The sequence below is a fragment of the Cheilinus undulatus genome, linkage group 14 (assembly GCF_018320785.1).
Source record: "Cheilinus undulatus linkage group 14, ASM1832078v1, whole genome shotgun sequence".
NCBI classification, from domain to species: domain Eukaryota; kingdom Metazoa; phylum Chordata; class Actinopteri; order Labriformes; family Labridae; genus Cheilinus; species Cheilinus undulatus.
The window spans coordinates 46085835-46374192 of record NC_054878.1 but is presented as its reverse complement, the minus strand read 5'-3'; the positions used below and the strand labels follow the sequence as shown (position 1 = coordinate 46374192).

Below are 288358 nucleotides of genomic sequence, written 5' to 3'. Positions count from 1 at the left end.
TTACAAGACATTAGACCATCATCTTTATGCAAAAATAAGTGACAATACACACAAAAATGTAGATTATTTTGTCACTATAGAGACAGCTTTTTTATAGATTTATTTTTGTGAAACTACGTTACATTTTGTGTCAGTTTTCAGTGAAATTCTACCGTTGATGAACTCTCAGCCGTTGTCAAGGAAATTTACGAGCCTGCTGCTAAACGTTTTAATTGTGAGACGGCGATGATGTCATCGCCCACGGCCGGAGTAGTGTCTGAAATCATTTTTGTGTTTTTCAGTTGACTCCTCTAGATAGTCCACTATATGCTGCTCACTATAGAGGGGATAGGGAGGAGGGAATGAGTGAGTGGTTTCAGACACAGCCCAGGTGTCTGAGAGTTCATCACCAGGTGAGGAGAGCTGGGACTCCTAACGATCTGCAGACCCTCCATGAGCGATGACGGCTGAATTTAAACTTGAGTGGGCGTGGCTAAAATTTTACTTCAGCAGAATTTCACCTCTATTTGTACTCCAAGTCTGGGTGTGGTTGGTAATAAATACACTAAAAAAGAGTACATTTGACCATTCAGGAAATTATTTTTAACCCTGGAAAAATGACTCCCAAGATGTTCCTGTGCACAGTAATTATTAGTCTTAAGAAACTCTTCAAATATGTCTTTCCTGTTGGGGTTTCATTTGTATTTTGTAAAAGGGCAAGGGTTGGAAAACAAAGAGGAAGAAAAAAAAAAAAAAAAAAAAAAGAAAATAAAAAACAATGATAAAATAAAATATAAAAAATAAATAATATAATGAAATAATAAATAAAATAAAATACTAAAATAATGATTAAAATTATACAATAAAATTTTAAAATAAAATTATAAAATTATAAATTAAAAAAATAAATAAATCAAATAATATTTTAATAATAAATAAAGTAATAAAATAATAAAACAATATAATAAAATAATAAATAAAATAATAAAATAAATTAATAAAATAATAAATAAAATAAAGTAATAAAATAAAATAATAAAGTAATAAAATAATAAAATAATAAATTAAACTATACAAAAATAAAATAATAAATAAAATAATAAAATAAAGTAATAAAATAATAAATAAAATAATAAAATAAAGTAATAAAATAATAAATAAAATAATAAAATAATGTAATAAAATAATACATAAAATAATAAAAAAGTAATAAAATAATAACTAAAATAAAGTAATAAAATAAAATAATAGTGTACTAAAATAATAAAATAATGAATTAAACTATACAAAAATAAAATAATAAATAAAATAATAAAATAAAATAACAAAATAATAAAGAAACTAATAAAATAAAATAATAAATAAAATAATAAAGTCATAAAATAATAAAATAATAAATAACATAGTGTACAAAGAAAAGAGAATTGTGGAGTCTATCACACTGAGATCATAAAAAGATAGACGCCCACAGACATTAGCGTCTGTCCAGGACAGAGCAGCATAAGATGAGACTGAACTGACTGAATTCTTGAGAGCTGTGGAGGGTTAACTGTTATGATTAAGAAGAGGCTTCAGGTAAAAAGGACGTGATGCCTGTTTAAGGGAGGGAAAGAGCTTTTCTGTTCCCATCGTAAATCCTGACAGACTCTACAAAGAATCTACTCATTTACATTCAATCTTTGATTTTTAGGTTGAAAAGGAAATGTTTGAACTGAACGAGTGTTTAACAGACGAACTCATTCGATCAGGGTGTTTAGAATTAGTGAAATTATATTTTCTTTTTTATCCATGGACTCTGCTTTCAACATAAAGATGCAGCAGTTTAAAACAAAGCTGGCCGATCAGAGCTTCTTTTACAGTTCAGATAATCAGACAGAGAGAGGAAGAGAGACAGAGGTCAGTTTCTCACTGCTCGGTCTTTTAAAGTCACCAAAGCAGAAAAGTCTTTATTTGTCTGTTTGGAGAAGGAAATGTTTCAAATCAAAACCTCGTCTGTTCTGTCATCAATCATAAATAATAATAGACTCTATAAAAGAAGGATTCAGTCTTTTATTTTTGGATTGAAAATGAAACTTTTCAACTCACTGGGTTTTTAACAGAATAAAAGTTTAAATTATTTTAAGAATAATTGAAAAATGATATTTTTGTTGTGTTTTTTTATAAATAAAATTGTGACTGTTTTGTCATGGACCCTTCTTTCTAGAATATTCTCACTGGTTTAAAGAGAGGAAAACATGGCTATTCTTATTCTTCAGTTATTTTAGAAGTGAATGGAAACTATCTATTTTTGTTTAATTTTAAAGACAAAATGGTTCTTTTTGTTTGAAGGCTCAGACAGACTTTGAACATTTTATACAAATACTTTAGAAGACGTTGGTTGTTTTTCCATGATGTCCTTAAATCTACCTTTCCTTTTTTCAGTTTTATTTAAATCATAAAAAAGTAAAAAATCTTTAGTGTGTAAAAATAATTCTCCAGTTATTTAAGCTTTAAGTATTAAATTAAATAGAAATGTGCATGTTTTCAGTGTCCCTCACTGCAGGGAAAATGTTACTGCAGCTTTGATTGGTGTTATTATATATATTTTTATTCTAATCTTTATTAAGGTCACTAAAAAACTGAAGGAATCTCATAAACATGGTAGGAGGAGTGGGTAATCTTTACTATACCCTAACACCACTGAATTATTTCACTCTTTAAATAAAATTCAGATTTTAAAAAAAGATCTAAATTTTTATTTTTAAACATAAGTCTGATTTTCATTTTTTAATATAAAATTCTGATTTTTATTTTTTAATATAAAATTTGGATTTTCATTTTTAAAAATAATATTCTGTTTTTATTTTTAAATATAAAAAACTAATTTTTATTTATAAATATTAAATTCAGATTTTTATTTTTATTGTAGATATTGTAATGCAGAATTCTGATTTTTATTTATAAATATAAAATGTTGTTTTTAAATTTTAAATAAAAAAAATTCAGATTTTTATTGTTGAATGTAAAATTCTGATTTTTATTTTTAAATATAAAATTCTGATTTTTTTAAAATATAAAATTCTGATTTTTTTAAAATATAAAACTCTGATTTTTCTAAAACATAAAATCTGTTTTTATTTTTAAAATATAAAATTCTAATTTTTTTTAAATATAAAATTCAGATTTTTATGAAAATTTAAAATCCTTTATTATATATTAAATTCTGATCTGTATTTATATATATATAAAATTCTGATTTTTATTTTTAATTTATTATTATTTTTTTTAAAACATAAAATTCTGATTGTTATTTTAAAATATATTTTTTTATTTTCTAAAAATACAAAATTCCGGTTTTTATCTGTAAATATAAAATTCTGATTTTTATTTTTAAATAAAAAATACTGTTTTTTGTTTTTTTTTCTTAATATTAAATCCTGACAGGTGTCCCTGAGGGACGGATAAATGTCAGTGGTAGGCCGGGCCTGGCCCACGGGCCACTGTTTGAGGATCACTGCCCTCTGGTTTATAAGGCAGGAAAAGTTGATTTAAAATGACTGATCAGAAATAACAATCATCCTGTAACAGATCAATAATCAATAAACTACAGGCATCCCCTGTTTTAAAGTCTAATTTCCCTGAATGCCGTATTTAATATAAAAACAGTTTAAAGGGTTTCAGCGTGGTTTAGGGTTTAAAATGTTGTAAAGTACTCTTGTTGTGCTTCTTTTCCCGCCGTTTCTCTCCGTAAAAGTAGAAAGTGGTTTGTTTGTGCTGATGGAAAAAGAGAGAAAGAAAAACCAGAGCCTCTCCCCTCCTTCCTTGCTCTCTTCGTCCACCTCCTCCTCCTCTTCCTCCTCCGTCCTCCTGCGGCCGGTCGATTGGTCGGTGTCGATGTTGGATACGGCAGGACGGAGGCTCGGGGTTCCTCACTCTGACCCCGGCTGCTGCCTCCCGGCGAGCGTGGGGCGCCACGACCCCGCCAGAGGCGGCCCAGTCTGAGAGAGAGCGCGTCTGGGAGGTCTAAGGTCACCTCGCAGCAGCTTCACCTCCTCGCTGGCTGAGCCTCGTTAACACTCCTCCTCAGCACGCACACATTTCTCCTCAGCAGACTCGGAGCTCTGGCGTCGGTCCACTGCTGCCCCGCTGGAGGGGAGGAAGACCGAGAGAAACGAAAGAAACTTAACAAACCAGACATGAGAAACATCCTGCTCACACTTCACTAAGAGGTTTTGTCAATTTTTAGACCAACAGCGTCTGAAATAAACTCCAATCTTCTGCCGGGGTTGATCAACTCTCTGACTCCACAAACCGTCTGACATGAGCGGGGGATGTTCGCTAAAGTGCTCGCAGTTCTGATGAGAAAGAAAACTTCACGCAGACGTTGGGCTGTTTGACAGGAAGAACACAAAACCATCCTGTTAGCTTCACGTGGCTGAAGTTTCAGTCTGAGGTGCTTTCGCACACACACACACACAAAAAACAACTAAAAATCTACCTTCATATTTCCAGATGGGAGACGTGTGTGAATGTTGTTCTTCACCCAGACTTTCCTCATCACTGTTTAAAAGAAATCACCTTAAATGACACATATTTATAAACTTAAAAAGTAAGGCGATTTGTGTTTGGTAGATTATTTCTTTGTTGTAACAATGCTTCTTGGTAATAAGTCTTATACTGTTGGACAGCCTGTTTATTACCCTTTTAAATGATGCCACATTTGTAAGGATCATGCATTTGTGGGATGAGCAGCAGAGCTGAGTATGTGGGCTGCACCCATGAAAAATGTGCCTTTTGGCCAATTTCAGCTCACTTTTGCTTTTGTTTGACCATTTTTTCACCAAATTTTGCCCTTTTTATCACTTTTAACCCATTTTTACCACATTCGTACAACATTTTACCCTTTTAGACCAATTGTAACCCATTTCTGCCACTATTTTGACACTTTCAACAAGTTTTTGCTAATTTCAACCCATTGTTTGGCCACTTTTTTTTTTTTTTTAACCAATTTTCGCTCATTTCTGTCTTTGTTTTACCACTTTTTGCCCATTTTTGCCATCTCCATGCTCCCCCGGCTGGCTGGGCTACAGAAGGCTCTCCCCTTATTGGCCACCTTGACTGTAGCATTATCCAAAAAGTCTATTTTGTGTCGATTTAAATATGGTGTGCCTTGAGATTCTGGCTTAACCTTGGGTGTGCCTTGGGTGAAAAAAGTTTAAAAACCACTGATTTTGATTACTCTCACACAAAATGAAATATTGCAAGACTTTTCATGTTTTAATCCTGATGATGGCTCACAGCTCACAAAAATCTAAAATCCACCTTCTTAAAATGTAGAAAAAAGGCCAAATTCTTGTCAGTTATTGATTATCTTAGTCTGGTTCACTCTCACAATCATCAATCAATCAGCTTTTATTTTAGAGCCCTTTATACACATAAAGTGACCAACATGCTTTCCAATAGAATCAAAGCATATGAATAGGAATAATAAAACAATGTAAAACCAATAAAAACTACAATAAAACAAATATAAGTTATGTGTCACGACTGAATGTTAGAAGCCAGCCTGAAAAAAAAGGTTTGAAGCCTGGATTTAAAAAGGCCAAAGTTGGTGATGGTTCTCATGTCCAGGGACTTGTTCCAAAGTCTGGGCCCCGCCACAGAGAAGGCCCGGCCTCCCCAGTGTCCATACTGGGCTCTGGGCCCTTCCAGCAGCAGCTGGGCGGCTGACCTTAAGGCCCTGTTTGGGTTGGAGACAGACAACAGTTCACACAAATATGCAGGAGCAAGGCCATGAAGAGCTTTAAAAACAAGTAAAATTTTAAAATCAATTCTAAAAGAAAATCATGGGGAAGACTGCTGACTCGACTAATGTCCAGAGCAGGGGTTTTCAAAGTGTGTGTGAGTGAGCCCCCCCCCCCCCCCCAAGAGAAAATTATTCATTCAGTGGACCCCCACCCACATAAACAATCAGATTAAAAAAAAAAGTAACCATATTTTCAAACATTTTTGTCTAATTTTAAATATTTTTAACATTTTTATATCTTTGATATTTTGGTCTGCAAATGTTCTTGAACATCCGTCTTTACCAGGTCATCAGTTATTTGGTTTTACTGCCAATACTACCTGATTATTCTGCTCTGATAATCCTTAAAGCAGCGTTACTCAACCAAAGAGCCAAACTGTTGAAAAACACCTCTGCAAGAGCCACAATCTAAGAGGTGAAGCAAAAACAGCTGAAAGTACTGTGTTACTGGGTTTGATTGGCCAGCCAGCTGATCTGACCTGAACCCCATGGAGGGTCTGAGGAAGATGAGAGACTCAACAACCAGCCGAAGTCTTCATAACCTCCCAGCAGGATGTCTGTTTATGATTTTTTAGAATTTTGGTCTTTTCAATAACATTAAGAATACACTTGACTTTGTGTATCTACTCCTTAGTAGCCACAGTAATCATTTAATGGACCCATTTCACACAGTGAGGACAAAAGCTGTTTTAAAAGTGCTGTGCCTTCTAGCTTTGGGATGCAAGGCATTGTGGGAGTGATGCAGAAAAAGGACCTCAGCTGTTTGCAGTCTGGATTTTTATAGTCTGGTCCTGATGATGCTCCATGAGGAGCTGGATAATAATGACATGAGGGTGTGGTGACTCTGGCTTCATGTTTTAGGCTCAAGTTTGGCCACCGTGCCACTGGAGTTCTTAGACAGGAAGCTAGGGGGTCGCAGGAAAGGTCACTGAGACATCTAGCTAATAACAAAGGTCAGCTGTGCACCAGGCTGACATTGGAGGATAATCTGCAGTTATTCCTTTTACTTCGATCACTCAGACACAGACTCGTGGTTTTCACTGGACTAGAGGTGAGCAGAATAACAAGGCAGTGTAAGCAATTATTTTACTGCCCAAAGCAAAACAACTAACTGCCTTGGAGGGATGGATTTTAAAAAAGAATTTAGAAGAAATCGTCAGAAACATATATAATTGTTAAAAAATGAGCAATTAAACAGAGCATTGTTTGAAACATTTTAAAACCTACTTTCATGGTGTAAGGACTCATTATGGATTTACAATAAACTGCATTTCACTGTTGGAATTAAATCACAGAAAATAAAGAACATTTCCAGGATGTTCTACATCCTACAAGGAGGAGGCTGGGATGGAGGAGGTGAAGCCTTAGTCTATAAAGGAGGAGGCTGGGGTGGAGGAGGTGAAGCCTTAGTCTATAAAGGAGGAGGATGGGGTGGGGGAGGTGAAGCCTTAGTCTATAAAGGAGGAGGATGGGGTGGAGGAGGTGAAGCCTTAGTCTATAAAGGAGGAGGCTGGGGTGGAGGAGGTGGAGCTTTATGCTATTAAGGAGGAGGCTGGGGTGGAGGAGGTGGAGCTTTGGTCTATAAAGGAGGAGGTGGTGGAGGAGGTGAAGCTTTAGTATTTGAAGGAGGAGGCTGGGGAGGACGAGATGGAGCTTTAGTCTATAAAGGAGGTGGCTGGGGTGGAGGAGGTGGAGCTTTAGTCTATAAAGGAGGTGACTGGGGTGGAGGAGTTGAGGCTTTAGTCTATAAAGGAGGAGGCTGGGGTGGAGGAGATGGAGCTTTATGCTATAAAGGAGGAGGCTGGGGTGGAGGAGGTGGAGCTTTATGCTATAAAGGAGGAGGCTGGGGTGGAGGAGGTGGAGCTTTATGCTATAAAGGAGGAGGCTGGGGTGGAGGAGGTGGAGCTTTATGCTATAAAGGAGGAGGCTGGGGTGGAGGAGGTGGAGCTTTATGCTATAAAGGAGGAGGCTGGGGTGGAGGAGGTGGAGCTTTATGCTATAAAGGAGGAGGCTGGGGTGGAGGAGGTGGAGCTTTAGTCTATAAAGGAGGAGGCTGGGGTGGAGGAGGTGGAGCTTTAGTCTATAAAGGAGGAGGCTGGGGTGGAGGAGGTGGAGCTTTATGCTATAAAGGAGGAGGCTGGGGTGGAGGAGGTGGAGCTTTAGTCTATAAAGGAGGAGGCTGGGGTGGAGGAGGTGGAGCTTTATGCTATAAAGGAGGAGGCTGGGGTGGAGGAGGTGGAGCTTTCTGCTATAAAGGAGGAGGCTGGGGTGGAGGAGGTGGAGCTTTAGTCTATAAAGGAGGAGGCTGGGGTGGAGGAGGTGGAGCTTTATGCTATAAAGGAGGAGGCTGGGGTGGAGGAGGTGGAGCTTTAGTCTATAAAGGAGGAGGCTGGGGTGGAGGAGGTGGAGCTTTATGCTATAAAGGAGGAGGTGAAGCTTTGCCATCAGCAGCAGCAGTGTGAAGCATCAGCATTAATTCAAACAGGTATTAAGGCCCATTTATGCTCAACGTTAAATATGAATCTGGATATGGACAGAGCTTTCTGTCCGTGCTCCGCGTTCATGTCGTCTGTATTTCTGCACGTTTCCATAAAGCTTACGGATACGGGCCAAATGGAGCAGTACCACTGGAAAACATGGTGGCAGTGTTGCTGTCACTACCCGATAGGTAGCTCTAGTGAGACATGAAGAAGAAATAACAATGGCGGAACTTTCTGAGGAAAAGTTATGCAAGTTGGTTAGAAACGCTGCCTCTGTTTTGGTCTTTTATGCAGGAGGTACATTATCAATACCTCCTCCACAGTCGTCATGTTTGTTGTTGAGTTTGTTGTTGTCATAAACTTTTGACTCTGGTGGATGTATTGGTTAACATCCATGCCAACATAAAGGACGCATCGGAGTATGTGAGCAGTGACGGTAACATCGTTTGAAAATGACGTATACATTTTCGTACGTAAAGGGAGTATAATGGGCCTTTGGAAGGGTTGGTTCTTTCACATAGGACCAGGCAGGTTTGTACGGAGCCTGGGAGGTGACATGAACGTGGTATTTTTTTAAACGCACGTGCAATTTATTGTCTCGCACGTGCTTTTTAGTATCTTGCACGTGTGTTTTAGTATCTTGCACGTGTGTTTTATTCGTATCTCGTACGCGTGATTTCTCAGTATCTCGTGCGTGCGTTTTATTCACATGCAAGATACTGAGAAATCACACATCCGAGATACGAATAAAACGCACGTGCGAGATTATAAAACAACATACGAGATAATAAATCACATGTACGAGATACTTAATCGCATGTGCGTATTAAAAAAAACCGTTTATGTCACCTCCCGGGATCCGTAGGTTTTGATGGATTTACCCTCAATAAATGAAACCATCATTTAAAAACGGACTCTAGTATTTACTCAGGTTATCTCTGTCTGATATCAGAATTAGAGTGTTAGTCTGAAAAGTACATTAAACATTAAAGAGAGCACTTTTGAGTGTGTTCTGGAAAAGTAGCGCCCACCTTCAGCGCCCATGAGCTCAGGAATCTTTCCATTATTACCCGAACGTTGAGCATTACTCAGCCTTTGAAGAGAGTTTTTGAGGCAGGGCCAAGCTTTCTCCTTCTTGCCTGAATTGCTCATGTTTTATCCAAATGTGGAGGTCATGCCAAGGTTTCTGAGGCCAAGTGTGAGTCAGTCTTATTCAGATTTTGTACGGTATAAATCGGAGCATTTGAAGAATGCTCGTCCATTGTGCTGGATCAGAACATCTGCTGAGTCTGGGAAGTAAAACCTTGAGTGGATGTCTTTCTTTGAAGCACATCTGGCATTGAAGGGCGGCTCTGATGGTTCCGTTCCCGCTCTCCTCTTCGGCATCGGCATCTTCTCTGATCCGGTCTCGTCTCAGCGCTGTGGCGATGGAGGTTGGCGGAGAGAGTCGCACTGTGGTGAACAAAGTCGTGTCTGTTTCCATGACAGCTGTCTGCATCTGGCTCAGAAACCAGCTCCCCCATCTGCCTAAAACACCTCTGATATGACAAAGAGGAGTGGGGGGTTCTTGAGGGTTTTCATTGATTTTAAAAGCCGTTACGTAAGAATCCTCAATCCCATTAGGAGCTGATCTCTTACTCCGACTTGTTTGTGAGCCAAACCCATCAGCAAGTGCATGTTTTTCATCTGCAGCTGAAGATGTATTAATAAGAGAGGTCAGAGAGATTAAACAGCCCTCCGACTTAGAGCTCATTTAGAAACCACCACAGTTACTTTAAAATAAATCACAGCCTTTTATTTTTCTTTCTTTCATCAATTTTGCAGAGAATCTCGCCTCATTGCTGGAAACAAACCCAAAACTTTTATTTTTGTTTACCTAATTTAGCGGAATGACCCTTTAAACCTTCAGCATTGAGGCTTTTACAATAGCGTGTCCCTAATGCAGTGATTCTCGCCAACACAGCACCTACAAACCTCCGTTTCCTCGTGCACGGATGAAGCCGTCGGTCAGTCAGGTCAGCCATCTCACCACAGGCCTCGCCCAGACATCCCCCTGATCGAGCATGATCAATTCTCCTTGTGTACTAACCGATCGGCGAATCAGCTATTAGCGGCTTGGCAGGTTCCTGTCATCTGGGGCTTCATTATCTCGTCTCCCTGCTGATTTGCATCGTGGACAGAAACGTATGAATCAATTTGTGCCCTCCTTGAAAGTTTGGCGCGCTTTGCATCCCTGCAGCCATCTAAAGTTTTACTCCAGAACGAGATTGTGAAATTATGACGCCTACTCTGATTAAGAAAAAAATCAAACATTGGAAATGAAAGTAAAACTCATTATGGAAATACATTGAACTTATTGACTATTCATGGGATCCGCCTGCAAACGAGGACGCTCTCCAGGACCACGGCTGTGTTTCTACAAGATAGAAAGTTGAAGTTTTTTCCTCCTAATGACTTTAAATCATTCAGTAATTATTGTTTCACATCTGTTTAATTATAGTGCACAGATTTACATGACTCCTGATTGACGGATCTGTCCAGGGCTGTCTTCTGTGTTACTGTTAAAATATCCTGTTAAAAATCAGAGAAACTGAACATTTACAGGAGAATTTTAACTGAGTTTGGCAAAGACCTCAACTTAAGCCTGATATTTGTACTAATGGGCATTAATCCGCTGCTGAAAGTAGTTCCCACTGTCCTCATCATGATGTGTTATTGACAGAACGCCCTACAGCAGTGCTTTTTAAAGTGTGAGGCTGGCCTCCCCTAGGGGGCGCCACAGAACTTCAGGGGAGGCGCGGAACCATAAACCAGAAAAAAAGTGATTTTCTTTGCTAACTTCTGCTGCATGGAGCAAAATGAAAAGACTGACAGTAACTTTAAGGCAGTGATACTCAACCTGTGATTATTAGTGGCTCTTTGATGTCTTCATTTTAAATATTATTCCCCCAGAAAAACTTAAAAAGGGAAACTTTTTTGCCCCTTTATACCATTTGTTGACACTTTTCATCCATTTAAGCATCCTTTTGTCATTAAATACCACTTTTTTCCTACATTTTGCACATTTTTGCCACTCTTGACACCTTTTTTTTAACTAATTTTTTTGCTTTGTTTTTGTTTTTTGTTTAGACCATTTTTTTGCCACCTGTCACTCATTTTATTGTCACTTTTCACCCATCTTTTATTTCACTTTTTATCCCCATTTTCGCCCATTTTTTGCTGCTTTTTGACCATTTTTTCCATCTTTAACTTATGTTTTTTGCTACTTTCAGCTGTTTTTGCTTCACCTCTTAGATTGTGGCTCTTGCAGAGGTATTTCTTAACAGTTTGGCTCTTTGGTTGAGTAACGCTGCTTTAAGAATTATCAGAGCAGAATAATCAGGCAGTATTGGCAATAAAACCAAATAACTGATAACCTGGTAAAGACGGATGTTCAAGAACATTTGCAGACCAAAATATCAAAGATACAAAAATGTTAAAAATATTTAAAATTAGACATTAATGGTTGAAAATATGGTTAACTGTTTTGTTAAAAAAAATTTGAATCTTTATGTTGGTGGGGGTCATTTCTACCCTTTTTCTACCCTTTTTAGTCTCAGTCTAGTTTTAGTCATCACAGATCTATTTTTGTTAGTCTCCACCCTTAACCCCTCCTGGGTAAACACGTATCTCCACTCTTATCCCCTCCTGGGTAAACACGTATCTCCACTCTTATCCCCTCCTGGGTAAACACGTATCTCCACTCTTATCCCCTCCTGGGTAAACACGTATCTCCACTCTTATCCCCTCCTGGGTAAACACGTATCTCCACTCTTATCCCCTCCTGGGTAAACACGTATCTCCACTCTTATCCCCTCCTGGGTAAACACGTATCTCCACTCTTATCCCCTCCTGGGTAAACACGTATCTCCACTCTTATCCCCTCCTTGGTAAACATGTATCTCCACCCTTTTCCCCTCCTGGGTAAACACGTATCTCCACTCTTATCCCCTCCTGTGTAAACACGTATCTCCACCTTTTTCCCCTCCTTGGTAAACACGTATCTCCACTCTTATCCCCTCCTGGGTAAACACGTATCTCCACTCTTAACCCCTCCTGGGTAAACACGTATCTCCACTCTTATCCCCTCCTGTGTAAACACGTATCTCCATCTTTTTCCCCTCCTTGGTAAACACGTATCTCCACTCTTATCCCCTCCTGGGTAAACACGTATCTCCACCTTTTTCCCCTCCTGGGTAAACACGTATCTCCACTCTTAACCCCTCCTGAGTAAACACGTATCTCCACCTTTCTCCCCTCCTGTGTAAACACGTATCTCCACTCTTAACCCCTCCTGGGTAAACACGTATCTCCACTCTTATCCCCTCCTGGGTAAACACGTATCTCCACCCTTAACCCCTCCTGGGCAAACACGTATCTCCACCTTTTTCCCTCCTGGGTAAACACGTATCTCCACCCTTTTCCCCTCCTGGGTAAACACGTATCTCCACTCTTATCCCCTCCTGAGTAAACACGTATCTCCACCCTTAACCCATCCTGGGTAAACACGTATCGCCACTCTTATCCCCTCCTGTGTAAACACGTATCTCCACCCTTAACCCCTCCTGTGTAAACACGTATCTCCACTCTTAACCCCTCCTGTGTAAACACGTATCTCCACTCTTAACCCCTCCTGTGTAAACACGTATCTCCACTCTTAACCCCTCCTGTGTAAACACGTATCTCCACTCTTAACCCCTCCTGTGTAAACACGTATCTCCACTCTTAACCCCTCCTGGGTAAACACGTATCTCCACCCTTTTCCCCTCCTGGGTAAACACGTATCTCCACCCTTTTCCCCTCCTGGGTAAACACGTTTCTCCACTCTTAACCCCTCCTGTGTAAACACGTATCTCCACTCTTAACCCCTCCTGGGTAAACACGTATCTCCACTCTTAACCCCTCCTGTGTAAACACGTATCTCCACTCTTATCCCCTCCTGGGTAAACACGTATCTCCACTCTTAACCCCTCCTGTGTAAACACGTATCTCCACTCTTATCCCCTCCTGGGTAAACACGTATCTCCACCCTTTTCCCCTCCTGGGTAAACACGTATCTCCACCCTTTTCCCCTCCTTGGTAAACACGTATCTCCACTCTTATCCCCTCCTGGGTAAACACGTATCTCCACTCTTATCCCCTCCTGGGTAAACACGTATCTCCATCTTTTTTCCCTCCTGGGTAAACACGTATCTCCACTCTTAACCCCTCCTGGGTAAACACGTATCTCCACTCTTAACCCCTCCTGTGTAAACACGTATCTCCACTCTTAACCCCTCCTGTGTAAACACGTATCTCCACTCTTAACCCCTCCTGTGTAAACACGTATCTCCACTCTTAACCCCTCCCTCCTAACTTGGTGTTCTCAGGGATATCTCACATTAATGATGCTGCTCTCAGGAGTTAGTCCCTGTCATTGCCACAGGTGATTGATTGTCTCTGGCAGGTGTTATCAGAGCATCATTACTCCTGTATTTAAATCTGATTTTAATCTTGTAAAATGTCTAAATCTTTGTTTACAGTAGAAACAGGCTCCAGGGCAAACAGGCAGGGTTAACCCCGTGTTTTCTCTCTGTTTTTCAGTCCGTGTCCCGTCTTTGTTTACGTCCTCGGACCCGCTCCGTCCTCAGCCCAGACCGAGGTGAGGCCAAGGTCGGCAGGGTGGAGGTGCTGCAGAGCCATCCATCAGCTGCCAGAGCTCTAATTATGCAGCAGAGTCCTAACCAAGCGTGAGATGTCATTACACAGATGGAGCTCCAGAGGAGAGAGAGAGCGTGCATCTGTTTGTCTGTCAGCCTGCATCTCTGTTCGTCTCTGTACATTCATTATCTGAGGCTGCACAGCTCCCAGTTAGACTCCATATATGAACAGACGCAGATGCTTCCAGCTATGGGATCAGCTTTAATCTCTGCTTTACTGCAGCTCTGATGTCACCAGGAATATTTAACATGACGGATGGATGTGACTGCTGCATGTTCACAGTCTAAGGTCTGACAGGAAGCTGCTGGAGTCACAGGTTTAACAGAAACATGTACAAAAACCAGAACAGTTCATGTTCAGTTATTATTATTCCTATTCACCATTTTACCTCTCAATTTTCACCCATTTAAGCTACATTTTGTCGTTAAATACCACTTTTTTCCTAGTTTTTGCCCATTTTGACACTATTTTGCAACTTGTTACCCATGTATTGCCACTTTTATCCCATTTTTTGCCCCCTCTCACCATTTTTTCTCTCAATTTTCACCTATTTAAGCTACATTTTGTCAATAAACACCACTTGCTTCCCCCTTTTTTTTGTCAATTTTAGCAACTTCTTTTAGACACTTTTATCCCATTTTGCCCCTTTTCACCCTTTTCAGCTACCTTTTGCTACTAAATACCACTTGTGTCCTTTTTTTCCATTTTTGCCACTCTTGACTGCTTTTTGCCCATTTTAGTCACTTTTCACTCATTTTTTTTGCTATTTTTGGACCATTTTTGCTATCTGTAACTCATTTTTTGTCACTTCTTACCCACTTTTTGCAACTTTATGATCCCCTTTCCACTTTTCCTTCCCATTCTCAACCCTTTTCACCCATTTTGTAGCTTTTTGGCCATTTTTGCCACCTCTAACTTATTGTTATTGCTACTTCATGCTGTTTTGGCTTCACCCCTTAGATTGTGGCCCTTGCAAAGGTATTTTTCAACAGTTTGGCTCTTTGGTTGAGCAGGTTTGAGTAACACTGGTCCAGGGGCTCGCAGTCGTGTATAAACCTACTATTCAGCCCCCCCTAACCAATGCTCACAAGCAGAAATGGTTGCAGTGGGCCCAGAAATACATGAAGACTCATTTTCAAACAGTCTTGTTGACTGATGAGTGCTGTGCAACCCTGGATGGTCCAGATGGAGGAGTAGTGGATGGTTGGTGGATGGCCACCATGTCCCAACAAGGCTGTGACGTCAGCAAGGAGGGGGCGGAGTCATATTTTGGGCCGGAATCATGGGGAGAGAGCTGGTAGACCCCTTTAGGATCCCCGAAGGTGTGAAAATGACCTCGGCAAAGTATCTAGAGTTTCTGACTGACCACTTTCTTCTATGGTACAAAAAGAAGAACAGTGCCTTCTGTAGCAAAATCATCTTCATACATGACAATGAACCATCTCATGCTGCAAAGAATCCCTCTGTGTCATAAAAGGAGAGAAACTCATGGTGTGGCCCCCATCCTCCCCTGACCTTTAACCCTGTTGAGAACCTTTGGAGCATCCTCAAGCTAAAGATCTATGAGGGTGGGAGCAAACCTTACAAAGCAGATGGATACGCCCTTTTCCATGTTTCTTACCGGTGAATCCATCTTGCAAAGCTCTCATCTGAACCGTTTGGGCCCAGTTAGAAAGTGACAGGACCAATCAGCGACAGAGTCATGACGTAAACAAGCAGCAACAAGAGATCGGTGCAATTATGGGGGAAGAGATTAGTGTAGATGCTGCTAAAGGGCCAGTTTTATCAGAACTTGATGACATTTGTTCAGAGAAGAACAAAGAACAGCAGTGAGCTGTTTTCTTTTCAAAAACCAAAAAGTCGTGTGCTGACATGTCTACAGTCGCCATGGTTACCGTTATGCAGTTCTCTATGGAGTTTACTCCTCGGTCGCGGCTACGTCACGTGTTTTGTTGCTCTGATTGGCTCGAAAAGATGTGACAGACAGAACGTTCATCCAATCACACTCCAAGTTTTCTTTCAAAGGCTCTGCTCTTCCGAAATGGTGTCAGGTTGGTAAATACTGAGATGATTCATGATTAGCCATTGATAATGCTAACTACATCCATCTAAATCAATGATACTCAATGTATGGCTCTTCTATGTCTTAATTTAAAATATTATTCCCCTAAAAACCTTAAAGAGATTTTTTTTTGCCCTTTTTTCACCATTTTTTGCCACTTTTGGACCATTTTTGCCTCATGTAACTCATTTTTTGTCACTTCTCACCCATTTTCACTTCTTTCTGACCCTATTCTCCCCATTTTTGCCCCTTTTCACACAATTTTTTCTGCGTTTTGACCATTTTTTCCACCTTTAATTTACTCTTAATGCTTCTTAAGCCTTTTTTTTTTTGCCTCTTTTCACATCCTTGATTGTGACTCTAGCAAAGGTATTCTCCAATAATTTGGCTCTTTGATTGAGCAGGGTTGAGTAATGCTGATCTAAATGGCAGTCTGTGTGATTTTCGCTCCTTCCATCTCAGATGCACTGATTGCACAGTAGACCTTCATACTCCACAGATTGTTTACACATTCGTGCTTTGAAAAAAGGAGCCGTAAATGGTTTGGTGCATGCAAAAGGAGGACCACCTTATTACAGATGTCTGTGCATTAGATAAGTGCTGATGCGTCTGTTTTTTTGTCACGTTTTGATGGCAGTTGTGAGGTTGAGCTTTGGAGATTTGATCAGACGCTGCAGCAGAAGCAGGATGAGGATAAAAGCATCTTTGTCAGAATTATCATAAAGCATTACATCAGAAGAAAACACTCAGCTGACTGCAGCATCAAACGCCACAACCCTGCTTTCACCCCGACACCCAAACCGACTCCTGAACCTCTTTTAATTGCTGTTTTCAGTGTTTGAACTCTGCAACGCCAGCGCCCGCCGTCCTCATTATCAGGAGAGGTGAATTGTGGGTAGAATCTACGGGTGGTTCGACAGCCCGCTGCGAGGGCTGATGTTTCAGAAGGCAGGAAACGAGAGAAATGAGACGAAAGGGAGGACGGACGTGATGGAAGAGGTGGGGAATGAAAAGAGAAGAGTGGGAAAACGAGCTGGCGAGGGAGGGAGGAAGGATGAGAAGGAGGCGAGAAAAAAGAGGAGACGAAGACGACGGCGAGGGAATTGGAGGACATTTGAGGAAACAGAAGAAGCAAAAGACAAAGATAGACAGGAACAGAGAGAGGAGAGGGGAAACTTCAGGAAGACAGAGCTGGGAAGAGAAGGGGAATCAAAAACAAGGAGATGAACGGGAGGGAAAGATAGGTGGTCGAGGGAATGGAGGTGAGATGCCTGGTGGAGACAGATGGAGAAGAAAGGGGAACAGACTCAGTAGGAAGTTAAATAAGGAGGAAGAACACCTGGAAAGAAGACGAGCTAGAAAGTGAGGAAAATTCTCAGGGAGTGACGCAGTCTGAGTTTGGATGGTGCCATCTGAGGATGCACGATAAAAGAGCAATCTCTTATTATTGGTTATTGATTAAAAACTTTAACCTATGTCTCCTCTCTCACAAACTCTATTGATTATAGTTTAAAGCAGTGTGACTCAACCCTGCTCAATCAAAGAGCCAAATTGTTGAAAAATGTCATCGCAAGGCCCACAATCCACACAGTGAAAAGTGACGAAAATGGGCAAAAATGCTGTAAAAAGGTGGGAAAATGGGGAAAAGTGGCATTTAATAGCAAAAGGAAGCTTGTGCGAGCCGGATAAAAGTGGCTTAAACTGATGAAAAAGAGCAAAAAGGGTCAAAAAAGTGGATAAAAGAAGCGGTAAAAGAGAGCTAATAGCAGGAATGGATTAAAAGTGGCTGAAAAGGGGGCAATATAGGCATGGATAGGAGAAAACCAGGTAAAAAGTGGAAAAAAATGGGTGCAAAGTCACAAAAAATTTAGATTCAGGTGGTCAAAAAGCAACAGAAAATGAGTGAGAAGTGACTAGAATGGGCAAAAAAGGTGGGAAAATGGGGAAAAGTGGCATTTAGTGGCAAAAAAGGGGCTTGAATGGCTGAAACATTGCAAAGAAGCAGGATAAAAGTGGCTAAATCTGATGAAAAGGGGCAAAATAAGATAAACGTGGCAAAAATGGTCAAAAAAGTGGCAAAAAGAAATGGTAAAACTGAATTAAAAGCAGCAGAATTCTATTAAAAGTGGCAAAAAATGGGGGAAAGGGGGCAAAATAGGCATAGAAAGGAGAAAACTGGGTGAAAAGTGGAAATAATAGGTGCAAAGTCACAAAAAAAAAGACACGTTAAAAAAGCAACAGAAAATGAGTGAAAAGCAACTACAATGGGCAAAAAAGGTGGGAAAATGTTGGAAAATGGGGAAAAGAGGCATCTAATGGCAAAAAACATAGCGTTGGCGGTGCAGCTGGTTTAACAGTCTCCCCAGATCTAGAAACAGCTTGCACCAACAACTAAAGGAAACAAACCTATTACTAAGACTACAGGAATTATGGCAATGAGTGAATTTGCCAAAAAGTTGAAGTATCCCTTTAAGGCACGCCACGGGTTTCAACAGCCAATCAGTGGCTTGGCCCAGAGAGGAAGCCAGCTGGTCATACCAGAAAGAGTTGCGAACGTTCAGATGGTCTCATGGTGGAGTTCTGGACGAGAAAGCATCTTTCAAAACTGATGGATGGTCCAGTTTCATGTCTGTCATCAGGTGGATCATCTCTCAAAGCTTCAGTTTGAAACACTTGTTCCCAGGGAGAGAGAAAGCCACTCAGATTCAATCTGGACTAGAGTTCACCAGAAGGACTGTGGGAGACTCCATGGTCAAGAGGAAGAAAGTTTTTTGGTCTGATGAGACCAGAATGGAGCTTTGAGACCATCAGACAAGACGCCAAACACTGACATCACCACAAACACACCATGCCCACTGTGGAGCACGCTGGTGGCAGCATCATGCTGTGGGGATGCTTCTCAGTAGCCGGCCCCGAAGGGCTTGTAAAGTTAGATGGTAAAATGAATCCTGGAAGACAATCTTCTTCAGTCTGACAGAGAACTACGGCTTAGAGAAGATTTATTTTCCTACCAGACAATGAGCCGAAGCATCCAGAGAAAGCTACACAGAAATGGTTTAGAGACAACAAGGAGAATGTTCTGGAGTGGCCAAGTCAAATCACAGACCTCAATCCAATAGAGGATTAGTGTCTGGACTTGAAAAGGACTGTTCATATCTGATCCCTGTACATCCTGACAGAGCTTGAGCAGTTTATGAGAAACACAAATACCCTACCACCAGACTGTCTGACAGCTATGGTGTGCAGAAATGCCAGAGTGGTAGAGTGGCTCTACTGAACCTAAATCACTGCATTTAACTGAGGAGTCAAACCAACACAGTTCAGCAAAAACAATATATGAGTTTTTTTATTTGGAAGTCAAGAAGCAGTGCAATACCGGCTTCGGTCTCAATTTATGCAAAATCCTGAATGCAGAAAAGCAACATCAGCATGCTAACATGCTAAAGTGACTGTATTGATCCCATAACTGTTACGATGTTGGAGCAGACAGGTCAGAAACCTGCTCCAGACCGAGCTCTGCTGCTGCTGCAGGCTAATTGTTCTCTATACTGAATCCTAATCTTCCAAAAAATCCAGCTACCCTACCAACATAGATCAGAAAGTATAAGTGAGTGAAGGATATGTAGATGCATGCAGAGCTGGTGTAAATGTTTGACTCTGCTCTCAGCTCTAGAGTACAGGCTATACGGCAGAGATGTGTGGAGCAGTGAGCTGCCTGCTGGATGTTAACATGCCGTTCAGGTCTGCAGCAGGCTGAGATCCAGAGAGGCAGCCGGCAGCACAGGCAGACAGTCTGAATCCCAAACACACACTCACTCACACACAGTCAGAACAGAATAGATCATCAGACACAGAGGAGAGCCTTTAGAGGAATCACAGGGTGTTTCAGGGCTGATGAATTATCTCGTTTACATCAGGAGGAGACAGAAATACAGTCTAAATATCAGAGAACGCTCCACATTAACCGACTCTAAAACTGGCATAGTTACCAGCCTACACACGTGTTAATGACAGCTAATTAGTATATGAAGAAACGCATTACAAAACTGTTAGAGTAATCAGATTTACTTTGTGTTGTAATAGAGATGTTACACATTTGCAATTCAAGTAATCTGTTATTTCTAATTCATACAGTTGCTGGAAAAAGCAGCCCTATTTTCCTTTGACTTTTGGTGCCTAAAACAGGAAAATGCACAACGGTTCTGCACTGTTTCTGTTTCTCTCCTGAAGCTGCATGCCAGTAGAAGACAGCTGTGTCAGTACGCGTGCATCTGTAGCTCTTCTAGTGAGACCGCCAGAGGAAACATTTTAGACTAAAGCACGGTTGTCAAACTTAAGGCCCGGGGGCAAAATCCGGCCCCAGTGCAGTTTTACCCGGCCCGCAGGATCATATCATATTTTGATTAGAACTGGCCCGCAGGTCTAAGGTCTGCAGATTTCCTCCAGTACAGAAATGAGAATTTAACCTTGAAGATTTAAAATTTCCTTTGTGAAGTCATAACAAATTTTAAAAACCTAAAGAGTAAAAATAATGAGATAGAAAGTAAGGAATAGGAGAGATAAATTAATTTGTGCTTTCATTTAACATTTTCAATTTGCATCTCAGATTTCTAAATTAAACTTAGCATTTTAAATTTTTCTCTTGTGAACTTTTAGATTCCAATTTTAAAATTCAAGTCATATTTTGAAATTTAAAGGTCATGATTTCAAATGAAATCTCATGTTTTGCCCTTTTTAACTCCTAACTTTGAATTTAATCCCATATTTTGACTTTTCAAACTCACAATTCAGAATTTCATCTCATATCTTGACCTTTTAAACTCAACATTTTGACTTCTTATCTCATATTGTGACCTTTTTCAACTCCTAACTTTGATTTGTTATCCCATATTTCGACATTTTGAACTCATGATTTTGTATTTTATCTCATATCTTGACCTTTAAACTCGTGATTTTAACTTTCTATCTCATATATTTGCCTTTTGAAAACATATTTTTACTTTTGATTTTGTGTCCTGACCTTTTTAAACAATATTTTGACTTTTTATCTCAGATTTTGAATGTTTAAACTCTTCATTTTGAACTTTTTAAGTCTCAAAATCATTTATCATCACTTTTCTCCCCCTTAAATGTATTACCTGTGAAAATAAGGTTCACAGTTTATGGTTAAATCTTGACCCTGTTAGGGCCTCAGGTTAGACCTGAATTCAGATTTCGGCCCCTGCTGTGGTTGAGTTCGACACGCCCGAATTAAAGGGACATTATCACTGTGAAATGTGAGTTGAAAAACAAGTTGTATTGTTCATTTTATTGGAGGTATGCACTATTACACACAGCCTGTGTGTAATACTGCAAACCTGGTTCACGTTCATTGTTGGATTGTTAGCATGTTAAAGTTATTCTGTAATCAGAGTTACAGCTGATTCATTATTCACTCTCTAGTCAGCTAGTATTTAACAACATTTATTCCCTAATTTACTAGAAATACATTTCGACTTCTTTCCCTGATATTTGCTCATTCTTTCCCTGGTTACATACCAGATAGTTACCTGTTCTTTACCTCTTAACCCTCTGAGCCCTCAGCTATTAACCCCCACACTAACCCCTTGGTGCACAGTCGATCTCTTAACGTCCTTTTCTTCAGGACAACCCGGGCTATAAAAATATGAATGCTGCACTAATGTCACTGGAATTTTAACAAAAGTTATGGGACTGTAAATACAAATGAAAAACGAATTGGAAATAAACAGTCTCACCCATGGTCTCACAGGACGACTGGAAGTCATGTCAGAGGGTGAATATTCCTCTATTCCTCCCAGCATTGTGAGTATTCTTGCTACAATTGGCTGTCTTCCTCTCTGTTACGCTCCAACTTGACTCTTCGACCGGGCGTGTGTCTTTCAACTCCATAGACTCCAAAACTTTGAATAGAAACGCACCCAAAAATGCTCATGGGATTGAAGTTACTCATGTCTGCCATCTTCTGGTATAAAGTGGTAACAGCACAGACCTCTGCCATTAGCCCTATCTCCCAATAGTACAGAATCCTTTAAAAAATTCCTGGATCCAGACGGTGATCCAGATCACTCCCAAAATCTAATCAGTTCTTCCTTATGCCATTTCTGACATTTCCTGAAAATTTCATCGAAATCCGTCTGTGACTTCTTGAGTTATGTTGCTAAAAAACAAACAAACAAACTAACAAACCCACCTGATCACATAACCTCCTCGGCGGAGGTAAAAATGCATTTTGTAAAGCCTGGAAATATGACTTAAAAACACCCCCCAGGATGTCCATATAAGGAGTTGTGTATTATTCCCACAGCAGTTTACCAAAGGTGCATCTGCAGCACAGATCTGTGCTGCGTGAGCTCTAAGGGCTGAGAATAGTTTACTCTGTTCAGATAAAAAACCTGCTGTTCTTTCCAGGAAAATAAAAAACTTCTGGTAAACTGAACGGTGACCACGCCAGTTTTAGAGGGTTAATTAGCAGTTCAGGGCTGAACGATTTGCAAAACTAATGTAATCACAATTTTTTTGCAGTTATTTTTTAGGTTCATCTTATGTGCTAATTTAACACAAGCAATAATTCATTATATATTAAAACCTGCACTATACTGAATTTAATAATGGGGATAAACAATCTTGAAAAGAAAAAAGCTTAATGTGATTTTTGCTCTAATTGCAAATTTGATATCAACTGCCATTTTGAAAGGGGATTTCTACATTATCCTGTTTTTGATTAAGAAAGAAATAAACATAAACAAGAAAAGGACTTCTGTCAAAAATACAAAAAATGACTCTTAAATGTTTGCATGATGTGCATAACATAAAATCTGCTGCTGCTGCAAAACAAAATTGCATTAAACTGGTATTTCATTGTAATTTTTTATTTATTTATTTATTTATTTATTTTTACAAATTTTAGGTTCAGAAATATCGCACTATCTGTGATTTGAAAATCGCAGCAGGCCATGTTGTGATTTTATCTAATTTGCTTAATCTAATAGCACAAAATTCTCCTTTTTTTCCCTGGTTAATGAGCAGTTAGTGACACATTTCCCTGTTTAACTGGCGATTCATTACTCATTCATTCATTTGTATGCTAGCATTCAGATACATGATTTCCCTGGTTAATTAACAGTTATTCACTCATTTGTTACCCAGTTAACTGCTTATAAATTCCTCATTCTTTCCCTGGATAGCTCATTTTCTCCATAGATTCTTAATTCTTTATTTGGTCCCTGTTAACTGGCTGTTGGTTAGTATCCTTGTTAGTTACGACCTAAACAACTGTGTGCAGATCATTCTGAAAGGTTACCAAATAAGTCAGAGGAAGCATCGGCTCTAAGGAAGTGTTTTTATCAGTTATGCAGAAAGGGCTGATGGGAAATGTGGTTTTAACTCCACCTGATCTGCAGCACAAACAGTGACAGTCCAGCAGCCATATCAGTTGATTACAAAAGCCAAAGTGAAACCCTCCGAGGGCCGCCACGGGCCAGCGAGCAGCCGCATATTTCTACATAAATTAGCCTTTGAGTTCTGGCTGCTTCCCTCACTATCACCACATTCACATCGGTAGCTTCAGGGGAACCCGAGCCTCCTCTGTGATTCACTTCTAGGAGCAATAATTAGCATGTAGGCGTGCTGTAATTGACTACGTCTCTGGAGCTGCTTGGTTTTTTATTTCTCAGAACTGTCTGGACATTTGAGTCTTTAAACCAAAACTCCTAGCTCATCCAGATCCTGCAGCGTCATGCTGCTATCAAAAGACAGAAATGATCCAAAGACTGAGAACGATCTTAAAATCGCTTTCATAACCAGATTGTCAACGATGTTTCAAAGGCTGTTGTTTTAGTTTTGATTCGTTTCAGTCTCAAAGCCCCACAGGATTTAAAAAAAAAAACAAAAAACAAAATTCGACCAGGAGGAGTTTCAAAGTAGGTTTGGTTTCAGAAGTCTGCAACCGAAACTATCAAAAAATGTAGTTTTCATTCAACAAGGGAGGGTGTGCTCCAAGTAGGGCAGCCTGCAAGGCAAAACCCAGGGAAAAATATTAACAATAACTCAGTGATGCTCAGAGGCTTACAGCTCCAAGCACAACACTAACAACCACAGGCAACAGAGAACACTGAGCCAAACTTTGAGGAAGTTTCTGTGGATACTGATCTACTTAAGATCGCTGCATCCATCCATCCATCCATCCATCTATCCATCCATCCATCCATCCATGCATCCATCAATCCATCCATCCATCCATCCATCCACCATCCATCCATCCATCCATGCATCCATCCATCCATCCATCCATCCATCCACCATCCATCCATCCATCCATGCCTCCATCCATCCATCCATCCATCCATCCATCCATCCATCCATCCACCATCCATCCATCCATCCATGCATCCATCCATCCATCCATCCATCCATCCATCCATCCATCCACCATCCATCCATCCATCCATGCATCCATCCATCCATCCATCCATCCATCCATCCACCATCCATCCATCCATCCATGCATCCATCCATCCATCCATCCATCCATCCATCCATCCATCCATGCATGCATGCCTCCATCCATCCATGCATCCATCCATCCATCCATCAATCCATGCATCCATCCATCCATCCAGCCATGCAGCCATCCATCCATCCATCCATCCATCCATCCATGCATCCATCCATCCATCCATCCATCCATCCATCCACCATCCATCCATCCATCCATGCATCCATCCATCCATCCATCCATCCATCCATCCATGCATCCATCCATCCATCCATCCATCCATCCATCCATGCATCCATCCATCCATCCATCCATGTGTCCGTCTGTCTGTCCATCCGTCTATCCATTCATCCATCCATCCATCCATCCATGCTTCTAAATCTATTTAAACTTAGTTCCAAGAGGAAATGAGAAACAGAAGCAGCGTTCCAAAGCTGCAGAGCACATCGTGTTGTTGTTCATGATCAACATTCATTCATTTACCTCCATACTAGTCAGAAATCACAATAAAACCCTTGAATGCTCTTTTGTTTCTGTTAATTAATTGCAGCTTCTACAGACTCCTTCAGTGGCACAGACAGGCCCGTCTCTCTCCGTCTGTCTGTCTCTCTCGTCTATTAAATCTTAATCAGCCTCCTGCAGACTCAGCGGCTCTCTTCAGCTTCGTGTTTCTTAATTCAGCTCCAAATCTTCTCCTCATTCTGTATGCAGAAATCAGCCCACCAAAAAACTTTTCAAAGCCAAAACCTTGCAGAGACGGAGACAAGCCACACTCTTTTTGGACGGGGTAGAAATACAGACGAGGTTTAATGCTAACCCTGTGGTAGGATGGTCACTGTGCCGCGGTATCTGCATACTGCTAACTGAAGACAGCGTGGACTGTGGACACTGATAAGCAGCTGAATCAAGTTTGCTGACACTTTTCTAGAACACGGAGGAACATGTCAGCCATAATCGGTCAGTGAGACTGTGTTAGGCTACAGGTTTTTGGTTTCTGTAAAGTTTAAGATCAGTAATTGAACATCATCAACAGGATGAAGGAGACAGCTGAGACATAGCTGTTTACCCCATGATGATTTCTGCCACTCAGCAGCAGACTTGTGCTCAGCCTCTATAGCATTGGTTCCCAACCTGGTGCCCTGGACCCACCAGTGGGTGTGCCAAAGATTGCAAGGGGGCCGCAAGACTTTGTCTGATCTGAGGCTGCCAAAATTGGATTTGCAAATAGTGACTGAAACTGTGATAAAGCAGTTATTAAGTAGTTTATACACAGGTCTTTTGATAAGAAAAGCACACATCGGCCGAGGAGAGCTCTGTGAATAAATCAGCGTAAACACAGAAAGACTGCAGTGAAGTCTGTGCGTAATGATGAATGGAGGATGTTTCAACAGGAGTGCATGCAGCAGAAACGTGTTGTCTAACCACCTGTTTTTCACGAGCACCTCTATTTTAGTGTCAAAGTTAATTTTCTTTGACTTCTTGTAGTCCATTGTGAAGCCATGGATCATCGATGGGCGTTTTCATTCATAGGAGCTTTGCATCATTCATGGCTGACTGTAGTTTAAGGGCAGAACAGGAGGCAGACCTACATGCACACATTCCCAGGTGGGTCAGGATTTATAAGGAGAGCACTGAATGAGGATTTGTGCATACAACAGAATTGGAAGTCAACTTTTTTGCCTCCCTGTTGCTGTGGCAGGTGGATTAAAAATCTCCCAGCCGTTCTTTTTTTAAGCAGCCACCTTATTCTATTGAGGATAATGAGATGAGGCATTAAATACTAATCAAGGCAGGTTAAAGGCTGCTGAATACAGTGAAGTGTTTCAGTTACATTTTTCTGCTTTATTCTCTGCAGGTATGAAATGGTTTGTGCATGATTCCTGTCTCATCCCAGAGAATTCCAGGACATTCTGGCTGCAGACTGTTCACCTGAGGCACCATGCATCTCAGAATGGAAAAGATTCCAAAGAATAAATCGGAAACTTCCAGAGTAACTCTACCACTGTCAGAGCTGAAATGAGCACAGACCTTTCAAAATAAAACCAGACTACTCTTCCAGATTAAGGCTTTTAGCCGTTTATGTTTGACTAGTCGGACACTCAGAGTGTTTGTCAGAACCGTTAAAGGTGCAAAAAGTTTATTTATAGAAGGAATCGTCTCCTTGTTTGGTAATTTAAAAATAATTTTGGATTGCATTTTTCTGGCATTTTCATTGTACAGTACATTGTACTTTTTACGAGAAACTTTAAGAATTTGTTTTATTTTCCACAAAAATTGAGGTAGTTTCTTTGAAATGTTAGGAGATTTGTGTTGCTATAGGACACTGATCATCAAATAGTGGCCCGGGGGCCACATCAGGCCCCCCATATCTTCACATCCGGCCCCCAGAACATAATCAAATTCAAAATATGTGCACAGGAAAAAATCTAGAGGAAAAAAGTTGTGGTATTTTGGGACTGTTTTTTAAATTTATATTTTATTTTCTTAATAAACTCCCTACAGCTTTTTAAACAGCTCCAAAACAACTGAGACTGAATCTGAAAGTTAAAAGTTAAACTGAAAGTTTAACTGGCTTGACTTCATGTTTCATTTTCAGAAATCCACCTGTTAGTCGTTGTTGCCAATAATGTATGTTAAATATACTAGTATATCTATCAGTCCATTATTGATGAAAATGGGAATGAAAAATAAAAATATAAACAATGAAAAAAGTATAATATTGGGAATAAAGAAATGTAATAAGAATGAAAACATTAAAACATCAACGAAGAATAAAAATATAAAAATCTGAGTAAAAAATGAAACTTTGAAATTGGAATAAGGCACAAAAATATAGAATTATAAAGACATAAAAAGGGAATAAAAATATGAAAATGAAATCAAAGTATAAAAACATTAAAATGGGAGTAAAAAAATTAAAATATAAAAGTGAAAAAAGATTAGAAATATAAAAAATGGGAATAAAGATTAAAATATTAAATGGGAATAAATAAAAAAAAACATTTAAATGGGAGTAAAAAATTAAAAATGAAAAAAGATTAAAAATATAAAAAAATGGGAATAAAAATATTAAAATGGGAATAAATAAAAATATTGAAATGGGAATAAAGAATACAAATATAATTGTGGGAATAAAAATTAAAAATCTGTATATTTCAGTTGATTCTTGATTTTAATAACTGTTTTTTTCTAAGAAAACTTTCAGGTTAAGGTGTTTTTGGAGTGCAGTTTTCCTGCTTGGGTTTTTTAACTCATCCAGCGGCGTATTAGCATCAAACCCTGAGATGGACTCCCTGACAGCCACAGAAATATTCAGATTAAATTTATCAGTCGCCCTCTGGCTGCGATGTAGGAACAAAAATACCTAAAGAGGACTATTATGAAAATTTCCTTAGTCTATTTGAAAGTTCGGCCCCCAAAGTGCCTGTTTAGGAAAAAAGTGGCCCTTGTATAGATGTAGTTGATGGCCCCTGCTACAGGACGTTTTTTTTTTTTTTTTTGGCTAAAATGAATTCCTGTTCAAAGACAAGGCTGAGCATTTAAACCTATCAGATCCTACTCGTCCCAGATAAGTGGGAGAAACCAGAAACGTATTCCAAACAGCTCAGGTCTTTAGAGGTTAATAAAGAAATGTTATCAAGTTCTGATTAAATTGGCGCTTTAGCAGCATCCACGCTAACCTCTTCCATCATATTTGCTTAGTATCTCAGCTCCGCCGCGTCCAGAAGTACTGCCCCTTACTCCTGATTGGTCCTGTCACTCTCTTACAGGACCCAATCTGTTCAGATGGGAGCTTCACCAGTGAGAAACGCTGAAACGGGAGAATCCATCTGCTTTACGGGGTTAAAAATGAGTAGAAACCAGCAGAAAACCTCGTCGTATGCCAAATATCATCACAGATCATCCTGATGTGCTGCTTTTATTCACCCGTCCCAGAGGCTGCTAGGTTGACTAAATTTAACTGACAGTGCTCAAAAACACCTACATCTGGCTGATGGCAGTGCTAATTTCCCACCCTGGTGTGCAGCCTGTGATAAATCAGTATATTTTAGGGTGCTCGCCTATTTTCATGTGCATTTTTAGTTTGGGTTTTACTCCTAGTATTATAAATGAGACCCCTGGAAACCTGGTCCTGATGCTGCTGCTCCAGGAACAGTAAATAAATAAATAAAGGTCTTCTAGAGTGAGGCGTTGGTAGTGACTGTTATCAGGATTTCCCTCACCGTTGAATATTTAAACAGAGATATTCACAGACCCTGAGAGAGAACGTGGGAGTGTTTGTGTGACAAACACAGACAGAGCTCTCTCTCTCTCTCTCTGCAGCTCTGATCAGGGTCCCCGTCACCGTGGGGAACCACAGTTTGATTGATAGCAGCCGTATTCACGCCATCAGCTCCCCTGTGAGAATCTAAAATGGCTGCCTGTTTCCACGGAGACAAGACACCCCCCCCACTCCATCCAGGATATGAATGAAAAAATTCTCTGTTTTATTAGACAGAAACAAGAGAGTTAGATTTAGTGAACCTGGAAAGAGAAATGATCAGAGAGGATTTGAAACAGCTCCCCCTGGTGGTTGCCTCCATGCAGCTCAGGGAAGAATTATCATCTCTACCTGCGTGCATATTTGAGGTTCCATATTTTTGTGTGATAGCATCATGTCTGTGGATGTTTGTCATAATTCACCGAGTATTTTTGCTCAGGCTGAAACAGCTCACAGAGGTCACAGAGGTCACAGAGGTCACGGTTCGAGACACAGTGGGGCTCATAGCTCCTCTGTGTCTTTTCTTCTAGTTCCTACTGCTCTAAGTTTTCTTCTTTGTGTGTTTTGTTGTGTCTGCTTCTTCTTCGTTTGTTATAAACTAGCAGACAGTTGTGGACCAGGCTGTGGATGCTGGAATGTTGCGTTCACACCAAGGTCACATTAAAGGTCACTTTTATGCAAAAATCACTTTTTCAGGCTTTTCTAACAGAAATCTGTTTATTGTTTATTGTTTATTGTTTATTGGGATCCCCATTAGCATTGGCACATGGCCGCAGCTATTCTTCCTGGGGTCCAGAACATAAAATAGTTTATATACAAATAGTACATACAATATTAAATGAAGTAAAACATACATACACTTTCCTCCCCCCATCACCATTCCTACTCAAGACACAGCAAACAACACGCCCCTGTCCTCTATCTCTCTTTCTCCACCTTTTAGAAAAATTGGTGCTGGAACAAGCTGTTCTCAGATTTTCTGCTCATGATGTCATGTGGGGAGTTAGCCCCGCCCCTAGGTTCGGTCGGCCCTCCCCACTTAGGAGAAAATTCCGCCCTCCTCTCCTGATTTCAGCTGGCAGCTGAGAGGGCGATCAGGAGGGCAACATCCATTAACCCACATCCATTTCCTGAGAGAGGCGGAGTCAAGGGCGGAGTCAGACAGTTCACAGACACAGAAACAGCTGGTTCTGAGCAGGGCTGAAACAGAGGGGGTTTTTAGACATGCAGAAATCAATACTGGAGTGTTTTTACAGCAACAAACTTCACAGACATGTTCTGAGGACCTCTGAGACTGATATAAACCTGTCTTAAAGGGGTCAAATATGTGACCTTTAAACCTACTCTGGTTCCTTTCCCTGGAAAGTCCGGTTTGTTTGGAGAGGTGTGAGAGCTCATTCTGCCTGGCTCTGGTCCAGAGAAGAGCCAAAGTCTGTTTCCTGTCTCCAATCTCTGTTCTGATGCTTTCAATGATCCATAGACCACTGCGGCTGATAGGTTTGGTAAATTTACCTCACAGTGGAGGAAAAAACAGCATTTAACTGACTGTTAACTTTCAATAAAGGCACAGACATCAGCTAACAACAGACTGGACTGAGATGAACTGCTCTGTGGTTTTAGATTGGAGTGTTAGAGGGGCGGGGTCATTCCCCACTGTGGGCTGGTGACATCATCAGCCCACATATTAGCCCCGCCCACATGAAACCCAGCCAGGAAAGAGGTGAAAACCTTTCACACACACAGCATCACAATCCCTGTCAGCTGCAGGTCCACTGGTAGGAACATTTCCTTTATCATAGCGGGGGTGGGGGAGGGCATCAGAAAGTCCTCCAAGCTGTTTCCATGGTAATTTCATGGTGAAAAAAAAACCCAAAGACGTTAATTCTGCTCGTTTTTGCTCTGACAGTGAAGTGTCTGGAGCAGTGATACTCCATTCCTGGCTCTGGAGACACATGTGGCTCATTTATGTCTTAATCTGAAATATTATTCCTCCAGAAAAACCTTAAAAAGGGAAATTTGACCTCAAAAATTATCCAGTGCAAGTCATGTTAATCAGTTTGTTTCCCACTCTTATACAGTTGGCTTTAATAGTCAAACTTAATTGTCAAGCTCTTTCTTTAGTCTGCATATTGCCATTGCCCTTATTTGCAATTTTTTGCTACTTTAATTCCATTTTTACTGCTTTAAGCCAATTTTTGACTTTTTTTTAATCCAGCTTTTTGCAATTTTTTGCTGCTTTTCTCGCCTTTTTTCACAATTTAATTTAAATTTAATTTAATTGCCTTTTGCAGTTAAATGCCACTAATTTCCCATTTTGCCACCAATTGATGCTTTTTGCCAATTTTTTTTACACCTTTTATCAGATTTTTCCCATTGTAGTCACTTTTCTCCACATTTTTGCCACTTTTTGGACCATTTTGCCGCCTGTAACTATTTTTCTCTGCTTTTCTCCCAGTGTTTGCCGCTTTTAGCCCATTTTTGACACATTTATCCTGCTTTTGGCAATTTTTTGCCCCTTGTTGCCCATTTCAGCTGCCTTTTGCAATTAAATGACACTTTTTGCCCATTTCCCCACATTTTTTTTTCTAATTTTTACCTATTTTAGTTGTTTTTCACTCATTTTTTTGCAACATTTTTGCCACTAACTCACTATTTGGTCATTTGCTACATTCTGCCCTTTTTCGCCACTTTTCTCCCAGTGTTCTCTGCTTTTTGACCATTTTTGACACTCTTCACCTCTTAGATTGTGGCTCTTGCAAATGTATTTTTCAACAATGTGGCTCTTTGGTTGAGTAACTCTGGTCTGGAGTCATACGACTGAAATAACAAACATGTCAGAAATCCATTGGACCAGTCAGGATCAGCTGGTCAGGCTGTGATCAGGTCGTTTTTGGCCGTCGTACCCCCATACACAACCCGACAGACGGCGCCTGATCAGACTGAAGGTCAGCACGACTTCAAAGTGAGTCATGTGACTCAAAATTTGTGTCTGAATCTGAAATTCTTAGAGTGCACGGCCCCTGAAAGATAATTTAATTCAGAAAAGGAGGAAAAGAAGATGTTGTGGTTTTAGGAGATTCCTTTGGCTTTGAATGTCTGCAGCTTTTAAATCAATCCTCAAAACAATAAATAATTTAAATAGTTTTATGACTTAACATTTGGTCTGTTTCACAGAAATTTACTGTCAAAATTCGTAGATATTTAAAAAAAGAGTTAAGGTTGGCAGAAGTGCTGCAAAAATGGCTTAATAAAGTGGTAAAAGTGAGAGAGTAGCAAAAATGGGTGGTAAGTGTCAAAATGGGTTGTGGAGAGGCACAAAGGGACAAATATTGACAGAAAAAGTGGTGAAAAGAGGTTAAAATGTGGCAAAAATTGGTAAAAGGGGAAAAAAGGGGCAAAAAATATCAAAAATTGGTAAAAAAAAAAAAAAAAGACAAAAATTAGTGCGAAAAAAGTCATGAAAAGAGGTCAAAAAGTGGCTAAAATAGAGGAAAAGTGGAAAAAATGGATAAAAGAGTGGCACACAGGGGATAAAAAATGCAGGAAAAGTGTTTTAAAAGGGGTTGAAATCTTGTGAAAATTGGGTGAAAGAGGCAAAAAGGGCAAAAAGTATCACAAAAGAGTTAAAAGTGTCAAAAATGTGTAAATACTGGTGTTAAATCACAGCTGTGGAGGGCCCATTCTCTGGGATTTTCAGGGGTCCAGGTCTGTCTCCTCGTGTCCTGCTGCGTTCTAGATAACAGGGATAGATCTCACTGCTAATGAATAAAAATGTCCTGCAGTTTGAAAGAAAACATAAAAACTACTAGAATAATAATAATCAAATCAGACCAAAATATTTGTGTAAATTTTGTGTACTTGAAAATCTGGCCACAGAGTTTCTGTTGAGACTAACTCTGGCCCTGGTGCAGATGGACTTGATGGTCTATGCTGTTGTCAGTGCTGCGTGTTGTGGGTTGGTGATCCCTCTGGGATATTAATGCTGGTTCCTGTAGCTACATTTCCTGCTCGTTTGTGTAGACCAGTGGTTCTCAACCTTGGGGTCGGGACCCCTTGGGGGTCGCAAGACACTGAGAGGGGGTCACCAGATGCCTTAAAAAAAACACTTGACACCAATTTTACCAAATTTTAACCCCTTTTCAAGTCTTTTTAACACTAATTTTGCCAATTTTAGCAAATTTTTGCCACTTAAAACCCTTTTTTGTCCATTTTAAACCCTTTCCATGACTTTTTTCTGCCTGTTGTTGCCTCTGTTGACCCATTATTGCCTCTATTAACTGCCTTTTACACCCCTTTTAGCCCATTTTACTCCAGTTAACCCATGTTTGCCAGTTTATATCATTTTTTCACCCTATTCCAACTAATTTCCACCAATTTTTGCACTTTAAAGCCATTCCAGCCACATTTTAATTCCTTTTACCACTTTTTGTGCCCGTTTTTTCCACCTTAACTTGTTGTTTTTTTGCCACTTTTATCTAATTTTTGCCATTTTTAACCCATTTATGTTCTTTAAAAATCCAATTTCAGCACCTTTTCCACCATTATTATCCGATTTGAGCAATTTTTATGCCATTTTAATTCTTTTTTTAACAAAAGTTATTTTCATTTAAAGAAGGTTAAATGAATAAATAAAGATATTTGTTTCTTTGACAATAGTGGTTATTACTCAGGTCAAAGATAAAATATGGATTTTACAGCTTAACTTCATGATGGACCATGGTTTTGCTGACCTCCATGGACCCCCAGTTTGGCTGGGTCCCAGAAAGCGCCCCCTTTTCCCCTCCTTATGGACTGCCTTGTCTGTACATGACTATTCTTGAATGTTCCTGGCTGTTTAACCACCTCCAGGTCCAGTGGGGGTCCCTGGTCTCTGGAACCTTTATTTTGGGGGTCCCGGGCTGAAAAGGTTGAGAGCCCCTGGTGTAGACCATGACTGCGTGTGTTTATGTTGGAGTCTGAGCTTCAGTGTGTGATTTTACTGCAGGAAGAAGGCTAAGGCAGAGGATGAGGACATTTCTGCTATTCGACGGTCGATTCGACCATTGTCTGCATCATCCATCTCTCTCTCTGGAGCACACGCAGCATCTCTGCTGACATTACTCAGAAACCAGCAGTCACCGGTGCTATCCAGCGGACCAATCACAGGGCTGGAGGTCAACCCTGACACTGATTGAGGAAAATGAAGACAATGATGGCTGAAGATTTCATCTCATGAAGGACATGAGGGCTTCAGATTCCTCCGACTGCCATTAAAACGGCTGCTACCTGGGCGGAAATGACGTCCAGGTAAAAACAAGCCTGATTGAGCATTGTTGTTGATTTAGAGACTAGTTTGGATGGTAAAGTGAATAATATTAGTGATATTTAATCCATGGTGGTAGTTTTAACTCCAGTAGAAGTTACCGTCTCATAGTTCATGCCTGTCCCTGAGGAAACCCGTGAAGAAGAGTTCTCCTCCGCCCTCACCTCTTCTTCCTGTCACTGTTGATTGCGCTCATCTCTGATTGGCGATTCATCAGCCGGTCGCCTCACTTCAATCCCTCTCTCTCCTCCGGCACAGAGGCCGTGCGAGATAGGAAGTGACCTACATAGCGTGGCGGCTCCCTCGCCTCGGCTGTCGTTTGCATTTCAAGGGGTGATGAATAATTTAGGCGCACACGACTCCCAAATCTCCCCATCCTGAACATCGAACGTACAGCCCACCGCAACATGACAGGCCTCAATAACGTCAGAATTCAAATATGGATCCCCGCGTCGGCGAGAGGAGGTGAAAGGCTTTGAGGAGGTGTTGGGAGGAGATCTGTGTACCCAAGGCGCCAACTTTGAGAAACCACAGGTGAAACTTTTGTCTAAAGGAGGAGGAGAAGAAGAAGAAAGGAGGTAAAGAAGAAGAGAGAGCATGGCAGGAGTTAAAACGCAGAGAGGAGAAGAGGAGGAAACGAGAGAGAGGGAGAGGAGAGAAGAGAAGAGAGAAGGAAAGATGAGAGAGGGACAGGGAGGAGAGGAAGCATGAGCAGAATCAGAGGGTTAGGAGAGGAAGACAGGAGGATAAGAGGAAGGAAGAAAGGAAGGAAAGAAGGAGGGAAGGAAGGAAGAAAAGAAGGATGGAAGGAAGAAAGAAAGGAAGGAAGGAAAAAAGAAAGGAAGGAAGACAGGAAGAAAGAAAGCAAGGAGGGAAGGAGGAAAGGAAGGAAGGAAGGAAGGAGAAAAGGAGGAAATGAGAGAGAGGGAGTGGAGGAGAGAGGAAGAATGAAGGAAAGATGAGAGAAGGACAAGGTGGAGAGGAAGCATGAGCAGAATCAGGAGATTAGGAGAGGAAGACAGGAGGATAAGAGGAAGAAAGAAAGGAAGGAAGGAAGAAAGGAAGGAAAGAAAGAAAGGAAGGAAGGAAGAAAGGTGGATTAATGTCAGCTGTTCATGCACCAGAGGACTAGACCTGCTGTCTCTTAGAGTAAAATGGTTATAAATATAAATAAAGTCTGATTATTGGTAGATTTATTGAATCTGTCAGCATGTTTACTTCTGCTCTTAATGCAGGACTTGGTGAGGATTTCTGGACTTCCAGAACCAGCCTCCAGTGGACACTCACGGAACTGCACAGTTTTGCATTTCTGCATTGGCTCCATTTTTCAGACACTGGAGGTTTTTACAAGAAAAGAAACAAAACAAAGGAGAAGAAGGTCTACAAGTTAAGTAACTGATGTTTTTATACCAGCCAGATGTTTCTTTTACCCATGATGCACTGCTGCATGAACGCTGCACAGTGTTTGCAGAGCGTGTGGATGTTCGTCCTTGTGTAGGTCGTTCCGCTGGCTCGCTCAGACTCTCCTGCTGTTCGCTGTGTGCTGATCTGATCAGGTTTTAGCTGATGACCAAACCTCTGTGAGCTGAGGTAAGGTGGTGATCGTCTCAAGACCTCATCTGACCCAGAATGGCTTCTTCTCCCTGTGCAAACACATTAGAACAGAGAGGGGCGTCTCAGCAGGAGCTCAGAGGGTCAAAAGAGACCGCCAGTGAGGAGACGGGAGAAACAGAGATAGAAACATACAGTCCATCTGGAGAAGGATGGTTTACAGCATACAGCACCAAAAACAGGAGTAACAGGAGAGGATTTACAACGGGACGGCTGAATGTTCCAGACCTTTCTGTTCACCTAACATCAGAAAGTTCTGGATCATTCCAGCATCTACTCCAGTGAGAAACCAGTGTTTATTTATCTTGACACGTTTAAACGTTAACTTCATGTGATGCTGCTGTGATGTCTTCTTGGGTGATCTTGAATGGGTTTGGTTATCCTGTTCATGACAGGACTTTGACTCTGACTTTAGTGAACCAGTCTGCTGGGAACGCCACACTGTCGCCCCAAGTCTGCAGTCAATCTCAGCCTCAGTCAGGGGACGGATCAGGGGTGTCAAACTCAGTGACAGCAGGGGCTGGATTCTGGCTTTGGGTCTAACCTGGGTCAACATTTAACCCTAAAATATCAACCTCGTTTTCACCAGGAATTAGTAACTAGTAGTAATTAGTAGTAATTAGCACTGGTTATCAAAGTCAACATGATAAGTCTAAAGGCTCAAAATCTGAGATAAAAAGTCAAACTATTTGGTTCAAAAGGTAAAATCATGACATTTAAAGTCAAAATCATGTATTTAAAAGGCAAATATATGAAATAAAAAGTTGATATCATGATTTTTGATGGTGAAAATATCAGATAAAAGTCAAAACCATGAGTCTAAGAGGGCAAATATGGGATAAAATTCAAAATTGTGTTTGAAAGGTCAAAAAAATAAGATAAAATTGCAAATCAAGAGTTTTCAAGATCAAAACAATGAGATAAAATTCTAAATTATGAGTTTTAAAGGTCAAAATAAGATAAAAAAGTCAAAGTTAGGAGTTGAACATGTCAAAATGCAAGAAAAAAGTAAAAATCCTGAATTTAAAAGGTCAAAATATGGAGATAAAATTCAAAATCATGAGTTTTGAAAGTCAAAATATTGCTCAAAATTTAAAATTGTTGATCTGAAAGGTCAAAATATCAGAGAAAAGGTCAAAATTATGAGATTAAAAGGTCCAAATATGAGACAAATTCAAAGTTATGAGTTATAATGGTCAAGATATGGAGATAAAATTAAAAAAAAAATAGTTTAACCCCTTAAAGCCTGAAAACACAAACTATAGACAGAAAATTCTAATTTTTTGGAACTGACATTTTTTTTCTTCTTTTTTTGCTTTCTACTGAAATCCAAAAACATTTCCAAATTTCCATAAAATTTAACATTTATATTTTTGTGTCTCATTTGGTACATTAGGTGTCAGATTTTTTAAAATTAATTTATGATCATATTGATTAGATAGAGGTATCATAAAAGTATGTATCAAATACGATACAACAGGCTTCAAGGGGTTAAAAGATCAAACTTTTACATAAAATTTACAATTGTGATTCTGAAAGGTCGAAGTATAAGACAAAAGTTAAAACCATAACTTTGAGTCATAAATGTGAGTTTCAACACTGAAAATATGAAATGAAAACTCATTTCTTTTCCACGTTCCTGACTTTGAATCAGATTATTTCTACTCTTTACTATTTATCATTTTTTTCACTCATCGGGGATGTTTTAAATCTTTAAGGTTAAGTTCACATTTTTGTATTGGAGGAAATCTGCAGACCTCAGACTGGGTGGGCTGGTTATGATAAAAATATGATAGGATCTAGTGGGCCGGGTATAACTGTACATGGGCCAGGTTTGGGCCTTGAGTTTGACACCCCTGGGATAGATGCTGTCAGGGTAGAGGGACTGCTCTAACGTCCACGCTCTCACCATCCACACACACACATTCACAGCAGCATCCCCAAATACACTCCCCTCCAAAAGACCTGGGACGGTGGGACCACTTCCTTTATTTCTGCTCTAGACTGAAAACATTTGAGACAAGAGATCAAAGTTTCAACTTTTATTTCCAGGTATTTTCATCTGGATCTGATATCAACTTTTGTTTGATCCCTCCCGTTTTCTCTGTCTGATCTGGGGGAACGTTAGCAGCCTGACTGTAAAGTCTGGTGGAGGAGGGATAATGGTATGGGGATGTTTTTCAGGATTTTGGCTTCAGCAAACCAAAGCTCTGGGTGGACAAATACTTTTGTCTATATATTGTAGTTATCAGGAATGATCATCTGTACTGATGAGAGGACGTCATAATTCTCTGAAACTGTTTAGAACTGCTGAGTTTTGGTGAGCAGCATCAGTGAGACTCTGACAGAGCAGCAGAGCGATAAAGACAGGATGGAGTAACGGCTCTCCAGTGACACATGGAACATCTCTGTGGCTTTACACGGAGAGAGGGATCATGGGTAACTAACTGTAGGATTCAGAGGCTGACAGACGAGCAGAGAATGACCGCCGTACGAGCAGAACAGAATCAGAGTTTCACAGTTTCAAACTGAAGGCATTTATAAGTGAAAAACTTCAGCCTTAAGGTCTTGTTAGAACTGAAATAATATGAGTTATTTCATTCAAGAGTGATTCCATATAGTCAGTGTAATGTGACTGTGGCTCCTTTGTCTGGTCTCTTTCCCCCACTGTTGCCTTTCTGTGGAGTCTGCCGGGGTGTCGACCCTCTCAGGGACACGTATGGACATACACAGACATGGGGAAACGACAGGGCTAGGAAGGTGTCGACTTTACTGCATAAATACAAAGCAACAAAGGGTGACTGGGCCAATTCCTGACTACGTATGAAACCTGGGGCCCAACACTGAATCAAAAGGTCCTTTTGTATTTTAAATTGTGATGTCCAGACCGCCTGAAAACAAAGCCCAGTCTAGGTGAAGGTCCCCACAACAGACAGAGGGGGCAGGAAGCATATCTTAGGGGTGTTTCCTTCTGTTTAAAATGCTTAAGCCTCCCCATGTTTGGGCTCTTCTCTCTCTCTCTCTAGTCATGATTATGATGTAGAATAAATGGGCTGATAAAAGCAGATGAATCCATGATGAAAACGTCTTTATCTGCAGTAAAAAGCTAAAATAAGCGGTAAATGATCTCCACCTCCACAGAGGAAAAGTGCTGCTCAAACATTAATGCAGGACTGTGACAGCTGCACGTTCAGAGCGCCGTTCCAGCCCCGGGAAGGAGTGAGGGATGAAAGGGACAAAGGAAGGAAGGAAGGTAGCGAGGAAAGATGAAAGGATGAAAGGAAGGGAGGACAGAAGAAGACAGAGGGATGGCTCCTTTTGTAGCTCTCTTTCTTTCTTCTCTCCATCCATCCTGAGAGCGTCAGCGTGTGTGAAAGTGAGAGTGAGCAGCAGAATATAAAGCAGGGGAGCAGAGACGCTCGGGATACACAGTCTGTCCCAGCACATACATCCAAGCAGGAGGAGGAGAGGATTCAACAGCTCTGCTCTGCAATCTGCTGATCAGATCCTCCTGTCTGTTCTCAGAGTTTGGTAAACCAGGACTTCACCACAGCTTTGAACCAGAACTTTATCTAAACATCAGAGAACGACACTGACAGACAGTTTAAGGGTTAATCTTTAATACTGACATTATTTTTTGAATATTACTAATTAATACATTACTAACATGCTATGATGGATATCAGCCTCTCTCGCCTCTTAAATAAACTCTCTGTCCTCGGCTGAACTTTGACCCTCCATGCTGACACCTAAGAGCAGTGCCTCTAAACGTGGGGGTCAGGAGACACTGAGAGAGGGTCTCCTGATGCCGAAAAAAAACCCGAAGAATATTTTTGAATGACAAATTTGCAAATTTACACAAAATTAAGTCTAATTTTAACCCTTTTGATGTTGTTTTTTAATCACTTTTCCCCAATTTTCTGGCCAATTTTAACACATTTTTTGCCACTTTGAAGCCATTTTTGTCCATTTTGAACCATTTCCACTACTTTTTTCTGCATGTTTTTGGCCACTTCTGGACCTGTGTTTAACACTTCCTATTTTTGCCTCTGTTGACCCATATTTACCGCTATTAACCACTTTTTACCCCTTTTTATGCCCATTTTTGCCACTTACAGTCATGGACAAAAGTATTGGCACCCCTGGAATTTTTCCAGAAAATCCACCATTTCTCCCAGAAATTGTTGCAGTCACAAATGTTTTTGGTATACATGTGTTTATTTCCTTTATGTTCATTGGAGCAACACAAAAAATCTGAAGAAAAAAGACAAAATTGACATAATTTTACCCAAAACTCAAAAAATGGGCCAGACAAAAATTATTGTCCCTCTTTTAAAACTGTGGCTAAATCATTTTATTTCCAGCATGTGATGCTCATTTAAACTCACCTGTGGCAGTAACAGGTGCTGGCAATCTAGAAATCACACCTGAAGCCAGTTAGAATGTCTAAAAGTTGACTCAACCTTTGTGTTGTGTGTCTGTGTGTATCACATCAAGCATGGAGGAGAGAAAGAAGAGCCCAGAATCATCTGAGGACTTAAGAAGCAAAATTGTGGAAAAATATGAACAATCTCAAGGTTAAAGACCATCTCCAGAGAGCCTGAAATTCCTCTGTCCACTGTGTGTAATACAATCAAGAAGTTTATAACCCATGGAACTGTGGCTAATCTCCCTGGACGTGGACGAAAGAGAAAAACTGACAAAAGAATGCAACGCAGGATAGTTGGAATGGTGGATAAACATCCTCAGTCAACTTCCACACAGATTCAGGCTGTCCTGCAGACTCAGGGTGCAAAAGTGTCAGCTGGGACCATACGTGGTCATCTGAATGAGATGAAGCGCTATGGCAGGAGACCGAGGAGCACTCCACTACTGACAAAGAGACATAAAAAAGCCAGACTGGAGTTTACAAAAATGTACCTGAGTAAGCCTCAATCCTTCTGGGAGAACATTTTGTGGACAGATGAGACTAAGGTAGAGCTTTTTGGAAAAGCACGTCATTCTACTGTTTACAGAAAACAGAATGAGGCCTACAAAGAAAAGAACACAGTACCTACAGTCAAACATGGTGGAGCTTCAAGGATGTTTTGGGGTTATTTTGCTGCCTCTGGCACTGGGTGCCTTGACTGTGCAAGGAATCATGAAATCTGGAGACTACCAAAAGATTTTGGGCCGCAATGTAGGACCTAGTGTCAGAAAGCTGGGTCTGGGTCAGAGGTCATGGGTGTTCCAGCAGGACAATGATCCCAAACATACCTCAAAAAACACCAAGAAATGGTTGGAGACAAAGCTGGAGAGTTCTGAAGTGGCCAGCAATGAGTCCGGATCTAAATCCCACTGAACACCTATGGAGAGATCTCAGAACTGCTGTTGAAGAAGCACCCTTCAAATCTGAGAGACCTGGAGCAGTTTGGAAAAGAAGAGTGGTCCAAAATTCCAGCTGAGAGGTGTAAGAAGCTTGTTGATGGTTAGAGGAAGTGATTGGTTTCAGTTATTTTTTTCCAAGAGTGTGAAACCAAATATTAAGTTGAGGGTGCCAATAATTTTGTCTGGCCCATTTTTTGAGTTTTGGGTAAAATTATGTCAATTTTGTCTTTTTTCTTCAGGTTTTTTGGTGTTGTTCCAATGAACACAAAGACAATAATCACATGTATACCAAAAACATTTGTAATTACAACAATTTCTGGGAGAAATGGTGGATTTTCTGGAAAAATTCCAGCGGTGCCAATATATTCGTCCATGACTGTAAAAAACATTGTTGTCCATTTGAAACCCTTTCCACCACTTTTTTCTGCATGTTTTTGCCACTTCTGATGCAATTCTTACCACTTTCGATCCACTTGTTACCACTTTTTATGCCTATTTTTGCCAGTTAAACACTTTTCTGCCTATTTTCTGCCTCAGTTAAAGTTTAAACCAATATCTCTGTAACGACCTTTTTGTAATCTAGGGGTAACCAAAAGGAGTAACATAATAAGTTTATAAAACCAAACAAGACTAACTAACAAAAAACTCCCAACTAGAAACAAAAGTTTCAAATATTTATTTACAGGGAAAAATAGGTAATAACAAAATTAACCCTTAATTGACCAAGGGGTGAACAAAGGAAAAAGTTTGCTAACAAAGAATTGACTAATGAAAACCAAAAATGGAAGTATTGACTATTGCTCTATCTCGGGTGTCTTTTGTAAGCTCTCAGATGAGCCAGATCAGTCTCAGCTGCTGCAGACTCCTGAGGTGTGGCAGAATGGGGCGGGGGAGGTGTGGCAGACCTGCAACACAATCAGGGTGAGAGAGGGTCCAAACAAAAACAGGATTCACCTAAACAACTCTGACTTTGCCTTATCAGAGGCCGTAACAATCTCATTCCACTTCACCAAATTTTCCAACCATTTTTCCCGCTTTAAATCAGTTTTGGCCTCTTTCTTGGTGTTACAGTCAGTTGTTTACCGCCATTATGACCAGCTGACCATCTGCAACTTTATGAGAGCTCAGAACCAAAACCTGACCCGTTACCCATAATTCTCTGCCATTTAAAGCCCGGATCCTGATCCCACCTGTGGTTAAAAACATGTAACAGCCATTCACTTCTGATTAAAGTGTTTATGTTTGTAGCTGCTGCATGAATGAGTGTCTTAACAACAACTGCACATCCTGATATTCACACATTGCATGCAGATTAGCTGTAAATAAATGTACCCTGGCACCTCTCCCTCCCTCACACATGTAAACACTCATAAATGCATGCATACACCAACGAATGCATGCTTCTGTTAAAACCACTGCCTATGGGACTGCAATGGAAATCAAACTTAGAACAATGGGTGACACATTTAGCAAAGAACAAGACCGTGTCTGATAAAGAAGGAACAGGGGAAATGTGCCTAAAATGACCTCAAAGCTTCTAGGAAGTAATTCTGCTTATGCTTGATGATGTTTACTATTTTAGCCTCTGATTTTCTCTTTTTAACTGTTTTAAAAATTATTTTTACCCATGCCCCCCCCCCCCCATGTACCTCAGAAAAGCAGAGACCCCCTACATGTACCTCAGAAAAGCAGAGCCCCCTACATATACCTCAGAAAAGCAGAACCCCCCTACATGTACCTCAGAAAAGCAGAGCCTCCCTACATGTACCTCAGAAAAGCAGAAACCCCCTACATGTACCTCAGAAAAGCAGAACCCCCCCTACATGTACCTCAGAAAAGCAGACACCCCCTACATGTACCTCAGAAAAGCAGAGCCCCCCTACATGTACCTCAGAAAAGCAGAACCCCCCTACATGTACCTCAGAAAAGCAGAACTCCCCTACATGTACCTCAGAAAAGCAGAACCCCCCTACATGTACCTCAGAAAAGCAGAGCCTCCCTACATGCACCTCAGAAAAGCAGAACCCCCCTACATGTACCTCAGAAAAGCAGAACCCCCCTACATATACCTCAGAAAAGCAGAGCCCCCCTACACGTACCTCAGAAAAGCAGAGCCCCCCTACATGTACCTCAGAAAAGCAGGGCCCCCCTACATGTACCTCAGAAAAGCAGAGCCCCCCCTACATGTACCTCAGAAAAGCAGAGCCCCCTACATGTACCTCAGAAAAGCAGAGCCCCCCAGGACCCAAGAGAGAATAAAAAGTGACCGACTTCCATCAAAAATCCACATAGATTTTAGTTGTTTCACTGATTAAACTGTATAGAACGGCCTCTGCATGCTTTTCTTTTTTAAAGACCTTTGTATAAACTACTTAATAACTGATATATAATGGTTATAGTCAATATTTGCAAATCTTATTTTGGCAGCCTCAGATCAGTCAAAGCCTTGTGCCCCCCTGATGATCTTTGGCGCCCACCCCTCCCCTGGGGGTACTGGACCCCAGGTTGGGAACCAAGGTTCTATGCCATCATGGCATACCTGCGCATCTCTACTCCCTGAAAATGGTCATTCCGCCTGAGCTCGTTATTTTATGCCAATTCTGCAAACATATAATAATAGGCTCACACTTGTTTTGTCATTTCATCCAAGCCCTTTTTAACCTGCACAGTGTGACGGAAAAACCCAGAATTGGGCGGAAAACCGACAAATCTGGCAACCCTGACTGGGCTTCTGGGTGAAAAGCAGCCAAACATTCTTCTGTCTACATCTGTTAATCTTCAGTTATCTGCTGAGCTGTCTTCCATGTCAAAATGATAATGCATGTGGATTTTAAACCCTATGTAGAGCAGTCTGGGGTCAAAATGCATCTGCAGTGTTGCAAACATAGAAATCACTGACATTTTTCTAACATTTATGTTCACTGTCAGCGCTGGTTTGATGCTCCACATAGGACTGAACTGTTAAATCAAACATCCTGCTCTATCAGCATCATTTAAGACTTAAATCTCCTTACAGTCCAGGATGTTGTCTTCTATCGTAGTATTCTTTCACAGGGAGCTGTTATTAAAGAAGTATGTTAAAACTACCACCACTGATGGATTCATCTAGACCTGGAGTCTCTTCTATATAAATAGATGTAGAGATGCTGGTTGTCATGGTTTAATCGGCCCTGTGTTCTGTACGTCTTGTTCTAGTATAAAAATGTGATGTGGTGCTATAGTAACGTCATGCTTCCTGTCGTTATCTTCCCGGCCAGATGAAGCTGCACGCCAGAGAAAGATAAACGCGGTTCATATGTAAGGAAGAGGCTGGAAACGTTCTATCTCTACATTTTACAGAAATCTGAGGTGAAGAGCAGAACCAACAGGAGTGTTTTTAGGACTCCTGGTTGTGTGCTGAGCGTGTAAACAGAGACTTCCTGTTGCAGAAATCTGGATGTGATAGCTTTGATAGAAACAAGCGTCATGTGTGACATGAGAACAGCGTCTGAATATTCTCACATGGAGGCTGAGGAGTCTGCACACAGACGATAAGACACCTCCAGACTCAATGATCATGAACACAGGGCTGAAAAAGAACTCACTGGAAAGATCATAAGAATACGGTGGCCCTGAAGGTAAAAACATGACAATAACAAAAACCCCAAACAAATAAGACAACACAGCATCAGCTATGAATGAAACAGGCGGGTTTCTGCAGGCAGCATGGATCCTAACTGAGTAGAAGAACACTGCCAGTCTGGTTAACTCCTAAACGCCAGACAGAGAAAGTCAGAGAGCCAATCAGAGTGGGAGGATTTTACCTAAACTCTGAGTGTAAATGTGATTTCCTCTTCACCATTGTGTCAGATTGATAAAATTTGCTGTTGTGTTTTGTGATTTGTTTTGTGTTTTGCACTTCAGGGCCTCCATACCAGAATAGTTAGGACAGGGTATACTGTTTCACCTTGCAGCCAGGAGCTTTCTTCTGCATACGCATACATGATGCATGCTACTGGAAAAACCACAAACTGCTCCTCCAGGCTCTAGACCAGTGTTACTCAACCCTGCTCAACCAAAGAGCCAAACTGATTAAAAATACCTTTGCAAGAGCCACAATCTAAGTGGTGAAAAGTGGCAAAAATGGTCAAAAACAGCAAAAATGTCTGAAAAGGGGCGAGAATGGGTGAGAAGTGACATAAAAATGAGTTACAGGTGGCAAAAACGGTCCAAAAAGGGGCAAAAATGTGGCAAAGAATGGGTGGAAAGTGACTAAAATGGGCAGAAAAAAAATAGGAAACAAGTAGTATTTATTGGCAAAAGGTAGCTTAAATGGGCAAAAAATGGTGAAAAAGGGCAAAAATGGGAAAAAGTGGAAAAAATAAGTGGCGTAATGGGCAAAAAACCCAGGAAACATGGTATTTAATGGCAAAAAATGGGTGAAAAGTGGTGAAAAAGGCAAAAATTGGAAAAAGTGGCAAAAAGTGGAAAAATAAGTGGCAAAAAAAAAACAGGAAATGTGGTATTTGATGGCAAAAGGTAGCCCTTATGGGTGAAAAAGGGCAAAAAAGGTTTCCCTTTAATGTCTTCTGGGGGGAAAAATTTAAAATTAAGACATAAAAGAGCCACAGGTTGAGTATCACTGCTTTAGACAGAGGATTTTTCAAAGGTCACATATTTGACCCCTTTAAGACAGGTTTATATCTCAGAGGTCCTCAAACATGCCTGTGAAGTTTGCTGCTGTAAAAACACTCCAGTGTTTATTTCTGCATGCCTGTTAACCTCCTCTGTTTCAGCCCTGCTCAGAACCAGCTGTTTCTGTGTCTATGGCTTTAAATGTTAATGAGCTGTCTGACTCCTCCCCTGACTCCACCCCTCTCAGCTGAGGTGGATCAGGAGAGGAGGGTGGAACTTTCTTCCAAGATGGAAGGGCCAACTGAACTTGGGGGCGGGTCTAACTCCCCACATGACATCATGAGGGGAACAGCTTGTGATGTCTCTCTGACTCTTGGGGGGTTGTTGACAGGCCAGGGGCCCATGTTTTTTCTAGACAAGTCTAATAAAGTGATTTTTGCGTAACGTGTGACTTTAAATCCTGCCTGCTGTCGTTTCTCGAGTTTTTTGCCTGAATATTTTACAACTTTCAGGACACAAAAGTAGCTTTTGACTGCATTCATTTTCATGATAATCACGGCGTTTTGGTAGAGTTGATCTATGCAGACATCATTTCTTTGCCTCCTGTCTGAAGTTCTCTGCTTTGTTGTGATATCATCTGTAAATAACTTTTTTACATGATTACATTTATTCTACTGGTTTAAACCTGAATTTTAAAAACAGGATCTCTCTGTCTCAGCTGATCGGACAGCCATGTTTGTCTCTGTTGTTGTGGAGGATTGATGCCACATGCATTTCATTCCATAACAACTCTGCATAAAATTACATGCACATTTCCACATTAGGAGACAGAAGAGACTGAATTTCATGGATTAACCCATAAGAAATGCCACACAATAAAATGCAAGGAGCAGAAATGTAATTTGATGAAGCAGTTTTTTGGTTTATTAATTGGATTTTAGAGTTTTCAGACAACAGTGGAGCTCAGTGTGAGGAGAGGAGGAACATTTTTCAGGTTTTCTTACACATGCACAATATTTCTTTGCACATTCTGTCATTTTTAGTGATTTTAATACATTTTATCATGGTTAAGATAAAGAAAAGAGATAAGATTAAGTATGAGCAGAGCTGTTGTCCTGTTTAATGTGATGTAGATAGAAAGTAGAGAATAAAATGCCATGTAAAGAGGTTCTTTAGGGACCGTATGTGGGGACCCATGCAGCTATAATGAGCTCCAGAAATAGCCCAGGGTTATACGAGTACACTGGGATATATGGAGGGGTAACTTCAGGTAAGGAGCTACACTATATTGTAGTGCAGGAGTGTATGGGTGTATTGGGAGGTGAGCGTGGCTATATGAGATATAATGCTGTAATCAGCTCTCTGCAGGAGGAAAACCAGCCCAGCTTATTAGCTTCTGCAGAGAGAGAGAATCAGGCTGACAGTCGCTCGCTCTGTTTGAAACGCAAGACTGCTAATCCTGTACAGCCACAAGCTTTAGGCTTTAAAACACACACACGCACACCCAGACACACACACTATTGTGTTTCTGTCCTTGTGAGGAGCCTCAGCTGACGTAACACTTTTATTTGTCCCTAACTGTGGAATAAAAACCGATTCTGACATCAGAACTAACCTTCTGAAAACCTTTGAGAGGCTGAGGACCACTCTGCATGTTCCTGTGCAGCAGCTATCACTGATTTAGTCAGACTAATTTAAAACAACGTGTTGAAGGTAGAGGATACCTCTGCTCTGCAGCTCTGCAGAGTTAAAGGTCAGCGGTTAGTTCTGTGGTGACTAACAGCTGGGATTAAAGAGTTCATGAGGGTTTGGTTCATCTGGACCAGTGTTACTCAACCAAAGAGCCAAACTGTTGAAAAATACTTTTGCAAGAGCCACATCTAAGTGGTGAAAAGTGGCAAAAACGACTTAAAGTAGCAATAAAAACAAGTTAAAGGTGGCAAAAATGCACCAAAAGTGGCAAAAAATGAGAGAAAAGTGACTAAAATGGGTAAAAAACAATAAGAGTGGCAAAAAAGGGCAAAACAAAAATAGGAAACAAGTGGTATTTAATGGCAAAAGGTAGATTAGATTGGCAAAAAATGGTGAAAATGGCAAAAATGGGATAAAACTGGCAAAAAGAATTTGCAAAAATGGGCAAAAAAAGTGATATTTTAATAGCAAGAGATAGCTTAAGTGGGCATAAAGTGGGAAAAAGTGCAAAAATGGGTCAAAGGTGGCAAACAGAAGTGGCAGAAATGGACAAAAAATGGGAAAAAATTGTATTTAATTGCAAAAGTAGCTTTATTGAGTGAAAAGTGGCAAAAAGGGAGTAAATGTGGAACAATGGATCAAATACGACAATTAAGTCTGACAATGAAAGCCTTCTGTATAAGTCTGGGAAATAAACTGATCAATGTGATTAATTTCTGATGCCAAAGTTTCCCTTTTCAAATTATAATTTGGGGGGGAGGAATATTTTTTAAAATTAAGACATAACAGAGCCACAGGTTGAGTATCACTGATCTGGAGTAATGTAACATAAAGTCCTGGATTGATAATTGATCCAGTGTTATTTAGAACTACCTGTGATAATCACGGCCTGGTGTACAGAGCCTATAGAAAGTTTTGACCCCCATGGATGTTTGAACCTTTTACTGATTTTATAAATCAGTCATGATCAACAGAATATGACTTTCTGACAAAACAACAACAACAAAAAAACCATCTTTAATGTAACAGTGAAATCAGATTTTTACAAAGTAGAGTCACTTTTGGCTGCAATCACAGCACTGAGTCTATGTGGATCAGCCTCAAACATCTGGACTCTGCAATTTTTTTTTTTTGCAATTCTGCGATCGTCTGACTGGAAAATAAATCTTCTCCCAATCTGTAGTTCTCTGTCAGACTAAGAAAATTGTCCTCCAGGATTCATTTTCCCTTCGACCTTTACAAGCCTTCCAGGGCCAGCTGCTGAGAAGCGTCCCCACAGAACGATGCTGCCCAGAAGTATCCCCACAGCATGATGCTGCCCAGAAGCATCCCCACAGCATGATGCTGCCGAGAAGCATCCCCACAGCACGATGCTGCCGAGAAGCATCCCCACAGCACGATACTGCTGATAAGCATCCCCACAGAGTGATGCTGCTGAGAAGCATCCCCACAGCATGATGCTGCTGAGAAGCATCCCCACAGCATGATGCTGCTGAGAAGCATCCCCACACAGCATGATGCTGCTGAGAAGCATCCCCACAGCATGATGCTGCTGAGAAGCATCCCCACAGCATGATGCTGCTGAGAAGCATCCCCACAGAGTGATGCTGCTGAGAAGCATCCCCACAGAGCGATGCTGCTGAGAAGCATCCCCACAGAGCGATGCTGCTGATAAGCATCCCCACAGAGTGATGCTGCTGAGAAGCATCCCCACAGCATGATGCTGCCACCACCGTGCTCCACAGTGGGGATGGTGTGTTTGTGGTGATATCAGTGTTTGGCATCTTGTCTGATGGTCTCAAAGCTCCATTCTGGTCTCATCAGACCAAAGAACTTTCTTCCTCTTGACCATGGAGTCTCCCACAGTCCTTCTGGTGAGCTCTAGTCCAGATTGAATCTGAGTTTTCTTCAACATTGTCTTTCTCTTTGCCATTCTCCCATAAAGCTCTGACTGGTGAAGAACCCGGCCAACAGTTGTGGTCTGCAGAGTCTCTCCATCTCAGCTGCTGAAGCTTGGAACTCCTTCAGAGTAGTCATAGGTGTCTTGGTGTCCTCTCTCACTAGTCTCCTTCTTGCACGCCCACTCGGTTTGTGAGGACGGTCTGATCTAGGCAGATTTACACATGTGACATATTCCTTCATTTCTTCATGATGGAGTGTCTTTAGTCTAAAACTGTCAGTACTCATGTCTGGAATGTTGCTTCATGTGTAAAAAAGTCAGCTGTACAGCAGTAAAAGCATGTTTTCCCCCTCTTAAGGATCTGTGAATCTCTTATTGGCTGACGCTCCTGTTCTTGTGTTTTTAGGTGTTGATGTGATCTCTAATAGTTCATCAGTCAGATAAAGTAGAGGAACATCACTCAACCTTTAGTCAGGTTTAAAGGTGAATCATTTGGATGCTCTCCCAAACCTGCTCCAGGCCAGTAGTCCTGCCACTGCTTCGCTCAGACGTTATCACTATTTAAAACTAATCTGAGCAAAGTGGGCAGGAAGAGGAATAACCCAGGAAAACTCCGTCTCTATCACATGTAGAGCTGGTTGGAAAGTTGAGCGTTGAGGCTGCAGAAACAGAGATAAACCACAGTCTAGGTCAGAGAGAAACAATCAGCACTACTCTAACTGTCAGTGTTGATCTTCCATCAGAGTTTACGTGATTGTAATCTGACCTGATGGTTTACTCTTCAACACCCCCCTCTCTCCTGCCCTCTGATATTTCTTTATATTCTGCTTTTAGTTTAGTTTCTGTTCAGCTAAAAGTGAATTCAGAACATCGACACCAGTAACTAAACCCTGAGGATGACACACATGCATCTCTAATAATGAGCTGAAACCGTTCCCTCTATGATCAGGGCTACAGGTTTAACCCTTTACCTGCCATAGACCAAGTCTGCCAGAGCATAGCTGTACATGTTTACATGCTGTAGTGACTTTTTTTTGAGTATTTGAATACATCCATACAACCCTTAGAACCCAAAATTTAACCCTTCTGCCCTCCTCAAATTTACTACCCTCTGGACACCTTGGAGGCAAAAATGTACATGTACTAAAAACTGCCATTAAATCAGCATACATCAATATTTTTTCTACTGTTTTTCATAAATCTTTTTAACAACTTCAGACCTGCTCAAATCTACCAAACATTCAATCATTTTCAAGATTTTAACCCTTTAAATGCCAGTTTTGATTACTTGATTACTTGAAATATTTTATTTTTTACTAAAAAACAAAAAAGTGAATTATTTTCCTTATAATAAATAGTAGAAAGATGGGGCTTTGGTGCTGATTAGAGTCTTGGATGGGTCAAGAGCCACACGTTGACTATCACTGGTATAGATTCATGAGAATAAACATGAATTTAATGGACTGTAGCATCAGGCTGACATTTGAAGTCCTCAACACATTATTGAGACAAAACATTTACAAGACAGATGAGTGGAAGGACAACCGTCTCTCCTCCTGGGTGTCACCAATGCAGAGGCACTAAAAATATACATATCCAAACATATGTACATTAAAGTCCATCAGTTTTAAACGTTCCATCTTTGGGCCCACAGCTCCTCCACCAGAGGAAGGACCTATGTTTAAATGTCAGATAAAGATGATTAAATTAAAACAATTAAAGTTCTGATAAAGTAAAGACATCTGAAACTGCAGCGACGGTCTGAGTGGAAATCAAGAGTGATAAAAACCATCAATAATAAACTTGTATGGAAGGATAGATGATGTTAGACGCAGTCACATTTCCGCCGTCCTCCTCCCGCTGCAGCGTCTGGAGAGCTGCAGGAGGGCAAAGTGCAGCGCTCGCCGCCCATGCATGCAGCCGAGGGAGCGTTTGGCGGCGGCCATCTTTACGTTCTTATCTCCCTCCCATATGCCCCCCCGCAGGCCAGGCTCAGCCCTGCTGTAATTGACTTTCTCCCACTGAGCCCGGCGGAGGCTTCGGGCTGCAGAGCTGCACTGAAAAACCTATTACACAGTGCTGCACACCTACACACTGCAGACCTATGGGGTGTTTCTGAATCCATCCAGAGAAGTCGACAGCTTGTGTCTGTTGATTCAGATCCAAACAGGTAGGAGCGGCAGAAATCTGATTAAACAGCTCGCATTGGCGCGAAGATGACAGACCTGCGACTCTGTGCGTGTGCGGCGTGAAGGTGTGAATGCGACGAGACAAAACAGAGCTGCAGAGGATGGAAGTTTCCAGAATCTATGGCGGCAAACATCACGTCTGCTCTCATTGTCAGTGTTGTGAGAGGAGAAAGTGCCCTGCAGCCGCCAGAGAGGCGGTGATGAGGAGGAAGACGAGGTCAACGTCTGCTGGAACACCACATAACCTCTCATATAAGAAGCACTGTTCAATAAGCAGACGTACACAGGGTGATGGAGCATTGATTTCAACATGTAAATTCACTGTAATGGGAATTTATGAAGAAAAAAGTCTATCTGCCAATCTACAGTCAGCCTAAACTTTCCTGCTCTGAGCTTCAGTTTATCCTCTACTTTGACTTTAAATTCTCATTATATTTAAATTTACTCCAATAAAGTCCGACATGGACCGTCTCCTTATCCTCCAAGGCTACAGAAGCTTCAGGTTAGGGCTGTCATGATTAACTGCATTAATCGCAATTAATGCATATCCATAATTAGCGCACTCTTTTTCTGATCCCTATTAATCTCCTGGTTTAGTTCAGCATGTTGCCGCCTCCAAAATTGAAGAATGATAAATGAGATTAAAGGATGCAATTAATTGCAATTAACTACAGACATTCTGAGATTAAAAAGGAAAATGTCTGACAGCCCTAGAGCAGACATGATTGATTTAACACAGGATGGCTGCTCTTCCTCTGGGAGTATTCTCTAATACAGCTCCTCAATACAGTTCCTCAACCCTGCTCAGCCAAAGAGCCACACTGTTGAAAAATACCCTTGCAAGAGCAAAGGGCTTAAAGTAGCATTGAAAGTAAATTAAAGGTGGAAAAAATAGTTAAAAAGCAGCAAAAGTATGTGAAAATGGGGAGAAAAAGTGGAAGAAGGGTCAGAAAGTAGCAAAAATGGATGAAAAGTGACAAAGAAATGAATTACAGGTGGTCCAAAAATGGCAAAAACATTGCAAAAAATGGTTGGAAAGTGATTAAATGGCCAAAAAGTAGTCAAGAGCAGCAAAAATAATGGAAAAAATAGGAAACAAGTGGTATTTAATGGCAACAGGTACCTTTAATGGACAAAAAGTGGCAAAAATTGGCAAAAAAGTGTCAAATAGAAGTGGCAAAATGGGCAAAAAATAGGGAACAAGTGGTATTTAATGGCAAAAGATACGTTAAGTGGACAAAAAGTGGTAAAAAAATGGAAAAAATGGGATAAAAGCGGCAAAAAGAAGTAGCAAAAATGGCAAAAAATTAGGAAAAAGTGGTATTTAATGGCAAAAGGAACCTTAAATGAGTGAAAAGTTGCAAAAAAATTGTGAAAAAGGGCAAAAAAGTTTCCCCTTAAGGTTTTCTGGGGTAATAATATTGAAAATGAAGACATTAAAGAGCCACATGTTGAGTATCAGTGCTCTCGTACCTCATGTAATGCAGGAGCATAAGAGGTGTCTGTTAAACAACGCTCCTGCTCCTCTAGGATAAACCCCGGGGTTCTCTGTCACTGACTGTTCGGGTTTAACCTCCTGAGATCCTGCATGCACGTTTCAGGTCACAGGTCGACAGACTTTGCTTTACATTTTCAGGAATTTTCTAGGGGGCACACTTAGAATTCGGGGGATTTATTTTTGAAGTTTCAGGAATTAGATTGAAAATTTGGGAAGGAAATTCCTTTGAAATTTTCCTGGAATTTTTAGGGACTTTGTTTAGATGTTTGGGAGATTTTTCCATGGAACTTAAATGGAATTTATTTGTAAATTTCTGGGAATTTGCTATGAAATTTTGGGGAATTTTTGGGGGAAAAATGAAAAGATGCCTCACTGTATGTTTCATTTATGATTGCTACTGGTTTTCAGTGGTATATAGTCCTGCTGCTCCATTATTTCTCCGTCCCCCATTGAGGCCGACATCCCCTGAGTCTTGGCTTCTCCACTACCGGCGTTTGAGTCTAGCGCCCCGTTTCTGCTGGTGAGAACGGCTCCTGACAACAGGTCACCACGCAGTTACGCCAAGATGAAGAGCATGCGCAGAAAGAACGTGTCAGATCAATCGGGTGAAGGTGTTTTCATGGAAGCATTTTCCCTCTGATCGGGTCGTGAAAAGGTGTAGATCACCCCTCTGCAACCAACTAGATTTTTAATCGGATGGGGCTTGATCAGGTTGATTTAGGTGTTCACATGCGGCATTTCTTATCAGGTTGAGGGTTTCACCCGATTAGAAGTGTCCATGTAAACGCAGCTAGTGAGGTTAGGGATGTGGATGATGATCGTGGAGTTTTCAGGGACTTCGTTTGGATGGTTTGGATATTTTTGGGGGGCGAAATTTTTTGATTTTAGAATATAAAGTGAAATGTCTTTGAAATTTTGAAAAAAACATAAAAAACAACAGGACACATCAACAACAGATGGACGTGTTAATGACAAACTCAAACCTGAGTTCTCAGCTCTCAGCTAAAGCGTTCGTAAATTCAACATCAGGTTAACGTTACTGAGGCCACTAAGTTTAACTTACACTGGTTTTTACACAGGAAAATCTCGGGAGTCAGTTTTCCAGAGTAAAAGTATTTTACTAAAAGTAGTAAAATGTACTCTATTGAGAATATTTATTACCAGCCATCAGCAGAGTTGGAGTAAAAACAGAGTAAATTCTTCTGGAGTAAAACTTTGAACCACACCCACTTAAGTTCCAGCTCAGCTCCATCACTCATGGACCGTCTCTGCTGCAGATAATCCTTGATAACCAGGACCTCCTCACCTGGTGATGAACCTTCAGACACCTGTGGACTACAGCTTCTAGCCAGGGAACTCCTCTTCAACCTTTGATGTCTAACTCTATTTGTCCTCTTTCTTCTGCAGTGTCTCCGTCTGTCGGTGATATTTCCAACCACCAGCCAGTACTCTCACCATCATTTACACTGTTGTTGTAAATAAATAAATAAACTTCTTTAACTTTACCACCCTGTCTCAGCTCTGCTCCTGAGTTCTTGTCATGTTCATCACAGTTTCTGTAATATCAGAACTCGAAAGTGTAAAAACACCTCTTTTTTAATCAATCAGTCTTTATTTGTAAAGCACTTTTCATACAACACAACGTAGCACAAAATGCTTTACACAGAAGAGAATACGAAAGAAAGATCCCGACTCTACCCCAGCCCATCCCTGTCCCCTCATCCCCACCCTGCAGTCCAAACACAATAGCAGCAGGTTATAAAGTTCAGACGACTAGAAGAGAGCTATGCAAGCTCAAACCCACTTACCAAGTCCATTTTATACGATGAGCAGTGGATTCAGTAAAAGCAGGAACATGCACACTGGGGAAACGCCTTCTTAAAATTCAAAATGAGGAAACTGGAGGTATGGTTAAAATCTTAAAACAAAGTAACATAAAATGAAATTTAAGAAATAATAAATTAAACTATGAAAACATAACAAAAAGATACTAAAATAGGAGCACCAAAATAACTCAATAAAACTGTACAATAAGTCTAATACACATAAAAAGAATATGAGGATAAGATAGTGAAAGGCAATCCTGACAGTTAAATCTAGAGACAGAGGAATGCTGAAACTCTCAAACAAAGTTCAGTTCATGATATAAAGTTTAGTTAAAGGCCAGACTAGAAAGGCAGGTCTTGAGTTAGCTTTTAAAAACAAGAACACCTGGTGCAGCCCTCAGGTCTTCAGGTAGGCTGTTCCACAGACGGGGCCGTAGAAACGAAAAGATGCCTCACCGTATGTTTTAGTTTAACTTTGAGAACTGTTAACAGAGAACTTCCCCAAGACCTGAGGGCTCTACTGGGCTCATAGGGTAAAAACATACCAGATAAATAAGATGGGCCAAGGCCATTAAGAGCTTTAAAAACCAGTAAAAGAACCTTCAAATCTATTCTAAAGGAGACGGGTAGCCAATGCTACTTGGCTACCTGTTACATCATCTATAGGTGGAAAGGCAGAATGATCTATCAAGAGGAAAATGTAGCTCTATATAAAGAGGAAGATCAGTCTATTTAGAGTAATTTACAGCTCTATAACCATCACCCAGTTCTATACGGAGCAGAAAATGTTCTGTAGAGTAGAAACATTTCTGTAGGAATGAAAAACAGCTCTGTAACGACTAAACTAAGGTCTGAATTACTCCGTAGTCAGTACAATTAGTTAAAGTTGTTTTTATTTTGTTCATTGTGAAGCACAAAATCATCATTTAGAGTTAAATAAAAATGCTTTTCAGAGCAGTGTTACTCAACCAAAGAGCCAAATTAATGAAGAGCCACAGTCTAAGAGGAGAAAGCAGCAATTCAAATAAGTTTAAAGTGGCAAAAATGGTCAAAAGCAGCAAACACTGGGAGGAAAGTGGCAGAAATGGGTGGGAAGTGACCAAACAACATGTTAAAAGTGGTGAAAAATCAAAGTGACTAAAATGGGCAAAAACAGAAAAAAGATGGGAGAAATGGGGAAAAAGTGGCATCTAATTGCAAAAAGCAGCTTAAATGAAGAAGTGGATAAAAAGGGCAAAAAATGGCAAAAAGCTTGATAAATGTGTCAAAAAGGGAGAAAGGTGACAAAAGAAATGGCAGAAATGGTCTAAAAGTGGTAAAAACATGGAGAAAAATGAGTGAAAACTGACTAAAATGGGCAAAAATCAGAAAAAAGGTGGGATAAATGGCATAATAGTGGCATTTAATTGCAAAAGGCAGCTTAAATGGGCAAAAAGTGGCAAAAGGGGTGAAAAATAGGCAAAAAAAATTTTAAAAAGTTGGATAAAAGTGTCAAAAATGGGCTAAAAGCAGTAAAAATGGAATTAAAGTGGCAGAAAATTGCAAATAAGGGCAACGGAAATATGCAGACAAAAAATAGAGGCTGACACTTAAGTCTGACAATTAAAGCCGACTGTGTAAGTGTGGGAAACAAACTGACTAATGTGACTTGCAATGGATAAATTCTGAGGTCAAATTCTCCTTTTTAAGGTTTTCTGGGGAATGATGTTTCAGATTAAGACGTAAAAGATTCACAAATCACCACAGAAGAGCCAGACGTTGAGTATCACTGCTTTAGAGTAAAAACAGCTCTAGAAACATTACTGTGAAGGCAGAGTGAATTTTACTCCAGACAGACTGGGACCAAATGTGAGATTTTTTAGAGTAAAATGTACTCAGGTAAATTTACGGTGTATAAAGCAACTGTTTGCATGATTTTGTTAAAGCAAGGTGTATTAATAGGGTTTTACAGTGTTCATAAACAACTGACTATTTTTCCTTTCTGAGCTTCATTTGCTCTTCGTTTCTGTTCTCATACAGGAGTTTCCATCTTTCCTACGTCAAAATTTCTGTTAACTCTGACTATGTCAAAGTTTTGAAGTAATGGAAATCAGGGAAATCTGGAAATAATCTAATTGTGATTTTTTTCCCCCAATATTGCAGTTTGATATACGATTATTCCTTAACTTTCTTTTATTCCCAAACAAGAGCCAATCAACCTTTGAAGAGAGTCTAACTGATGATTCTGACTCGTATTGGAAATTAGATGTTAATTGTTGCATTGAAGGGTTTCTGTCGTTCTGATATTTAGAAACTATGGCACCTGAGTGACTGCATACATCAGGGATAACATCTCTGCTGCAAAAAAGTTTAAAACTGGTATTTTCACACAAATGTCAGGTTAAAGAAACATTGCACCTAACCCTGTGACTTCTAATCTAATTGTAATGAACTGTCCAGCCCCAGTGGAGATGTGTTTGTGAGAAATCATTACTGTCACATTTATGTCAGGTTTATAAGTTTGATTTAAAATGACATGTATGAGGACTTCTCATAAACCTTCACTGACTGCAGTTTTTCCTTAAACCTTTCTCTTTAATCTGGAACATTAACACACACACACACACACACACACACAGCATTTCAGCTGTTCTTTATTATCGTTGCTCTACACAGGCCAGACTTCTCTAACTGAGTCAGTAACTTCACTCATGGTGCGACGGCCTTACAGGGGGATGTTAGGAGCGTCAGAGGTTTATGTTTTATGGACAGGATGTGAGGTGTCAAACATAATTCTGTGGTTTTCCTGCTCAAAGGTGAACTTCCCTTCATCCATGGTGTCACCTCTGTGACCCTCTGACCCCCTGATGACCTCAATCTTCTTCCACAGGATGAGTGAAAAAGGTATTTACAGTCAGGAGTCTGTGATTGTGTTGTAATTTAAAGTTGACCCGGTGATTTGCACGCTCTTCTTTCTGATTGGTGGATCTGCTCTAGGCGGATTGAAGTGTTTTGGCAGCAGCTGTGGTCTAATAAAGTCTGGGTGTGTGTCTTAAACAGACTTGTTCTTCTGGGGCGAGCCTGAGACCAACCAGATGCCTGCATCTACCGCTGCTGCCATGTGATTGGCTGATTGGTGAATTGGTTAATTGGTATTAAAGCTACAGTTTTTGTTTATCTGGGCTCAAACATTCCCTCTCCAGGATGTCTTCCTTTATTCCTGCTCATGTTCAGCTGACAGCTTTAATGACTAGTTTTTGATCTTGGTTTATATTTTAGAAATACATCCGATGACTTCTTCTTCCTCTTCTGATGATGACTGAAAGACCGGTCTCAACATTTTCTTTGCATAGATTAAAAACAAAATAAAAAGAGCTTGTAAATCAGGAAACAGCAGGATCCTGCAAAGATTTACATCCAAATATCAAAATTCATCCTCAATTTTACATCCAGCACATCTCTGTCTCATATCTCTTTGACTTTAAGCTTCAACCTTCGGTCAAAGCAGGTGAACTGAACATTGATTTGTGTGTTTCTGGTCTCAGACCTTTAGGACTGAACCCTCTGAAGAACATGGAGCGATGGAGAGACACAGGGAGAGAGAGAGAGACCTGTATGTTCCTCCTTTCGTCTCTATGTTTTATTGAAGCCTAAGTCTAACTAGGTCACCCTGTTCAATCCAAGCCCGCTCTGCCGCTCTCTCTCTCTGTCTCCGTGTCCTCAGCTCACTCCGGTCTGCTGTCAGAGCGGAGAGACGGAGGGAGGAAGAGGAGGAGAAGAAGAAGGAGGGAGCGGAGACGGATGAATGGAAGGATGTAATCAGTCAGGAGGAAGTGGAGATGAAAAGTGACAGGGATGGAGGGAGAGAGGCATGATCGGAGGAAGGTGAGGAAGAAAAATAAGAAATGGAGGGAAATAAAGAGAAAATTAAGAAAGACAACGTAAGGAGAGGATGGTTTCAAGAATGATGGATAAATGTGAGCAACATGGGCTGAAAATAAGCAAATAAAATCATGTCCATGAATCCTGACAGATCAGTGATAAACCATGCGAGCTAAAACTGATGTCATCAACACGTTCTCTGACTTTAGAGTTCACGGGAACATTTCTAGAGTCCTGATAGACATGGAAGAATCCCAGCCCTGCACCTGCCAGATTTAGTCCTACCAGCTGCATCAGGAGGCAGACTTTCACATGGACTAAACTGAAATACAGATTTTGGTCTGGTTAACATATGAGACGTGCGTATCTGGCCAATCACAGCGTACGACTGAGCGCGTGCTATAAACAATCATCATGTAAAAACCACGCCCACAGTTCAGTCGGCCTCGCCCCCTGAGTCTACGACATGGAGATACGGCAAAAATACCTTTTACCTAGAAACAGGATTTCATCCGTTGTTGTTTTTCAGCTTGAAAAGTCACAATAAAAAGATGAGAAACCCGCATGTGGACTGTTACAGCTGCAGAGGAGCAGTGTTAACATCGTCGACTAAAACTAGATCTGTGATGACTAAAACAAGACTAAAACTAACAAAAATAGATCTGTGACGACTAAAACTAGACTAAAACTAACAAAAATAGATCTGTGACGACTAAAACTAGACTAAAACTAACAAAAATTGATCTGTGATGACTAAAACTAGACTAAAACTAACAAAAATAGATCTGTGACGACTAAAACTAGACTAAAACTAACAAAAATAGATCTGTGACGACTAAAACTAGACTAAAACTAACAAAAATAGACCTGTGACGACTAAAACTAGACTAAAACTAACAAAAATAGATCTGTGATGACTAAAACTAGACTAACACTAACAAAAATAGATCTGTGACGACTAAAACTAGACTAAAACTAACAAAAATTGATCTGTGACGACTAAAATTAGACTGAGACTAACAAAAATAGATCTGTGACGACTAAAACTAGACTAAAACTAACAAAAATAGATCTGTGATGACTAAAAATAGACTGAGACTAACAAAAATAGATCTGTGACGACTAAAACTAGACTAACACTAACAAAAATAGATCTGTGACGACTAAAACTAGACTAAAACTAACAAAAATTGATCTGTGACGACTAAAACTAGACTGAGACTAACACTAGATCTGTGATGACTAAAACTAGACTAAAACTAACAAAAATAGATCTGTGATGACTAAAACTAGACTAAAACTAACAAAAATAGATCTGTGATGACTAAAACTAGACTAAAACTAACAAAAATAGATCTGTGATGACTAAAACTAGACTAAAACTAACAAAAATAGATCTGTGACGACTAAAACTAGACTAAAACTAACAAAAATAGATCTGTGACGACTAAAACTAGACTGAGACTAACACTAGATCTGTGATGACTAAAACTAGACTAAAACTAACAAAAATAGATCTGTGATGACTAAAACTAGACTAAAACTAACAAAAATAGATCTGTGATGACTAAAACTAGACTAACACTAACAAAAATAGATCTGTGATGACTAAAACTAGACTGAGACTTACAAAAATAGATCTGTGATGACTAAAACTAGAATAAAACTAACAAAAATAGTTCTGTGACGACTAAAACTAGACTAAAACTAACAAAACTAGATCTGTGATGACTAAAACTAGACTAACACTAACAAAAATAGATCTGTGATGACTAAAACGAGAATAAAACTAACAAAAATAGATCTGTGACGACTAAAACTAGACTAACACTAACAAAAATAGATCTGTGATGACTAAAACTAGAATAAAACTAACAAAACTAGATCTGTGATGACTAAAACTAGACTAAAACTAACAAAAATAGATCTGTGACGACTAAAACTAGACTAAAACTAACAAAACTAGATCTGTGATGACTAAAACTAGAATAAAACTAACAAAAATAGATCTGTGATGACTAAAACTAGACTAACACTAACAAAAATAGATCTGTGATGACTAAAACTAGACTAACACTAACAAAAATAGATCTGTGACGACTAAAACTAGACTAAAACTAACAAAAATAGATCTGTGATGACTAAAACTAGACTAACACTAACAAAAATAGATCTGTGATGACTAAAACTAGACTGAGACTGACAAAAATAGATCTGTGATGACTAAAACTAGACTAACACTAACAAAAATAGATCTGTGACGACTAAAACTAGACTAACACTAACAAAAATAGATCTGTGATGACTAAAACTAGACTGAGACTGACAAAAATAGATCTGTGATGACTAAAATGAGAATAAAACTAACAAAAATAGATCTGTGACGACTAAAACTAGACTAACACTAACAAAAATAGATCTGTGATGACTAAAACTAGACTAACACTAACAAAAATAGATCTGTGATGACTAAAACTAGAATAAAACTAACAAAACTAGATCTGTGATGACTAAAACTAGACTGAGACTAACAGAAATAGATTTGTGATGACTAAAACTAGACTAACAAAACGTCTTAAAATTGGATTTTTAAACAACATAAATAGGTTGAAAGTGGCTAAAATTACATAAAATTGGCAACAAAATAACCAAAAATGGATTAAATTGGCAAGAATTGACACAAAAAGCGGTTAAAGGGGATTTTAAAAAAAAAAGGCTGAAAATGCTTTAAAGAACAAAAAAAAATTAGGTAAATTAGGTGGAGTGGGATGAAAAATTGATAAAGCCTGGCAAAAATGGGATAACTGTGGTTAAAATGGGTAAAGGGGGCGAATAGTGGCAAAATGAGGCAACAATAGACAGAGAGTGGCACTAATTGGTTTAGAAGTGACAAAAACAGGCAGAAAAAAGTGGTGGAGGGGGTATAAAATTGAAACAAATGGGTTTTAAGTGGCAAAAATTTGCTAAAATTGGCATATTTGGTGTAAAATGATGAAAAAGGATTAAAATTTGGTAAAATGGTATAAAGTTGCAACAGTGTAATTTAAAAAAAAATCTTATTTTTTTAACCACTGACATAAGCCACTAAAGATGGAAAATATCTGCTTTTTCTTACTGTGTCAGGAAAGTGAAGCAGATGTCATGAAAACTACAGAGACATTCTCACGGTCACAAAGGGAGAAGTGGTGGCATTGCTGCAACATTTTCATGCAAATCTAATTTTTCTCCTCAATCACTGATGCATGCTTAGAAAACCAAACAAAAATAATCAAATGCATCTCAAACCCTGGTTTATAACCATTTAAAACTCCAAACATGAGTTGAAATAAAACAGATATAAATGAAAAATTACAATCTGATTGAGTTTAAGCTTGGCTGAGGTGGAGAAAGTTGCTGTATCAATAAAAAATGTGACAAAAAGTGCAAAGTGAAAGTGCAAAGAAGGCAGATGAATAAACGATGAGCTCACATGGAGCATGTGTGACAGGGGTTTTGGCCTTAGAACTCTCCCATGATGCCATTTTTGCCCAGTCTCTCTCTGATTGTTGAATCATGACCTCTGACCTTAACTGAGTCAGTGAGGCCTGCAGGTCTTTAGATATGGTTCTGGTTCTTCCGGGACCTCCTGGATGAGTCGTCCGTGTTCTCTTGGAGTCATGTTGGTAGGCCGGCCTCTCCTGGGAAGGTTGACCTCTGTTCACAGTTTTCTCCATTTGTGGGTAATGGCTCTCAACGTGGTTGGCTGGAGTCTTAAAGCCTTAGAAATTTCTTTTAACCCTTTCAGACTGAAATATATCAGAGACTTTGTTTCCCATCAGTTCTTGAATGATTTAGATGGTTCCATGATGTGTTGGAGATCTTTTAGCCTACTTCCCTTTGATCCATGATAAAACTGACCATACTGAACAAAAGTCATGAATGACAACACATCAAGCTGCACCTTCTGTTGTAATCTTTTTCAGTCACATTTGTAGCTACTTTTGCACAGAGCAGCTTACGCATGTTCCCCAAAGCTGTTTCTCCTTGTAAAAACCACTGGTACTGGGTGAGCCTGAGTGTATGCAGGCTGTGATCCATGCTGCTCTGTTGAACACCAAATTCATGAGAGCAGGACATTTAAATTCTCCTTCAGCTGGTGTTCTTCTGTCTGTGAGCTACATGACCACATTACAGCTGCTAATCACTGACTGCTTTCAACCATTTCACCACATGTTAAATTTAAAATAAAGCAGAGAAGTTACATCAGTAGACGTGCAAGAAGTGGCATGAAATTTACCATGACAATATAGCCGGGGCTATCTACTCCCTGCTACAACAGCCAGATATTTACCCATGCCTGGTAGACGTGAGGCAAATCTGTCCCCAAATACCTGCACACAGAAATGTCCGGGCTCCTGCCCAGCCCAGGAAAAGAGCCAACTCCAAATGTGATTCATGAACATCAGCGATGGATTAGGTTTGAATCATGTCTGTCATTAGGCAGATCATCTAGCAAGCCACCAATCATAAACATCTGATGTAACAACTAAGACACTGACGTAACGGCTAGAGCTTGTAGGCTAAAAGTAGAGTTAATGTTCTTATTAATACCAGGCTATTATAGATGTTAATAGTAAAGCTAAAAACTGCTAATAGTAAAGCTAATAGGTGCTTATAGTAAAGCTAATAGGTGCTTATAGTAAAGCTAATAGGTGCTTATAGTAAAGCTAATAGGTGCTAATAGTAAAGCTAATAGCTGCTAATAGTAAAGCTAATAGCTGCTAACAGTAAAGCTAATAGCTGCTTATAGTAAAGCTAGTAGCTGCTAATAGTAAAGCTAATAGCTGCTAATAGTAAAGCTAATAGCTGCTTATAGTAAAGCTAGTAGCTGCTAATAGTAAAGCTAATAGCTGCTAATAGTAAAGCTAGTAGCTGCTAATAGTGAAGCTAATAGCTGCTAATTGTAAAGCTAATAGCTGCTAATAGTGAAGCTAATAGCTGCTAATAGTAAAGCTAATAGCTGCTAATAGTAAAGCTAATAGCTGCTTATAGTAAAGCTAGTAGCTGCTAATAGTAAAGCTAATAGCTGCTAATAGTGAAGCTAATAGCTGCTAATAGTAAAGCTAATAGCTGCTAATAGTAAACTTAATAGCTGCTAATAGTAAAGCTAATAGCTGCTTATAGTAAAGCTAATAGCTGCTAATAGTGAAGCTAATAGCTGCTAACAGTAAAGCTAATACCTGCTAATAGTAAAGCTAATAGCTGCTTATAGTAAAGCTAGTAGCTGCTAATAGTAAAGCTAATAGCTGCTAATAGTAAAGCTAATAGCTGCTAACAGTAAAGCTAATAGCTACTAATAGTAAAGCTAATAGCTGCTTATAGTAAAGCTAGTAGCTGCTAATAGTAAAGCTAATAGCTGCTAATAGTAAAGCTAATAGCTGCTTATAGTAAAGCTAGTAGCTGCTAATAGTAAAGCTAATAGCTGCTAATAGTAAAGCTAGTAGCTGCTAATAGTAAAGCTAATAGCTGCTAATAGTAAAGCTAATAGCTGCTAATAGTAAAGCTAATAGCTGCTAATAGTAAAGCTAGTAGCTGCTAATAGTAAAGCTAATAGCTGCTAATAGTAAAGCTAATAGCTGCTAATAGTAAAGCTAATAGGCGCTAACATCAAAGTTAATGTTTTAACCCCTTATGAGCCAGCACGTACCCTGAGATCCTCAGAGGTCTTCTAGTTGTCCCAGGAGCCCGGCTGAAGTCTAGGGGGACAGGGCGTTTTGGGCCAGGGCCCCGGGGCTCTGGAACTCCCTGCCTGAGAAAATCTGATTGGCTGAGTCAGTGACTTCTCTTAAATCTCTTCTTAAGACATACTTTAATCGAAGAGCCTTTCTGGATTTTTCTTGAATTTTAACTCCTCTTATTTACCTGGTTTCATTTGAGTTTGACATATCTTGATCTTTTTACCTGTACCCACTTTGCTGCCTGATTACTGGTATTTTATTTGCATAGTATTTCTTTTTCTTGTGAAGCACTTTGTAACTTTGTTTTGAAAAGTGCTCTATAAATAAAGATTATTATTATCATTATAAATACCAGGATATTATAGCTGCTGATAGTAAAGCTAATAGCTGCTAATAGTGAAGCTAATGTTTTATTATTAAATAAAATTATTAAAGATAAAGTCTGAAGTTTAACTACTTAGTTCCAGAGCTGAACAAAGACCAGTTCTCTCAGATCCAGCACCTATACAGACTGAGAGTGTGTGTTCAGCCTACAGTCAGTCCCTGGGTGTCTTTAAGAAACACACTCACGCGCACGCGCACACGCACCGTCTGCACACCTCGGTTTTAGCAGGAAAAGAGATACATGGTTGAGAGAGGCAGGCTTTGCATTGCCATATCCTTGGAGAGCCTTTAAGCGCGCTCCCGATCGTCCGCCTGCGCTGGCTCTCCATCGCGCGCGTCTCCGTTCGTTTGCGTGCTCGCGCCCGGGGATAAAGAAAGAGAGGAAAAAAAAGAAAGAAGAGGAGAGAAAAGGTAAAGCTGCCGTTTTCTTTTCCCCTCTCTTCTTCTTCTCCTGCTGCAGTGTCTAATTCTCCCTCCACCATCTTCATCACCACCACCATCCTCCTCCTCCTCCTCCTCTCCCTCCTGTCTGTCTGTCTGGGTCCTCCCTCCTCCTCCTCCTCCTCCTCCTCCATCCAGTGAAGGCACGGCCAGATTATCACGGCGACAAAAGAGAGAGAGAGCGGGAGAGAGACCTTGAGAAAGACCCGGAGAGAAAGCGAGAGTGAAAGAGAGAGAGAGAGAGAGAGAGAGAGAGTGAAGGAGGCTGCAGACTTTCGGCGCACAGAGGAAGAGGAGAGGAGGAAGAAGAGGCAGAGAGAGAGGAGTCTTCATCTTCGCCATTTCAGTATGTTTCTCTTTCTTCTGTTAAATTTCTAAAAATGACGCTAGTGACGCTCTTTGTGCGCCTTTTCCCTGCGCCTTCCCTCTGCTCACCTTTAGCAGCTCCATGTAGAGCTCCTCCGGTGTGTCAGTCATGCTTCTGTTGTTCCAGCGCGTACTTTTGTTGACAGCTTTCTGTGTGATGTCCCTCAGCTCTGACAGTGTGTCTTTATGCGCCTTTATGGGGACAAAGCCTGCTATAATGTTCCTGGAGTGTGTGCCAGTCACGCTTTGTTGTTTCAGTGCAGGAAATTCCTCCATTAGTCTGAATTATTTTTGCATTTTTCCCGCTGTTTTTCCTTGATGCATTTGTTGCAGTATGACATTTAGGCTTCCTGAAAGGGAGCTAGGGCTGCTGCTTAATTCTGGCTAAAATCACAATCACGATTATTTAAATTGATACTGAGATCACGATGGTTAAACACGACTGCTCACTGATTTCCACCACCTGCTTCTCGTGCATTTATTGAACTTTAACTCTCTTTACTCCGACAAACAATCAATGCTTACAAACTAACTGGTGAACATTTAAATGAGTCAGTTTTCTTGTTCCCATGAAGCCTAGAAGGTGATAGAAATGTAATCTGGATTAATCATGGGGCACTAGTGTGCACCAGGCTGTCCTGTCTGCACTGACGTGACCTTACAGCACCTTTTGGATCATCATCTTTATTCTCATGCCTCATTATCATACTCAAATATAACATGTTATTACTCTGAGGCTCCCGCTGCTCCATCACATCCTATAATATCCTTCTAATATCCTCCTAATGTTCCTACAGGGTGCTATGAAGCCAGTATTGTTCTGTATGGCAGCTATAGGATGGAGGCTAATAGGAGGCGATAATCCAGGCTGGGACCATTGTGTGGAATATTTTGTATTCCTGCAGGGTGTCACAGAGCGTCAGTGTTCCTATAACACCGCCGTAATGCCTCCACAGTGAGGGAGTGCTGCCGATGAGTGTCTGCAGTGACCTTATGGCACCTTTTGATTAACTTTATCCCCGTTATCTCTGGATAAGATCATTTATTTAAGGAGCTCTTTGATTAGCATCTTTTTACAAGAATATTACTGAAGCAGAGGCACGCTTTCTCTGATTTGAGTCCACTTAAGTAGAAGTGCGGTGATTGATCTGTGCATGTACTCAGGTTAAAGTCGAAGTTTACTCACTGAGGCGAGGCGACTTAGCAGCAGTCATAGTCATCAATTCAAGGTGCTTTAAAGAGTTAAAAACAACATTTATAACATTTAAAGCATTGACAGACTGGAAAGAGACATTTAAAATTAAATTTATCAATCAGATTTATTTATAAAGCACATTTAAAACAGCAACAGCTGACCAAAGTGCTGCACAAGACAGGGAGTCAGAAAAGTCACACACGTGAAACTAAAATCAGTGAGGATATTTATTACAATGACGAAAAAACAACAAAAACAAAACAAAAAAAATTATATTAAGAAAAAAAAAACAAAATATAACATAAAATTCAGCACTTTAAAATGAAATATTTCAAACTTGTCTCAGATTTATATCATGTCTGGGTATTTAATACTGCAGAGACTCAGGAGACACCAACACCTCTAAAGAATATGAAAAATATCCAGAAACATTCACAACCTTATAATGAAAATGAGTTTTGAGCTTATGTGAGAACAAATGCAAGGCTGCAGAAAGAGAATGGGAAAAAGAGATGTGTTTAAAAAGAGCTTTCTCGGACGCACAGATAGTCGAGTTGTTTAAGGCGCTACCCGTGTACGCGGGCGGCCCGGTTTCGAATCTGGCCTGTGGCCCTTTACTGCGTGTCTCTCCCCACTCTCTTCCCTGTTTCCGAGTCTATGCACTGTCCGTCCTCTATCCAATAAAGACATGAAAAGGCCCAAAAATAAATCTTAAAAAAAAAAAAGATCTTTCTCTCTGTGAAGCCATGGAGAGGGCGTGCATGCAGACATTCATATTAATGAGGAATTAAAACATCAACAACCTTTCTTATCCCAAGTTAACAAAATAGAAAAACGTTTAAAATGTGCATGCTATCATTACAGAAATAAAATGATAAATGTCAATTGATTTGGATTTGTTTGGTGCACGTCAAATACGTCTGAACCATAAAAAAGGACACGAGTGTGACAGTCATGTTCGTGTTTGCTAACTGCTATTAAAACACCAACGAAGAAGAGGAAGAAAGAAAACACACGAGGAAGAGGAGTTAGCTCCCGTGGATGGAGCGTCAGAGCAGAGGAACCTGCCGGATGTTCCTCCCTCTCCTCGTCTTTGCGCTGTTTTTAAAAAGCCTCTGGATGTGAAAGCAGAGAGGGTTGAGGATGTCACCGAGGCTGAAACGTCTAAAAGATTATTCATGGACAGGTAGGAGTAGGAGTGTATTGCATTTACCTGAAAATAAAAAAATCCTCCTGTTTTTATGACACAACTATCTCATAAAAACAGGAATTTATTTATTTTTGATTTTGCTGTTTTTACGAGATACTACCTCCTCTGTTACCATCAAGCATGAAGAGAACAGGTCAAGCGAACAGTTAGCTGACACTGTTTGGCGTGAAACATGTAACTGTTACCTTAAACACATTAAAAAGCCTACCTTACCTGTATTGACCCCACACCTCTAATTACTAGCTGATAAATGCAGCAACCAGTCATGCAGGAGTGCGTAAAGGGGAGTCCTGTTTTTACAAGACAGTATCTCATAAAAACAGGAAAATCAAAAATAAGGAAATTCCTGTTTTATGATTTTTTTTTATTTTGAAGTGAATGTAATACGCCACCGTAGAGATCAGACTTCTTTATAACATCAGCCTGTGTTGATCCAGTCCGAGGTCCTCCTCTGGTGAACGTGAGTCAGGATTATAAATGAAAAACTACTGCAACAACGGCACGCTCCATCAATAATAAAGATGGTAGATTCCTCTCAAATGCACATTTTAAAATTTGCATTCTACAGTGTATTTACTATTTTACTTCATATCAGGAGATAGAACACTATTCACTTCTGTGTTGCTTTTATTTTGCATATTTTTTTGATCACTGATCGTCCTAAATAACACTAGATGGAACAAACTACACGCTGCACTAATGTGAGGTTAGAATAATAATCTTAAATAAAGGAAATCTAGAATTATAAATCTAGGACTTTATGTTCCTTTTTTATCCATGAACCAACCATGACCTCTGTGACCCGTTAGTTCAAAGAAAACTGTTCTGGGAGTGATCTTCAACTTTAAAAAGTTAAAAAAGCAAGAACAGCAAAGATGCAAAAAGACTTCAAAAGAACTATATGAAGATATGAGTTTGTAGGATAAAGTAGGGCCGAACGATTCGGGGAAATAATTTAACTGTGATTTTTTTCCCCAAGTATTGTGATTGCAATTTGGTATGTGAGTATTTGTGAAGTTCCTCATCTTAGGTATTTCCAAATAAATACAAGCATTAAATCATTTTACATTAAAGCCAACACAATACTACATTAAAAAAGGGCTGAACAATTCAGAAAAACAAGTTGTGATGATTTTGACTTGTTTTGCAAATCTGATATGAATTTTTGTATTGAAGGGAGTGATCGATTTTCTGTCATTTTCATATTCAATTTAAAAAAATGTACAAAAATTAAGAAAATTAGATTTCTTTTGCAAACTATTCTAAAAAATTTGAACTAAAATGATTGCATATGTCCTGCGTAACATCTCTGCTGCTGCAAAAGTTGTGATCTGGTATTTTGACACAAATTTCAGGTTAAAGAAATATTGCACCTTTGTAATTTTAAAATTGCAGCACGCCGTATTGCGATTTAATCTAATTTGCGATTAATTAGGATAAAGAGCACATTTAAATGTTTGAATGATGGCTTCAACCATCCCAATGAGAATTAGCAGCTCGAATCTTCAAGTTTCAAACACTCCTATTTGTTTATTTCTTATTCATTTAACGAAAACGCTGCAGGTTGGACTTAAACAGAAGAAATCCTGATTGAAGGTAAAGACAAAACGAACCTGTTTCAAAAGCACCCAAACTCTATGGGAGCCTTGGAAGGACACACATGCAGACATTTGACTTCACTATGTTTAACTGTTATTATCTGTACTTTTAGGATGTTTTTCAGAGAGCTTGAGTAAATCAACACATTCTTTTTTTGCAAAACAGACTTTTTTATTTCAAAAGAACAAGACAAATAAGGAGAAAGCTGAAGAAAAAAGCTAATTTCACATGAAAGGCAAACCAGAATAAATAAAATATATTTATGTCCACCTCAGGCTTCCATACCCAAAGACTCTTAACAGATAGATAGAAGACAAGTCTGTAACCCACATTTGGGTCCTGACCCACCAGCTGAGAACCCTAACCCTACCCTGCTTTAAAAATAAAATAAAGGCGAGAGCATTCACATCTGCATAAATACATTAAAAATAAACTATATCAGCATGTAAGGAAAAAAATAAAGCAAGATTAAAAATGACATCATTTCCTCCAGCTCCATCAGAATTAGCTCCCACATAAAACTGTTTAACCTCTCTTATTTATTTAATGAAAAATGCTGCAGTTTGGACTCAAGCAGAACAAAATGTCTAATAAAAGGAAGAGAAAAGGCAAAATGAACCTGAGACAAAAACACCTCTACTCTACGGAAGCCCTGGGGGATGACATGCATGCTGACAGTTTAATTACTCCCTTTAACTGTGATCATTAGTACATTTTGGTTGTTTCTCAGAGATCTGGAGAAATCAACACAATTTCACTGGAAAAAAAATGCATTTTTATTTCTAGACAAAAAAAAAATAAGGAGAAATCTTAAGAAAGCAGCCAATTTCACCTGATTTAATGGCAAAACAGAGTAGATAAAATATGATATAAATATTAAATATGTGACAATATTCTGAGGTCATTTTTTTGCATTGACTTCCAACTTTCTGCTGTTATTTACTAAAAATGGACGATTAATAAAGAATGACAGTCAAACTAGGGATGAACGATTCTGGAAAATAATCTGATTGTGTTTTTTGCTATTTGATATGCGATTATTCCTTAACCTTCTTTAATTCCTAAACAAGGGCTGAATAATCCTTTAAAAATATCTAATTCTGATGATTTCGACTCCTTTTGCAAATTATATATGAATTGATATGAATGCATTGCAGGGTTTTTGTCATTCTCATATTTAATAAGAAAAAAGTACAAAAATGAGGAATGAGGATTTTTTGCAGACTATTCTAAAAAAGGCACCTGAATGATTGCATGGTATGTCATGCATAACATCTCTGCTGCAAAAAAAGTTAAAAACTGCTATTTTGAAACAAATTTCGGGTCAAAGACATATTGCAGCAGGCCGTATTGCGATTTAATCTAATTTGCAATTAATTGCCCAGCCCTAAGTCAAACTCGTCTTCATCTGTGTTTAGCAACAGCGTTTAGTCTCTAAGAATCTGCCTATCAGGTGTTAATATCAGCCGTACGAACCAATAAGAGTAGTCTAGTCTGGACCAGCAGATCGACAGCAGCTAGGTCTTCTTTATTCATCAGGGCGGTTCAGTTAGTTTAGAACGAGGGCCAGCTCCTTAAAAATGATCCCATATAAAGAGCCTGAGAAAACTGCATGTCCTACAGTATGTTTACTCATATTTACAGCCTCGATCAGTCAAACTGGTTTGATTCTCTCATCTACTTCAGCAAATGCCACGCATTCACACCTTCACCATCTCTGCAGTTTGAAATGACTTTTACATTTCACATCAAATCCACTCCACTAGCAGTGATGCTGAGTCAGCTCTCTTGGTTGATTCAAGCAAACTAAGGGTGCCGTGTGGCAAAATCGAAGCTAAGACGCCTCAAAGCTAGCATTAGAGTTTTCTTAAATGCCTTCTCAAGTTTTATTTCTTGCACAACAAAATACCAAAAGGCCTGGCACAGATAGGCACACGTACTTCCTCCCTGTTCAACGGTCTTTTCTCTGCATTTGCTTGTTTTTAAACAGCAGATATGTTTAATGTAGTTTACTACTAACTCATCTACAGGGGCAGAAATGTGACCAAAGTTGGAATAGAGAGCAGAACAATCTTAGGTAGAAACGAGAAGATATAAAAAAGACAAAATAAATGCAACACTGCCAGGGAAATACATGTGTTGTACTAATATGAAAATATATTTACATTATAAACTTGTGTGAGTCATTTTTCTACATAAATAATCTACTTGAAGGTCCACTAAAAAGGACCTCAGGGGCCTGACTCTGGCCCCGGGGCCTCCTATTGAATGGCCTAGCCTTCAGGCCTGAACAACTCCAGCTTACTGTGAGTGGAGTGGGATGTCCGCAGTCATCTGAGCCCTCCATCGTTGAGCGCACTGCCACGTAGTAGTTTCCTGTGAAATTTCCGTGAAATCCTACATTTCCCACAATCCTTATGCGTTGTTTACATTTTTCTGTCATGGTGTCCTACACCGATGACGAGGAAGAGCTGCTCTGCCTGCTGGCTTTGCAAAGCAGTAACATTAAGAGACGGTAGTATGTACGGCCGTTAAATGCCACACGAGACGAGGAAGGGGAGTATGCCATGTTGGTGAAGGACATACGAAGTACTGATGTGGAAAAACAAGTGTGCCTCCCTGCCTCTGTCTCCTCCATACTATTTTGGTGTTACTGCTCGTCCATGTCATGTGACTTTGGAGACCAATCACAAATGAGTAACAAATTTCTGCAACTCCACTCACTCGCATGGGAAGTCATTTTATAGTCTGTGATGTGAACCTGGCTGTCTTTCTTACTTAATGTGGTCCCCAGGTAAATTTCAAAATTGTAAGAAAACATTTAAAAAAAATACTAAAACCACGTACCAATACCATAAAATGTATGAAGACCAAGTTGTAGAAACAAAAAGATAAATATTACTATGCAAATCTTTGATGACTTGTATTTCTTACATTATTACTACTTTACATTATTACTTCTATCTGAATTTAAAAAAAGAAAAGAAATTTGGCATTTTTATATTGTAGATATTTTAATTCTACAAGTTTGAGCTAAGATTAATTTTTAGTTATTTTAGTTCTTACCTGCTTGTACAAACATCTTAATTTAATTGAAGTTTCTCCCTAAATGAATTTATGCAGACGCCTTTTTATTTTCCCGACATGTGTACCTTTTGAAAATACAATATTTTATTATTTCTTCAAAAGTATCAACATCATTATCCATAAAAATACATCAAAAAATATCGGTATCATATTGAATTAAAAAATATTGGCATCGCCTATCTCTAGTGATATGTTCGTGTTACTCCTCTGGTTTTCTATGCAAAAAGAATTATTGCTCTCTTATTTGGTTACAATTCTACCCAGGGTTTAAAACAGATATGCGAATGGGAGCACGGGCAATGTCGTAGGTTTTAAAGGGTTAAAAGAGTGCTGCAAGCCTCAAACCTCCTTCACCTGCAAAATGAGCTAAAAGGGCAAAACTCTGCTACATAAATGAGAATCCGTTTTTTTATTTTAAAGGATTTTCACTCAGAATTAAAAACATTATTTCGGTGTTTTATTCCCAAAGTATTGTTTGATACCCAGGGTCTCTTTGGAACCTTGAAAAGTCTGAAAAGTCATAAAAATTAACATTGGAGGTCTTTAAATATCTGATTGGAGTGGAGGAACTGAAATGACTTGAATGCCTAATTTATTTTCTTTCTTTTATTTGTTCAGTTTGAAAGACTATTTCACTGGTTTTTAGTCAAGTTTGTACAATTTTGTTATGTTTTCCAGTATTTTATTTTATTTTTTAAACATTTTTTAAATGTTTGCTTTAACCCTATAGAGTAGTGCTGGCGCTACAATTAGCATATTCATTTTTGATTGGCGGTAGATTTGAAACCGGATAAGATAGATGGATCATGGGAGCGCAGATGGTCGAGTGGTTTAAGGCGCCACCCATGTATGTGGGCGGCCCGGGTTCAAATCCGGCCTGTGGCCCTCCACCGCATGTCTCTCCCCACTCTCTTCCCCATTTCCGAGTCTATCCACTGTCCTTCCTCTATCAAATAAAGGCATGAAAAGGCCCAAAAATAAATCTTAAAAAAAAAAGATAGATGGATCATTCTTCTTGCATATAAATTCTGGGTAGTCACACTAACATTTCACACATTCTCCATGTTTCAGAGCGCTTTTTCGTTGCAGTGATTGGTTTGTAAAAATACACAATAAAGCGCACATAACAAAAATCTATAAATGAGACCATTTGCAGCACTTGCGATGTTGAAATAAACATCATCACATTGTGGGCATGACCTGTCACACGATTCTTATGTGTCCCTACCTGATAGCCCCCCCCCCAACAACAAGAGGTGGCATATTTTCCTGGGAGCTGTAGTTTCTTCCACGGAATACACTGAAGAATTACGCCTGCACACATACCCGCCCTTTGTCTCGTTTTACCCCTACTATTTTACATCAACACTCATCACACACACCTTTGACACACTTCCACACATATGTAATTATAGAGTCGCAAAACCTGGTCACGCCAAACGGTTTTACAGCTGGCGTGAAGCTTTCAGACTAATTACAGCGCTGGATGAAGAGTCCAACTACTCATCTGACTTGGTTTTTTTTACAGGTGAGAAAATTGACTATATCTCAAAAATCAAGTTATGTACAGACTCCAAACAAATTTCCTGTGGTTCCTGTGGAATATAAAGGATATTGTGCAACTTTTTTACATTTACAAATTTGAGGGAAACAGCTGTGCAATTTCTGTATTTTTAAATATATGTGAATAAAACAAAAACAATATTCAGTTTTTAGGTTTATTGCACTTTTAAGCAATTGATTTTAGTGGTTAAGACAAAAGTCAATACATATGATCAAAACTTGGGATATAAGGGTTATATTGATGTAAAGCAAATGAAAATACTCAAAAATTGCACTACAGTATGTAAAACTGTACGAGTATGTCCTGGCGGACTTGCACAATGGTAGATTTTAAAGGGTTAAAACCGTACACTTATGCTTCTTATTTTAATCCTCTTTCTAGTTGTATATTTTGCTTTATTTCCTGCCTCTATCAGAAAGTGTAATGCTGATACATCCTCCCTTTTTGTCTGGAAACCTTAAAACGTGCATGAAGAAATGCATGGATAAAAACTGTCCGTACATAAATCTATCAGCTTCTATCAGTAATAATCACAGTGACATTAACGCCAAAGCCTCATGCCATAATCACGCCTAAACACTCAGTAAAGGAACAAAGAGGAACGGCGTATGAGACAGGGTTTAAGAGTGAGAGTTATTTTACCAAGTCCATGCTAGGCTTCTGTGTTTTTTTAATGCTGCTTAAAAGCCTCAAACTCTTATTTTTTAAGATTTCTCGCTGTGGTGTTAAACTCAAAAACACGAGGCGTGAACTCAGATGAGATTTTCACGCTCATATCAAAGACTGCAGAGAGAAAAGTTGGACTGGCAGGGTTTGAATCCCCCAAACCTCGGCTGAAGGATGTTGTCTGCTTGTTTTATAGACTGTTGATGACTTTTTGAATGAAAGATTACAACTTTATTTTCAGCTCTCTCCATCCAGAGAGAGCCTTCCTCTCAGGCTGGCTGCTGCAGAGAACACGCTGCTTCCTCCTCAGTAAGCTTTAAACTGCTGCGAGGTTATCGGATCCTTCTGTGGCGATTTTTCAGTGACTCAACGCCACTTTGAAGAATGTCATTGTGTGTTAACGATGAATCATTTTAGGGATGTTTTTGTCCAAAGCGACGTGATTGAAGATGCCGTAGAAGTGGCAGAAAAATGCTGGACATGCGTTTAAAATTCTCTCTCTTAGCTGAAGATCGTCGGCTACTTTGATGAAAGAGAAAAACTATTCAAGTCCAGAAAGCGTCCGTCTTTCTCAGCTCTACGGGGAGGATTAGCATGTTTCTGCTTCACTGTCTGCATGCATTCACACACCGTCAGTGCCGCCCTGGATACAAAAACAGCTGTTCACCAGCTGATCTGAACCATGAGACATGACAGATGAGCCACCGTGTTTACATGTGCTTGACTTCTTACATCTGATTCACAGCAGTAGGACTGGGGGCTTCCATAGCTGCTAAATAAAGAATCTGATGATGTGGTGTGTATGCATGCATCATTGAATCAGAACAAACGCTTTTAAACATGCAGATTGGTCGGAATCTGTCAGGAGGAGCAGAAGAGATCTGTTCATTCCTATTAAAATGATCAAATGTGCTCTAACTCCTCAGAAATGGTTCTCTTCAGTATTAAATGATCAACGTAGTGGACAGTAGCAGTAGCCGATGATATGCTCCTGTGATAGTCTTTAGCTGTCTGCCCCAGAATTATGATAATGTTAGACTAATTATTAACATTTCTTTTTAAAAGTCTGGACCCGTAGTCCTGCCAAACTCTCTGTCTAACCTGCAGACCACTAGTCTCCTCTGTAGTATAGCTGAATGATTTGCAAAAATAGTCTAATTGCATTTTTTCCCCCAATATTGCAATTTAATAGGCAATTATTCTTCAGTCAATCTTGTGTATTTTTTGACAAATTAAAGCAATAAATAATTCCACAAATAAGATCATGTGTATTGAAAACAATGAAGTTATTTCAGAAGCAATTAATCCACAGTAGCATGACTCTGAATATGAGGGTGCAACAAGCTTTAGTCTATAAAGGAGGAGGCTGGGGTGGAGGAGGTGAATCTTTAGTCCATAAAGAAGGAGGCTGGGGTGGAGGAGGTGAAGCTTTAGTCTATAAAGGAGGAGGCTGGGGTGGAGGAGGTGAAGCTTTAGTCTATAAAGGAGGAGGCTGGGGTGGAGGAGGTGAAGCTTTAGTCTATAAAGGAGGAGGCTGGGGTGGAGGAGTTGCGACCAGTCCAGGGTGTATCCCGCCTCTGACAGCTGGGATAGGCTCCAGCCTATGGATGGATGGAGTTCAGAGAGAAGCAGGAGGATGCAGTTAAGTGGCAGACGGCAGTTAGGTAATGTTAGCTTGAGCTAGAAGTTTTAATTTTGCTTTTAAAGAGTGTTGGAAACATATGCCTGTGAGTATGGTTATTCTAGACTACTTATCAGGCTGTGTGTTGAAAATGTGTGATTTAAGTTTCTGTTTTTATAGTTAGAAAATAACTGCAATCATGATGCTAATTTTCATTAGCCTGTAAATGGGATTTTCCGTTATGTGTTAGCATTAAGCTAACAGACCTTTTTTGACTTTTTGTGAGAACATTACAGATGGTATGCTAGCTTTACAGAGCATCATGCTAAGATGTTTAATACAGTTTGGTTACAGTGAAAATGTTATTTTAAGTCTGTATAGTGACAAACTATATTCTCTGTTATTTTACAGTTTTACTAAAGAAAGTGCCTTTGTGTGTGAGGTCTTAATAAACGGCCAAACCAAGAAGAAGAGGTCTCTCATTTAACAAAGATATGTTTATCTGCCAAACTAAACTGGAACGTTCAAGGAGGGCAGAATACTTCCTACTTGACATAATCTCGCACACTCACTAGCCTTTTACAAATGAGTGCTAAGGAGTTACCAGGGAGGTCTCGGGCCCCGCCTCCAAGGGTCCTGACTCAGGAGGATCCTTCCTACAGAGGAAGGATCCTGGACTTTGAGAAACAGCTGGAGTCTCCCATGGTTCACGTAAAAGAGCCAGCTCTAAAAACCAACTCGTCTGCGATGGCACATCATCACTGCCAGCTTGATGGATGCAGATATTTCCTGCTAGTTCTTTTATTACCTCTGCAAAGGAGGTTATTTGATCGGTTGGGTTTGTTTGTTCATTTGTTTGTTTGTTAGCAACATAGTTCAAAAAGTTGTGGATGGATTTTGATGAAATTTTCAGGAAATGTCAGAAATGGCATAAGGAAGAGCTGATTCAATTTTGGGAGTTATCACCGTCTGGATCCAGGATTTTTTTTAAAGGATTCTGTACTACTGGGAGATAGGGCTAATGGCAGAGGTCTGTGCTCTCCGAGTGCTTTTCTAGTTACAGATATGCCCTTTAGTGTTCTTGTCCAGTGTGTAATAACTCTTGACGTAACACCAAGCTAAACCATGTCAATGAAGATGGAGTCATAGTATGGTTTTTGCTGTTTACTCAACTTTGTCCCCATTAATATTTGGTGAAAACTGCAAAAAAAAAAAAAAAGAAGATATAAAAACATTCAATCTCTACTATAATACTAAAGAACTGCATCTCACATGCATATGAAACAAAACTACAAATTAGACAAACATACTTTAACAATATCCTATAAAATATAATGTCTAACATCTCAACAATAATACAAATACTCACAGCATTGCCTGTCCTGTGCTTAAAGTGGATGGCAGTGGATTGTCCCCAGCTATCTGGCTGAACTGCCCTGTTACTAACTACCCACAAAACAAGCCCTCTCACAAAAGTTTGGAAAGCCAACCCACGAAAACCAAGACAGTCAACCCCTGAAGTGGCCAACACCACTAAGCAACACATGCCCTGTTTAAATGCTAACCACGTACACTGCTGTTGCAATGTCGTCATTAAAAGCACATTAGCAATTCTTTCTGTCAAAGTGTTTGTTTAGATAATAAACTCAACAGCACCACCTAGTGTTGAGACTGAAAAATGTACTGCAGTACAGCTGGAGCTTCAGATTCTGACATGGAGCTTGAACAGCCCTGCTCTAGTGCGTGCATTTCTAGGATTATGATGTTAAAACCTGGTTTTTCCAGTCCTTCTGTCCTTGTTGAGACAGAGACAGGATAAACCTGGTCCAGTTGGACCTGCCTCTCCTTTCTCCATGTCTCCTGCAGACGGCTGTTTTTCAGAGTAAACACTGAGACCGCCTGAACCCGTCTGAAAAGGTAATGAAAGAGAAAATAAACCCTCCTTTATTTCCTGTCTGCTCTCGGCAGACTCGGAGACGGAGAGAGAGCTGGAGATCATTCATAACTGCTGAACAAAATAAACTTTCCTCCTCTCTGCAGACAGGCAGCGCCAGTGTGTGACGGAGCAGATTAAACACATACATGAGCAGGTACGCCTGCCTGCCTGCCGCCGGTCACAGATAATCCAGACTCACCTGGAGGTCTGCTCACATCACGGCTCGGTCACACGGCAGATCAGAGCGCCGCCATCGTGAGCTGAGATTCAAGTTTCTCTGCAGCCTGTACGCTGATGACACCGTTTTGGTTTTAGACTTTTAAAATATTTATTCTCCAAAGAAATCACAGATAATCACAGCATCAACAGCCCTAATGGCGAGTAAAATCAATAGAAAAACTTTCAAGACTAATCTGAGAGATTACAACATCCAGCAGACAGTTAGCATTAAAATCAACAGTAGCTGGAACAGCAGAGTTTTTAAAACAACACACTGATTTTCACACAGGTGAACAGGTTTCTCTCAGCTCTGGTATCAAACACCTCACCCTGCAGAGGTTGATGGGGAGTTTGACCGATGACGCGCTGCTGTCAGTTTGTGCAAGGGGCGACGATTTAGGCGCTGTGTCATATATCCATATGAAGGGAGACCAGAGTCTAGAGGAGGCTAGCTGGGCCCCTTTAACATCTAAAAATCCTCATTTATATGCTTTAATGTAAACGCTGATGTACTATCAGCAGAATAAACCTCGTGGTCTGAGAGAGCGAGGAATGGTGAGCTGTTCATGAACGAGTCTGTTCTTCTAAATGACTCTTTAATGCGAACTACTGTAGCTAGCTCCTGTTTAAATGCCAGTTTCCTTTCCGTCATCCCCTGTCCTTATTTAATCCACATTTAAAGAGACAAACTGGAACCAGATGAAGAACCAGCTCTACTGAGCTGAGCCACATGATCTGGATCTATAAAAAGAGATGGATTTCCTGTTGCAACCAGAGAGACTGGACGAGGGCTGATTGGTTTTGGAAAATAATAAAATTGCAATTTTTTCCCCAGTATTGGGATTTGCTATGCGATTATTCCTTAACTTTCTTTTATTCCTAAACAAGGGCTGAAAAATCATTTAAAAATATTTCATTCTGATGATTTTGACTCTAATTGCAAATTAGATATGAAATGTTGCATTGAAGGGGTTTTGTTGTTCTCATATTTAATAAGAAATAAGTTAAAAAAATAATTTTTGTAGACTATGGCACTTAAGATGATTGCATGATGTGTCATTAAAACTACTATTTTTAGGTCAAAGAAGTATTGCACCTTTTGCGATTTGAAAATTGCAGCAGGCCATATTGTAATTTAATCTAAATTGATTAATTGCCCAGCCCTAGACTGGACAGACATCAGCTGTGGAAATATGTATCAGAGTTCATGAGCTAAACCAGGACAGACCTGGACTGAACTGAACCAGACTGCTTTGTGGAAATGGATCATGCAGGAGCGTTGGTGACTTGGCTCATCCAGGATTTAGGTCCCGTTTACACGACAATGTTTTCGAGTGAAAACGCAAAAGTTTTGTAGCGTTTAGGCTGTCTGTTTACATGGCAACCAGAGTGGCTCCAGGGTGGAAGTTTTTCAAAACGCCCCGTGTAAACAGGGAAACTGGCACTTTCTGAAAACAGACATGCGCACTGCGGCTGCAGTAAATATCCATATGCGAGTAGGCTTATAATACATGTGTGGATAGGAAGCCCAAAACAAAACAAAGATGGCCGACACCAGTGTACTGTTTTGATGCTCCTCACTCTTTTGAATTTAACTGTACTTCTCCAACAGTGTTGATTTACTCCACCGTCACTTGGATCAGCAGAGACGTATTTCATGCCTGCACCAGATTCTGACTCCAACCATACGCCGTCGAAGGGCAGCCTGAAGGGGATATTGGACATTGCAAAATCACAGCGCCATCTACTGCCGTGGCATGTATACTACATTGTTTTTGATGTTCCTGCAGTCTCGTGTGAACGGAGATCATTTTGAAAACATGGCCGTCTGAATGTGCAACTTTTTGGAAATGAAAACGAAAACAAAGCAAAACGTTGTTGTGTAAACAAGTCCTTATAGGATTTTTAATTCCTGCCGGCTGATATTTCTCTAGGAGTTTTCAAACTTTTTTATTTTGTTTTTGCCTGAATATTTCATTACTTTCAGGACATTAAAGCAGCTTAAAATTATGAAGGTTTTTATTCTTGCACTTTGAACACTTGGCGTAGTCATGAACAGCTCTGAACATGGTCCTTTTGTAGGGTTTTCTCTGTAGAGATCACTGCTGGCCTCCTAAGAACCTACAGCCATGGTTTAGTTGGCTGTAAGCCTGTAAACAGTGGCGGCTGAAGAGATCAGCGTGGATGCAGCTCCAGCAGCAGTTAGAACAGAACTGGACATTTCTGATGATCAGTGTGTGTGGAGGTAACGACTGTCCACACGATGGCTGCTCCCAGCTGTGTTGGAGCCTCCCTAATAAAGCTGCAACAATTATTTTAAAGCTTTATGAAAACTACATTTGTATAAATTATGTCACAGCTAATTTACTTTAACATGCCACTGAATAAACACAAAATAATTACCTCCGCCAAGGAGGTTATGTGATTGGGTGGGTTTGTTCGTTTGTTTGTTAGCAACATAACTCAAAAAGTCATGGACGGATTTTGATGAAATTTTCAGGAAATGCCAGAAATGGCATAAGGAAGAGCTGATTCAATTTTGGGAGTAATCCGGATCACCATCTGGATTCAGGAATTTTTTAAAGGATTCTTTATTATTGGGAGATAGGGCTAATGGTGGAGGTCTGCGCGGTTACCACTTTACACCAGGAGATAGCGGACATGAGTAACTTCAATCCCAGCAGCATGTTTTGGATGTCTATTCAACATTTTGGAGTTTATAGAGTTTGAAAGATGCATGCCCGGTCGAGGAGACGAGTCAGAGCGTAACAGAGAGAAAGACAGCGAACTGTAGTGAGAATACTCACAATGCTGGGAGGAATAGAGGAATATTCACTCTCTGACGGGACTTCCAGTCGTCCGGTGAGACCATGGGTGCTTCCGCCATGACAGTCCACCCATAGAGAGGCCAATGCTTTGCCTCACAGTGTCTCCACCAGACACCACCATGTGAGCGGAGTGGAGCGGGAGTGAGCGGGGAGCACAAGCGGAAGGATTTTGGACAGAGCGCGGAGCAGTTTTTTCAAAAAAGCTGGACCGGCACCTTATCTCGCGCTCCATCCGGCTCCAATTTCGCTCTGGTACCGCTCACACCATGCGTCTGAAGCATGTCTCACCCAGAATGCATCTGCAAGAATTTGTATCCGTGAAGCATCCCGCGTTGGTTTCACTGCTCCTTTTTTTTTTTTTTAACCTTTATTTAACCAGATAAAAAACCCATTGAGACCGAAATCTCTTTCACAAGGGTGACCTGGCCAAGAGGTCAGCAGCACACGTCATAATAATGGATGTCGCTGCAGAGAGACAGCGACATCCAGCACGTCAGACTGGGCTTTCCGCCGGAATAATCCGAGAGACTTGAGATGCCTGCACAGTGTTGATATACTAATATTAACACCATCATCATTATTTAAAAACATCAGTATCTCCTAGTGTCTGAAACCGAGAAGATGGTAATGGTAATGCGCTTCTGTGTTTTCGTTGATTGAGCGGTGAGTGATTGGAGTGGAGCGGGTAGAAATTTGAGTGGAAGATGGAGCGATAATGAGCGGAGCGGCGTGAATCCCCTCTGAGCGGACGAGCGGGCGCAAGGAAGGATGAGGGAAATCTCATCGCTCCACGCCGCTCAGATGCTCTGGTCTCCACCCCTCCAGAGAGGGAATAATTGGCGAATTAGATTTTGGGAGTGCTCCGGATCCCTGTCTGGCTCCAGGAAAGTGTTTTAAAGGATTCTTCACTATTGGGAGATAGGGCTGATGGCGAAGGTCTGCGCTCTCTGAGTGCTTTGCTAGTTTTCAGATGTTATGTTGCTCAAAAATGTGAGATGACTTACCACGTATGTTCACATGGGCATGAAAATAATTATTAAAAAATTGTCAGCAGGTTATTTGTGTATTTCTATTTCTTACTGAGTTGACATCAAAACATTTAAATCATATCGAATCAAATCGCAACCTATAGAATCGAAATCAAATGGAATTGTGAGGTTCTTAACAATACCCAGCCCTACTTTTACTACTGTGCTAACATCTTTTAGTTATGGCTTGGACTTTTGTAGGACCCTGAAGCAGACAGAGTAAACTGTTTTAAGTGGGTTTATTGCAGAGACAAAGGAGGGTAGGAAGGTAGTGGTTCCCGACCTTTTTCCCACTGAGCCCCCCCTTCACATATCTAAGAGCGCTGTGGCAAAAAGTCATGAAGAAAGTGATTTACTGCTGACAAAAAAAAAAAGGAAAAAATCTATTTGAATTGTTTTCATCATTAAAGCGAAACAAAACAGGCTAAAACACAAGTGTTATTCCAATAGATGTTAGTATGAACCATCCATGTGTTTATCATGATTTAGTCTGAATGATTCTAATTTTAACAACCTCAGAGCAGACAGTTCCTTGCGCCCCCCAAAGGGGTCCCGGACCCCAGGTTGGGAAACAAAGGGGTTCAGGTAGAGCTGAGGAGAAACCTGAACTTCAATCAAAGCAGACTGAAGCAGGCTTCTGCTGAGGCAGAGGAGTTGATGGGTGCAGGTGTGTGATGCAGGTGGTCCAGCCAGGTGTGTGCTGATTGGTGGAGGGCGTGGCACACAGACAGACGGGGGGAGGGAATACAAGAGAAACGGAGAAAAAACAGCAGGAGGCAGCCAGAACAGTGACCCTGATCCTAGAGAAATCACAGCTTTGTCTACACGCTACTGAAGGTAAGACTCCACCTTTAAAGGCTGAGATTATAACCTACAGACGTTAGCTTAGTAATGCTCGCTGTCACGTCAGACCTCCTTCACTAGCTGGGTTTCCATTACAGTTTCATGTGAAATAAAAGCAATTGTTCTTTATTTTCTACTTTGAGTGTGTTTCAATTGAAGGGAGTTTTGGTCATGAGCCTCAGAATTTTCCTAAAATCTCATCTGGCGTGACTCCGCTGTAGGAAGCTCAATCCTGTTGCGTGTTGGTACGGTTATGACCACATCTACAGCGACTGTCTTAACAATTTTGAACAAAAACCAAAGGTAAAGATGATAGTTAAGAGGAAAGTCTGTCTGTATGGCAAACGCCACGTATAAGAGTCTAAGTATGACGTTAATAAAAGTCTCGTCTCCTCTTCTGTCCACACGTACCGCGCCATGCTGTCTCAGATTGACCAGGTCATGTGACTCTGTATGCCACATCCAGTGACAAGAGACGTTTTTCCAAATTCAGGTGTTTCCATTACCAGTTTTTATTGTGGTGGTTCTCAACCTTGGGATCCAGACCCCCTTGGGGGTCGCAAGACACATAGATGGGTCCCCAGATTCCCTAAAAAGCTAAGAATATTTTTTTAATTACACTGTCGACACTTTACACAAATTTAAACCCAATTTTCCTACCAATTTTAATACATTTTGCCATTTAACGACTATTTTTTGTCAGTTTTAACCCCTCAAAGCTTGTTTTATCATGTTTGATACATAATTTTATGACACATCTGTCTAATCAATATGATCATAAATGACAAAGAAAAAAACCCTTCTGAATACAATCTGATAAATGACAAAAATGCCCTCAAGTGGATTATCAGTTTCCAAAAACACCTAATGTATCAAATGAGATATAAAACATATATAAAATTTCATAAAAATTTAGATTTTTTGGGATTTCATTAGAAAGTGAAATAAACATTTCAGTTCCAAAATTTATAATTTTCTGGCTATAATTTGTGTTTTCAGGCCTTAATGGGATAAACCTTTTCCACCACTTTTTTTCTGCCTGTTTTTGCCACTTCTAAACCAATTCTTGCCTCTTAATCCTAAAGTTGCCTCCGTTCAACCATCACCCCATTTATACAGCTTTTTTCACCCCAATTTTTATTTTATTTTCATGGTAACATTTGCACATTACCATTCATAGTCTGTCAGCTGAGTATCATGACATTTCCCAACATTGTGTTGTTAGAAATAGTGGAAATAAAAAAGTGAACATAAGTCAGACATTGAAGACAAATGAAAAATGACCACCAAGCCTGTAAAGAAAATGACGTTTTCATTGTTATATGGAGCATGCTTTACTGTTTGTCTGAGTCCTTTTTTTCTATAGATGTTAACCATTTTCCCCAGTCTCTTGGAAAATGATATCTTTTTTTTTAACCACTTTTTACACCCAATTCAAACCACATTTCACTATCCGATATGCCCATTTTTGCTAGTTTAACCCATTTCTGCCAATATCTGCCTATTTTCTCTTTCTCAGTTATCACTTTTTTTGACAGCTTATATTTTAATTTTTTATCCCATTTCACCAAATTTCCACCCATTTTTGTCGGTTTAAATCCATTTCAGTCACGCTTTAACTCCCTTTTATTACTTTTTATGCTCATTTTTGCCACTTTAACCCATTTCTGCTACTTTTAAAATCCAACTCCACCAGCTTGCCCATTTTTTTGCCATTAATAACCCATTTTAGCAATTTTTAACCCATTTTTTTATATATATACATATATATATATATATATGTATATATATATATTTTTTTTCTCTCAACAAAAGGGATTTACATTTTTAAGAAGGCTTGTTACTACACAAATTATCAAAAAAAAATTGTTTCTTTTAAAAGAGTGGTTATTTTATCAGGTTAAATATAAAGTATAGATATCACACCTTAACTTTACAGTGAACCATGGTTTTGCTGACCTCCATGGACCCCAGTTTGGCTGGGCCCCAGAAAGCTCTCCCACTTTTTCACCCTTATGGATGGCCTTGTCTCCACATGACTATTCTTGAATGTTCATGGCCGTGTTCAACCACCTCCAGGTCCAGTGCGGGTCCCCAGTCTCTGGCTCCTTTATTTTGGGGGTCGCGGGCTGAAAAGGTTGAGAACCACTGCTTTATTGCACTCTTTAGATTTTGCATATTTGGAAACACAGCTACAGACAAACATACTCTTAAACACAAAAACAGCTAAAAGTTCTAAATTCTGGGATTATGACCGCTTTAGTCCATTTAACCCTAGCTAACATGTTTCTGCAGAACAGATCTTGTTTCTGCGTTCATGTGTAAAATCCTAAACCTAAGACAGACAACATTTATGTTTGACAGTGATAAATCAGGTGTTTTAATCCAGTTTGTAGGTGAAATAACACCTGATATGGCAGGAGGTCCAAATGTAGCCTGGGGTGCTAGAATCCAGACACGTGGTCCTCAGAGCCAGGAAAGAAGCTCATACAAGACACGGGTCTGTCAGAGGGTTAGGGTCACATGACTGCAGCGAGGTGTGTGATGTTTAACAGAGATGATCCTGGAGGAATAATCCGGTAACTGTGGAGGCGGATAACGGAGACTTCCTCCTGTCCGTCTGCGCTTTAATAAAACTGAACTGCTGCCAAGACAACCATCAATCTGATTAACTCATACTGATCAATGGAGGTCGGCAGCAGAAAGCATCATCCACGTTCTATTCTGGAGCTCTGCATGACTCATGGAGTAAAAGCACACACACATTTTTAATGATTCATGGTGGGTAGATCCTGTTCTGCATGAAGTGTGTGTTGGAGTGTGTGGCATCATTGGTGTGAACGGCAGACCGACAGCTGCTGTGGTGATTAATGCAGCACTTTTACAATCCGTGACCTCTGACCTCCCTCGCCGTCATCGCTGAAGCTTTTATGCCTCCGCTGCGACCGAGAGTCAGAGATCTACCTGTCTGAGATCTAGTCCTGAAGAGAGACTAATTATTGTTCACACACTAATCCAGGCAGGAGTAACGATCCAGGAGCGCTGCTGCCCACCTCGTCGGCTTGTTACACATCATTAAGGCGTCGCTCATTGACCACATCCTCTCTCTGAGCTGTCAATCACAGATTCCCGCCCCCTCGCTCTGGGCTGGAAACAGAGGGCTGAACAGGGAGGAAAGGGGCCCTGCAAAAACTGGTACAAAGGGGTCCGGATTCCCTCTTGAAATAATCTAACATCAGAATTCATGGTGTTTCAGGAATAGCAGTGTGCGGTGACTTCTGAACTACAGCTGATGTTTCAGGGACTTGAAGATTTCCCCACTATCCCTGTGTCTCTGTTTTGAGGGGCACTGGCCATTTAAAACACAGAGGACTAAAGGTAGGGGTGGGGTAAATCCAAATCTCTTAAAACAATGTTTCAGTCGGTTAAAACGGCCCCTTCAACCTTATTCACCAAAAAACAAAACTCCTAAAACTTTCACACATTTTTAGGGTGAGTTTCATGTGAAGGCTTGACACCAAAACATGTTAAAGTCTTCATTACTATTTGCATGGATTCAGTATTAACTGAGGAGCTCTGAAAACATGAAATCAGCCTTACCAAACACATGATGTAACTGTTTGCTAAGCAAGGTCTGTAAAGCACTGACATTTACAGAAATGTCTGAAGAAAAGCACAAAGATTCTGCATGACAGCAGTGAGAAGAAACGTACAGGAAATTTTTATTTTACCCTTTAAGACAAGTTTATATCGGTCTCAGAGGTCCCCTAAGCATGACTGTGAAGTTTTTTGCAGTAAAAACTAGGGCTGCAAATGATTATTTTTTATGTCGACTAATCTGGTGATTATTTTTACGATTGGTTGACTAATCATGGCTGTTTGGCATACTATTTTGGATCCCTGTTTTACCTTGCCTCCTTATGCATGCACACCTGTGAAAACTTAATGGTTTAGCAAATTGACATGACATGTCAAGTTGCTATATCTTCAAGGTTTGTTTTTCCTCTAATATAAAATTATTGAACTGATAACTACAGTAAATTGCACACTAAATAGCGTTACTGAAAAAACCGTTAACCTAACAAATATTAAAGATGGTTTTTCGACTGATTAACGTACGGCACCAACGTTATAAGTAGGCTACTGGAATTAATCCTCATGCCTGAAGCACAAAGGGCTCAGTAACTAAATGCAAAAGATCTCAAAGATATTCATGCAACTTGCAAACTTGCCCACTCGCGGTATTTGAAGACGCGGCAGCTACAGTGTGTTTACGTTTTCAGGTGTTCATGCATTGCGGTAGTGCTGCCATGGTACGAGAGTTTGACTTGACACAGTTTGCAGTTGACTTGTTTCGCTAATTTGTTTTCTGTAAAATGTTCCCAAACTTTAGAAGCTTTGTGTTGGCTTTTAGTGTGTTCTCCGTGCTTTCCGCCATGCTTAACGTCTTCTTCTTAGTTTCTGTGAATAATGTAAACAGTGGGAGCGATACTGCCCCCACCACTTCCTGTAGTGAACTGCAAGTACAGATGAGTCCTTACCGGCTGGTACTAGATTTTACCAATATAAAACACAATAATACGATGTGTCGACACTTGAATTTCTGCGTCAACGAATTTTTATAGTCGACACAAACGATTATGTTGATGAATCGTTGCAGCCCTAGTAAAAACACTCCAGTGTTGATTTCTGCATATCTAAAACCCCCTCTGTTTCAGCCCTGCTCAGAACCAGCTGTTTCTGTGTCTGTGGCTTTAAATGTTACTGAGCTGTCTGACTCCGCCCTTAACTCCGCTCCTCTAAGCAAATGGATGTTGCTTAATGGATTTGGCTCTCCTGATCCTCATCTCAGCTGGTAGTAGAGAGGAGGATCAGGAGAGGAGGGCGATCTGACTCCGCCCATGACTCCACCCCTCTGCGGAAATGGATGTGGCTTAAAGATCAGCAGAGGAGGGAGGGACTTTCTTGCTGCCCCTCAAAGCAGTGCGCAACAGGGGGCGGAGCCCACAGTGGGTGATGCCTAATGTGCCAAATGGCTCTGCCCTTCCTATCAAACGTTTGTGACCCGCTACGTTTTTACGACATTTTTCATTAATTTGATAATAAAAATCAGATTAATCTGTGAGTGTGTAACATTTTATATAGTATAAACTATGGTGAAATAGATTTAAGGAAGATAAATGATGGAAACTTAAATAAATGGTTGTGTTTGATTTGTAGCAACCGTTTCACGCCGCTAGCTGGCTAGTTGGCTAGCTGGCTAGTTGGTTATCCAAATGTTTTCTTTGACAGGGTAATTTCACATCATTTTCTCAGTGTACTATTTACTTCCTGGTTTTCGAAAGTGGACGTGATGCAATGACATTGGTCAGTGGGTGACGATGATGCAAGTACGTAAAGCAAACGGCTGATTGGACCCCATTGAGTGGGCAGTGTCCAACACTCAAAAGTGGGCGATGCCCAACATGCACATTGCATTCAGTGTTACTAGTCCCAGCAGAGAGGGCCATCCGAACCTGGGGGCGGGGCTATCTACCCACATGACATCATGAGGGGAAAATCTGAGAACGGCTTGTTTCAGCACACATTATCTTAAAGGTGTGTGTGGGGAGGGGGGGTTGTAATGTCCTGCACATGGCGTTCTGTCATTGCCTTCTTATATCCTATGCCAGTGTTTTCAACCTTTTTTGAGCACGGCACATTTTTAGATTAAGAAAACTCCCGAGGCACACCACAAGCCAACAATGGTACAAAATGACACTCTACAAGTTCAGCTACTAAGTAGCTAGCTCTGATAGCTCTCTCATCACAAGGACATTTCTGTCACCTGTGCGTACCTGCAGCTGACCGGCGAGGGAGAGAAGACACTTGCTGTAACATCCCTCCTCTCTCCTGGTTTTTCTACAGTCAATGCCATCAGTGTAATCCTTCACTTTGGATGGTCAACACCAACAACAGCCCTCCTCAGTTGCTGCATGTTGAGTGACACGTTTACTGAAATAAGTTGCTTTATGTGTTGCTAGAAAATCCTGATTTAAGATCAGGGTCAGGTAGAGAGAAGCTGTTGGAGGCAGAGCAGCAGGGTAGTGGTGTGCAGAGAGCAGCGGTGCAGGTCTGTGCATTTAGACTGAAGTTTGATAAATAAATCAAGCAAAATCAAATCTATGTGAACAGAAGCTGAAAGGAACTGAAAGAAAAGCAATAAAACCTTCTGGTGTCAGAACTTTGTTGGTAATGTCCTGTGCAGCCTTTATTATTTTTTATCAAAAAAGCAGAAAAAATGGACCGTAAAAAACACTTATTACCATCTTACCACCTGTTTGCATGTGGTCGGTAATTATGTTCTTCTGCTTCCACTTATTCTTCCGTACGTTTTTTTGGCACTTGTCACACTTCACTTGTCTCCACAGTTTGCCCAATTTTCACAGTTCAACTTTTATCATGTTCAGCATGTTCAGGAGAAGTGTGCTTGTATTTTTCACATTTCTAACCCTTTTACTTTTTTTACAATATTAAACATTTTCCACATTCTTTTGGCCCCATTAAAATGAATGGAAGATTTCTGCAGTTCTGCCTAAAACTGCTTCAACTTTGAGATTCTACAGATTCTGCATACTTCCACTTACAGACTTCATGTTTGCTTTAAAACGTAGACAAACTCTTCAGCTATTTAACGTGTATTCAGCTTTTAGTTATATTCTACAGTTTTTGAGATTTCACAGTTTAAGCAACACAAAGTTTTGGGGTTTTACACAAAAAAGTCAGACTTCAGAGTGCATGACATTATCAGTCAGAGTGCAGCAGCCTGCTATTCAGACAGAAGAAATCTCCCGAACAAACTTCCATAAAATCCACAAACTTCATTCCACAGACATAAAAAAGGCATCAAAACAGAGGAAATGTTGTCCGCTATTGTCAAACCAAGAACCAAAGCCATATCATACACAGTTTTGGCGTGAGAGCACCAGCTGTCCCAAGAACAGCGAAATCTCCTCCATCTGCTGCAGTGTTATGGATTCTGAGACTCTGGTCTTCAGACTCAGAAAGACACACTTTTTTTAGATCACTCTTGTAGCATGATTTTTCGCTTCCCAGAAATAAAATACATATCACCTCGTTCGTTAGCTCCCGCTGATTCTCACGATACCTTTGATTTTCTGCTAGGTTTTACAAGTACATTGTAAATTTACGTTGTTTGAGTGCATGTTCTGACCTCTCAACCCTGTTTTCTGAGCCCACTTTAACTGAAACTAACAGGTGTGACTAATTTGCTGTTATCTCAGCTGTGATGTCATACAGGCATTCATTACCATAGCAACCTAGGAGTCCTACACACACATACAAACACAAAGTCATGCTTTAACATTCTCCATAACTATAACATACATGTGGCTTTAATAGAGTGGTGCAGTGGTGACGTAATTTTGTAGGCAAACCCGGAAGTTCGTGTAGCATGAGTTCCCTCAGCATTGAGCCTATGGGATTTTTCAATGGGTTTTTGGATTATTGCTGAAAATAAGCTCTGTGTCCAATAAAAGTTTATGAAACTTGCACGTTTCGTTCATAAAGATAATCTTCATAAACTGATAATATAAGAATCGTATCTGGTTGGTTAATCTAACTGTCGAAAGTAAAAAGCTAATGTCATGCTATACTGAATTACAACATGATTGACTGAATTTAAGCGCTAAAATGCTAAATCACTTCCGGGTTTTAGGACTCATTCCTGCACCACTAAATTAAGCAATTTTAAAGCTATAATCTTCACATTATAAAATAACAATGAGCTTATCTGTAATTCTTTACATTTTCCACAAATCAGCTACTGTGCTCTTCAGCTTTTGATGCTATTTATAGCTATTTTTATGCTATTTTAAGCTATTTTCATGCTTTTTCAGCAATTGAATGCCATTTAAAGCTACTTGATGCTCCATCACCATGGCTCTTCACAAGTTTAACTGTTTCAACTATTAATTATATCTTCTTATTTTCAGCAGTGTTTCACTGCTTTTAGCAATTTTATTTCACATTTTCTTGTTTTCCACCTTCAGCCTCAGCATTTCAACGCATTTGCTGCCAGGAAATGCAACTTCTCTAGTTTGCCGTTGAATTTTAACTCAACTGGTGGTTTACGTGCAGGTGTTTGTCTGGGAGCTATCGGCTTTATTTGGTAACAGTGGCCTCATCAGCAGTATCGTAGTCTGAACACAAAATGACCAAAGGGGAAAGCTCAATGACTCATTTTATCATCTGAATCAGAACAAAGAAAATGAGCTGTAGGTGTAAAAGCACCGTAAAGCCACATCTACAATAGCTGCCAAATGTAATAACTTATCATTTTTTTAAATTTCTGTAACGATGCGAACAGTCTGACCTGTGAACATCCTCAGACCTTCCATCAGCTGGCATTGAGGTGCAGTAAAGTGACATCTGGGAGCAGAAGCAGCTGCTTCTGGTCATCAGGAAGAGACAAATTCAGTCCCAAACAAAGTCAGCCTTCAGTCGTTTCATAGGCTGCCTGTGTGCAGACTCTCAGGCTGCTGCTGTGAGGTTAAAGCCACTCTGACAGAACATGGTCTGAGGCCTGAAGAGGACTTTATCTTTTCTGAAGTGCTGACACGACACCAGCAGACCTGGTCATGGTGATGAGGAGGGGGCAGGCTGCTGGTGGTGAGGTGTCTGAGTATGAAAATCTGCAGCGTGGCCTCTTCACATGCACACTTTTAGCAGGTTTAGAGGCTGAACATGAAGTGTTGCAGGGTTCATTAGAGCTAGGGAATCCTGCAGGAGAGTTCATGTGTGGAGTGGGATCATAAAAAGTGGAAAATCTCAGATGGAAAGGACTATTTTTCTAATTCTGGTTTGATGAAATTTAGTGCAGCTTTCTCCAGATTAAACAGACAATAAATAAAGAAAACAAATATTGACTCCATGGAATCAAAACAGAGGAATAAAGAGATGTGCAGGAATGTCATTGACTATGCTAATGCAGACTTCCCACATGCATTCATTATGATTTAGCATGCAGCGTTCAGATGTTGGATTCAGCTGTGATCAGATCTGCAGATCACAGTCAGCTGCTGCCGTTCGGGCGCTCTCTGTGATTGGTCAGAGGTTAATTGACGCGGCTAATCACCCGATCAGTCCAGTCTCCATGGAAACCAGGAGTGGGGCTGATGTACAGGAGGGAGTCACACCAGGCTTAGTGGCTACAGATTTTTTTTTTTTCTTTTAATTTATATCTGTGTGTTTACACCACCAACGGTTCAAGAACTACAGCGGAGCAGTTTGTTCATCGGTCTGTCAGAGCCGACTTCATTAAACATCCACGCGTTCATTTTTAATTAGCAGCTGCTAAAACTAACACACTGCCTGCTACACTGGTTTTTAGATCAATTAATCAGCCTGTCCTCTAAAAATAGAGAGAATCGTCCAATTAGCAAACATAGATGTGCAAAATGTTCATGGCAATAACTCATGCTTACAGTTCTCAGTCGAAGGCTACACATCTGTTTTTATTCCTTTCAGATTTAAAAAAACTTCACTCTACAATTATCGCAATATCAACATTTTATTTTCAGTACATTTTAGTGAAAATCAGATTAAACTGGATTCCATAACATGGCCTAAAAAAAACAAGTCCTTGCGTTTAAATATTCAGGCTCTTTGTGACTAAAAATTTCAGACTAGCATGAGCAAACAGTTTGATTTGCACCAGGGCTGAACAATTTGGGAAAATAATCTAAATGCAATTATTTTTTCCCAAATGTTGTGATTTAATATGCGATTACTTTAGGCTCCTCATCTTTTGTATTATTCAACAAGCATAAGCAATAAATCAGTCTATATTTTAAGGAACACAGTTTTAGATACATTTAACTGGGATGAAAGATTAGAAGTAAAGAAGTAAAAAGTCCATTTTTTTTTCTCAAAAATTGTCCCCAATGGGAAATAACCATCTGGTGGTGGAACGGTGTAAGTCCGTCACCCAGTTTTTTCTAGGGGGTGCCAAAAGTGAGATGGGGCTGTGAGTAATACCTACGTGCACGAAAATTGGTACACATACATATCATGATGAGACAAGAAAAAGATTACATTATTACCATCCTCTACAACGTACAGGAACCAAACTACAGACGCCGAAAGGTCAAAATTTGGCGTTTTTTTGGCCTTTTTCACTGACGGACACTTGGTGCATTTGAACGAACTCGTCTTTCATCTGATTGACCCAAGAATTTTGTTACTCAAACTAGACAACCTTGAGACCCAAAGTTGTGCTCTTGGTGAGTTTTCACCACAGGCTGGCAACATTATTGGAGCACAAACTTAAACTTTGTTTTTGTCAATTTCCAGCTGTAAAATTACACCAATATTGCCTTATAACTTTTTAGTGTTTATTTCAATCATCACCAAACTCCACAATGATAATCACACATTATTCCTGAATACATTAATTTATCAATACTATTATTTTGTCCCCTTCTGCAAGGCGAACATTTGCTCCACTGATTTTTGATGTGTTTTTCATGTGTTGCGATAAAAAAAATCAGCCCTGGCACACTGTTAGACCCAGGCTGATGAATTTCAGTATGGATACAGGGCACCATGCGACCAACAAAAACGCCTCTAGGACCTATGTCTAAATTGCCACCGGAAGTCGACCAGCTTCATCGCAATTTCGCAATAATACTTCATTTGTGTCTTGCCCTAAATTTCTCAACAGTCATAACTCTGGGATACATCATTGTATCTTTGACAAATTTCATGTGCCTGATAACAGTACAGGCTAGAAAACATTTAAGTTTTTAAAATTTGGAAAATTGTTCAGCACCACCCTCTGGCAAAAGAATGTAATTTCTTCTGAATGTCATATTCTAGTACCTACATGATTGACCAAATCATGCTGAAATTGACTCAGGTTGTTCCCTGGACATGACAGTAATTTTTTTTTTTTACTCAAACTAGACAGCCTTGAGACCCAAAGTTGTGCTCCTGGTGAGTTTTCACCTTAGGGCAGTGATGTTATCGGAGCACAAACTTAAACTTTGTTTTTGTCAGTTTTCAGCTGTGAAATTACACCAATATTGCCTTATAACTTTTTAGTGTTTATTTCAATCATCACCAACTTCACAGTGATAATCACACATTAGTCCTGAATACATTCATGCATCAATATCACCACTTTGTCACGGCGCCCCCTTCTGTCAGTTGAACATTTGCTCCACTGATTTTTCAAATTTTTTTAAGTGTCGTAAACAAAAAATCAGCCCCAGCACAATGTTCCGCTCAGGGGTCCAAGAGGCCCAGGGACCCTCTTGGACCCATGTCAAAATCCCAACAGGAAGTCCACCAGCTTCATCGCAATTTCACAGTAAGATTTTTGGTGGTCCCAAATGACTTTTACCTCTAGATACTTTTTTAAAACCTTCATCTTAGTTCTTCAAAATTCTCTAGCAAGACAACAGTGATTCATTAAACCTGCCTACATACAAATCTATAATCATAGTGCCCCCTACTGACAACAGGAAGTCAAAAAAATAGGTCATAGCTCCACTGATTGTGTCTTTGTTGCCACCCAAAAAAATCTGCCCCAGCACACCGTTCAACCCAGGCTTCTGGATTTTTGTGTGCATATAGGTCATCATCGGACCTACAAAAAAGCCTCTTGGACCCATGCCCAAATCCCAACAGGAAGTCCACCAGCGTCATTGCAATTTCACAATAAGAAGTTTTTGATGGTGTCAAATAAATGTAACTTTTTTAAAACTTCATTTTATGTTCTTCAAAATTCTCTAGCAAGACAACAGTGTCACACTGAACCCACCTACATACTAAAAAAAATCATCATAGCGCCCCCTACTGACAATAGGAAGTAACACCAATGAATCATATCTTCAGTCCTTTTGCTGTACTTTACCTTTTAAGCTCTGATTTAGAAAGACAACCTCAATATTTTTTCACAGCAGTGGTATTTTTTGAAGGATGTCTCACTGGAGACAGCAAGCACTTCAATATTTTGTCAGCTTGCCAGGAATTTTGTGTAACTCTCATACTGAACATGTGATTACCTTCAAATTTCCCATATATAATCAGGGTCATAGTTTTTTCTTCCTATCACTGATTTCAACCAACCAAGCTCAGATTTATTTGTTCCAACACTGACATGTCATGTATTTAGTTATTTATTTCTTTTATTTATTGAATTAATCATTCTCTTTTTTGGTCACAAAATAAAGTCTTTTTTGCGGCGCAGACAGCTGATATATTCTGTTTCTTCACGACCTGAGGTCGTCCTATCACACCCTATAACCCTAACATAGAATCATCAGACTGTCCTTTTGAAGAAGAACTGTGATGGTACAAGGTAAAACAATAACCCTCATCTATATAAACCAGTATGTAGACATCATTACAGCTCAGTTCTGATGTTCGTGGTTTAAACAGCGTCCCTGTGCTGTAAAAGCGTCCCAAGTTTTTAGCAGCTGTCAGGTTTTGCTGCCAGACTCCATGAATAGACCCTGAGATGTTTTACTGCATCTAGACCACCAGAGTCTGCAGGAGCTGAAGCTTCCCTAACACCGGTAACCAATCAGCGCTGTGGTTCCTGCAGTGTCTCTAAATGTAGAAGCTTTGTGTCCAGAATAACAGAGCCAGTGCTGATGAAGGACGGACTGAAGCGCTGCTCCCTCTCTCTGTTCTCTGCTGATGTTTGGTTTGTGCACTGCAGCGTCACATCACACACCAGGTGTTTTCTGTTTGTTGGGTTTGATAAAAGTGCTCTGCTGTAATAAAACACTGAGCTGCTGTCTGGCTGCGCTGCAAACACACATCTCACCTGTCTGCTCGCTGCGTGTGCGCTCTGTTTGGACTCACAAACATTTGCCTGGGTCTGTTTGTGTTTCTGAGTGTGTTGCAGCCTCTTGAAACATTTTTGGGGAGTTGTGACATACAAATAACAAGCATCTGTTCCACTTCTCAGGTGGCTCGCTCGTTTATTTAATCTCTAATTGGCTGGGATGATGTTAAAGACGTCTTACTTTTAGCAGGGAAATATCCTCTAGAGATCTGCTAGTACTTGTTATTGCCATACAAAACTTTTCCACAGTAATTCACACGCTTTTTAATAGATGCTCAGACATTTTTGCTCCTGCAAATCACCAGCAGCCGCTTAACGAGCAGCTCCAATCATTAACATCCCCAAATCTCTGCACCATGAAGTCATTTGCATTTTAATTCATCCAGGAAATCTCCACAGTGCTCCGTCCAAAACCACACGCTCTGCATAGACAACATCATGTATTCAGCTTTTACTAGAGCATTTAACTCTCTCTGCTGTATGTATTTACAGTTTTCATCAGATCATGTCCACATATCTGGATAGTCTTGCTAGTCCTTCTCTGGTCTCTGGGCCACAGTCATGCTGGAATAGAAAAGGGCCAAATTGTTGCCACACAGTTGGAAGCATAGCATTGTCCAGAATGTCTCGGTCTGCTGAAGCATTAACCCTTGTGCCCTCCTCAGGCATTTTTGGCCATTTTTCTCACCTTTTTTTTTTTTAAATTGTGATCATTTTGTCAGTTTTACAGCTTGTGCCATGAATTTTTACAGGAACTTTTCTTTCTAGTTAAATTTTTGAAATCCAACATGTTTTACTCTTAAATGTCATTCAGACGCTCTCAATGAATTTACTCTGGACACCTTCCAGGCAAAAATGTACACGTGCAAAAAACTGCTATTAAATCAGCAGACATCAATATTTTTTTCTACTTTTTTTTCATAAATCTCTTTAACAACTTCAGACCTGCTCAAAAAACTACCAAACATTCAATCATTTGAGGATTTTAACCCTTTAAATTCCAGTTTGATTATTTGAAATATTTTATTTTTTATTACAAAAAACACAAAACATGAATTATTTTCCATAAAATTATTAGTAGAAAGATGGGGCTTTGGTGCTGATGAGAGTCTTGGATTGGTCAAAGATTAGCAACAAAATTGATTTGATTGCCCTTGTATTTTTTTTAATAATATTTCATAATATAACGGGCAAAAATACAAGAATTTGGTGCATGGTCCTACAATGAGTAAATGGTTGAATCTGGTGGAATACGGAAAAAATGTCAAATTTCACTAGACTTCTTCACATTGAAATGCTGACATTAAAGTATGCGTGATTTAATACTGCAATGACAGTGAGATTAAAAAACCTGGTTTTAACGGAAGTCAATGGGGGCATTTTTGCCTTGAAGGTGTCAGGAGGGTATTTCTGACATTACGTAAAAAATATTAATGCACTCAAATCAATTTTGTTGCTAATCTTTGACCCATCCAAGACTCTCATCAGCACCAAAGCCCCATCTTTCTACTATTTATTATATGGAAATTAATTCACTTTTTGAAGTAAAAAATGAAACATTTCAAATAATCAAACTGGCATTAAAAAGGTTAAAATTATGAGAATTATTGATTTTTTTTTTTTGTAGTTTTGAGCAGGTCTGAAGTTGTTAAAGAGATTTATGAAAAAAAGTAGAAAAAAATATTGATGTGTGCTGATTTAATGGTAGTTTCCTGTATGTGTACATTTTTGCCTGGAAGGTGTCCAGAGGGTGTCCTAATGTTAAAGTTAAAAAAAATACTAATGCAATAAAATCAGTTTTGTTGCCAATCTTTGACCCATCCAAGACTCTCATCAGCACCAAAGCCCCGTATTTCTATTATTTATTATATGGAATTAATTCACTTTTTGCATTTTTTGTAGTGAAAAACAAGATATGTCAAATAATCAAACTGGTATTTAAAGGGTTAAAATCTTGAAAATGATTGAATGTTTGGTAGATTTGAGCAGGTCTGAAGTTGTTAAAGAGATTTATGAAAAAAAAGTAGAAAAAAATATTGATGTTTGCTGATTTGATGACAGTTTTTTTAACATGTACATTTTTGCCTCGACAGTGTCCAGAGGGTGGTAAATTTGAGAAGGGCACAGGGGTTAAGATTGGCCTTCTCTGGAGGTAAGGGGTCTAGACCAGACCCTGAAAACCAGCCCCATACCATTTTCCCTCCTCCACCAAACTTTACAGTCAGACAGGTAACTTTCTCCCAGCATCCTCCACACCCAGACTCACCACCTGACTGTAAACAGAGATGATTGGTCACTCAGCAGTCCAGTGTCGGTGTTCTTTTCTCCTCTCCATCTGATGTATGGCATTGCACTTGGTGATGTGAGGCTTGCATGCAGCCGTTGCCATGGAAACCCATCCATGAAGCTCCTGCTGCAGGTTTAGTGTTTACATTAATGCCAGAGGAAGTTCAGAACTCTTCAGCGATGGAATCAGCAGACTTGGAGACCTATTTGACCCCACTCTGTGATTTTACCTGGTCTTCCTCTTCATGGCTGAGCTGCTGTTGTTCCTAAACTCTTCCACTCTCTAATAACATCACTGACAGCTGACTGTGGAATATCCAGGGCGGACCATCTTATGTCAGAGGTGGCATCATCACAGAACCACACTGGAGTCTCTGAGCTCTTCAGAACGACCCGTTTAGCATCACAGATGTCTGAGACTGCATGGACGGGTGAGGATTTTAGACACCTGTGGGTCTGACTGGAACACCTGAGTTCAATCATTAACAGATGTGGACAAACACTTTTGTCCATATGGTGTAGTTTGTGGCCCAGAGCAACAATTAATGGTGAGTTTTTTTCTCATCATTCCCTTAAAGCACTAATTCTTTTGTTGACCTCCACGGGCCCCTCCGTAGGGCTGGACCCTTTCCCTCTATCGCCCCCTTCTGGATGATCCTGACCAGACAAAGTAGGACCAGATGGACGACCTGAAAGCATACTACCTTTGACCTTGTTGACCTTTGGTGTAGGTTTTTGCAGCTCTCCATGGCGTGCACTTGCATAACTACACTTGCTATCCACTAGTGCAGTGGTTCTTAACCTGGGGGTCTGGACCCCCATGGGGGTCGTGAGACACATAGATAGGGTCTCCAGGTGCCCTAAAAAACTAAGAATATTTTGAAAATTACACTGTTGCCACTTCACACTAACTTTGTCTTTTTTTTCCCTTTACATCATCTTCCCCACCAATTTCACCACATTTTTACCATTTAACACCTATTTTTGTCAGTTTTAAGCTCTTTCCACCACTTTTTTCTGCCTGTTTTTGCCACTTCTGAACCAGTTCTTGCCCCTTAAGCTTAATGTTGCCTCTGCTGACCCATCATTGCCACTATTAACCCATTTTTACACCCAATTTTTCCCATTTTAACCACATTTCACCATTTGATATGCCTATTTTTGCTAGTTTAACGAATTTCTGCCAATGTCTGCCTATTTTTCCTTTCTCAGTTCACCCATTTTTTTTTGCCAGTTTATATTAATTTTTCATTTCATTTTTTCATTTTTTCATTTCTCAAATTTCCACCCATTTTTGTCAATTTAAAGCAATATAGCTACATTTGAACTCCCTATTACCACTATTTATGCCAATTTTTGCCACTTTAACCCATTTCTGCTACTTTTAAGATCCAACTTCACCACCCTGTCCACTATTTTTTGCCATTATTAACTCATTTTAGCCATTTTTAAATCATTTTGGTGTAGTTTTGTTTTTTGTTTTTTTTTAACAAAAAGGATTTACATTTTTAAGAAGGCTTTTTACTACACACATGAATGAATGAAGAGATTTGTTTCTTTGATTATTATTCAGGTTGAATATTAAATATGGGTATCACACCATGATTTTGCTGGCCCCCAGTTTGGCTGGGTCCCAGAAAGCTCTCCCATGTATCCCCCTTATGGACGGCCTTGTCTGAACATGACTATTCTTGAATGTTCATGGCTGTTCAACCACCTTCAGGTCCAGTGGGGGTCCCCGGTCTCTGGCACCCATTTTGGGGGGTACGGGCTGAAAAGGTTGAGAACCACTGATCTAATGAGTCAACCTGCAGCAGAGACAAAGTTAAAGATGAACATTGGTGTGTAATTGCAGGTAAAAAACAGGTTTCAGAGACCCGTAGATGCTCAGTATGTTCACAAAGGCTCCAAGCATCATTTCTAACCCATGCTGAAGTTAAACTGGTTACCATAGCAGCAGCACTTATGCTGTTAGCATTTAATTGTCAGGTTAGCTCATTACTGCAGCTATCCTATCTTTAGTGCACTCTTTAGTGAACATTTCTGATGTTTTCATCTACTTTGCATGTATTTTATGACTTAAAGATAAAGGTCAGTGTCAGAGGAGAGGTGGTATTGGCTGTGACACACAGGGGGCGCTGCAGCCTACTGCTCCATATAAAAGCGATAAAAACCCCGTAAGAACAGAGTGTACGTTTCTATACTTCCACGGCAGAGAGGGTGAACCCTCTGTGCTATTTCGTCTCCGTGCCTGTGAGTGTCTGAGTATGGAGCTCTGCATCATAGTGTAGCAGACAGGCAGAGTGTCGGCCTGAATACTAAACAGCAGGAAGCTCCTCTCCACACAGCGCCAATCCAGCCATATAGGACGCTGTGACACTCACACTCTGGATGCTTTTATTTTTTCACCATGAGGATTCAGGTTAGGCTGTCTCAGTCCTAAAGAAATGACAGTTTTTAACCATAATAAGTGATTTTGGATGTCATAATGACCACACGTGTTTGAGCGTTAACGGGCGTGTTGTGTTGATCAGTGGCGCCGCCAGGATTAAATTTCATCACATGCACAAGAACTCTCTAGTGCATGTAGGACACCTTAATCTTAAAGCTGCCACATACAAGAGCACAGAGACTGGGCGAGCGAGAGAGAGAGAGAGAGGGCGAGACAGCATAGGGCTGAATGATTATGGTGAAAAATAAAATCATGATTAATTGAGCTTTTTTCCTTGATTACAGTTAATGAAGGGTCAACCCCCTGACCTGGTGTGTGCTGTAAATATTTATGTCAAAACAAATAAAAACATTTCTGTATATTTTAAAGTCTAAAGCTGCAGTCTCGTGCAGTTGGAGCACGGGCTAGCACGGGGGAAAAAAGGGTTCTGATTACCCGGACCCTCAGTAGGGAAGGGCCCTTGAGAATGAACAAGTGTGTTTTTATTTGGGTTTTCTTAGTTATTAGTAGAGCTGAACGATTTGCAAAAATAATCCAATTGCGATTTTTCCCCCTGTATTGCGATTTAATATGTAATTATTATTAGATTACACAACTTGTGCATTTTTTTAAACAAATTCAAGCAATAAATCAACATCATAACCTACATTCAGTCAGGAACACTCATACATTTTAACATTTCATTGCAGAATGGATATAAGCTAGAGTTGAATTCTGCAGAGAAGGCTCTGCTCTAAAGAAGCTACCTGGGTTAGTCAGCAGCTGTTTGACTTTCCAGGGAACACATGGCTAGAAACCATCATGGATGGACGCATACATGGCAGTGTGTACAGGAAAAATCTAAGTTTAGTTTTCATCAAGATGATTAAAACTAGACTAAAATGAAATGTAGTTTTCGTTGGACGTTAAAAATCTGTGATATTTCTCCACCGTGGGTGTCAAAAATAATCCATCTGTATTTATTCTGCCTCTCAGCTTTAGAAAGCAGGGACCCCAGGTTTGGCAGAGAACACACTACCATGATTTAGTACCAGATTTAGACAAGAGAAAAAATGCTTGGATTAAAAGTAAAGACCAAAATGTGAGGACTTTTTTGGACTAAAACTTGACTAAAACTAAAAAGGATATAAAATGACGAAAATGTGACTAAAACTAAAATGCATTTCATTTTAAGACTAAAACTAAGACTAAAATTAAAAATAGCTGCCAAAATTAACACTGGATTGAGTAAAATAAAATACCAGGGACTTCTGCTCCACCCTTTAAAAATGGCGATATGGTGACATCCAGGCTGCCTGTTACATGACTACGCTGCCAGTCGTGTGTTTTTAAGGGGCTGGTTCATGAATAGACTAAATTTGTCCAATATTTAAGCACCTGGAGCAACAAAATCCACTAAGAAGAACGTGTCAGAGGGAAAACACCGACTCCAGGTGTGCACGGAAGTGCTCTGCTCAGGCTTCTTTACAACATCACCTTTCTATTTATATGAGCTGCTGCACCAATTCTTTACTTCCAATGATGTGACATGGTCTCTAGATATACCCTAAATATGATGCATTTCTCTTGAATGCACATATTTTATTTAGCATTTTTAACATTTCATTCGAGCTTTTCTGCTTTGCCTTTTATTGTGCACTTTTTTGTTCTCTTTTTATCCCTGTTTTCACCACAGGCTGCACCAACTATCACAGGAAGTTCTAGATAACTCTAGAAGGAACAAACTGTAAGCCGTACATGCCAGTCATAAGTAATACATGAGAAAAACCTCCAATGATAAATTCAGGACTTTATGTTCTTTTATTATGATGAACCAAACCTGACTCCATGAACCCCTGCTCCTCTAATGTCCATTCAACCATCTGTCCTCACACAAAGACCCCCTTCACTGAGAAAAACCCTGATTTTGTCCTGATAGTCCTGGACTGTGTAGTCCTCACAGAGAGAAGAGCACAGAGGCAGAACAAGGACAGAGCCTATGGAAACATTCATGAATGCACAGACACGCTGAGGTCAGAACTGTCCACACACAAACACACACACGTGTGTGCACACACTGCAGCACACAACCACACACACATCCATTAAGTGTGCAGCCCACTCAGTCGTATAGTTTCCAGGGAGGCGGAGGGTTTTTTTTCCTCGGCTGAGCTCTTCAGGGTGGAGGGAGGGAGGGAGGAGGACTGTGCTAGATGTAGGGTGCGTTGGAGCACGCTCAGTGGAGTGGCGGCCTCAGATGCACCCGGCCTCGGTACGCTGTGGCACCATAATGGGAGTAGGCTGAGAGTTCAGGCGAGGCTGTCCAGAATTTACATTTATATTAACGTTGCAAACCCCCCCCCAGAGCTGCAGTGCAGCCGGAGAGAGCGCAGCGTCGGAGGGCCGCCGTGTCCGCGTCTTCATCATCTGACTGTTGTTTCACTCTTGTCTCTCCCTCTTTTATGTTGCTGTTTGCATTGAAACAACCCCTACAGCATTTTCTGCTGCTGTAATTACTGCAGCTGAAAGCCAGATTGTGCATTTTTCAGAATTCTGAGAAAAAAAGCAGACGGTTTTGGCTTTAGTGTTGCATTGACAACAAAAAATGACGATGGCAAACCAGAGTCCTGCATGGGTGCCAACAGTTGTCATCATGGTTGTGCTCTTCCATCGCTCCTGTTTTCAGTCTTTTCACATGACTTTGCGTCATTATTGATGCCGTACTTACTGAAATATAAAAATTAAAGAATGCCAAAGGGTCTCATGACGCATTTTAACCCTCAGGCATCTCTAGGGACATTTTTGTCCATTTGGGCAAAATTTGTCCTCTTTCTCTGCTCGCCATGTTGGCTGTGTTAGTCCATATGGTCTCATTTATGCAACAAAGTTTCTTTCTAGGCAAATTTTCAAATTTAAATTTCAGTTTCTCTTATAGGTCAAGGGAACACTGTGAAACAAATTTACTACCCTTTAAAGCCATTAAGGACAAAAACGTCCACTTCCAAAAACAGCAATAAAAATTGTATACATTCATATTTTTTCTGCTTTTTTTGGTCAAATCTTTTAAACAACTTCAGTTCTGATCAAAACAATCAACAATCAAATGTTGAATAGTTTTCTGGATTTTAACCCTTTAAATGCCAACAAACCCCACAGAACAGTCGTTATTTTCCTATGGCTAATCAGCTCAATAACACAAGCACAAACACTAATGAATTTACAGGGTTTTCATGCATAGGTCTATAATGGGGAAAAGGCTGATTTTAGTGGTGAAAATTAAAAATGACAAATTTGACTATTTTTCTCAAAAATGAAACCACAACATTACAGAATGAATGATTCTATCATGCAATGGCTGAGTTAAAAAAATGTGGTTTGAATGGGAGTCAATGGGACGTTGTTGTCCTTAATGACTCGAAAGGGTTGTAAATTTTAAATCGGACGCTTCACAAAAACTAATAATGCATCAGAGTCAGTATTTTGGCTAATGTTTGACACACCCAGGACTGATTTAAAAAAACACCCCTCACCCCCCCCAACATTAGTTATGTGGAAAATAATTACTGTTTTGTGAGTTTTTAGAAAAAATATGAGCATCCTGTAATCAAACTGGCATTTAAAGGGTTAAAATCCTGAAAATTATTCAATAATAAATTCTTTTGATTAGAACTGAGGTTGATCAAAGAATCTGACCAAAAAAACAGAAAACCACAGATCTGAATCAGATCTGGATTTATGAGGTCTGAATGTCATTGACTTCTGTTTTTATTTACATTTTTTTCCACGTCCCAACTTTTTTGGAATTGTTGCTGTAGTTCTGATGTGATCTATCTCAGTCCTTTAACATGAAAGAGGTGGAGATAATGATCCGTACAGTAGCGAGTTAGCATGGAAAGCTAAGTGCAGCGTCCATCAGTCTTAAGCCGTCTTCAGAAACTACATTACCCATGAGCCTCAGCGAACAGAAGCACACCCACAGCTGTAGTTTCCTGCTCGCTGCTGTGATCAAACACCTTGTCAGAGTCGTCACATTCACCCAGGAACGACCCAGAATCGGAGACTTTGCTGATTCGGTCTGTTGAATGTTTTATCAGGTTTCCACAAAGAGCATTTTAAACCTTTACCAGATTAGAGGAGTTTTTGTTTCAGCCATGGCGTTCCCCTGAAAACATAAGATTAAAAACATTAGAGCAGGAATATAACATTAAACATTTAGATGCTAATTAAAAAGTCTGAAAACAAAAGTAGAAATAATTAAAACATGAAATAAATATAAGAGCAGCATTAAGGTGCAGGATAATGAGTTTATGATGGAGCTCTGCAGAGAAGCAGAGTTTAGAGCAGATGTTCTCAACCTGTGGCTCTGGACCTGCATGTGGCCCTTTTATATCTGAATCTGAAATATTATTCCCCAGAAAACCTTAAAAAAGGAACTTTGACCTCAGAAATGATCCGTTACCAGTCACATTAATCAGTTAGTTTCCCACGCTTGTACAGAGGCTTTATTTGGCCACCTTTAATCCATTTTTGGGGCTTTTAGCCTGTTTTTGCCACTTTTGTCCTGCTTTTTGCTACTTGATTTTTTTACCTTCTATTTCCATTTTCTGTCCCTTTTCACCCACATAAGCTTTTGCCATTAAATGCCATATTTTCCCCATTTTTGCCACCTTTTTAGAGCTTTTGTTACCCTTATGTTGCTTTTTTGCCTGTTTTAGTAATTTTTCACTGATGTTTTGCTGTTTTTGCCGCTTTTGACCAATTTTATCCCCTGTAACTCATTTTTTTCTCCTCTCACCCATTTTTGACTGTTTTTGCCCATTTTTCCTATTTTTCTCCCCAATTTTGCAAATTTTCACCCATTTTTGCTACTTTTTTTTGCTGCTTTTAGCAGTTTTATCACTTTTATCCTGCTTTTTGCTATTTGCTTTACCCCCTTTTTTCCTATTTTCATCCCTTTTTGCTCATATAAGCTGCCTTTTGCCATTAAATGCCCCATTTTTTCCTATTTTTGCCACCTATTTACAGCTTTTTGCCAATTTACTCACTTTTTACTGATTTTTCACTGTGTTTTTGCCGCTTTTGACCATTTTTTTTCATTTTTTAAAATCTCCTCTCACCAATTTTTGCCTGCTTCTGCCCATTTTTCTACTTTTTCTCCCCAGTTTTGTAATTTTTCACCAGTTTTTGCTACTTTTCCTCTCCATTTTTGGCCAATTTTTGATGCTTTATGGCCCTTTTTTGCCACTTTTACCCTATTTTTACTGCCACTTTCATCTTTTTTTTTATCACTTTTCACTCATTTTTGCCCATTTCTGCCCATTTTAACCAATTTTAACTTATTTTTACTGCCAGTTTCACCTTTTCACCACTTTTAACTTATTTTTACTGCCACTTTCACCTTGTTTGCCACTTTTAACCTTTTTTCTACTGCCACTTCCACCTTTGTCACCACTTTTAATGTATTTTTACTGCCACTTTTACCTTTTTTGCCACTTTTAACGTATTTTAACTGCCACTTTTACCTTTTTGCCACTTTTAACCTTTTTTCTACTGCCACTTTCACCTTTTCCGCCACTTTTAATGTATTTTTACTGCCACTTTCACCTTTTTTGCCACTGTTAACATATTTTTACTGCCACTTTCACCTTTTCCACCACTTTTAACGCATTTTTACTGCCACTTTCACCTTTACCGCCACTTTTAACGTATTTTTACTGCCACTTTCACCTTTTTTGCCACTTTTAATGTATTTTTACTGTGACTTTTGTCCTGCTTTTTTTTTGCCACTTTTCCCTACCTAGATCGTGGCTCTTGCAGAGGTATTTTCGTCTCTTTGGCTCTGGTTGAGCAGGGTTGGGTAACGCTGGTTTAGCTGTAAATCTTTGCTTCAGGTTGGTGTTTACTGGTCTTTAACTCTTGGTTTTTTACTCACCATGACACAGATGAATGAATGAACGGCCCTGTACCTTCTACGGTGACACCTGCTGTAGTAAGAAGATGAATCACCTCTAAAGGAATTTTCCATCCAGCTCTATTAAAGGCTGTTTTATACTTCTGACCTTGTTTTGGGTCATTCACTAAAATATTTCAGAATTAATGTTTGAATATTTCAATAGAGCTCTGTCTGTCTGAATAATAACATGGATGTGAAAAGTAGATGGCGTTCTGAACGAGTCCTTCTGCTGCTGAAATGTCCTTTCAATCATTTTAAGCAGCAGATGTTCAAAAGAAGAGAGAAAGTCAGGGTTAAAAGTGCAATACACAGAATATTCACGCAAAAGTGACTTTCCAGCCAGGACAGCCATGACAGACAGGACATGTTTACGTTGTCATGGAGACGCTTCATACTTGTTCAGAGTTGTGCCAGGAGGCTGCTGTTCTGTTGCTGTATCATGGACCATGATTATTATTATTATTATTCTCCCTCTCCCTCTAAAGCAGTGGTTCTCAACCCTGGGGTCAGGACCCCCTTGGGGGTTGTGAGACACTGCAAGGGGGTCTCCAGATGCCTTTAAAAAAAAGAATATTTTTAAAGTTACATTTTGGCCACTTTACCCAAATTTTTCCAAAATTTAACCAATTGAGTCACTTTTTTTCCCGACTTTTGTGCCAATTTTAACACAATTTTGTGACTCAAAATCAACTTTGTGTATGTTAAAGCATTGCCACCATTTTTCTGCCTGTTTTTGACACACCTAATGTTGACTGATTATAGCCACCATTAACCACTTTTAATTCCCATTTTTCCCATTTTATCCACATTTCACTGTTTGAAATGCCCATTTTTGCCAGTTTAACCCACATTTGTCAATTTCTGCCTATTTATATGTGTCCCTTAACCATTTTTTGCAGGTTTATTTCATGTTTTTCATCCCATTTCACCAAATGTCCTCCCATTTTTGCCAATTTAAAGCCATTCCAACCACTTTAAATCCCCTTTTACCACTATTTGTGCACATTTTTGCCACATTTATCTAATTTTATCTAATTTTTTCTTAGCCATTTCTGCTACTGTCAAAATCCAATTTCACCACCTTTCCCACCATTTTTTGCCATTATTAACCCATTTTAGCAATCTTAACCCATTTTAATTCTGTTTTTAACAAAAAAGAATTTACATTTTTAAGAAGGCTATTCACTACACAAATGAATGAAAAAGAGATTTGTATCTTTGATAAGAGTGGGGTTTTTTTTAGGTCATATAAAATATGGATACCACAGCTTAACTTTATACTGGACCATGGTTTTGCTGACCTCCATGGGCCTCCAGTTTGGCTGGGCCCCAGAAAGCTCTCCCATTTGTCCCCCCAATGGACGGCCTTGTCTGAACATGACTGTTCTTGTTCATGACTGTTCAACCACCTTCAAGTGGGGTCCCCGGTCTCTGGAACCTTTATTTTGGGGGTCACTGCTCTAAAGCATCACCACATCCCCCTGTCACCCCGCCCTGTAACAGCATGGCCCCACTAGACATTCACAGCTGAACAGAGGTGCTCCATGTTTGGACTGACTGTTCCCTGACCACACTCCATAAGAACCATGACTCATTAGTAAACCCTTGTTTTTGTTTCATAGATGAATTTAGCATAAAGTGGGAGAAAAGCTGTTAAAAGTGGACCTCCTGGTTCATGCTGTGACCAGAGCGTGCTGGTTTTTATTGAGACATTTGCACACCAGATGAGTTTTATTAGTTAGAATAATTCACATTAAACCTTCCCATCAGCGACGTATTTTCACCGTGAGAAATCCCTGCTGCTGTTTTTTGAACCATGTTAGATTTTTCCACAGTTTTGCTCCAGCTGAGCACAGATCTGACCAATCAGGACACCTGTGGATGCCAAAGGTAGAAGAGTTGTGAGGCAGACAGGTGCAAAAACATAATCTTTTCACATGAATTAATGGCTCTAACCATGGCCTCTGAGGTTATGTAGTCTGGTAATGTGTGAATGTTACTGTGCTCTGCTTTCAGCTGGAGCGGTGTCCAACCAAATAGACTTCAGTCCAGTAACACATTTAACACCAAAGTTTCCTCTGACCTCATCGCTAAATCCACTTACAGTGAGCACGCTGCGATCAGCTGGCGAATCGTACTGCGGAGCTAATCGTTCCCTCTCTAGTCTTTTAGAGCGGTTCCACTGCCCGCGCTCCAGTCCGGCACCGGCGTGTCCCTGGAGCACCACTCTGCTATGCTTCGCCGGAGGTACGCGTGCACGCCTACGCAGGTCTAATTTCAGCGCTGGCTGCTGCAAAGCTGCGTCAATCCCGATCAGAGAGCTCCAAACAGGAAGTAGAGCAGGGATCACCAACTGAATTTGAACAAGGGCCAGGTTTTTCTTGGTAGACTTTGTGGGGTCTCGACTGTTAAATGAGCAAATAAGAAAATGTAAATGTTTATTATTTCCTTACCTTGTTGTAGCCACTAGCAGTGAACTCAGCCCCTCTTGCCTATACTGCAGCCAGCCACAAGGGGGGCGATTAAGATATTTCAACCACATAGTTTAGAGCTGTCATCTTTGGTTTGAGTCAAGAATGTCAAATCCTGATTGGCCAAACGGCACACATGAGACAGGCAAGGAAAAATATTCTCAAAGCACCTGCAGTGGTAGGTCTATACTGGTAACCAGCAGCTTTAATCAAGAACAGACTGATGAATTTGTCATGCATCTTTTTACTTATAATGGCTGATGAGGGACTTTCATAAAAATGTTCAAGCATCAAACCAATCTAGAAAAAAATATTTTAATCTAGCTTAATTTTGGGGTTCCTTCAAAAGCTGTAAGGATATTTGAAAATGAAACAACACTGTAAATACTTTTACACATTTTCTGAGTTTAATAATCTTCTGGGGGCCAGGTGGGAAGCTGTGGCAGCCCTGATTTGGTCCCCTGGCCTCCAGTTGATGATCAGTGGTGTAGAGTATCTTGTTCTTTCAAAATAAAACACAATGCATGGACTCCTGATCATAAATCATCACTATATCAACATTACGTCTCATCCTGCAGCAAGAGCAACGGGTCACCGAGAGGTCAGAGGGTCACAGAGCTACAACGGATGAGGAAAAGTTAACTTATGAGGACATTTAGCCAAAGGATTTAACATCAAACCACAGATCCTTTCAGCAAACATTAACCTTTTAACTTCCTAAAGTACTCACCCAGTGGAGGAAGCAATAACATCATGGACTCATTCCTGATTGGATGATAAATTAGCCTCCAAAAGGTAGTATTGTCCACTGTTGGCATACTATTCCTGTGTGAACTTGCAGATCTCCGTGATCTCTGTCTGCTGAGCGGCGCAGCGTTCTGAACTCGCTTCCAGTGGGCGAGGCTGCTCTGCCGAGCATGGTGCAGACATTGTATGTGGAAATTGTGGGTCAGACATACAGCTAATCAGCCAGTCACTGCTCTGGGTTACATCTCACTGAATTTACTCCTCTGGCCGGTCTGTAACACAAACAGGTGAGCCACACCCCCCCCAGCAGTGAACCTTGACCTTGTCCTGATATTATTAGTAACATGATTGAGTTTATAGGATGAATGAAAAGCTGGTCCATCCTCTCAGCCAACTCAGCAGAAAAGAGGGAGCAGTGCAGCAAAATAAAACAGCCCTGACCTCCGACCTGTGCATTCAGGTGCCTTTACACAGTCACCGGAGTAGAGAGGGGCAGAAACTGCATCATTCCTGATGTTCACAGAACGGCTCATCAAATTGGCCTCAGACTTGTGGAATTCCGAGTTGTGTGTTTGCGTCATCCTCGTCGTCATACTAATGGAAAGTTAAGCTGTTAACTTCTGGGTCTGATTATTTCTGAGACTTTTACAACACTAACTTTTATTGTGTCTGTTTGTGCAGATCATGACTCTTGAAGACGGCCTCTGAAATTCTGTTTGGTGCAAAGACTCTTCAGCTCCATGACCAGCGCTACGCCCACCTCTCAGCAGGTAAACGCCACTGTTTCTGCCAGAATAAGTCATTCTACCATGTTTCAGTGATGCAGCTGTGTCATGAATACGTTTCTACCATGCCCCAAGCTTTTTGGTTACTGATTATTTTTCCACTGAATGTTTGAAGGGATTTTCTTTGTGGTTTTATTTTTGAACAGGAAGCATGGTTAGAAAGTTTGAAAAAATAAAAGCATGCATAAATGGGTTTGAATATTGCAATATCTACCAATTTAACTTAAGGATGCAACAAAAGGGTGAGATTAATCACAATTAACCACAAAAAAATCTAATTATTTTAGGACCAGTGTTGTGTTTATTTCACCCTCGCACCATGCTTATTGACAATCTCTCCGTCATCTCAGCCTTTCTAAAGAATTTTAAATAAACAGGTAAAAACACCTTAAATAAAAAAAAAATACCTGCTTTTATTCGGTGTATCAGCGCTGGCCTTGGTGGATCAGGTGCTGAATTAGAGGCTGATTTGCATGAGCAGAGCTCTGAATTTTGAGTACTCCTGCTCCTCATTTACATACATGTAAATGGGACGGGGGGCTGTTTACTCGGCTGAGCAGTTTGCATGCATTTTGTATGCAGTTAGTATGGATTTCCTTTGCACGTGCTCTGTGGATCTGAGGAAGTCCTTTTTTCCATTTTCACAGCTCAAAAACAGGCAAAAAGCCGTGCTGTTATTTAGTGCAGCCCAAACTTCAGAGTTCTGCAGCACGATGTGAAACCTGAGGTCACCAAACATCCTAAACACAATATTCAAATATATACCTTTCATTTATTTTGTTTCATAAACAGGGAATTTAAATGCAAATGCTTGGCTTACATTAGCATTACTTGCAACGTGTGGATGGGCTCAGGAAGTACAATTCATGAGCCGCTGTTATATATTTTAATCAGGCATTTGCAGGGTCAATGCTTCTTTTTTCTTCTGTATTCACCTCTATAAACCAGGGGTGTCAAACTCAATCATGGCAGGGGCCGGATTCTGGATTCAGGGCTAACCTGAGGGCCTAAGAGGGTCCACGTTTAACCAGAAACTGTCAACCTCTTCTCACCAGTAATAAAATATATATAAAAAACTCTGCACCAATGATAAATGATTTTGAGGTTAAAAAAGTGAAAAAGATAAGTTTAAAGGCTCACAATCTGAGAAATGTAAATTTATTAGTTCAAAAAGATCAAAACATGAAACTGAAATTGAAAAATAATGTTTTTAAAGGCAAATATATTAGAAAGAAAGTCAAAATTATGAGTTTAAAAGGTCAAAACATGAAATACAATTTGTGATCTTGAAATTAAAATTTAAAATATGATTCAAAATTTTAAATTGTGAGTCTAACAGGTCAAACTACAGGATTATGAAGTCAGAGTAGGGAGTTGAAAATATGAGATAAATTACAAAATAATTAGTTAAGAAGGTCAAAATATCACTTAAAATTTTAAATTATGAATCTAAAATCTCAAAATATTACATAAGAAGTCAAAATTATGAGTTTAAATGCTCAAAGTATGAAATAAAAAAGTCAGAATCCTAAGTTTGAGTCCTAGTTGTGAGATGCAAAGTTGAAAATATAAAATCAAAACACATTTTTTCCCCCCATATTCCTGACTTCTTATCTAAATATTTTTACTCCTTTCGTTTTCAGATTTTATGACTTGACAAAGAAATCTTAAATCATCAGGATAAGGTCACATTTTTATACCTGAGGAAATCTGCAGACCTCAGACTGATGGGACAGTTAGAACAGAAATATCAGATCATCTTGTGGGCCGTATTTAACTGTTCCACTGGCCGGATTCGGCCCCCGGGCCTTGAGTTTGACACCCCTGCTACAAACATTCTTAGTATCCCAGCAAACTCTTCCAAGTGTCTTTAAAATCTCAGCAGACACTGATGATGTTTTCTAACTGGGGAAGCCGGTGGTTTAATAGAACGTTTAACCATGTGTCACCAGTCAATCCATTACCAGTTAAACCATGACACCAGTTGTATACATAAGAAAAAATAGATGATGTAAAGGTGACAGAGAGTCACAAAGGGAGTCTAAGGATAAAATAATTTAGTTTACGATCATTTCAAATGCTGTTTACTTTTATACATTTCTTTAATTTGTAGTTTTCGGTAAAGACCATTCACGGCCCCCCCAGACTAACTCTTGGGTCCACCAGTGGGCCTTGGCTCACACTTTGGGAAGCACTGCTTTAGTGGATCTGCACCAGTGTTTTCTCTCAGACTACTGACTTGTGTTTCCTCTACAGATGGAGGTGAATGTGGTTAAAAAACGCCATCGCACAAGATCCAAAGGAGTCAGAGGTATGAGCCTGTCTCTGTATTCCCACACTTTTAAATCAGTCAATATTCAGAGAAAGTAACGCGGATACCCTGGGATTTGACTGACAGTCAACCAAAGATCCTCCTTTTTTCCTCAAAGATGCAGATTTTAAATCCATACTTATTGCTAGGATATTGCAGCTCGCTAATTTTATATCTTGCAGTTTTGTTTAGTCTTTGACCAGCCAGCGCTGGGTCTGAGCATTTAGCCAGCGACTGTGAAGGCTTTAATAATATTCTAATATTAATCTGAAGCCCACATTGAGGTTATATGTGCTAATGTTGTCTTCCTTAATGTATGAGGTTATAACATGAATGCTGTTGTTCTCTCTCTGTCTGAAGCCGCTGTGGACGCAGTAACACAGGAGCTCTTCAGGTACGTTTTTGTCCACATTTCACGTCCTGTACTTTTACTGATGCATTGAAATCATGGCTACATCTTACATTTTTGAGAGAAGATGATTGTTTATCTTTTGTTGTAATTTAGTGAAAAGAGCTGAAATATTCATCAGGGTAATAACGGAGAAACCTTAAAGGAAGGCTGACTGAGAGAACCAGAACCCCTGATCTGCACCTGAGCCAGGCGTTTGTTGGCAAGCGTCGGCATATTTACTCCTGCATGGGGAGTCAAACTCTGCTTAACCATCCCGTGCATGTGTTGTTTGATGGAGTCACTCAGGAATAAGTGTAAGAACTTCTCAAGAACATGAAACAGTGTCCTTGACATCATGTTAAATGATGGCGTTACACCAGGGGCTGCAGCACAGCGGGGTTTTAATAGCAGGTAGAGGACATGTGCACGCTCTGAATGCAGCACTGCTGCAACAGAAAACACTGCAAGTGTGGCGTTTAAAGTCTGACTGAACCCCAGAGCTTTGGCTCAGGAGCATGCACTCTGGATTCTAGAGGAATTACTTTTGGAAAGTCATCTCATAAACATGGAGAGGAGAACCTCGTATGAGGGAAAAACATGGCTTATTCACAGGAAAAGAACTACACTACCCACAATCCTAGAGTTTGTCATTATGTTGTTATGTTACAGTATGTTATGTCAAGGGACATCACATCACATCACTTTACATTACGTCACTTTACATTATATCATGTTCTGTTAGGTAAAAGATCAGATCATAACTTCACATCACGTCATGTTATGATTTGGTACTTTTGATGTGTTATATAACATTATTTTGATATTTTGATTATTTTGATGTTACATATCACACAGAGTATCAAAAACCAAAAAAGAAACACATACTAATGAACACAAACATGCATTAAACATACATGTTGATTGTAAAATTAACGTATTTCATATTTCATGAGATTAAAGTGGCTGTGCAGAACAGACCCCTCATACATGGACTACAGGGGGAAGTTCTCTGTCTTCTTTACAGCCTTCATGGCGGTCTACAACAGACCAGTGTAGGTCTGCCAGCTAAGCTAGTTACTAAGTTAACAGTGTGGGTCTGCCAGCTAAGCTAGTTACTAAGTTAACAGTGTGGGTCTGCCAGCTAAGCTAGTTACTAAGTTAACAGTGTGGGTCTGCCAGCTAAGCTAGTTACTAAGTTAACAGTGTGGGTCTGCCAGCTAAGCTAGTTACTAAGTTAACAGTGTGGGTCTGCCAGCTAAGCTGGTTACTAAGTTAACAGTGTGGGTCTGCCAGCTAAGCCGGTTACTAAGTTAACAGTGTGGGTCTGCCAGCTAAGCTAGTTACTAAGTTAACAGTGTGGGTCTGCCAGCTAAGCTGGTTACTAAGTTAACAGTGTGGGTCTGCCAGCTAAGCCGGTTACTAAGTTAACAGTGTGGGTCTGCCAGCTAAGCTAGTTACTAAGTTAACAGTGTGGTTCTGCCAGCTAAGCTAGTTACTAAGTTAACAGTGTGGTTCTGCCAGCTAAGCCTGTTACTAAGTTAACAGTGTGGGTCTGCCAGCTAAGCCTGTTACTAAGTTAACAGTGTGGGTCTGCCAGCTAAGCCGGTTACTAAGTTAACAGTGTGGGTCTGCCAGCTAAGCTGGTTACTAAGTTAACAGTGTGGGTCTGCCAGCTAAGCCTGTTACTAAGTTAACAGTGTGGGTCTGCCAGCTAAGCCGGTTACTAAGTTAACAGTGTGGGTCTGCCAGCTAAGCTAGTTACTAAGTTAACAGTGTGGGTCTGCCAGCTAAGCTGGTTACTAAGTTAACAGTGTGGGTCTGCCAGCTAAGCTGGTTACTAAGTTAACAGTGTGGGTCTGCCAGCCTGTTACTAAGTTAACAGTGTGGGTCTGCCAGCTAAGCTAGTTACTAAGTTAACAGTGTGGGTCTGCCAGCTAAGCTGGTTACTAAGTTAACAGTGTGGGTCTGCCAGCTAAGCTGGTTACTAAGTTAACAGTGTGGGTCTGCCAGCTAAGCCGGTTACTAAGTTAACAGTGTGGGTCTGCCAGCTAAGCTAGTTACTAAGTTAACAGTGTGGGTCTGCCAGCTAAGCCTGTTACTAAGTTAACAGTGTGGGTCTGCCAGCTAAGCCTGTTACTAAGTTAACAGTGTGGGTCTGCCAGCTAAGCCGGTTACTAAGTTAACAGTGTGGGTCTGCCAGCTAAGCCTGTTACTAAGTTAACAGTGTGGGTCTGCCAGCTAAGCCTGTTACTAAGTTAACAGTGTAGGTCTGCCAGCTAAGCCTGTTACTAAGTTAACAGTGTGGGTCTGCCAGCTAAGCTGGTTACTAAGTTAACAGTGTGGGTCTGCCAGCTAAGCCGGTTACTAAGTTAACAGTGTGGGTCTGCCAGCTAAGCCTGTTACTAAGTTAACAGTGTGGGTCTGCCAGCTAAGCCTGTTACTAAGTTAACAGTGTGGGTCTGCCAGCTAAGCCGGTTACTAAGTTAACAGTGTGGTTCTGCCAGCTAAGCCTGTTACTAAGTTAACAGTGTGGTTCTGCCAGCTAAGCCTGTTACTAAGTTAACAGTGTGGGTCTGCCAGCTAAGCCTGTTACTAAGTTAACAGTGTGGGTCTGCCAGCTAAGCCGGTTACTAAGTTAACAGTGTGGGTCTGCCAGCTAAGCCTGTTACTAAGTTAACAGAATCCTGCAGGAGCTAACCTGTTAACTTTAAATCATTTCTGTGTCTATTGTGCAAAATCGTTGGAGTAACAATCTTCATGTGTGTCTCTTCAAATCAAATGAGTCCAGAGAAAATCCTAATGTGATGAAATCCACTGATGGATGTGTGGCTTGTTAATGTTCCCCAGCTGTTTTATTTCATGATATTTTTAATCTAACTCCACCAATCATTGATTTCATTGAGCAGAGAGGGGGAGCAGCTGCTGGCAGGAGATGCTGAATATGACTTTACCTGTGCTGGTGTGCAGAGGGGGTTCGTTTCTGCTTCACTTAATCCCATTTAGTAAAACTGACAAATATTGGTGTGTGCAGCAGATTATGGTTGAACCCGGTTTGATTCAGGTCATTGCCTTACTGTAAACAACATGTCCTGTCTGCGCTGTGTGAGCCCTGAGCAGAGGAGCTGAGGAGTCAGAATTTCAATCTGGTCAGGTTCAGACGTGGCAGAGATGACTCACGCTGCAAAAACTGTGAAATACGGTTAGAAATGGTTGAATATTTTTCATTAATTTAATTTCCTCCATCACAGTCCCGGCTAATCTGACTAATCTGCAGGGATAAACATATACAAATTAATTTGTCATTGTGCTGTGGCAGATTTGGGGGGAAAGACATGTGGCTGTGATATTAAAAGCCTTCCATGACTTAATGCTAATTACTAAATAAATACATCACATCTGTCGGCTCAGCGGGAATCCGAGCTGCAGTTTGGCTGCGTCACAGCGCTGACTTTCTAACTTTCTACAGATTAACTGGTTCCTCAGAGCTTTTTCCACACTTACACGCCTCAACATTTCTAGAAAGTTTCAGGACAGACTGCCCCTGAAAACTTCCCAGTGTGCCTGTCCACACAGGACCTCAGAGTTAGGATGAGGGGGGTCAGGGCAGAATGGTCCTTCTGGATAATGGCAGAGTTTTTCCTGTTTATCAGTTATGTCTGTTATGATTTTAAAAAATGCATTTCAACAAATTTTGAATTCCAGAAAGACAAAAAATGAGCAGATTCTTCCTAGTGCATTGATTTTTGAAGGAACAACTACAGAAACAACTAGACAAATAAAAAATCCACCATCTCTAAATGTTAGAATATCACGATTAAAAAAAGGATCTATGATGCAGAAATGTTGATCTTACGTTAAATCTGTTCAGTTATCTCTCTGTGCTTGGTCGGGGCTCCTGTTTCATTTAGTAATGACATTTGTAGTCCATGTCCTGGACCCATCCTTGTGGTGGTTCTCGATCCACTGACTCCAGTCTCAGTCCAGTCCTTAGTCTTGAATTTGCTTTGTTAGACAAGCCTCCAAAACAGTGGTTCTCAACTAGTGGGTCAGGACCCAAAAGTGGGTCGCGGATGCAAACATGCAAACATGCACAAACAGGATCCCCATACACACACTACAGCCGTGTTTCCATCAGGGTGTCCTTTTGATTCAGTTCGGTTTGGTATGGTTCGGTACACTAAACCCCAAAATAGTTTGCGTTTCCACAGACACCCGTGCCCTCGCTTGGTGGGCGGGGTGTAAAGGCGATGAATGTGAAGTCACAGTCAGTCTGCTGGTCCAGCTGCAGAGTTATAGAAAGGATGAGTGACAGAAATCAGTATGAAATAAGCAGTAAACAGCTTTATTTCAGCTGAAAGTGCTTTTAAAAAAATAACTACATCTTAATGATGTTAACCGCTGTCAGTACAGATCCTCAGCTGATGGAATACGTGTACAGAGCCAGTTTGACTCGTAACGCTACATTAATATGTGAATATATCTAGTCTAGAACAATTTATACCACAAAATATGAAAGTTTAGAGCTGTACTGTGAGAATTTGCCACATTAAAAATAAAGTAAAAGTTCAGCTGGTGTTAAAATCAAACTAGATTAAGTCAGAAATCCGGGGTGCGCTGATCTCGTTGTAAAACAGTCTGCAGCCTGAAGTTTTACAAACATGTCCAACAACCACAGAGCATTGTTTTCACAGGTTACCTAACGTAAGACGTAGATTAATAACTAGTTACAGATGAGAATGAACGGTTCTAAGGCTTCGTATTCACAAAACGTAAACATTAATGTAGTTTCTCATCCATTGCGGATGGATCAGGCTGATGTGAGCCTTTGGGCTCTGCTTTGTGTTCTTAACCCCTTAAAGCCTGTTGTTCCAAATTTGGTACATACTTTTATGATACCTCTATCTAATCAATATGATCAATAAATTACTAAAAAAAACTTCTGAATACAATCGAAAAATGATAAAAATGCCATCAAGTGGATTATCAGTTACCAAAAACACCTAATGTATCAAATGAGATACAAAAAATATATATGATAAATGTTATGGTAATCTGGATTTTTTTGGATTTCAGTTGAAAGTGATATAAACATTTCATTTCCAAAAATTAGAATTTTCTGGCTATCATTTGTGTTTTCATGCCTTAAGGGGTTAAAATCATCCAGATAAACATCAGGAAACTTGATTTGTGGCCAGATACCAATATCCACAGACTAGGAAACAGTTTGGATCTCTGTCGAGTCCAAATATTTCCCATTTAGGCAGATATTAGTCCGTTTTTCTCCCATTTTCGCCTGCTCCTCACAGTGCAGACTTCTGTGTTTGCAGCCCAGAGGCGAGCCGCTGAGTCACGCGCTGACGTGAGGTCAGTGCAGCCCCTATTGTTGTGTGTAGCTCCACCTTTTTGGTACAGATAGGTAAGATTGGCACCCCTATGGAAGGGTGCCGAAAAGTGGGACGGTACTGGTCGGGTTTTGGGACCCTTTCCAACTTTTGTTCTATGGAAAGGCAAAAAAATGCGTGCCGTACCGCACTGAACTGAGCCGGACCACTTGGTGGAAACGACCAATAATGGAGAGATATCAGAGGGATGGCCTTGCTGCTCTCGCTGAAGTGCTGCCGTGAGCTGTTGGGGATTCAGTACCTTGCTCAAGGGCACTTTCGGCACCTCTCCGGCTACCAGGCCAAAGTCCAGAAATGGTCCGATCAGGACTTGAACTGGGGACCAGGGCCATTTCGAGCTTTGTGGAGGCCCTATACAAGATGCTGTTTGGGGCCCCCCATTATCAAACTATGATGGAGAGGTTCCTAATCCATTAGATGATCCACAAACAGTTTATCACACTTCATGATAACCACAGCTATAAAACAGCCCCAAAACCAGCTGAGACTGGAACAGTTTTCTGAGGTATGAATCAGTGTTTGATATGTGAACATACAGAGCTTAACAAATGTATTAGACCAGCTGTCATATCGGTCTCAGAGACCATCCAGCATCATGAAGTGCTTTAATGCGGCTCTTCCATTTTGAGTGAGCTCTCCACGTTTTATCATTTTGAACAGGAATGAGGAATTTCAAACTGAATTCACCCAAATTTGAGCCGGCTCACTGGGCTTCTCTGAGAAGTCAGAAATGAATCAAGCATAACATTCAACCACTAAAACTCATTTTTCTCTTCAGGAATGGCAGTAAATTTCTATAATTTGACATATTAACCCTCAGGCATCAGTTTCATTTACTCCCCTTTAAAGCCATTAAGGACAAAAACGTCCACTTCCAAAAAAACTGCTATAAAAACTTCACAGACTGATCTTTTTGTCTGCTTTTTTTGCATAAATCTCTCAAACAACTTCAGCTGTGCTCAATCTACCAAACATTCAATCATTTTGAGGATTTAACCCTTTAAATGCCAATTTGATTACTTAAAGTCGATGTTCTTTTTCTTTAAAAAAAGTGAAAAAATATGAAATCTTCCTTTAACCAAATGTTGGAAGGCTGGGGTGTTATTTTTAAATCCAGCTTGGACATGTTAAAAATTAGCCAAAATCCTGACTTTGATGCATTTTTAGTTTTTGTGTAGCATCTGATTTAAAATTTACTACCCTTTCAAGTCATTGAGAATATCAAGTGACTCCAAAGGGTTGTACATCTTAAATCTGATGCTACCCAAAAGCTAAAAATGCATCAATGTTTGACATACCCAGGACTGATTTAAAAAAACACCCCCACCCCCCCAACATTAGTTATCTGGAAAATAGTTCATGTTTTGTGTGTTTTTTAAGAAAAAATATGACCATCCTGTAATCAAACTGACATTTAAAGGGTTAAAATCCTGAAAATTATTAAATAATTGAGTGTTTTCATTAGAACTGAAGTTGATCAAAAGATTTGACCAAAAAAAGCAGAAAAAAATATGAATGTATACTATTTTTATTGCCTTTTTAGGAAGTGGACATTTTTGTCCTTAATGACTCTAAAAGTTAGTGAATTTTAAATCAGATGCTACACAAAAACTAAAAATGCATGAAAGTCAATATTTGGGCTAATGATAGACATGTCCAAGCTGGATTTAGAAATAACGCCCCAGCCATCCAACATTTGCTTAAAGGAAGATTTCACTTTTTTTCATGTAAAACAACATTGACTTTAAATAATCAAACTGGCATTTAAAGGGTTAAAATCCTCAAAAATGATTGAATGTTTGGCAGTTTTGAGCACAGCTGAAGTTGTTTAAGCGATTTCTGCAAAAAAATCAGAAAAAATATGAATCTGTCCAGTTTTTAAAGCAGTTTTTTGGAAGTGGACATTTTTGTCCTTAATGGCTTTAAAGGGTAGTAAATTTGTTTCACAGTGTTCCCTTGACCTGTTAGAGCAATTGAAATTTTAATTCAAACATTTGCCTTGAAAGAATTTTTAATGCAAATAATTAGACCATGTGCACTAACACAGCCGAAATGGTGAGCAGACAAAGAGGAAAATTTAGCCCAAACAGACAGAAATGTCCCTACAGATGCCTGAGGGTTAATCAAGAAATATTGATGTGCTTTACTATTTTTTCAGTTTTTTTGTAAATCAGTAAATTTGAAAATTCATGGATAACAATTATAATTATATTTTAGCATTAAAAATATCCTTTGGGTTAAAGAGCTTCTACATATTGGTGTATTAACCATTGCAGAAATATAAAACGTGATTTTGGTAATTACCACTACTGTTAGTAGGGCAGCTGTGGCATAAACCTTACTTTGGTTAGGGTTAGGGTGGTCTAATACATTTGTTAAGCACTGTATATAATGGGTAAAAAATTGGCAAAAATGGGTGAAATTTTGTGAAATAGGGTGAAAAATTGATATAAATTGGATAAAAATGGTTAACTGAGAAAGGAAAAACAGGCAGATATTGGCAGAAGCTGGTTCGGCTAGCAAAATGGGCATATGAAATGGTGAAATGTGGTTAAAATGGGAAAATTGGGCTGAAAAGTGTTTAAAATGGGTTAATAGAGGCAATAATGGGTCAGTAGAGGCAACATTAAGCTTAAGTAGCAAGAACTGGTAAAGAAGTGGCAAAAATGGGCAGAAAAAAGTGGAAAGAGTTTAAAATGGATAAAAATAGATGTTAAATGGTAAAAATGTGGTAAAATTGGTGGAAAAAAATGATGAAAAGGAAAAAAGACAGTTAGTCAACATTGTAATTTTTAAAATATTCTTAGTATTTTTAGGTTATCTGGAGACCCCATCTACATGTCTCGCGACCCCCATGGGGGTACCGACCCCAAGGTTGAGAACCACTGATCTAAATAACCTCCTGGAGCGTCTCCATGTTTGTAGTTTACATCCTACACATCTACAGCCTGAGCCCCCTCATGTGCCCTCTACAGGCGTGTTCCTAAAACCTAAAGTTAGTGATGAACCTCAGAGTTCAGTCATGCAGCCTCTGAGCCAAGGTGTGCATTTATAAAACGTCCGCAGACATAAATGTGGCAGCAAACATCCTGTTTTTGGACTCAAATGAAAGACAGGGTTTGATTCTGAGGTATAAAAACAGTTTCAGCTTTGACCTTTTTACCAGCTGCTGAATATGAGGAGTAACAGAGAGATTCACTGGTAAAAACACAAAGATATGGATCGATACCAACCTGATCTGTCTGCACTGAGAGGTGGAGTTTGAGGGCAGGTTCACTGTTTTAAACTTTGAGAATCTTTAAAACAAGTTTAATTCATGAATTTTTGTTTAAAATCAATCAATATGGTTCCTATGTTTAGACGACCCATCCTTCCTTTTCTTTTCACATCCCCTGATTCTTCCTCACTTTGCTTTCATTACGACAAAGCCAATCAGAGTCTGGACTAGACCTGGTCAGTGAACCTCACTAACAGCTGATAAATGAAACTGAACAGGATGCTAACACCTGTGTTTGCTGAAAAGTCAAAGACCTTTTACCATGGTTGCATTTCTATACTTCATCAGGATGATGAGTTGTGAATCTCTGGGCTGAGATCGAGGAAATAAATCTGGAGGTCGTGAAACTTCCTGATCCAAATATTTGGTTGCTTTGGAAACAACTAAAAGTTCCTCTCTATGGAGAAAGAAAGTGTTTTCTAGTCTGCAGAAAAGACTGATTTTAAGACTCGCTGCAAACAGCTTGTTAAGGTTAAGGTTGTGCTGAGGCATTGTGGGTATTTTGTCATGATTGGAAAGTGTGTTTGACATTGTATTGGTGAATTGAGGAGTACATCCACAGAGCTGTGCTGGGATCAATAAGTCGACACTATCAGTCTTTGCTCCCACACAGATTGATGAGCTGCTTCACCTTGAACGAACCGTCTCCTCTTCTTCTTTCTCCTTCATTTTCTGTTTTTCTCCTATTTTTCTTCCTCCTGTTCTTCCTGTTTCTCTCGTAGTATTCCTCTACCCCCTCATTTTCCTTGTGTCTTCCTTCTAGTCAAATTTTCAACTATTTTGTTGCTGAATGGGTCTACAGTTTTAGTTGGTAGAGGAGACTCTGCTCTAAAGGTGCTCCCTGGGTTAGTCAGCGGATTTTCCAGGAAGTGCATGGTTAGAAACCTTAATATAGATATATTCATGACAATGCACATTAATATAATAAAATAAGATCAAAACCCATAGTAGCATGAATCTGAATATGAGGGTGCAACAAGCTTTCTGCTATAAAGGAGGAGGCTGGGGTGAAGGAGGTGGAGCTTTAGTCTATAAAGGAGGAGGCTGGGGTGGAGGAGGTGAAGCTTTAGTCTATAAAGGAGGAGGCTGGGGTGGAGGAGGTGGAGCTTTAGTCTATTAAGGAGGAGGCTGGGGTGGAGGAGGTGGAGCTTTAGTCTATAAAGGAGGAGGCTGGGGTGGAGGAGGTGGAGCTTTAGTCTATAAAGGAGGAGGCTGGGGTGGAGGAGGTGGAGCTTTAGTCTATAAAGGAGGAGGCTGGGGTGGAGGAGGTGGAGCTTTAGTCTATAATGAGGAGGCTGGAGTGGAGGATGTGGAGCTTTAGTCAATAAGTATGAGGCTGGGTGGAGGAGGTGGAGCTTTAGTCTATAAAGGGGGAGGCTGGGGTGGAGGAGGTGAAGCTTTAGTCTATAAAGGAGGAGGCTGGGGTGGAGGAGGTGAAGCTTTAGTCTATAAAGGAGGAGGCTGGGGTGGAGGAGGTGGAGCTTTAGTCTATAAAGGAGGAGGCTGGGGTGGAGGAGGTGAAGCTTTAGTCTATAAAGGAGGAGGCTGGGCTGGAGGAGGTGGAGCTTTAGTCTATTAAGGAGGAGGCTGGGGTGGAGGAGGTGGAGCTTTAGTCTATAAAGGAGGAGGCTGGGGTGGAGGAGGTGAATCTTTAGTCTATAAAGGAGGAGGCTGGGGTGGAGGAGGTGGAGCTTTAGTCTATTAAGGAGGAGGCTGGGGTGGAGGAGGTGGAGCTTTAGTCTATAAAGGAGGAGGCTGGGGTGGAGGAGGTGGAGCTTTAGTCTATAAAGGAGGAGGCTGGGGTGGAGGAGGTGGAGCTTTAGTCTATGAAGGAGGAGGCTGGGGTGGAGGAGGTGGAGCTTTAGTCTATAAAGGAGGAGGCTGGGGTGGAGGAGGTGGAGCTTTAGTCTATAAAGGAGGAGGCTGGGGTGGAGGAGGTGGAGCTTTAGTCTATTAAGGAGGAGGCTGGGGTGGAGGAGGTGGAGCTTTAGTCTATAAAGGAGGAGGCTGGGGTGGAGGAGGTGAATCTTTAGTCTATAAAGGAGGAGGCTGGGGTGGAGGAGGTGGAGCTTTTCCAGCAGCAGCAGTGTTTTGCTTCAGGATTAATGAAGCAGGGATTCGTAGTCCAGTCCTCTTTCTCATTGGTAAAGTGTCAGAGAAAGAGGGACTCCGTGTGCAGGGTTTCCCTCATGGGGTTCAAATCAGCAGTTTAATCAGCAGCTGCTGATGAACGCTGGCTCCACCGAAGATGTGAAATAGTTAACAGACACCGTAGTTTCACCACAAAACATGACACTGTAGACTCCACTCCATCTGATGCTTAGCGTTAGACTGGTGATGTTAGGCTTGCATGCAGCTGCTGGGTCATAGAAACCCATTCATGAAGCTCCTGCTGCAGTTTTTGTGTTTACATTAATGTTAGAGGACGTTCAGAACTCTTCAGCCATGGAATCAGCAGAGACTGGGAGACTTTTACCTCCCTCCCCCTCTCCCTTCTCCTCCTCCCTCTCTTTCCCTCCCTCCTAAACTATCTCCCTCCCCCTCTCTCTCCTCCTCTGCCTCCCTGTGCCCGTGATGCTAAATCCTCACCTTCATCTTCGTGCCTGCTCTGGTTTTAGCCTGCAGTTACAGAGAGTATAGATCAGGTGATGCTGGGTGGAGGGTGGGTGGAGCTCTGCAGCGCCAGGGTCAGAGGGCGCGGGTGTGGAGTCCCTGAAGCCTGGCGGCGTGCGTTGGCTGGCGGTCTGCGTGTCTTCGGGGCAGAGAAAGCCTGTGAGCTGCAGAGGAGTGACTCAGAGCTCCTGAGAAATGTGCTGCCGACTGAAACCACGATACAAGAAGAAGAAAAAAAGATGAAAACAAGCAGACAGAAACACTTAAACCTCTGCTGAGGGAGAGACACGCTCAATGAGATGTGTTGGCGGGCTGAAAAATTAAAGCCACAGAAAATAACGTTCAACTTTTTGATTTTCATTAGCATGTGCACATTTTGGTTAACCTCCCACAGCTCTTCTTCTTCTGATAGTCTGAACTCTGGCAACACAAAACCTTCAATAACTTAACCTAGAGTCAACCTGAATTACTCTTCTAAAGCTAATATTAACAGCAGCCTTGGATTTTTAGGCTATATGAAGGCGCAGCGCTGCGTTGGCTGTGGTGTTGATACACGTGCATGCGGGACATACCAACATACTCTCCAGGAATGCCCGTTTGAATTATGGATCAATAATTTAAGAAGCTTTCCAAGAGCTGAAACTGCACAACACGGTCCCTTCAATCTGCCTACACATAACACGACTTTACACTTTCATACTGCGTGAAATGCAAACGCCAAAGTCAAGCTTTACGTGCAAGTGGGACGCCAATACGTTCCTTTTTTAGGACGCAGGATCCCTAAATATAAGAAGCATTACCTGCAAAGTTAACATGATCCACAGGATGGTTTACGTCACGACACGCTCAGATTTAGTTCAGCTACAGCTCCAGTCCTGATTGGTCAATGGGCTTTCAGTGAGTCCTGGTTTAGTCCAAATCTAAGGACTGCATCCTTCACAGAACAGATCTAAAGGTTGATTTTGCACAACGGCACATTTAAGGCTGTCGGATTATGAAGACTCCATCAAAAGCAGCTAGCAAACACATCCTTCCTCCCCTAATCCATCTGCTGCATCCTGTCCTCCTCAGCATCCACAGATTCAGGTTTGTTAAGCATTAAAACCTGATGTTACAGGTGTGACTGTCAGTTGGCACAGGGGTTAAAGTTCACAGAGGTCAGGCCTCGGTTTGAGAGGATCAGGAAGTCCTGGATTCTTCTTTCTAGGTTTCTCTTATATAGTCATGGACGAAAGTATTGGCGCCCCTGGAATTTTTCCAGAAAATTCACCATTTCTCCCAGAAATTGTTGCAGTTACAAATGTTTTGGTATACATGTGTTTATTTCCTTTATGTTCATTGGAACAACACAAAACATCTGAAAAAAAAAGACAAAATTGACATAATTTTACCCAAAACTCAAAAAATGGGCCGGACAAAATTATTGGCACCCTCAACTTAATATTTGGTTGCACACCCTTGGAAAAAATAACTGAAACCAATCACTTCCTCTAATCATCAACAAGCTTCTTACACCTCTCAGCTGGAATTTTGGACCACTCTTCTTTTGCAAACTGCTCCAGGTCTCTCAGATTTGAAGGGTGCTTCTTCAACAGCAGTTCTGAGATCTCTCCATAGGTGTTCAGTGGGATTTAGATCCGGACTCATTGCTGGCCACTTCAGAACTCTCCAGCTTTGTCTCCAACCATTTCTTGGTGTTTTTTGAGGTATGTTTGGGGTCATTGTCCTGCTGGAACACCCATGACCTCTGACCCAGACCCAGCTTTCTGACACTAGGCCCTACATTGCGGCCCAAAATCTTTTGATAGTCTCCAGATTTCATGATTCCTTGCACAGTCAAGGCACCCAGTGCCAGAGGCAGCAAAATAACCCCAAAACACCCTTGAACCTCCACCATGTTTGACTGTAGGTACTGTGTTCTTTTCTTTGTAGGCCTCATTCTGTTTTCTGTAAACAGTAGAATGACGTGCTTTTCCAAAAGCTCTACCTTAGTCTCATCTGTCCACTAAATGTTCTCCCAGAAGGATTGAGGCTTACTCAGGTACATTATTACAAACTCCAGTCTGGCTTTTTTATGTCTCTTTGTCAGCAGTGGGGTTCTCCTCAGTCTCCTGCCATAGCGCTTCATCTCATTCAGATGACCACGTATGGTCCCAGCTGACACTTTTGCACCCTGAGTCTGCAGGACAGCCTGAATCTGTGTGGAAGTTGACTGAGGATGTTTATCCACCATTCCAACTATCCTGTGTTGCGTTCTTTTGTCAGTTGTTCTCTTCCGTCCACGTCCAGGGAGATTAGCCACAGCTCCATGGTTATAAACTTCTTGATTATTTTACGCACTGTGGACAAAGGAAGCTCTAGATCTCTGGAGATGGTCTTTAACCTTGAGATTGTTCATATTTTTCCACAACTTTGCTTCTTAAGTCCTCAGACGATTCTGGGCTCTTCTTTCTCTCCTCCATGCTTGGTGTGACACACACAGACACACAACACAAAGGCTGAGTCAACTTTTAGATATTCTAACTGTCTTCAGGTGTGATTTCTAGATTACCAGCACCTGTTACTGCCACAGGTGAGTTTAAATGAGCATCACATGCTGGAAATAAAATGGTTTACCCACAGTTTTAAAAGGGGGACAATCATTTTGTCTGGACCATTTTTGAGTTTTGGGTAAAATTATGTCAATTTTGTCTTTTTTCTTCAGATGTTTTGTGTTGTTCCAATGAACATAAAGGAAATAAACACATGTATACCAAAAACATTTGTGACTGCAACAATTTCTGGGAGAAATGGTGAATTTTCTGGAAAAATTCCAGGGGTGCCAGTACTTTCGTCCATGACTGTAGATGAACTGGTAGAAGTTCAAACTTTTGTTTACAGGAGCTTTCACAGCTAACTTGTTTAGTTCTATTGAAATGAACCCCAGTTTGTTCTCTGGTCAGTTCAGATCGATTGTTCTGGTCTGAAAGCTGACCCCTGAACTCTGGTATGGACCAGACAACTAGACCCAGGCAGCTTGGTCTCAGTCGGCTTTTATTCAAACTCTGGTGCCATTTGTTTGTGGTGAGAATAATCAGCAGTTCCTATTAGATTGTCTCTGTCCTGACATCTCTGTCTCCTCCTCAGCTGTCCCACTCCGGGCTGTGACGGCAGCGGTCATGTCAGCGGGAAGTACGCCAGACATCGCAGGTAGGAAAAACTCCACCTTTTCACAGCGCTGATGATGAGAGTCCAAGAATGTCAAAGTGGTCCAAGAATGTCAAAGTCTCAAAGAAAGACCAGAAGAGTCTCATAGCTGTGGGTCACATCTGTGGGGAATTCAGTTCTGATTTTTGGTCTTTCTGGCTGCTTTACATCCACTTCTGTGCGTGGAAGAAGACGTTTATTTAGCAGTGAGAAGCTCTAGGGTTTAACAGTATTACACAGTAGAGTTCCTTTATTTAAGACGACCTCTAAAGGTACTTTCACACTAGGGACATGGTCCTGGATCCGAGTGCACTTGAGCCCAAAGTCCGGTTAGTTTTGATTGTGTGAATGCAAACAAACCGGCCCGGGCCCACTTGGGGATGTGGTCTCAGGGGCTTTCACATGAGGCCCAGTTATTTCGAACCGCACCGTTTGAAAAAACTGGGCCTCATGTGAAAGCGCCCCTAAGCTCACGTTGCTTTTTTTTTTTTATCTCCACGTGTTCATTTAAGAATGTGGTCTGAAATGTTAGATAATAACAGAGTCTGAGGTTTCCATCCATTCACAGCTCCATGTTTTATAACAGATCAGGATTTAGAAATCGGCCTCTCTGATTGGCTGTTATCATGGCTCTGTGTGAGAAGAAAAGTTTACTGAAATATTTGATGTAGAGCAGAACGTCTGCTGCACAAAAATGTGTTTTAAACACGTTTGAGGGAAACTGAGATTACAGAAGGAACTTCTGGATTAGTTTGGATTCGTTGCCCGGCCCTAGCTCCGACTTTCACAAAGACAGAAATTTCTCTGTGTTCAGTTCCTCATGGAGCTGAAGAGTTTGCTGACTATTATCGGGTTCTGGTGTTGAAATGTCCTATTTCTTATTGCCCCATCTTTTTACCACATTTTCACCCATTTCTAACACTTTTAAACATTTTTGCCCAGATTTACCTGATTGCCACTTTTGCCCATTTTTGCAACATCTTTTTGCAACTTTTTTCCTACCAAAGCCTGCCATTTGCCAATGTTTGTCCACATCTCATCATTTTTTTCAAGTTGAAAAAAAAAAAAAACTTTTATCCACTTTGCCTTTTTTCACTTATTTCTCTTACTTTTTTTAACCACCTTTTGCCCCTTTTTGCTAATTTCTGCAAAATCTTTTGTACCTTTGTGCCTACTTTAGCTGCTTTTTGCCCCTTTTTGCCTCTTCCTCCTGCATGTAACCCATTTTTACTGTTTTACCCCCACTTTTGCTACTTTCTGGCCTTTTTCCACCACTTGTCACCCTTTTTGCCAATTTTTGGGCTCGTTTTGCTCATTTATGCCACTATTCATTCATTTTGCATTGGGTTATTTGCACCTTTTCTTTCTATAGCCATCCTTTTGCAAATGTTTTGCCACTCTTTGCCCATTTTTTTCCAGTTTTTAAAAACTATTGACCACTTTTGTTCCATTTGCACTTGTTCACCTGTTCCTCTCATTTTCTTTAACCACCTTTTTTCCCATTTTTTTGCCCATTTAGGCAACATCTTTGTGGAACTTTGTGCCTACTTTAGCTACTTTTTGTCCCTTTTGCCACTTTTCACCCATTTTGCATTGTTTTTTTTTTTTTTTTTTTTTTTTTTTGACACTTTTTGAACATTATTCCCACTTTATTCTGCACATTAACCCATTTTCCCATTTTTTGGCCACTTTTAACCTGTTGATGCTTTTTTTTTTTTTTTTACTATTTTAACTAATTCTTACCAATTTTCACCCATTTTTGTCTCTTATTATTCTAATTATTCTTTTTTTCACTATGTTTCCAGAAAAAGTTGTCTCAGTTTCTTCTATTTTATTTTCTGGCATTTGTGCACACGGTAGCTATGAAGTCTATTATTAATAGTCTAAATAATAGTCTACATTATTTTCCTAACAGTTTGGTGCATCCAGGTTAAAGATAAAATATGGTTTTGTTGACCTCCATGGCCCTAGAAAGCGCTCACTTTACCCCCCCCTTAATGGGCTTCCAGCTTTGGCTCAGCCTCTACACTAGGGTTCAAACCCCAGATGGGCTTAGAGTCAAAAGTGAGCACACTTGCTGTATGTTGCTGTTATTACAGCCGTCAGACTCAGCGAAGACGCTGGTTTAACCTGAGAACTGTGATTATTCGCAGCACTCTCACACATTTAAAGGCCGAATCTGCCTTTTTTGGGACAGTTTTACCCGGCATCGTCCCGTCTTTACTGAAATAAAACTGAGTAAATGTGACAGAGAGAAGGGTGTTGAGATGGAAGTTTAATCTGCTTTACGGAAAACTGAACTCATTTAAGAGCCAGACAAACCAGATCCCTGTTCAGTCTTTTAGGGTGGTCTGAAAACAAATGAAACATATAAATGAAGGGGGCGAGATGGCTTCAGCCCTCCCTGGCAGGCTTCAAACGCTCCTCTAGCTGCTGGAAAAGCGAAACGTCCCGACAGTCATTCATGTCACGGTTTAAAACGTCCCGGATCGGCGCCGTTTGCAGGTCGCTGCCTCCGGCTCAGTGGATCCAGCGCTCAGTCACAGGGCTGCAGATAGAAAAAGCAATCAAGCCGAGCGTGGAGCTGTGAAGCGCTCGGGTCACACACACCGACGGCTGTCCGTCCTGCAGCCTGGGGGGTCAAAGAGCCGCGTGGTTTCTGCTTCACATCTCTGATGCTTCTGGAAACGGTGAATTACCTCCAAACACAGAGGGCTGCTGCAGAGACGCTCTCTTTGACTTAGCATGTGTTCAGTGTTAAAATCAGCGAAATGAACTCAAAGCTGAACATCTGAGCCACTGGATTTGGTCTTTTCTTTTATTTTAATACTCTAATACAGCTGCACAAACCCTAATCATCCTTCAATAGAACAGGTGAGGTAGAAATCCCAGCTGCACTGCAGTAGAAGTTGATCAGAGGAATTTTCACTCAGAGATCGTCTCATTTGCCTGAAACTGAGGCTGCGGAGGAGGACATTTAAGTATTTTTTTTATTTTTCTGGGCATTTTCATTTCAAACAAAGCATCCATTATGAAATCAAAGCGCTCCGATGTGTTTTCAGGTCATGTTTCTGGTATCCGTGCTGTTGTTTTCCAGCGTAGAGGCTTGTGTGGGAGGCTGGCATAAAGAGGTTGTACGGCTCAGGACAGCGGTGGTTTGGCGCCCGAGGTAACGCAGAGATAATGAGAAGGGCAGGATGGCGAATCGCTGGCAGAGCAGACTGATGATGCTTTGAAGGGCACAGAGAAACCCAGGAAAACCCAGCACCACACACGCAGAGGCAAACAATAGAATAACGACATTTACGGCGTGCCAGCCTCAGACAGAGCTGCAGACCGTGTCCACGCTTTTCAGTCATTTTAATCACAGACATGCTATTAATGCACCGCTACAAAAACAAGCTAACAGGCTCTGCTGAGTGAGAAAAGGGGCAGAAAATAAAAAGGGAGGGGTTCAAGCCTGACCTGGTTAGATAGGGCACATTAAAGCTAGCCTTCTGGTGTTAGCATGTGCCTGCCTGTCAATCAAAAGAGACGCACCAACCAGTGAGCAGAGAGGTTTTTCCTAAATATAATCAAAACCATTGTGGTGCAAAAGTTCACCCCCATACAGTGAGAGCACATGAAGACACAAGCTGATGAGACACGTTTGGTGTTTTGAACCAGGCTGTAAACCAGTTTATTTCTAGTATAAAACCAGGCTGTAAACCAGTTTATTTCTAGTATAAAACCAGGCTGTAAACCAGTTTATTTCTAGTATAAAACCAGGCTGTAAACCAGTTTATTTCTAGTATAAAACCAGGCTGTAAACCAGTTTATTTCTAGTATAAAACCAGGCTGTAAACCAGTTTATTTCTATTGTAAAACCAGGCTGTAAACCAGTTTATTTCTAGTGTAAAACCAGGCTGTAAACCAGTTTATTTGTAGTGTAAAACCAGGCTGTAAACCAGTTTATTTCTAGTATAAAACCAGGCTGTAAACCAGTTTATTTCTAGTATAAAACCAGGCTGTAAACCAGTTTATTTCTAGTGTAAAACCAGGCTGTAAACCAGTTTATTTCTAGTGTAAAACCAGGCTGTAAACCAGTTTATTTGTAGTGTAAAACCAGGCTGTAAACCAGTTTATTTGTAGTGTAAAACCAGGCTGTAAACCAGTTTATTTCTAGTATAAAACCAGGCTGTTAACCAGTTTATTTGTAGTGTAAAACCAGGCTGTAAACCAGTTTATTTGTAGTGTAAAACCAGGCTGTTAACCAGTTTATTTCTAGTGTAAAACCAGGCTGTAAACCAGTTTATTTGTAGTGTAAAACCAGGCTGTTAACCAGTTTATTTCTAGTATAAAACCAGGCTGTAAACCAGTTTATTTCTAGTATAAAACCAGGCTGTAAACCAGTTTATTTCTAGTATAAAACCAGGCTGTAAACCAGTTTATTTCTAGTATAAAACCAGGCTGTAAACCAGTTTATTTCTAGTATAAAACCAGGCTGTAAACCAGTTTATTTCTAGTATAAAACCAGGCTGTAAACCAGTTTATTTCTAGTATAAAACCAGGCTGTAAACCAGTTTATTTCTAGTATAAAACCAGGCTGTTAACCAGTTTATTTCTAGTGTAAAACCAGGCTGTAAACCAGTTTATTTGTAGTGTAAAACCAGGCTGTAAAACCAGTTTATTTCTAGTATAAAACCAGGCTGTAAACCAGTTTATTTCTAGTGTAAAACCAGGCTGTAAACCAGTTTATTTGTAGTGTAAAACCAGGCTGTAAACCAGTTTATTTCTAGTATAAAACCAGGCTGTTAACCAGTTTATTTCTAGTGTAAAACCAGGCTGTAAACCAGTTTATTTGTAGTGTAAAACCAGGCTGTAAACCAGTTTATTTCTAGTATAAAACCAGGCTGTTAACCAGTTTATTTGTAGTGTAAAACCAGGCTGTAAACCAGTTTATTTGTAGTGTAAAACCAGGCTGTTAACCAGTTTATTTCTAGTATAAAACCAGGCTGTTAACCAGTTTATTTCTAGTGTAAAACCAGGCTGTAAACCAGTTTATTTGTAGTGTAAAACCAGGCTGTAAACCAGTTTATTTCTAGTATAAAGCCAGGCTGTAAACCAGTTTATTTCTAGTATAAAACCAGGCTGTAAACCAGTTTATTTCTAGTTTAAAACCAGGCTGTAAACCAGTTTATTTCTAGTGTAAAACCAGGCTGTAAACCAGTTTATTTCTAGTGTAAAACCAGGCTGTAAACCAGTTTATTTCTAGTATAAAACCAGGCTGTAAACCAGTTTATTTCTAGTATAAAACCAGGCTGTTAACCAGTTTATTTCTAGTATAAAACCAGGCTGTAAACCAGTTTATTTCTAGTGTAAAACCAGGCTGTAAACCAGTTTATTTCTAGTGTAAAACCAGGCTGTTAACCAGTTTATTTCTAGTATAAAACCAGGCTGTAAACCAGTTTATTTCTAGTTTAAAACCAGGCTGTAAACCAGTTTATTTCTAGTTTAAAACCAGGCTGTAAACCAGTTTATTTCTAGTATAAAACCAGGCTGTAAACCAGTTTATTTCTAGTGTAAAACCAGGCTGTAAACCAGTTTATTTCTAGTATAAAACCAGGCTGTAAACCAGTTTATTTCTAGTATAAAACCAGGCTGTTAACCAGTTTATTTCTAGTATAAAACCAGGCTGTAAACCAGTTTATGTGTAGTGTAAAACCAGGCTGTAAACCAGTTTATGTGTAGTGTAAAACCAGGCTGTAAACCAGTTTATTTCTAGTATAAAACCAGGCTGTAAACCAGTTTATTTCTAGTATAAAACCAGGCTGTTAAATAGTTTATTCCTAGTATAAAACCAGGCTGTAAACCAGTTTATTTCTAGTATAAAACCAGGCTGTAAACCAGTTTATTTCTAGTATAAAATCAGGCTGTAAACCAGTTTATTTCTAGTATAAAACCAGGCTGTTAACCAGTTTATTTCTAGTATAAAACCAGGCTGTAAACCAGTTTATTTCTAGTATAAAACCAGGCTATTAACCAGTTTATTTCTAGTATAAAACCAGGCTGTAAACCAGTTTATTTCTAGTATAAAACCAGGCTGTAAACCAGTTTATTTCTAGTATAAAACCAGGCTGTAAACCAGTTTATTTCTAGTATAAAACCAGGCTGTTAAATAGTTTATTCCTAGTATAAAACCAGGCTGTAAACCAGTTTATTTCTAGTATAAAACCAGGCTGTTAAATAGTTTATTTCTAGTATAAAACCAGGCTGTAAACCAGTTTATTTCTAGTATAAAATCAGGCTGTAAACCAGTTTATTTCTAGTATAAAACCAGGCTGTTAACCAGTTTATTTCTAGTATAAAACCAGGCTGTAAACCAGTTTATTTCTAGTATAAAACCAGGCTATTAACCAGTTTATTTCTAGTATAAAACCAGGCTGTAAACCAGTTTATTTCTAGTATAAAACCAGGCTGTAAACCAGTTTATTTCTAGTATAAAACCAGGCTGTTAACCAGTTTCTTTCTAGTATAAAACCAGGCTGTTAACCAGTTTATTTCTAGTATAAAACCAGGCTGTTAACCAGTTTCTTTCTAGTATAAAACCAGGCTGTTAACCAGTTTATTTCTAGTATAAAACCAGGCTGTTAACCAGTTTCTTTCTAGTATAAAACCAGGCTGTTAACCAGTTTCTTTCTAGTGTAAAACCAGGCTGTAAACCAGTTTATTTCTAGTATAAAACCAGGCTGTTAACCAGTTTATTTCTAGTATAAAACCAGGCTGTAAACCAGTTTATTTCTAGTATAAAACCAGGCTGTAAACCAGTTTATTTCTAGTATAAAACCAGGCTGTTAACCAGTTTATTTCTAGTATAAAACCAGGCTGTTAACCAGTTTATTTCTAGTGTAAAACCAGGCAGTAAACCAGTTTATTTCTAGTATAAAACCAGGCTGTAAACCAGTTTATTTCTAGTATAAAACCAGGCTGTAAACCAGTTTATTTCTACTACAATTATACTACAGTCACTCAGTTGTGCTCTAACTACAACCACCGCTTCCTCGTCTCCTCGACCGGGGGCGGGTCTTTCAAAACTCACTCTCTCCAAAACTTTGAATAGAAACACGCCCACAAATGCTGCTGGGATTGAAGTTACTCATGTGCGCCATCTCCTGGTCCAAAGTAGTAACAACATTAGGCATTATATTTGCAGCTACAGCCTGTTTTATTCAGCAATGTCGCAATTTTGCGACTTTGGCGCTTATAGAGTTAACCCTTTTTGTCCACTTATAACCCCTTTCTGCCACGTTTCTGACACTTTCAACATGTTTTTGCTACTTTTAACCCATTTCTGCTACTTTTGTCAGTTTTTGCCTACTTTTGCTATCATTTGGAGATTTTTTGCCATTTTTTCATCACTTTTAACCCCTTTTTACCGTCTTTTAGCAAATTTAACCCTTATTGGCCACTTTTCTGCCACTTGTCACCTATTTTGCTACCTTTTTGACACTTTCAACCCATTTTTGCCACTTTCTCGCCAGTTTTTGCTCCCTTTGCCTTTGTTTGGCCACTTTTTGCCCATGTTTTCCCATTTTTAAAATCTCTTTTAACCCATTTTTACCACCTTTATACAACGTTTAAGCCTTTTTGACCACTTAAACTCATTTCTGCCATCTTTTTGACACTTTCAACATGTTTTTGCCACTTATAACCCATTTTTTTGGCCCCAATGCAAATTTGTTATCCATTTTTGACTCTGTCTTGCCACTTTTTTGCTCAATTTTGCCATGATTTCCATCACTTTTAACCATTTTTTGCCACCCTCTGTTGGCTGGGCCCCAGAAACCCCTCCCCTTTATCCCCCTTATGGGCCGTCTTGACTGTTACATTAGTATGTTTTGTATTGATTTGAATATGGTGTGCTTTGAGATTTTGGTTTAAGCTTTGGTGAAAAAAGATTGAAAAGCACTGCTCTAGACTCAAACGTTCATGCTGTCAGGTCTTAAATCTGAAGGAAGAGTCAACGTCAGATTAAGTGTGTAGTTTATGAGCGGTTTGGTTTAATTGAACCCTCTCTTTTGGAGGTTAAACTTCTCCACAGCAGAGCCACAGCGAGCCAAGAGACCATCACTTGATAAATAAACCATGAGAAGTTATTAACCAATTAACAATCAATCAATCTGGCTGAGGAGCTTCCACCAGAGAGCGTTTGTCCCTCTTTAATGACAGGATGAAATTATGATCATGAGGACCGATCGTTTACTGAGAGAACGCAGCAGCACACAATCAAAGCTGTAGCAGCGACGCTAGCTCAGGGACGACCTCCATGGCCCTGTGAGAGACGTGGAGGCCACACTAGTGTGCCTTGCCACAACGTTTGAGAATCGCTGGTCTAGAGCATGAATCCAAAAGAAAAGAAAATGTCCATTTTTAAACTGTTCTACCCTAAGAAGTTACCAGTCTACAGGATTTATATTTGTATTTATTGATAATTTTACTGACATTTTAGAATCTAATAGTTTGAAATAACATGTTTACAGAGACGCTGCTTTAGACCGCTGCTGCTCAAAGATGTTCCATCTTTCATAAACTGTCCTCCTCTGCAGATTGAGGTCTTATAAAATGACACATAAAGTTTAGTGTTTTCTGAGGACGTTAAGGACTTTTCTTCCATGTCTTCCTTAAAAGCTCCTCAAACCCGATCTGTCTGCAGGACTGTTGGTCTGTCATCATCTCTGATCAACAGTCCTGCAGACGGACGGCAGTGACAGAGAAGGACAGACAGACACAACCAGACTCAGACAGTTAGAAAATAGAGAAGTAGGTCGTCTGATGAACTCTCTCTGGGGAGAAAGGCGGTTCATTCTTTAATTGGTTAATCATGGGCTGATCACATGACTGTACAGTACACACAGATGTCATTGTACAAAGACAAAGCAGTGAGGCAAACACAGCATCCACCCAATGTCCAGGGTTCTTCGTGGTGACATATCCTACTCCTTTTCCTCCTGTAACTCCGCCCCCTGTGGTCTCAGATCATTTCAGAGAGTGGGGTGGTATCTGCAGGTAACCAGGTAATAACGTCAAAATGTTCATGATGCAGTTTTAAACTTGTGGTTCCCCATCTCTAACGTCTGCTTGACTCTGGGTTATGCATTTATTATGACAACCAACATGTAGTTAAGGAGCTGCACGCTGGTCAGAGCCTTCCTGAGCAGACTTGGCATATTCTACCCATGCATGCTTTGCTGAGATGTTTCTACACTTTAACTGGAGTCCACCTGAGCTGAATTAACCTGGTTGGACATGATAATAAAGCCACGCCCCTCTCCATAGAAGGCCTCACAGCTGACAATGATCACAGCATGGCACAGGGAGGAAAGGGTACTGGTTACCCGGGCCCACAAAGGGAGGGGCCCTGCAATGAAAAATGTATTTTTATTTATTTTTTTCTCAGTAATTAGTGACATTATTAACTCACTGAGTGCCATCACTGTAAAAAGCAACATCCATTTTACTCATAAACATTGAGTTGAAATTACTCAGTTCTTCTTAACCTGTTCTAAATACTTATTATAAACAAGTTAATTGTACTTCTTGGCAATAACAGCAAAAGGGCTTGATTTACTTAAGTTTACTTAGTTTAAAAAAAATTAAGTAAAAAGGGGGTATGATTAAGTTGTGTTAACTTAAAAATCCAAAACAGCGATTTGTACTCTATTTTTATGAGCTGATAGAACTTATTTCAGTTTTAAGTGAACAGTACTCAAACAATTTAAGTATTATTTTGTTATAACTCATATTATTTGAGTTTTGGCAAATCTGCAATTTTCCCAGAATGCCTTTGGGAACTAAACCTTTATGCACTCTGTTTGCTGCAGCTGTCTTTGCCAGGACACTTTTGAAAAAGAGATTTTTAATCTCAATGAGGTTTTCTCCTGGTTAAAAAAAAAAAGTGAAATAAGATAAATAAATAAAATGCACCACGAGTGAAGTTGCTGTCTCAATTAAAGATGTCCCGCCCATAGGGGGCACTACTAATGTTATCAGCATCAGTGGAAGTAGTATGGCACACTGCCATTGATGAAGTGGGTCACCAACAGCCATTGTTGCAAATGGTGGCACAAGATAGTCCACCTTAGGTGAAATGATGACTTACAAAACTTTTATACTAGCTGATGTTCTAAGGTAATCAGTTATCTAAGATATTTTGAGTGCTTATAACTTATCAGTGTTTACAATGCTCTAAAAATATTAAGTATTACACACTCAAAGTAGATGATTTAGGCTAAGTCCTGCAAACTTAAATTAACATTTGAATCTCAGTTGTGAAAACTTAAAATAATTGATTTTAAACTAGTAGATAATACTTAAATAGTTCAAGTAGAACAAGTACTGCACACTACTAACAAACAAGTTTTTTTAACTCACAAAAGTCAAGTGTAGTTTACTTGTTATTTTTGAGGCAACAACTTTCCGTAATTTTTTTAAGTAAGCTCAACTAATTTTGTCTTACAGTGATAGACGTATATATACGTTAAAGTGTTTTTTCAGTGGCTGACACAAGGGGGCGCTCTCATGCTCCCTGTGAGTAATTTTGGGGCTTCTGGGATACGTAGTCAGAACGCTACAGTCAGAAGTGACGGTAGATCAAACGTCAGAGGTGGAGACCCTGGGGTCAAAGAGCAGAGCGGTTGTTATGGAGGTAATCTAAGCTAAAAGTTCTAACTTAGACGCTGGAAGAAACTTTAAACTTTTGCCTGAGAAATCGCTTACTCACTGAAACCGACACTGAACTTAACGACAGCGAATCCAGGGATCAGCGCTTTAATTCATCTGTCTATGTGGTCAAGAGGCTAAAGACTGCCGCCAGGTTCCCCCCCGTGTGTCAGAGAAATAAGGCAGCCTCTCGCCAGCTGGATGCATACAGCGACAAGCAGGAGAGGACGTGGGCGTATCAGGGGTCCCGTGGAGGTCGTCCAGTTCCAGAGTGTGAATGACAGTGACTGGAAGCATTGTGATTTATTTTACAATGAAATCACATTTGTAAAACAATTTTCAGATGTCTTTTATGTCATCGAAGGCTAAATTATAAAATTCAAATCATTGTTCTGCTTGACAGACTCTTTCACAAAAATGTATTTTTCTCAGCTTTCTAGAAAAAAAGTGTTTTTTTTGGTGAAACTAGCCTCTATTCAACTTCAGATAAATCAAGAACAGAACAAGCTGCAAACAAACGTTTTTTTCCATGATGAAACAGAGAGTTTCTTCTTTCATTTGAGCTTTTTGGTGTTTTCAGAGTCATAGTACAAAATATTTTGTGGGTCTTGAAAAATGACTCAAAATGGCCAAAAACGCTGGCACAAGCCACTTTCCGTTTTATAAAAGGGCTGGCACTCAAGGAGTTAAATCAAAAGTGACTAAAGCAGTGATCCTCAGTGCCCATTTAAGCTGCCCTGTGCAGTTAAATCCCACTTATTTCACATTTTGCCACTCTTTCATGCTTTTTTCCCCGTTAAGTCACTTTTTACTCATGTTTTTGCCACGTTTTTGCCACTTTAGGACCATTTTTGCCAGCGTTAACTCATTTTTTGGTCACTTCCCACCCGTTTTTGCCATTTCTTTTTGTCACTTCTCACCTATTTTTGACACTTTAATCCAGTTTTTTGCAACTTTTTGCCCCTTTGTGGCTTTTTTGCCACTTCTTGCCTATTTAACATGCCTTTTGCAATAAATGCCACTTTTTGCCCATTTTCCCCACCTATTTTCTGATTTTTGCCCAGTTTAGTCACTTTTCACCCCTTTTTTTGACACATTTTTGTCACTTTGGGACCATTTTTGCCACTTTTTCCCCAGTGTTTGCTGCTATTTGACCATTGTTTCTACCTTTAACCTTTCTTAATTTCCACTTTTCGCCACTTAGATTGTGGCTCTTGCAATTTTTTTTTTTTCAAAATTTTTTTTTAACCAATTTGGCTCTTTGGTTGAGTAACACTGGACTAAATGAATTGGTCAACAGACTAAAATCTGCATGAAATAGAGTAAAATACAACATTGCTCCTCTCTGGGCCGTTAAGGGTGTAAAAACAGGATAGAGGTTTGATGAGGAGCAGAGCAGTGACTCTGGCACACATAGAGCGGCAGTCTGTACCTCCTGTATCAGACGTGGACTCTGTTGGGTCTGTCCTGTATCAGATGTGGACTCTGTTGGGCCTGTCCTGTATCAGACGTGGACTCTGTTGGGCCTGTCCTGTATCAGACGTGGACTCTGTTGGGCCAGTCCTGTATCAGACATAGATTCTGTTGGGCCTGTCCTGTATCAGACATAGACTCTGTTGGGCCAGTCCTGTATCAGACGTGGACTCTGTTGGGCCTGTACTGTATCAGACATGGACTCTGTTGGGCCAGTCCTGTATCAGACGTGGACTCTGTTGGGCCTGTCCTGTATCAGACTTGGACTCTGTTGGGTCAGTCCTGTATCAGATGTAGACTCCGTTGGGCCCGTCCTGTATCAGATGTGGACTCTGTTGGGTCTGTCCTGTATCAGACATGGACTCTGTTGGGTCAGTCCTGTATCAGATGTGGACTCTGTTGGGCCTGTCCTGTATCAGATGTGGACTCTGTTGGGTCTGTCCTGTATCAGACATGGACTCTGTTGGGCCTGTCCTGTATCAGATCTGGACTCTGTTGGGTCTGTCCTGTATCAGACGTGGACTCTGTTGGGTCTGTCCTGTATCAGACGTGGACTCTGCTGGGTCTGTCCTGTATCAGACGTGGACTCTGTTGGGTCTGTCCTGTATCAGACGTGGACTCTGTTGGGCCTGTCCTGTATCAGACGTGGACTCTGTTGGGTCTGTCCTGTATCAGACGTGGACTCTGTTGGGTCTGTCCTGTATCAGACGTGGACTCTGCTGGGTCTGTCCTGTATCAGACGTGGACTCTGTTGGGTCTGTCCTGTATCAGACGTGGACTCTGCTGGGTCTGTCCTGTATCAGACGTGGACTCTGTTGGGTCTGTCCTGTATCAGACGTGGACTCTGTTGGGTCTGTCCTGTATCAGACGTGGACTCTGCTGGGTCTGTCCTGTATCAGACGTGGACTCTGTTGGGTCTGTCCTGTATCAGACGTGGACTCTGTTGGGCTTGTCCCGCTGGTATAAAGGATAAAACTAAAGATGTACACCTCTGTGAACCTCCTTCAGCTTCATCTCTGCTTCAGTCACATTTCACCACACCATCATCATCATCCCTCCTGCTGGGATCCACAACTTCCTGAAGCCGAGATGTACTTCCTGCTGTTCATTGTTCTGAATGAGACCGGGAAGGGGAGGGAGGTTCACAACAGTCAGGTTCAAAGTCACCCCCCCCCCCCGTTTCTTTCTTCCACCCCTACCTTTCTTTGTCTCTCTCTCCATCGTTTCACCTCTCTCTCTCTCTCACTCTCTGGAGGATGTCACCATGGCGACAGCACTGTGCGGGTGCTGCAGTATGAGGACCAGGAGGGATGCAGCCTGTCTCCCATGGCAACCCCAGTATAGGATGTGAACATTGTGTAGCCCCCCCCCTCCCCTGTACCCCCTAGTCCTCATCTAACAGCCTCCACCCAGGCTCCTATACACCCCCCCTCCCCATCTGCTGATGCCAAAGCGTTGCCGTAGCGATGTGTTGGCATGTGGCGATGCTGGTGGCGGTGGTTCTTCCTCAGCTCACAGACCCAGGTGTCATGAATCACACCGACTCTCTCTCCTCACTGACACCGGTTTGTTTTTTTAAATGTGATACTATCAATATTTCCTTTTTCAAACTTTAATCAGCAGTTAAAGCAGAGATGAAGATTTTATTTGTGAGTCTAGGAATCTACATAAACACTCCTCTCAGGAGTAACTATTTCATTTTAGCAGGTAGATTTGGGTCTAATCTCTTTTTCAGATTCTTCTCTGTGCAGCATTAACACATGATCAGCTCCAACAGCAGCTTGTTTAAGGGCAGGCTGATCTTCATATCAATGAGGATTATGGTGCAGTGATTAACCTGTGACCAAAAATCGATCAAAGTTTCAATAAAGGCAGAACTCCTCATACACCAGTGATACTCAGTGTGTGGCTCTGGAGCCACACCTGTGTAATCATCATCATCATCATTTGTGATGATTTCTGGCTCTTTTATGTCTTAATTTGAAACATTATTCCCACAGAAAACCTTAAAAAGGAAAATTTTACCTCAGAAATTATCCACTGCAAGTCATATTAATCAGTTTGTTTCCCACTGTTACACAGTAGGCCGCTGATCATCAACTGGCGGCCCAGGGGCCGCTTCCTGTCCCGCCCCCGAAATATCATAAAATTCAGAAAAGGAGGAAAAGAAGATTTTAAGAGTATCCTTTTGCTTTAAATGTCTGCAGCTGTTAAATCCATCCCAATTACCATTAAAATAGTTTTACAATGAATAAGGATTTGATCTGTTTTTACAGAAATTTACTGTCATAATTAATGAAAAAGGGGCAAAAGGTATCAAAAATTGGTTACAAAAGACAAAAAAATAGTGCAAGAAAGTAAAGAAAAGGGGTTATAAAGTGGCAAAAATGGAAGAAAAGTGGCAAAAATTGATAATAGAGTGGCATAAAAGGCATAAAACATGCAGAAAAAGTGGGTTAAAGGGGGTTAAAAACTTTAAAAATTGGGTCAGTGAGGCAAAAAGGGGCAAAAAATATCAACAATGGTTTAAAAGTGGGAAAAATGGTTTTAAAGTTGCAAAGATTGTTGAAAAAAAATGTAATGAAAGGGGTTAAAAAGTGGCAAAAATGGAAGAAAAGTGGCAAAAATGGATAAAAGAGTGGCACAAAGGGGATAAAACATGCAGGAAATGTGGTTTAAAAGGGGTTAAAATTGTGCAAACATTGGGTTAAAGAGGCAAAAAGTATCAAAAAGGGGTTAAAAGTGTCAAAATGTGTTAATATTGGGTTTAAATGACAGTTACGGAGGGCCCATTCTCTGTGTTTTTCATGGGTCCGGCCAGTCCTGTTGTCAGGCCTGCTGCATTCTAGATAATAGGGATAGATCTCACTGGTAATGACTAAAATGTCCTGTAGTTTAAAGGGAAATATAAATACTACTGCAGTAGTATTTCAATCAGTCCAAAATGTTTATTTAATTTTTGTGTATTTCAAAGTCTGGTCCTTGGAGTTTCTGCTGAGACTAAATCTGGCCCTGGTGCAGATGGACTTGATGACCCCTGCAGAAGGCTTTCATTGTCAAACTTAATTGTTGACCTCTATTTTTTGTCTGCATATCTCCATTGCCCTAATTTGCAAGTCAATTCAATTTTTACTCCTTTTATCCCATTTTTGACACTTTTATCCATTTTTTTTTTGCTCTTTTTTTTGGCTCTTTGGTTGAGCAGGGTTGGACACCAGCCTGGCTCCTCCCCCTCATGCATGCACCAGCCTGGCTCCTCCCCCTCATGCATGCACCAGCCTGGCTCCTCCCCCTCAAGGGACGACTGCTGGCAGGCCATTCCATCCTCTTCACTCCCAGATTCTGGAGGTAGTCTCTGATAAACCCCGCTCTTTGGGGGCGAGCTATGCCAGCCTGGAGGATCAGTCAGTCCCAGACTGTGGAGATATGGGATTGCTGAGACACGCTTGTGAATTAGATTTTTAATTTCACTGAGGTTTTCCTGGTTAGATAAACTAAAATGCAATAAATAAATAAAGATAATAAATCTTCTCATTGAGATTGCCTCCAGTGGTGACCAGATGGTCAGCAGCTGGAGGAACCAGAAGCTCCAGAAAGAGTCAGTAGTGACAGAAGAACCTTTTTCATGCTCACATCCTCAGCTCTGCTGCTCATCCTACAAAGGCATGATCCTTACAAATGAGGCATTTCGGCAGATGTGGCTCCATTTGACAGGGGAATAAAAAGGCTTTCTAAGGGAATAAGAAGCAGAAATAATCTACAAAACACTCACTCACATAGCTTTTGTGCCAAGTCTAAGCGCCGTGGTTAGGGAGGGTAAATTAGGTGACTATCTTTATTCAGACAAGCTAAAAGGAAGGCTTTTGATTGGCTGACTGAGTAAATGTGCAGACTTGTAGTCTTTATGCCATCGTATTGATGATCCTGTATAAGACCACTGCCGTTGTGTGTTTTATGAGCGTGCCGTATGTTCTGCGTTATCCGTCAGTATGCTCCATCTTTGGTGTAAAAGTTACACCCAGGTGTAACGTACAGTAAAGAGAGTTTAGAAGCACAATCCTGGACCACAGGTCCATTATTGTAGAGATAATGCACAGAGAGAACTCTTCTCAGGGACAACAGTGGAGCCTGTTCTCCATGGAGCTGGTCACTACTAAAGGCAGGTGGACTGCAGGCTCCCACATTAACCGCAAGTTTTATAAAGACACTTACTGACTGCAGAGTGTTTTTCACTCACATCTGTCGGTCAAGGTCACCAGCCAATCAGTAATCAATAGATTGACCAAAGTGCATGTGTATGATCAGAGCAGCAGACTGCAGCAGATCAGATTAGTAAGAGGAGAAAATGTGCTGTGAACCCCCCCCCCCCGCCCCTCTCTCTCCCTGCACATAATTACCATGCGTAGTCTCTCGCCCTTGTCTGCAGCATTCCCTGGTTTCTGATCTGCTTTAATTACCACCGGAATTTTAATTGGCGGGAGACAGCAAGGTGGCCGAGGTCACATACGCTCACACACGCTCACAGACGAGCCGTCAGCCTGACAGCCCGTAATGTAAAAGATGGAGGGATCATCTGAGGAGAGGAGTGTGTGCTAGGGTGGGGGAATGTGTGTGTCGCAGCGTCGTACGGTGAATGAAGCTGATTAAATCACAGTTTCTCCTCCCGTCGCAAATCAGTTTAAAGTTTTAAAGGCATTTTAGACGCATTAACAGCTGCAAAACCATTAGCGTGTTCATGCTATTCATGCAAGGCAAACGCTATAAAATACACACTAGTAGGGCTGGGCAAGAATCCAGAATTAAACTGCAGTATGGCCTGATGAAATGTTCAAATTGCAGAAAGTGCAATATTTCTTTAACCTGAGATTTGTGTCAAAATACCAGTTTAAAAACTTTTTTTGCAGCAGAGACGTTTTTATGCAATCATTTCCATTTTTAGAATAGTCTATAGAAAATCCTACTTTCTGCTTATTTGTATGTTAAATATGAGGATGACATAAAAATGATCTCCTGGGGGAGAACTGCTCCTTTAGAAGCAGCTACTTGTTTAGTTTCAGCAACAAAAATGTCTCAGAAGGTTTAGAAAAAGATCAGGAATCAGGCTTAAAGAAGTACTAACATGCTGGTAATGGTCAAAGTGTATGATTGGCATATGTCTAAACAGATTTCTATGAAGTACATCACTGGTTCATGAGTATCCCTGGCTACCATTACACCATGAAGACAAAAGAACACTCAGAGAAAAGGTGATTGAAAATTATGTGTCAGAGGATGGAGACAGAAACATCTCCAAGTCTCTGAACATCCCCCAGAGTTCAGTTAAATCCATCATGAAGAAATGAAGGAATATGTCACATGTGTAAATCTGCCTAGATCAGACCGTCCTCACAAACTGAGTGGGCGTGCAAGAAGGAGACTTGTGAGAGAGGACACCAAGACACCTATGACTACTCTGAAGGAGTTCCAAGCTTCTGCAGCTGAGATGGAGAGACTCTGCAGACAACAACTGTTGGCCGGGTTCTTCACCAGTCAGAGCTTTATGGGAGAGTGGCAAAGAGAAAGACACTGTTGAAGAAAACTCAGATTCAATCTGGACTAGAGTTCACCAGAAGGACTGTGGGAGACTCCATGGTCAAGAGGAAGAAAGTTCTTTGGTCTGATGAGACCAGAATGGAGCTTTTAGAGCAGTGATACTCAACATGTGGCTCTTTTGTGATGATTTGTGGCTCTTTTATGTCTTCATTTTAAATATTATTACCCCAGAAAACCATAAAAAGAGAAGCGCTTTTGCACCTTTTTCACATTTTTTTGCCACTTTTATCCTATTTAAGCTGTGGGGATGCTTCTCAGCAGCATCATGCTGTGGGGATGCTTCTCAGCAGCATCATGATGTGGAGATGCTTCTCAGCAGCATCGTGCTGTTGGGATGCTTCTCAGCAGCATCATGATGTGGAGATGCTTCTCAGCAGCATCGTGCTGTTGGGATGCTTCTCAGCAGCATCATGATGTGGAGATGCTTCTCAGCAGCATCATGCTGTGGGGATGCTTCTCAGCAGCATCATGATGTGGGGATGCTTCTCAGCAGCATCATGATGTGGGGATGCTTCTCAGCAGCATCATGCTGTGGGGATGCTTCTCAGCAGCATCATGCTGTGGGGATGCTTCTCAGCAGCCGGCCCTGGACAGCTTGTGAAGGTAGAAGGGAAATTGAATGTGGCTAAATATAGGAAAATCTTGTTCAGTCTGACAAAGAACTATGGCTTAGAGAAGATTTATTTTCCAGTCAGACGTGGCCTGAAGCATCCAGAGAAAGCTACTCAGAAATGGTTTAAAGATGAAAAAGCCCAGACCTCTAACCTTTATTTTTTGTGAAAAATCAAAATTACTTTAACCATGATTGATCTATGAAATTACTGATGGATTTTTTCTCTATTTTATAGTTTAAATATTGAAAGGTGTTAATTTTAATACTAAACTGGTGTTATGGAGATGTGCTGTATATTCTGCAGCCTTTCCCACTCTGTATCTTTGTGTCTGCTGGCGTTTCGCTGCCATCAAATCCATCTGTTTGTGAAGTTTTCTCCAAACACCGCTGACAGTGGCTCTCAGCATTGACTGAAACGTCGTCCTTTTGTTGCTTAAAGAAAGAGAAATAAGAGAGCTTTTGTAAAATGGTTGAAACTCTATTTTTCTGCAGGTTTGTCAGGCGAACACACACCGGTTTCAGTCGGTAAAACAGCATCTCCTCCTCCAACTCGCCCTCCAAACACAAAATAAGCTCTTTCATATGGAAATGCACTAATTGATTTCCTAAAATCCACATTAAAGCCCCTGTATAATTGTGCTTGCTGTTTTGGAGCAATTAAAGCAGAATTTTCCCAACAGTTAATGACTATAATGGGATTTGCGTAATTGAGGCCCCGGTTGAATAAGCTTTGGTGTTTTTTTCAGGCTGATTCTCCTCCTCGCTGAGGCTGAGGAGAAATCCTCCTCGGTGTCTGAGCTGATGGAGAACAGCAGAGGGAGCGACGGACGTCTGACCTCAGACCTGAACCCTGAAACCGTCCTCTGGTGGCCCTCCTGACAACATATGACTGTAGTCTTTTTATTTCTGAAGGAGGGCATTTGACTCTGAATAAGAACACAGTCTAAAGACTGAATGAGTCTCAGGTTTTTAAAGACCTGTTTGAACTCTGAACAATCAATAAGAGCTATAGCCCTGCAAAGCCTCCATGTGTATTTGCTTTTAAATATAAAAAAAAAAATGTTGAAAAATCATCAGGAAAAAATCTGTAAACGCTGGAGAGTGCTCTTCACCGCAGTCTGGGTTTCTGAATGTTTATGAATATTTTTCAGATGTAAAATCTTGACTATAAACCCTTTTTATAGCGGGTCTATGCAGCAGAGACACACACTCTCACTATCATTAACATTTAAACACACGTGTGTGTGTGAACCTAAGTATGCTGATGGGAAGAAACATGATGGAAAGACAGCTCAGCTGTTTCATACTTGTGGTAGAGAACAAGTCCTTTTCTTATTAGGGAGGATTTTTACTCTTTTATTCTGTTCTGCTTGTTAGAAATGTCACTAAATTAAAGATCATTATCATTAATCATTAAAAAGCTCAGATTTTTTAAAGTCACGGTTATTGCTGTAGTTTAGAACATTTTAAACACATGGTTAAATTTAAATTATTTATCATTTTAAAAAACAAATATTCAAGTCTATAGATGAATCACATACAGACCAAAGTATCAAAAAGCACCGCAGTAAAAAAACTGAGATTTAAAATGACACACTACTCATCCTCTGCTCTTCACTGGTCAGACTATATTTACTACTGTGGAGGTCTGGGCCAATGATATAAAGAGTATTCATCATTTATTAATTATAATGCAAAATATATGGAAAAAAGGGGAAAATGAAACAATAAATAAATAAATATGAATAATCCATTAAGAACAAATAAAAAAATTAATAAATGTAAATAATAAAATGAATTAATAAATAAATAACTATAAATAATAATTTAAAAAATAAATCAATCAATATAAATAATGAAAATAAATAAATAAATATCAATAACAAATGAAATAAAAAGAAATATAAATGGTAAATAGAAAATAAAATAAATATTAAAAAATAAATAAATAAATAAATATAAATAGTGAACAAAAAATAAATATAAATAAAAAAATTTAAAAAATGAATAAATACAAATAAAAATAAATATATCAATATTAATAATAAATAACAAAAAATATATATAAATAATAAATGAAAAATAAAATTAATGACACATTTTAAAAATGATTAAATAAATATAAATAATAAATAAAAATAAAAAATGAAAATAAATAATGATAAAAAATAATTTAAAAAAATGAATATAGATATAAAAATAAATAAATTACATATAGCTGGTTATCAAAATGACACCAATTCCCTATCCTAACTAGGGCCGAATGATTTGGAAAAATAATCTAATTGTGTTTTTTCACTCAATATTGCCACTGTGATTTAATATGTGGTTATTTCTTAAGTATGTATTTTACAACAAATACAATCAACTAATAATTCTATATTAACACAAACATTATTAGATGAAACTGCTGAACAATTTTAAAAATATATTACTGTGATTATTTTGACTCAAATTGGATACGATTTGTTGTATTAAAGGGAGTGATCATTTTTTTGTCATTCTCATATTTAATAAGAAAAATGTAAAAAAAAATGAAGAAAGTGTTTTTTTAGACTTGAATAACTGCATGATATGCAATACATAACATTTCAAAGTTTTAAACCAGTTTTTGACACAAATTTCAGGTTAAAGAAATATTGCACCGTCTTCGTTTTGAAGGTTGCAGTAGACCTTATTGTGATTTAATCTGCTCTTCCATTAATTTCTCAGCCCTAGTCCTTACACTCAAAAATGACTCAGATCTGGGGCTCAGATGGCCTAGAGCAGTGTTCCTCAACCAAAGAGCCACGCTGTTGAAAAACACCTTCACAAGAGCCACAATCTAAGCAGAGAAAAGTGGCAAAAAAAAAACAACAAGTTAAAGATGGCAAAAATGCTCAAAAAGCAGCAGAAATAAATGAAAAGGCATAAAAATGTGGGGGGAGAAAGTCTGAAAGTAGCAAAAATAGGTGAAAAGTTACAACGAATGAGTCACAGGTGGCAAAAATGGTCCAAAAGTGGCAAAAACTAGGCAAAAAAAGAATGAAAAGTGACTAAAATGGTAAAAAAAAACAGTCAAGTGGGGCAAAAATGGGCAAAAAATAAGTCACAAGTGGTATTTAATGGCGTAAGGAAGTTTAATGGGCAAAAAATGGTGAAAAGAGCAAAAATGCGCAAACAAATAGGACAAAAGGGGTATTTAATGGAAAAAGGGATCTTTAAGGGGAATAATATTTAAGATGAAGACATAAAAGAGCCACATGTGGCTCCAGAGCCACACGCTGAGCATCACTGATCCAGACTGTCAGGTAAATGTGGCCTAAAGTAAGCGTTCAGGGGGATTTCTGACCAGAAATAAGATGGACTGGTGTCTGCAGGTGTTTGTTGTTTTAGCGAGTGCTGCGCCTTATCATCTCATTAATGAAGTCACAGAATAGCAGACCAGTGCCGGTCCTGATCGGTCTAAATGGAAAATCCCGAGTCCAGCCAGTCCGAGATCGAGACAAGACCAAGACATTTAAAATGTGGTCTTGAGACCGGTCTCAAGACCAAGAGCAGTCTCGAGTACTACAGCAGTAGTAAACAGGTCCTTAGCTTTTGGTCTCCAGGCAGGTTGATGCTGTAAGCAGCAGTTCTGATCAAGAATGGGCTGCTGGCTGTTGATCGCTGGATTTCTGTAAACTGTTCAAGCATCAAGCAAGTCCAGGAAATAAGATTTGATCTCTGTTATTTTGGGGTTGCAGGGATTTCTGAAAATGCAAAGACACTGAAAATGCCATAGCACATTTTCCTCACATTATAATCTTCTGGGGGCCGGATGGGAAGCTGTGGGGGGCCTGATGTGGTCCCCGGGCCTCCAGTTGATGATCAGTGCTGTCAGGCCTTACTCTCCTCCATGCAGCTGTGAAAGGCTGAAACACAGGCTGGTTTTCTTGGCTGTACTCCTGCTCTGCAGGATCAAACTGGAGCCTTCTCAGACCAACATGTTCATTCTGCTCTGGCTCTGTTTTTAGAGATATTTGACCCCAGCGTGAGCAGCAGTCAGAGTCAGGAGGAGAAGCTTTCGCCAGGGAAGCAGAGGTAGAAAGATCAAACAGTAAAGAGGAGATCAAATATGGCTGCTGATGCTTTCTGTGCCCTCTGTGTCTCTCCAGCATCTACGGCTGCCCGCTGGCCAAGAAGAGGAAGGCTCTGGAAAAACAGCCGCTGGAGCCGGCTGCCAAAAGGAGGCCCTTCCTCACCTCCTGCCCGGGAGAGGAGGAGGAAGAGGAGGACGACGCCAGAGCTTACGCCGGCTACCAGAACGACGCCATGGAGGTGGGGCTGGAGGGGAAGGAGCAGGGAGAAGTAGTGGAGGAGGACGAGGAGGAAGAGGACGGAGAGAGAGAAGAGGAGGAGGATGGGGATGGGGAGGACGAGTTCTCAGAGGACAACGAGGAGCAGGGAGAGGACGAGGAGGAGGAGGAGGAAGAGGAGGAGGAGATAGAGGTGGGGCGAGCGGATACGACGATCGGAGGAGAGCAGGCGGAGGAGGAAGAGGAGGAGGAGGAGGAAGACGTGGAGGACGGTGATGACGAGGAGGAGCAGGAGGACGACGGAGAAGATGAGGAGCAAGAAGAGGAGGAGGAAGAGGAGGAGGAGGAGCCGAATCGACAGCATGGTGAGCTTACAGATTTATATTTCTCTGTGCATTGGTTTCCCCTTTCACAGCTGAGACTACCTGGACTCTACGTCTGAGACGGGACAGGTGCACAGGTGTGCTGTGGGGGGTCAGGGTGTAAGGGCCCACGGCTGACAGGGGCCCTAAAATATGACGATTTTATTCTCACTATGAGAGACCACTCCCTTCATCAGCAAAGATCTCGTCTGCTTTGGTTTCATTCAGTCAAAGTCTCTGGTAGAAGCAGCGAAAGCCTCTAGACCAGCGTTACTCAACCCTGGTCAACCAAAGAGCCACACTGTTGAAAAACACAAGAGTCACAATCTACGCAGTGAAAAGTGGCAAAAAAAAAAAACAAGTTAAAGATGGCAAAAATGCTCAAAAAGCAGCAAAAATAGATGAAAAGCGGCGAAAATGTAGGGGAGAAAAGTCCAAAAGTAGCAACAATAGGTGAGAAGTTACAACGAATGAGTCACAGGTGGAAAAAATGGTGCAAAAGTGGCAAAAACTAGGCAAAAGAGAGCGAAAAGTGATTAAAATAGGCCAAAAGCAGTCAAGAGTGGCAAAAAAGGGTAAAAAAAAAGGAAACAACTGGTATTTAATGGCATAAGGACGTTTAAATGTGCAAAAAATGGTGAAAGGGGCAAAAATAGGATAGAAATGGCTAAAAAAAAAGTGGCAAAATGGGCAAAAACATAAGAAAACTTGTGATTTTAATGGGAAAACGTAGCTTCAATGGGCGAAAAAGTGCAAACAAATTGTGAAAAAGTGGCAAAAATGGGCAAAAAATAAGTCACAAGGGTTATTTATTGGCATAAGGAAGTTTGAATGGGCAAAAAATGGTGGAAAAAGCAAAAATAGGCTAAAAGTGATAAAAGTGGCTAAAAGAAGCAGCAAAAATGGGCAAAAACATAAGAAAACTAGTGGTTCTAATGGGAAAAGGTAGCTTAAATGGGCGAAAAGTGGCAAAAAAAATTGTGAAAAAGGGCAAAAATGGCATAAAAGTTGCGAAAAAGAAGTGGCAAAAATGGGCAAGGCAAATGGGAAAAGGGTATTTAATGGCAAAAGGAAGCTTAAATGGGTGAAAAGTGGCAAAAAAAAAAGTGAAAAGGGGCAAAAATTGGAAAAAAGCGGCTAAAAGAAGTTTAACAAATGGGCAAGAGACATTGGAAAAAAAGTGGTATTCAATAACAAAAGGTAGCTTAAATGGGTGAAAAGTGGCAAAAAATGGTAAAAAGGGGCAAAAGCGCTTCCCTTTTTCTGGTTTTCTGGGGTAATAATATTTAAAATGAAGACATAAAAGAGCCACACGTTGAGTATCACTGGTCTAAATGTCGAAGGTTAATGATGAGAGATGTTTGTCATAATACCAGAATGATAAACTTTAACACTTTTACAGTCAAACTAAACTGCATTCTCAGCAGCAGACCGTTTAAACTAGGCTTAAGCACAGGTAAGGACTACCTGCAGAGTGGTGTGGTTGGTCAGGTGTGCTGTTAGCATTAGCAGCGCTAGCTCACTGTGTCTGATGTGCTTCGTCTACTGTTTATGGAGATCAGGTCAGACTGACATGTTCACCTGGAGCAGAAATAAGTAGAACAGCCCACAACTGCTGACATGGACAATAGAAATAACAGGATCTGTTGTCTGCTTCATGCAAACACCGGTGTAACGGTTTAACTAGTGACCGTGCTATCTGGTGAGTGGTCCTCAAAAATCAAAAACTTAAAGAGCCCCTTTGTTAAGTTTTTAAAATTAATTTTCAAAGTGTTTATTAGACATAAGTAGCTGGCACTTTGAGCTGAAAGTCACCAGTTAACACGGTCACCAGTTAAACCACAACACCTGCTCTCATTCATCAGTGAAGGCTTTAGAGCAGGGGTGTCAAACTCAATCACAGCAGGGGCCGGATTCTGGATTCACGACTGACCTGAGGGCCTGACAGGGCCTGACAGGGTCACCTTCTTTTTGTTTCAACATTTTATTGATGCTTATGTAGCAAGAGCAAGGTATGAGACTGTTGACAGCACCAAACATTTCTTTTTAAACTGCCCATATCTATCCTAACACCCCCCCCCAAAAAAAAGACTAAATGAAGGGAAAATAAATAAATAAATAAATATATGTGTATATATATATATATATATATATATATATATATATATATATATATATTAAAGGAGAATGATAATGATACTAAAATAAAATAGAAAAATATTTGGTTTATGTCACCTTAACATCAGAAATGAAGGTTACAGATATACAAGGACCGAGGTAGAAAGGAAAACTGACAAACCAAAAGTCAAAATCATGAGTTTAGAAGCTTCAGATAGGAAAAAAAAATTGTAATCATGAAATTAAAAGTCAAAAAATATGATTTAAATTTTTAGATTGTGGGATTTTGGGAAACTATGGGATTATGAAGTCAAAATTTGGAGTTAGAAATATTGTATTTATTATTTATTTTCTTATTTGATTGGGACAGTGCACATCAATCAACATTTTCGCAATATGAGGTAAAATACAAAATAACTGGTTAAAAAGGTCATAATATCACTTGAAAATTAGAATTATGAATTTAAAGCTCAAAATATTATATAAGAAGTCAAAATTATGAGTTGAAATGCTCAAAGTATGAAATTAAAAGTCAAAATTCAAGTTGGAGTCCTGACTGTGAGATGCTAAATTGAAAATCTGAAATTAAAACACAGATTAATTTCTTTTCCCACATTCCTGACTTCTTATCTAAATATTTTTTCTCCTTTTTCAGATTTTCTGACATAACAAGGAAATCTTAAATCATCAGGATAAGTTGACATTTCTATACCTGAGGAAATCTGCAGACCTCATACTGATGGGACAGTTAGAACAGAAATATCAGATCATCTTGGGGGCCAGATTTAACTGTTCCGCGGCCGGATTCGGCCCCCGGGCCTTGAGTTTGACTCCCCTGGTTTAGAATGAGGATCATTTTCCCTCTGAAAAGTTTCTGATAAATACTTTTCTTTCTTAAGCACTCACATTTTATTCATGTAAAATTTATCCATCATCTTCCTCTTATCTGGGGGCGGGGTCACGGTGGTAGCAGGTTCAGCAGGTCAACCTAGACATCTCTGACCCCAGCGACTACGGAGCGACTAGGGATGGACGATTTTGACAATAATCTAATTGTGATTTTTTTCCCCAGTATTGTGATTTGATATTTCTTTTATTCCTAAACAGCAGCTGAACCATTCTTTAAAAGTGTCTAATTCTGATGATTTTGACTCCTATTGCAAATTTCATATGAATTCTTGCATTGAAGGGTTTTTGTCATTCTTATAGAGAAGGTAGGATTTTGTTTTTATTTGAAAAAAGGCACCTGAATGATTGCATGATGTGCCACGCATAACATCTGTGCTGCAAAAAAAAGTTTGAAAATGCTTTTCTGACACAAATTTCAGGTCAAAGAAAGATCGCACCCTTTGAAAATTGCAGCAGCTCCTATTGCAGTGTAATCTGATTTTGGATTAATTGTCCAGCCCTACCAGTGACACTTTCCAACTCCTCCTGGGGAATCCCAAACCAGACAGGATGTATAATCCTATCAGCGCATCCTGGGTCCTCTCCGAGGTCTCCTCCTGCTAGGCGTGCCTGAAAGACCTCCAAATGGAGGCGACCAGGAGGCATCCTGATCAGATGCCTGAACCAACTTTCAGTGCAACGGAGCGACCCTACTCCCGGTTTCCCCCAAATGTCTGAACTCCTCACTTTATCTCCAAGGTTCTCATTCTTTCAGTCATTAGAGTTCTTGACCACAGGTGAGGGTTGGCGGGTAGATCAACCGGTAAATGGCGAGCTTTGCACTCCAGCTCTGCTCCCTCTCCCTCCGACTGCTGAGGCTGCACCAATCCGCCTGTCAATCTGGCACTCCTTACCCTCACTCATAAACAAGACCCTAAGATACCTGAACTCCCTCACCTGAGGCAGAGGCTCGCAATCCACCATTGTCCAGCAGAGGACCACGGTCTCTGACTCGGAGGTGCTGACCCTCATCTCGACTGCTTCAGCTGAGGGAGCGAGCAGAACCACATCATCTGCAAACAGCAGAGGCGGAGCTCAATGGTCCCTGAACTGGAAAACCGTTAAATTATTTAGCTATTTAAGCACAAAGTAATGAAGGTCGTTGCAAACTAAGTCAGTTTTTCTGTCTGAAATGTTCACATGTAAAACATTAACTGGATATCATGTCATTCCAAACTTTAATTTTATCTTATTTTAGTCACGTTTTTACGTTTTATCTCATCAGTCCAAGTCATTTAGATGGCGACTGATGATTCAGATCAGTGTCTGCTGCTTCCTTCTCTTTCACTTGTTCTCTCTCCGTCCTCTATAGCAGCGGTTTTCAAAGTGTGAGGCGGGCCTCCCCTGGGGGGCACCACAGAACTTCAGGGGAGGCGCGGAACCATAAACTAAGAAAAAAAATAGTGATTTTCTTTGCTAACTGCTGCTGCATGGAGCTAAATGAATAGACTGATAGTAACTTTAAGGCAGTGATACTCATCGTGTGATTATTAGTGGCTCTTTGATGTCTTCATTTTAAATATTATTCCCCCAGAAAACCTTAAAAAAGGGAAACTTTTTGATCCTTTATACCTTTTATTGACACTTTTCGCCCATTTAAGCATCCTTTTGTCATTACATACCACTTTGTTTCCTACTTTTTGCACATTTTTGCCACTTCTATTTGACACTTTTTTTCCCAATTTTTGCCATTTTTCAGTTTTTTTTGGCCATTTTTCACCCATTTATCATTCTTTTGTTGTTAAATACCACTTTTTTCCTACTTTCTGCCCATTTTTCCACTCTTGACTGCTTTTTTTTAAATCAATTTTTACTCAATTTTTCTGCCTTTTTTGCCACCTGTTACTCATTTTTTTGTCATTTCTCATCCATCTTTTTTCACTTTTTACCCCAATTTTTGCCCATTTTCACCCATTTTTTGCTGCTTTTTGACCATTTTTGCCATCTTTAACTTATTTTTATCACTACTTTCAGCTGTTTTTGCTTCACCTCTTAGATTGTGGCTCTTGCAGAGGTGTTTTTCAACAGTTTGGCTCTTTGGTTGAGTCAGAGCAGAATAATCAGGTAGTATTGGCAATAAATTCATGACTGAAACCAAATAACTGATGACCTGGTAAAGACGGATGTTTAAGAACATTTGCAGACCAAAATATCAAAGATATAAAAATGTTAAAAATATTTAAAATTAGACATAAATGTTTGAAAATATGGTTGCTTTTTTTTAAAAATCTGAATCTTTATGTGGGTGTGGGTCCACCCAATGAATAATTTTCTCTTAGGGGAGGCTCACTCTCACACACTTTGACCACCCCTGCTCTATTGCATTGAAACCTCACATTTAACACGTACATGATGTGGATATCAACCATGGAACATGGAAGATAGTGTGACAAAGTCTCAAAGGCAGAGACTGAATTAAAAAAGCCTCACACAGCGCTGTGACCCCTGACCTTGTGCCATATGAAGCTCTCTGTCAGCATGGAGTGTTTCTGAATAATCAGATCAAATCAATTTAAAGGCATTGGACTTGGTCTTTCTGGTTTGGACACTCCTCTATGTACTGAAAGTGTTTTTACAGGATCAGAGTTTAAATTCCTGCTTTATAAGTCGAGTCGGTTCAGTGATGATGCTGTAGAATGACTCATTCAGACCCTGTTTTGGGTCATTTTGGGGGACACTCTTGGTTTGCAGGGCCTGCACTAAGTCTGGAGGACTGAAGGATGCTGAGCAGGATCTCTGGTAGACCAGATGCTCTGCACTCTCTCCCCAACAAAATTTCCCTCGATCGCCCCTCCTCAACAGCACCCGTGTCCTCAATCGCTTCTGACAGCGCCTCACGAATAATCGGTAGAAGAGCTCTGCTGAGTTATTAACTCCCCCCTCCCTCCTCCTCCTCCTCCTCCTCCTCGTCTCGACGGACGTGTCACATGCGCTCCGCCTCGGCTGCTCCTCCTGAGAATATTTATGGCTCCTGAATCGGAGCACCTCGCACGCCTCCCTCCTTCAGTTCCTGCGCTCTCATTCGTCGTCTCTGTCCCCAAAATCAAGCGCCGGGCTGCATGCAGCTCTGCCGGGCTGGGCTGGGCTCTGGGTTGTGTGTTTTTGTGAGTAAACAGAGGATCATAATTGGGAGGGATGTGTCTGATGTATTCAGAGATATAAGAAGGAGAATCTGGACTCATCAGCATTACTCAGTATATCTGAGGCTGCAAGAGCTTCATTTCCTTTTCATCTGCAGGACTTTATTCTACAAATGAACAGATGGTTTATTATCTACAAAATGTACCCATTTCCTCCTATTTTTGACCAATTTCCTGCTGTTTATGTTGTTGATATTCCAGCGTGGAAGTATGCTGATTGTTCCTGGCTGTGATGGGAGATGGGCTCTGAGATTTTCTGTGAATCCTGAGGGATTTGTTTGTGTCTCCTCTCAGTAGAGAACCACTACAAACCCAGTGGACAATCAAAGCTCCTTCCCATCCAGAAGGACGACAACAACAACAACAGCTGCACCATCGGAGCCGGAAACGCCACCGGAGAGGAGTACGAGAACTACGACGAGCTGGTCGCCAAGTCGCTCCTCAACCTGGGAAAGATCGCAGAAGACGCCGCTTACCAGGCCATGACGGAGTCAGAGATGAACAGCAACTCTTCTAACAGCGCGGGAGAAGACGACGACGACGACGATGACGACGGCAGCGACCAGGGCGACAGGAAGGGTGAGCTGAGCGTGGATCTGGACAGCGATGTGGTCAGGGAGACGGTAGATTCCCTGAAGCTCCTGGCGCAGGGTCACGGCGCCATGCTGCCTGAGGATGGCTACCCAGAAGGCACCATGGTGGACGATGGCAGCCACGCTAACGGGAGGATCAGGGTTCAGGCGGACGAGAGCGAGGAGGAGGTGTGTCTCAGCAGCCTGGAGTGTCTGAGGAATCAGTGCTTCGATTTGGCACGTAAACTGAGCGAAACACAGACGTCTGATCGGCCCTCCCAGCACGCCCAGCACGCCCAGCACACCCAGCACGCCCTCCACCACCACCTCCAAAACCCAACAGAGCAGCAGCTGGTACATCACCTGAGCAGGTAGAAGCATTTAATCTGTTATTCCTATCCTTAAACATTTTTGTCTACGGGGTCTGGGGTTCTTGGGGGGAGGGCCGGAGTACTGCTCATGATGATGACATGAGCAAGTGGTGAAGAAGGGTTGAAGTGGCACTAAGAATACATTAAAGGTGGCAATAATGGCCAAAACTGGGTGAGAGGTGGCAAAAAATGGGTAAAATGTATGTATGGCATGGCAAAAACTGAGAGAAAAGGGGCCAAAAATGTGGTAGAAAATGAGTGAAAGTGACTAAAATGAGCTAAAACAAAAAAAGGTGGGAATTAATTGGCAAAAAACAGCAAAGAGGGGCAAAAAATGGGAAAAAGTGGCATCGAAAGGCATCTTAAATGGGCAGAAAAGGCAATAAGTAGAATAGAAGAGGTAAAACCTGGTGAAAAAGGCAAAAATGGGATAAAAGTTGCAAGAAGACGTGGCAAAGAAGCGGCAAAAGTGGGCTTAAAGGAGTAAAAATTGATTAAAAGTGGCACAAAACTGAAAAAAGAGCAAAAAATTGCAAATAATGGCAATGGAAATATACAGACAAAAAAATAAGGGTGACAGCCCTTGTGCCCTCCTCGACCATTTTTGGCCATTTTTTCGCGACTTTTTAAAAAAAATTTGTGATCATTTTGTCAATTTTACAGCTTGTGGCATGAATTTTTACAGGAACTTTTCTTTCTAGTTAAATTTTTGAAATCCAGCATGTTTTACTCTTAAATGTCATTCAGACTCTCTCGGTGAATTTTCTACCCTCTGGACACCTTCCAGGCAAAAATGTACACGTACAAAAAAACTGCTATTAAATCAACATACATCAACATTTTTTCTGTTTTTGTTTTTCATGAATCTCTTTAACAACTTCAGAGCTACTCAAATCTACCAAATATTCAGTCATTCTCAGAATTTTAACCCTTTAATGCCAGTTTGATTATTTGAAATATTTTATTTTTTACTACACACAAAAAGTGGATTATTTTCCATATAATAGTTTAAAGATGGGGCTTTGGGGTGATGAGAGTCTTGGATGGGTCAAAGATTAGCAACTAAACTGATGTGATTGCATTAATATTTTTACGTAATGTCAGAAATACCCTCTGGACACCTTCGAGGCTAAAATGCCCCCATTGACTTCCATTAAAACCAGGTTTTTTAATCTCACTGTCATTGCAGTATAAAATCATGCATTCTTTCATGTCAGCATTTCAATGTGAAGAATTCGAATGAAATTTGACATTTTTACTGTATTCCACCAGATTCAACCATTTACTCATTGTAGGACCATGCACCACATTCTGGTATTTTTGCCCGTTATATTATGGAGAGTTTTTATGTTTGTGAGTATGGGTGTGTGTGTGTTTGTCTGTGTGTGTGAGAGAGAGAGAGTGTGTGTGAATCTGTAAGCATGCACTGATCATTTCAGGGGTGAAAAAAGGGGCATCTTTAAAGGGTGTGTTTCATGTGGCCTGGCCTCCCGCCTTTGCTGTACTCAAAACTAAAACAGTTGTTGGTGAGTATCTGCACCGGGCTGCTTCCCTAACGGTAAATGGAGATGAGCCATGGGATGTAGACCAGACCTGCTCCTTCTAAGCTGTCCACTCACTGTAAGAATGAGCAGGATCCTTAGACCTTGTCCACACAGAGACCAAAACGATTTCAGTTTCGTTTTATAAAGGTTTCAGGGGATGTCTGTGTAAGCACGGAAAACGACTGAAAACGCTGTGAGATATATACCAAGCCTGTAAGTGGCGTTGTAACGTTGCCATGGAAATGAACAAAAAATGAGAGAAGAAGATTATGAAGCATGTAAATAAAGACTTAGTTGGAAGGGAAAGCTGCAGCTCTCATCAATGTAGACCATCAGTGGAGTGCCAAGCCCAAGCTCAAAAGTCGTTCTAAAAGTTTCAAAAAAGGCAGAACATCTCACAATCTAAGTTATGGATGCCCCCTTCCTCACCCCTGAAATGATCAGTGCATGCTTACAGATTCAAACACACACTCTCACACACACACCCACACACACACCCATACTCATACTCTTGAAAATTATTGAATGTTTGGTAGTTTTGAGCAGGTCTGAAGTTGTTTAAGAGATTTATGAAAAAAAAAATGAAAAAAAAATATTGATGTATGCTGATTTAATGGCAATTTTTCTGTACGTGTACATTTTTGCCTCAAAGGTGTCCAAAGGGTAGTAAATTTGAGGAGGGCAGAAGGGTTAAAGCCAACTGTAACAAGCTGATTAGTATGAATCGCAGTGTATAATTTCTGAGGTCAAAGTTTCCTTTTTTAGGGTTTTCTGGGGGAATAATATGAAATATTTAGATAATAAACAGCCACACGTTGAGTATCACTGCTTTAAACTTAGGAGAGACTAGTCGGCCATTATTTTCTTAGTCATATCTTTGATACCAGTAGAGGTGGGGTGGATCAGATGTGTGTGCCAGAGGGCCAGGAATGGATTTAATAGAACTAAGTAAGTTTTATTGTGTGTGAGAAATCTGCTCACACAGTTTCAGACGATAGTCCAGACTGTTGAAGAGCAGATTCTTCCATCCCTCTGTGCTGGAGTACAGGCCTTTATTCACAATAAACAACAATGTCTGTGGTCTCAATAAAGATTTGGGTCCTTTAAAAACAGGACCGTCATGAATGTGCCGGTCACAGTGGTCATTTCTTGTCCTTCTCACCTGCCAGGTACGACAGCTGTCATCAGGATGCCCAGGGAGAGCCCAGGTCTCTGGAGCGCAGCTACTCAGACATGGCTAACCTTATGAAGCTGGAGGAGCAGCTGAGCCCGGCGTCCAGAGGTTATCCGACCAGCTGCAGCCAGGAGGGCGACGAGGACACCACGTCTGTGGCGTCCGATCGCTCAGACGAGACCTTCGACATGGCTAAAGGAAACCTGTCGCTGCTGGAGAAGGCCATCGCCCTGGAATCGGAGAGGGCCAAGGTCATGAGGGACCGCATGGCCTCAGAGCACACGTTTCCTCGCCGGGATCATCATCATCACCATCGCAGCCATGGCGAGCACAGCCCGAGGCTGAGCAGCGCCGCCGAGGAGCGCAAGTCCAGGATGCACCACGACGGGTTAAAGAGGGCGTACTACCCTAAAGGTAGGCAGCTAAAACCCACACACTGACCCACGCCGTGTCAGTATTGATCTGTGTGCAGCTAAGTTGTAAGACTATAGAGCTGCTGTGTGGACTCTTCTGGAAAAGTCTGCTGAAAAATAACACCTATGAGCTACATTTATAGAAGAGAAGGTCAGCAACGCTGCTCCATTTGGAGAAAAACATCTAAATAAGTACTGAGCATCCACTATTTTATCATCCATGTGCTTTAACATTCAGATAATTCACATTAGAAGGACAGACTGGGAGGGAATTCTATGTCAGGACTGTTTTTATTAGTGTCTGGACTTCCACAGGCAGATTTAGTCCTTTCATTCAGGCTGCAGCTTTACATCCATCATGTTCACAGCGCATGATCCAAATGCATCCGTGATAGGGCTGTCAGCGTGTGTGCATTCATCCTGATACAGTTCAGGTCTAAAATGAACACAAACAGGTTTTAAAATGCATTAATAGTGTTTTAACTGTTGTTTTAGCTAAGCTGCCATAACGGGCCAGCAGCTACTCCCAATGCTACTCACTGGAGTGTCCTCTTGCTCTCACAGTGATGGAAAACAAGTCCAGCACTGCTCCTTAGAGTCCTGACAGACAGCTCAGCATGAGTGAAGAGTGATCTAAAGTGATGGTCATGCCTGCAGTGGAAGGGGAATTCTCTGCAGTTTTTTATTTTAAATAGATTCAGTGCTGCAGGACAGAACCCAGGCTGCATGCTCCACAGAGGCTGTAGTCCAGCGGGGGGATGGCTCTGTTCAAATCTGGCCAGTGGCTCCTTTCCTGCATGTCATTCCCCACTCTCTCTTACTACAGGTTTTTCCACTGTCTTTTATCCATTCCTGAAAAATCAGACCTAAATCAAGGACATCTGGCACTGAGGGGGAGGGAGCAAGTTCTTTTAAACCCTCTGTGGTCAGTTTTACAGAGCATGATGTAGAAACGCTCATGTTTACTTGCTTCTCCATCTCTGGCATCCATCTAGCTAAATGCTTCTCCATCTGTGGAGGCGGGGTTTGTTGTGCTTCCTGTCTGATTGGCTACAGTTCCACTTAATCCTGCTCACGCCTGCTCCACTGTCCTCGGGATTTCTGATCATAAATACTGAACATGTCTAATATCCCTCGCCTGATTGGCTCCTGTTGTCTTCAGAGAGGGAAAGGTCACTCTTAAAACACTCCTCACCACGCGATAATCTTTAGAACCATCGGATAATCTGTATGAAGGACCAAACCTGTCAAAATAATAAATAAATAAATAAATAAAAGGAAAAATAAAAATAAAAGTTCAAAAAAGAAAATTAAAAAATTAAATACAAAAATAAATATAAATGGAAATGAATGCAAAAATAAACAAGAAGATTCAAAAATTAAATATAAATAAATAAATAAAAGTGGAAATAAATACAAAAATTAATATATAAATAGAATTAAATATCAATCAATAAATAAAAGTGCTCTGCTGTCACATTTTTTATTTCATACTGCAGACACTGTCAGCATGAAATGCAGCAGGAAATGTTGTTCAAATAAGGGGGCAGTCCTGTGTGGTGGGTTAAACTGTTCGCCTATTGGTTGCTCGACATGTAAGTGCAGAGATCGACATGTCATGGAAACACAGAAGTCTGTGAGGAACGGCGAAAACAGGAAAACAACGGACTATCTGCTTAAATCGGAAATATCTGGACTGGACGGAGATCCAAACTGTTTCCTAGTCTGTGGATATTGATATCTGGTTACAAATCTGTTTATTTCATTATTGTTATTTTATTTTATTTATACATTAATTTTTGTATTTATTTCCACTTTTATTTATTCATTTATATTTAATTTTTAAATTGTATTTTTTAGTGTTGTATTTATTTCCACTTTTACTTATTTATTAATATTTAATTTTTGAATTGTATTTTTTATTTTTGTATTTATTTCCATTTATATTTATCTTTCGTAATTAATTTTTGAATTTTCTTTTTTCTTTTTCTTTTTCTTTTTCTTTTTGTTTGTTTATTTATTTATTTATTTTTGATTTTGATTTTGATTTAGGTCCTCCATAAATCTGACCCATAATCAAAACATTTTTCTTGTAGTGTCTTTAGCACAATCTTCTAAAAAAATGTGACTGCTGTCAGAGGTGGTTTGAGTCATTTTGTACATGCAGTCCTGCATATTTCTTTATGTTCAGCAGTGTTAAAGAGCGCATTTGACAGAAAAATTCCTATGAAGCTGTGTCGTAGCTGCAGGTCATGGTTTTAGGATGTACTGGTGTCAAAGTGCAGCACTCATCTAGATCCTAAATGTAAAAGTCAACATCATAAAATACCTTAATTCATTTATCAGTCAGGATCAGACGCAAAGGTTTGAAAGCACCGTTTAGTGATTATAAAGAGCTGCTTGTCTTTAATTTTGTAGTGAAATTTCTAAACAGTAATAACAAGAATAAATCCTCCCAAATAAGATGATAAATACAAGAAAAGGATTTGTTCTCCACCCAAAATATAAAATATTTGAGCTGTATCTTCAAATTTGTCATTCGATCATGTTTCTTTCACTGATTTCTGCCAACTTCACATCACCTCTTTGCCTCACTTTTGACCTGAATCAGCTTTAACTCCTTGACCATGACCCCAGGTCAGCAGGGAGGACGTTATCCTGTTTTCCTGACTTATTCTAACCCTGAACACTGCAGCAGCCGGAGGCAGTGAAAACACACAACTTCAACTTTAAACTTTCTCTCTCTCTCTGCTTCAAACATGTTTCTGCACACTGTTGGGCTGAATGAGTTTTCTGACATTTAGGCTCTTTAAATGTATTGAAATCACGGCGTGTTATTTCAGAGACGGTGTGCGTGTCTGCTGCCAAGATAATGGCCGCTCATTTTCTGCTTTCAGGACCAACACCGTCTTTATTTTTCTGCAGGAGCACGGTTCTTCTCTGACAGCAGCTTATGTTGTTAAAATAGGCCGGTGTGGGAACATCAGACGGCCGGCTTGTCAGGCATGAGTAATGGCAATCTGCACGGCCCGTTAGGAGAGCAAATCTATCTGTGGGACGCTTTCTGCGGCCTACTTCTCCCAGTCCACTCAAAAACAACCCCAACGCTGCTGAGAGGGAGGCATCAGACACACAGCATGCTCACATGGCCTTCATTAGTGCAGAGGATGCTTTTATAAGTCCACAGGAAGTTTTATTAGTCAACAGGAAGCCTTACATTATAATCAGGACATTTCAGGGCTAAAATCTGAGTGGAGCTTATTCTCTGACCAGCCAACCTTGACCTCATATTTAGACTCACTCATTTCACTTTATTTATCCATGATAATCTCACAAAATATGGACTTCATGGACTACTGAAGCTGGTCTGGTCTACAGAGGACTTCCTGTTGGCATCACCAGCTGTCCCATCCTTTTGAGCTTTAATTTTAAAGCCCCGCCCCCAGTCATTTATCAGCCTCAGGTGCAGCACGTATCATTTTCAATTTGGAGTAAACTAAAGATTCTCATGCAGGGTTCATCAAGTCCATCTGCACCAGGGCCAGATTTAGACACGACACAAACTCTGGGGGCCGGACTTTCAAATGCACAAAAATTACACAAATATTTTGGTTGAAATATTAATTTAGTAGTATTTGAGATTTGAGATTTGAGTGATTTAGTACCAGCATTAACTCATTTTTGACACTTACCTCTTTAACACAGTTTTTTTTAACCATTTTGAACCACTTTTCCTCCACGTTTTATCCCCTTTGTACCACTCTTTTATCCATTTTTCACACTTTTCTTTTCTTTTTGCCATGTTTTATCCCCTTTTCATGACATTTTTTCACAAATTTTTGCAACTTTAAAAGCAGTTTTTTCCACTTTGAACCAATTTTTGATACTTTTTGCCTCTTTAACCCAATCTTTGCCATTCTTTAACCCATTTAAACCACTTTCATGCACATTTTACCCCCTTTGTCCCCTTTTTATCCATTTCTTGCTACTTTTTCCCCCTTTTCATCAATTTTTTAGCACTATTTTTGTCATTTGTAACAGGTTTTTGATACTTTTTCCCCTTTTTTGCTCTTTTACCAATTTTCGCCACATTTTAACATCTTTTCGCCACTTTTTCTGCCAATTTTGTCCCTTTTTGCCACTCCACACCCCATTTTGCCACTTATTGCCCATTCTTGCTACTCTCTAACCCCTTTTCCCACTTTATCTGCTCATTTTTGCTGAGCTTCTACCAAGCTTAACCCTTTTTTAAAATATCTACTAATTATGACAGTAGTGTGTACTCCTGTGACAGTAGTATGACAGTAGACAGTAGACAGTGTAAGTGTGAAGTCATTCTAAAACTATTTCAGTGTTAATTGTTTATGGGGTGAATTTAACAGCTGCAGACATTTAAAGCCAAAGGATAATCTTAAAACCACAACATCTTCTTTTCCTCCTTTTCTGAATTCAGTGATCTTTCAGGGGCCAAACAGGAAGCTTTGGGGGGCCTGATATGACCACCGGGCCACCCGTTTACGACCAGTTTGCTCATGCCTTCCAAAGGCAAATCCCTAAACCCAGTTACAACCATGCATGCTAGCTCTCATGGCCCAACCTGCCAACATAGACACATTCCTTGACCTACAGAGCCTATAAAATAGTTTTCACCACTTCTAGAGTTCACCAGAAGGACTGTGGGAGACTCCATGGTCAAGAGGAAGAAAGTTCTTTGGTCTGATGAGACCAGAATGGAGCTTTGAGACCATCAGACAAGACGCCAAACACTGATATCACCACACACACACCATCCCCGCTGTGGAGCACGCTGGTGGCAGCATCATGCTGTGGGAATGCTTCTCAGCAGCATCATGATATGGGGATGCTTCTCAGCAGCATCGTGCTGTGGGGATGCTTCTCAGCAGCATCATGCTGTGGGGATGCTTCTCAGCAGCATCATGCTGTGGGGATGCTTCTCAGCAGCATCATGCTGTGGGGATGCTTCTCAGCAGCATCGTGCTGTGGGGATGCTTCTCAGCAGCATCATGATATGGGGATGCTTCTCAGCAGCACTGGCTGTGGGTATACTTCTCAGAAAAAAGCTCATAAAGGTCTCGAGTAAAATGAATGTGTCAAAATAAAGGAACATCCTGGAGGATAATCTTATTCAGTCTGCTACAGAAGTATGTTTTGTGCATGTCAGAGCTCTTTGTCTGATTTCTTCTAGGTTTTTGAATAATTATTTTGTCTCCAACATAAACATTTCCAGTGACTTCTTCAAAGTTAATTCAGGATCTAGTATTGCCAGTAACAGTTTCTATACATTTTTTTTTTTACCAATGATCAGTGTAATTCGTCCACTTTAAAGCCACTGACTTTGGTTAAAAGATCTAATAGACTTTACTGTCATTCATGGGTCATGCCATTTTCCTGTTGTAAATTTTCATTAACATAGCACACCTGTACACAGCTGCCTATAGCATTCCAATCCTAAATCATAGACCGTCTGGTTACAGTCTCAGAGATTTTACTTCTGGTTTTCTAAAGCCAAACGACGGTGCTTCCCACCTAGGAATGACTGTTTTTAAACAAACTTCCAGTCAAACTAGCCGTGAGAGTATGCAGTTTAGGTTGACCGTCTGCATAAATCTTAGCTCTAATATATACAACTATTCAGATCTCTTTGTTCCTGTCAGACTGTCTGTTTCTTCTCTTTGAATGGCCTTTTGAATGCAGGTTTTAATGAAACCTCCTGGTCAGGTAGCCAGCCTCAGTGGACGCCCAAAGAAATGCAGTTTTTTCACTCTTGGACACTAGCCTCAGTTCCCAGGACTGGAGGTTGCTGCATGTTCTCAGTCAACAGAAGACCTATTTGACTTGCTAAACAACCTGGCAGACAGGGATCAAGAACCAGGCTAGGGGCCAAATGTGGCTCAGAGTCTGAGCCACAGTCGATGACATTTGGACACAACCAACTGTGCCCACACTCTGACACTTCCTGTCCACACCATAGCGTCTTCTTCTTACCCTCTCTGCCATTTCTCTCTGTCTTTTCCAGATTCTTCCAGGGGGGAGAAGAAGGAAAGTAAATGTCCGACGCCGGGTTGTGACGGAACCGGTCATGTAACGGGTCTGTACCCTCACCACCGCAGCCTATCGGGGTGTCCCCACAAAGACAGGGTCCCGCCTGAGAGTGAGTCCCACTGCCTAATGTCACGCTGCACAGTTTTACATAGTCCAACAAGTCATTTCAGTTAGCATAGCATCCCAGTCCATCAACCCTTCAGTCAGACCCATGGGGAGGCAGCATGTCCGGTCTACTTAGTTTCCATTTAGTCAATCTGGTGTTACGAAAAGGCTAGAACAGCATGTGACTACAGCTCTGTGTCATGGAATTATGCCCCTGTTTAAAATAACTGCCTAATTTACAGGATAATGTAAATTAAAAAGTCACTTATCAGACAAAAAGGCATGTTTAACCTAGGACAATTCTGCCAGGCTATGAGAGCACAGATCTCCACACACAGTCGAGTTTCCAAACTCTAAAGATCTCACAGAAACTCTCAGAAGTAAAACAAATATGGAGGGCTTTGTGTTTGTGATGTAAACTATGTACCATCTGATTGGTGATGTTGCAGTCTGCTTGTTCCTCATTTGTTATTGTATCAGTTCTTTAAAGGCGACATCATGCAGCAGTGGAGGAGTCCTGGTACGATACGATACCGTACGATACAATAGGATGAGATACGGTACGGTATGGTGCGGTACAATACAAAACGATATGATACGATTGGATGCTATACAATAGGATACAGTATGGTACGGTAGGAAACGATACAATACTGTACAATACGATTCAATATAACACGATAGGATGTGTTACGAAAGGATACGGTACAATACAATACAATGTGGTATGGTATGGTATGATACAATATGGTACGTTACAATAGGCTACGATAGGATGCAGTATGATACGATACAGTATGGTACAGTACAGTACAGAGTGGTACAGCATGGTATGATACGGTACAGTATGGTATGGTAGGAAACAATATGGTACGGTACAATGCGATACAGTACGGTCGGTATGGTATAGTAGGAAACGATACAGTATGGTACAATACGATACGGTATGATGTGATGCGGTACAGTGTGGTATGATATGGTACGATGCAGTACGGTGCGGTATGGTACGGGAGGATATGAGACAGTGCAATACGTTATGATATGGTACAGAACAATACGAAATAGTGTGATACGATACGTGTGTGATGCTGTACGATACAATACGAAACGGTATGATACGTAATGGTATGATACGAAACGGTATGATACAGTACGGTACAGTATGGAACAATGCGATACACTTCACCGTTCCATTAGGGAAATTTGTCTTGGACTCCAAGAACTGCACAGATGGAGCTGCTAATTAAGAAGAAGAAAATGCAACCCACATGTATTGCACAAGATTCTCAAAGAAACAGTTCAAAAGAAAAATGCTGGCAATAAAAAACAATGACAAAGAAAAAAATTAAGGGGGAAGCTGTGACTTCTGTGCAGAGAAACTTCCAAAAAGGCCATGTTTGAGCTGTTTATGACTATGCCAACGGTTCTAATTTAGAAAATCACGGAGAAACGTCAGCAGTCAGGATTAAAAACACTTTGTCTACATGAGTGCTGTCTAATACTCATGTTTGGTTCAGAAAGGCGTAGTTCGGTCCAGTTCTGTCCTGGTTTAGCTCATTAAGCTCTGGTCTTACCCGTGTTTCCTCAGCTCACGTCTGTCCTGTCTCTCTCGTTGTGACGGGAAATCCATCTGTCCTTAGAGATCCAGGTCATGTGGTTCAGTTCAGTAGAGCTGGAGGAAAGGAAACTGGCCCTCAAATAGGAGCTCCCCAAGACACATCATTGGCCTTGGCACACCGTTTGAGGTGAATCCACCTGAGGCAGTCCCACCTCAAAAAGTTCAGGGTGTGTCCCCACAGGTGGTGGTTTTAGCCAAGTAGCATCAGTGTAGTCCAGCATTTAAACCCTAACTTACTCTCAGCTGAGAGCTAAAGCACTGTTCCCATCAGTGTCACGCCTCCCTCACTGACCAATCAGATCAAGAGGGGGCGGGACTTCTGATAATGGTGGAGCAGAAACTGATCTGACTCATCCTTTCAAGGGTGGAGGTTCCAGGTCTACACCTGCCTGACCCTAACCCTAAATCCTAGTCCTACACATCTGTTTAGGATTAGGGATGCAGATTTAACTAACTTTGTTAAATTACTGGAGATCATATCATTTTGGTATTAAAAACACAGGAAGCCTGATCTAAATTTCTCTCTGCAAAATATAATCGTCCTAACGTTCTGGTCCTCCTCGATTTAAACTGTGAACATCAGTGATCACATTCTGACGTGAAATGACTTGTTGGACGAACTGTGCAGCTGTGAAATGTGGACACTGTCATGCATGTCAGCCATGCACCACCATGCATCACTCTGCATGACTTCACATCTGTGTTTTGGTTGGAAGTTGTGCATAGATTCTTGGTTTGACAGGGTGAAAGCTACAGACATTTCAGAGGTAGTTTAAATAGGAACATATGTGGAGACATGCTCATACTCCTGCTGCTTTCAGGAGAAGAATTAAAGGTAAATGCTGAAAAACTTTATCTTTAGTGTCAAAGATGACTGAGGCTGAGGAGCAACCGCTTCCATCTTCTGCAAATCAATCATGAAAAAACCGTTCTGCACCCGTGTATGCGGTCTAACTTTCAGAGTCAGTCTTGTGTTTGCTCTGGCATGATAGAGAGCAGGTTTGCTTTGCTTCCTTTTTTTACTTTCTGTTGTCATGGTCTCACCTGCTCCATGTCTGGTTTTGGTGTCTGCACTGCTGATGGAACATGAACAGCATGAACTAAAAGCTTTATTTAGTTGTTGTGCTGCCAGAACCTTCTAAAAGTGCTGCATGATAACACCTCAGAACCATCCCAACATGCCTCACATAAAACATCTTACTTCAGGGACTGCCACACCTGGGCTGCTGGGAATATTTTGTTCCAGAAGAAAGGAGCATCTCCCGCCGACCCTGGTCATTTCAATAGATTTCATGTGAACACGGCAGCTGCTCTCTGGAAACCGAGCGTTCAGAGGAGGTCTTGGCCAGCTTTGAATCAAACTCTAGAGCAGTCAGTGAGAATACAGATGAGAAATATTTTCATAAATTCTGCTTTTTACAGTTTTGTCAAAAGAATGACATGAAAACACAACAAACTCAAACTCACCTAGTGCTGCACAGTTAATCACATTCAAATCTAACTACCTTTTGGGGGGGGGGGGGGGGTTCAAGGCTAAAACCGCTGCCTTGTGCTGTTAAATCCCACTTATTTCCCATTTTGCCACTCTTTCATGCTTTTTGCCCACATAAGTCACTTTGCACTCAGTTTTTGCCAAGTTTTTGTCAGTTTTTTGCCAGCTTTAACTCATTTTTTTGGTCACTTCCCACCTATTTTTGCCAATTTCTGCCCTTTTTTGCCACTTTTCTCCCAGTGTTTGCTCCTTTCAGCCCATTTTTTTGCCACATTTCTCCCAGTGTTTGCTCCTTTTAGCCCATTTTTTTTGCCACATTTCTCCCAGTGTTTGCTCCTTTTAGCCCATTTTTTTTGCCACATTTCTCCCAGTGTTTGCTCCTTTTAGCCCATTTTTTGCCACTTCTTTTTTCCACTTCTCACCTATTTTTGACACTTTTATCCTGCCTTTTGCAAGTTTTTCCCCCTTTGTGCCTTTTTTTTAAACTCCTCGCCTATTTAAGCTGTTTTTGCAATATATGCCAATTTTTGCCCATTTTTCCCACTTATTTTCTGATTTTTGCCACGTTTAGTCACTATTCACTCATTTTTTTTGACACGTTTTTTCACTTTGGGACCATTTTTGCCAGCTTTAACTCATTTTTTTGGTCACTTCGCACCCACTTTTATCACTTTCTACCCTTTTATGCCACTTTTCTCCCAGTGTTTGCTCCTTTTAGCCTATTTTTGACACTTTTATCCTGCTTTTTGCAACTTTTTGTGCCTTTTTTGCCACTTCTTGCCTATTAAATTACCTAGCAATTAAATGCCACTTTATGCCCATTCCCCCCACCTTTTTTTAGGATTTTTGCCCAGTTTAGTCTCTTTTTACCCATTTTTTGCCACGTTTTTGTCACTTTGGGACCATTTTTGCCACCTGTTACTCATCTTTTGATCACTTCCCACCCATTTTTGGGTGGTTTGCTGCTTTGAGGCCAATTTTTGACACTTCTTTTTGTTACTTCTCATACATTTTTGACACTTTATCCTTTTGACACTTTGCAATTAAATGCCAGTTTTTAAGCCCATTTTTTGCCACTCAGAGGAGCGGCATTATTAAAGGCAGAGAGCAGAAACAAGAGTCAGACAATAGTACAACTCAAGCAAGGCTATCAGAAATCAAAAATAAGAATATAAAAATATATAAAGTCTATGTGCAGGAATAAGAAGCTTAAAATATGCAGTAAATGCATGCCTGTGTGAGGAATAGAAACAGTATAAACACATAAAAAAAAAAACAGGTCTTAAAGATTGTAATCCGGATCATAATTTCTGGCCGTGCAATAATCACATAAAAGGATGCAATGATTTTAGTATTCAGTAGTCCCGTGAAGGCTTACTCAAATGTCTGTAGAAAGGTCTTAATATAATACAGATCTGACAGATGGAATATGACCTTTTAACATTTTAACTCAAACTCGACTCAGCTTAGACCAGTCCTGTTAAAAATGGGTCATTTAGTCTTTCCGATAAAGAACTGAAGAGGATCGGTAGTGGGATCAGTGAGGAGTTCAATGAATTCCTAATAAAGATGCAATGCAAATTTAAAATCTAACAGAAGTGCACGATTAACCAGCGATCATCTTTACCATCTCTGTAGATAGTTTAATCACAAACATAAACTTTATTAGATGTTATTGGTATCCAACTCAAATATTTCTGCATGCAAGGAAAATGAAAGCTGAACTTTCCCCAGACTGAAACATCACCATAGATAAAAATGCATTTACTCACATTTACCTTCCCTTTCTACAGTCTTCATTTCTTCTAATGCACAGTCATTAAGCAGCGTGCATTCATCACCTCACACGTTGTCCCTGCACCATCTGCAAAGTCATCAGCAGATCCTAACAGCGCACGACAAACTTTTGCTTCCAGTATGTTCTCGTCTCATGAAATTTCATGAAATGAACGCGGTGATCAAAATGCAAATGAGACTTGTGTTTCCCCAGCAGGAAAGGATTACATGGAGCAGACATGACTAGAAACACTGAGTACTTCGTGATGATTTCTGTGTCAATTTCGGGCTCAAACTTTTCTACTGGGAGGGATGTTTCTCTCATTTCCTGACACCTGAAATGAACCTTCAACTTCTGAGGATGATGCTGTATTTACAGCTCTTTATTGTTCCTACTCCTGCTGCTGACACATAATCCTTTCACACTGAATCACTGCAGGGTTCATTACTCTTCTTCTCTGACACGCAGCGCTCCATCTTCACGTCCTGGCTGCAGTCAGCGTCCGTCCTGTAACCCGTGCATGTGCGTGCATGCCTCTCCGCCGTAGCAGATCTCTGTGTAACTTTCCTGTCTGCTCCTAACCCTCGCTGTCTCTCTCACCTCTTCCTGTCTGTCAAAGTCCTTGCCATGTATGAAAATGTTTTAAAGTGCCCCACTCCTGGCTGCTCTGGACGGGGTCATGTCAATAGCAACAGGAACTCGCACCGCAGGTGAGTGAGCGTCCATCAGCCGGCCGCTAACACTGACAGTGGACATGTGAATGTGGTTGAATTTAAGCAGTATAGGGTCGGGTCAGGGCGCTGATCCTGTTCTTAATTATCTGGACTTTTAACCCTCGGATCCTACTATGTCCATTTTGAGGACATTCATCATTTTTATCATCATTATTTCGAGTTGATAGTCACATTTTTATAGATTGAGGCATCAAATTTGGCCAAAGTTGTTATTTTTCTTCATATTAAAAAAAAAAAACTTGTGTTGCCCATAGAACTCTACTGATGCCACATAGCTCCATCCATCCTTGTTTGTCATAAATCTGAACAATAGACTTCCATTAAAAACAGATTTTTTGACTTTGTGTCTATGGCACCAAAACAACATATAGCAACCTTTTCTATGCAGTCACTCGATCACCAGGGCTCTAAATTTCACCATTCCACAGTGATCCAGCAGATAGTGCCAGTGCACCATTTGAACCCCTTCAGCAACGCACATGCAGGATTTCTTCCATGGGCTCAGAGTGTTTGAAGCACTATTTCATCCACTAAACATCATCAAAATTAAATGAAACGATTGGTGCCACTAGATATGGATGTCTGAGAGTGGGCTACATGTGTAAGGAAAAGTTTGTTTGCTCCTACGTGTGTGCTCGGGTGCAAATCTGCATCTATGTTTACAGCTGGACATGCCGTAAGTGGAGTGTTTACAGTCGGAAATGTTACCTCTGAGTTCTGCTGTCTGGGACTAAGAAAGGGGGACATTTGGACAATTTCAACTTTGCCCTCACTTCATAGCAAGTGGATGGACATGCATGAGGATGCACGGGTCCTTTCCATTAATAGGAGAGAATATTAGGGATGTCAACGACTAAAGATTTTCATAGTCGAATCTGATTCATCAGATTTTGCCTATAGTCGACTAAAAGTCGAGCAGTGTTTCTGCTAGACTTTTTTGTCCCCGGACCGGCAGTCCTCAAGAATTCAGGACATTTAGATCAACTACCAAACATTTGCTTTACCATTATTTTACTGCATTAACAGCAGCAAAACGCATAAATCGCTCTCTTATTTTTTTGTGTGTTTAAAGTATCCAGATGAAAGCTTCGCTTTTCCTTACACACACAGTCAGTTACACAATATACGCTCACGTTAAACTCATAAACAACGACAGTTAGCTTCACTTTAGCACCGTTAGCCTGTTAGCTCATTGGCCGCTATCATAACTTTGCAGCTTACAACAGTCAAATACCATCCTCTACCAACAGCAACGACACATCCAAGCTCATAACAAAAGTGCCCTGTTACCTGGACACTGCGTTAGAACTCTACATTTCAGATGAATAATGAATCTTACCGTCAGCTGCTAATATCAGTCCTCATGATGATATAACTGTAACCTCTGCTAAAGCTGGAAATCCAACCATCCTGGTTTATTTGGACTAGTCCCGAAAAGACAAAAGCTCCACAGCAGATAGTCCGGTCCAGTCCTCCTCTCATTAATGGCTTATCCAAGACTACTTCTGCTAATTAGCCAGGACATCCCGAGCCTTAACAACCAGCTACGCTGAAGAGAGACGGAGCCTTCGTTATCAGCTCCAAGTGGTCCATGCCATTCTGCATGATGTGATTCTGCGTTGACTACAATCCAACTTTATCTGAGGATTGGTCATAGGTAGTTTATTGAAGTCCACTACAACTCTGCCTGGCGTAGGCCTCTCTCTCTCTGCTGCTACATCGGTATTTACAGTTCCCTGTGTTTCAGCCTCTCCGTTACTCACAGCAATGACATAAAATCCTCCATACTGCTGATGATATTAAGCCTTTGGTTAACCAGGAAAACCTCACTGAGATTAAAATTCTGCTTTATGAGAAAGCTCCGGTCAAACTTTCCCTGCATAGTCCCCAGCAGTACTGAGCATGCTCAGAGAGATAGATTTGCTTTGACGTCATCGTGCATACATAATTAGCCATGTGCTTGCTGTCTAAGGTGATAAACAACCCCAGCACCGCAGGACAGTGGGTGTAGACTGATTCTACTATGAGGTTCATAGTTGAATCAGACTCCTCCAAATCAAATCGTCAAATCGCCGACTTTTCCAGGTCACCCCTAGAGAATATATCATATCTCAAATATGCAGTAAATTTATACATGTGCGTAATGAGCATATCGCGGTCACATTTTGGTTAGAGGTGGAAATGCACGTGTTCGTGATTCATATCCTACATATTTCCTCTGATTTTTTATGCCAGTACATAAAATAAACCTAACATGAACAAATGCATTTGTTCACATATGATTTGGTAGAGGAGGAGGCTGGAGAAAAGGATGGTAAAACTGGCGTGTTTTTGGCTCCGATAGACTCATCTGTTTAGCATGGACGCTATCTCACTGAATCCAAGTCACAGGCACAGTGTACAATAACTGGCATCAAAAGGGGGTAACACTGATTTATTGATTGATTGATTTTTTTTAGCAGTCAGGGTTGAAGCTGTTGAAAAGATATGAGTCAGTGAAAATTAAAAAAAATTGAAAAAGAGTGTTTTATTAACAGTTTCCTGTATGTCCAGAATATGGACAAACAAGGACAGATGGAACTAAAATATGGCATTTGGCACTCCCAATAAAATTTGGATGCATCAAAATCAGTTTAACTACTTATCATTGACATGGCCAAAACTGTATTTATTTTTAAAAGTTTTTACTTTCGACACCATTTTATATGGAAAATATGGTGTTTTTGTGTTGTTTACCATGAAAAATAGGGTGTAACATTTAAGTTTTTTTGTTTTGTTTTTTTTTAGTAGTCAGGGTTGAAGTTGTTGAAAAGGTTTGAAGCAGGGAAAGTAAAAAAATGTTGGAAAATGATTGTTTTATTGGACGTACAAGGACAGATGGAGCTAAAAATTACACGGGAGCGAGGGTTAATGTGAATGCACTCGTATAAATCTAGTCATCAGACAAATGCACTCGTTAAGATCTGCAGCAGAAGGTCTGACAGGGATTTTTATTAAACAAAGGCCAAAACCTGACCTTTGCCTGAAGTCAGAGCTTTAGATGTCAGCTCCCTGCTGACCTTCTATAATCATAAAAGCACAAAAACATCTTTTATTATTTACTCTTTGAATATCAGTTTTTATTTTTGAGATCTTCATTGTTTCTTGTTCAGCCTCATGTCCGGCTTTGACCCTACCTCTGCTTTTGAGCGTCCTCTTTGCCTCCTAAACAGAGGGACAGTGGGGAAATCTTCCCATGGGACGACCCTCCAAGGTCCCAGATGAGAGTCCTGATTCATAGCCAGACTGGTCCTGTGCTCCCATACCAGAATGATAACGTTTATTTACCCCGTCACTGTGTGATTTCAAGCCAACTATGCGAAAGTCTTGGCAGAATGTCAACCCACACTGTCAAGCCATAGTTGGGCCGTGGTTGGCCACCGTACACCTTATACCACTGATCATCAACTGGCGGCCCAGGGGCCCAAAAATGGATAAAAGAGTGGCACAAAGGGGATAAAACATGCAGGAAAAGTGTTTTAAAAGGGGTTAAAATCGTGCAAAAATTGGGTACATGAGGAAAAAAGGGGCAAAAAGTATCGTTAATGGGTTAAAAGTGGAGAAAAAATGTTTTTAAAGTTGCAAAAATTGTTGAAAAAATGTAATTAAAGGGATTAAAAAGTGGCAAAAATAGAAGACAGGTGGCAAAAATGGATAAAAGAGTGGCACAAAGGGGATAAAACGTGCAGAAAATGTGGTTTAAAAGGGTTTTAAATCATGCAAAAATTGGGTTAAAGATGCAACAAGTATCAAAAAGGGGTTAAAAGTGTCAAATGGGTTAATATTGGTGCTAAATGACAGTTAGGGAGGGCCCATTCTCTGGGATTTTCAGGAGTCCATCCAATCCTGTCTTCAGGTCTGCTGCATTCTAGATGATAGGGATAGATCTCACTGGTAATGACTAACTACAACTGCAATAATATTTCAGTCAGACCAAAATGTTCATTTAATTTTTGTGTATTTGAAAATCCAGCCCCCGGAGTTTCTGTTGAGACTAAATCTGGCCCTTGTGCAGATGGACTTGATGACCCCTGCCCTATACACAGCATGACAAACGATGCCGATCGGACTGAAAGTCGCCCTGACATCAACGTGAGTTGTCCAACTCAAAATCTGTGGCTGAATTGGACAAAAATCACGCAGTGTACACTCGGTTTTACATGTCTGCTGTCAGGGTTCATTATTTCAAGCTTAGGTGGAGTGAGGGGTCGTCTTAGTTCTCCATGTTTTCTCAGAAGCCCCAAATTCTTCAGGTATAATTGGAACAATGGACTCTGATCATCACAGCATCGTTAAAAAACACTTGTGAGACTTTATACCTACAGAGGTGAAAAAAGCAACATAGTCACAGTTTCTGTTTTCATAAAAAACATAAAAGTAGCAGAAAAGTAAGTAAATGAGTGTTTGGTGGATTATTTGTTGTAACAATGCTTCCTAGTAAAGTCTTATACCATTGTAAAGTCTAGTTCCTTTTAAATGGAGCCACATCTATAAGGAGCATGTATTTGTGGGTTGAGCAGCAAAGCTGAGGATGTGGGTTGGTCCAAACAACTGATTCTACCCCTGACTCTTGTTTGGTGGATTGGATGATTGAAATCTGGTGGTCAACAGACTGGCCCCTCCCACATGCTGGTACCAGCCTGGCTCCTCCCCCTCATGCTGGTACCGGCCTGTATCCTCCCCCTCATGCTGACCACCAGCCTGGCTCCTCCTCCTCATGCTGGTCACCAGACTGGCTCCTCCCCTTCATGCTGGTCACCAGCCTGGCTCCTCCCCCTCATGCTGGCCACCAGCCTGGCTCCTCCTCCCCATGCTGGTCCCCAGCATTAGTGTCCAGTCAGCCAGTGTGGTTGTGTTGGTCACTCTGGCACCAACAGCACGCCCACGCTGATCCCACAAGTGTTCAGTGGGGTAAGGTCAGGACTGCTGGCAGAACATTCCATCCTCTCCACTCCCAGATTCTGGAGGTAGTCTCGGATAAACCCCGTTGTGTGGGGGTGAGCTACATCCAGTGCATGGCACCTGAATGTCAACACCTGGGGGAGCAGAAGCTCAAAGAGTCAATAACAACAGCAGAATCAGCTGTTTGGACCATCCCACATCCTCAGCTCTGCTGCTCATCCCATAAAGGCATGATCCTTACAACTTTGGCGCCATTTAAAAGGAAATAAACAGGCTTTACTATGGTATAAGATTTTATTTGCTAAATTTAGACTTAGAAATCACACCTGTCCAAAATTAAGTCAGTGTTTTACAGAGGTAGTGCCAGTTTGACATGAGCTGAAAAATTTAAGTGTCCAGAAAAACAAGGTCCTGGAGCAGCTGTTCTATTGTTTTGCTGGAATGCTTTGGTCTGAGACCTGGTCCCTGTACCTTGGACAGTCAGATGGGCCTCTCCGGACTTTAGTGCATGTCATAGCTTTGGAAGCCTTCTTGCCAGTAATGTGCAAGGCATTCTGGGAGGTTTCCCTCAAAACTAAGCTTGGCGTGTTCTTTTCCAGAGCTCTCCAGAATAGAGACTCTAGATATGAACATGTGAGATGTAGGTGTAGGGCTGAGTGGAGGGAGCCAGGGCTGTGCTATCCAGTTTAACAAAGACTGACCTGAAACAGAAACACTGATGCATGCTCTTCTCTTCAAGTTTGTCTCTGATTTAGCTTCTATGACAGAGGAACACTCAAACGTCTGCGGGCTGAGCCACAAGAGGGAAATGAGGCTGTAATTAAAAGTGTGTCATGTTAGAGCTGAAGGTGTGTCTCCATCACATGTGGGAAACACAAACACGCCAAGGCTTGTTTTTGAATTATGTAACATGATCAGGGTTCTCGCTGGTTTCCTCACACACGTAGAGCTTCAGATCACAGATACACACACTGCTTTCTGCACATAAATCCCACTGAAACACACACACAAAATCAGAGTTTGCCATGCGACGGCAGCACACGAGCGCTGGCAGACAGAGGAGCACACACATGCAGGAGCGCGCTGGCTCAGACGTGGCTGCAGGGTGTGTTATGTAGCACAGCTCCACTGGGAGAGGAAACAAAGCACCAGCTAGCTAGCTTAGCCACCGTTAGCTACCAGCTTGCAGCTTTCATGTGTAGCAGTCGCCATGGAAACATCTCCATAGCTGCAGCCACAGCAGCCGCCGCCGTGCTGATCTGTCACACACTCCAAACACACTCCCATCATGCTTTTAGAATCAGCCTGTGCTCCTGATAACATCAGTCCCTCTGAGGGTAAGGAGACAGGGATTTCTCTGAATCCAGACTCTGAGGAAGGACCAAGGTTGAGTTTTAGATTAAACAGAGTCTAAGATAATCTCCTGATTTTTACCTCAGAGTCACACCAGAAACTCACGGTCAGGCACTTTAAACTCTCCACCAATCAACACTGCCTTTATTTATAACCTGGATCAGGGCCGGACTCCTGGTTTTAGTCCAAAGACTGAGACTACCTGGATGGATCATTTTAATTTCTCTGATATAAATACAGCTTTTTAATGTCAAAGTGAAAAAAGATTTCTACAAAGTAATGTCAAATAAAAATCTGCACTGTAAAATAAGTGACTGCATAAATATTCCCTCCTTCTAGTCAGTGTTGAGAGTCACCTTTGCTGCACTCACAGCTCTGAGTGTGTGGATAAATCCTCCATAGGACTGAGGTCTGGGCTTTGACTCAGCCATTCCAGAACATTCCCCTTGTTGTCTTTAAACCATTTCTGTGTAGCTTTCTCTGGATGCTTCAGCTCACTGTCTGACCAGAAAATAAATCTCTATGTGGTAGTTCTCCAGGACCGGCTGCTGAGAAGCATCCCCACATCATGATGCTGCTGAGAAGCATCCCCACATCATGATGCTGCTGAGAAGCATCCCCACAGTATGATGCTCCTGAGAAGCATCCCCACAGCGTGATGCTACCACCAGCGTGCTCCACAGTGGGGATGGTGTGTTTGTGGTGATGTCAGTGTTTGGCGTCTTGTCTGATGGTCTCAAAGCTCCATTCTGGTCTCATCAGACCAAAGAACTTTCTTCCTCTTGACCATGGAGTCTCCCACAGTCCTTCTGGTGAACTCTAGTCCAGACTGAATCTGAGTTTTCTTCAACAGTGTCTTTCTCTTTGCCACTCTCCCATAAAGCTCTGACTGGTGAAGAACCCAGCCAACAGTTGTTGTCTGCAGAGTCTCTCCATCTCAGCTGCTGAAGCTTGGAACTCCTTCAGAGTAGTCATAGGTGTCTTGGTGTCCTCTCTCTCTAGTCTCCTTCTTGCACGCCCACTCAGTCTGTGAGGACGGTCTGATCTAGGCAGATTTACACGTGACATATTCCTTCATTTCTTCATGATGGATTTAACTGAACTCTGGGGGATGTTCAGAGCCTTGGAGATGTTTCTGTCTCCATCCTCTGACTTAGACTTTTCCATAACCTTTGTCTCTGAGTGTTCTTTTGCCATCATGGTGTAATGGTAGCCTGAAACACTGATGAACCAGTGACTGGAGCTTCCAGACTCAAGTGTTTTTATACGATAATCACTCAGCTGATCCTCATTTCACTAACTGTGAGTCTACCAGCACCAACTGTCTGGACCTCTGCTGGATTAGCTCAGTCACTTTAACGGGTGAATATTTATGCAGTCACTTATTTTACATTACAGATTTTTATTCAATTCACATTTCTTTGTAGAAATCTGTTTTATTTTGACATTAACCCTTAAAGCCTATTGTGTCACAATTGATACACACTTTTGTGAGACCTCTGTCTAATTAACATGATCAATAATTTCCCTAAAAGCCTTTTCTATATAAATTACAACAATACCCTCCAGTCGATTATCGATGGCAAGCAATGCCTGTTACATTAAATGTGATAGAAAAAAATATATGTGAAATTTTATGGAAACTTTGATTTTTGGGAGATTTTGTTAGAAGGTCAAATAAACATCTTAGTTCCAAAAATAAAAGAATAAATAAAAAATAGAATTTCCTGACTATTACTTGAGTTATCAGGCTTTAATGGGTTGAAGAGGGTTTTTTTTTGTTTGCTTTAAAAACCCAATTTCTTTTGACAATGATTGATTTATAGAAACAAGTGAACAGTTTAACATCTAAAGGTTTGTTGTTCTTTAAGCTAACGCTACAAGCAAGAAATCTGATGAGTGCCTAATGCCGGTTCTCCCACAACAAACATTCAACAGCCTTACTTCCTTTAGCTAGTGCAGTTTTTACTAAAGATGTGTAAATTAATTGGGAGTTTTACAGACCTGACACTGTTCATAAGATGTTTTTTTCTGAATAAGTGCTCAGATAAAATAAACACTGACCCAGTTAGATTTTGTCAACAGACGATATTTGAGGTGATGTGATATAAACCAAATCCCAATAAGAGCAGGGACGTAAATAAACTAGAAAATAAAACAGAAGGTGAATAAAATGTTGTACACTGATGCCTCTCTTCAACCAGAATCAGAAACATGGGCTACTGCATGTTAATTTATCGTGTCAGGATCAGTCAGAGTCAGGGATCAGAAACCGTCAGCCATATTTAGATTAACAGTGTTTGATGGAGGAGTCTGTACAGCGCTGCTGTGTTACTCCCTACAGGAACAGCATTTTTTAGAATATGTATTTATTTTGTTTGTGATACAGATTTTTAAGGACATTGGAGCATCATTCACAGGAAGAGAGTGAAATGTAGAATAATCAAGCTTCACATATTAGCATTTGGTCCTTATAACAGAGCTCTACCAGAAAAGTGAATCCCCTTTTTGGTCCTCTCTGGGTTTTCTTTCTTTGATGGAGTTCTGTAGAAGTAGAAGCTGGGCTTGTCTCCTCACCAGTACACCCAGCAGAAGAACAACTTTATTTAAAAATTAAAAAATAAACCGGCTGAAACACGTAGGTGGAGACAGTCGAAGTCAGTTAAATGCCCAGTGCTGCAGCTCCACATAGTGGTCAATGGAGGCTCCCACTGTCTTTATTTATTAATTTATTTTCCCTGCAGACCTCTGTGCCTGTCTGACTGAAACCTATCAGCTGTCCCAGCAAAGACTGCTAACAAAACTGCACCTCATGTGGTTTTAACATAAACCCCGTGTTTTCATTTCATGGCTGAAGTTCCCAAACTGAGGGAGAAAAGCTGTTAAAAGTGGCCTGGAACTGATGTCTGTATTAACTAGAAAGGCCACTTTTAACCGCTTTTCTCCTTCATTATGTGAAACTCATCCATGAAACTAAAACTGGGTTTTACTGCTAAGTAGATACACATCAGTTTTTCGCAAAAAAGGCGATATTTCTTAAATTCCGATTGAGTACAATTGCGCTTTGAATGCATTTCCATTAAAGTGAATTTTGGGCATAGGCCTTGAATTCTCCTAAAATCTAATCTGGCGTGAATCCGCTGCAGGGAAGCTTGACGCTCAAAACCTGTTGCGTGTTGGTACGGTTTGGTTACATCTATGGTGATTGTCTTGATAATTTTGAACAAAAGACGAAGGAAACAGATGATAGTTCAGGGGTGAAGTCTGTATGTATGGCAAAAGTCATGCATAAGGGTGTGAGTATGATGTTAAGAAAAGTCTCATTTGGCGGCGCGCCGGTAGTCAAGTGGTTAAGGCGCGTGCCATGTACGCAGGCAACCTGGGTTCGGATCCAGCCTGCGGCACTATCTTCTGCATATCTCTCCCCACTCTCCTCCCTGTTTCCAACTCTTTCCACTGCCCTATCTAATAAAGGCCAAAAATAAATCTGAAAAAAAAAAAAAAAAGAAAAGCCTTGTCTCTTCTTCTGCCCACGCGTACCGTGCCATAAAAGAAAAAGTGTTTCCATTACCCTTTTGCGATTTATTTCTATATCAGAACGTCTGGAAAAACCTCCTAATGAGAGTGTAAAAACGTTTTGCTGTATTTGAGAGGTTTTTCGAAATTCAGGTGTTTCCATTACCAGATTTTGTGCATTTCTAAGGGTGATGGAAACCCAGCTATGGAGGGAGGGCAGTGTTTGTTGAATAGAAACTAAAGAGTAAACAGTGGAGCTGAGCAGCACATCTCTCTGGTCTTGGAAATGTCTAGTGGGGCCGCAGTGGTGCAGAGGTGAAGGGCTTCCTTATATAGAAGTCCTGAAAACTATTGGAGACATTAGGGGTAATGTAAGAACTCAACTGAAAATCTAACAAAGAGGTAGTGATTTTTAACCAGTGAAACATTCTCCGTACTGTCCCTTTAAATCAAACTTGTTGGTAAGTGAGACTGTCCCTCACTGTCAGTCAGAAAGTCTCCACAAAGTAGGTCGTTTTTGAATTCATAATTCATCCTGAGCTTCTGTTAGCGACAGCTGAAGCTCTTTATTCAGAGCCAGATGCTCCGTGAGTCTGTGAGTACAGTATGTAACCAGGTCGTGTGCTCTGCTGTCTCCCCCTCCCTCCCTCCCTCCCTCCTCCAGTCTGTCCGGTTGTCCCATCGCTGCCGCAGAGAAGATGGCGAAGGTCCACGAGAAGAGCCATCCGAACGACACCGGCAGCAAGTCCAATCAGACGTCAGACCGTGTCCTCAGGTACCGCCCACTTAGATCACACTAAGACCAAAGTTTAGACAGCTGAAGTATTTCGTCCTCCATGTCAGTGGTTCTCAAACGGTGTGCCAGGGCTCACTAGTGTGCCTTAAGGCAGGTCTAGGTGTGCCGTGGGAACCTGTCCCGTACGTTATTACTACAACTTTATGGCGAGTACAGTAACCAGGCCTGCCCACAGATCTGGACCCCTGAAAACCCCCAGAGAAGGGGCCCTCCCCAGTTGGGATTTATTGGTAAAATCAGTGTGTGTGTGTTGGATCAGTAGCATTGATGCTAGCATTCTGGCAAACAGTTACCTTATTAAGAGCTGAAAAGCATGGCAAGCTATTGTTGGGTTGAAATTATTTATTCATGCTATTTTTAACCAAGCTAACCAATTTTTCTACCCATTTTTGCCACTTCTTTTGACGACTTAACCCAGTTTGCTGATTTTTTTATTTATCTATTTTTTTTTTTTTTTTAGCATTTTTGCCACTTTTTGGGAACGTTTGGTATATTTTACCCATTTTTGCTCCCTTTCTGCCCAATTTTCAACTGTGGTTTGGCCATTTTTTGCCATTTTTCCCATCACCTTCAACCCTTTTTACCACCTTTTATCAACTTTAACCCTTTATTTGACACTTTTCTGCCACATGGGATCTATTATGTAACCTTTTTGACACTTTCAACCCATTTTTGCCACCTTTTTTCCAATTGTTGCCCACTTTTGCCTGTTTGACAACTTTTTTGCCCAATTTTGCTTTTTGATCACTTTTTACCACCTTTTATATAAATTATATAAAATTATATATAAATTTATATATATATATATATATATCTTATTTTATGAGTATGTAAATAACTATATATAAATAATTTTATTTGATTTTATTCTAATTATTAATGCATGCACCTTACCTTATTTTTAGTTTTAGTTTTTATCTATTTAACTATTTTTTTCCTATTTTTATCTACCATGTAAGCATATTTTGCACCAAAGAACATCAGAACAAATTCCTTGTAAGTGTAAAAACCTGCTTGGCAATAAATCTGATTCTGATTTTAACATCATTTTATTCTTTAAGGCCACTTGTAACACTTTTTTGTCACTATTTTGAAATTTTCAAGAAGTTTTTGTCTCTTTTAACCCACTTTTGCCGTCTCCATGATCCTCCAGTTGGCTGGGCCCCAGAAAGCTGTTCCCTTGTCTCTCCTTATGGACCATCTTGACTGTCACATTATTTCAAAAGTCTATCTTTTATCGATTCAAAGATGGAAATTAGCCTATGGCTACCATCTGGCACATTTACGTGTCCATGTTCATTAATGTGCATTGTCCCGTGTAACAAATAAATAAATAAATAAATAAACAATCCGGTCTCTGAGCTCTGCAGCTCTGCAGCTCCTCTGAGCTCATGACTTGGTTTTGATGAGAAGAGTTTGAAGAGGGTTACTGCTCTTTCACACTGAAAGGAGTCAGTTGAGGTGGTTTCAGGACGGCTCCTGTTGGCCTCTTCTTGGCACGTACTGAGGGAGGAGACCTCAAGGTAGACCCAGAACCCACTGTAGTGATTCTCTTATCTATGTTGCCTGGACTGGGAACATCTCAGAAACCCTCAGGAGGACCTGGGTGGAGAGGTGACTTGCTAAACCCCCTCATAGGAACTCATCCTGTCTTTCTTGTTCCCTCCAGGCCGATGTGTTTCGTCAAGCAGCTGGAGATCCCTCAGTACGGCTACAAAAACAACGTTCCTACCAGCACGCCGCGGTCCAACCTGGCCAAGGAGCTGGAAAAATATTCCAAGACCAGCTACGACTACACTGGCTACGACAACCAGCACGGCGGCTACGGGAAAAGAGGCCCGTCAAGCAAGTCCCACCATGGACGGGACACCTCTCCGAAGGGCTACGATGGTACAGTCCTGACTGCCAGACCTTTATTATGATTGTCCTGTTCTTCTCTTTGGGCTCTGTGGTGGAGGGAAAACCTCAGCGCTGTATGAAGTGGCCTTTCCATAAATGTTGGTACATTCATTTCATGATAGCTGAATGAAAACAGACTTCCTGTCACTCCTCTGTCTTTAGAGGAAGTGCACTAGTGAAAGCCTCCTCTATAGGGGTCTTCTGTTCCTTTTCCTGTTCTAGACAGAACATTTTGTGCTCAGCGATAAAAGCTGAAGAACGCTCACACACATGCTCAGTACTCAGTGTATTTTCTTTGTTAGAGAGCTGAAAGCGCCGGTGTTTTCCGCCTCTCCACATGGCTAGAGTGAGAGCCTAGCAGAGTTATGGAAATGCCAAGCAGAGAGCCTGTCTCCTCTGAGCAGAGGACGGAGAGAGGGATGGAGAGAGGGAGGGAGAGGAGGTGCAGATGGAGGGATTGTGAAACGGGAGAGAGATAATGGAGGCGAGCCCTGCTTCTTTGGCTGGGAGCCATTAGTGAGACGCAGGCGAGAGGGAGGTTTTTTAGACGAGGTGTCTGCGCTCCCCTTCATCACGACTCCCTCCCTCCATCAGCTTCAGCGCTGAGTCTCGATTCACCACCACAGCAGCATGCAATCATTACCACTTTCTCCCTCTCTCTTTGTCCCTCTCTTCCCAGCCTGACTTATTCATCCTCTTTCTCTCTTTGTCTCCTTTGTTTTATATTTTTCTAGTCGAAAAGAAAACACCAAAAGCGAAATCCAACAGCGTTTTAGTCTCTGTTCTCACTCCCCTACTCGGTATGCCATTCACTGTCTCATATGATGGCCAATTTGCTGACGTCACCCACGCTTGGAGCCTAAATGCTGTTACCAGAAGGATGAGGGTTTTTTTTTCCAAGGTTGAAAATTGTAATGAACACTTGTTAGTTTACTGCAATGCATCAAAAACTCTAATTAAGCTAGTTTAACTGCAGTAAAGACTAAATCAACATATCTGATAAATGGCACTGACAGCTAACCTTGGTGTGAACTGTAACTGTCCTTAAATAAAGCTGCAGCCTTCTCTAATGTAAGGGGAGAATATTAGGGGTCACCCTGATAGAGGCTGACCAGACCTCCCTGATCCAGGGACAGACCCTGTTTTTAGAGACCTGTCCACAGCTGGTGCCATCCCTGGAAATGTCCCTGATTTACCTGTGAAATAAAAAAAACTCCCACAAAGTTAGGTAGATGCTGCAGCTCTGACGTGTGATGTTCTCTGTTTCAGCAGTAATAATAGCTAAAAAAAAATATATATATATACATATATATATATATGTATATATATAGTAATAATAATAATAATAACAGTGATGACAATAATAACAATAACAGTTATTAATAAATAATAATATCAATAATTGTGATAATAATAATAATAATAATAATAATAATAATATTATGATAGAATAATGATAGAAATAATAATAATAACAATAAAAATAGTAATAATTATTATAATAATGATAATAAATGAAGAACATAATAATAACAATAATAATTATTGTGATAATAATGATAATAAAATTAGTAATAGAAAAAAAAATAATGATTATGAAGATCTGCCACTCTTGGAAAAAAGATAATAGTAATAATAATAGTAATAATAATAATAATAATAATAATCACAATAATAATAATAATATAAATAATAATAATAATAATGATAGTGATGAAAATAATAACAAAGATCTGCCACTCTAGGAAAAAAGATAATAATAATGATGATAATAAATAATAATAGTTATCATGATAAAAATAGAGATCTGTCACTTAAGGGGAAAAAAAAGCAATGATAATAATCCTAATAATAATAATAATAATAATAATGACAACAATAGATCTTTAGATTTTCAAGAAAAAAATGGAGAAATTTATGAGATTTTTTTACATTTAAGAGTTGTAAATGTGCTTCAACTAAAATGGAAAATTTAAAGCCAAATGGCAGATAATCCAACCACTGATTTCAGTTTGGTTTCTTGTCAGTTTTATTCTTTACACTAGTGTAAACTTATGATTTTAAATAGTTGACATTTTTGATTTTCTAGCATCAAAACTTAAATTAAATTTGAAAATGTCAAGTCTTGTAAATTTCCAGGTTTTAAAGCTTTGAACTGCTTTTGATTTTCTTGTAAATGTAGTTATAATCTCAGAAAGTTGTGTTTTTGCCCCAAAGAGATTTTGACTTTTTAACACAAAATTTACAGATTTTTTTTCATTTTTCATCTTTAAGTTTGGCCTGTTTTATTATGTTTAAATCATGGTTTGAAATATATGTTCCACTCTGTGAGGTTCTATAAACACCTCGTAGTTCACACTGCTGCGACTGACGGTGACAATGCATTGTTTCCATGGCAACCACTCTCATGGTCACTTAGGCTACTTTAAAGAGATTTAGTCCTGAAATTAATACGAAATATCAATGTGCATCTGTTTTTCACAACCTCATAGCAGACAGGGTCTCGTGTCCCCCCGGACTTCTTTGGCCCCCCCAGTAGTCTAATGTTGCTTCAAAAGTCAACGCATGTTTTGCTAAAGCTAAATACTTCTGTCCCCAGCCTCAGCCCCAGCCCCAGCCCCAGCCCCAGCCCCAGCCCCAGCCCCAGCCTCAGCCCAGCCCCAGCTTCAGCCCAGCCCAGCCCAGCCCAGCCCCAGCCTCAGCTTCAGCCCAGCCCCCAGCCCCAGCCCCCCAGCCCCAGCCCCAGCCCAGCCCAGCCCAGCCCAGCCCCAGCCTCAGCTTCAGCCCAGCCCCAGCCCCAGCCCCCCAGCCCCAGCCTCAGCCTCAGCCCAGCCCCAGCCCCAGCCCCAGCCCCAGCCTCAGCCCCAGCCCCCCCGCCCCAGCCTCAGCCCAGCCCCAGCCCCAGCCCCAGCCTCATCCTCAGCCCAGCCCCAGCCCCAGCCCCAGCTTCAGCCCAGCCCAGCCCCAGCCTCAGCCCAGCCCAGCCCAGCCCAGCCCCAGCCTCAGCTTCAGCCCAGCCCAGCCCAGCCCCAGCCCCAGCCCCAGCCTCAGCCTCAGCCTCAGCCCAGCCCAGCCCCAGCCCCAGCCTCAGCCTTAGCCCAGCCCCAGGCTAACTTGTGCGGTTCCAGCAGCTCAACTGTTTTCAACCTAGAGCGCTACGACGAAAACAGCTAACGCTGAGAGCGTTTTTTCTGCTCATGGTGCTGAGAATACCGGACTGGATTGGCTTTGTGTTGAAAATGAGTGCTGAAAGGGCCTCAACTAGCTAAGACGTGGGGACATGCTACCTGAAAATAGAAGTTACTCTCTGGCTAACATTTCCATTGGGTCTGAAATGCTATAAGCTATTTGCAAAGCTTCCTGTGTGCAGGGTTAACCAGGAAGGCCACATAAAACAGCTTTTCTCCACATTTATTTATATTTAATGTGTCCAGTAAATTCTTTTTATGGAGTCCTGAACTATGATGAAGAACTCAGCAGCGCTACGTAGCATCTTCTGTTCCTGTTCTGATGGAGCGCCCCCTGGTGGCAGATGTGTAAGCAGCAGTTTCATTGAAGTTCATGAGCGTGGCTCAGCTCTTGAGTACCTTCTAGTTGGCGTCTTAGCGTCCTCTTAGCAGCAGTCTGATGACGTCTTCATCTGCATGGTGTGTTCAAGAGCGTAGGACAGCTCAGTGTTCCAGTTTAAACCAGTTCTTTATTTCTCACATGCACACAGTCCAAAATTACTTTTAAAACAGAAAGAAGAGGAAGCCTAGATTATCCATCAGTCCTAAGATTTAGTGAGAATAGCCTCCATGGTGATGACGTCATAGATTAGCCATTGCATTCTTGATTATGTGTCTGTTCCAGTTTTAACTCTGACTCTCTGAGGAGTGGTGACAGACTGGATTTGAGGTTTTTGCAGACAGTTTTTGTTCCTAGGATGAGTGAGTTGATGGTTTGGTCTTAAAACAGAAAGTCTGCAGTCTTTGTTTATCCTCATCTGTCTGTCTGTCCGTCTTTTCTGCATATTTTAAAAGCAACAGAACTTGTGTCTGTAATTTCTGATCCTCAGTAACAATCCATCTGCTGCTGGGTTTGGCTGAACGCCAGCATCAATCTAATAAATCAAACACGCGTGTGTGCTTCCCCACAGCCAAACGCTACTGTAAGACATCGAGCCCGGCGAGCAGTACGACCAGCAGCTACGCTCCCAGCAGCAGCAGCAGCCTGAGCTGTGGAGGAGGAGGCGGAGGGGGAGGAGGCGGAGGAGGCGGAGGGGGGAGCAGCGCCAGCAGCACCTGCAGTAAGAGCAGCTTCGACTACACCCACGACATGGAGGCGGCGCACATGGCCGCCACGGCCATCCTCAACCTGTCGACGAGGTGCAGGGAGCTCCCGCACGCTCTAGGAGGGAAACCCCAGGACCTGCTGACACAGGTAGTCTGAGGAGGAGCGTACAAACACGGCACACCTGCCTTCATTCATCACTCTCACTCTCACATGATGGTAGGAGGGGAAAGGGAGGCGTTCTGAGGGGAGATTTACAGGATGTGCTGTTTCTAACATCATCAGGTATCAGGAAACCAGGATTAATCAGAGTTTGGATCCCACACAGGGATGCATGAGATTTGATTTTATGCTCTTGTTTCCAAGGTCATTTAGCTAATAATGATATGTACACCTGAATAAATGTAGTCCAGACCTAAAACGTCAGTCCTTAAAACTTACAAGATAAAGAAAAGGATGAAAAAGGACAAACCCGTCAGTTAACGAGGTCTGTTAGTCCAGCCAAACTCCTCTGATGTTTACTTTGATATAGTGATGTTTAGTCTATATTTACAGTCAATAATGGTTCAGTATTAATGATCAATAAGTTCACTGTCAGTATAGACCAATATTTGTTATGGATGTAGGCAGAAAATAGGTGATATATGGTCAATAAAAGCCTTTAACCACTGGTTATACTGGTACAAAACAGAGAGTATTTATGGTAAATAAATGACTATATTTACTGTTGATATTGGTATTAAACAGAGAGTATTTATGGTAAATAAATGACTATATTTACTGTTGATATTGGTACAAAACAGAGAGTATTTATGGTAAATAAATGTCTATATGTACTGTTGATATTGGTACAAAACAGAGAGTATTTATGGTAAATAAATGACTATATTTACTGTTGATACTGGTACAAAGTAGAGGATATTTATGGTAAATAAATGCCGATATTTGATGTTGATATTGGTACAAAATAGAGGATATTTATGGTAAATAAATGCTGGTATTTACTGTTGATATTGGTACAAAATAGAGGATATTTATGGTAAATAAATGCCGATATTTGATGTTGATATTGGTACAAAATAGAGGATATTTATGGTAAATAAATGCCGATATTTGATGTTGATATTGGTACAAAATAGAGGATATTTATGGTAAATAAATGTTGGTATTTACTGTTGATATTGGTACAAAATAGAGGATATTTATGGTCAGTAAATGCCCAAATTCACTGTTGATATAGGTTAATATTAGCAGCAGATATAGGCTGATGTTTAAGATTCCTGTCAGTCAATATCTACAGTCAATAATGGCTGATATTTATAGCCGATATAAGCCAATATTAACGGTCTAATTTGGCCAATATTTATTGTCTTTAAAGGCCAATGTTCACTGTCAGTATAGACTGATATTTGTTGTGGAGATAGGTTAAAAAAAAGATTAAGATGTTTATGGTCAATAAAGGCCCATATTTACTGTTAATAGTGGTACAAAATAGAGAATGTTAATTGTCAATAAAGGCCCATATTTACTGTTAATAGTGGTACAAAATAGAGAATGTTAATTGTCAATAAAGGCCCATATTTACTGTTAATAGTGGTACAAAATAGAGAATGTTAATTGTCAATAAAGGCCCATATTTACTGTTAATAGTGGTACAAAATAGAGAATGTTAATTGTCAATAAAGGCCCATATTTACTGTTAATAGTGGTACAAAATAGAGAATGTTAATTGTCAATAAAGGCCCATATTTACTGTTAATAGTGGTACAAAATAGAGAATGTTAATTGTCAATAAAGGCCCATATTCTCTGTTGATATGGGCTGATGTTAGCAGCAGGTAAGGACTGATATTTAAGGTCGCTGTAGACCAGTGTTTACAGTCACTATACAGTAGGTTGATACAGTGCAGTGAAAAAGTATTATCCTCCTTTCTGATTCCAGATTTTTTTTGCATATTTATCACACTTAAATATTTAAGATCATCAAAAAAATTGTAATATCTCACAAAGACAACCCAAGTAAACAGAAAAAGCAGTTTTTAAATGATGATTATATTTATTAAGGGAATATAAATTGCTTGATTTCAGTTATTGCTGCCAAGGGTGGAACAACCAGTTAGGTTCAGTATTTACTTTTTCACACAGGGGCAGAGAGGTTTGGATTTTTATTCCTTAATAAATAAAATCATCATTTAGAAACTGCTTTTTCTATTTACTTGGGTTGTCTTTGTGAAATATTAAAATTGGTTTAATGATCAGAAACTTTCAGAAAGGGGGAAATACTTTTTCACACTGTAAAAAGCAGATATGAGAACATTAAAATCAGATATTTAAGCATCTTCTGTGAGTGATTATAGAATTGTACCCATCACAGTAATCACTGAGATCTGGGAACAATCTGGAAAAACCACAAAAAAGAAGCAGAGAGTCCAGGAACCAGGAGAATGATGATCAGGAAGGTGGTTAACCTAACTGGAAGAGAGAGCTGTTCAAATATTCCCCACTCTGTCTGAAGCTTTTATCAAACTACACCAAACTTTGGTTTTTGTCCAGCTGATATTTACTCTGACTCTTTAGGAGGGTTCAGGAGCGATGACTTGCTGTTTCACCTCTAAACTGAATGTCTAAGATCATGTGAATAAACTACTTTTTTCCATGTTTCCAGATCTCAGCAGTCAACTTGGTGAGTACAATGCTGTTACTAAAATAATCCAAAATATGCACCACTTTTAAAAAGAGCAGTCGTTTCAGGGAGATTCTGTGCCTGTGTCTCTTCTAAATCCTGGAGCAGTTTAACTACAACATAGACCACATAAACACCTCCTTATAACCCAGATATTAACATCATTATCATGGATTTCATTCAGATCAAACATTCATACAACTCCTAGACAGCTATGGATATTTGAGGTTGACATTGATGTGTAGATCCTTTTTATTTTTTACTCTTATTTGGAACAAAATCTGGAGGATTTCAGCACAAAACAGGTAACATGAGAGTTTACTGGTAGGTAGAGCGCACATGTTTACACTGTATGGAGCAGGGAACTTTTAGAGTCTAGAAGATAACCCATAATAACTATTGTACTGTATATAAGCTTATAAACAAACCCCAGTTCCAAAAACATTGGGACATTTTGCAAACAGAATGTATTGATTTGTAAACCCTTTTCAACCTAAATGCAACAAAATACAACAACAAAGACAAGATATTTAAAGTTCAAAATTGATAAACTTGATTTTATTTTTTTCACATACACACATTCTGAATCGGGTACTTGCAGCATGCTCCAAAAAAGTTCTGACAGAGACAAGAAAAGACTTTGAAAATTGTTGAATTCCACAGGTAAACAAGTTAATTGGTAACAAGGGATGGTACCATGATTGGGTATAAAAGAAGATCTCCTAGATGGCTCAGCTGTTCATACTTGACAATAGCGTGAGGTTTATTAGTGTCCATGGCATGGGTCACTAGCACACCTGTGAGGGTCTGGGGATGTTTCAGTGTCCATGGCATGGGTCACTAGCACATCTGTGATGGTGTGGGGGTGTTTTAGTGTCTATGATGTGGGTCACTAGCACATCTGTGATGTGTGGGGGTGTTTTAGTGTCTATGATGTGGGTCACTAGCACATCTGTGATGTGTGGGGGTGTTTTAGTGTCTATGATGTGGGTCACTAGCACATCTGTGATGTGTGGGGGTGTTTTAGTGTCTATGATGTGGGTCACTAGCACATCTGTGATGGTGTGGGGTGTTTTAGTGTCTGTGGCATGGGTCACTAGCACATCTGTGATGTGTGGGGGTCTTTTAGTGTCAATGGCATGGGTCACTAGCACATCTGTGATGGTGTGGGGATGTTTTAGTGTCTATGGCATGGGTCACTAGCACATCTGTGATGGTGTGGGGGTGTTTTAGTGTCTATGGCATGGGTCACTAGCACATCTGTGAGGGTGTGGGGGTGTTTTAGTGTCTATGATGTGGGTCACTAACACATCTGTGATGGTGTGGGGGTGTTTTAGTGTCTATGGCATGGGTCACAAGCACATTTGTGAGGGTGTGGGGGTGTTTTAGTGTCTATGATGTGGGTCACTAGCACATCTGTGATAGTGTGGAGGTGTTTTAGTGTCTATGGCATGGGTCATTAGCACATCTTTGATGGTGTGGGGGTGTTTGTAGTGTCCATGGCATGGGTCACTAGCACATCTGTGATGGTTTGGGGGTGTTTTAGTGTCTGTGGCATGGGTCACTAGCACATCTGTGATTGTTTGGGGGTGTTTTAGTGTCTGTGGCATGGGTCACTAGCACATCTGTGATGTGTGGGGGTGTTTTAGTGTCAATGGCATGGGTCACTAGCACATCTGTGATGGTGTGGGGTGTTTTAGTGTCTATGGCATGGGTCACTAGCACATATGTGCTGTGTGGGGGTGTTTTAGTGTCTATGGCATGGGTCACTAGCACATCTGTGATGGTGTGGGGGTGTTTTAGTGTCTATGGCATGGGTCACTAGCACATTTGTGAGGGTGTGGGGGTCTTTTAGTGTCAATGGCATGGGTCACTAGCACATCTGTGATGGTGTGGGGATGTTTTAGTGTCTATGGCATGGGTCACTAGCACATCTGTGATGGTGTGGGGGTGTTTTAGTGTCTATGGCATGGGTCACTAGCACATCTGTGATGTGTGGGGGTGTTTTAGTGTCTATGATGTGGGTCACTAGCACATCTGTGATGGTGTGGGGTGTTTTAGTGTCTATGGCATGGGTCACTAGCACATCTGTGATGTGTGGGGGTGTTTTAGAGTCTATGATGTGGGCCACTAACACATCTGTGATAGTGTGGAGGTGTTTTAGTGTCTATGGCATGGGTCACTAGCACATCTGTGATGGTGTGGGGGTGTTTTAGTGTCTATGGCATGGGTCACTAGCACATTTGTGAGGGTGTGGGGGTGTTTTAGTGTCTATGATGTGGGTCACTAGCACATCTGTGATAGTGTGGAGGTGTTTTAGTGTCTATGGCATGGGTCATTAGCACATCTTTGATGGTGTGGGGGTGTTTGTAGTGTCCATGGCATGGGTCACTAGCACATCTGTGATGGTTTGGGGGTGTTTTAGTGTCTGTGGCATGGGTCACTAGCACATCTGTGATTGTTTGGGGGTGTTTTAGTGTCTGTGGCATGGGTCACTAGCACATCTGTGATGTGTGGGGGTGTTTTAGTGTCAATGGCATGGGTCACTAGCACATCTGTGATGGTGTGGGGTGTTTTAGTGTCTATGGCATGGGTCACTAGCACATATGTGCTGTGTGGGGGTGTTTTAGAGTCTATGATGTGGGCCACTAACACATCTGTGATAGTGTGGAGGTGTTTAAGTGTCTATGGCATGGGTCACTAGCACATCTGTGAGGGTGTGGGGGTGTTTTATTGTCTATGATGTGGGTCACTAACACATCTGTGATGGTGTGGGGGTGTTTTAGTGTCTATGGCATGGGTCACTAGCACATTTGTGAGGGTGTGGGGGTGTTACAGTGTCTATGATGTGGGTCACTAGCACATCTGTGATAGTGTGGAGGTGTTTTAGTGTCTATGGCATGGGTCACTAGCACATCTGTGATGGTGTGGGGGTGTTTGTAGTGTCCATGGCATGGGTCACTAGCACATCTGTGATGGTTTGGGGGTGTTTTAGTGTCTGTGGCATGGGTCACTAGCACATCTGTGATTGTTTGGGGGTGTTTTAGTGTCTGTGGCATGGGTCACTAGCACATCTGTGATGGTTTGGGGGTGTTTTAGTGTCTGTGGCATGGGTCACTAGCACATCTGTGATTGTTTGGGGGTGTTTTAGTGTCTGTGGCATGGGTCACTAGCACATCTGTGATTGAAGCATTAATATTCAGAGGTACATACAGTTTTTGGAGGAACATTTGCTTCCATCCAGACGGTGTCCTTTTCCATGCACGTCCCTGCTTACTCCAGTGAGACAATGACACATTCTGACAGAGTTACAACAGCATGGCTTCACAGTGAAAGACAGCGAGGCCTAGACTTGACTGTTGAGCAACTCAAGATGAACATCAACAAGGGTGGAAAGAAATCCACTTTGAATTTTCAACAGTTCATGTCTCCAGTCCTCAAGCACTTACAGTGTTGTTAGAAGAAAAGTTAAGGGGGCACAGTGGAAAACCTGTGCCTGTCCCCACTTTTTAGGAACATTTTGCATGCATCAAATTCAGAATTTGAGTATTTTTCCAAAAAATGATGTAGTTAATCAGTTTGAATAATTAATATCTTGTCTTAGTGCTGTATTTAACTGAGTATTGTTTCTGAATTCACATTTTACAAAACGTCCCAGCTTTTTTGAATTTTGGTTTGTACTCTGGATAAATGACCTTTCCCGTATGATTATAGGATGGCTACAGACAACAAACTTTGTTAGGAACTTAACTTTTCAAGACTGGAGTTTTATGCAACAGGTGTTTGGAGTGAGGCTCAGAGGATTATGGGAACTGTAGGATATGGTGACTCTGGAGCTTGACATGTGCAGTGGAGATAACGTCAGGATGTCATCATTTTAGCTTCCTATCTTTATAAAACATTAATGCTGCATAGACAAGCCCTTTGATTCTAAGGGCTGTGGTCATGTGGCTCTCTTTAATGTGAATTTCCTGGATGTAACCTCGGGTTTATCACCGTCTCCTCCATCAGAGTCCGGTTGGCGACATGGATGACAGCGGTGCCGTGGACGTTGCTGGTCAGCCCGGCGGTCCGGAGGGCAGCGGGACAGTATTGACCCCCCTGCAGCCAATGTCGCCCCAGCGTCAGGCTCTGCTCAGCAGCCGCTGCTACCAGCTGAGCGACACGGACTGCTGGGATCTGTCCGCCGATTACACCAAGATCAAACGCCTGGGAGACGAGCATGACCACAAGGAGGTAACTGGAAGGTCTACATTACTCTATGTCAGGGTTTTTTAAAGTGTGTGAGAGTGAGCCTCCCCTAAGAAAATTATCCATTCAGTGGACCCCCACCCACATAAAGATTCAGCTTTAAAAACAGTGAAAAGGGCAAAAATTAGCAAAAAGAAGTGGCAAAAATGGGCTAATAGTAGAAAACAGTGGTGTTTAATGACAAAAGGATGCTTAAATGGGTGAAAAATGGCAAAAAAAGTGAAAAAGAGCAAAAATTGGAAAAAAGTGGCAAAAAAGAAGTGGCAACAATGGGGAAAAGTTGGAAAAAAATGGTATTTAACGACAAAAGGATGCTTAAATGGATGAAAAGTGTCAACAAAAGGCATAAAGGGGCAAAAAAGTTTCCCTTTTTTAAGGTTTTCTGGGAGAATAATATTTAAAATAAAGACATTGAAGAGCCACTAAAATCACACGTTGAGTATCACTGCCTTAAAGTAACTATCAGTCTATTCATTTTGCTCCATGCAGCAGAAGTTAGCAAAGAAAATCACTTTTTTTTCCTGGTTTATGGATCCGCGCCTCCCCTGAAACTTTGTGGCGCCCCCCAGGGGAGGCCCGCCTCACACTTTGAAAACCACTGCTCTATATGGACTAGTTTTGGTCAGCTAGACCACTGCTTTAAAGGTGAAAAATGACTTAAACTAATGAGCATTAAGCTCTAAAGCAGGGCTGTCCAATTTGGGGCCCGCGGGCCAACTTTGGCCCACGAGCTATTAGTTTTGGCCCGCTGCCCATGTTTAAATTTTTTTTTAATTATTATTTTCCCACTGCCAGCAGTCTAAATATTTCTTTCAATATTTACTGTTGAACTTCCTCTCCTGACCACAAATTAACATTGTGTTACATCGGGGGTAGAGTGGTGCTGTTGAGCTCCCATCAGCTCAGATCTGGAAGCCCATGACCAGAGAGTGAGTCAGTGAGAAGAGGCTGGGGTCATGGCAGAGTTGGAGCATGTGAGGCAGTGGCACACTGATAAGAGAAAGTTTAAAAATAGTTGGGAACATGAGTACTTTTTTACTGAAATTGATTTCAAGGCGGTATGCCCAATTAGTATTTGTGCCATATGGATGTTAAGTAATTTCATGCTGTGAAACACCATTAAGAATAGTGTCATTTATTTTCAAAATTACTTTGTATGAGTTATTATTTTGCACAATTATGCTATAGGCACATTTAATTTCTTGCACTGCAACATGAATGTTAGTTTTGGCCCACAACCCTCCACCCCGATTCATTTTTGGCCCTTCACTGAAAAGAATTTGGGCACCCCTGCTCTAAAGGTTAACACGGATTTACATCAGAAATGTTGGTCTGAAGCTCTCAGCAGTCACAGAGGGATGGGTTTACTCTGACGCATACTGATGCATGTTGGGGGTAAAGTTCAGCCATGGAGGAGGAGAGTGAAATCCTTTTACTCTTAATTCCACCCTAAACATCTCATTTAGAAATTAATGCTACTTTTGCATTAATTAGTAACAGAAAAAGCCAAAACTGTAATAATGTCTAAATGTTGTCATGCTCTTCCTGCTCTCTTTGAGAAGTTTTACCACCTAATTTAATATTTCAACAGCGTGTCCCTAAAGTATGGGTAATTGGAGGCATGAAATGAGGAGATTTAAAGAAGCCTGAGTTTATATTTAAGGCTTTTTGCATAGATTAAGCTGTGATTACTGCTGATAAGCTGTTTAAAGGGATGATGTCCGCTAAAGCACGGCTGAAAAGCAGCACGGTGAAGTTGTGAACTTGTTTTGCGAGGGCGTACTACTGCTCGCTAGCGCGCATAATTTTTGCATCTTTTTACATACATAAAAGTCAGATTTGTGAGTGCAGTACGATGCGGAGTGTGTGTTTGTTTACCTTCAATGACTGAAGGCATCAGGAAATGTACAGAACCACGCAGCCTGCCAAACCAGTGAATCATGCTGTGTTAATATTCGTCAGTCTGGAGCTAAAGAGAGAATACGTGCAAACAGGAGAAGAGTAGGGAAAGGGCAGAGGCGCTTACATGTGCAATATTCTTAGATAATTTAGATTTACAGAAAGGTTTAAAGTCACTCTCCCATGGCTGTGAGATCGGGCCTGCTCATTCTGCAGTAATCATAGACTATAATGGAGGATTTTAACCCAATTTGAACCTTTTATGCCGAGATCCTGAAATATTTCTTCCTTAAAATTGATTACATAGTCCTATTGTCAGTTTTTTCTCGACTCTGTCTGGCCTTAAAGGTCAGCGTAGTTTTTGTAGATTTAACTACAGATTTAACACCATATTTCCATGTTTTTTAACATATAAAAGGCATCAAACTTTTGATTCTGTCCACAGAGATGCATCTTCAGCCAACAATGTGGCATTAAGCAGCATCAGTAGTCAGTGCTTATATCCTCCATTCAAATTAAAGGGGACATATTAACCTTAGAGCTCCACTGGCATGGATCTGTGTAAATTGCTTGGTAACTTTTGAACCACAAGTCAGAGGCACTAACTTGTTTTTTTCCTGTGAAAGCTCTGTGTTGTGCCTTTCTAAATACTTTCTTCATGCATTTGTAGCTCTAACAGAACATTTTCTAGTGAGCCCAGAACTTGACTGAGTTCCCGGGGTCTCTGAAGACAGGGTTGCGTATACAACAATAAGTGACACAGTTTAGAAAAACATTAATAACTGTTGAACCATACGTTGTAGACACTATTTTTCCCTCTGAAAGCTGATCATTTTGCCGTTCGTTTGCTACCATCGATGTCTCTGTAGCCCTTAAGGAAGCCATTCTAGCGAGCCCGGAACATCAGTGACTTTCGGGACCTTTAAATATTAAACCCACGGCGTTAGATCCGATAATAAGCATCTTTTTGTCCATTTTTAATCCATTTTCAATATTTTACTTTGGCTTTCTTTGGATTGCACCATATTTGTTGAAGGCAACTTAGATGCAAAGCATTGTGGGAGTTGTGGTCAACCAGTTGCTTCTCTACTGCTTAAAGGAACGGCAAAAATTAATCTAACTGCAAAAAAGTACATGGACTTTCTCTTGTATTTATTCAGATATTTTGAAAACTGTTAGTCACAGAATGTTTATTTTTTCACTGTTTTGTCCCCAAGAGATGGAGAACAAGTATATGCAAAGAAAATGCTTTGTCATTATTGCTTACTGTGTTATCAATGAAAATCTTTGAGTTTCAAATTCCAATTTGTTTTTTTATTTTGTCTTTAGAGTCTTATAACTTTTGCATCATTCAAGTGACGTTACTGTAGTAGATATATTCCTAAAGCCCAGGTTGTCCTGCTAAAAAAAAGATGTATAGAGCTTGATTGTGCACCACAGGGTTGATATTTTACAAGCTTTTTAAGACAAAAGTCCAGGCGAGACATGATGGTGATAAAAATAGCTGTGAGCTCTAAAGGTTAAGCAAAAATCACTTTTCAGGCTTTTCTAACAAAAACATGCCCCTGGCCTGTCCACAGTCCCCTCAAGTACCAGAAAAATCCATTCCCCTTCTCCACCTTTCAGAAAATGTGTGCTGAAATGAGCCGTTCTCAGAGTTTCCCCTCATGATGTCAAGTGAGGAGTTGGCCCCGCCCCCAGGTTCCCGCTTGGAAGGAAGTTCCGCCCTCCTCTCCTGATCCTCCACTCAGGTGGATCAGGAGAGCCAGAACCATTAAGCCACATCCATTTACAGAGGGGGCGGAGTCAGACACAGAAACAGCTGGTTCTGAGCAGGGCTGAAACAGAGGAGTTTATAGACATGCAGAAATCAATACTGGAGTGTTTTTACAGCAACAAACTTCACAGACATGTTTTGTGGACCTCAGAGATGATATAAACTTGTCTTAAAGGGGTAAAACATGTCCCCTTTAAATCTTGAATCTAGCTCAGCTCACTCTTGAATCAATGAAGAGAAAAAATCAGCTGTTGGACAAACTCTGGTCCATCTTTATGCTCAAGAATGAGATGAATTAAACAACCCCCTGGTTTCACAATCACTGCATCTCTACTCACAAGAGGGGGCACATCAGGGGGCTGAAGGTGAATGCTTTCTGAGGTCCGGCCCTCTACAGGGGCCCATGGAGGGCCACAGAACCATGGTTGGATCCTGCAAGAAAGGACAAGCAATTTTTCTTTTCGTAAAGTTGAGGCATGGTTCAGGAACAGTTTCTGAGGTTATTCAAAGTATCAACAACTGTTTTCATCAATTTAAAGCTAGAATAAAACTTTACAGAGTGAGCACAGAAAGGATATGCTTGAAACTCTTTGCTTTAGCTCTGTTGTCTGCAGACGTGATTATTGCAAAAAAGAAAAAAGTCACATCCTGCCAAAGGTTCACATGCTAAAGCACTGAAAGCTGGAATATAGACATAAAAATATAACACCAACAGATCTGCACGCTGGTCTAACTCATGAGAAGGATTTTTATTTTAATTTCAGATTTGTGACTCTTAGAATAAGTTTATGTCTAATTTCTCTAGTTCAGAGCTTCCCTGTCTCCGCTGTAGGCTTATTGCACCCTCATGTGGTCAGAATGCACACTGTGTCCATCCTTCTAGGAGCTGGAGCATTAAAATGCTGAATTACAGCGTTAACACATAAGTAAAACATGATAGATCATCTGCACGCCTTAAATCCTCAAAGATCTGATAGCACACAGAACAGGCCATGCAGCAAATTGCTACATTTTCCTGGTTGGATTTAAGGCACTGGAGTGAAAGGTTTTAATCAGGAGAGTAATTGTGTTTGTTAATGAAGCAAGGCGTGATGGTGGCGGTGGAGCAGGAGGACGAGGGGAGGGGGGGTGTGGGGGCTCCGAGCTCGCCGGCTGATGGGATTTTCTGCAGACAGTCCTGTGAACGATTGGAGCTCCCTGCTGAGGAGGTGTGATGTGAGGACTGCAGAGAGGACTGCAGCACAGACGCAGACCTGCAGGAGGAGCATGACGCTTTTATTCTACACATTATCATGAGTCAGATTAACCTGAAGATCCAGAGTGGGCGGAGCAGAAGCAGAGGGAAGTTCTTTCGTGTTGGTGGTTTAAAGGAGACAAAAACACTGAAACTGTCAAACACAAGTGGTGAAATGGTGCAGCTCTGACAGTGTCAGGATTAGATGTACATACAGTAGTGTGCAGAAGTTTTAGGCATGTTTGGGTGAAAATCTGAGGCTGAAGTAAGATGTGTAATGGCGAGTACGCCCACCTTTGGGCCCCATTGGGCGGGAAGGAGGATTGACACAACCCAGGTCATGCTCTGGATGTCTTTGTATTTTACTAAGGGCATGGGAAAATAATCTGAGGAAAACAGACTTACTTGTGCTGAAAGCCCTCTAATGGCTGCCTCCACTGCTCTAAATACTCACATATATGTATGAAATTTATGTATGACAAAGAATAAAACAACCCTATAAGCTTTTCATGTTGGGAAAGATGTTTTCAATCCTCCGCTGACCTGCTTTGGCATGATTATGTGATATTTGAGGGGGAAAAGGGAACTTCTTGTGTCAGTGCTTATGTATGTCTTTTCCACAGCAGTGTCAGCTGCTCTCCTCGTCTGCTTTTATGCTTCATAAGTGTGACACACAAATGAGACACTCACGCGCACACATACACGGAAACGCACGCTAACATGTTGGTAGTGTAGACCTCAGGCTTCTATCTGTTGAGGGTAAAAGTTTCAGAATACTGGAGGATAAACAGCAGAGCTTTCTCCTCTTAAAGCTCCTCTCTGACCGTGGAGGATCAGCGTGTCAGTGCTGTGTGTGTGTGCTCCAGCTGTGTGTGTCCTTGTTTCTGCGTGAGCCAGGGGTGTGTGCTATGTTAAAAAAATACTCTGTAAATATTCCCTTAATACTATATGATTATGGGGCACAAATAAATGTTAAAATCTCCGCATTTGCGTTAAGAGAATGCTACTTAAACGTTTAGCACATCTTTATTTGCAGGGAATATGATAAATGTGTGTTTATAGATAATTAACGGATAAAATAAAACAATAGGAACACTAAAGTAGAAATTCAGCTTAATGTTGCACATATAAAGACCCTTACACACCTGTCTGAGGAGAATTAGAAATGTTCATGAAACCTGCTGCAGTTTTTATTTTATCTTAGAATAAGCACTTCAATAACAGTTAGTGTTTTATTGTTAATATAAAATTACTACCATTAAGACTTATATCTGACATAAAAATTCATCTTTAGTGACCCTGTCTGTCTCTATCAGTGAAGTCTGACACATGTCTCTGTACAGTTTCATATTTCATATATGTAATAATAATGACAAAATCACTCTACCAGTCAGGCATTTCAACAGGCATCCCAGACAGTTGCTGTCAGCCATATACTAGGTTTTAACCTAGTCTTGTTTATGTAGATGGAACAAAACTAGTCTTTGTAAAACATCATTTGTAAAATTAACTTAGTTTTACAGTGATGTTCTACAAAATGAGCTTCATTCATATGCTTTTAGTCCTTAACTATGTAGGTAAAAGATGCTTCTGGACACAGTATTATCCATCTTCAACTTCACCCTGTAAGGAAATTATCAAAGTGGACATACATTTCCAATTAAAGGAGTAGACCGTCAAACTAACTGTCAGGCTTTCTTCACTCATGGTGCAAACATGTCCAACATAACAAACAACAAAGATCTATCAGACAACAAAAAAATCCCAGCAGTGATCTCTGAACATCATTCAACATCTACACATTTACATCATCTGGATGGATGGATGGATGGATGGATGGATGGATGGATAAATGGGTAGATGGATGGATGGATGGATGGATGGATGGATGAATGGATGGATGGATGCATGGATGGATGGATGGATGGATGAATGGATGGATAGATGGATGGGTGGGTGGATGGATGAATGGATGGATGGATAGATGGATGGATGGATAAATGGGTGGATGGATGGATGGGTGGACAGATGGATGGACTGATGCATGATGTATGCATGGATGGATGGATGGATGGATGAATGATGGATGGACGGATAGATGGATGATGCATAGATGCATGATGGATGGATGCATGGATGGATGGATGGATGGATGCATGGATGGATGGATGGATGGATGGATGAATGATAGATGGACGGATAGATGGATGATGCATAGATGCATGATGGATTGATGGATGGATGGATGGATTGATGGATGGATGGATGAATGGATGGATGGATGAATGGATGGATGGATGGATGGATGATGGATGGACTGATAGATGGATGATGCATAGATGCATGATGGATTGATGGATGGATGGATGGATAGATGGATGGAAGGATAAATGGGTGGATGGATGGATGGATGAATGGATGGGTGGATAGATGGATGGGTGGATGGATGGATGGATGGATGATGGATGGATGGATGGATGGACTGATGCATGATGTATGCATGGATGGATGGATGGATGAATGATGGATGGACGGATAGATGGATGATGCATAGATGCATGATGGATGGATGCATGGATGGATGGATTGATGATGGATGGATGGATGGATGGATCGATGCATGGATGGATCGATGCATGGATGGATGGATGAATGGATGGATGGATGAATGGATGGATGGATGGATGGACTGATGCATGATGGATGCATGCATGGATGGATGGATGGATGGATGCATGGATGGATCGATGCATGGATGGATGGATTGATGGATGGATGGATGAATGGATGGATCGATGCATGGATGGATGGATTGATCGATGCATGGATGGATGGATTGATGGATGGATGGATGAATGGATGGATGCATGGATGGATGGATGGATCGATGCATGGATGGATGGATGGATGGATGGATGGATGAATGATGGATGGACGGATAGATGGATGATGCATAGATGCATGATGGATGGATGGATGGATGGATGGATGGATGGATGATGGATGGATGGATGGATGGACTGATGCATGATGGATGCATGGATGGATGGATGGATGCATGATGGATGCATGCATGGATGGATGGATGGATGCATGGATGGATGGATGGATGGATGAATGGATGGATGGATGGATGGATGGATGCATTGATGGATGGATGGATGCATGGATGGATCGATGCATGGATGAATGGATGGATGGATGAATGGATGGATGGATGGATGCATTGATGGATGGATGGATGCATGGATGGATGGATGGATGCATGGATGGATGGATGGATGGATGGATGGATGGCTGGATGGATGCTTCATTAATCCAAAAGGAAATTCATATTGTTCTTGTTCAGGAGAAAGATCGCTGTGTCCTGCTTGAACAAATATAAATTACTTCATAATAAGGTGTATCTATTTAAGCCAGAAACGTGGATTTTTATTTTTGAAATAACGATTAAATGAAGTTAAGTTTCCTTTTGCTCAGATTCTCTGTGTTCAGTGTGGGATGGTTCAGCAGGATTACATATATCTGTGGGAGCTGGTCTGCTTTAATAGTTTTCAAAGTAGATTTAAAGTGTTGGAGGACAATTCATCTGTGGATGGCTTCCTTCTCTGTGACTGTGGATTGGTTTCTCTGTGCTTTTAGTGGTTTTATGTTTCATGTTTCATGTCTTTCACTCCGTTAAATGTGTTGCTGCCTGTCTTATCAGTAAATGAGATTCTTGATCACAGTGAGGATTTAAATAAATAAATAAACTCCTGAAAGTGACTAGTTAAAAGTTAAAATACCTCATCCTTCTTGAATCAAATATAAAGCATCAAAGGAGAGAATAAGGTTCACATTTCAGCCAAACATGAATATTTAGGAGGATTTTCCAGCAACTTAAATGGTACTGTAACAAAGTTTTCCCATCATTCCTGCAGTTTACTGAAAAATAGAATGTAAACATCGTGGGTATGCGTTTTCTTTCTAAGGTTTCTAGAGGCAGAAACAGAGAGGTGCAGAAGTAGAAGGGCTGCTTGTGATTCTTTTAATTTCTAAATCTTAATGTAGAGTCATCAGGTGTATTAATCTGTGTAGATGTTCCCATAGAGCCCGTAGTGATGTGCTGTAGTCTGCTTATTTCTCGTCCTTTCACCAGAGCGACGAGCTGGACCCATTCCAGGAGCTGCTGGACGAGCAGCGATACCCAGCCGAGGTCACCATGCCCAGCCCCAAACACCACAAGTACCCGCCGTGCAAGGAGGGAAAGAAGGAGCTCATCACGTAAGAGATGCTCCAGAATCAACATAAACACTGCATGGATGTGTTAAAGCAGAACGGGTTGAAGTTGTATGAATGGATGCATGAAGTTCTTCCTACAGCAACGTTTAGGTCGACTTTTACAGGGGAGGGGGGCGGAGTCAAGCTCAGGTACAGTATGAAACAGGTCCCTGATGCGAAAACAACCTTAAACACAGGGAAGAAAATCTCATTTAGTAGACTAAGAAATGTGCTTTGGTTTAAATGTCCATAAAAAGGTGAGTCTGGGGATGCATTTACAGCTGAGAGGCTAAATAAAGTCCGTCTCTGCTGAGAAGACTGCAGATATGCACCTCTCCTCTTTTCTGTGCCTCCTGTTGGAAGTCTATCCACATATTCCACCACCTTCACATGTGTTTTAGTGCTCCTAAATAAACTCTAACATGAAACAAAGATGACACTCATGCTCATTTAGTGTCTGTTTTCCTCCTGCAGGTTGTCAAGCTGCCAGCTAGCCGACAAAAACATCCGCGGGATGATGGCGGCAAACTCACAAGAGCTCAAGTGAGTCTGCAGACTCAAACACACTAAACAGGCTGAAGGTTCAGATGGAGTCCAGCTGCATGCAGATCATTCATTCAGGTAACAGCCCATGTGTGGAGCTTCTGGTTAACCCTCCTGTTTTATGCCTCAGGTGTCCGACTCCGGGCTGCGACGGATCAGGACACATCACGGGAAACTACGCCTCCCACAGGAGGTACAGGAAGTACACTGCTGTCTGCAGACCAGGACAAAGAATATGAAGTTCTCCTGTATACACATCATCACATTTGTGTGTTTTCTCCTGCAGTCTGTCTGGTTGTCCCAGAGCCAAAAAGAGTGGCATAAAAATCCTCCACAGCAAAGAAGACAAGGACGACCAGGAGCCAATCAAGTAAGACCTGAGTCTGAGATAACCTGGGGAGTGTTACAGAGGATCAACGGGAACACGACCATGAAATTTTTTTTTTTTTTTTTTTTTTTTGCAAGGAAAGTGTGCAGTTCATTTTATAGATGACACAAAAAGCATTTCAGAAAGTAAAATCAAAGTATTTTAATATCAGTAGTTGAAAATAAACATGGCAATCAGCAAAAATGAGATATTTAAGTGTAAAAATTCCAATCAATATTCATTTTAATTTTTCTAAACTTTCTTTGTTATTCTAGAAGAGTCAAGTGTTTTTCTAAAGAAATATAAACTGAAAGAAGTAAACTTGATTTTCTTTATAAACTATCTTAGAGTGCTGCTCTACCACATCCTAAATGAAATACTATACTACATGTTTTTCTAAACACATTTTATTGAAAATTTGAATACATCGTACAAAACCCCTTCCCTATGACCAGACAGTATAGAAAAATAGAAATAAAGCATGCATATCTGTGATCTCACGTCATACTACACACAAATATTTATATCTATAATAATAAAAACAAAATAAAATAATAGTAAATAATTAAAAATAATAATAACAAAAACGAATACATAAACGAAAATGAAAATAGATTTCACAAAAAACTAAAAAACACAATATAATAAAATAAAATACAACATATTTATAAAATAGTTTCACAGCCTTTATAAGATAGAACGTCCTTATTTACAGTAATGTAAGTGGATCATTTATTAAGTGTATTAAGGTAAAAGACACGTGTCCATAACAATCATATTCACAGAAATGTACCTGGAGCATTTATTAGATATATATTAAGGTAAAGGCCTCTTGTCCATAACAATCATATTTACAGTAATGTAAGTGGAGCATTTATTAAGTGTATTAAGGTACAAGGCCCGTGTCCGTAACAATCATATTTGCAGTAACGTACGTGGAGCATTTATTAAGTGTATTAAGGTAAAAGGCCCGTGTCCATAACAATCATATTTGCAGTAACGTACGTGGAGCATTTATTAGGTATATTCAGGTAAAGGCCTTGTGTCCATAACAATCATATTTATAGTAATGTAAGTGGACCATTTATTAAGTATATTAAGGTAAAGGCCCCACGTCAATAACAATCATATTTAAGGTAATGTAAGTGGAGCATTTATTATTCGTATTGAGGTTAAGTCCCCATGTCCATAACAATCATATTTACAGTAATGTACGTGGAGCATTTATTAGGTATATTAAGGTAGTGGCCCCGTGTCCATAACAATCATATTTGTAGTAATGTAAGGGGAGCATTTATTAGGTATATTAAGGTAAAGGCCTTGTGTCCATAACAGTCATATTTACAGTAATGTAAGTGGCGCATTTATTAAATGTATTAAGGTAAAAGGCCTCGTGTCCGTAACAATCATATTTGCAGTAACGTACGTGGAGCATTTATTAGGTATATTCAGGTAAAGGCCTCATGTCCGTAACAATCAATATTTGCAGCAACGTACATGGAGCATTTATTAAGTATATTCAGGTAAAGGCCTCATGTCCATAACAATCATATTTACAGTAATGTAAGAGGAGCGTTTATTAGGTATGTTAAGGTAAAGGCCCCACTTCCATAACAATCATATTTACAGTAATGTAAGTGAAGCATTTATTAAGTGTATCAAGGTGAAAGCCCCCTGTGCATAACAATCATATTTACAGTAATGTAAGTGGAGCATTTATTAGGTATATTCAGGTAAAGACCTCAGGTCCATAACAATCATATTTACAGTAATGTAAGTGGAGCATTTATTAGGTATATTAAGGTAAAAGCTCGTGTTCATAACAATCATATTTACAGTAACGTACGTGGAGCATTTATTAAGTGTATTAAGGTAAAAGGCCCGTGTCCGTAGCAATCATATTTACAGTAATGTAAGTGGAGCATTTATTAGGTATATTAAGGTAAAAGCTCGTGTCCATAACAACCATATTTACAGTAATGTAAGTGGAGCATTTATTAGGTATATTAAGGTAAAGTCCCCATGTCCATAACAATCATATTTACAGTAATGTACATGGAGCATTTATTAGGTATATTAGGGTAAAAGCTCGTCTCCATAACAATCATATTTACAGTAATGTAAGTGGAGCATTTATTAAGTGTATTCAGGTAAAGTCCCCATGTCCATAACAATCATATTTACAGTAATGTACATGGAGCATTTATAAGGTATATTAAGGTAAAAGCTCATGTCCATAACAATCATATTTACAGTAATGTAAGTGGATTATTTATCCAGTATATTAAGGTAAAGGCTGCTTGTCCATGCTCATGATGGACCCATCCATCTACAGATAGCTGCTGACCTTTCTAACTTTAGCTAAGAACATTTTAAAGAGTCACAGTGGTCAGACCTCCTCTTCACCTCTCACTCCCAGCAGGCCGAGAGCAGCAAAGGTTAGTGAGCGTCTGACATTTACTTAAAGCAGAGCCGTAATGTTAAACCAATACGACCTTGTGAATAATCCAAAGTTCAGCTGGTGTCAGTCTGCAGCCAGCTGTTGCTGCTGCTGCTGCTGTTCCATCCACAGTCATCATTAACAGAGAAATTAAAATTAAGCTGAACCTGAGCTGGGCTGGGGATCGGTCTGACGACGCTCGGCTCATTTTAATCAGTCCAAATGTCACGGGGAAGGTCGTTCAGGGACGCCGGAGGGGGACGACTGAGAGATTGGAGGAGTTTCTTCAGAGTGGGCTGTTTTCATGCTGCTCAGGGTTAAGGTGATGTGGCCCTCAGACCTCAGTGAGGAGGAGGAGGAGGAGGTGAGGAGATGCCCCAAAATACTCTACAGGGCTGCAAAAGCACCTTAATGATCATGTTTAGTTTCTATCATTTAAAGGTCTGTATAAATGAGGAAACTGGTATTTATGGTTTTGGTATTTAGCATCATGCTGGGCAGATGGATCAGTTCAGGTGGAACTGAGAAGCGTGCTGTGTTCAGAGTAGCAAACAGTGCTGTCAGATAAGAAAACCCTCGTTTTTACACAGTCATTTAGGTTAAAACTGTTGGTGTATGAAAATGTTTACGGTCTATGTTTGTCCCTCTCAGGTGTCCAGTACCTGGCTGTGACGGTCAGGGTCATGTGACAGGGAAGTACGCTTCCCATCGCAGTGCGTCAGGCTGCCCCCTGGCTGCAAAGAGGCAGAAGGACAGCTACGTCAACGGCTCACAGTTTGTCTGGAAATCTGGAAAGACGGATGGGATGACCTGCCCGACCCCGGGCTGTGACGGCTCGGGACACGTCAGCGGGAGCTTCCTGACCCATCGAAGGTGGGCGGGCCTTCGTTTCACTTAGTTTTCTTTCCATTTATTCTAAATCAAAGCTTTTCTTCTTGTCAAGTTTTCTTAGCGTCATTATTCCCCTCTTTACAGAATAGTTTCCTGTCTTTGCTAAAACAAAACCAACTTCAGCTGACTTTAATCGACAGCTGTGTTTTATTCCAGTCTGTCCGGTTGTCCCCGTGCCACCTCAGCCATGAAGAAAGCCAGGATGAGCAGCGTGGACATGCTGACAATCAAGCAGAGAGCGAGCAAAGGTCAGAGCCAGCCCCTGACCTTACTGACAGACATGAAACAGACTCAGGAGAATTAAAGCTCATTTTTTGTTTTCAGGCATCGAAAACGATGAAGAAATCAAACAGCTGGATGAAGAAATCAAAGATCTGAACGAGTCCAACAATCAAGTGGAGTCAGACATGATCAAACTGCGAACACAAGTAAGGTGGTTTCTAACTGTGTAAACATGGACGTATTCTCAGTGACATCACCCAGGTTTTAATGCCTCATAGTGGCGGTCGCCGTGTTAAGGATGAGGACACTACCTGACTTTTAAACGACCTAGAAACAGACCAGAGGTAGAGCTGAGGCAGGTCTTAAACCTCTTGACAAACTCAGACATGCCCTTAACTATGAAAATACTAAGCCTGACACCTTCCGGCCCATTGGTTGGTCCGTTGGTTGACGAGCTTTCATCCAACCAAGATCTTGGTGCTCGATTAGCCTATCCTAGCTATCATTGGGTGAGAGGTGGGGTACACCCTGTACAGGGCTGACGTGGACGAAAGTATTGGCAACCCTGGAATTTTTCCAAAAAATTTCTTTCTCCCAGAAATTGTTGCAGTTACAAATGTTTTTGGTATACATGTGTTTATTTCCTTTATGTTCATTGGAACAACACAAAAAATCTAAGAAAAAAGACAAAATTGACATAAATTTACACAAAACTCAAAAAATGGGCCGGACAAAATTATTGGCACCCTCAACTTAATATTTGGTTTCACACCCTTGGAAAAAATAACTGAAACCAATATCTTCCTCTAACCATCAACAAGCTTCTTACACCTCTCAGCTGGAATTTTGGACCACTCTTCTTTTTCAAACTGCTCCAGGTCTCTCAGATTTGAAGGGTGCTTCTTCAACAGCAGTTCTGAGATCTCTCCATAGGTGTTCAATGGGATTTAGATCTGGACTCATTGCTGGCCACTTCAGAACTCTCCAGCTTTGTCTCCAACCATTTCTTGGTACTTTCTGAGGTATGTTTGGGGTCATTGTCCTGCTGGAACACCCATGACCTCTGACCCAGACCCAGCTTTCTGATACTAGGCCCTACATTGCGGCCCAAAATCTTTTGATAGTCTCCAGATTTCTTGATTCCTTGCACACAGTCAAGGCACCCAGTGCCAGAGGCAACAAAACAACCCCAAAACATCCTTGAAGCTCCACCATGTTTGACTGTAGGTACTGTGTTCTTTTCTTTGTAGGCCTCATTCTGTTTTCTGTAAACAGTAGAATGACGTGCTTTTCCAAAAAGCTCTACCTTAGTCTCATCTGTCCACAAAATGTTCTCCCAGAATGATTGAGGCTTACTCAGGTACATTTTTGCAAACTCCAGTCTGGCTTTTTTATGTCTCTCTGTCAGCAGTGGGGTTCTCCTCAGTCTCCTGCCATAGCGCTTCATCTCATTCAGATGACCACGTATGGTCCCAGCTGACACTTTTGCACCCTGAGTCTGCAGGACAGCCTGAATCTGTGTGGAAGTTGACTGAGGATGTTTATCCACCATTCCAACTATCCTGCGTTGCATTCTTTTGTCAGTTTTTCTCTTCCGTCCACATCCAGGGAGATTAGCCACAGCTCCATGGTAATGAACTTCTTGATTATATTACACACAGTGGACAGAGGAATTTCAGGATCTCTGGAGATGGTCTTTAACTTTGAGATTGTTCATATTTTCATACAGTTTTGCTTCCTAAGTCCTCAGACGATTCTGGGCTCCTCTTTCTCTTCTCCATACTTGGTGTGACACACACAGACACACAACACAAAGGCTGAGTCAACTTTTAGACATTCTAACTGGCTTCAGGTGTGATTTCTAGATTGCCAGCACCTGTTACTGCCACAGGTGAGTTTAAATAAGCATCACATGCTGGAAATAAAATGATTTAGCCACAGTGTTAAAAGGGGGAGAATAATTTTGTTCGGCCCATTTTTTGAGTTTTGTGTAAAATTATGTCAATTTTGTCTTTTTTCTTCAGTTTTTTGTGTTGTTCCAATGAACATAAAGGAAATAAACACATGTATACCAAAAACATTTGTGACTGCAACAATTTCTGGGAGAAATGGTGTATTTTCTGGAAATATTCCAGGGTTGCCAATACTTTTGTCCATGACTGTATGGAGACAGACAACCAGACACACTCACACCTACGGGCAATTTAGAGTTACCAGTTAACCTAATGAGCATGTTTTTGGTGGTGGGAGGAAGCCGGAGTACCCGGAGAGAACCCACACATGCATGGGGAGAACATGCAAACTCCCCATTGACTCTACATACAGTTTTGAAGTGAGATTTTGGTTTTGTTGGGTAATTCTGGTTCATTCTGAGTGGTTAGAAAAATCCTGATTAGAAATTCAAGCTCTTACTAAGAGTTGAGTTTTTGCTTGTGATAATGAGATCTCAGAGCCCGCTGGGTTTCTCCCTCCATGTTAAAAGTAGTATAAAAATGAAATCTAATAGTATGATTGATGATTTCTGCTTTGGTGTGGCAGATCACAACCATGGAGACCAACCTGAAGTCCATCGAGGAGGAGAACAAGGTGATCGAACAGCAGAACGACTCGCTGCTGCACGAGCTGGCCAACCTCAGCCAGTCCCTCATCAACAGCTTAGCTAATATCCAACTTCCACACATGGTAAGACAAACTACAGTCACCTTAGACTCAGATACAAACCCTTTTAGAGTTTTACTGCAGCGTTTAGAAAGCTGGGATGGAGAAATGTTCCTCTACAGCAGTGGTTCTCAACTGCTCTAGCCTCAGGACCCACCAGTCTGTGTTACGACAGTTTGCCACCCAAGTTTCTGAAACATTTTCAACAACTCGGGTTTAGTTGATTTAATATGTTTCAGTTTGGAGCCTGATATTTGATACCAACTGACACATTTATACCCTCTTTTCCCATCATTATGTGGTCATTTTTACCAGTTTTCCAGATAATGACTTCATTATCACAGGAAAAGTAGCCGTTTATTGCAAGAAGAGGAGATAAATTAGTTGAATTATTGATCAAATATTTAAATTTACCCAATGGACTTCAGGACTTTTGCCACCATTTTTTTTTCTGTCTCCTAGTCGAGACCCACTGAAAACTGCTCCGCGACCCACTTTTGGGTCCCAACCCACCAGTTGAGAACCACTGGTCTTCAGCTATGATTAATAGCTCTGGAAGCTGAGGTCAGACTACATGATCCGTTAGTGATCAGAGTCATGGTCCAGATTCTGATCACTATTCAGTCTAATCAGTGACTCCTCCTCTTTTTTATTCAAATATATTTAAAGATTTTTCTGTTATTATTGTTAAAAATCAAACATTTACTGAGCAATCTGAAAAGAAGAACACACAGGATGACTTATTTATACATACATGCATGTAGACACCTGTGCTAAACTTGCATGTTCATTTAAATCCAATAAAGGGCACTTACATGAGAAAATAAAATGAATAAATAAAATCAAAACAGGACAAAAACACCCCACACTTTTATAATTTCCTTCCAGGTGAGGCCCAAACGTCTGGTTCCTATAATATTCATGTACCAGGTGCCTCCAGCAGTTTAAGTTAGTCTTTCTAGTAGGGCTGGGCAATTAATCGCAAATTAGATTAATAATAATAATAATAATAATAATAATAATAATAATAACGCCTGCTGCAATTTTCAAATCGCAGAAGGTGCAATGTTTCTTTAACCTGAAATTTTTGCCAAAATACCAGTTTACACTTTTTTTTCCAGCAGAGATTTTCTGCATGACATATGCAGCCATTCAAGTTACAGTTTTAGAATAATCTAATCATATTTTCTTCCTTTTTTGTACATTTTTCTAATTAAATACAAGAATGATATAAAAATTGTCACTCCCTTCAATACAAGAATTCATATTCGATTTACAAAATCAGCACAGTAAGTATTTTTCAAAAATGGTTAACCCTTGTTTTATCTCATATTGTGTTTGTTATAGTATAGAATGATTTTTTTTGTTTGTTTGTTGGAAGTAAGATGAGGAACTTTAGAAATTCCAAATTGTTCAGCCCTACCTTTCAGTCCGATTCACTCTGAGAGGGTTTTTTTCCTCTCTTTTTCAAAGGTTTATTTTGGGCATTTTTGTCCCTTTTTTTGATAGAGGAAGACAGTGGATAGAGTCGAAACAGGGACGGGGGGAGGGGGCACGCGGTAAAGGGCCTCAGACTAAATTCAAACCCGTGCTGTCCGCGTACATGTGGCGTGGCTCAAACCACTGGGCCCCCTGACAGTTCTTTTCTCCACCCGATAATAAACAGTTCTATTAAGTAATGTATTAAGAAGGGGTGGGATTAAATAAGTTTAGACTTCTTTCCAGTCCTTTTCAAACATGTAGCCTAATCTTGACCATTAAGTGTTTCTGTAATTGTTTTGTTTCATCTCTCGCTTCAAAATTTGTATGTGTCTCCTGAAGGTACATGACTATGTTTTCATTGTTATGTTTTGTTGGGTTTTTTTTTGTTTGTTTTTTTTGGACATGTTTGAAATAAACTTCACCAACTAACCGTTTCATAGAAGGTGCATCCGTACTTTCCTACAGAGCAATAGCTCTCCTTGCTCTAAAATCCAGTAGTTTTGTCCGTTTAATCCTCCAGATAAACTCCAAGCACACAGAGCTGACATCCAAAGGAGTTTAGATATAAAACCTCTCTGATAAACTTTTTATAACATCTTTAGAATTTTCTGAGTTGTTGTACATTCCCATTAACAGGTTCATTTATTTCACCTTCTTGTGCCCCATCATTACTCAGAGTTTACTTTCTAGTTTCCTCCTATTTTCTTCTTTACCTCACTGTGTTCTTGTTTTATTTTCTAGTCCAGTTTCTAGTGTCTCCTGTTTTATTTTGAAGTTTGATTTCCTGTGTTCCTTTTTGATCTCCCTCACTAGTTCCACCTGTTTGTCAAACCTGAGTCTGATCATGTGGTCTGACCTCAGGCAGTCAGAGAGGCTGACCTAAAGGTGACGGTTTTTACCCAAGATCTCAGCTCTTTAGTCCTCAGGAGGGTACCTGAAGGGGTTAAAGGTTAACTGCAGGGGTCAAAGGTAGAACTGAAGGGGTTAAAGGTTAACTGCAGGGGTTAAAGGTAGAACTGAAGAGGTTAAAGGTTAACTGCAGGGGTTAAAGGTATAACTGCAGGGGTTAAAGGTATAACTGAAGAGGTTAAAGGTTAACTGCAGGGGTTAAAGGACTAACTGCAGGTGTTAAAGGTTAACTTTTTACTGTTGTGTATGTGTTTTTCTGTGCTGAAGCTAAACGACCCACGTGTCTAATAAGCCTTCATCTCCAGCCTTCAACACTCAGGTTTCTTCTTCATCTGCTTCTTTCTGTTTGCCACCTTCTTTATTTTCGATCCCGGCGGTCCATGCTGTGCTTCTTCTGTGCTTTACTCTTCATTACCAAGTTTGAGACCAGGATAACAGCCCTGTCTTTGTACTCTTTCAGTTTCAGTGCTCATGTTGTCTCGGTGTAGAAAGAAGACTGGGGCTAATTGGATAAGCTCTCTTTGGACAGAACTAATCAAAGCTGCTTGATAACTGGACTCTGGGCTTCAGATCCCAACAGTTTTCTGTTTTACTGCAGATAAATGTCCGTCTTATCAGGGAGTTTCACTTTCATCCTCATGAAACCAGCTCTAAATTTGTGTCTGATGAGGAGAACCATGGCTGGAAAAGTAGATGTGGGAGGACATTATTCCTGGTTTCCAGTGAAATCTGTGGCTGCTGGCTTAGACCTGTAAATATATGGATGACGCTTCCCAGCCCCCAAAGTAAGGAAGTCCATTTCTTCTCAGAGGGCTAGTAATTTGATAGAAACGTCCTTTAACCAAAGGAAAAGGCTGAATTTGCCCCCTCTTCACTATTCAGTAGTTTGAAATCTGAGTCTGGAGAATTTCCTGGGCAGATCCAGGACCAGTATTTCATCATTGAAGATGCTGGCCTGCAAGAATACAGCTAACCTTGCAGATGGATTGTCAGATTCATGTCCGTCCTCAGGTGGACCCATCTTTGAATGAATAACTAAGAAGGTAGATGCTAGCTACAGCCTGGTTCAGTCAAACTGCAAGCCTGTAAACAACGGTGGCTGGTGGCGAGATTAGCAGCAGAGCTTTATTAAAGGAGAATAAAGAGCCTGATTGGAAGCTTTTCTTGGTAGGAGAGATGTTCCAGCTCTTCTCTTGACTGGATCAGACTTTCATTTACCAACTGAGGCGCCAAAGTTAACATGCACTCAAACAAACTGTGAAATGTTCTGCTAAGACGGACGTTGCTGGTATTTTCTCGGTGTACTTTGTGAAGCCTCGGGTACCGCAGCAGGGCTAATAGACTTCTCTGTACACCCTCTCCTGTAGAGACCGCTGCCACAGAAAGAGGCCCCAGTAAAGCATAACTGCTGTTTACAGATGCCTCCCAGAGTAAGAGATCCATTTATCCTTTATCCAATTATCCTTCTCTTCTGCACTGTCATCCCTCCCCTTCCTACTTGTCCTCCAGCCCACTGTGGCGTCCGCACATCACCACTACCCACGAGAAACGCAGAGTACGAGAACGTAAACCAGATATTTACATAGAACCAAGGAGACATAAAACACACTGACGAAGCTACAAGTGCCTTTAAATTAGCAGAAGTAGACCTCTATTCTATATGTAAATATGCTAACAAAGTGTCAGTAATTAAAGGTGGGACAATCAAGCTTCCTCTTAGATAAATTAGATTCACATTAAATTATTTTAGTTTTCAGGACGACAGGAGTTGATCTCATTGGTTAAGAAACCATAAAACCTCTACAAAGACGACTCAAGCTCAGTCTAATCCTAACTTTTACCTCCAACCCTGAAATCAAGTACCTGTCCCCTATGAAACTGAACAACCCTTAATGTTCCTGATACAGCACCTAACAAAACCTACTCACCTCCCTGGATGTTTTACCCTTTTTTTGATTCAATGTATATAATTTAATTTGGCTTTTTGACCAAAAAAATACAAAATACTCTCTATAATGTCATAGCATAAACAAATAATGTCAATTAAAGAAAGATCTGTAATGTAAAATAAGTGGCTGCATAAATATTCACCCCCATTCTTCTCTGCTAAACTGCTCAAGCTCTGTCAGGTTAATCAGGGATCAGGAGTGAGCAGTCCTTTTCAAGTCCAGACACACATATTTTCCCCTCGACCTTTACAAGCCTTCCAGGGCCAGCTGCTGAGAAGTATCCCCACAGCACAACGCTGCTGAGAAGCATCCCCACAGTATGATGCTGCTGAGAAGCATCCCCACAGTATGATGCTGCTGAGAAGCATCCCCACAGTATGATGCTGCTGAGAAGCATCCCCACAGTATGATGCTGCTGAGAAGCATCCCCACAGCATGATGCTGCTGAGAAGCATCCCCACAGCATGATGCTGCCACCAGCGTGCTCCACAGTGGGGATGGTGTGTTTGTGGTGATGTCAGTGTTTGGCGTCTTGTCTGATGGTCTCAAAGCTCCATTCTGGTCTCATCAGACCAAAGAACTTTCTTCCTCTTGACCATGGAGTCTCCCACAGTCCTTCTGGTGAACTCTAGTCCAGACTGAATCTGAGTTTTCTTCAACAGTGTCTTTCTCTTTGCCACTCTCCCATAAAGCTCTGACTGGTGAAGAACCCGGCCAACAGTTGTTGTCTGCAGAGTCTCTCCATCTCAGCTGCTGAAGCTTGGACCTCCTTCAGAGTAGTCATAGGTGTCTTGGTGTCCTCTCTCACTAGTCTCCTTCTTGCACGCCCACTCAGTCTGTGAGGACGGTCTGATCTAGGCAGATTTACACGTGACATATTCCTTCATTTCTTCATGATGGATTTAACTGAACTCTGGGGGATGTTCAGAGACTTGGAGATGTGTCTGTCTCCATCCCCTGACTCAGACGTTTCAATCACCTTTTCTCTGAGTGTTCTTTTGTCTTCATGGTGTAATGGTAGCCAGGAATACTGATGAACCAGTGACTGGAGCATCTAGACACAGGTGTCTTTATCCTACAATCCCTACAATCTTTCAGCTGATCCTCATTTCACTAACTGTGAGACTGCCAGCACCAACTGTCTGGACCTCTGTTGGATTAGCTCAGTCACTCTGAAGGAGGGGATATTTATGCAGTCACTTACTTAGTAAAAAATTTCTTTTGACCTTGATTGATTTGTAAAATCAATGAAAGAGTTAAACAACCGGGGGGGTCAGTACTTTTTTAGGCAGAGTATGTGATGTAAGTTTAAACCTAGACAATAGATGCAAGAAAATCTCAACATAGCAGTCTTGTCTGATTGTGGCCATGGGGCATCTTGAAGATGTCACTGATTTGGTCACAGTATGGGAGTGTTTCTCATCCCTGATGGGCCAAAATTAGACCATAAGCCAGTCTTACTCAACCCTGCTCAACCAAAGAGCCAAACTGTCGAAAAATACCTTTGCAAGAGCCACAATCTAAGTAGTGGAACATGGCAAAAAGGGGTTAAAGTGGCAATGAAACTAAGTTAAAGCGGGGAAAATGCTCAAAAAGCAGCAAAGAAACGGGCAAAACATGGGTGAAAAGGGGCAGACAGACATGAAATTGTAAAAACTGGGTAAAAATGGCAAGAATGAGGAGTAAAAGTGGCAAAATGAACAGAAAAATGAGTTACGGGTGGGAAAAATGGTCAAAAAGCAGCAAGAGTGGCAAAAATTGGGAAAAGAAGTGTCATTTAATGACAAAAGGCAGCTTAAATGGTCAAGAAGTGGCAAAAAATGGCAAAAAAGGGGGGGGGGGGATTGCAAATAGCAAAAAGCAGGATAAAAGAGGCAAAAATTGCTTGAAAAGAGCCAAAAATAGGACAATTGTAGCAAAAGATGTGGCAAAATGGGCTTAAAAAGCACAAAAATTGATTAAAAGTGGCACAAAAAAGAAAAATAAGGGTGAAAATTGAAAATAAGGGGAATAGAAATATACAGACAAAAATAAAGGTTGAAAATTAAAGCTATAGCTGTACAAGAGTGTAGCTTGCTGAGGTCTGAGGTCAAACTTGACCTTTTATAAGATTTTCAGTGTGAAAAATATTTCAAATGAAGACATAGAAGAGCCACATGTGGCTCCAGAGCCACGAGTTATCACTGCTATAAGCTGTGACAATGTTATAGGACTAAATTTGTGCAGTGTGGCCCCCACTAAAGTTGTAGGGACTGGGACTATAATCTCCTATAGGTCAGGAGCGATGTACTGATTGACAACAGGAGACGGGAAAGGGTTAACTCAATGAAACGAGCTAAAAATTACGTGGGCTTCAAACTGAGCCCTGAGGTACGCCATATGCATACTTGTACTTGTACAGAAACCCAGACTGCATCAGTATAAATCTATATAAAAACTAACAAAGCTTCTTATTAATGGCGTCTTCCTGAAGAAATGAGAATCTGTTTTCTGACATTTGCCTCCCAGCTTTTGTCTCCATGTTTCTCGTCACCATCCACCAGCTCGCCATCCTGTCCTGATTTTTTTTGCATGCTCAGTGTTGCCCTGTAAAGGAAGTGTAGATGTCCTTCATAGCTTTGAATGTAGTCGAGCAGGTGTTCTCCAGTCCTCCCCTGCTGCCCGCCTGTTTCCTTTCCTGCAGTGATTGATGGGTAATTCTCTGATTATCTGTGACCCGCCCTCCTCTCCTAACCTCTCTGATCGTTGGTGTCTCGCTGGGTTTGTTTCCCCCCTACAGGAGCCAATGAATGAACAGAACTTTGACACTTATGTGAGTACACTGACAGACATGTACACTCACCAGGACCAGTACCAGAGCCCGGAGAACAAGGCGCTGCTGGAGAACATCAAACAGGCGGTTCAGGGCATCCAGGTGTAGCCCTACCTGAGGCCCTGACGACAAATGCAAAGCAAAAACAACATAGGAAGAGAAACGGAGGGGAAAAGGTTGTTATTTGCTGCTGTAATCTACCATTTAGTTTCGTCTGCTGTTCTCCACTCCATGAGTATCTTTGATTTTTATTTTTGATTGTTGCCTTGCTTTCAGAAGTTTTAAGGAACATTCACGTTTTGTACATTTTCATATGATCTGACATAATGTGATGTACTGTTTATAGCTGCTAATGTATGCACATTCTAGTGTATTTATTTATTTATTTATTGTAAGCTTGAACCTTTTTTTATCTCATTGTGATTTACATGCATCAAACTGGGCGTCACGGGTTTAAAGGGGAGCAGAGCGGCGGCTAACGAAGGTTAACGTGAAGAGCAATCATTTTCCAACAAAAGCTTTTCTCACGAGCCGTTTAACGGACGTAAACTCCTTTTTTTCAAATGTTTGAAAGTGACCTGTGAGCCACTTTTTGCTGTACATTTAAACTACGAGAAGAAGATTTCAAACATCATGACACGGAAACCAACCGGTGCAAATCTACAACAGAGTATTAGGGTCACATGGACAGAAAACAAAAAAAAAAAAGAATTATTATTATTATTATTATTATTTTTTTTTTTTTTGGCATTACGAGAATAAAGTCATAATATAATGAGGAAAAAAAGTGATAATATAACAAGAATAAAGTTGTAATATTACGAGAAAAAAATATTACAAGAAAGAAAGTCTGCCGGGGCGCTGCCTTATTTAAAATGAGCTGTGCTGAGCATGTGGTGAAGCTATACTTAAAAATTGGTTCACAAATAAGGAAATACTTCATCTTTTGGCACATCAGTATCAAATTATTATCAGAATCAGGACAATACTCCAACGTAGATCTGCAGCACTGCGGCAGACTGCCTTTCTTGTTGTATTTTATTCTTGTAAAATTACGAGGTTATTCTTGTAATATTACAACTTTATTCTCGTAATATTACAACCTTTTTCTCGTTAAATTACAAGTTTTTTCTCGTTATATTACAAGTTTTTTCTCGTAATATTACAACTTTATTCTCATAATATTATGTCTTTATTCTCGTAATGTTCAAGAGTTTTTTTCTCGTAATATTATGTCTTAATATTACAACTTTATTCTTGTAATATTACGAGTTTTTTTCTTGTAATATCACAAATTTTTTCTCATAATATTACGACTTTATTCTCGTAACATTACGACTTTATCCTCGTAATATTACAACTTTTTTTCTCGTAATATTACAACTTTTTTCATAATATTACTACTTTATTTTCATGATATTATGATTTTTTTTCCTCATGATATTACGACTTTATTCTCGTAATATTACAACTTTTTTCCTTGTAAGATTACAGCCTTATTCTTGTAATATGACGACATCTTTCTCTTCATATTGCAACTTTTTTTCTGGTAATATTAAGACTTTGTTCTTGTAATATTATGACTTTATTCTCGTAATATTACGACTTTATTCTTGTAATATTATGACTTTATTCTAATAATATTACGACTTTATTCTTGTAATTTTATGACTTTATTCTAATAATATTACGACTTTATTCTTGTAATTTTATGACTTTATTCTAATAATATTACGACTTTATTCTTGTAATATTATGACTTTATTTTTATAATATTACGACTTTATTCTTGTAATTTTATGACTTTATTCTAATAATATTACAACTTTATTCTTGTAATATTATGAGTTTATTCTCATAATATTATGAGTTTATTCCTGTAATGTCAAAAAAAAAAGAAGTATTCTTTTATTTTATTTTCTCTTTATGTGGCCCTAATACTCCGTCGTAAAAATCCCATCATTTCCTAAGGAGTTTTTTCTCTTTGTTTCGAGGCGCTTTATTTTGAAAAACCAAGCAGAAAGACCAACGGCTACAGAAAACGTAGGAGACAATCTGAGTTCTTTTAATCATCAATCTTGACTAGGCAACAGGTAAACGTGTCAGCAATATTGGTATTCTATAAAATTGTTTTAGATATGGGATGCAATCTATATGAAAAAAGTTTGGGTATATGCAATTTCTTATGAATAAAACTAGCAAAGAGCTGAAAGATGTTTTTACTAACTGTACTGCGTTTTGTATAAACCTTTTCCTACAATCATGTGTTGGGACTGAAAGGACTTTGGTTCTGTCATGTTCGTCTTTGCACAGGGACACCTTTGTTTCCATGTTTTGATGTTTTTACTGAGGCAGACGGATGGATGTGATTTTTCCTTCTAAAGGCTGACGGCTCCTCTGGACTTACAGGGTCTAAACGTCCCCATCCCTCATTGTATATTGCACTCGTCCTGTAGAAAAAACATCTTTCCAATCACGCATCGGAATGTCTGAGCCACGATGGGACACGAAGACCAAGCAGCACTTTCATTTCTAATTCTGTTTGATTGTTCCTGAAAAGATGAGTGAAAACCTGAGCCAAATGTCTGTGCACTGAATCTTAGCGATCTAATCGGCCTTACGATGGCATTCAGTCTGAAATCACGGCACTGGTGGAGTATGTTTTCCGAACACCGTCGATCATGCATGCACTTTATTGGAGTATGTCAAAAGTATTACACGTGGTAAATGAAGCAAAAACTGTACAGCCAGTTTGTGGAAACTGTGACCTTGACAAGACTTTGTGCTGGTGATTCCTGTTTGAGAGCAACCTGGAGCGATGTCAACGAGGTGATCGTTCATATGAAGGAAAACTCCCCCTCTGGACCCCTCACTTCAGTACTGGACATTTTTGAACATCAACTCAGAGCACAACTCAGAACAACCCTAACAGGCTTATATCTTTAATCTGACTGGAGGAGAGCACTCATGCTGTTAGCCCCGCCCCTTGACCTTACGTTGACCTCATGATCAGAGCAGGTGCCTGGCTCTGTGCCAGAGAAGAGACAAAGGGTCCGTTCGAAAAGTCCAAGAAAATAGTTCCTAAGTCCTTCCCTATCCACTTTTCCTTAATCCCGGAGAAAAACGTCACAGGGTCAAGGAAAGGTGGGAGTAAGAGGATAGGAAAGGAGAACAGGGTGATGAGGGAACCCGGCCTGCACTTTCCCTCAGCAGATGTTACGGACGTGACGTGTGTTATTTGTGTAAAAACTACAATTCAATGTTGATGGACTACAAAATTCACATCTACCACTCAGTGGGTTCTCCGTGTTTTTATGAGCAGCAAATGAAAGTGTAGGGTTACGAAAGGTGAAATAAAAGGTGAAAACTTCTGTGATAAATATGAGATTAAGATGTTTATATCCTAGAGTCTCTTCAGGACGAGGAACTGCGACTGTGAACATCTAGAACATGAAACTTTAACGCCTACGTCGTTTGGTCCGGACTATCTGACTTTTCTGTTTGGTCTGAACCAATTTGATAGGTGTGAAACCTCCCCTGGACCGTGGTCTGGACCAAACCGCCGGTCCTTGGTCCGAACGAAAGAGGTGGTCTCGGTCCGGACCAAACAGAACCACGGTCTCACTCATGCCCAGTGTGAAAGCATTATTTTGAAAGGTTCGGACCTTTGTATCAATGACAGGAAGTTAGGACATGACTACCGGCAAAGTAAATCCATCCCCGTAACAAAATGATACGCAGAAGAGCCCACAACAATCTCACGCTACCGAAATAACGCAGCAGCCTGGACAGGCTGGGCTAACGGTAGCTGCTCTACGTTACGCGAGGAGTAAAATTGTCCGTTATTATGTCAAATGGGGATTGTCCAAGCACGGATATTTCATAAAGTTCTAGATAAAGTTATACCCCACTATTGACAGCTCATCTTTTTAAGAGTTTTACAACACATACCTTCTCTCCCGAGTTGGTGTTGCAATGGCTCGCAGGATTGTAAACTTTCTCTTCCTTTCCTGTCGAGGACAATAAAGTTGGACCAGCCTTATGTACAGCTCTTCAAGCTGTTGCTTTTCGTAGTAGAAAACCAACAATAATATGATGGTGGGAATGACAATTTCATTCATTGTTTACAACATTCAAGACTTGCGTTATTCAACGTGTTGACATAAGACGCCCGCCGGCCAAATGGCCGAAACGCCGACTGATCTGTTTACTGTTTGGAAGTGAGAAGGAATGAAAACGTTATCATAAGCAGAACGATCTAGTTTTCATGTCTGTTCATCCCTGTTTCCTTCCGTTTATCACATGAATTATAAGTCCGACAATGAATTTAACTGTTTTAATCGGGCTAGTAAAGTTACAGTCAAAGTGATCGCTTGTTCTGATGAGCAGTCAACAGGTGCTCAATTCAATGAAGTTTACTCAAAGAACTGTGGGTCGTCTGTTCATCTCTCCTTGGTAAAGGGTGGTCCGGTGTTTCCTAGGCTGAAGGAGATAATAAAGGAAGTAATGAAGCTCCTTTCCTTTTCAGCTGGAGCATTCGGACGGCCTTTATCATGTCCAACACTAAAATACTTCTGGGTCGTTCCACTGAGATAGGAACCTTCCTAAGCTAAATGGACTATTTGAACGGATCCAAAGTCTGTTTCCTGTCTCCAATCTCTGTTCTGATGCTTTCAATGATCCATAGACCACTGTGGCTGATAGGTTTGGTAAATTTACCTCACAGTGAAGAAAAAAACAGCATTTAACTGACTGTTAACTTTCAGTAAAGGCAGAGACATCAGCTAACAACAGACTAGACTGAGATGAACTGCTCTGGGATTTTAGATTGGAGTGTTAAAGGGGCGGGGTCATTCCCCACTGTGGGCTGGTGACATCATCAGCCCACATATTGGCCCCGCCCACATCAAACCCAGCCAGAAAAGAGGTGAAAACGTTTCTAACAGTCTTAATCCAGGGGTGTCAAACTCACTGTGTGGCCCACTAAGGTCTGCAGATTTCCAGTACAAAAATGTAAAAAATGTTAAAAATCCTCAAGTTGTAAAAAATTGGAAAAAACAAAGGGCAAAAATAAGTACATAGAAAGTCAGGATGTGGTAAAGAAATTGTGTTTTCATTTCATTTTTTTCAATTTTGCATCTCACAATAATGACTAAAACTTATTATTTTTATATAAGTTCTCATATTTTGCTTTTTAAAATGTATAACTTTAACTCGTCATTTTTTAAACCTTTTATGTCACGATTTTACATTTCAAGTCATATTTAAATTTTTTTAACTCATTTTTTAATTTTATGTCATGTTTTGACCTTTTCAACACCTAACTTAAATTTAAAATCCCATATTTTGACCTTTAAGCCTCACAATTTAAAATTGTATCTAATTTTTTTACCTTCAAAACATAATTTTGACTTTCTTTTTCGTGTTTTCCTTTTTTTAAAGGATTGATTGATTTTTTAAAACATTATTTTGACACTTAATTTTGTGTTTTGACCTTTTGAACTAATAAATTTGACTACTTATCTCAGATTTTGAGCCTTTAAACTTATCATTTGGGCTTCTTTTAATCTCCAAATCATTTATCATCAGTGCTAATTTTCCCCCTATAATTTATTACTGTTGAAAATAAGGTTGCCAGTTTATGGTTAGATGGTGACCCTGTCAGGCTCTCAAATTAGACTGAAATTCAGAATCGGGCCCCTGCTGAGATTGAGCTTGACACCCCTGCCTTAATCCAAAATTCTGCAGGGTAGTATCCTAAGCCTTACCCTTCAGTCCACACAGTGACTTTAAAAACTACAGTTTCTTGGAAACTAAATCCTTTTTAAAGATAAATTCGCTACTTTCCCCAGAATGCAACAGGAACAGTGCTCAGTATCTGCACTGATATCATATTTTTTTTCTTTTATTAGGATGTAAACCCTCCCACAGATTAAACAAGAGCCGAGCATCCAACTGGTTTCTCTTACCTCCAGGATTTGAAAAGCAACCCCATCACTGCCAACAGGTGGAGTTTTCCTTCTATGATTTTTCTTTCTGGACTTTCACTGCAAAGCCTCATTCTTCCTTGACATCTCTGTCCTCAGCTTTGTGTCTGCAGCTTCCTGACAGCTTAATACTGCATTAGATAGACTGACAGCTTGTATTTTTTCTTAATCCAGTCAGTTATTCTTACTGATAACAAAGGAAATGGGAGTAAAAGCACAATTCTGCCACTTAAAGAAAGTCAATAGACTAGATATTGTAATATGAGATGTAAAAGCTAAACTGTAACTATTTACATAGAGAATCTCAACACTAACATGTGACATGCTAGAATGCAAAAGAAATCCATATGAATATTTGTGAGATCATCAGTTTATGAAGATGTTAGTTCCTTTTCAGAAGGGGTTTTTATACAACGTTCTTTTTTCCTCCTTTTACCCCTTTTTCTCTGTTACTCGCAAACTTTCAGCTACAGTTTTCTTACCACATGGCATGGGTTTTCGTTGGTATTTTTGCTGTATGTTTCAGGCCACGAGTTGCTACGTGATATTTTAATTTGACTTGTGAAGTTTGTACAATTTTTATCATGCTGGTGTTGGCATATCTTGCTCTGAATAAATCTTGTGTTGCAACACTGCTGACGAGCTGTTCTTGAAAATTTCATACCACTGTCTATGATCCACTGATTACCTTTAGGGTCACTGGGGGGACCCGGGTCAAACTAGTCCTTAACAGGGCTGACAAAGACAGACACAGCTTAACATGCCAAAAAAAAAAAAAACAGTTTAACGTGACCCATTCACATAGCAGTCTTTGGTCTGGGAGCCAATAAAGAGAACCCATTCACACAAACTCCACCCAGACTGGCCCCATGTGCAGCACGAGATCTGAACCAGGTATCACGCTAAGGTACGCATAGGATCTAAGGAAAACCTGGGACATGTGTCCCAGGATTTAAGATAATGCAACAGGATGAACTGGATTTAGATGAAAAAGCATCAGAATTAAAAAACAAAAATGAGATGAAACAGCATCAGAAAAGAAAGGATTCAGACAAAAAGGCCTCAGAAGAATCAGACTTAATGGCATTTCAGTGAGGAGAGACTTTGAACAATGAATATTTTTTATTTTGGAAGTTTGGAAATGTTTGGAAAAGTGAAATGTCGTGGTGTATAGACGTCTTTATGAACTTGAAGAGGTAGTGAAACAAACAACAGACTACATAATTCTGTCAGTAGATGGCGCCAGAATGGCATCAACGAGCCTCCAGCTTTGTCTCCATTCTTTCGTTTCTGGTTGAACCATACTCACTCCGTACTGTCACACAGTCTCCATGATTCTGCACAGGCCAGGTGGTTGTTTCAGGTTCATAAAGGTTACTAATGATGATGATGATGATGATGGTGACGATGATATTTCTGACTCTATTAAAAATGATTTTACAGGAGAATTCAATCCAGACCATTCTCCTAGATCACAGAGAGTTAAACTGACTGAACATGAAGCTTAATCGTCTGACAGGAAGCAGCATCATCAGCACCGGCTCCTCCCAAGGCTGTGTACCAACAGCTGCACCTCCAGTCAACGGTCTGTGGAGCTCTTCACGCCTGTGAACCAAAAGACCCTCATCAGACTCATCTCTGGTGGGGACCAGGCTGACTCTACATATTGTTGTAAAGTAATGTTTATCTTGTATTTTGATTTATTTTGCTAGTATATTTTCCCTGAAACAAGTTTCTAGCCTCTTAATATTTTTGTTAGCCTCTTAATATTTTTATAAGCCTCTTAATATTTTTGTTAGCCTCTTAATATTTTTATAAGCCTCTTAATATTTTTGTTTGCCTCTTAATATTTTTATAAGCCTCTTAATATTTTTGTTAGCCTCTTAATATTTTTATGAGCCTCTTAATATTTTTGTTAGCTTCTTAATATTTTTATTAGCCTCTTAATATTTTTATTATCCTCTTTTATATTTTTATTAGCCTGTTAATATATTTTTATTAGCCTCTTAATATTTTTATTAGCCTATTTTTTTCAGTCTCTAATTATTTTACAAGCTTCTATATGTATAATCAGTCTCTAAATATTTCTATTTGCCTCTTAAATATTTTTATTAGCCTATTTTTATCAGTCTCTAATTATTTTACAAGCTTCTTAAAAAGATTATCAGTCTCTAAATATTTCTATTAACCTCTTAACATTTTTACAGTCTCTTAATATTTAAATAAGCCTCTAAATGTTTTTTTTTCTAGCCTTAAAATATTTTGATTAGCTTCTAAATATTTGTATCAGCTTCTTAATTTCTTATAGTCTCTAATTGTTTTTAGTACCCTCTAAATAATTTTATCAGACTCTTAATATTTTTATTAGCCTCTTGAATTTTTTTTAGCCTCTTAGTATTGTTTTTCTTTAGTGTTATCTTTTTTTCTTTTAATAGTTTAATGTGAAAATGTTTATTTAATAAATCTTGATTCTGATTCTCTTGTTCTAATAAAGTTAGCAGAGAAGAGGAATGGCTGTCTCAGGCACTGTGCAAAATATAAGACTCTAGCACCACCTAGTGGCAGACTGCAGCACTGCATGATGTAAATAAAGCATGTGTAGAGGAGAGAATTTGTCGAATCTACAAATAAAACCTGATTTTTGTTCTGGGATTATACAACCAGATCAGGGAGTAAGAATGGAGAAAGTTTAGAGCTGTTAGGAGAAATGTAAGAATTCTAATGTGACCTCAGGACTAAGGAACCTGGATCTTAAAGTCTGTTTATCTCTGGAAACTTCTGAGGTGAAGGCTAATTTTCTCCCCATGTTGTAGAGTTAATACGGACTCTAAACATCTTTTTAAATATTGAGAAGAACATCATGGTGTTTGTCATGAATGCCATCAGTGCATCCAAAGCTTCCCCAGATTCCTGCAGCCAAACTGTGACTGAACCTCAGAGCCTCTCCTCCATCCATCAGACTGGCACACAGCACCTCGCTCTTTGAGGTCAAAGTTTTCTAGACTGTAGATTATTCTGTCATCCAGAGCAGCTCATGGTGAGAGTAAAGCTTCAGATGACTGACCACCAACAAAACCAGTGCTCACTACGACCCTGCTGGAAAAAAAAACATCTTACCCTGATCTGTAAAAATACTAAATACTAAATAAATCATCTTTAAAGTCTTCAGAATGTCAGCCTGGTCACATCCCCCGGCTCGTTAGGGAAACGCGGCGCTGCTGTGCTGCTGCTCACAGCGGAGAGCTGTTGGTGATCAGCAGGGCTGGGAGGCTTTATAGGGAGCAGGCTGAGATTTCTTCAGCTGGGCTGTGTGTGTCAGAGGGTCAGCACCATCAGCTGGCTCTGTCTGTGTGTTTGAGATAAAAAGGAGCATTTGTTTAAGTGGCTTTGTGTGTGTGGGTGTGTGTGTGTGTGAGGGAGGGAGGGAATCAGAAATATTTAGTTATTTTACCTCCCCTTTATCTCAGCCACTCCCCATCCTTCAGTTGGGTCACATTTTAATTTCACCTATCTGCTGATAGACTTGGTGTCAGTGTGGAGACAGAATCCCCAGCAACCTTTAGAAATCCAAGACCTGTTCTGTTATCTCTGCATTTTATCACTCTGCAGTTCTTGTTAGCTCCCCCATCACCTTTGTTATAAATGTAGAGTCTCTCTGGGGGAAATGTAACACTAAATATCTCCAAGCCCCTCTCTGAAATGCTCCTCACAGCATTTTTAGTGTGTTTTTCTTCTTTGCAGGGGTTTGGAGACTCAGAAACATGATGTGAAGAAAATAAAACCAAACTATAGAAATCAGCATTCAGGCCAAAAATGATCATATATGAGCAGTTAGAGGAAATACTGGGGGAGGACAATAGTTTATGTGCATTGTTTCCCATATCACTTGCAAAAGATTGATTTAAATTTTGCAACTCCAATTCCAAAAATGTTGAAGCTCTGTGGAAATAAAAACCAAGGCCAATTATTGTCAAATCTTAATCACTCATATTTGATTCACAATATAAAATAAAGAACATATTAGATGTTAAACAGACATTTTACCATTTTGTAGAAAATACCAGCTCATTTTATAGACCCTGCAAAGTGAAAATAAATCTGTATTTAGGTTTATATGACAGCTTACTGTGTTATGAACCTCCAAGTCAAATCTCAGTCAGATAAAACATCTCTGAGTTCATAAAATTAAACTTCAAAATCATGAAAAATGAGGCAGTAAAAACTGCTCCAGGATGGTGTGGGTGTGTCTGTGGAATGAGCTGAAGCCACGCCCACTCAGGAGAAATACCATCCTCTAAGATTTAATAAATGCTACAGTCTGATTGGAGGAAAGCACTCATGCCCTGCCCCCTGACTTTACGTTGACCTCATGATCAGAGCACAGCTGCTTGGCTCTGGTCCAGAGGAGAGACAGTCTGCTTCCTGTCTCAAATCTCTGTTCTGATGCTTTGACCCTTCTGCCCTCTTCAAATTTACCACCCTCTGGACACCTTCGAGGCAAAAATGTACACGTACAAAAAACTGCCATTAAATCAGCATACATCAATATCTTCAGACCTGCTCACAACTACAAAAAAAATTCAATAATTCTCAGAATTTTAACCCTTTTAATGCCAGTTTGATTATTTGAAATATTTAATAATAATAATAATATCTTGAATTTATATAGCGCCTTTCAAGAAACCCAAGGATGCTTTACAGGAACACATAGACATGGACAAACTATATGAGGGTAGGATGAGTGTGAGGGGTGGTTTAGTGAAGACTGTAGGCTGTGGTGAACAGGTGGTGCTTGAGACGTTTTTTGAAAATGTCCAGAGATGGAGCGCTACCAATGTCTATTTCATTTTTTACTTCAGAAAGTAAATTAATTTCCATATAATAAATAGTTTCAAGATGGGGCTTTGGGGGTGATGAGAGTCTTGGATGGGTCAAAGATTAGCAACAAAACTGATGCATTAATATTTTTACGTAATGTCAGAAATACCCTCTGGACACCTTCGAGGCTAAAATGCCCCCATTGACTTCCATTAAAACCAGGTTTTTTAATCTCACTGTCATTGCAGTACAAAATCATGCATTCTTTAATGTCAGCATTTCAATGTGAAGAAGTCTAGTGAAATTTGACATTTTTACCGTATTCCACCAGATTCAACCATTTACTCATTGTAGGACCATGCACCAAATTTTTGTGCTTTTGCCCGTTACATTACGGAGAGTTTAGTGTGAGTTTGAAAGGGTTAAAATTCTGAGAATTATTGAATGTTTGGTAGTTTTGAGCAGGTCTGAAGTTGTTAAAGAGATTTAAGAAAAAAGTAGAAAACGATATTGATGCATGCTGATTTGATAGCAGTTTTTTTGTACGTGTACATTTTTGGCCTCGAAGGTGTCCAGAGGGTAGAAAATTCACTGAGAGAGTCTGAATGACATTAAAGAGTAAAACATGTTGGATTTCAAAAATTTAACTAGAAAGAAAAGTTCCTGTAAAAATTCATGCTGTAAAACTGAAAAAAATGATCACAAATTAAAAAAAAAAAAAAAAAAAGTTAAGAAAAATGGCCCAAAATGGCCGAGGATGGCATAAGGGTTAAATGATCATAGACCACTGTGGCTGATAGGTTTGGTAAATTTACCTCACAGTGAAGGAAAAAACAGCATTTAACTGACCGTTAGCTTTAATAAAGGCAGAGACATCAGCTAACAACAGACTGGACTGAGATGATCTGCTCTGTGGTTTTAGATTGGAGTGTTAGAGGGGCGGGGTCATTCCCCACTCTGGGCTGGTGACATCATCAACTCACATATTGGCCCCGCCCACATGAAACCCAGCCAGGAAAGAGGTGAAAACCTTTCTAACAGTCTAAATCCAGAATTCAGTCACATGTAGATCTCAGAGTTTTCACTGTAAATGGATTTTCCAAAGTTTAGTGAACTTTAATACCTGCAGTAGTATTGCTGTTATTGCTATCATGTATTTTATTTATTTATAGCCTGGTAATGTGGTCGTGTTTGAATGGATCTGGTTCTTCTGCAGCTCTGATGAGGCAGCGAGGAGAGGAGAGACCTGGATGTGGGAGAGAGGAGCTGCTGGCATCTGTCTCCACTGTGACGCACACGGTGGACTCCTCTATGAGAGTGTTATTCATAGTCCTCGCTGGCGTCATCAGCTCTGAGCAGCCCACTGCTGTTTCAGAGTCACGCTGAGATGCAACATGTTAACCATCAGCACGCTCCATGGCCCACGCCCAGATACACGCCGAGCCGTCACACTCTGTGCCCGCTATGTCACGTGACTTCACCCCATCAGCTGTGCTGGGAATCTGAGATCTACACCAGAAATAATGGGACAAAGGAATTAAACAGATGATATTTTAGTCACCATTACTCCCTCTGTTTAGGCTGTTTATCTGTTCTGTCTTTCTCATATTTTATGATGTACATTCTATTATTTAGAATAAGATTTTTCCTTTTTTTTTTTTTTTTTTTTTTTTTTTTTGCTTTTCCATCCACTCCACACTTTTACTTTGTGCCTAAAAATCTGAGGTTAATGACCAGAACATTGTGAAGACTTTGGCTGAGACAGGAAGAACAGTTTTTATAAAAATGAAAAATAATTCGATCTGGTCCAAAAGTGGCTAAAAGACGTTGAAAAAATGGTCCAAAAATAGGAAAAAAAAGTCATATTTACTGGTAAAAGGCATCTCAAATGGGAGAAAAGTTGTGAATGGGAGCAAAAATGGGGGGGGGGGGCAAAAAAATTGGCAACACAGTAAAAAATTGGTATTTAATGGCTAAAGGTAGCTTAAATGTGTAAAAAGTGGCAAAAAAAAGGATAAAAGTGACAAAAATGGTCAAAAATCTGTCAAGAATGGTAAAATAGGGCAAAAAATGGAAATCAAGTGGTATTTCATGGCAAAAGGCAGCTTAAATGGGCAAAAAGTAGCAAAAAATGAAAAGAAAAAGGGCAAACATGGGATAAAAGTGTCATTCACATTCTGGAACTGGACGGCCTCCACGGGACCCCCCCAATACGCCCACGTCCTCTCCTGCTTGTCGCTGTATGCATCCAGCTGGCGAGAGGCTGCCTTATTTCTCCGACACACGGGGGGGAACCTGGCGGCATTCTTTAGCCTCTTGACCACATAGACAGATTAATAAAGCGCCGATCCCTGGATTCGCTGTCGTTAAGTTCAGTGTCAGTTTCAGTGAGTAAGCGATTTCTCAGGCAAAAGTTTAAAGTTTCTTCCAGCGTCTAAGTTAGAACTTTTAGCTTAGATTACCTCCATAACAATCACTCTGCTCTTTGACCCCAGGGTCTCCACCTCTGACATTTGATTTACTGTCACTTCCGACTGTAGTGTTCTGACTACGTATCCCAGAAGCCCCCAAATTACTCACAGGGAGTGTGAGCGTGCCCCCTTGTGTCAGCCGCTGAAAAAACACTTTGATGTGTATATATATATATATATATATATATATATATATATATATATATATATGTCTATGGCACTCAATGAGTTAATGGCAAAAGGTAGCTGAAATGGGCAAAAAGTACCAAAAGAATGACATGTCAAACCCCCTCTGTTTCAGCCGTTTTAAATGGTAATTTGCTGTCTGACTCCGCCCTGACCACACCCCTCTCAGGAAATGGATGTGGCACTCCTGGCACTACAGACACTTTTTTTCCAAAGTTGTGGGCTTGACTGGGATTTGATCCATCAATCTCGTGGAGCGTAGTCAGCAGGGTGACCCACTGAGCTATCCAGCATCTCAAGCCTGTGGCTGAGAGGATCAGTAGAGGAGGGTGGAACTTTCCTCCAAGTGGGGGAGGGCCAACGAAACCTGGGGGCGGGTGCTTAAATTGGAGAACGGCTTGTTTCAGCACACATTTTCTGAAAGGTGTGGGGGGACTTTTCTGGTATTTGAGGGGATATTTGTGTTAGAAAAGCCTGAAAAAGTGATTTTTGCATTATATGTCTCCTTTAAAGTTCATATCAGCCTGTGTTTAGAGTATTTAAACACTCCTGTACAGTAGGTGGCGCTACAGTAGAACCATTAAATTAACATTGAAATTTGCAGAGAGGCAGACCCTGATCATACATGTGAAATTTGAAGGCAATTGAATGTTTCATTTGAGAGTTACACCCACTTCCTGTCTCATGGCGAAGAATCAAAATGGCCACCATGGCCACTAGAGCATCTGTTAATGAGTCATGTCAATATTGGGACAGATATTGATTAGTTCAGGAGAAAATCCGAGGATGATAGGTTCAACACAGTAAGAATAATACAGAAATGACCCACTTCCTGTCCAATGGCGAAGGATCAAAATGGCCGACATGACTACTGGGGTGTCTGTTAATGAAACATGTCAATGTAGGGACAGATCATGAGGCCTTTATGTGAAAATCAGAGCATTAAAGGTTCAACACACTAAGAAAAATGCAGAACTGGTGCAGAAAATGCATCACTTCCTGTTGGCAGAAGAGGGCGCCATGATAAGACGTTTTCATGTGGGCGTGTTCAGTGTGATCCTGATGTGTTGCCATAATGATCTCCACCAAAGTTACATCAGTTTTCAGTGTATAATTGTCCAAAAAATTGACTTCTTTTGAAATTAGGGCGGAGCCTGTGGACTTCCTGTTGGGATTTTGGCATGGGTCCAAGAGGCTTTTTGTAGGTGTGGTCATGATGCATGTGTTGCCCGAAGACCATCTGCCTACGTTCTACGGTGTTTGGGGGCTGAATTTATAAAGTGAGAAAAGTGGAAAAAGTGGAAAAATCAATTTTGTTTTGTCAGAAGGGGGGGGAGTTATTGATTTCTGATGTTGGTGTGTGATTTGATAGAGGATCTATGGGTGATCATCTCTGTGAAGTTTGGTGATGATTGGTGTAAGCACTCAAAAGTTATTGACAATAATTGTTTTTGCACCTTTTTTTTTCATAAAAATGGTGAAAAAAGAGCTCATCAAAGTTTGGCGCCTTATTACAGCCCCGCCCCCTGGTGAAACTCCTGCCTGTCTGCCTTCACATCCCCTCCCCTAGGTCAGATATCTCTGTACTGATTCTCTTCTGGTCCATAGCTAATAAGAGCAGAGAGAAGGATCTGCTGATGGAGCAGAAACGGTAGGATCTTTCCTCTGGGTCTCCCCTACGCTCCGTTTTACCAGCTGCACCTGCAGCCCTGCACATTAGTTATACGTCTGCATGGTATTTAAGGTGCACAATAGTGTTTTCTATTTATAGCTCCTAGCTGACTGTGCAGAGGTTGTTGGTTTGCTTTATGGAAATGTGTTTGCACTTTTTTATAAGAAAAGTTCAAAAATGCTTATTTTGCTGTTGCAAGTTCCAACGCAGTCAGAATCTTCCTTTAAACCAGTTCTGATGATTTATTCCCATGAATTTCTTATATTTTATCCACTGTGATGATTATATGTTGTCTTTGGTCAACAGCTTTATTTTGCATTTTATTTTTTGAAATTTTTATGTATTCTATCCAGCACTTTGGAGGCTGTTTTTGATAAATGCTTTTAAAATTCACTGTAAGTCAGTGTTGCGCAACCCTGTTTAACCAAAGAGCCTAAATGTTGAAAAATGCATTTGCAAGAGCCACAATCTAAGTGGGGAAAAGTGGCAAAAACGGCTTGAAGTAGCAATAAAAACTAGGGCTGCAAGCAACAATGAAGGTCCCCTGCCCCCCGGCGCATGTCGGGGTGTGGGCCACAGGCCCTTGTATTATAGTGGGGGGTAAGCAAACTCGTGCAGTGAGTTACTGCCCAACTTTAAATTGAAATAATGAAGAAACTCCCTGTTACCACGGACTCATGCCACTTTAGAGTGATAGTTGGAGACCCCACAATATATCTGCTGCAGTAACAAGGCCATCTCATGTAAGATTTCAAAATAAGAGCCTTCTCAAATATGCCATATTCATTGTGCAACTGCCTAACTTTTCAATGAAATAAGTAAGCAAATAACTGCCCAGCTTTCAAGTTAAATAATGAAGAAACCCCCTGTTACCACAGACTCATGCCACTTTAGATTTTGCTGGGGAGGAAAAGACATTATTTTATGACCAAAAAAGAGAATGAATAATTTAATAAATAAAGGAATAAATAACTAAATACATGACATGTCAGTGTTGGAACAAATAAATCTGAGCTTGGTTGGTTGAAATCAGTGATAGGAAGAAAAATCTATGACCCTGATTATATATGGGAAATTTGAAGGTAATCACATGTTCAGTATGAGAGTTACACAAAATTCCTGGCAAGTTGACAAAATATTGAAGTGCTTGCTGTCTCCAGTGAGACATCCTTCAAAAAATACCACTGCTGTGAAAAAATATCGAGGTTGTCTTTCTAAATCAGAGCTTAAAAGGTAAAGTACATCAAGAGGACTGAAGATATGATTCATTGGTGTTACTTCCTATTGTCAGTAGGGGGCGCTATGATGATTTTTTTGTATGTAGGTGGGTTCAGTGTGACACTGTTGTCTTGCTCGAGAATTTTGAAGAACATAAAATGAAGTTTTAAAAAGTTAGAAGGTGTTACATTCATTTTGCATCATCAAAAACTTCTTATTGTGAAATTGCGATGAAGCTGGTGGACTTCCTGTTGGGATTTGGGCATGGGTCCAAGAGGCTTTTTTGTAGGTCTGATGATGACCTGTATGCACACAAAAATTCAGAAGCCTGGGTTGAATGATGTGCTGGGGCTGATTTTTTTTTTTTTTTTTTTTTGGGGTGGCAACAAAGACACAATCAGTGGAGCTATGACCTATTTTTTTCACTTCCTGTTGTCAGTAGGGGGCACTATGATTATAGATTTGTATGTAGGCAGGTTCAATGAGTCACTGTTGTCTTGATAGAGAATTTTGAAGAACTAAGATGAAGGTTTTAAAAAGTAAGTAGAGGTAAAAGTCATTTGGCACCATCAAAAATCTTATTGTGTAATTTCAATGAAGCTGGTGGACTTCCTGTTGGGATTTGGACATGGGTCCAAGAGGCTTTTATGTAGGTCTGATGATGACCTACATGCATACCAAAAATTATGACCCTGAGCGGAACAGTGTGCTGGGGCTGATTTTTTTGTTCAGACACATCTAATCTATTTAATGGCAAAAGGTAGCTTAAATGGGCAAAAAGTGGCAAAAATGGGGGGGGGGGGGGGCTTAATGGCAAAGGTAGCTTTATCAGGTGAAAGAAGCAAAATAAATGGTGAAAAGGGGCAAAAATGAGAACAATGGCTAAAAGAAGTTGTAAAATGGGCAAGGAAACAAGTGTTATTTAATGGCAAAAGGTAGCATAAATTGGCCAAACGTGATGAAAAAAATTGTGAAAAGGGACAGAAATGGGATAAGAGTGGCAAAAATGAGACGATTAGGTTTGACAAAGCCTTCTGTATCAGTCTGGGAAACAAACTGATTAATGCGACTAATATCTGAGGTCAAAGTTTCCTTTTTTAAGTTTTTCTGGGGGAATAATATTTCAAATTAAGACGTAAAAGAAGCAAAGATAATCACAAAAGAGCCACATGTTGAGTATCACTGCTGTCAGTATCATTCTATATGAATATTTCGGTATGTAGTACTAATCCATCCATCCATTATCTACACTGCTGTAAGTATTATTTTATATTTATATTTTGGTATTCAGTACTAATCCATCCATCCATTATCTACACTGCTGTAAGTATTATTTTATATTTATATTTTGGTATTCAGTACTAATCCATCCATCCAATATCTACACTGCTGCTCCCACAGAGGGAAATAGTCCCATTTCCAAATTAGAGTTTGATAAAAAGTTGGTGTCAAATGTTCCTCAGACACAGAGAAGCATGCGCGTATTCTAAAGTGAAGGTGCCTTATGTCTGCCTATAAAGTCTTCAGTCCTTTGTCTTCACACTAAAACAATAAATGAGCCAAACTAGAGCATCATCATCATCATCATCAGACGTCAGCTGGAGGTCCATCCTTTGTTTACAGGCTGCATCTAAAGTTTCCTAATGACGAAATCAACCCCAGATTTGTGATCTATAGACACTCTCGGGATCCTCTCCATCTGGGCGTCCTCCAGGCGGCCATGTTGGCGGCCTCCCATCATTCCGTCTGTTCATCAGAGCCGAAGTGGACGGCACCGGTCCAACCTGACGGCCAAAAGCACACTCTCTGCTCTGCAGAACAATATCAGAACGATCGGCACTATTTAAAGCTGAACGTGACATATGGTGTCTGATCTGAGCATCATGGAATAAACAGAAGTATTTCTGTCTTTTACAGGGTTTATTTTGGCACAATGACGCATGGAAATCTTATAAATCTAGTCTCTTTGGGTGGGGTCACTTACTGCAAGGTCAGCTGAAGGTCCGCTCTAACTTTTGTTTTCTGATGGGACTCGTCAGAGGAGTCTCAAGCTGCAGAATCTTTCAAAGATCTTCAAAATCTCAGAAAACCCCTCAATGATTCTCACAGATCAGACCATTTGGTACCTACTGTAGAGGAGTTTTAAGGGAAGCCATAACAGAGAGACTGTAGGATGTTTAATTTGAACTGTTATATCATTATTTGTCTGTAGCCAGAGCTTCTCGGGTCGTATCTCTGTCGCCCTAGTGTGCAAAAGTCTTCCTCTTTTTCTCTCTAGAAGCAAACTTTATTTATTTTCACCTTCAGCAGTCGATGTTCTGGACGTCTGCTGTGATTTATTCCTCCGACAATAAACTCACTCCTCTCCTCCTCCACACTGAGCATGTGCAGGCTGGGCTTTTACCAGAGGGACACTACCCACAATGCCTTGCAGGATGTCAACTCCAGTTGAGTTGTGGATGAGGCAGCTTCTGCTGTGATTAAAGGGAGTGTGTGTGTAGGTGTGTGTGGACAGCATTAATTTAATCACACACCTGTTTATGATGGTTCCCGCCCTCGCCCTTTACAGCAGACATGATGGACTGATGCTGGGCCTCTGAGAGTCTGTGTCCCAGGATTTATGGAGCTCACTGATAGAACACCATCAATAAACATCCAGACATAAACATCCAATCAGCTGCATGCACTCACACATACTCACCAAACAGAACAACCTACAGTATGTCTGAACCAGGGATGGGCTACATGCCACATAGGAGCAAATAGCTAAAACCCCAAAATAGATGCATGCATTTATGAAAACGTGTATTGATGTACATAAAAAATAGCTAAAAAGCAATTAATCCAAAGTAGCATGAATGTGAAAATGAGGGCTCAATGAGTTCCTGGGGTGGAGGAGGAGAAGCTTTGGTCTATAAAGGAGGAGGCTAAGGTGGAGGAGGTGAAGTCTTATGCTGTAAAGGAGGAGGTGAAGCTTTAGTCTATAAATGAGGAGGCTGGGGTGGAGGAGGTGGAGCTTAAGTCTATAAAGGAGGAGGCTGGGTGGAGGAGGTGGAGCTTTAGTCTATAAAGGAGGAGGCTGGGGTGGAGGAGGTGGAGCTTTGGTCTATAAAGGAGGAGGCTGGGGTGGAGGAGGTGGAGCTTTAGTCTATAAAGGAGGAGGCTGGGGTGGAGGAGGTGGAGCTTTAGTCTATAAAGGAGGAGGCTGGGGTGAAGGAGGTGGAGCTTTAGTCTATAAAGGAGGAGGCTGGGGTGAAGGAGGTGGAGCTTTAGTCTATAAAGGAGGAGGCTGGGGTGGAGGAGGTGAAGCTTTAGTCTATAAAGGAGGAGGCTGGGGTGGAGGAGGTGGAGCTTTAGTCTATAAAGGAGGAGGCTGGGTGGAGGAGGTGGAGCTTTAGTCTATAAAGGAGGAGGCTGGGGTGGAGGAGGTGGAGCTTTGGTCTATAAAGGAGGAGGCTGGGGTGGAGGAGGTGGAGCTTTAGTCTATAAAGGAGGAGGCTGGGGTGGAGGAGGTGGAGCTTTAGTCTATAAAGGAGGAGGCTGGGGTGGAGGAGGTGAAGCTTTAGTCTATAAAGGAGGAGGCTGGGTGGAGGAGGTGGAGCTTTAGTCTATAAAGGAGGAGGCTGGGTGGAGGAGGTGGAGCTTTATTCTATAAAGGAGGAGGCTGGGTGGAGGAGGTGGAGCTTTAGTCTATAAAGGAGGAGGCTGGGTGGAGGAGGTGGAGCTTTAGTCTATAAAGGAGGAGGCTGGGTGGAGGAGGTGGAGCTTTAGTCTATAAAGGAGGAGGCTGGGTGGAGGAGGTGGAGCTTTATTCTATAAAGGAGGAGGCTGGGGTGGAGGAGGTGAAACTGCAGTATCTTTATCTAGAACAAAAATAAAGAAAGAAATGGCCAAAAATAGGTAAACATAGGAATAAGTAAAAATTGGTAAAAATGGGTATAAAAGTGGTTAGTAGTGCATTAATGGGTTAACTTTGGCAGCAACAAGGAAAAGGTGATTAAACTTGGCTTAGAGGTGAAAAACCAGGCAGAAAAAAGGGGTGGAAAGGATTGAAAATTGACAAAGGGCGTTAAAGGGGCAAAAATTTGGGGGTGGGGCTGAAGAATGTGCAGAAAAAGTGTTTAAATGTTTCAAAATTGTTGTTAACTGTCAAAAGTGAGTGGGAAAAAAATGCAAAAATGCAAATTATGCAGACAGTGAAAAGTTGCTGGGAGGGTAGAATATACAGTTTCTTAGGATTTTAAAAATGTTATTTTTTAAGGTAGCTTGGCAACCCCCTATCAATGTCTCACGACCCCCACATGGAGAGCCACCTGTCTAGGGAAGAGCTGTGATTGGCTGTGAGAGCTGGGTGGTGACTGACAATAAGCTTTTCTCAGCTACAGCGCCCTGCATGATGGAACACCGTACATGACCATGGGTCGGTGTCAGGAGTGAATGTGACAGAGACGATGTTTGTCCAGTTTTATTTTGAAGGGCCAGGTTTCCATCACAGATGTGAGATAAATCCCATGCTACAGATCTATGAACAGTCTCTCTCTGGGGTGTTGTTTGATGAAATCAGTCTAAAGACAACAGGGCGATGTCTGCTGATGCATCTTAAAGTTACATAACAGCCGAGTGTCGTCTTCTCCATCTGGCCCCCACATTTCTAACTCCTGTTTACTGCTCCCATGTAGAAATATAGCCTCATGGTTTAAAATGGGAAAACATGGTCATAATGCAACGATGTGAGTGTGAATAAACGACAAATATTTTCTCCACAAAGGGAGTTGTATTGCTGCATTGGCCCTGAACTCCCCACAAACAATTCCAGAGGTTGTGGTAAACAAGTAAACATGGTCTCTGTCCACATCTGGTTCTGTTTAGACATGGAGCTCGTTCAGGCGGGGGGGGGGGTTGCAGATTACTGTAACAGCCGTGATTCACTCTTTACACCTGCTCTTCTAGTAAATCCACCCAGAGAGTCAAAAAGACTAAATCAGCACTTCTATGCTGGTTTAGAGCCAGAGGCTACCTGGAAGTCTTTGGCTGCTTCCACTCTGACTAATTCTGTTTTTAACTCTTCTTCTTTGGTGTCGGGGGTCTGCTTTAGTCCTCTGATGAAATAACGTGTGTCTTATTTTGAAAGTCCCTCCATCCTCATGACTCAGGATGTTTTATGGGCTCTCAGTTTTTCTGACGTGCTTCCAGGAAACGGACAAAAACAACATTTCTCATTCCTCCCAAATGAGCACAGCTCCCTGGGTGCAGTACCAGGGCACACCAACGGGGGGGAGTGTGGAGCTATGGTCATGTGAGCTCCATTTTTCTTTCTTATTTTTGCAGAATATTAAAAAAAACCCTCTGCTTTTCTCCATCACTTTCTTTCTCACATGTTTTCACCAGTCTCTTATGTTTTCTGCATTTTCCCCTCAAAAATAAAGAGTTTATCTCCACTTCTCTGCCCATTCTCCACTCCACTGATCATCAACTGGCGGCCCGAGGGCCAGATCAGGCCCCTAAAGCTTCCTGTCCGGCCCTCAGAAGATCATTAAATTCAGAGAAGGATGTTCTGGTTTGACAAGTGTCTTTGGGCTTTAACCTCCTGAGACCCGAGCCTTTGTTTGGAGATCATTTTGATTTCCTCCTACTTATCTGGGATAAATACAGTCAGAGAAGTTAAAACATCAGTCTAGCTGTTGAACAGGAGTTTTTTTGGTAATTTTCCTTTCCAAAACCCCTAAAACTTCCATGATTTATAAAAATATCTTCAAAAATTCTTGAACATATTTTTAAAGTACCCAAATATTTCTTTAGATCATACTCAAATCTTTCAGTGAAAATTCTCATAAAGCCTGAAAATTCCCAAATAAATTTCCCAAAATATTCCATGCAAATTCCCCAAATATTAAAGTAAACTCCCCCCTCAATTTCTTGGCAAATTCTAGAAATTTTCAAGAAACGTTCTCCAAAATTCAATGGAAATGATGGAATTAACCCAAACCCCCCTAAAGTTTTCTAATAAAAATGCTGAAAAATTTCAAAGGACAATCCTGAAGACCAAATTCCAAAAAAATTGGTAATAATTTCCCCATGTTCCCATGAAAATGCATTAGAAAATTTAAAAAAAATTCAAAGCCATGAAATCCTCCAAAATATACGTGCGATATACGCGCGTCTCCTCTTAAAAAAAAACAAAAACTTTGCGATACGTGCGATATACGCGCGTCTCCTCTTAATTAAAAAAAAAATACTTTGCGATACGTGCGATATACGTGCGTCTCCTCTTAATTTAAAAAAAAAATTCTTTGCGATACGTGCGATATACGTGCGTCTCCTCTTAATTTAAAAATAATTTGCGATACGTCGATATCGTCGCCTCCTCTTAATTAAAAAAAAAATACTTTGCGATACGTGCGATATACGTGCGTCTCCTCTTAATTTAAAAAAAAAATACTTTGCGATACGTGCGATATACGTGCGTCTCCTCTTAATTTAAAAAAAAAATACTTTGCGATACGTGCGATATACGTGCGTCTCCTACGTGCGATATACGTGCGTCTCCTCTTAATTTAAAAAAAAATACTTTGCAATACGTGCGATATACGTGCGTCTCCTCTTAATTTAAAAAAAAAATTCTTTGCGATACGTGCGATATACGTGCGTCTCCTCTTAATTAAAAAAAAAAATACTTTGCGATACGTGCGATATACGTGCGTCTCCTCTTAATTTAAAAAAAAATACTTTGCGATACGTGCGATATACGTGCGTCTCCTCTTACAAAAAAAATACTTTGCGATACGTGCGATATACGTGCGTCTCCTCTTAATTTAAAAAAAAATACTTTGCGATACGTGCGATATACGTGCGTCTCCTCTTAATTTAAAAAAAAAATACTTTGCGATACGTGCGATATACGCACGTCTCCTCTTGAAAAAAAAAAACTTTGTGATACGTGCGATATACGCACGTCTCCTCTTAAAAAAAAAAAATACTTTGCGATACGTGCGATATACGCGCGTCTCCTCTTACAAAAAAAATACTTTGCGATACGTGCGATATACGTGCGTCTCCTCTTAATTTAAAAAAAAAACTTTGCGATACGTGCGATATACGTGCGTCTCCTCTTAATTTAAAAAAAAAACTTTGCGATACGTGCGATATACGTGCGTCTCCTCTTAATTAAAAAAAAAATACTTTGCGATACGTGCGATATACGTGCGTCTCCTCTTAATAAAAAAAAAAATACTTTGCGATACGTGCGATATACGTGCGTCTCCTCTTAATTTAAAAAAAAATACTTTGCGATACGTGCGATATACGTGCGTCTCCTCTTAATTTAAAAAAAAATACTTTGCAATACGTGCGATATACGTGCGTCTCCTCTTAAAAAAAAAAAAACTTTGCGATACGTGCGATATACGTGCGTCTCCTCTTAATTAAAAAAAAATACTTTGCGATACGTGCGATATACACGCGTCTCCTCTTAAAAAAAAAAACTTTGCGATACGTGCGATATACGTGCGTCTCCTCTTAATTTAAAAAAAAAACTTTGCGATACGTGCGATATACGTGCGTCTCCTCTTAATTTAAAAACTTTGCGACTTTGCGATCGTGCGATATACGTGCGTCTCCTCTTAATTAAAAAAAAAATACTTTGCGATACGTGCGATATACGCGCGTCTCCTCTTAAAAAAAAAAAAACTTTGCGATACGTGCGATATACGTGTGTCTCCTCTTAATTAAAAAAAAAATACTTTGCGATACGTGCGATATACGCGCGTCTCCTCTTAAAAAAAAAAAAACTTTGCGATACGTGCGATATACGTGCGTCTCCTCTTAATTTAAAAAAAAAACTTTGCGATACGTGCGATATACGTGCGTCTCCTCTTAATTTAAAAAAATGCTTTGCGATCGCGATATAATGCGTCTCCTCTTAATTAAAAAAATACTTTGCGATACGTCGTGCGATAATGCGTCGTCTCCTCTTAATAAAAAAAAATACTTTGCGATCGTGCGATATCGTCGTCTCCTTATTAAAAAAATACTTTGCGATGCGCGATATACGCGTCTCCTCTTAATTAAAAAAATACTTTGCGATCGCATGTATATCGTCATGCCTCCTCTTAATTTAAAAAAAAATACTTTGCGATACGTGCGATATACGTGCGTCTCCTCTTAATTAAAAAAAAAATACTTTGCGATACGTGCGATATACGTGCGTCTCCTCTTAATTTAAAAAAAAATACTTTGCGATACGTGCGATATACGTGCGTCTCCTCTTAATAAAAAAAAAAAACTTTGTGATACGTGCGATATACGTGCGTCTCCTCTTAATTTAAAAAAAAAAATACTTTGATAACTTCCAAGGAAATTCCCTAAAATATCCAAACAGCAAATACCTTAAACTTGAATGGACATTTTGAACAATTATGACATCAATTCTAATACCAAAAATGATTACTATAATGTAGGAAAGCCAATGTGTACTGTCCTCATATGTGGATGCAGGGTCTTAGGAGGTTAAATGCCCAAAAACAGTTAATAGTTTTAGAATGATTTATCAGTTGATCTGTTTTTACAGAAATTCTCTGTCAGCCATTATTAGAAAATATAAAAATTGGGTTAAGACTGGCAGAAATGTTGCAAAAATGTTTAAAGCGGTGAAAGAGCTCAGAGAGAAGCAGAAATGGGTGAGAAGTGTTAAAATGGCTTTGGAGAGGCACAGTGGGACAAAAAATGACAGGAAACTGGTGGAAAGAGGTTAAAATATGGCAAAAATTGGTAAAGAGGAAAAAGGGGCCAAAAGTTTTTAGAAAAGGGGTTAAAAATAGTGCAAAAAAGTTGTGAAAAGGGGTTAGAAAGAGGCAAAAATGGTGTAAAAAAGTCTAAAATGCACAGGAAACGCACTACTACCAGTCAAAGGTGGTATTTTGGCCGCTCTGGGCAGCATCACTGCTGGCACATCTGAAGGTCCTCCTACAGATTTCATCAGATTATTTTCAAATTTGTTGTGCTTATTTTAGACCTGATGGAGGTCTAAAGTTGTGCAAACTAGGGCTGAACGATTTGGAAAAATAATATAATTGCAATTTGATATACGATTATTTCTTAAGCTCCTTATATTGTGTTTTTTTTTTTGTTTGTTTGTTTGTTTTTTGTTTTTTTTTTACCAACAAAAACCTGCAATAAATCATTCTATATAACCAACACAATATTAGACAAAACTAGAGCTGAAAAACTGTGAAAAATATTTCATTTCAACTCATGTTGCAAATTGAAATGGAATGGATGTACTAAAGGGAGTTATAATTTTTATGTCGTTCTCCTATTTAACAAGAAAAACGTACAAAAAAGTTTTTACACTATTCAAAAAAAGGGCACTTGAATGGTTGCAAAATGATGTAATGCATAACATCTCTGCTGCTGCAAAAAAAACATTTTAAACTGCTTTGACACAAATTTCAGGTTCAAGAAATACTGCACTGTCTGTGATTTGAAAATTGCAGCACGCCAAATAGTGATTTAATCTAATTTTCGATTAATTGCCCAGCCCTAGTGCGAACTGTTGGTTTTCACCAGAGACTGGGGCTGTTATGGGGCCAAAAGTTGGAAAGCCTATTTTCCATATCTTTTGAAGTGTGCCAACTGTTTTGGTTCTGTATAACTCTCGGGTGCTTATGTCAGTCACCACCAGACTTAACAGGGATGGTCACACTCTGGCTCTGAATACATTCATGCATCAGTCATCACTATGGTACAGCACCCCCTTCTGCTAGCTGATCATTCCCTCCTGAATTTTGATTTTGTCACATTTAAACATTCTGCTACTGCACACCTCCAACCTCAGCTTCTGATTCTTGATCTGCATGTGGATCATCACCAGACCTACAACAAAAACACTGACGTGCTGCAGTGTAAGGGTCCATCTGTGCTGCATGCAGCCCTAGTTCCTGGTTGTTATTGCACATTAATGACAGGTCATTTCACTGTGGAAGCTCCTAGGGCAGTGTAACTCACCCTGCCCAACCAAAGAGCCAAACTGTTGAAAAATACCTTTGCAAGAGCCACAATCTAAGTGATGAAAAAGTGGCCAAACACAGCTTAAGTAGTATTAAAAGTAAATTAAAGGTGGAAAAATGTGTGAGAAGTGACAAAAAAATGAGCTACAGGTGGCAATAAAGGTTCAAAACTGGTGAAAACATGGCAAAAAATGGGTGGAAATTGACAGAAATGGGCAAAAAGCAGTCAAGAGTAAAAAGGAAATTATGCTTCAAAAATACATCATAATGCAAAAAATGGTTAAAAAAAAAGATGTATTTTTTTGCTTGGCTAGCCAGTTAAAGGGGGTCCTGTGTGATAGTTTTCTGGTGGTCCCAAATCCCTAGCTACGCCCCTGCTTAGACCCTCAGCCCCTGCTTAGAAGGATGAGGAGGAAAGTCTCTGTTCTTCTCTCTGATCCAGATCTTATTTTCCATCTTTCTTTTACTAATCTGAACAAGACCGTTATTGTGAATCTGTCCTCTTCTCCTCCTTCATCTCATCCTTTTGTTTCCTCAAAGTTTCCATGACCTCCTCTCCATCTTTCAGCCTTCTGTTTCCCCTTCATCACAGCTTTCATCCTCTTGTTTTGGAAATTATAACCTCATCCCTCCATCCTCCCTCTGTGAAAACATTTGTGTTCTTCCTGTCATGTTCATAAAAACCCTGATGGAGTTTGAACTTGACTGTTTCTTTTTACTCTGACCTCCACGCTCATGGTTACGGAGACCCTGAAACTCCTCTGGATCATCCTGCACTTTAGATAAATAGGAAAGGTGTCTTTATATCATAATTAGCATTTAAATATTCCCTTAAAACAGTCAGGTACTCATACAGCTGCTGGTTAAACAGTTAATCCTGACTAGCTTCATGCTACTCCATGTCCTTTAATTTCTAATCCTGATCAGTCAATACTCACCTCCTCTTCTCTACTGTCCTCCTAGATGAGAACAAAGACAGACTCCTCCTTTTCACCTCCTCTTCTCTACTGTCCTCCTAGATGAGAACAAAGACAGACTCCTCCTTTTCACCTCCTCTTCTCTCTTTCAAAACCAAACTTAGTCGTTAGAATAAGATCTAATCCAGGACAAACAGCTCTTCTACTAATTCCACTTCTTCCTGTCGACTAAAAATGGAAAGTTGTTTGTGTGAGTGATCAGAAGCCTCTTTGACACAAACACATGCATAATTTCACAGAAATCAAACCCACAGACCCCCCGTAGCTCGCTGTGTGTTCCTGCACAGACACATCGTCTTCATTTGATCTCCTTTAAACTTCAGACTCTCACATTCGTGTTTCCTGAATAGTCCGTCTCTGATTGACTCCTGCGGCTCTCAGATGTTTGAGTTTTCTCTCTCCTGTAAAGACAAAAAGATTCAAAAATTAAAAATACTCTGAGATTTTCTTCTGTTGAGGTGGAAACCGATCTGAGCATATCTTTAAAGTGTTGGTGGAGATGTTTGAGGACTCAGGCAGGGAAGGACTAAGTCTCAGTAATGGACCATAAAACCAATATCTGTCTGTATGCATGCATGTTACTGCTAGATACCACTAGAGGGCAGACCAGAGCACTCAGACTGTAGCTGATGTAAACTACAATCATGGTAATGGTGGATATGCCCACAGTTCAGAGTTCAGACCTGAAATAACAACAATTATCAGATCCATAGGGGTCAGAACACCATCTGGACTCATCTCAATGACATAACAGTCCAGGTGTTGAATCAGTCCAGGTGTTGAATCAGTCCAGGTGTTTAACCAGTCCAGGTGTTGAATCAGTCCAGGTGTTGAATCAGTGACCTGCCAAAGACCATGATGGTGCACTTCTACACCGGCAGCAAGTCCATCCTCACCTCATCCACAGTCTGCTACGCTGCAGCCATGGTGAGGGACAGGAACTACATCACGTCATTGCTCTGCAGAGAGGGTGACTGGCTGCAGTCTACCATCTCTGACAAGACCTGTACACCTCCAGGACTCTGAGGAGACCTGTACACCTCCAGGACTCTGAGGAGACCTGTACACCTTCAGGACTCGGAGCCATGCATGTTAGTTTGCAGCTGACCCCTCTCACCCTGGACATGGACTTTGGAAGCCCTCCCCTTTGGTAGGAGCCTAAAGTCCATCAGGACCAGAACCTCCCACTAGAACAGTTCCCTCCCCTCAGCTGTCAGTATGATGAGCAGTACTCTGGCCCTCTCCTCACAGACTCTCACTGAACTCCAGAACCATCAGACAAAAACAACAGATGTTTAAAGAGACCAGACTACGTAGAAGACCAGACTTTATCTCCTCTGTTTACAGGCTGTACAGTGGTTCTCTCCCTCCAGGGGGCGCTGTCAGGAGTGTTGACATCAAGTGAGAGCTATAAACTGACAGTCACATCCCTACATCTTCGTCTCACGTCTGTTCCACGTTAATGTTGAGGACTGCACAGCAGATGAAGCGAAGCAGAGCCTCTGTGGCCGCCATCGTTCAGACTCACGCATGGTTAACAGGAAGTAAACCCCCGGCCTTGAGCTGATATTTTCTAAATGATCCAGAAGAGCTCCTCAAACTGGGCATGATTTGAAAACTGCTTTCTTTAGTTAATTACAGCTGGGAGCCACTCTGGTGTTCCCTCACACACCCAGTCACAGAGAGAGAAAGAGAGAGAGAGAGAGCCTGTGGTGGGACGCCCTGTTAGCTGCTAACCATGAAGGCATGTAAACAAGCCCATTTGGGTGTCGGGCGACCAGAAATGAGAGCTTTCTCTGGGCGTGCTCAGAGATTTTTGGCCGGCTGCTGCTCTGACAGAGAGACGGTGATGGCGTGAGTTTGCAGAATAACTCTCAGTTGTTAAATGATATAATGATCATCTGTGAAATGATTTATAATAAATCTCAATGTGGAGACGAGGAATGTGAGTGTCTAGTTTCTGATTCTGCTCTGGTTCTTGTCATGAGTGGTTACGTTTGAGAAAGAGGATTTAAAACGATGCTCTGGAGGTTTGCTCTTATCACAGACTCATGTTTGGCCTGCTAGACCAACATCAGCATCTACAGAGCTGCAGCTAACATGTGAGGCCAGAGGGGGCGCTGTGGACTCACCAACAGAAATACAAGGGAAGAAAAATTAGAATGCTACAGTGGCAAGTGCAATGCAAAATATGGAGATACAACAAAACAAAATTTGTGATGAAAAGTCCTTAATTTACAAGAAACCAAGCTCAGATTTTTTTTAAGTTATTTATTTTGACCTAACTATAGTTAACCCTTAGAGCTCTCAGCTATGTTTTTACCATCATGTCTCACCTGGACTTTTTTCTTAAAAAGCTTGTAAATAATCAACCCTGTGGTGCACAGTCAAGGTCTAAACATCTTTTTTTTATCAGGACAACCTGGGCTTTAAGAATATATCTACTACAGTAATGTCACTTGAATTATGAAAAAGTTATAAGACTCTAAAGACAAAATAAAAAAAACAAAATGACCAAGTGGCTAAAAGCATTAACAGAATGTTCCGATCATTGGTGATGAAGATCATCCAGAGAAGCAAATAGAGAGCTCAAGATGTGTACAAGGTTGTTTTATCATTTTTGTCAATGCTTTTATATCTGTTTATATCTCCTCTCAAGTATGAAAACAGTCTTCAGCAGCAAAGATTATCACTCATGGAGATGTGCAACTCAAGTTTGAAAACAGTCTTCAGCAGCAAAGATTATCACTCATGGAGATGTGCAACTCAAGTTTGAAAACAGTCTTCAGCAGCAAAGATTGTGAATGGTAGAGATGTTCTACTCCAGATGTGAAGTCTCAGAGAAAGTGCAGCTAGCTTTAGCCTGTGTGTTAGCTCAGTTGGACAGGTAGCTGTCCTGGAATCATGAGGTTGTTGGTTCAAATCTTCTGTGGATTTTTGAAGCTGCTGGTGTAAATCGCTGACTCAGGAGTAAAGAGGACTGCCATAGAGGTTGTGGGTTTGATTCTTGGTGCATTTTTAAGTCCAGTCCCCAAAAGCAGAGATCAGATCCTCTGAGACACATGAACAGGTGTGTCTCAGTGGTTTAGTGGAAAAGCCAACTGACTGTGGATCAGGGGGTCAGAGGTTCGAATCTCACCATGGGTTCATCTACTTTAAAAGTCTGAGTCCAAATCTAGACTTCAGGAGACCTGGACAGGAGTTGGCCTTTCAAATCTAACCAATGTCTTTAAATTTTCAAGATTTGAGTCCAGATAAAGAAAGAAAAGCCCCTCTGAGGCTCTGCTGAAGGTCTGGCTCTGTAGCCTAAAGAGATAGTGGACTGACTCAGAGTCTGGAGGTTCCAGGTTCAACTCCCATCTTGGTCTCTGAATTTTAAAACCACATCCTGAACAAAGAGGATAAATGCACCAGGAGAAGAGATGGTAGCGTGAAAGGTATGGCGGCGGTGGCACAGAGGACTGGACTAGACCAGTTCTGCAGGGGATGCTGGGGTTCAAACCCCACTGTGGCCGGTACCTGGATCAAGGCATGCCTGATGGAGAAGGGGGGACGCGGCGCGGCGCCCCCCTGGGGAGCCGTCAGAGATGTAAGTAGGGGGTTATGCAACAAAAATGCAGACACAGCTGGAGTTTTACAGGATGGAGTATTTATTTGCATGCATGCATGATCACTGAGCCCCTCATGGGGACTTCATCTCCTCCACTGTACAAACAGGAAATACTTACCACGCTCTCCTCCAGGGTCAGGGTACCAATGTATCTTTTATTTTGAAAGGGCCTGGAGGGTCAGGGTAGCAAAGTATCCTTTATCTTGAAAGGACATTTGAGCGTACAGAAATCAAGAAAACTGACAACTTCACTCATTTTTCGATTCTGGACACAAATGGAGAAACGAGTGAAGTTGTCTGTTTTCTTGATTTCCGTACGTTCAAATGCCCTTTCAAGATAAAGGATACTTTGGTACCCTGACCCTCCTGGCCCTTTCAAGATAAAGGATACTTTGGTACCCTGACCCTCCAGGCCCTTCAGGTCCTCTCTGGCCTGCAAACAAAAACCACATGAACTCATATTCAACATAAATAAACATACGGATGAGTCCTTTACTCACAGGAGTTTCTGCAGCTTGGCGTCCTTCTCCTGCTCTTCAGTCTTCAGTCTGTCGTAGTCTGACATCAGCCTCTCCTGCTCCAGCAGCAGACCCTGGTTCAGACTGAGAGGAGACTCTCGCTAAGCTCTGATTGGGCGCTTTTTAACGGCAGAGTAACTGTCTGGAGAAATGTCAACAAACCACATCAACATAGATTCAATTTGTTCTTCTGGTTTCTGGAAATTTCTCCAAACAGTTATTTGGCTTCAAAAATGGTACAAGGCAGAACATTTCTGAAATGATAGACCTTTATGTCAGTGGGTCCCAGTCTTTCTTCTTTGGGGTCCCTCTACTCTAAACACTCTAAAGCCCCCCAGGACAATCTCTGAAAAATTAAACATCATTTTTATTGTTTTATTGACTAAATCCCAGCATAACAGGCCTGCATAAACCAGTTCTTCATAAATGTCTGCATATAAACTATCCATCAGTACAACAGCATTTAGAGCCACCATAAGAATACCAAAATGAGAAGGTTCAGTCAGTTTTTAAGTCAAATCTCCAACATTTCTAATTTAACAAGTCATAAATTTAGCAGAAAAAGAAAGCTGGAAAATTATGTCAACTAAAAGGTAGAATTTTTTGACATAATAAAATCCAAAACAGCTGTGGAAAAAGAAAATGACAAGAGAAGAAGCTGTTTTCCTTCCATAAGTCCTACAGTTGATCAGGAGATTTTTCTTAGTAGGATTGATCAGTGAGGAAATGATCCAAGAATGATCACATGATCATTATTCCCCAGACTCTGAGGAGACATTTCTGCTCTCTGTTTTCAGTTTGGATCCTTATAAATTCACTAGTTTACAATGTTCAGTTCTGACAGAACAAATCTGCATGATGTAATAATTTAGGACTTTTGAACTAGAAAATTCTGAGTTCAGGTTCTTGAAAAAATACAACTTTATCATCTCAAAAATGTACTTTAAATGTCACCTTTTTCCAAGAAATGTACAGATCCTCTTTATTTGGCTAGACCTTTTGGAGGGATTTAGGACTTCCTCTTACATTTTCAATCATGACTCTATAAAAAAAAGGTCATTATAGGTGCCCCCCCTTGGGGTGCCTGGACACCAGGTAGGGAACCTTCAAATTACAACAATGTAACAGGTGTGTGTAGACTGTTAGAGCCAGGGTAAAGCCAGACTAATGTAACAGGTGTGTGTAGACTTTAGAGCCAGTGTAAGGCCAGACTAATGTAACAGGTGTGTGTAGACTGTTAGAGCCAGGGTAAAGCCAGACTAATGTAACAGGTGTGTGTAGACTGTTAGAGCCAGTGTAAAGCCAGACTAATGTAACAGGTGTGTGTAGACTGTTAGAGCCAGTGTAAAGCCAGACTAATGTAACAGGTGTGTGTAGACTGTTAGAGCCAGTGTAAAGCCAGACTAATGTAACAGGTGTGTGTAGACTTTAGAGCCAGTGTAAAGCCAGACTAATGTAACAGGTGTGTGTAGACTTTTAGAGCCAGGGTAAAGCCAGACTAATGTAACAGGTGTGTGTAGACTTTAGAGCCAGTGTAAAGCCAGACTAATGTAACAGGTGTGTGTAGACTTTAGAGCCAGTGTAAAGCCAGACTAATGTAACAGGTGTGTGTAGACTGTTAGAGCCAGTGTAAAGCCAGACTAATGTAACAGGTGTGTGTAGACTTTAGAGCCAGGGTAAATCCAGACTAATGTAACAGGTGTGTGTAGACTTTTAGAGCCAGTGTAAAGCCAGACTAATGTAACAGGTGTGTGTAGACTTTTAGAGCCAGGGTAAAGCCAGACTAATGTAACAGGTGTGTGTACACTTTTAGAGCCAGTGTAAGGCCAGACTACAGTCGTATGCAGCTAAAAGTTCCTGGCTCAGTAAAGGGGAGTGGTACGAGGATATCACATCCTTCCTCATGAGGATCACACACAGTCGACAGTCGTAATGACTGTCACTACTTTGGTTTGAAAAAACAATCAAAAACAAACTGTAGGATCATATAAACCAGCATAAAGTGGTTCAATGAGAACTAATCAAATCTGTGGAAATACCCCAGATCTAAAAAACATCAAACATGAATAGGTTGGTTGATTTTTCTACTGCTTCATTCGTCTCAGTGGACTTGAAGTCTAAATTTTAGACCTGGTTTAGACAGTTTTAGACTAAATTCCTTATCCAGTTCAAGTCTTGTCTCAGACAGTTACTAGTCTAAATGAGTAAAACTCAACGTGTGGCTTCATTGGGATGGTTTGTGGCTCTTTTATGTCTTCATTTCAAATATTTTTCCCCAGAAAACCTTAAAAAACTTTCACCTCAGGAATGATCCACATCAGTCACATTAATCAGTTTGTTTCCTCTCTTCTACAGGAGGCTTTCGTTGTCAACCTTTATTTTTCTCTTAGTTTTTTCATCACCCTTGTTTCTAATTCTTCTCCCTTTTTTTCCTTTTATTGACACTTTTAATCCATTTTTGCCTCTTTTAGCCCATTTGTGCCACTTCTTCTTGCCAGTTTTGTAGTTTTTGCCACTTTTATCCTGCTTTTTGCTATTTGCAATTCTTTCCCCTTTTGGCAATATTTTGTCCAATTTAAGCTGCTTTTTGACATTAAATGAAACTTTTTACCTTGTTGTCACTCTTTGCAGCATTTTGCCCATTTAGTCACTTTTCACCAATAATTTACCACATTTTTGACACTTTTTGACTATTTAACTCAATTTTCACCACTTTTTAACCACATTTTTTGTCGCTTTTTACAATTTAAGTCACTTTTCACACAATTTTTTTTAGCCCATTTTGCTACTTTGTGCCCCTTTCAGTCACTTTTCACCATTATTTTTCCACATTTTTGCCACTTTCTGACCGTTTTTATCATTTGTAACTCCTTTTATATGTCACTTCTCACCCACTGTTGCTGCTGTTCACATAGTTTTTGCAATTTAATGCCTATTTTTCACATATTCACCAATTTTTTGCTGCTTTTAGCCATTTTAGTCACTTTTCATTCATTTTTGCATCTTCTTGCCCATTTTTTACCACATTTTTTGCAGCTTTTTAACCTTTTTTTTCATCTGTAACTCCTTTTGTATGTCGCTTCTCATCCATTTTTTTGCCATTTAATTCCAATTTTGCACCTTCTCACCATTATTTGCTGCTTTAGGTCATTTTAATCACTAGTCATTCATTTTTACCATATTTCTGCATCTTTTTGCCCATTTCAGTTACCATCCACTATTTTTAACCACATTTTTTTCAGCTTTTTGCCCATTTTAGTCACTTTTCACTATTTGTACCACATTTTTGTCGCTTTTTGCCCATTTTAGTCACTTATTACTATTTTTGACCATATTTTTGCAGCATCTGGCTATTTTTATCATCCATAACTCCTTTTTTTATGTCACTTTCCCTCATGCCTATTTGTCACCTTTTCACCAATTCTGTTTCTTTCTGTTTCTGTTTCTTACTTTTCACTATCTTTAGCACATTTGACATTTGCTGCTTTCTGACCATTTTTATTATCTGTAACTCCTTTATTTTAACACTTTTGACCCAGTTTTTGCCATTTTATTCCAATCTTGAACCTTTTTACCATCCTGCTGTTGGACCATTTATGCCTCTTTTAATCCATTTTTGACACTTTTCACCACTTTAAATGTGGCTATTGCAAAGGTCTTTTTCAACAGTTTGTCTCTTTTGTTGAGCAGTTTTCAGTAACACTGGTCTAAATAATTAGTGTACTTATTTTACTGCAGACTTTGATTCAAATATCTCATGTCATGTGTTTCTTCTTATGTCTGTGCTCTCTAACATCTTTAAAAATGTAGTTGGATTTAAAACAGTCAGACTTACTCTGTGGCTGGTCCAGCATCCTCTGCTGGTCTTGGATCTGGTCTCTCAGTGGGCTCAGCTGTTTGTGGTGAGCCTCTCTGTGGTTCTCCAGAGTTTTCTGTGCCACACAGACACAAAAACATTCAGCTATTCCACATTTCTGTAACAGAGGTTCTCAGAGACGTGTTTCCTCCTCACCTTTCTGTCCCCGTCCCCACGGTGTCTGCTGATGTCCTCCTTCTCCTTCTCCTCTCCTGACATCTCGTGTCTTTTCTCTGATGAAAAACAAAGAGGAAAGTTCCATCAAGTTAGCCTGTTTTTACTTGAGCTAAGATGTTTTAATGGTTAATATAAATGTGCGAACCTTAAGCCTGCAGCTTAGCGAGCTCCTCGGTCAGAGCGTCCTGGCTCTCCTCCAGCTGTCTCTTCTTCTGCTCCATGTTCTGCATGTAGTCCGTCAGAGACTTGATCTTGGCCTGGTGCTGCACAGACCACACAAAAATGTGCTGTTTGTTTGTGCTGCTCACTTCCTGCCAACGTTTATATGTTCCCATTTTTTAAATATCTATTTTGTGGTTGACTGTCACTAGGAAGCAACCCGACTTCATCTGTCCACACAAACATTTGTGTCAGCCATGTTTGTCTGTTGACACCACCAGGAGGAAGGAAAGATGTGCATGCATGGGTTTCATTGTCAGTCACACTGCCACCTACTGGCCTGGCATGCATACTACAGCAGTTTCATGGCATGTGAGTGGGTCTGATTGTGTAAAAATGGCTGTAGTGATAATTATGCTAAATGTGCTGCTTTTTGACCACAAAAATAAAAATGGCAGACTTCCTGTTTGTTTTATGGCATGGGTCCGACTTTTTTTGTAGAACTTAAAATGATGTATAAGCTCAAAAATTTTCAAAATCCTCGGATAATCCTGCGGCAGGGGCTGAATTTTCAAACTACTGTAGGGGGTGTTACAGTGCTGAAAAGCCACGCCCACCAACAATCATCCTATCAATCATCTCATTTTGCTACTGAGTGTTTTTCTGCCAAGTTCCATGGCTTTACAAGTTTTGTAAGCACTGTCACAACCACACCATTTTAGGTAAGGACTCTTTTTTTTTAAGATTTAATTTTGGCCTTTTTTGCCTTTATTAGATAGGACAGTGGATAGAGAGACATGCAGGAAATAGTGCCACGGGCCGGATTCGAACCCCGGTCGTCTGCGTATATGGCGCGTGCCTTAACCATTCGACTACCGGCACGGCAGGTATGGATTCTTGACCTTCAAATTTGAATAATACCAACCCTGAGGGATGTCCCTGGGCTAATTTCAGCAGGATTTGGCCAATCTTGTAATAAATGGAAATTTTTTAGTTAGCATCAATCACTTTTATCACAAGATTAAGCATTTCAATTCAATCGCCCGCCATGGCCACGCTTTTCGACTAGTGAGAAAATGCCGAATAACTGTGGACCTAAGACATCTCTTCTTGCTCTACACCAAAAATCAAGTAGTTTGGATGAACGCCCTCAGACGAGTTTGTTCAAATACGACCCCTAAATTATGGCTCATTTTACCAAAAAATTCAAAATGGCCAATTTCCTGTTTGACTTACGATATGGGTCCAAGAGGATTTTTTTTTTTTTTTTTTTGCGTCCTGACATGACGCATCTGCCCACACATGTTCAAAATCCAAGGTCAAACCTGCTGGGAGGGCTGAATTTTGGAAATGTTCTAGGGGGCGCCATTAAGCCAATAGGCCACACCCACCTACAAAATGAACATCAATCATCTCAGAATGCCAATGAGATTTTTTTTTGTCAAGTTTCATTGCTCTACATGTCTTATAACCATTTGAAAAATCTACTTCCTGTTTTATGGCAAACAAAGAATCGCCATGCCCATAAATAAAGACATAATGAGGAAGGTTTCTGACGGACAAATACATCAGATTAAGAGAGCAGATGCTAAAATGCCATTACAAAGCAGCAAACAGGTATTTGAAGCTGCTGTTGCCTCTGGAGTCCCACCAACCTCAAGGTGTAGGATCCTCCAGAGGCTCGCAGTCGTGTATAAACCTACTATTCAGCCCCACCTAACCAATGCTCACAAGCAGAAACGGTTGCGGTGGGCCCAGAAATACATGAAGACCCATTTTCAAACAGTCTTGTTGACTGATGAGTGCCGTGCAACCCTGGATGGTCCAGATGGAGGAGGAGTAGTGGGTGGTTGGTGGATGGCCACCATGTCCCAATGAGGCCAGGATGTCAACAAGGAGGGGGCGGAGTCATGTTTGGGCTGGAATCATGAGGAGAGAGCTGGTAGGCCCCTTTAGGGTCCCTGAAGGTGTGAAAATGACCTCGGCAAAGTATATAGAGTTTCTGACTGACCACTTTCTTCCATGGTACAAAAAGAAGAACAGTGCCTTCTGTAGCAAAATTTTCTTCAAGCATGACAATGCTCCATCTCATGCTGCAGAGAATCCCTCTGTGTCATTGGCTGCTATGGGCATAAAACTCATGGTGTGGCCCCCATCCTCCCCTGACCTCAACCCTGTTGAGAACCTTTGGAGCATCCTCAAGCTAAAGATCTATGAGGGTGGGAGGCAGTTCACATCAAAACAGCAGCTCTGGGAGGATATTCTGACATCCTGCAAAGAAATTCAAGCAGAAACTCTCCAAAAACTCACAAGTTCAATGGATGCAAGAATATTGAAGGTGATATCAAAGAAGGGCTCCTATGTTAGCACGGAACTTGTCCTGTTAAGATGTTTTTGATTGAAATAGCTTTGATTTCAGTAAATATGACCTCCTAAGGCTGCAAATTCTACAAATGACCATTTTCAGTTCTTGACAACCTATAAAATGTTTTAAAAAGCTGTTGTGCTTAATAATGTGGAACAGTGCATTTTGTTTTTATTCTTTAAAAAATAATTTTTGTCATTATGAAGTTTGTTCAAAAACATTTGAATTAAGCTCTAACGGCTGATGACTTGAAAAATATTCTGTCATTTGCATTAATATTTAGGAAAATCAGAGAAAAATATCATTTGCATAATAATGTGGAATGCGGTGTAAACATTTCAATTTTACTTTTTACACTTGACAGGTTTCCCTTTCTCCTCTACAGAGCCTGGGAGGTGACATGAACATGTTTATTTTTTTAATACGCATGCATGATTTAATATCTCGCGCACACGATTTCTAGGTATCTCAGGCATACTTTTAAGTATCTCACGCGTGTGCATGTGCGTTTCCTCTGTTATGAACATCTCAGCAGCTGTCAGCTGTGCAGGAAACCCAGAACTCACTGCAGCCCTGCAGCCTATCAGCAGCCTCTTAGGGAGGATTTAAACCATCAGTGCATTTAACGCAGCATCCTGCTGGAGTGGTGCAGGACTCTGACGGTTTAAGACACTTCTAGATGTTTCCGTTAAGCAGTGCAATCGTCAGAAACACTAAGAGCTGTGGAAAACAGAAAACAGACATTACAGAACTGAATATTTATTCGGCACAATCCAAGCAAAATAACATTTATGAGAAAAATGATATATTTACACATTTATCAGTTAGAAACAAGAGCGAAGATATACTTGGATAAAATCTACATATAAAACACATCCAAACAAATTAAAGTCAAACATCCTCCGAGACAGACGGCTAGGCTAGGACACAGATATAATGCTAATTGCTAAGCTAGCAGGAATGCTAGCCGCCAAGTTTGACAGAAAGCTCTGAAATCATGCACACGGACATTAAAAGATCATAAAGCTCGTAGCTCGTGCACCTTCCAGCTGGTTCCCTTTAATCACCTGACCAGGTAGTAAAAAAAAAGCCTTCAAAATAAAAGCCCCCACTAAAACAGGATTAAAAAAGGAAAACACAAACCCCTGAATACAACAATCAAACTTTTATTTTTCTACTGTTTAGCCCTCTGGAGTGGACCGGTACATTTGCAGTGATATTTGTGCTGACTGGATATTTTTACATCTATAATGTAGTCGACATGAAGATGGGGAGACTTTGAGCTCAGTAGAGCCTGGGACAGAAATTCAGAAATTCATGCCATTTTATTCCCTATTTTCTAAACATCTTATCACTGAAAGTAATTCATACCTACTTCTTCTTCTATATCTTGCAGGCTCTTGTTTTTTGGGACCCCAGCCAATCACCTTTAACTGATGGTAGAACCGCCAATCACCTTTACCTGATGGTAGAACCGCCAATCACCTTTAACTGATGGTAGAACCGCCAATCACCTTTACCTGATGGTAGAACCGCCAATCACCTTTACCTGATGGTAGAACCGCCAATCACCTTTACCTGATGGTAGAACTGCCAATCACCTTTACCTGATGGTAGAACCACCAATCACCTTCACCTGGCGGTAAAACCGCCGATGCTTGTGCACAGACGTTCATGCAGACTCTCCTCCAAACGCAGACACAAAGGCAGCACCAAACACACTCCGGAGTCTCTGGGGACTCTTCCATATGCTCACAGCGCTCAACCTCCAAAACTCGTCTCTCTCTCACAAACTAGTGATGAAAGCCGCTCCTCCAAACGCTAATCAGGACCAAAATAACTCGCTTGATCATCTTCTATCAAAGGCCACGGGACGCTCCGCCTCACGGATGGACTGACAGAATAAATGTAAGCCGACACCAACCCAGTTATGTCAACCAGGAGAAAAAAACAGACAGGTAGACATATGTGGGACATGGCTAATGACAGGGACTGCTTTAAAATTAGAAACCAGAGTGAGACGGAGGGAAGGTGACGACAGAAGAAAGAAACAGAGTCACATGAGTGAAGACCCCTTCACTGACCTCCTTCAAAGAGGATTTTCACAGTTGTTGTTTGTACCAGACACAGGTTTGAATTCATGTTTCTGCTTCTGCAGACGCCACCGCCCCTGCAGATACCAGCCTCATGGTTCCTGATGTTCCCAGCCTCATGGTTCCTGATGTTCTCAGCCTCATGGTTCCTGATGTTCTCAGCCTCATGGTTCCTGATGTTCTCAGCCTCATGGTTCCTGATGTTCTCAGATGTTTCAGCCCAAAGATGAAAAATGGAGATCTATTAAGGTAATCCTGGCCCAAAGAAACTACAATCAGACCAACATCTTCTACAATAATCAATATTTTCCTCCAGACCTCTCCAGGTGAGACATCGGCCATGTTTGAATGAAAATAAAGTCAGAGATGAGAGAATAAGAAGAAAAGAATAAAAGCATTTTATTATTTAATTTGATTATTTCATTATTGTGACTTACCGTGGCATTATTATTTATTTATTCAGGACAGGATTTACAGTTTCTAAAGTCTGTTGTGGTTTTAAGAGTCTCCCTTCTTAGAACCTTTTTTTCATGTAGAACAGGTCTACACAGTCCCCCTTTAACATTAACCTGCTGAGACCGGAGCTCTCAAACTTCATCATAAAGCCGAAACATTCCAAGATTTCCCCCAAATTCCAGTTAACTTCCTGAAAAATTCCATGTAAATTCCCCCCTATTCCCCCCCGAGCCGTCTGACTCCGCTCCTGACCACGCCCCTCTCAGTAAATGGGTTTGACTTGGATGTGGATCTCCTGATCCTCCTCTCAGCTGAGAGGAGGATCAGGAGAGGAGGGTGGAACTTTCCTCCAAGCGGGGAGGGCCAACGAAACCTGGGGGCGGGGCTAAACCCTCACATGACATCATGAGGGGAAAATCTGAGAATGGCTTCTTTCAGCACACATTTTCTGATTCTGGGGGGATTGTGGACAGGTGAGGAGCACATCATTTAAAAAAAAAAAGCCTGAAAAAGTGTATTTGACATAATAAATGAAATTTAAACTTAAACAACTAAACTTAAACAGAACTTTCCCTCCAAACTAATACTTATCAAATAATCAAATATACCTTGGTCTAACCCTGGTGAATGTGTGACTCAGTGAAACCTGCTAACATCCAGTCAAAAAGGCGCAGAGACAAACCGTTGATTCTATTCATATTTATTTGAAAACGACAATCCTTTATTCCACTTTTACTGCGACTCCTCGTTGCAGCCGGGTTCATACATGATATTTGTATTAATTCCACAGAACACCATCACAAACGTTACCCTTTTTATATGCACGTTGACTTTTTTTTTTGTCCTTTTTTGTCTTGTTGTCATCTCTAAACAATGACTTTGTGCTTTGATATCTTTGAAAGAGAGAAAGAGATTTTTCGACATCATCGTTGTCATGATAAGTGTACATAACAGGGAGGTTCCAAATAGAAAAAGGTGGTAAGAAGAGGATATACTGGTCAAATACACACTGATACAGACAGAGATACTGTACACACTCACATTGCAGCCTGCCCGACTCCACCCAAAACCGTCCCACAGAGAAAACCCCCAACCCCAAACTGCTCCCTTCTGCTCCTGATTTGAGGATTTAAAATACGATTGTTGTTGCCTTGCAACAAATACATTCCCTGCTGGTGAGCAGAGTTTTGGCTAAATATTGCTTAGCTACACAAAAGATACCCAGGAGAGGAGGAGGAGGAGGAGGAGGGATGGCAGCAGGGTTCAGAAAGCATTGCAGAAAGCCTCAATGTCACAACTGCTGAAGGGGTTATTACAATTCTGGGGTTAAGAGCGCAGAACAGTTCTCCTTAACGAGTTCAATCAAAGTTTGCTGCAAAAAAACTGACCAGAGACCTGGGGCCGTGGTAGCAGAGGTCTGGAGAAGTATAAGGTGCATTCATCAGAGTTTGGTGTGTACGAGTCCAGAGAAATAAAGCCTTTAAATGAGAGTTTGATGGGTTGGTTGCCATGGCAACAGTGTGCATCAATGCCAAGAACATGTACTTAACGTGTGAGTTTAGGGGAGTTGAACGACTATTTACATGGACTGGAATGTTTTCCCCGCGAGGATCTCTGAAACTGGATCAGTTTGAGTAAAGCAGTTAGTCGTCGGCGTAACGAGTGATGTTTGTCAAACGGAGGTGGCTATGGAGGACGGGCGAGGGGTTAAAACCAACGATCGAAGCGTAATGCCACGGTGCAATAAAGGCATGTTCATTCAGTTAATGCTGAGAGCGAGTCTCGTAAAAATCGGGACAAAAATTTAACCACGAAAAGTGAGTAAAAAAAAAAAAAGGCGAGAGAAATCACGAGCAGGGAGAGGCGAAGATTAGCAGAGAAAATGTACAAGCAAAGAAGCATAACCTTAATGTGAATGTCATTCTAAATGTTAGTGCAGATAGATAGATAGATAGATAGATAGATAGATAGATGGATAGATAGATAGATGGATAGATAGACAGGTAGATAGAGCGATAGATCGACAGATAGGTAGATAGATCGATAGATAGGTAGATCGATAGGTAGATAGATTGATAGATAGGTAGATCGATAGGTAGATAGATCGATAGACAGGTTGATAGATCTTATACTGTATGTATTCATATGCTGGGTAAATATTATGGTTAAATCTTACTTCTATGTGTATATACGTCACTTAGACGTATATAAATAAGTCTAACATATATAAAGCCATATTACAGTGTACATATCCTCGCCCTAATGTCAGCGATAGCAAAAAACCCATGCTTTACATACATAGAAAAAGGCATCCACAACATTTAAGAAAAAATGTACAATTTTATGAAACATGGTAACAATAATAAATAGTATTATAGAATCGCTGCTGTACACAAAAAGCCATTTTTTAAAATTTCACTCATATAAAAATATGTTTTAGTGCAACCGTACGTAATAATAGTCATATCCATAACTTCACATCGCTTCTTGAGTCGTTTAAGGTGTCCATAACAAAACGAGAAAAGGAACACAGGAAGTCTGGGGGAGGAAAAAGGGGGGAGGTGGAGAGTAGCATTATTACAAAGCTGAGAGTATGTATTTACATTTACCTTCCTGTGTAGTTTGCTTATAAGAATATAAGCAAAAATCAACCAAAGACTAAAGAAAAGGCACACACATAGCTGTCTGATTTTTGACTTTTTAGATCCGTTGTTGACGTACCGCTTAAACCAGAGTCTGTTTGGTTTCTTTTTTTGTTTTTTAGCAGGTTTTGGTCGGGCTCATGTGTTGGTGTTGAGTTCATGTAAAACTGTACACAGATCCTCTTTAAAAGTCTTTAAATAAGAAACGTTGCCCTGCTTACAACAGGCATGCTGTAGGACACACAACTGCAGAAGTCCACTGGAGTCTTTGAATGCATGAGAGAGAGAGAGTGTATAAAATGAAGTAGAAGATTATGTGTGTAAAGTGTGCAAGTCATATTTCTCTCTCTGTTGCACGTCATCCCTTCCTTTTATCCCAAATCTACTGAAGACGCCGCCTCCCTCTGCAGCCCTACGACACGTCTTTGCTCCTCTTTGTGCTTTCCGCCTCCCGCTCCAGCTTCAGAGGTTTGGACGACGATGCAGGCAGGAGGCTTTCGGATCCAGGGTTGGGGCTTGGAGGGCGAGGAGAGGAGGAGGAAGAGGAGGAGGGGGAAGGGGAGGTGGGGACCGATGGGTGGAGAGGAGGCCTGAGCTCCAGGCTGCTAAAGTGCTGAATGGCGGGTGACGGTGAAGGGTGAGGAGACGGGTGAGGAGACGGGTGAGGAGACGGAGAGCGCTGCTGGAGCTGGGGGTCAGGGGACAGTGCCAAAGGAGTGTTTTCCCCTCTCACTCCTCCTCCTCCTCCTCCTCCTCCACCTCTCTCGGCGAGCTCCTCTGCGTCGATGCAGAGCGAGGCGATGGCCTTGGTGCAGGTGTGGATGCTCTCCTCCTGCTCATGCCTCCCCTCCCTCTCCAGCGGTGAGGGGTGAGGCGAGGCCGACTCCCCCAGCCTCTCGCCTCCCCCTCCTCCTCGAGCCCCCCTCTCAGCGAAGGAGGTGAAATGAGCCGAGGCGGCGTCGCCGGTGCACGACTCCTCTGACGTGCTCTTCTGCAGCAGCAGACGGGATGTGCTCTGCTGCGCCCCCTGCTGGCCCAGAGGTGTGTTGACTGCTGTGGGGACGGAGTGTACCATCTGGATCCCTCCAATGGGAATCATGGGAAATGGAGATCGCACCTGAAAACACAGTTTTGGACTGAGTCTCATCTGACAGGAAGATGAAATAAACAAAGGTTCTTCATTGTTCTTAGCGTTGGCCATTTTTATTCTTCCGTGCAGACTAACTGCTCCTTCATATTTTATCGTACTGACACTGTTCAAACTTTGTTCATTCCAGCTTCTTTCAGGTTCAGTTACTATGACTTTTCAAGTTCCTAACTTTTCAAACTTTAGATTTAGTTAACTTTATTTAACCTCTTGAGACCCTGATGCCCATATAAAGACATTACAGTTTGGCTTTCTGTAAAGATATCAATGAATGTTGCTGTTAGAATTTTTGGGACAATTCTCCAGAATTTCCAATGAAGTCTATAGAATTTGCTTTGAATAATGAGGAATTTTTATTTTAAAATTTTCAGAAATTTTGTCTAAATTTGGGGGATGTGTTTCTTTAATTTTGGAGCATTTGATTTATTTTTGAGTATTTTGGGAGATGAAATATCTGATGACATTTTCCTAGATAATAATAATAATAATATTATTATTATTATTATTATTATTAGATTTTTGTGAAGATTTTAGAGAATTATTTTGGAAGTTTTTCATGGAATATTTTTGTAAATTCTTGAGGAACTTAGGTGAAACTTGCCTTGAAATTTTGTGGATTTTCATGGAATTTTTTCTTTGCCAAAAAAAAAAAAAAAAAGGTCTTAAACATTTGAGCAAATTCTGGTAAATCTGGGGTTTTAATTGGCTTTTTAAGAGGTTTTTTTTTTTTTTACAGATATTTTGGTTATGTCTTGAAAATTTGGGGGAATATGGGGGGGATTTTTATGTTTTGGAAATCTAGTAATTTAAGGGGATGTTTCCAAAACCTCAAGAACTTTAGTTGCCTTACCTGACCTTCATAAGTTCCCGTGGCCCATGATCAGAAAAAATAACAACACAAAATTTTATATTTTAACCTTCTGAGACCCGAGCATTTGTTTGAAAAGCATTTTTAGTTTCACTTATTAGGTCCTGGTAAGTTAGAGCATCTGCCTTGTCTTTCAAAATCCCAACAAATTCCCTGAAATGAAAATTCTTAAACATATTTTTAAAGCCTCCCCTAAATGTACTCCAAAATGTCTTCAAATATTTCAGTGCTATCATAAAACCTGAACAGTAAAAAAAAAAAAAAAATAAAATAAAATTAAATAAAATAATAAATAAATAAATAAGTTAAAAAAGTCAATCTAATTCCCCAAAAACTTACTGAAGAAATAATTTCCCAAATTCCCATGAAAACGCAATAAATAAATAAATAAATAAATAAAATGTAGAATTCCTCAAATTATCAATCAGACTCAACCATATCCACTATAGTAGTGAATTCCTGAAATTATTCCAACAACAAATCATCCCAAAATTTCAAGCAAATAATTTAGAATTAAACAGACATTCTGGATAACTATCTCAAAAATTCTAACAATAGAAATGACTACGATGTCGTGGGAAAGCCCAAATGTAATGTCCTCATATGTGCATGCAGGGTATTGGGAGGTTAAAATCAGAGTCTTTGTGAAAATGGCTTCCCAAAAGTAAAGAAAATTTGTTTTGTGTGATTCTTATTCCAAATCCATGGGGGACACTAAAAATGCATTCCAAACAAAAGTGCAGGTTTCAGGAGGTTCAACAATGTTAATCAGATGGGAACATTCCACAAAATGCACCTTCAACTATTTCTAACTTTGGCTATTCTAATGTTATTTTAACTCTTCCACTATTAACCCCTTCAGCTTTTTCTGCTTGTTTCAGCTATCTTCAATCATTTTATTTAGGGGTGCACGATAACTATTGGCCGATAGTTATCGGGCCGATAACAGGAAATTATTATGTCATTCTTATTGGTCCGATATCATTACAACGAGCCCCGATAACATATATATTTTTGTCAGCACGGCAGTGCTGGCATTTGTTTTCTTTCTCAAGAGACTACATATTCCAAAACAGCAGGTGGCGCCGCAGTACATGACCTGCTATTAAAGCACCAAAGAAGAAGAGAAAGTAGCAGCCCCTGTGCTAAAATGCTAACAACACGATGGCGTTATTCAGTATTTACAGGGAGGATAACGCGACCGTGTGTGTAGAATTTGCTCTGCAAAGGTCACAAAGAGTAGAAAGAAGTCCTCGACGGATCTTTTAAGTCACTTTAGAGTCATCATCCTAACGATGTTAAAACGAAGTGGCAGCAGCCACTAGCCTCAGCCGTGGGCATTAGCAGGCATTGAAAACTGCAGAAAGTTTGCCAGAGCCAAAATGCGCAACGTTACATCAAAATCAGTCTGACAGTCTCCTGATCCAGCGCTACTTTCACAGACGTGTACCTGCCTGCTCTGTTTGATGTGGTTTCATTCAGTCTGATCCACGTTAGGAACAGAAGTTTAGCCACAGACCACGGTGGACTTTACACTCTTAACCTCTCTCTGATATGACTTATGTCAGTGCATATTTTTAATCTTTATGTAAAACATCAGCTCGCTTTAATTCTGGCTTAAGCAAAAAAAAAAAACAGACCCCTAAATACCTCCAGTTGTTCAGCGTAACAGCCTGTTATCATTGGTTTTCTGGGGGAAAACCGTCTGTCAGTTTGTGTATGCTGTACTTGGTTCACAAATGTTTAACTAAAAAAGTGAACTATAATAACAGTTATAAAGTCAGGATAGTTCTTTGTTTTTTGAAAAACACGAGTGACATTAGTTAAAATTAGTTATAAGTATCATTGCTCACTACATACTAACCCCTTCTTACCCCCAGATGTGCATAAACACATCAAATAAACGTCTTTCGTTGAATCAACAATTGAAAAAAAAAATATCGGTTACTATCGTTATGGTCATCAGGAGTAGGAAATTATCGGTTATTGGTTCAAAAAAATAGTTATCTTGCATCATTAATTTTATTTTCTATTTATATTCTTTTAACTTTTGTGCTTTTTCTTAAATCTTTTTAACATTACTTCTAATGGTAAATCTCTTTAAATCCTCTTGAATTCCTCCAGCGTCTAAGCCAGTGGTTCTCAGATGGTGTGCCAGGGCTCACTAGTGTGCCTTAAGGCAGGTCTAGGTGTGCCGTGGGAACCTGTCCCATACGTTATTACTACAACTTTATGGCGAGTACAGTAACCAGGCCTGCCCACAGATCTGGATCCCTGAAAACCCCCAGAGAATGGGACCTAACCAGTTGGGATTTACTGGTAAATCAGTGTGTGTGTGTTGGATCAGTAGCATTGGTGCTAGCATCCTGGCTAACAGGTACCTCATTTGGCAAGCTATTATTGGGTTGAAATTAAAAATTCATGCTATTTTTATCCAAGTTAACCAGTTTTTCTACCCATTTTTGCTACTTCTTTTGACAACTTAAACCAGTTTGCTGATATTTTATTATATTTTATTTATTTATTTATTTTTAAGCATTTTTGCCACTTTTTAGGAACTCTTTGGCACATTTAAACCATTTTCGCTCCATTTTTGCTCTATTTTTGCCCAACTTTAAACTGTGGTTTGGCCATTTTTTGCCATTTTCTCATCACTTTTAACCCTTTTTACCACCTTTTAGCAACTTAAACCCTTTTTTTGGGGCCATTTTTTTGCCAATTGTGATTTATTTTGCAACCTTTTTGACACTTTCAACCCATTTTTGCCACCTTTTTGACAATTTTTGCACACTTTTGCCTGTTTGACAACTTTTTTGCCCAATTTTGCTTTTTGATCACTTTAAACCCATTTTACCACCTTTTATATAAATTATATAAAAATTATATATAAATATATATATCTTATTTTATGAGTATGTAAATAACTGTGTATAAATGATTTTATTTGATTTTATTCTAATTATTAATGCATGCACCTTACCTTAGTTTAATTATTATTTTTTATCTTTAATCTATTTATCTATTTTTCTCCTATTTTTATCTACCATGTAAGCGTATTTTGCACCAAAGAACATCAGAGCAAATTCTTTGTAAGTGTAAAAAACCTGCTTGGCAATAAATCTGATTCTGATTTTAACATCATTTAATTCCTTAAGGCCACTTGTAACACATTTTTGCCACTATTTTGAAATTTTAAAGACGTTTTTGTCACTTTTAACCCACTTTTGCCGTCTCCATGATCCCCCAGTTGGCTGGGCCCCAGAAAGCTGTTCCTTTATCTCTCCTTAATGGACCATTTTGACTGTCACATTATTTCAAAAGTCTATTTTGTATGGATTTAAATATGGTGTGCCTTGGTCAAAAAAAGTTTGAAAACCACTGGTCTAAGGCTTATAACTTTAGCTTACAGACTTCATTCTTACTTTAAAATGCAGACACACCCTTCAGCTGTTTAGGGATGATTCACATCATTGATATCATGGAACTGTCAAAGTTAACCATTTTTGGCCATCATTATACTTTTACAGCTGTTTTCAGCAGGGTTTTTCCACTACATCAGCATCCCGGTGCTTTTTCTGCAAGGAAAGGCATGTTTGTCTCGTTTGCTGTTTGTTTTCTGTCATGATTTCTGTCAGCTCCTGGCGTCTGTGTACAATAATGATCTTGGGACAGTTTTCCCCTCGACGAGAAATCTTGTGACATTTCTGCTCTTGTGAGATCCTGTCAACCCCCCCAGTGTAGACAGATTAAACCCACAGTAGCGACGTATCAGGGAGTCTCAACGTCTATCATTTTAGTCTCCATGATGAAAACGAAAGTGACTTTTTATCATCAAATATCTGGTTTTAGCTGTCTTAGTCTGATCTTCATGGAGAAAAGCTAGTCGACAGACACGTTATAAAAGCCGCTGAGAATCTGGGTACCTGGAGCTGAGAATGGAGAGGAAGGTGACTGAACAGCACTTGGTGAGGTGGGCTGGACTGGTTACCACGGCTACTGCCCCGGTCCCCTGACGACGGTGAGCCTGGACGATGTTCCTGCAAACACAAGAAAGAACAGATGTCAGGTTTGGTCCTCCAGTTCCCTGGTTCCCAACCTGGGGTCCCAGCATCCCTATGTGGGGGCGACAAAGATCTCAAGGGGGGTGTGGGACCCCGTCTGCTCTGACAGAGTCAAAATTAGATGTATATATATATATTTGAGGGCTGTCAAAATTAACGTGTTAGTGTGGATTAATCCATCATCGTGATTAATCTGATTAAAACGTTTAACCCAGTTAACCCATCTACAGCGCAGAATGACTCAAAATCCCTGAAACGTCTCTGGAGACGCATTTCAGCGAGTTTGTCCAAGTAGGGTAACTGTCAAGCATGCCGCCACGCAAATGGGCCATTAATCCAGTAGTGACCAACCAACTCGATATGGAAGACGCTAAACAGCACGTCGGCCCTCTTGATGGGAAATTTGAGTACGAGAGAAACACCACAGACCAGTCGACCGACATCAAGGATTCTGCACATTCTGCAGGAAGGAGTTTTCTTTTCACCGAAGCACTTCCAGCTTAAAATACCACATTAATGTGAATTTGTAATTGAATAGCCCTGGGATATATATTCCTTTCTTTCTTGAGTCTGTTTGCTTATGCAAAATGAAACGCGATTAATAAAGATTAAAAATGAATGATATTTAATCATGATTAAATAAAATTAATCCACAACAAACCCCTGTGATTAATCTGATTAAAAATTTTAATCGTTTGACAGCACTAATATATTTTAAAAATCATGATTAGAAACAAAATGTGTGACAGCATAGTAAAGCCAACCTAAAGTTAAAAATAGAAAGAAAACAATTATTGATGACTAAAAATCATCTAAATTTTATTGGGAAAACATGAAATTTTTAAGATAATAAAGTTAGAAAACATCTTAAATTTTGACATGAGAAACTCAAAAATTCCACTTTAAAAAAATCATAAATTTAAAACAGTGTATTATCAGATATTTAGGAGAAAACAGACTGAAAACTGTTTTTTTGGTTTTCGACTTCTTAATCTCAAAAAATCTACGTTTCGGTTCATGTGCATTTATGACTTTTTTTCCTCATTAATAAATGGTTTTTAAAACCTGACAATAAGTGTAAAAATTCACCTTTTTCTCTAAAATAAACAGCTGCTCTTTATGATTATTGTTCGTAGAGTGGCCCTACTACACCTGTAATAATGGAGAGGTTATAAATAGAGCTGTTGTCAAGAACACATTTATTATAGTTCACTAAAACTAAATAAAAAAAACTCAAACTGAAATTCAAAAATCATTGTAGTTAACTAAAAATAAATTAAAACTAAATTTTGCCAAAAAACCCCAAAACAAACTAAAATTCTAGTGTGGTGATAAAACTAACTAAAATAAAATAAGAGACAGAATATCCTCAGTTTGAGTCTTTAGTGCAGACTGGAACCTACACCAGAGTCTGGGGAGTGAAACGGCCTGATCTGATTGGTTAAACTTCACATAACAGTAGTTTTATGTCTGCAGGTTTATTCAAACATCATCTTTAAATAAATAAATGATCAATGCAGAAGGAGCCTGTTAGAATATTGTTTTAAAAATGTATGATATTCACTCAAACCTGACATTTACTAACACTAAAATGAATTAAAACTAAACTAACATGCATTTTTGCAGAATAAAAACTAAAATAAAGTAATAAACCTGCAGTAAAAACTAACTTAAACTAATCTGAAGGTGAACACAGACAGTGTAAACAAAACAAAAATAAAACTAATGATAAATCCAATGGGATTTTGTCAATGACAGCAATTAAAACTGAAGCTACGTTTTTCTGAGTGGGTCCTAGAAGGGTCAGCCTTTCCTAGATACGGGGCTAGAACTACTGCTGCTCTAGTTGATGTTTTCCACCTTCCAACTCTAAACCAGTGTTACTCAAACAAAGGGCCAAAGTGCTGAAGAATATCTTTGCAAGAGCCACAATCTAGGTGGTGAAATGTGGCAAAAATGGCTTAAGTAGCATTAGAAAGTAAATTAAAGGTGGCAGAAATGGTCAAAAAGCAGCAGAAATGTTTGAAAAGGGGTGAAAATGGGGAGAAAAGTAGAAGAAGGGTCAGAAAATAGCTAAAATGGGGGACTGACAAAATAATGACTTACAGATGGCAATAATGGTCCAACCCTGGCAAAAACGTGGTAAAAGATGGGTGAAAAATCACTAAAACTGGGAAAAAGCAGTCAAGAGTAGCAAAAATGGGCAAAAAACAGGAAGCAAGTGGTATTTAATGGCAAAAGGCACCTTAAATGGGCAAAAAGTGGTGAAAAGGGGCAAATATCGAAAAACAGTGGGAAAAGAAGTGGCAAAAATTGGCAAAAAAAGAGGAAAAAAAGTGGTATTTCATGGCAAGGGTAGCAAAAAAATGGTACAAATGGGAAAAAATTGGATAAAAGTGGCAAAAATGGGCAAGAAAAAGGAAACAAGTGGAATACAATGGAAAAAGGTGGCTTAAATGGGCAAAAAAATGTGAAAAATGGCAAAATGGGATAAAAGTGGCAAAAGGAAGTGGCATACATGGGCAAAAATTAGGAAACAAGTGGTATCTAATGGCAAAAGGTAGCTTAAATTGGCAGAAAATGGTGAAAAGGGCAAAAATGGGCAAAAAAAGTAGGAAAAGAAGTGGCAAAAATGGGCAAAAAAAATAGGAAAAAAGAGTGGTATTTAATGGCAAGGGTAGCAAAAAAAGGGTGAAAAGTGGGAAAAAATTGGATAAAGGTAGCAAAAATTTGCAGAAAACATGGCAAGGAGTGGTATTTAATGGCAAAAGGTAGCTCAAATGGGAGTCTGTTCTAGCTAAGCTCTCAGACTGTAGGGCTAGACTCTCAGCTCTGTCGTCCTTATTCAGCAAAGATTCCAGTCAAACCAACTCAGTAAAGTTTTTCTACCAGATGCATACTCCCTGTTTTATTTTCATGTAGGGAGAAAAGCGGTTGAAAAGTGGTCTGGTCTGTATTCAGCATGAAGAGCTGATCCATAGGCAGTAGTGCATTTTAAACCCACTGGTCTGGTCCTATGTTTATACTGGTATTAAATGTGCTTATTCAGCAGATTTTCAGTCGTTCGGTGTAACATTATGAGAAGGGTTTGTGTGGAGTAGATAATCAGGACACAGCTGTGAAGAAACCTGAGTGTTTGTGTTCTAATCTGAGCTTTCCATCATTAGTCCCAGCACAAACCCACAGCACAAACACACATAGTAGGAACAATAGCCAGCGTTTCAGGCTTCATGATGGAGGAGCAGATATCATAATAAAAATCAACCAGACTTTGATTAAAGAACACAAACAGAACACGGCGGCCTTGCCTCATCCTGAACAACAGTTAAACCGAATTCTTCTATAAAGTTTCATCAAAGCAGAACGAGTTTTCAGCGTCACGTTTCAGAGCAGCAGCAGCAGAAGCCAGAGTTAGAAGTGGAGCTCTTAAGAAGAAAAACAGCCGTGTTATTAACCACCGCAGCGCCGGCCAACATCCCATTACCAACAACCCAGCAGCTCCATCTTCAATCATCCCTCTCTCTCTATTCCCTCATCCTGTCTGAATGTTCCCGCTCTGCCAGACCGCTTCCTTCTCCTTACCTCAGCTCTCACACTTTCTCCTCTGCTTCTCTTCTGTCTGCTTCAGTTTCAGCGATTTCAGTAAACCTCACTTAAAGACACCGAGAGTAAAACCAGGTCCTCATTCTTATTGAACCAGGTTTGACCTGCAGGGGGACCTGAATTTATCTGGATGCTAAAGGAGGCATATTAAAGCTGAATCTGACTCTCTTTTCTCTAAAACTTATGACAGTAATGATAAATAACTAAAATATTTCACCACTCTCATAAATCTAAATGAACCTAGAGTTTTATTTCTAACAGACTAAAAGGTTTGACAGAGAAAGTAGAAACTCTGCTCAGAGTTCAGGCAAACTTTTCCAGTGAATTCTGCTCCTAGGATCAGTAAAAACATGTAAATGTGAATAAAAGAACTCCTGAAACTTAAACTCCAGTGGTGACGGCTCTGTTTGGAGAACCTCGGATTCAGAGCTGCCAAGCAAAACTTGAGCTTAACTCCCCGACGGAACAGATACCCAGATGTTAGCATGTTCTAAAAAACTGTACTTTATTTCAGACATGCAGTCTCTGGGCTGAGATAGGTCCCACTGTGGTGAAGCCTTAAATACGGAATTAGACAAACTGGATCAATGCTAGCGCCTACATCGTAGATGGAAAAGTGAACACGAAGAACTGGTTCACTTCCTGTTCCACAGGTCTCTACTTACCGTCTCCATGTCCGTGCTGCTTCGGTGACGGCCCAGAGGGTCCAGCTCTGCCTGGTGAGCCGGCCTGAGGCCCCGTGATCCACCATGAGGACTGGAAGACACAAAGATATATCACATTTAGGTTTGACCCGGTAGGAACTTGATGCAAAGTGGGTTTTTTTTTTATTTTTCCATGCTCCAGTATTTCAGCCACAGTCTGGTTTTTAAAATCTCCAGGTTTGAACCACCCTCCTGCATGAGGATGTGCACAGCGTGCAGCTTCTGTTATAGCGCCATCTCTGTTAGCCATGTTTGCACATCTACTAGCTGTAATACGGTAGTGGAGCTCTCTGAACTTGACTGAAGTATTTAGAAGAACCAGCACCTAAAGGTAAAGGGAACACTGACAGTATTCTTCCTCTTTTCTTTCAATGCTTGGTAACGACCAATGAGGCAGAAAAGCGGTTAAAAGGTGTGCTGCTCTGGTCTGTGTGGTTCTGTATGCAGCATTAGAGGTGAGAGATGACGAAGTACCAAAACACTTACAGAAGGTTTAGACCACCGAGACTCATCGTGTGGCTCTCTGAGGTCTTAGTTTAAATCTTATTCCCCCAGAAAACCTCAAAGGGCAAACTTTTTTGACTTTTTTCACAATTTTTGCCATTTTCACCCATTAGAGCTACCTTTCGACATTAAATACCACTTGTTTCCTGTTTTTTCCCATTTTTTCCCACTTCTTTTAACAACTTCTATTTTTTTTTTTTTTTTTACAATTTTTGCCTCTTTTATCCATTTTTTAAACCATTTTAACAATATTTTTGCCACTTTTCGCCCATTAAAACTACCTTTTGTCGTTAAATACCACGTTTCCTAAATGTTTTCCGCTTTTTGCCACTTCTTTTTGCCAGTATTTTCCCATTTTTGCACCTTTTCACCATTTTCACACATTTAAGCTGCCCATTGTCATTAAATACCCCTTGTTACCTGAATTTTTGCCAATTTTTTGCCACATCTTTTTGCAGCTTTTTCTTCCAATTTTTGCCACTTTTATCCAATTTTTTCCATTTTCCCTTTTTTTTGGGCCATTTTTCACCCATATAAGCTACATTTTGTCTATAAATACCACTTGTTTCCTATTTTTTTCCCATTTTTTCTCACTTCTTTTAACAACTTTTTTTTTTTTTTTTTTTTTACAATTTTTGCCACTTTTATCCATTTTTTAAACAATTTTAATAATATTTTTGCCACATTTTGCCCATCAAAACTACCTTTTGTCGTTAAATACCACTTGTTTCCTAAATGTTTTCCGATTTTTTCCACTTCTTTTTGCCAGTATTTTCCCATTTTTGCACCTTTTCACCATTTTCACACATTTAAGCTGCCCATTGTCATTAAATACCACTTGTTTCCTATTTTTTGCCCAATTTTGCAACTTATTTTTGCAACTTATTTTTGCTATTTTTGCCCATTTCACCTTTTTCACCATTTAAATTACCCTTTCTGTTAAATACCACTTGTTTCCTACATTTTTGCCCATTTTTGCCACTCTTGACTGCTTTTTGCCCGTTTTGGTGACTTTCCACCCATTTTCAACCACGTTTTTGCCACATTTGGACCATTTTTGCCACCTATTCCTCATTTTTTGGTCACTTCTCATCCATTTTTTGCTGTCTTCTGACCTTTCGTCCACTTTTTCTCCCCATTTTTACCCCTTTTCACACATTTTTGCTGCTTTTTGACCATTTTTTGCCACCTTTAATTTACTTTTAATGCTACTAAAGTCATTTTTTGCCACTTTTCACCACCTAGATCGTGGCTCTGTGGTTGAGCAGGGTTTAGTAACACTGGTTTTAAACAAATTCGGACCAAAAATTGAGGCTGCAGTAAAGCACAGATGTGGCAAATCAGCTTCCTGAAGGCACCATCTGATGTGAAGAAGGGTTTACACAGCCCAGTGGGGCTCTGGATGTCCTTGTATCGCACCATGGGAAAATAATGTCCTGTGCTGGGTGGACCCCTGATGAATCCTTAGCACCCTACATGCCTAAACCTTTAGCTCGATTTTTTTTCGAACCCACTGAGAATGTCCTCAGGATCCACCAGAGAACTAAGACTGTAAAGGAAGAGCGGCAGAAAGGTCTGGGCTTCTCCTAAACTAAGGTCTAAACTAAAGCCTTGAAAGTGTAAAAACGTCAGTAAGTGTGGATGTTGTTGGTCAGACTCACCCCTGGTGGTGGAGATGCTGATGGAGCCCTCTGCGGGGAGAAAGCGGCCGGATCATCCCCCTATGGCGGCCCCGGGGTGACAGGTCTCTCTTGTAGTCTCTTCCTGCGGGTGATGTGGGCCGAGAGAGAGGGGAGAGCAGCGACAGGTGGCCCCTCCTGGGGGACAGGTCCCGCCTGTACCCTCCCGACACCCCCAGGTCTCTCTTAGGGGAGATGTGACGCAGAGGTGAGATGTCTCGCCGGGGGGAGAGGTGTCCGGCTCGGGGTGAGAGATCCCGGCATGGGGAGAGGTAGCGGTGAGGTGAAGGGGAGGACGACGGGGAGATGGGGGAGGGGCAGCCAGAGAGGTCGAGTCCAGGTGAGGAGAGGCGGGAGGAGGGGGAGAGATCTGGAGATAGAACAGGGAGGTCTTCATCCATGGAGGAGGAGGAGTGAGGAACAAGGAGCCTGCTCCCCAGCACCCTCTGCAGGCTTCGCTGATACTCCCTGCCAGCTGGGTCGGTGGGCGGAGCCTGCGGCGTGATCTGAATGCTGGGCACGGTGGTGAAGTACCCGAACAGAGGAGGTCTGTTGGTGTTACCCAGGAGGTCAGAGGAGGGGTGAGGAGCAGAGTGGGAGGAGGCCACAGCTGTGATGGACATGGAGGGGAGGGCGTACGGCTGTGGGCTGGTGGAACGAGAGCGAGTCTTAGGGGTGGAGTCACCATCGTAGTCGTCCTCATCGTCCTCTTCGTCGTCCACCTCATCGCCATCTTCCTCCCCGCCCTCGGAGTCATCGGCGTCAGAGAACTGATGCTCCGCCATGGAGGCCCGGGACAGTTTCTCAGAAGTTCTCTGGGCGTCGTCTCCGACGTCTGTGGGGGGAGGAGAGAGAGAAAAGGTCATTAGGAGGAACAGTGAGGATGACGATGGTACAGGTGGGGGAGGTCCACCCTGGAGAAGGAGGACAGACAGGTGGAGAGAAGAAGGACTACTGATGCCCATCCATAAAAGTGGAGAGTTTTGACTGAGTGTTGTAGTGTGAACAGATGTGGATCAGTTTCATGGTCAGAAGTGTTAAAAATGAAAGGGTGGGCACAGCTTTGGTTCAGGAGAGCAGGAGCCTGTACGCTAAAGCTACAGTCATTATCACACTGGTTGGTCCTGGTCTCTCTTCAGCTGTCCTACCAAAAAAAAAAAAAGGTAAAACATTTTAACAAAAAAAAAAATAAATAAATAAATGATTGAATGAATAAATGAATAAACCCATTAATGAATATATATACATATATATATATATAAAGTAATTAAATAAATCGTTAAAAAAAAATTTGAAAAATAAATTAATGAAAAAATGAATGATAAAATTAATAAATAACTAGATGAAATAATGAATTATTAAATAAATAAATAAATAAATAGATGAATAAATAAATAAATAAGTGAATACAGTACTAAAGAAGTAAATAAATATTAAAGGCTATAGGGCAGTGATCAGGAAATAAAGAAAAGGTATAGCGTGAGTGAAGAAGTGAAAACAGGAGAGAAGAAGAGCAGGAAGGACAGAAGAAAGAGGAAAGTATAGACACACAAGTAAAGACTGGGGAGGAAATCAGACAATGGAGAGAGAAAAGAGAATCTGAACAGATCAGGGAAAGTAAAGAGTGAAGAGGATGAGGAGGAGGAGGAGGAAGGCTCAGATGGATGGTGGTGGAGAGGAGACAGTTTGTGTTCATTGTGGGAACAGAAGGAGATTAGATGTGAACTAAACAGCAGTGAGACCACATTCCCAGCAGCTCACAGCAATAAAACTCAATAAAACCCAGTTATTTGACACATTCTGGTCCTCTGCTCTCAGCCAAAGCTTATTTAAGACGAGCTGCAAAGATCCTGCTGGGAGACGACCAGCCGTCCTCTGGTCCTCTCAAAGATGGAGTCAGAGGAGTCAGAGTCAGGAGGAGTCTGTTTCTAATGAAGACTCCGTTATTTTTAGAGGGACACTGGTCCAGACCAGAATCAGACTCTAAAAATATTCACATCATATTTATTTTCCTCTCCAGGTTTTATTCAGTCCTCCTGGTCTTCCTCTGGAGGAGCAGGAGCCGTTTGGAGTTCATAAATTAGTGAGCGGAAACCAGATCCACTAACAGCGGACTACTTTTCCAGTTAGGCTCTTATATACAAGCCGTTTTCATAAACCACATGTTTATGTCTGGTCCTCTCACCGACTGACTTTCTGTTTCTCTCTCTGCCAAAAAACCTCTATGTGTGAGAGTGTGTCACAATTAAACACAGAGCCAACACACCCACCCACACACACACACACACACACACACACTCCCACAGAATAAACTCAAGTCAATTCATCTGGTGATCTACAGAGGATGGAAAATTCCAGCAGCTACCGGTCAGGCGCCAACAGTTTAGTGAATCCACTCAGACACCTTCATCCTAGACCGGTTTAAACACCTGCTGGAGGAAAATATCCACTGACACCTCTCTGAGGACCGGTCTCCATCCTCAGGGCTCCGTTAGTCTAAGGCAAACCTGTTTAACCCTTGTTAAGGCCGTTTTTCTCAACTTTGTTGTTTTTTTAAATTTGTGATCAGTTTGTCAGTTTTACAGCTTGTGCCATGAATTTTTACAGGAACTTTTCTTTCTAGTTAAATTTTTGAAATCCAGCATGTTTTACTCTTAAATGTCATTCAGACTCTCTCAGTGAATTTTCTACCCTCTGGACACCTTCAAGGCAAAAATGAACACGTACAAAAAACTGCTATTAAATCAGCATGCAACAATATTTTTTTCACTTTTTTTCATAAATCTCTTTAACAACTTCAGACCTGCTCCAAACTACCAAACATTCAATCGTTTTCAAGATTTTAACCCTTTAAATGCCAGTTTGATTATTTAAAATATTTTATTTTTTACTACAAAAACACAAAAAGTGAATTAATTTCCATATAATAAATAGTAGAAAGAAGGGACTTTGGTGCTGATGGGAGTCTTGGATGGGTCAAAGATTAGCAACAAAACTGAGTTGATTGCACTTGTAGGGCTAGGGCTAGGGTAGGGTAACCCTAACCCTAACCCTACCACTGCCTTAGAGTGGTACTGGTCCATTTTTTCCCTAGACATCCCCCCCCCCAACTTTAGAAAAGCCAGAAAGTGAAGATTACTGTAAAAAAAAAAAAAAATCAACATATATTTTGACTGTTTTCATTGACAAACCCATAAAAAACACATCCACGTGCCAAGCCTCGTGGCCCCCTGTGATCTTTGGCTCACTACAAGGGGGTCATGGACCTCAGGTTGTGAAACAATGACTTAAGGGCACTGAAGAGGGTGTTTGGGCAAATTTCAGCCACTCAGAGGACCCTAAAGAGGGAACTTTATCAATATTGGTCCACTTAGTGGACTCTCTTTATGTGTGTCTTATAGTCACCCAGAAGGCCACTTTCATGGCTTCTATTAGATTTTTTTTTTCAAAGATTTGGGCACCAGAGAAGGTGATTGACCCCCACCTTAGAGTCCACCAGTGCAGTGATTTATTATACCCCAAATCTATTCAGAAAGCTTGTTTAGATATCCGTTTATCTATCTGAGCCCTAATCATTGGTTCTGCAGATCTCCAGAGACAATCTCAGCTCTGAATCCTGTTTTAAAATCAGAGACTTCGGCGGCTGTGAACCAACACTTGAAGAACCAAACCCCAGGATAAAAACGCTCTTTGGTCACTTCATGATATGATAAAGAGAGACGGTGAGAGGATGTTTCTGTGGTGGGTTGACATGAGTCAGTCCTGATGGCTTCTGTTTTCTATTACTGTAACTGTCACCGTGGAACTGCTGCAGGCTGCAGGACTCCACGGGACGGCAGGATGTCACCTCAGTGCAAGTGTTTTTAAAGCGGCATCCTACCTCCTTCATCTGCCTCGTTGTCCTCCACAGACGACATGGAGACTCCTAACTCCAGACACTTCTTCATATGAGCCTTGGACTTCATGTGCTTGGTCAGGTTTCCTACAAAACAAGAGAACCAGTTCATGAAAGAGGAGTCTTTTCTACGGATGCTCCAGGCCTGTTAGACAAAAACCAAGCGCTTTACTGAATATCAAGCCTGATTAGAGGTCACATGACAACAAATTCTTCTCAAACTCTGAGCTGCGTGCACGGCTCCATCACTACAATTACTGAGAGGAAAAAGAGGGTGAAATGGAAAAAAGAAGCACTGCCATAAAACACAAGACCACAGAATGACCAATCATAAATGAGACATCATTTGTACATTATGTCATTTAATGACTAAATTACTCAGTCAGAAAGTTCCAGCGTACATGAATGAGGCAGATGATGACAGGTTTGAAAATCTATCAGGCAGATAATGGCTCCTCATTAAAGATCAGGTATCAGTGAGTCAGCAGCTTCAGCCTCTGATATGAAGATCCTGTCTGACCGCAGCGGCACAGAAACAGCCTTCTGTGCATTTCTGACTCATTGAACCCGGATTTTAGGACAGAACAGTTCACTCTGAGGAATTATGTGTAGAAGATCTGCTCTGAAATGTCTAAATCAGTGTTAACCCTGCTCAACCAAAGAGCCAAATACATTTTTACAATCTAAGGGGTGAAAAGTGGCAATTAAAATAAGTTAAAGGTGGCAAAAGTGGTCAAAAAGCAGCAAACAAAAAAGGTGGGAAAATGGGCAAAAAATGGCATTTAATTGCAAAAGGCAGCTTAAATGGGCGAGAAATGGCAAAAAAGACAAAAAGGGGCAAACACTGAGGGAAAAGTGGCAAAAATGGGGAGAAAAAGTGGCAAAAACAATGAGTTACAGTTGGTAAAAATTGTCCAAAAGTGGCAAAACCGTGGCAAAAAATGAGTGAAAAGTGAAGAAAATGGTAAAAAATCAGAAAAAAAGTGGACATATGGGAAGTAAGAGGAATTTAACTGCAAAAAGAGCTGCTTAAATTGGTGAGAAGTGGCAAAAATAGGTGAAAAGGTGCAACAAATTTGCAAAAAACGGGATAAAGCTCAAGTCAAGTTTATTTATATAGCACATTTAAAAACAACCTTAGTTGACCAAAGTGCTTTACAGGGTTTGACACAACAGCAAAAGCACAATAAATGACTAACAAAAAGCACATAAAACACATAATGATCTAGCAATATCAAAAATATAAGAGAATACATGTCGAAGTGTCAAGTTCAACTTGTATTAAAAGCCAGTGTAAAAAGTGGCAAAAATGGGCCAAAAGCAGCAAACACTAGGAGAAAAATGGCAAAAAAAGGGCAGAATGTCGCAAAAATGGCTGGGAAGTGACCTAAAAATGAGTTAAAGGTTGCAAAAAAATGGCAAAAGAGTGGCAAAAATCAGAAAAAAGTTAGGAAACATGGGCAAAAATCAGAAAAAAAGATGGGAAATGGGCAAAAAAATGAATTTAATTTCAGAAGGCAGCTTAAATGGGTGAGAAGTGGCAAACATAGGTAAAAGGGAGCAACAAATTGCAAAAAGCAGGATAAAAGTGTCAAAAATGTGAATAATGTTTCAAATGAAGACATAAAAGAGCCAGTATCACTGATCTAGATGAACTAAAAAAAAGACTTAATGTTCCACTGTGGCTCTGACAGAAATGTCAGCTTTGCATGCCCTTAAAAATGACTAAGGTGCAAAATGCACCATGCTAAATGCACCATGCTAAATGCACCATGCTAAATGCACCATGCTAAATGCACCATGCTAAATGCATGTGTGGTTGAGGCAGAGATGTGACAGTTAACGCAGCAGCAGAGACAAGAACAGCTGAATTTAATTCAGATTCAGTGGGGAATTGAAGGGACTTAGAGCAGCTGCATTATACACAGCAAAGAGCAGAAGTCTGACAAATAATCACATTTACAAAGATGAAAAATCAGAGATAACCGTTAATGACAGGTGGTCCTCTGGAGCCAATATAAACCGTGGATTTATGCAGCAAACATCATCCCTAGGGTATGTGGAGTAACGGAACGGTTTCTACCTTTTGTCTTGAAGGCGAAGTTGCAGAACTTGCAGACGTAGGGCCGGACGTCGGTGTGTGTTCTGATGTGTTTCTTCAGCATGCTGGGTTTCTTACAGCGGATGCCGCACTCCTCGCAGATGTATTTGCCCCGACCACGACCACGCACGTAAACATAGTCCTCGTTGGATTTGTACCTGAGAGAAGAAACCAGATGACAGATGGATGAGGATGTTGATATTTGTCAAACAGCATGCTGTTTTTAGGATGAACTATTCAAACACAAAGCTGAAAAAAGCCCTTTACTCAGACATATGTCACTGATGAAAGGGTTAACAGATTCAGCAGCGGTACATCATACATCAGAGCATCATCCACTACACAGGAAGCTTCTTTAGCCCTCAGTGTATAGAGAATATATTCCCATTGTACACTCATCCTTCATGGACACTCTTCCTCTGTCCTCCATAGAGCAGAGAGGTCGGAGGTCATGGTCAGCAGCTCTTAGAGATTCACTGCCATGCTCTGGGACAGGGCCGTCTGCTGACACAGAGCTCCTGCTTGAATAAGGGATTCTATCAGGACAAAGCCTGATAGCACTCAGAGATAGAGTACTCTGCTTATGAGGGGAGAATAACAGAAACATCTAATGGAGACATGCCTGGCTCTGAACGCTGCATGACGTTTATTATATGTTCAGGATGGAGGGGGTGCACACGAGACTGGCATGGATAAGAGTGGAAGAGAGACTTGGATGTCTGCTCCATGGCTCTCCAGACTAGGTTGGATGATAAACAGCAGACACGATCTAGGACTGCAGCATTTCAGACGCTGCACTCTGTGAAGTTCGTCTTCCTTTAGAATAGTTTGATATCTAGCTTTATGTTAATAATGAACAACAAAACCGGACTGAACCAAACCGGACTGAACCAAACTGGACTGAACCAAACTGGACTGAACCAAACCGGACTGAACCAAACCGGACTGAACCAAACCAGACTGAACCAAACCAGAGTGAACCAAACCGGACTGAACCAAAGCGGACTGAACCAAACCAGACTGAACCAAACCGGACTGAACCAAACCAGACTGAACCAAACTGGACTGAACCAATCCAGACTGCTTTGTAGGAATGGACCCTACAGGAGCGGTGTCTGACTCTGATTCTCCAGGCCTTTCATCACTAGCTTTTGCCATTTCTCATCAGCTTTATGAACTTTTGATTTTGGATGAATGTGTCATAAATAAGGAACAAAGTTTCTCAAACTGACATAAATATGTGTGTAGAGAATGAACAGCCAACTTAATCAAACACATACGGCTTTACTGCAGTTTCTGTTTTAGTGATCAGGGGCGTAGCTAGGGAGAATATTACACAAGCCCCCCTTAAACAGCTGGGCAATCATTTTTTACAAAAATCCATGCATTTTAATGTTATTTGCACCATAATTTCTCCATTTATGAGCAATATTTTTTTCTAGGATTAAAGTGAATTTCCTTGCATTATTTTGCAGCGCTGGATATTTGGACATTTTTAAGGGTGGAGCAGGGCCCCAGGTATTGTGTTTCACTCTATTTGATATAAATTTCGGTCATCTTTAGTTGCTTTTGATTCAATAATGACACAAATTACTAAGAAAAAATAAATAAAATACATTGTCATTGCAGGCTTCTCAAGGCCCCTCCCTACTGAGGGCCCGGGTAATCAGCACCCCTTCCCCCCTGTGCTACGCCCATGATCTGTCATGTTATTTTTCTCTAAATTCCTGCATTAACTGACTAGAATATAAATAAGACAGCTGAAAACGTCCCTCCTAAGTCGACCTGGTCATGACCCAGAGCCAAATGTAACTGCAGAGGAAAACAGAGATTTCTTTGTTGAAGAGATGACAAGCTGAAACAGGAACAATGCAGCGCTCCTCTCTCTGGTTTACTGTTCATTGTCTTCATCCTGGTCCTTTATCCTGAAACAGCAATAACCACAGTCCTCCTGCAGGCCCACCACTTTTAGATAGAAAACTCTCAGACGTGAGTTCTTGAACTCCAAAGAGGCTTTTGGAGTGAATCGGCAGATTCTTGGCAGCAGGAGCTGTCTGTCATGGAGGGAAATTACCACCAGCCACCAGTCGAATGCGGCTAAACTGTGTCTGCTCCTCAGAGGACTCACATCCACTGGTTTTCTTGGTGGTGAAATAGAGAAATGGGCTGGTGAGGGCTGGAGTTTCCTGTCCTGTCTGCAGTGGCTGGAGGATTGTGGGTAATGTGTAGTTCAGGGGTCTGGCGTGATGAAGGAGGTCAAATATCAGGGACATCAAACCATCCGTCTGAGGGAATTTATCTTTGGGAAATACCTCTGAACGAGACGTTTACACAGCTGTGGCTGGTTATGAAAATGAATGACCCTGATTATTGTGTTTTATTTTATTCTATCCTCTGCACACGGTAAGATCATAAAGCTGATTCTCTTTCAGACTGCAGCCACAGGAAGAAGTGATGGGCCACTTTTCACTGCCAACAGCTGCACCTGATGGATTCCTCCTCTCTTTTAGAGGTAATTATGTCTATTATAGAGCAAGTCTTTGCTAATTAATCCTATGTATGCTGGTTATGTAAATACATGCATCTTCGCTCTGCTGCCCTGTCTGTGCTCCTTAATTCACTTACTGCTCCTAAACTGTCCTGTGAGGATGGAGGAGAATGACCTCACTGTCTGCTGCTCTAATAACAACCTGTGAGAATGGGCTCCTCCTGTTTCATCCAGTAACCTCGGTCTACTCCGCTCCTCTGAGGGACTAGAAGAGTATGAGACTCCTGAGACCTCTCAGACTGGCATCCAACCATCCATGATCCATCCATCCATCCATCCATCCATCAATCCATCATCCATCCAGCCATCATCCATCCATCAATCCATCATCCATGCATCTATACATCCATCCATGCATCCATCCATCCATCATCCATCCATCCATCAAACATCCATCAATCCATCCATTCATCAATCCAACATCCATCCGTCATCCATCCATTAAACATCCATCCATCCATCCATCAATCCATCTATCCATGCATCACCCATCCATCCATCCATCCATCCATCCAACCATCCATCCATCATCCATCCATCAAACATCCATCCATCAATCCATCATCCATCCATCAAACATCCATCTATCCATCAATCCATCATCCATCCATCCACATCCATCCATCATCCATCCATCCATCAAACATCCATCAATCCATCCATTCATCAATCCAACATCCATCCATCATCCATCCATTAAACATCCATCCATCCATCCATCAATCCATCTATCCATGCATCACCCATCCATCCATCCATCCATCCAACCATCCATCCATCATCCATCCATCAAACATCCATCCATCAATCCATCATCCATCCATTCATCCATCCATCTATCCATGCATCATTCATCCATCCATCATCCATCCATCCATCATCCATCCATCCATCCATCCATCCATCCATCATCCATCCATCCATCCAACCATCAATCCATCATCCATCCATCATCCATCCCTCCATCTATCCATGCACCATCTATCTATCCATCCATCCATCCATCATCCATCCATTCATCTATCCATGCATCATCCATCCATCCATCCATCCATTCATCCATCATTCCATCAACTATCCCTCCATCCATCTATCCATGCATCATCCATCCATCCAACCATCCATCCATCCATCCATCCATCAACTATCCCTCCATCTATCCATGCATCATCCATCCATCCAACCATCCATCCATCCATCTATCCATCAACTATCCCTCCATCTATCCATGCATCATCCATCCATCCATCCATCCATCCATCCATCCATCCATCCATCCATCAACTATCCCTCCATCTATCCATGCATCATCCATCCCTCCATCCATCCATCCATCCATCCATCATCCATCCATTCATCTATCCATGCATCATCCATCCATCCAACCATCCATCCATCCATCCATCCATCCATCAACTATCCCTCCATCTATCCATGCATCCATCAACCATCCATCCATCCATCCATCCATCAACTATCCCTCCATCTATCCATGTATCATCCATCCATCCAACCATCCATCCATCCATCAATCCATCAACTATCCCTCCATCTATCCACGCATCATCCATCCATCCCACCATCCTATCATCCATCCATCAATCTATCATCCATCCATCCATCCATCCATCCAACAAAACAATAATTATTAGTCTTTGCTCCACTGGAAATTTTTCCAAACTCAGGTAACTTAAAATCTGTTATCCAAATTCCACCATTGTGATCTTGAAAAACTGACCTTTTTTTAAATTTATTTATATCTACATATCTTATCCTCTGTATAATATCACAGTTCACTGATAATATATGTATTAATCTCACTATTTTGAACATTTTCTGTTTTTATTTCATTAAGGGTGTGTTTTATTGCTAAATTTCAAAAATATAAAGTATATCTCACCTTAAAGACATGAGTGAGGTCAGGATTGGTGATAATATAAAAACCTTCATATCAGTATCATTCTGTCTCTTCACAGAGAAACATCTAGAACAGCTGAAAATAAACATTTCTGTTCATTCAACCCTAGATGGTAAGATGACAAGCTGCTGTTTCTTTACTATGTTATTAATATAAATATAGAGGGGATGAGCAGAGATGCCTGAATGGACCACAGAGGTCACTATTATTGAAAGCTTTATTTTGAAGACATTGCATGTCAGATCTACATTTTCCCCTGGACTATAGCAGAGACTAAAATGCTCCCTCCTCTACAGAAGCCACTGGAATGTGCTTCTTTTAATTAGCTGGGGAAATGTTTGCAGGAACTGTTGCTGGAGTTGGCAATTTATCAAACAAGTTAGAAAATACCAGCTTCCTGAATACTGGCAAAGTTTTTCACCCTGAATCCTATGAATAGAGATGCTTTTAGAGTTTAGGCTATTCCATATTTAAGTCAGAACTAAAATGTCCTAAAGGCTCCAAAAGTTTGTGCTTTTATGAGAGGTAATGTTTTTAGGAGCCAGCACAGTTCTGAGTCTGTGTCTTAAAATCAGAATGTAAAACAGTTTGACCTTTCACCTCATGTAGAAAAGTTGTAGTGAAATTCAGACTCAGAGAAATAAAAACTTCAGCGTTCTTCACTCTGCAGAATAGTTTTAAATCTGAGTACTCGTAGTTGAATAAAAGGTTTAAATGTTCAGTCTGAGAATGAGGGAACAGTCTGCAGTAACACTGAAGTCACTGTATGAGCTCATTAACAATAAAACTCCATATCTTCATAAATACTCTGATATTATGTGTGATGTAAGTCTCATTATCTCCATGAAATAAATAGATACAACAGTCACCGATATTAAAAAGTGTGAAAAGCTTTTAAAAAACATCTAATGAGGCAGAAACCCCAGTTTACACTGCTCTATTAAAGTTGGGACAGGAATTATTAAAGTCCAATTACAGAAACGCAGCTCTGGTGGTGTTTATGATGGCTTTAGCACTCTCAGACTCTCCGTCTCACTCTTACAGGAACAATTTAGACACAAATAATCCGATGGCACAGCATAAGCCTGAAGTTTTAAACAGGAACCATGTTTTTCTGCATGAATAAGACAGTATGTAAGGTCAACCATGCTCATTTTTTAAAGCATCGAGCTATAAGGATGAAACTCCTGCAAAATTAAACAATGTGTTCGACTAAATCCTTCATGACCAGAGAGGAGTGTGACACGCGTACTCGACCACCACACGCCTAGATTTTCAGTATGATTGCATGTTAACAAGTGGGGGCTTTCAGACTGGCTGCATGAGTGCTGCAGTTCATGCACCTGATAACGCACTCAGGCATGGAGAGTTTAGAGCAGCGTTACTCAACCCTGCTCAACCAGAGAGCCAAAGTGTTGAAAATACCTTCACAAGAGCCACAATTGAAGTGGCAAAAACAGCTTAAAGTAGCAATAACAATAAGTTAATGGTGGCAAAAATGGTCAAAAAGCAGCAGTGTGAAAATGGGCGAAAATAGGAAGAAAAATTGGAAAAAAGGGTCAGAAAGTAGCAAAAAACTGACAAAAAAATGAGTTACAGTGGCAAAAATAGTCCAAAGGTGGCAAAAATGAGTGGAAAGTGACTAAAACGGGCAAAAAGCAGTCAAGAGTGGCAAATATGAGCAAAAAAATAGGAAAAAAAAGTGGTATTTAATGGCAAAAGGTACTTTAAATGGCTGAAAAGGGCAAAAATGGGAAAAAAGTGGCAAAAAGAACTGGCAAAAAATAGAA

At 40.5% G+C, this 288358-nt stretch overlaps 2 protein-coding genes across 8 annotated transcripts in view; one reads left to right on the top strand and one right to left on the bottom strand.

The window, feature by feature from the left end:
• Positions 1–65484: 65484 nt before the first annotated feature.
• On the top strand, positions 65485–221014 carry myt1la (myelin transcription factor 1-like, a). Its single transcript, XM_041804476.1, has 26 exons — positions 65485–65569; positions 110811–110899; positions 113171–113225; positions 113586–113619; positions 128035–128097; positions 150607–150940; positions 150974–151112; positions 157610–158258; positions 160972–161390; positions 167427–167561; positions 173064–173154; positions 183653–183763; positions 185454–185674; positions 189822–190105; positions 192620–192637; positions 196649–196873; positions 205910–206061; positions 206533–206601; positions 206732–206794; positions 206888–206971; positions 210060–210281; positions 210456–210547; positions 210624–210727; positions 213060–213203; positions 216938–217000; positions 220299–221014. Exons 2-26 carry the CDS (start codon positions 110870–110872, stop codon positions 220437–220439), a joined length of 3942 nt encoding a protein of 1313 aa, XP_041660410.1. The 5' UTR covers positions 65485–65569; positions 110811–110869; the 3' UTR covers positions 220440–221014.
• Positions 221015–261592: 40578 nt separating this feature from the next.
• hivep2a (HIVEP zinc finger 2a) overlaps positions 261593–288358 on the bottom strand; it is a 179505-nt gene continuing 152739 nt past the window's right edge. For all 7 annotated transcript variants that reach the window (XM_041804718.1, XM_041804717.1, XM_041804715.1 and 4 more), the window contains 6 exons: positions 282085–282260; positions 279987–280088; positions 276089–276941; positions 273885–273975; positions 269479–269592; positions 261593–264657 (listed from right to left, as the gene is read on the bottom strand). In XM_041804718.1, the coding sequence (XP_041660652.1) occupies positions 263953–264657; positions 269479–269592; positions 273885–273975; positions 276089–276941; positions 279987–280088; positions 282085–282260 (2041 nt within the window). In that variant the 3' untranslated portion in view covers positions 261593–263952. The remainder of the gene's footprint in view (positions 264658–269478; positions 269593–273884; positions 273976–276088; positions 276942–279986; positions 280089–282084; positions 282261–288358) is intronic.

Excerpts from the sequence above, each read along its gene's own strand:
- myt1la (XM_041804476.1), top strand. The coding sequence starts at position 110,870 with ATGACCAGCGCTACGCCCACCTCTCAGCAG. Across the intron at positions 150,941-150,973 it reads AAGAGGAGGAGGAGATAGAG|CAGGCGGAGGAGGAAGAGGA; the intron begins GTGGGGCGAGCG and ends ATCGGAGGAGAG. Across the intron at positions 167,562-173,063 it reads AGACAGGGTCCCGCCTGAGA|TCCTTGCCATGTATGAAAAT; the intron begins GTGAGTCCCACT and ends TGTCTGTCAAAG.